Source organism: Motacilla alba, chromosome 13 (genome assembly GCF_015832195.1).
Source record: "Motacilla alba alba isolate MOTALB_02 chromosome 13, Motacilla_alba_V1.0_pri, whole genome shotgun sequence".
In the NCBI taxonomy this organism is placed as follows: Eukaryota; Metazoa; Chordata; class Aves; order Passeriformes; family Motacillidae; genus Motacilla; species Motacilla alba.
In genome coordinates this window covers 16,797,218-17,063,705 of record NC_052028.1, presented here as the reverse complement: position 1 = coordinate 17,063,705, position 266,488 = coordinate 16,797,218, and the positions used below count along the sequence as shown (strand labels likewise).

The 266,488-nt window shown below is 53.4% G+C and overlaps 11 protein-coding genes and 1 long non-coding RNA gene across 25 annotated transcripts in view; 4 read left to right on the top strand and 8 right to left on the bottom strand.

The window, feature by feature from the left end:
* The first annotated feature begins 19,748 nt into the window (after positions 1-19,748).
* IL12B (interleukin 12B) lies at positions 19,749-25,998 on the top strand. Its single transcript, XM_038150310.1, has 7 exons — positions 19,749-19,833; positions 20,632-20,919; positions 21,662-21,773; positions 22,680-22,873; positions 23,580-23,725; positions 25,465-25,583; positions 25,675-25,998. The coding sequence occupies exons 1-7, from the start codon at positions 19,749-19,751 to the stop codon at positions 25,676-25,678; spliced, it is 948 nt and encodes a 315-aa protein (XP_038006238.1). The 3' UTR covers positions 25,679-25,998.
* Positions 25,999-33,964: 7,966 nt separating this feature from the next.
* Positions 33,965-38,917, top strand: LOC119706537 (ovomucoid-like). Its single transcript, XM_038150350.1, has 4 exons — positions 33,965-34,085; positions 36,133-36,164; positions 37,414-37,541; positions 38,443-38,917. Exons 1-4 carry the CDS (start codon positions 34,037-34,039, stop codon positions 38,486-38,488), a joined length of 255 nt encoding a protein of 84 aa, XP_038006278.1. The 5' UTR covers positions 33,965-34,036; the 3' UTR covers positions 38,489-38,917.
* Positions 38,918-42,606: 3,689 nt separating this feature from the next.
* On the top strand, positions 42,607-61,870 carry FBXO38 (F-box protein 38). Of its 2 annotated transcripts, none has more exons than XM_038150184.1 (22): positions 42,607-42,728; positions 44,818-44,953; positions 45,874-46,007; positions 47,059-47,222; positions 47,562-47,727; positions 48,060-48,197; positions 48,473-48,610; positions 48,959-49,052; positions 49,314-49,444; positions 49,705-49,875; positions 50,120-50,262; positions 51,046-51,271; positions 51,666-51,785; positions 52,486-52,665; positions 53,897-54,583; positions 56,212-56,312; positions 56,474-56,576; positions 57,511-57,677; positions 58,776-58,921; positions 59,852-59,955; positions 60,169-60,282; positions 61,233-61,870. In XM_038150184.1, the coding sequence occupies exons 2-22, from the start codon at positions 44,832-44,834 to the stop codon at positions 61,409-61,411; spliced, it is 3,528 nt and encodes a 1,175-aa protein (XP_038006112.1). In that variant the 5' UTR covers positions 42,607-42,728; positions 44,818-44,831; the 3' UTR covers positions 61,412-61,870. The 2 variants fall into 2 exon arrangements, with proteins under 2 accessions (XP_038006112.1, XP_038006114.1); XM_038150186.1 differs by lacking the exon at positions 42,607-42,728 and adding an exon at positions 42,782-43,167.
* Positions 61,871-65,997: 4,127 nt separating this feature from the next.
* On the bottom strand, positions 65,998-134,851 carry HTR4 (5-hydroxytryptamine receptor 4). Of its 6 annotated transcripts, none has more exons than XM_038150190.1 (8): positions 134,493-134,851; positions 113,504-113,585; positions 101,196-101,321; positions 99,652-99,852; positions 91,059-91,212; positions 89,487-90,244; positions 81,427-81,502; positions 65,998-68,564 (listed from the first exon to the last, which is right to left on the bottom strand). In XM_038150190.1, the coding sequence occupies exons 2-7, from the start codon at positions 113,527-113,529 to the stop codon at positions 81,442-81,444; spliced, it is 1,326 nt and encodes a 441-aa protein (XP_038006118.1). In that variant the 5' UTR covers positions 113,530-113,585; positions 134,493-134,851; the 3' UTR covers positions 65,998-68,564; positions 81,427-81,441. The 6 variants fall into 6 exon arrangements, with proteins under 6 accessions (XP_038006118.1, XP_038006117.1, XP_038006120.1 ...); XM_038150191.1 differs by lacking the exon at positions 65,998-68,564 and adding an exon at positions 69,834-69,938; XM_038150189.1 differs by lacking the exon at positions 81,427-81,502.
* LOC119706453 lies at positions 71,952-76,950 on the top strand. Its single transcript, XR_005258542.1, has 3 exons — positions 71,952-74,855; positions 75,160-75,212; positions 76,464-76,950. It is a non-coding gene; the product is annotated as an uncharacterized LOC119706453 (long non-coding RNA).
* Positions 134,852-144,516: 9,665 nt separating the features above from the next.
* On the bottom strand, positions 144,517-147,430 carry LOC119706684 (sulfate transporter-like). The gene is made up of 2 exons (XM_038150609.1): positions 146,822-147,430; positions 144,517-146,103 (listed from the first exon to the last, which is right to left on the bottom strand). The coding sequence occupies exons 1-2, from the start codon at positions 147,428-147,430 to the stop codon at positions 144,517-144,519; spliced, it is 2,196 nt and encodes a 731-aa protein (XP_038006537.1).
* Positions 147,431-158,660: 11,230 nt separating this feature from the next.
* Positions 158,661-169,354, bottom strand: LOC119706634 (sulfate transporter-like). The gene is made up of 3 exons (XM_038150540.1): positions 169,090-169,354; positions 163,534-164,172; positions 158,661-161,236 (listed from the first exon to the last, which is right to left on the bottom strand). Exons 2-3 carry the CDS (start codon positions 164,158-164,160, stop codon positions 159,740-159,742), a joined length of 2,124 nt encoding a protein of 707 aa, XP_038006468.1. The 5' UTR covers positions 164,161-164,172; positions 169,090-169,354; the 3' UTR covers positions 158,661-159,739.
* A 3,489-nt stretch (positions 169,355-172,843) lies between these two features.
* On the bottom strand, positions 172,844-179,284 carry LOC119706419 (E3 ubiquitin/ISG15 ligase TRIM25-like). 4 transcript variants are annotated; one of them, XM_038150106.1, is made up of 8 exons: positions 178,606-179,284; positions 177,242-177,337; positions 176,434-176,667; positions 176,262-176,284; positions 174,645-174,781; positions 174,238-174,263; positions 173,966-174,001; positions 172,844-173,124 (listed from the first exon to the last, which is right to left on the bottom strand). In XM_038150106.1, the coding sequence occupies exons 1-7, from the start codon at positions 179,215-179,217 to the stop codon at positions 173,999-174,001; spliced, it is 1,131 nt and encodes a 376-aa protein (XP_038006034.1). In that variant the 5' UTR covers positions 179,218-179,284; the 3' UTR covers positions 172,844-173,124; positions 173,966-173,998. The 4 variants fall into 4 exon arrangements, with proteins under 4 accessions (XP_038006034.1, XP_038006033.1, XP_038006036.1 ...); XM_038150105.1 differs by having other exon boundaries at positions 173,970-174,001; XM_038150108.1 differs by lacking the exon at positions 174,645-174,781.
* A 321-nt stretch (positions 179,285-179,605) lies between these two features.
* On the bottom strand, positions 179,606-184,948 carry LOC119706364 (E3 ubiquitin/ISG15 ligase TRIM25-like). Of its 2 annotated transcripts, none has more exons than XM_038149949.1 (6): positions 183,824-184,948; positions 183,104-183,211; positions 182,503-182,736; positions 182,386-182,408; positions 181,292-181,500; positions 179,606-180,692 (listed from the first exon to the last, which is right to left on the bottom strand). In XM_038149949.1, exons 1-6 carry the CDS (start codon positions 184,424-184,426, stop codon positions 180,619-180,621), a joined length of 1,251 nt encoding a protein of 416 aa, XP_038005877.1. In that variant the 5' UTR covers positions 184,427-184,948; the 3' UTR covers positions 179,606-180,618. The 2 variants fall into 2 exon arrangements, with proteins under 2 accessions (XP_038005877.1, XP_038005878.1); XM_038149950.1 differs by having other exon boundaries at positions 183,116-183,211; positions 183,824-184,936.
* A 2,221-nt stretch (positions 184,949-187,169) lies between these two features.
* LOC119706363 (E3 ubiquitin/ISG15 ligase TRIM25-like) lies at positions 187,170-193,988 on the bottom strand. 3 transcript variants are annotated; one of them, XM_038149945.1, is made up of 6 exons: positions 191,680-193,988; positions 190,960-191,067; positions 190,365-190,598; positions 190,248-190,270; positions 189,142-189,362; positions 187,170-188,508 (listed from the first exon to the last, which is right to left on the bottom strand). In XM_038149945.1, exons 1-6 carry the CDS (start codon positions 192,280-192,282, stop codon positions 188,171-188,173), a joined length of 1,527 nt encoding a protein of 508 aa, XP_038005873.1. In that variant the 5' UTR covers positions 192,283-193,988; the 3' UTR covers positions 187,170-188,170. The 3 variants fall into 3 exon arrangements, with proteins under 3 accessions (XP_038005873.1, XP_038005876.1, XP_038005875.1); XM_038149948.1 differs by having other exon boundaries at positions 187,170-188,406; positions 191,680-193,986; XM_038149947.1 differs by having other exon boundaries at positions 190,972-191,067; positions 191,680-193,981.
* Positions 193,989-196,569: 2,581 nt separating this feature from the next.
* Positions 196,570-243,172, bottom strand: PPARGC1B (PPARG coactivator 1 beta). The gene is made up of 12 exons (XM_038149944.1): positions 242,785-243,172; positions 210,823-210,996; positions 207,922-208,134; positions 206,041-206,151; positions 204,317-205,391; positions 203,798-203,834; positions 203,372-203,436; positions 202,223-202,970; positions 201,635-201,710; positions 200,770-200,891; positions 200,342-200,496; positions 196,570-198,796 (listed from the first exon to the last, which is right to left on the bottom strand). The coding sequence occupies exons 1-12, from the start codon at positions 243,028-243,030 to the stop codon at positions 198,693-198,695; spliced, it is 3,126 nt and encodes a 1,041-aa protein (XP_038005872.1). The 5' UTR covers positions 243,031-243,172; the 3' UTR covers positions 196,570-198,692.
* A 13,891-nt stretch (positions 243,173-257,063) lies between these two features.
* The window catches only part of ARHGEF37 (Rho guanine nucleotide exchange factor 37), a 15,849-nt gene continuing 6,424 nt past the window's right edge, over positions 257,064-266,488 (bottom strand). For both annotated transcript variants that reach the window (XM_038150403.1, XM_038150402.1), the window contains exons 6-13: positions 266,033-266,163; positions 265,428-265,532; positions 264,687-264,797; positions 263,245-263,574; positions 262,441-262,569; positions 261,904-262,099; positions 261,325-261,497; positions 257,064-261,029 (exon numbers count right to left, since the gene is read on the bottom strand). In XM_038150403.1, the coding sequence (XP_038006331.1) occupies positions 260,820-261,029; positions 261,325-261,497; positions 261,904-262,099; positions 262,441-262,569; positions 263,245-263,574; positions 264,687-264,797; positions 265,428-265,532; positions 266,033-266,163 (1,385 nt within the window). In that variant the 3' untranslated portion in view covers positions 257,064-260,819. The remainder of the gene's footprint in view (positions 261,030-261,324; positions 261,498-261,903; positions 262,100-262,440; positions 262,570-263,244; positions 263,575-264,686; positions 264,798-265,427; positions 265,533-266,032; positions 266,164-266,488) is intronic.

Genomic DNA, 266,488 nt, shown 5'->3' with positions numbered 1-266,488 from the left:
AAAAAATACCCTGTTAAGTAAGCTATTTTGGTATTTTAAACCCATTTTGGTTATTATACCTTCTAATCAAAGGTGGTTGGGGCAGAGGGGATGTAAAGTGTCAGTGTCTGAAGCCTGTGGGATGCACCAAAAAAGCTCCAGAGAGGCTGCAGGCTGTGGTTCAGGACATGCTGGGCCTGGGAGAGCCACCTCCACACTGGAACATTCTATGGCACAAAATCTGAGCTCTGAGGGTTCAGAAGCTGCGAGTTCATTTCACTCTCTATTTGAAATGAGTCTCCACAAGAAGCTTTTTCAATGAAAAGGGTTTCTTTCTCATAAATACGTGAGAGCAGACATGGAATTTCTGTTCACCTCAGGAAGATGATGCCATGCCTATGGCTTTGTGCTTGTCTGTGTGGGTTTTTTTCCTCCTCAAACCACGCTGACTTTGTCAAAACTGTCTGAGTCTGAAAGAACTGCCTCAGCAAACATTGCAGAACTGAGACTGTGCCTTGGGAATGCTGGGGGAGAGGAGCTGGGCAGGGGGATGCACAAAGCAGCAGGGAAACCTCCAGGGAAGAGAGGGGAGGGCACCTGGGGATGTGTGTGTGTGTGTTTGGGGTCTGTTGAAGGCAGCTGGGGATGTGTGTGTGGATTTGGGATCTGCTCAAGGCAGCTGGGGATGTGTGTGTGTGTTTGGGGTCTGTTGAAGGCAGCTGGGGATGTGTGTGTGTGTGTTTGGGATGTGCCAAGGGCAGCTGGGGATGTGTGTGTGTGTGTTTGGGATGTGTTGAAGGCAGCTGGGGATGTGTGTGTGTGTGTTTGGGATGTGTTGAAGGCAGCTGGGGATGTGTGTGTGTGTGTTTGGGATGTGTTGAAGGCAGCTGGGGATGTGTGTGTGTGTGTGTTTGGGATGTGTTGAAGGCAGCTGGGGATGTGTGTGTGTGTGTGTTTGGGGTCTGCTGAGGGCAGCTGGGGATGTGTGTGTGTGTGTTTGGGATGTGTTGAAGGCAGCTGGGGATGTGTGTGTGTGTGTTTGGGGTCTGTTGAAGGCACCTGGGGATGTGTGTGTGTGTGTTTGGGATCTGCTGGGGATGAGAAAATCACCCAACAACTGGCACAGGGATTGGCAAACAGGGCCAGCTTTAACTGGGGGTGTTTTTTCAGGCAAGGTGATAAAGGAGCTGTGAACAGGAGGCAGAGGGGAAGGGAGAAGCCTCTCCCATGCAGCATTTTCAGAGCAGGCCCCTGTAGATGAGGACTTTGTGTGCCTGGACATGGTTTGGGGTCAGGAGCAGCACGGGGAGGGAACTCAGAGGCTGAGCCTGCAGGGTTTATCTGCACCTGCCTGGGCTGAGCTGAGCTGCTGCAGGAGGAGCCCTCAGCACCCCCAGAAGCAGGGAACCCCAACCTCACAGTGCTTGCTCTGCTTCCAGCACCCCCAGGGCCCCAGATCTGAGGGGGTTACAGGGCTGGTTCTGCCCTTGTGCCACCCCAGTTAATGGGGGAAACCTCTGGGAAAAGGAGGAGCTGCTGGTTTTGCTCGCCCTGTTGCTTTGTGCCCTCGGTTTCTCTCAGAGAAACGGAGTTGAGGCCCTATTGTGCTCACATGTTTGCTGTTAAACCAACCCACAGAATCCCTGAGGTGGGAAAAGCCCTCCCAGCCCGTGGAATCCCAGCTGTGCCCCTTGTCCCCAGCCCAGAGCCCCGAGTGCCACTCCAGGAATTCCTTGGGCACTCCAGGGATGGGCACTCCAAACCTCCCTGGGCAGTTCCAGTGCCTGAGCCCCCTTGCCATGGGGAAATTCCTGCTGATCCATCCTGGGCCTGCCCTAAGAAGGAGCAAAGCCAGTCTCTGTGTAGGCTCTGGCTCCTGGAAGCCCTTTGGGCACGGAGGAGCTGCAGGGTGGATGCCCAGCAGAGCCTTGGGAAGGGGCACAACTGCCCAGAGGCTTCTGATTCAGCCAAAAACCTGAACTGAATACAGGGAAAATAACAAAAAGGGGAAGTGGAGTGAAGAAAATGACTGATTGTACATTTTTTTAAGGAATTGCTCTGGAGCTTGTTCATTCTGAGATGAATTGGGAGCTTTAGCCTTGCCAGTGAGCTCACCCTTGGTCTGAGTCCCTAATGGGGATTTATCCATCAGAGAGTGCCCTGAAGCTGCTCCACTCTCTGTGAAGCTCCCCCTGGCAGATCAGCCCCTGCAGAATAAAGCTGGGAGCGAATTTCTGACTCAGAGGTAGCAGACACAATGTCATCCTCGATGACAGAAACTCTTTGCAGGATTTCTTTCCCCTTTTGAGTGTTATTTGCCTAAAAGGAGAGGACTGAGGTTGTAACTGGAGCACATGACAGAAACAAATGGTGTGTTTGTGTTCCTTTAGTCAGGTATCTTCATCTTTCAGTATTTTTATTGTGCAATATCAAATGCCCTGGTAAATCCCCCCTGAGACTGCCAGAGAGCCGAGACTGTCAATGTGAAATTCTTGGAGGGAAGGTGAAAATGATTGAATGAGGTTATTAAACCAATGAGGGCAGCTGCAGAAGTGGAAAAGGGAAGTGGTGCCATTTTCTGCTGTAAATGAGTTCTTGGTGCACCAAGCTTGGGCAGCACTGATGTTCTGGGTGTCTCTGAATGTCAGAGCCCATCAAAGGAGCCTGGAGTGCCAGGAGGAGGGGGAACGGCTGAAAACTGCCAGGGATGCCAGATGGGATATTGGGAATTAGGAATTGTTCCCTGAAGGCCCTGGCACAGGTGCCCAGAGCAGCTGTGGCTGCCCCTGGATCCCTGGCAGTGCCCAAGGCCAGGCTGGACAGGGTTTGGAACAGCCTGGGACACTGGAAGGTGTCCTTTCCCTTCTCCTTTGCTCCCAATTCCTCTCTCCATTTCTGCCCTTTCCTCTAAAACAACACATCCACCACAGTGAGAGAAAATCTCATTCCATTTCTACCATGAGTGCAGGCTTTTCCCTCTTCCCAAATCTCTTATCCCAGAGGTCCCTCCACCATGGCTGAGCTGTCTCAGAGCAGCAGGACAAAGACCAGAGGGATAAAAACTCCAGTTTAATAACCTGACGTGGACTGTGTGCCCTTTGCAGGGCTGTCCAAAGCCAATCCCCTTGTCCAGAGCAGGTTCCTGGGGTTTATTCTCCCAGTTCAGTTCTTTTGGTCTGAAGTTGGCCATGCTTTGGGCTTGAGCAGTTTTCCATTTCCTAAAAAAAGCCTTGGCAGGACTTTGTTTTGATGTCATCTCAAGGCCTTGCAGACTTGCAGCGGGTCATGTGAGTTTTGTTGGCACCAGAAGCGAGAATTGCAGTCATGGTGGGAAATGCATTCATTGCCCAATTTGAATGTCAGCAGCACAGCTGAAGTTTCTGATGGCAGCAGTGACCTCAGCAATGTTAAAAAGGCCAGAGTTTGGAGAAAATGTTCACAAAGTTTGGGTAAACTGCAGCTTCTCTTGGGCTTTTTTTGGAAATCACTGAGTTTGGGAGGACCTGGCTGAACACTGCAGATAAAACACGGGGTAAACCAAGGCTGGCAGTAAATACAAGGAGAAGTTAAAAATGGGTGTAAACTGTCTGAATTTCAGGCAGAGTACAGGATTCAAGTCAAGTGTTTCGTGCAACTTTATTTTTATTTCCCTCAAAGCAGAGGAGGTTCTGCTGAATGCCCTTGAGGGAAGGGAATGAAAAGGAGTAAGAGACTCGGTGTGCTTGGGAATTTCAGACATTCCACACGGGAATGGAAGCCAGGCTGTGATCCGAGGGATGAGGAGGGAGGGAGGCAGGGGCTGGCAGGCTCGGGGGCAGCAGGGGATGGGGACAGGGTGGGCACAGGGAGCGAGGCCAGCCCTGGCCACCAGAGCAGGTTCTTGTCAGGGTGAGCACTCGGGAACAAAACCTCTCGTTCCAGTGGTGGCCATGACTCCTCCTGCCCTCTCTGCTGTCCCTGTGTGTGGCTCTGCCTGCTCTGGGGGTGCCCAGAGGCTCCTGGTGACACAGTGACAATGTGACACGCTGGGACTTCCGTGCTTTCAGTTTGGGTTTGCTTTTTGAAAGTGCTGCAAGCTCCTGACAGAGCAGCCACCAAAACTGACTGAAACCACAAGCCCGTTACTAACTATGGGTAAAAGCCCAAAGGAATGACTTCCTTTGGAAGGAGCTGCTGTGGATATGGGGGATGAAGGTCACACAGCTGCAGTTGGTAGCAGAGAACTGGGGCCTTTCTGTCTAATTACAAATTCTGTTGAAAAAAATCATCTTCAGACGTTATTCTGATGTTTTACTTTGCCACCAGCTAAGCACTGATGAGAATTTTGAGTTGTGTACATTTAGCTTTGCTTCTTATGAGATGAAATCCTCCTTGTTTGCATTTAATCTCCACTTTAACTCCTACTGCCATTCCCCAAGTCTCAGGTATAAATAACAGGAGGGAAATCCTGACCTGGGGAGTTAAACACAAAGGTTTTGTTTACTCTGAGTTAAATATTCTGTTATTTAAATGAGCAGGAAGATAACTGCAGTTCTTCAGCACCTTGAAACCAAAACAGCCAAATCCAGAATTGCTGCCAGTCACCATCCACAGGTACAGGACTGTGTTGACACGGAAAATATGTGACAAGAATGGATTGATCAATGTCCAGTGGAACGTGGTGGGGTTTTGTGTCAAAGGGAAGCATTGGGAATTCATACTTGAAAAGGTTTCCTTAGCAAATGAAGAAAATCAGTTTTTTATCATGGTGTGTAAGGGGACAACCAGTGCAGACTGTGCAGAATGGGGCTCAGGGTGGACATCAGCAGGAATTCCTGCATGGAAAGGGTGCTCAGGCCTTGGCAGGGGCTGCCCAGGGCGGTTTGGATCCCCATCCCTGGAGGTGTCACCTGGAGGTGGCACTCGGAGCTCTGGGCTGGGGACAGGGTGGGGATGGGCACGGCTGGGACTGGGTGGGCTGGGGGGGCTTTCCCAGCTCAGGGGTCCTGGGGCAGCAGAGGTGCCCATCCTTGGGCACACCCAGCACGGTGACAATGACAAGGGCTGGCTCTGCTGGGACAGCAGCCAGTTTCAGGCTTGTGGCTTCTGAGGTCAGGCCAGGTCTCGCAGCCCTTCTGGGGGAAGTTCTGCAGCCAGCCCGGCTCATTACATAACAGAGCTGCCCCGTGAGCCCTGCCCAGCCTGCTGCCACCCCAGCAGGGCACGGGAACCACAGAGCTGCCCCGTGAGCCCTGCCCAGCCTGCTGCCACCCCAGCAGGGCACGGGACCCACAGAGCTGCCCTGGCTGGAGCTGCTCTGCCAGCCCTGGAGAGCCTCGGGAGCTCTGCGAGGAGGGGCAGCCAGGGAGCTCAGCAGGAGCCAGCAGAGCAAGGACAGACCCAACCTGTGCCAGGATTCCCAAACAAAGCCTGGGAATGGGGGACTGGGTCCTGGGGGGCAGTGCCAGGCTGGGGGGGGATCCCACACACAAATCCAGCCTGGGGCTGCAGCATCACCTCCCTCCAGGCAGCCACACACAGATCGTCCAGGCAGGAATTGCAGCATGGTCCAGGCAGGAATTGCAGCATCGTCCAGGAGCAATTCCAGCATTATCCAGGAGCAATTCCTTCCAGAAAGGGTGCCCAGGCACTGCCCAGGGGGGTCTGCAGCCCCCATCCCTGGAGGTGGCACTCAGAGCTCTGGGCTGGGGACAGGGGTGGACTCCAGGCTCTGGGAGGGCTTTTCCAGCCCCCAGGAATTGCTGGGGTCTCCGGCTCCTCCATCACAGCCCCGGGCTGTTCCTGGCTGAGGACATGCTGGGCTTACCTGGGAAATGCTGCTGTGCTTCCTCTTTCCCTCTGTGGTTTCAGCACAGCCTGACATCTCCAGCAGGTTTGTAACACAACCAGAAACGCTGCCGAAACTCGGAGCCAGGGAGTTTCTTTTCAGTGAAATTGTGAGTGAAGGTGGAATTTTCTATTTTTTACCAAAAGCTTCATTACCCCAGAAAGTCCTCAGTGAGGGGGAAGGAGATCCAAACTCTTGGGAAGAATTTTCAGTCAAAACTGATCAAGGCTGGAACCACAGGCAAAATGGATTGGAATGGGTTGTGTTAGCAGTTCTAAGTCCTTAAAAATAAGGTTCCTCAAAAGCAGATTTTGAAATTTTATGTAAAATGTTTCTACTTTTCTTCCCTTCTGTTTCTTTCTTTCTTTTTCTGATTTTCTGTATTCCTTCTCTCTGCCTCCCTCCCCAAATCTGTCAGGACAACTTTGAGTGCCTCATGTTCTCCTAATAATTATGGAGAGACTTGAAACTGTTCCCAAGGAAATCTACAATCCTTCCTATCTCTGCATGGCCATTTCAGCTGCCCAAACCTGAACTGGTTTGAACAAATTTCAGCACTTTTCCCTTTCAGCCCAGCCCAACCCTTTCCGAAGGGCAGAGTTCTCCTCTTTGTGCATCCACACTGCTGGGATTTATTGATAATTATTGGAAACTTGCAAACAGCCTGAGCATCACCTGGAATTTAAAATTAATTTTAAAATTAATTTAATTTAAAATTAATTTAATTTTAGATTGATTTAAATGATTTAATTTGAAATTAATTAATGGGATAGTGCCTCTTTCATTCCCCATGTGCTCCAGTGGGATCCTGAGGGATCCCAGCTCAGCCTCCCAGCCTCCTCCAAGGGCAGCAGTGGCACCACCTGGGATGTTTTCCTTGGGGCTGGGATCAGGATCAAGAGCTCTCAGAGCCACCTCAGCTGTTTCTTGAGCACTTCAGGGATGGGGACTCCACCCTCTCCCCAGGCTTCGACAAAGGGGATTTTCAATTTTCTTTTTTCTTTAGTTTTGACCAGGATTCCCCTTCCAACTGAAAATCTCAGTTCTTTTCAGAGAAGTGGCTCGAAATGCTCCTCCCCGCCGCTGCAGTGGGTGGTGAGGAAGGTTCATTCAGCTGCCTTGCACTCTGCTGCGTTTCAACACCAGCCTGCTGGGGCTTTCATGTAAAATGAGAAGTGGAGGTGAGGAGTCTCATGGTTTGTGTTTGCAGTGACGACAGAGGCTGCAGAGAAGTCCCACGGAGCTCTCTGCACTCTCTCACACGTGGTTTTACACCAGGGAGTCGGAGCTTTGTTCTTCCAACCACATTTCTGCCTTGCCAGGCTCTGATTTCCCAGCCCAGGTGCCTCTGGCTCAGCTCCGAGCTGAGCAGCAGTGCAGCGTGAGGTAATGGCACCTTCAGTCCCTTCACAAAAATCAAGGTTATTTAGCAGAGTTTGTGGGTCTCTTCATCCCCATCTTTCCTTTTCTTTGGTTTATTAAATAGAAATAAATCTGCAGTGCACGTGGGTGAAGTTCTCTCTCCCCTGCTCAGCCACAGGTGCTCTCAAGAGACGTTTGTGCATCAGATAGAACAATATTTGTGGGGTTCCTTTCTCCCCATTTCTCTCCATGAACAATTAACTGTCAGGAAAGGGCAGTGCAGGTGCAGCCCCTGTAATTAAATGGTAATCACAGAATTGTGCCAGTGGGAGCCCAGGGCTGTTCCCAAATCCTGGCTGTTCCCAAATCCTGGCTGTTCCCAAATCCTGGCTGTTCCCAAATCCTGGCTGTTCCCAAATCCTGGCTGTGCCTTTGTGAACAAAGGTGTGGAGCCACCTCCCAGCCTGGAATAAACTTTGCCCTGGGTTATTCCCAGCCCTGCAGCAGGTCAGAGGTTTGGGTTTCCTTGGAATGCCACCCCGGAATTGCAGAATTCCCTGCAGAGCTGGGTGGGGACTCCAGGGATGGGGCTGGCTTGGGTCACATCCCACATCCTGGGGCTGTGGTGGTTCCAGCTGGATCCCTGGGGCAGTCAGTGCAGGATCCCTGGAGCAGTTTGAGATCCCTGGGGCAGTCAGTGCAGGATCCCTGGAGCAGTTTGAGATCCCTGGAGCAGTCAGTGCAGGATCCCTGGAGCAGTTTGAGATCCCTGGGGCAGTCAGTGCAGGATCCCTGGAGCAGTTTGAGATCCCTGGGACAGTCAGTGCAGGATCCCTGGAGCAGTTTGAGATCCCTGGGACAGTCAGTGCAGGATCCCTGGAGCAGTTTGAGATCCCTGGGGCAGTCAGTGCAGGATCCCTGGAGCAGTTTGAGATCCCTGGAGCAGTCAGTGCAGGATCCCTGGAGCAGTTTGAGATCCCTGGAGCAGTCAGTGCAGGATCCCTGGAGCAGTTTGAGATCCCTGGGGCAGTCAGTGCAGGATCCCTGGAGCAGTCAGTGCAGGATCCCTGGAGCAGTCAGTGCAGGATCCCTGGAGCAGTTTGAGATCCCTGGAGCAGTCAGTGCAGGATCCCTGGAGCAGTTTGAGATCCCTGGGGCAGTCAGTGCAGGATCCCTGGAGCAGTGCCAGGCTGACCACAGGCTGCCCTTGCAGGCAGCAGGGGATTCCCTGCAGCTCCAGGAGGAAGTGCCCTCACATGAGGATGCTCGGAACACTTGAGCTGAGTGTTTGTTAAATTCAGCTGCTCGAGGAAAAATTCTCCTGCCCATGTGCTCCATCCCCTCTGCACGCCAGTGCCTGGTTTGTACCGGGCTGGGTAATCCTTCACTCTCTGGTGAGAGTGGTTTTCTGCGGAGCCCTCCAGACATGATCCCAGGGCTGATGTCAATCAGGATCGAAGCTGATTTGCTCGAGGCAAACAATAACTCCTTTGACAAAGGTGTTCATGGTTACTACGGCCAGACTAGAGCTCTCTCAAGTGGTTCTTAACCTCAGGCTTGAATGAGAGGTGGAGGAAATCCACACAGGATGTTTGAAGTTGATATTATTTTTATTACAGGTGCGAGCAAGCGTTGCATAAGAATGTCAATGTTTAACTGCTGAGCTCGTCCCGGGTGTGTTCCTGGAGGGATTCTGCAATGCAGGGCTTTTCCCTTGCCTCAGAAATTCCAGAGCTGGTGGGGAGCCAGCCCAGCTCTCCTCAGCTGTCAGAGTGCTGCAATAGAAACAGAAGGGACTCTTGATTCTTTAGGAAAGCTGAATGTTTATTGCATAGCTCATGCTTTTACAGGAATATCAGAAGGAACAGTGTCAATCTAAGTGGTTAACAATGCACTGACAGTTTATTGCTCACTAAATGGCCAGGATGCATGTTCCTTAAGCCCCTCTATTCTTATTTATATTTTCTTCATGATTCTTATGGGGTTTTTTACAGGTGCAGACCATTTTTCTTACTAGAATAGGTTATTTAAACTGATTCTCATTCTCCCAGTCCCTTCTCACGGGAACTTCAGCTGGTTACTAGCTGTGCCTAGCTGAAGTAAGGCTTAAGCTTGGGTTTTACAAAGCTCTTCTTTCATGAGGTTTGTAGCACCAGAGGCATTTGGAGTGTGGCAGGTGAAGCACAGGCTCAGTCAGGAGCCCAGGGGAGGCAGAGGCAGGTGCTGGGTTTGCAGCTGAGCCCAGCAGTGGCTGTCACCACGGAAGGAAGTCCTGTCCCTTGCGGTGGCAGCCACTCTTGATTGACTCCCTGCTGCTGGGGGAAGCTCTGGTGGAGATCAAAGGAAGTCCCCAGCTCCTGGGTCACTCCCTGAGCCCTGCACACAGGGACTGGGCTTGCTTGCAGCACTGCCAGGAGTGTCCTGGCCATTTCACCTGTAGGAATCAGCAGGAAAAAGCCAGCAATATAGGGGAAAGCGGAGTGATGAGTTTGTGGCTAAAATAGCTTATAATCAGATGGATTTGGGGTCAGTGAATGTTTGTGCTCTGCAGCTCTGCCCTGTGGAGTTGGGAAGAGAGTTTCATTCATTTTCCAGCTAGGAACTGTGAGGATTGTCTCCCCAAATCCTTCAGGGCAGTTAGGGAGTGACAGAGGAGAGCCCACACTTGCTGTGTGAGAGCTGCAGGGCTCATTTATTCACCAGCCAGGAAAACATCCTCTTCTCCCTGAAATCTGCAAGTTCTACTTTCACCCCTTCATATCCTGCCCACAGTGAGAGCAGAACCCAGCAGAGATCTCCTCTCTGGCTCAGGATCAAATGAGCTCCCAGATGTGCAAAAAGCAGTGAGTTTTTACTTGAATTGTGTTTCCATAGCCCTGTGTACAGGATCATCCCAAAAAAGGCATCATATTCCATTTTTTTTTGGCAAAAAACAACCCAAAGTACAAATCCATGAGCATTTTAAATGTGAAACACATCCTTTACTTGTTTGGATTTTTTTTTCCCTATCTCCTCAGGCAAATCACAGAATTCCAGCTCAGCTCCAGCTTCACTGGCATGAGTCAATTATTCCACCTGGGTGAAGGACACTTTTTCTGTGGGGCTGTTGAGGTGTTTAATCAGGGTGATGTCAGAGCACAGGGAGGAGCAAGGGAGCACAGTTCCCAAAATGAGCAACTCCAGGCACATCCTCATCCTCGCTGGCCCCAGCAGGAACAGATGTGCTCACTCCAGGCAGGAGGTTTCATCATTCTCCTGGGAAAGTCCTTGCTGGAAGTTCCCTCATGCAAAGCCTTCTCCTCACTCTGAATTATTCACAGCTCTTCAGCCTGGTGCCCCTGAGCTGCAGGAACAGGGATGTGCTGCTGCAGCAGCCCTGGGACAGCCCAGGACAGGGAAATGGGAGAAATGGATTTGGAAGGAATTTTCAAAAGCCAGCTGAAAGCTCCCACAGCTTTGTACATCTGCGTGCAAGCTCTGAGATGAGCTGTGCTGCTTAGGGAGGCTGTGGAACAGAGATGGCGTTGTTGAGAGAGAGGCTGAACTGGAAACAAGAGTCAAAAGATGGCCTTCAAAAGGATCAGATATTTCAGAGAATTAGAACTGTGAGACATGCATTGTAGCAGGACCACGTGGGGCAAAAATTTAGGTGATTGGTGTTAAATATAGGTTAAAATATAGGTAAAAATACAGGTGATGAGTGTTAAATATTGGTTAAAATATAGGTAAAAGTATAGGTGATCGGTGTGAAATGTAGGTTAAAATATAGATAGGTGATTTGTGTTAAATATAGATTAAAATATAGATAAAAATATAGGTGATTCATGTTAAATATAGGTAAAAATATAGGTGATTTGTGTTAAATATAGGTAAAAATATAGGCAATTGGTGTTGGATGTAATAGCAGCATTGTGTGGCAAAAGCTAATAGGCTGGAAAACATTTTTAAAGTTTTATTACCAGGATAGAATAGATAGAATGGTGTTAAGTTTTACATCTCCTATGTCTCACCCTTCATCAAGGCCAAAAATGGTATTAAACCTTGTAAAATGCCTCTCAGTTACCCTGTCTCTGTAAAAGCTGGGAAAACCAAGAAGGGACCACGGAGATTGTCCCAGTTCCTGAGGTACTGGCACCAAAATCTGCCCTGTCCCAGTCAGAAATGTGTGGTAGCACATGAGCTGGAGGAGGATTTGCCATTCCACAATGCCCCTCTTCTGCTGTGGGTGCTGGAAACCCTCCCTGTCTGAGCTCCTGAGTTTTAATCTTAAAGGTTGGTAACAGCAACAGTGAATGTGATGTCACAGAGCAGCCCTGGAGTAATGCCAAAATTTTCTTTGGCTTTCAGAAGTTCAGGGATGCTTCAGTGGTTCGCTGGTGAAAAGTTTTTGCTTTCCAAATAGGTCTTGAATGACCTCATTCCCTCACAGTCATGGGAGGTGTCAGAGCTCTTATTACATAATTTAAAGTTTCTTTTCCCCACCTTGAGGAACTTGGAATTTTCTGACAGATAAAAAATGATGTAACAAGATGCCGGGATCCTGCCTGGGCATTGAGTGTTCCTGTGAACTCCTGAATCCCTTCTCCTGGTGTCCTGTTCTCAGCTTGGGGCCCCAGGCTTTAGCATGAAATAAATATTTATACATTAATAATTAATAGCAAAATAGGAAGTTCTCACAACTTCCTTTTTCTTCCAGGTATGTCCCTGAGAGCTTTAATTACAGAATGATGGCATATCCTGGGCTGGAAGGGACCCTCAAGCATCATCAGTCCAGCTCCTGGACACCCCAACAGCCCCACCCTGCCCCTGAGAGCGTTGTCCAAACTCCCCTTGGACTCAGAATGGCCTGGCTGGGCTTTGTCTGAAAACTCCTTTTCTAGGAGCTGTCGGACAAAGAAACTGCTGCTCGAATCCCAGTCAATGAAATGAATTTACTGGGCTTTTCCCTTGGCTTTCAGTTTGCAGTGTTATTTCCCCACCCTCAGCACTGTAACCCGGCCCAAGCAGCGCTGCTGGTGGAGTTCAGAGTTACAACATCCCCAAGAGAAGAGAGCAGCTCAGAGGAGAGCCCAGCCTGCAGCTGGCTCCTCCAGCTGGGCACTGGCACGCTGAGCTCAGCGTTGGGTTTATTTCAGTGTCGGGTTTATCTCAATGCCAGATTTATTTCAATGTCAGATTGAGCTTAGTGTGACGTTGATCTCAATGTCAGGTTTATTTCAATGTCAGGTTTATTTCAATGTCAGATTGATCTTAGTGTGAGGTTGATCTCAGTGTCAGGCTTATTTCAATGTCAGGCTTATTTCAATGTCAGGCTTATTTCAATGTCATATTGAGCTCAGTGTGATGTTGATCTTAGTGTGAGGTTGATCTCAGTGTCAGGTTTATATCAATGTCAAATCTCATTGTCAGGTTTATCTCAATATCAGGTTTATCTCAATGTCAGGTTTATCCCAATGTCAGATCTCAGTGTCAGGTTTGTATCAATGTCAGATTGATCTCAGTGTGAGATTGATCTCAGTGTCAGGTTTATATCAATGTCAGATTGATCTCACTCTCAGGTTAATCCCAGTGTGGGTTTTACATCCATGTGGGGTTAATCCCAGTGTGGGGTTAGTCCCAGTGCCAGGTTTGGGATGGCAGCAGTGGGCTGGTACCAGAGGAGCAGGGATCTGCCCTTTGGAGCAGCACTGAACCATCTCCCTGTGCATGCCCTGGGAGGAGCCTCCTCAGTTCCTGAGCCAGAGAGGATTGATAGCTCTAATTCTGCAATAAATCTGTCAGAAATACCAATTCCTCTTGGATCCCTGCCCCACATTCCCTGAGCACCTGTAAAGATTGGCAAAAGCATCCCATGGAGTTAAGCACCCAAATCCCATTGGCTCTGCAGAGTCATTTACTGTAAAAAATGAGATTTGGCTCTTAAACCCCTTTGGAAATGCCACACCTCACTGTTCCTCTCTTTAAAAATCCTTGTGCAAGGCACTTCTGGCTCTTCCTGTTCCTTTTATCCCTCTGGAGCTGTCTCCAAGCCCAGGAGTTTGTGCAGACACCCGAAGCTCTGGGGGCTAGATGCTGTGAGCTCCTGGGGCAGCACCAAGAGGTGAAATTCCCTTTTCCCTTCTCTCAGGGGGCAGCAGCTCCTGCTCCATGGACCCCAGCTGCCATCCTGCACTGGGCACAGCTCCCTCCTGGAATTTGGGAACTCTTCTGGAGTAGGGCAGAGCTCAGTGGTGCTCCTGCCCATCTTCCTGTCCCCTCCACCCAAGGAGGGGGAGATTCCCAACATTCCCACCCTGGCCAGCTGCTCCAGTGGTACCAAAACCAAATTCATCTCTGGCCTATAAAGCTTTTTGGTAGGAGTTGGTTAGATTTTTCCCCTGTGTTTTGTACTTTTCTCAAGGCTTGGTTCAGTGATTCCGTGGAGTGGCTTAATGGGAATTTTTTAGGAAAATTCATTGGTACACTAATATTACACAGTATTTCCTGATGAATTCACACAAATGGCTGCATTATAGATTAAGAATTATAGAACAATATATAGAATTACAGATAAAGAACAGTGTTCCCTTCTTAGTGCTACTGCATTAAAGATCCTGGGAATAAAAGGATTTTTAGAATAAAATTAATTTTTTTAGATTTTGATCTTTGGCATTAATCTGCCAATGGACATCCATGGAAAATGGATTCCATGTAGAGGAATCATTCAGATTATACACTTTTTATAATGATTCCTTTTCCCTAATTACACAGGGCTTTTTCCTGGATTGGGATGATTTCTTTGTCATTCCACAAAGCAAAAATGCTAAGAAAGGAAACCTGTTTTCAAATGGGCCTTTTCTGCCAGAAAGGAGTTTTTCCTGGCATTAACTACAGCAAGGCCAGGGTTTGCACATTCTCTGTCAGTGTCAGAGGGGAAGCAGAGTAAGAAGATGGGGAGAAGCTGCTCCCCTCCAAATTTCCCCTTCAGAATCAATGAGCTCATAGTGGAAACCCAGGCTGTCATCGAAAGAGCTTTTCACAATCTCTGTGTTTTAATATTGAAAAATTCCTCTGGTGGATCACAGGAAACCATCCCGTCATGGAAGTTCCACCCAGAGGTGTCTGTGCTCCAGGACTGGGTTTTGGGATTCTTGGCATAAAGTTTGGGCACCGGGTCACCCCGTGTGTCCTGGGACCAGAGCTGAGCCAAGGGAACTCAGAGGGCTTGATGCAGGCACACGCTGAAAATGTGCATTTGTTTGCAAGAGTTGTGAGATGTTGATTGGTATTAATGAGTGACTGTCCGTGTCGGCAGTGAGCAGGCTCCTGGAGAGCTTTGTGGAGCTCTGCATTAGTCACTGCGACTACAGAGACGTGCAGCCCTGGAGGCAGAAAAGGGATGGTGAGCTGAGCAGGAAATGTGCACACAAATTCACTGCTGCCCTTATTTGTATCTGTGACTGACAGCCCAGACTGCCTGGCACTGCTGGCTTCTTGGAATCCCAAAAGGGATTTTGGATGCTGCAAATTGTCTTAAATGGGAACAAATCTGTGCCCAGCCTGTGCCCAGCCTGGGCTCTGTCTCCCTTGTGCCCAGGGCTGCATTTCCAGCAGGAGGGGAGGGGTCCCTGTCCCCTGAGCTGCTCCTGCTCCTCGCTCCACAATGGGCTCTTGGGATGAGGACAAGCAGGTGAGCTGGAAAATGGTGCCCAGGATGAGGAGGGGACACCTTTGTCAGCTGGGATGCTTTGGGTCCCTTTGGGAGCCCAGAGCTCCATCCTGTCCATTCTGGCACTGACACAGAGCTCAGGTGAGCACTCAGGGGCTGCTGCTCAGCTCTGTGCCAGGAGTGGCCCCATGGCCCCCTCTGAGCCACACGGAGCATTTGGGGTGGGAAGAGAGCAGCTTTTGGGTTATTGAGCATTTGGGGTGGGAAGGGAGCAGCTTTTGGGTTGTTCATCTTTTGGGATGCAGGGATCAGCTTTTGGGTTGTTCAGCTTTTGGGTTGTTCAGCATTTGGGATGCAGGGAGCAGCTTTTGGCCTGTTCAGCTTTTGGGCTGTTCAGCTTTTGGGATGCAGGGAGCAGCTTTTGGCCTGTTCAGCTTTTGGGCTGTTCAGCTTTTGGGATGCAGGGAGCAGCTTTTGGGCTGTTCAGCTTTTGGGATGCAGGGAGCAGCTTTTGGGTTGTTCAGCTTTTGGGTTGTTCATCTTTTGGGATGCAGGGAGCAGCTTTTGGGTTGTTCAGCTTTTGGGCTGTTCAGCTTTTGGGATGCAGGGAGCAGCTTTTGGGTTGTTCATCTTTTGGGATGCAGGGAGCACACCTCTCCTGCTCAGAGCTGCCCTCCCCGCAGCCCCGGTGCTCCGCCCGTGCCCAGCTCTGCCAGCAGCTCTGGCACAGGGAATTCCCGTGTTTGAGGAGCAGGCTGGGCACTCTGGGATGGGCAGGGAGTCATCAGGGCCAGCTGGGAATGCAGGGCCTGGGGTTGTGTCCCGGGGCATGGGAAGGGTCACAGCTCAGCCACCAAAGGTGAGGGTGACCCCACTCAAGCCACGTTTCCCTCCTGGCCCCGCCTGGAGGGACAGGACAGGGAACGGCTCCCAGTGCCCGAGGACAGGGCTGGATGGCATGCTGGGAATTGGAATTGTCCCCTGGGAGACCCTGGCACACATTTCCCAGAGCAGCGGGGGCTGCCCCTGCATCCCGAGGCCAGGCTGGACACTGGGGCTGGGAGCACCTGGGACAGTGGGAGGTGTCCCTGCCATGGCAGGGGTGGCACGGATGATTTTTAAAGTCCCTTCCAACCCAAACCATCCTGGGATTCTATAGCAGAGGAGCAGGACTCTGGCACTACAATCCCTGCACTGTTGGGACCCTGCCCCGGGAAGGCACCAGGAATTGAGCTGTGTCTCCATTAATTCCTAAAGTGAGTGTGTCAGGTTGAGTTTCAAACCTTTTTGTTTTCTTTGCTTTTATAAGCAGTGTTTGCCTGGCAAATAAAAGAATTGTGTTCACTTACTTCACAAACAATAAAAGAAAAACCCACACAGCCTTTCCTCATTCTCAAAGGTCGTGTGGGGCTCTTCTTATGCCTGAGGTCTAAAAGGAACACCAGGTTCAGATTATATTTAAAAACTGCAGCATAATAATGTGCAAATATCAGGTATCTCTAAGATAGAACTAATTGTTTATTTTTTTGGTTGAATTAAGTCTCAGTTCATAGAACAAACACAACTCGAAACCAGCAATTAAAAATTCATATTCCCTTTCCTGCTGATTGATGTGGGAGCTGGGATTAGAGGTCATGTAATTATCTCTCTCACGCTTATCAGGTAGAAAGAGTTTTAGTTTATTGAACTTTCTCTTTCTGTCTTCATTCTGTGCTTCCCATCAGACACTTTGGGAGTTTATTATCTCCTCACTCTTCCTCTGCGATGAAGAGACAGTGAGAAAACCAGCGGGGGAAGGAAATGACTCTGGCAAACCCTAAAGGTCGCTTTACAATCTCATAATTTCATTTCCTCCTCGAAGTTTACCTGGGAGTCCCAAATATTTTTTTTTTTTTTGCTGTAGCTGTGGCCCAATGTAAAGTAGGAGCTGCAGCCACGTGTTGCAATCCCGCGGTGTTGCGGTGGCGGGAGTGTTTATAAGGAACCCCTTTGCTCTGCAGACTTTGGGACCAGAACTTGCTTTCCTCCACACCACAGAGCCCAGCTCCAGCTGCAGCTCCAGCCAGAGGCTCCCCAGGCAACGGTGAGAACTCATTTCTTCTTTGCTCTAACGCAGATTTAGCATCGTTTATTTGAGAGTGGAGTGGAATAGTCTTGGGGACGTTTTCCTCGGGCAGTGTTTATGTCCTGATAAAGTTCAGCACATGATGTTCACATGGAAATACGGCTGCAGTTGTACCCTGTGTCACCAGGCAGTAATAATCCTTTTATTGGACCGGGGTTGGTGTTTCTGGGCTGGGAGTGCTGCCAAACTCCTTTATGTGGCTGTTCTGCTCCATTGGCTCCTGCCTGAGCTGGGGCTGGCCCAGGTGAGGTCCAGAGGTTCCTTCCTGACAGGAATCCTTTGGAGATCCTCAGGGAAGGAACCTGGGCTCAGTCCCAGCCCTCGAGCTCCAGAGGGGACGCCAAGGACGCCGTGCCCCCGTGCTCAGGTGAGACCCCACCTGCAGAGCCTCCTGCCCCGGGGTCTCCGACACCAGCAGGACCTGGAGCTGCTGCAGAGAGTCCAGAGGAGCCCCGGGGCTGCTGCAGGGCTGGAGCCAGGCTGGGAGAGCTGGGGGTGCTCACCAGGAGGGGAGAAGCTCCAGGGAGAGCTCAGAGCCCCTGGCAGGGCCTGAAGGGGCTCCAGGAGAGCTGCAGAGGGACTGGGGACAAGGGATGGAGGGACAGGACACAGGGAATGGCTCCCACTGCCAGAGGGCAGGGCTGGATGGGATCTTGGGAATCAGGAATTCCTGGCTGGGCTGGAATTCCCAGAGCAGCTGGGGCTGCCCCTGCATCCCTGGCAGTGCCCAAGGCCAGGCTGGATGGGGCTGGGAGCACCTGGGACAGTGGGAGGTGTCCCTGCCATGGCAGGGGTGGCACTGGTGGGATCTGGGCTCCTTCCAACCCAAACTGTTCCTTGATTCTGTGATTCCCTGATTCCCTGAACATTTGGAGCTGGAATATTCTCATTTCTGAAGTGCTCAGGCACTCACTGGTGTTGTTCAGAATCTGAATTTATTTCTGATTAGGTTTTAAATAAAATTTTGAGATGGGGGAGGGGTGCTCTCCCACATCTACCGTGTGAATTATTTCCATGCAAATTGTTGACTGTTGTCATCAAAAACCTGAATCATGCAGCTTCTCCCTCAAAGCAGGAGAAACTTTTCAGAAACTTTTCTGTTTTGGAGGTTTTAGTTGTGATGAATGGAAGAGAAGGCACAAATCCCACTGCTCCCCCCAGTCTGAGCTGCTGTTTTGGTGTTCAGTTTCAGGTTTATGAAGTGTGGTGATGAATTTCATGTTTCTGTGACAGAAACCAGCAATTTTCAGAAAGTTGCCAAATGAATCTTTCTGTTGGAAATTCCAGCGAATCCTGCCTGAAATCTCAGAGTGTAATGAAGCAGTTATTAGCACTGCTAATAGGATATGATATATTTTAGAGCTCTTTTCCAAACACAAATTATTCTGTCATTTCTGTCCAATAATAACTGGCTTTTCCCTGAGCCTTGTGCCCTTCTCTGAGCACAGCAGGAGCTGCTGCCTCTCCTGGACACTCTCCAGACACTTTATTGTAGCTCCTGATCCCGTTAGGAGCTGGGTGCAAATCCAAAGGACGATTTGTGACCAGGATTTGGGATGCTCAGAGCAGCAGGAGCTGCACTAGGAACTGATCTGCTCAGGAACACACTCTGCTCTCAAGGAATCAGGAGGGCTACTCCTCTTTCATTACAAAAAGAGTGGTTTGGGAGGAAAAAAAACCAACTCAAACCACTTAATTTTGTGTTTTTCACCTGCATTCATCCTCCCACTGTAGTTAGAATAGGCTTTGAAAATGATATTCGCCATCTCTTTCTTGAAGAGATTTTATTTCTGTTAATTTGGTTTACTCTCCAGTTTGGAAAGGTCTGGAAGTGCACCTAAACAACTGTTACTGAAGTTCTTATGCACCCAGTAGCTATGCCAATATTTGGCAAAGGTGTTTGGTGTTTCATGGAGAGCTCTGGGGGTATTTGGAACAAATTCAGGAGAAATATCCTTTTATATATAAAAGGGACATAGAGCAGCAGTGATCTCCACTCCCAGCCCCTCCTGCAGACAGAGTGGGGCACTGAACCCAGGAGGAATTCTGCCTGAAATTGTTCACAAGCTCAGACTGGGAGCTCAGGTGGATTCCAGAACTAGGAGCAGAACTGGAGCTGGCACCAGCTCCGGGCACTGGCCCTGCTGCCACTTGCTCAGAGATGGAGACAGAGCCCAGCAGAACCCTACAGCAGCTCCCTGGGCTTCTCCTCAACCCTTTGCTTTCCTGGAACTGCTGATGAGCTGAGGCAAACTCGGCTGTGGGTGGATGGAAGGTGATGCCATGGATCCTCCAGGGCAGTGCCCCGGCCATGGGCAATCATGGAATCACTGAGGCTGGGAAAGAGCTTTGGGATCACCCAGACCCAGCTGTGCCCATCCCCAGCCTGCCCAGAGCACTGAGTGCCACCTCCAGGTGACACCTCCAGGGATGGGGACCCAGACCTGCCCTGATCCTTCCATCCAGTGCCTTTTCCATGGGATTGGCCTCCCTGGACCAAGCAGGGCTTTCCCTGCAGGAGGAACACTTTCTGAGGGACCAGCCCAGAGCCACTCACACAATTCCCTCAGCGCGGTTCCTTCTCTAAACTGCCTTGGGATGAGAATCCCAAGTGGATCAAAATCATGGCTCCAGCACAATGCTGAGATTCCATTTTCATGGAATCCCATGTTCTCAGAGTGGGAAGATGTTCCTCAGCTCACTGGGACTCATTCTGTGTCCTTGTCACCCTGCCCAGCCCCAGCCTGACTTTGGAGCACACTCAGCCAGCCTCAGTGACGTTTAATAATGTTTTTTTTCCTCTACAGATGTCTCACCTCCTCTGTGCCTTACTGTCCCTGTTTTCCTTTGCTGCCCTACTGGAAAGTGCCCAGTGGAAGCTGCAGGAAAATGGTAAGGGAATCTCTCCTTGGTCAGACCTAAAACTTTGGAATTATAATTGTGGCCACTAGCACAGGATTTGTTAACTCCAGTATCTTAGGCCAAGGCCATATATTTATTTGTTTGATAATAATTAATTGGAGTTCATGGAAAAATATTTTAAAGTCCTAAAATGTCTTCTAGCAGCATATTTGCAATATTTGCATTAACAACTGTTTTATTTCCTATTCCTTCTGCTCATGTTCAAAGTCTCAGTCACACAGCCCAGATGCAAAAACCTGTGACTAAGGGAACAGCCCTAAAAAAACCAAGGGAAGAATTAGTTATGAAAAAGAAAATATATTTCTGAGTAAAACCTAAAACCTAGAAACAGTTTATCAGCTTCTCTGGTAAAGAACTTAAATGTAAATCCATTTGTAAAAATACAGGGTAGGTAATAAACAATTATTTTGAATAATTTATCAGAGAATTGGGCTAAATTCAGATTGTCCTCTCTTTCAATGACTTATCTTTACAATAAAAAGAATATTTATCCTGGGGGTTCCCTGGGAGGGATTTGATGCTGAAAGCAGCAAACCTGTTTGTCAACATTGAGAGTAAAGTTTGAGTTTGAAGATTGGCTCTGCGTGTCCACAGGGAGTTTGGGAGACTCCCAGCCTTCCCGGAGCTGGGTGTTTCCTGCCAGCTGAGACGCCACATTTGACAGGTTTCTCAGTGTTTCTCCTTTGTGGAAAAGCCTCCCTCAGAGCTGCAGGAAGGGCTCAGCCTGGTCTGTGGGAGCAGCTCCTGACATGTCCTTGCCGTTCCCAGTGTTCGTCGTCGACTCCCGCTGGGACGCCGAGGCCCCGGCCACCACGGTGGAGCTGAGCTGTGCCAGCCCTGAGGAGGCCGTGTACTGGAGACAGGACTCCAGCCCTTTCCAGGAGGGGAAGCACAGAGGGAAGACTCTGAGAGTGGCAGTGAAGGAGCTCCCTGACGCCGGCAGCTACAGCTGCGTGAGCGAGGAGAGCCACAGGGTGCTGAGCTCCAGCCTCCTGCTCATCGCCAGGATCGGCCCCGACGGCCACATCCTCAGGGACATCCTCAAAGCCTTCACGGGTACGGCCCCCAAATGCTGCCGTTGCGCTGCTCAGCTCGGTGCAGGCTCTGGAACACCTGGGAATGTCCTTGCCAAGGTGCTCACTTCGCTGGCAGTGGCAGGAAAATCGTCCCTCCTGTGGCTCTGGGCAGTGCAGCTGATGAGCAGCACAGGAACTGGGGCCATGGGATTTATTTGGGATTCTCCGGGCTGATAGGGTGGAGGGATGGGAGGAATTCCTGGTTTGGAAAACCAGGGCTATGTGACAGGACCCAGAGAAGGGCTGGGGCTGGGCCAGGGCAGGGTCAGGCTGGATTTGGGGAAAGGTTCTTCCCCAGAGGGTGCTGGCACTGCCCAGGCTCCCCAGGGATGGGCACAGCCCGAGGCTGCCAGAACTCCAGGAGGGCTTGGACACCACTCCAGGGGTGCCCAGGGTGGGATTTTGGGGCTGGGCAGTTGGACTCCATGATCCCTGTGGGTCTCTTCCAGCTCAGGAGTTTGGGGTTTCCAGCCAGGACTCTGGGGTTTGGCAGAACCAGGGCCTGGCCAGGTTTGAGGTGCTGCCATTTGGGCCTCTCCGTTCAGGAGACAAGCCTGGGATGTTTTGCATTTTCTGCATGAGCCTCACTCATCTGAGTCTTGTATTTGAGTCCCTCATGGTGCTGCCAGGGGATCTGTGAATTCAGGAATTGTTTCTCTCTGCCTTGGCCATTTTGGCAAACAAGAGTAAATCACTCCTGGTTTCTGTCTTTCTCTGTCTAGAGCCCAGGACATTTTTGAAGTGTGAGGCAAAGAACTACTCTGGAATTTTCACGTGTTCCTGGATGACAGAAAACAATCCAAATGTGAAGTTCACCATCAGAAGCCTGGAAGGGTAAGAGTTTGTACTTCCCTTCCCAGCCCCTCAGAGCAGCCCTTGGTGTGACCGTGGAGGATTTTAGGCTGTTAGGGGCATGCAGATGGGGACAGAGCTCTTCTCCAAGCGTGAACATCCTCAAAATATTTTGAGTCATCCGTGGGACAAAGTTAACTTAAAAAGGGCATGGAAGTCACTCAGAAATTAATGAAGCCTTGAAAAAGGAATGAGTCCAAGTGGGCTGGAGTAGCCATTGGGTGACTTAAGCAATAGCAAAACAGTCAGTGGAGGGCAGAGAGGAAGTGGAGCCAAGGCAGAAAGAACCACAGCTCCCAGTGCAGGCTGGAGTGGGAGGCTGCCCCCACTGCAGAGCACATGGCCCCTGACAAGGCTGGGCTGAGGAACCCTGCAGAAACCTGTGCTGGGAACCCTGGGGGGATTTCCTGCCTCCCACTGCCCCGGGGGGTTCTCCAAAACATGGAGTGCTCCAGCAAAGGTCACCCCAGGCTGCCAGAGGAGAAACAGCTGCCAAGGGGTGCAGCTGGCTGAGAGCAAAACCAGAGGCAGCCTCGGGTGGTGCTTTGGCAGCTTTTGGTGTTTGGTTCCCAGTGGAGACTCCTCAGCCCTCGTTCCTTCAGCAGGGTTTGGGAGAGGGCAAAGGGACAAAGGAGGAAACTGAGCTTGCCGTGGGATTGAGAGATCCTGGTTTAGGTTTAAATGTTGACTCCTCCTGCTGAGGCTGAGAATTGGCATTAATCCACCCCACAGCACTGGGAGTGTGGCAGCTCCCACTGACCCTTTTCTGCAGCAGACAAACTTCAGGCAAACCAAACCATTTCCTCAGCAAAGCCACGGTGCTTTGTTGTGGCAGCCCGTTCCCAGGACAAAGCAGCATTCCCAGGGCCTGTCCCTGCTCTGTTCCAGCCCCCAGGGGAACGTGTCCTGCAGCAGCCCCGTGGCTGTCACCAAGGGGGACCTGACCACCTACACAGCCCAGTGCCACAAGGAGAACTTCTGTCCCTTTGCTGAGGAGCACCAGCCCATCGACATCATCCTGGAGGTCATTGATGAGGTGTTATACGAGAACTACACCGCCAGCTTCTTCATCAGGGACATCGGTGAGGAGCCCAGCAGTGGGGGCTGCTTTTGGGCTTTATTTTGCTGCTGCCAGTGGGAGTCAGGGCTCAGCCCAGCCCTGGGAATCCCTGCCCCGTGCTCTGTAAATGTCCACCAGGCCCCAGTTACAGGAACAGGGGATGCCAGGACAGAAAAGGATGAGGAAGTGAAGCAGCAGCATCTTCCTGGCGTGTGACCTCCAACACCCACAGTGTCCCCAAAGGATGGATGTGGTTGGGAAGGGACGAAGCAGAGAATAATCCAGCAGGCTCCTCTCTGAGAGCTGTTCAGGCTGTGGGTGCTTCCCTCCTCAGCCATTCCCAGATGGGCAGGTTCACAGGAAGGGACAGGAATGAGAGGGCTCTGAGTTGTGGCCACAGGGCACAGGAAAATGAGGCAGCACCCCACAGAAACAGAGGTTTTCCTGAATGCATTAATGGTCAGCAGGTGCTGAAGATATTCCTGTGTGTCCAGCAGAGCCCTCTGCAATCCTCCAGGCCACAAAAAGAAGGATCTTGTCCAGATTGAGCCAGGGAATGTGCTTAATTTTCCATAAAAAGCACCCAAGGCAGTTATCACACCTCAAGGTTGCTCCTCTCTTAAGCTGGAGGCTCCCAAAGCTCATTCCCATGAAACTGTCACCACTAACACACCAGCTGCCATGCAGCTGCCAACATGAATGAATTCCCTCTGTGTTTTCTCTTGCAGTAAAGCCTGACCCCCCCCAGTGCCAGTACGTGGCCACCAATGGAACAGTGACCTGGACATACCCCAGGACCTGGAGCACCCCAAACTCCTACTTCCCTTTGACTTTCAAGGTCAAAGTTAAAAGCACAAAGAGACGCAGATACCAGGTAGAAACACAACATTTGAGACACAATTTTCTTGCCTGAACAGTAGAAATAATTTTAGTCTGCAAGAGTAATGAACTAAAATTAAAAATTAAAAAAAAAAAATGGTGCTGGGCCCCAAAAGTGGCAAATTCTATCCTGGCAGAAAAAGCCTTTCCCAGGTCCAGGAGCAGGAAGATCCCTGAGGCAGCTGAGGACAGAAAATCCTGTCCAGCATTGTGTGGTTGTGTTTACTAATTCATTAGGAGGCTGTTCAGGGCCTCACGTGGGAAAATCCCAGTTTCCAAACCCAGAATCCCAGGATCTGTGACACGAATTTCCTCCTGTGTTGTTCATCCCTGGGCAGCTCAGACTTTAGGGGTGAATTGGAAATCAGAGATCAGTGACTCATCTGGAAGCATTTCCATGGAGAGTCTGCTCTGTGCCCCCCATTCCCAGCTAATTAATGGGATTAATTAACTGTGTCAGCATTAAATCTCCAGTGTGTGCCCAAATTGCCTCAGACACACAATGGCCTGCCTTGGAGGCAGCGCCCTACAGAAACAGAGGTTTTCCTGAAGGCATTAATGGTCAGCAGGTGCTGAAGATATTCCTGTGTGTCCAGCAGAGCCCCCTGCAACCCTCCGGGCCAAAAAAAAAAAGAAGGATCTTGTCCAGATTGAGCCCAGGAGCGTGATTAATTGTCCATAAAAAAGGGAAAGCCTCTTGGCCGCAGGGCAGCTGGCACTGCCCCGCCGCTGCCCGTCCTGAGCAGGGCAGGCAGCAGGGATGGGCGTCCCGGGTTATCCCGGTTTTCCGGGGGAATCCAAAGGCACCAGGGGATGTTTCCCGCTGCGGAAGGGATCCGGCCCGTCCAGCAGATGGGGCCGCTCCCCCGGGCTCGGTCCCTGCTCCACCCCTCCGGGAGCGGCTGGGGATGCTCCGGAGCCGCCCCAGCCCAGCCGGGATCGCAGCGCTGCCGAGCAGGAGCAGCTCCTGGAGCTTAGCGTTCCTGCTCTGGGAGAAGGAGGAAAAGGAGAAGAACCCAGATTAACAAACGAGCCCTTTGTTTCATGAGTGTTGAGGTCTGGGGTTTGGGCCATTTAGAACACCAAGGGCTGTGGGCTTGGGTCATTCAGAACATCCAGCTCAGGGGCTTGGGTCATTCAGGACATCCAGCTCAGGGGGTCTGGGTCATTCAGGACATCCAGCTCGGGGGTTTGGGTCATTCAGAACATCGAGCTCAGGGGTTTGGGTCATTCAGGACATCCAGCTCAGGGGCTTGGGTCATTCAGAACATCCAGCTCAGGGGCTTGGGTCATTCAGAACATCCAGCTCAGGGGGTTTGGGTCATTCAGAACATCCAGCTCAGGGGTTTGGGTCATTCAGAACATCCAGCTCAGTGCGTCTGGATCTCTTTGGGACAACCCTCTCAATGAGTTTGGGTCATTTAGAGCATCCCTTTCAGTGGGTTTGGGGCACTTTGGGACACCCCCCTCAGTGGGTCTGGGTCATTTACACCCTCAGTGGGTCTGGGTCTCTTTGGGACACCCTCCTCAGTGGGTTTGGGTCACTTTAGGACACCCCCCTCAGTGGTACCTGAGCTTTCCAGCTCTTTCTGCTGAGCTCAGGTTCTCCCGAGCCCCAGGACTTTGGGACCTGTTGGAGCCTTTGGCACACCAGGCTCTGGCAGGGGCTCAGTGACCCTTCCTGGGGACTCGTGGTGGGTCCTGCCCCCCTGAAGGAGCTGTCCCTGTCCCCAGGTGTACGACACCGAGGAGCAGTGGCTGCAGCTGCCAGCCCCGGGGCCAGCAGAGGTGTGGGTGCAGGCCAGGGACCGCTGCTACCTCGGCTCCTGGAGCCCGTGGTCCTCGCTGTGCAGGTAAGGATCCAGCCAGGTCCTGCCCTGAGCAGAACCCAGGGAATTCCCTGTCAGTTCTCATGGAAATTAAATTTCTGATGTCATTTCACAGATAACCAGCAAGGAGGGTGGCACAGTGCTCCCAGAGAAAGCAAAGAACGAATTAGCACAAGAACAGAAGCACAATTAGAAGAGAAGTTTCCATTTGAGGTTCTTAAGAAGCCATGACTTATTTTTTTAACAGCTGAATGTGGTCCTGATTTTTGGCAGCTCTTAAATCCCCCAGATTCAAGTCACACTTTTAGCAACCATCATGTTACACGAACATGATTTTGACAGGTTGCTGGCAGCTATTATTGTATGTCCTTATATTATTATTGTGCCTTTATTTATTGAATATTTATTTATTTATTTGATATTTATTTATTTAGTATTTATTTCATATTTACTTTAATGGTATTTATTTAGTATGTTTATTTATTTATTTTATTTATTATTTTATTTATTTATTTATTTATTTATTCGTTGGCTTTGCAAGGCCAGTGGATGGCAGTTGCTGTTCAAACCACTGCATGTGTTAACTTGTTTGAAACGTCACTTCCTGAAAGAACTGTTTGGATCTTCCATTATTTAATTGTTCAATTATTTGCTTATTTAATATTTATTTGTGTTTATTTCTGTGGGAATGTGCAAGCACAGGAAGCCTTGGCTGCCTGAGCAGCTGGGTGTGGGGTACCCAGCCACCCTCACCCTCCAGGACACTGGGGTAGAGAAGGAATTGCAGGTGCAGAGCCCTGGGGCTGTTTCCTGCTGCCCTGTGCCAGCTCTGTGCCCCCAGCTGGAGAGCACTCCATGAGGGACCCGTGGAGCTGCAGCCTCAGGGACCCATGGATCCATCCCTCACTCCATGAGGGATTCATGGATCCATCCCTCACTCCATGAGGGACCCGTGGAGCTGCAGCCTCATGGATCCATGGACCCATCCCTCTCTCCATGAGGGACCCATGGATCCATCCCTCTCTCCATGAGGGATTCATGGATCCATCCCTCACTCCATGAGGGACCCGTGGAGCTGCAGCCTCATGGATCCATGGATCCATCCCTCACTCCATGAGGGACCCGTGGAGCTGCAGCCTCATGGATCCATGGATCCATCCCTCACTCCATGAGGGACCCATGGACCCATCCCTCTCTCCATGAGGGACCCATGGATCCATCCCTCACTCCATGAGGGACCCGTGGAGCTGCAGCCTCATGGAGCCATGGATCCATCCCTCACTCCATGAGGAACCCATGGAGCTGCAGCCTCATGGATCCATGGATCCATCCCTCACTCCATGAGGGACCCGTGGAGCTGCAGCCTCATGGATCCATCCCTCACCCCATGGAGCTGCAGCCCACTGGAGCCCTGGTGTGAAGGCAGCTCGGAGCCTCCTCCCACCCTCAGGCACACTGGAGCCAGGAGCTGCATTTCTCACCTCCCAAAGAGCCTGCCCTCCTGCCTCTGCTGGGGCGTCTCCCAGCTGTGATCCAGCTGTGCCCAGGGCATCTCCTGCTGTGGAACCCCACCGGAGCAGCACAGGGCACAGAGCTGGAGCTGCACCCGGGGTCTGCAATCCCCCGAGCCCAGCTGGGAGCTGGCTGTGTGGGACTGTTAATGACCCCCTGAAATCACACTTTTAAGCAGAGGTTTTTGCAGCCCACGCTGCCAGCGTGCCCCACCAGGTGTGGGGTGTTCACAGACCTCAGGGAAAGCTCCTCCTGGCCCAGCCAGGGCCCAGCTCTGGGAGGAAGCAGCAGCATGAGCTGAAACCTTTGTCTTTTTCATGGAATCCTGGAATTGTTTGGGTTGGGAGGACCTCGAAGCTCATCTGTTCCAGCCCTGCATGGGCAGGGACATCTCCCACTGTCCCAGGGAGCTCAGAGTTCCATCCAGCCTGGCCCTGGGCACTGCCAGGGGTGGATCCTTTGGCGAGACAGAGCCCTGACTTCCAGGAGGACAAAATACTCTGAAATATCTTTGAGGATTCAGGCCTTAACCTCTGATACAGAATCACTGACATTAAAGTCTTTCACTGCAGCCATGCTTCCTTTTAAGGTGGTGATTTAAGATATTTAAACATTGAAATGTGTGAAGTGTCTGATATTTCAGAACACTGCTGATAGTTTATTTACAAGTCCTGTTGGTATTTATTAATATTAAGTTTACATGTCTTATTTTGGCTATAAAGGCAACTTATGTGCTTGTTTACAATCTAATAAATACACCTGAAAAAAAGAAAATTTGGTTTATTTGTGGACTTTTAAGAATGGTTTGTGTCACTGCTCACTTTTGTACCAGAGGATCAGGCACTATTTCTGTCTCAGTGTCTGCAGGGCAAATGAATTATTACTAATTAATAATACAAATTTCCCAGTCTGTAAAAGTGCAGAGGATGGCCCAGCCAGGGAGCAGGGTGTGCCAGCAGGATCTGCTGAGCCCTGCCTGCAGGAGGGGAGAGCTCTGGGCTTCTTTGTGATCTCCAGCTCTGAACTGAACCCACCTGCCCCAGACTTGAGGGCTCTGAGGTTCCTCCCTGGTTTCAGAGGTCACAGAACCTTCCTGACCCTCGGGGTTTAAACCTTGGCACCCCGGGAACCTCTCCTGAGCTTGGGCCCAGCCCGGTCTCCATTCTTGGAATATTCAGCTAAATGTTTGTCCTGACAAAGCCTGAATTAATCCTTGCCTTCAGAATGTGCCTTTCTGTGCCACGAGGCCAGAACATGAGAGAGGCTTCAGGGGGAAGCCCCTGGCTGGGTTTATTCAGGAAAATAACAAAGCTCAGCCTGGAGCTGCCCCTTTCCCTGCAGGAGTCAGCTCACTGGCAGGTGGCTGCTCCCTAAGGCATAAAGATCCCCAGTTATCCATTCCCGGGGCCTTCCATGGATCCAGGTGCCTGTGAATGTCTCCTCTGGAGTTGTCAGGCTCCCATCTCAGCCTAGATTGGGTAAAAAGCAGAAAATATTCACTGTGGTGGCTCCACACACAGGAGATCACATTCTAACACGCTCCATCCCTGCAAGAACACAACAATTGATGTGTCAGTCAGCCCCTGGGCTTCTCTTCCTTCCTTCCTCTCCTTTTGCACTGTAAATAATCTGGAAACCTCTGGAAGTGTCAAGTGCACAGACTCAGGCTGCACAGTGTAGAAAATTCCCCCCTGCCCAAAAAAAAACCCTTTAGAGTGCAAAATTCGAGCTTCTGACATAAAACTTTAGATCTAATTTATTCCTGAGAGAGAGGAGGCATTGGCTGTATAAAAACCAGATTTTTCTGCTGCCCTGCTCCTTTTCCCAGGCCCCACCGTGCCCTGGGAAGGGGCAGCTCCTCCAGCTTTCCACTCATCCCCATCACTCAACCCCTGGCTTTGGGTTCTGCTACCACACCTCCCGAAATCTGCTCTGAGCAGGGCCTGACTAATTCCCCCCAGGCCTTTCTGTGGGTGCTGCTGGCTCGAGGAATGCTGGCAGATAAAGACGCCGTGTCCTTAATGAGGCACTAATTGGTCGCTGTAGGAATTTGCTGTTCTCCAAGAGCTTCAGCCCCTGAGCTGGGCAAGCAGGCACTTGCTGGGAGCAAAAGGGGGACAAAGCTGATGTTTAATTAGGGGTTCTGGGGGAGAACGCAGATTTCAGCTCCAAATGCCTCATATCCACCCCTCCTCCATGCTGCTCTTCCTCCCACCCCTCTTCTTCGTAAGCTGTAGCTTCTCTTTTAGAAACGCTTTATTTTTAATAAAGGAAAAGCCAATTCATGTCTTCCAACCCTGTTGTGAGCCATGGAAACACCTTGAGACCTGTTTTGAAATGTCACTTTGATTGACTTTGGTGTGACAGAAGGGCAAAGTCCAAACACCTGGAAATTGCATCTCAAGGCGATTTCAGATCAGTCCTTTCCAAAGCCCATTCAGTGGAAGTGTTAAGCCGTGAACGCTTTGTTTTTGTGAAGAATCAACTCAGAACCATCAATGGGCTTGATGCCCTGTGAGGCTGAGCTAGAGCAGAGGCCAGGCAGAGCTAAAGAATAAAGCAGGGATTTATTGAAAGCATCTCCTCCATGGATCCACCCTGAGCAGCACAAGAGCCCAGCCAGGGCTGCCCCAAGATGAACCCAAATGGTCCCAAAATGCACGAGCGCTCCCGGGGTCTCTGCCTTGGCTCAGCTCTGCTCCATTTGCACCTTGCAGTTCATTGTCCCGTTCCAGCTTTAGCCCAGGCACTCCCACCCTGCTTGTTTTTCTCTCTGCAGCCCACGCTGTTTGTGCTCCTGGGCTGAGCTTTGGATCATTTGTCCTTGGTGCCCAGCTGGAGCAGGAATTGTTTTGTGTCCCTGCTCTGTGCAGAGAGCTCAGCATCCCCTGATGTGAAGCCAGCCCCACACACTGAAGCTGCACAGAGTCTGAAAATAGAAAAGCCAAACCTGAGGCATCAGTCTGACACAGGAATCAAAGGATCCCCGAGCTGCCCGCAGGACACCGGAACCACTCCTGGCACTGTGTCCCAAAGAGATCAGGAGGGACAAAGGAAAACAAAGATCAGCCTTTGCACAGCCTGTTGGGTTTATTTTTAGTTTCTGAGACAACACACGAGACCTTCAGCAGGGCTCTGGCCTGGCCTGACACCCACCGTGCTGAAGGAAGGCTCTGATCTCCCACAGGGGTGGAAAACAGGGAACTCATTGATGCCCAAGAGGCTGCCTGGGACAGAGGCTGGGCAGAGTTCCAGAAATAAAGCAGGGATTTAATAAAAACCCTTCACAGGACACACCTTGGGCAGTGCCAGAGCCCGGCCGTGGCTCCACCCCAGATGGACTCCTGGCCACGAGTTCTCCCACTTTGATCAGTTTTGGTCCATTTCCACCCTGGGCTTCAGTGTCCAATTCCAGCTCCAGGGGATGCAGTCCCACCCTCCCAGGCCACTCCCCTCAGTTCCCTGTTGTTGGCACTTTTTGGGCTGGAAAAGGATTGTTCTGTGGGACTGAGCTGTGAGGAGAACTTGCCCACACTTGATCTGGAGTTCAGAGTTCTGTACCAGTGCAGTGCAGAGTCTGGAAAACATGAAAGCTCAGACTGAAGGCATCCTCTCCTTTCCCAGGCAAACACCCAAAGGCTGTGGCACAGCCTGAACAAAGGCAGCCCTCGGTTCTCAAACCCCGCATTGAGCAAGACTTCAAAATCTGACGCTTTAATTGCACCTGGGCGGACAACCCTGAGCCACCCACCCTGAGCCACCCACCCTGAGCCACCCACCCTCGCCGGGCCTGGGGATGAAAACACCCCGGGATACCAGGGAGGGGAGGGGAGGGTCCCCCGTGACCACAGCAGCCTGGCTGGACCCTGCCTCGCAGTGACAAAGTGCTTTTTTCACCTTTTCCACGTGCTGTTTGTCATCTCTGCGGATGCCCCGCATGGGAGGCTCTCCACGGATGGGTGGGAGCAGGTTCCTCCTCTGGAATGCAGCCAGGGAACATCCTGCCATGCACTTAACTAATGACCTGCTGCTGCAGCATTTTTGGCATCCCAGTGATGCTCCAACCAGGGCTCCAAAGCTAAAATCAATCTCAGATTTGGAATAAATAATGAGTGGGAAAATTTTCTTGCCCTCAGAAAAATGCACACTAATATTTTACCACATGTAACACCACGGAATTGCTTTTTCTTCCTCAAAAAATCAACTTGGAATAAGAATTTGGGAAAAAAAACAAGATATGATGGCAAAGGTAGAAAATTACAGGAGTTCCACAATTAACTTAGAGGTATTCACGGGTTTGCTAATGAGGGCAAAATTGCACTCACAATTCTTCAACAGAAATGATTTATTTACCATATTACCCTAAATTTCAGAAGGAGTTCAGCAATTAGTCCTTACTCACCCAGCTTTGGGAAGCAGCTGCTCCTACACACATCCCAACATTTGTTTTCCAGTGAACTTCTTTTCCATTGTGGTGCCTCACTGCCCACGTTTGCTTTGCCAAACGTTAATTTATGAGGACAAAGGCACCGCAAGGTCCCTGAAAATGCCAGCAACACTTGACATTCTCCAGTGGGAATGCCAGACCCAGTTCCCTTGGGGAGGCCCACGGAGGTCACCGGGCTGCCCACGCCCTGCGTGGCCCCTTTAGGACAGAGCCATTGTCCCTATCTGCAGGGATCTCTGTGGGTAACCTGTCTCCATGGCTCACTCCTCCCCTTGTGAAATCTGTTTTGCTCCCATCTAATTGGAATTTCTCTCCCTGCAATTTGCTCTGCTCCCTCTTCCTTTCACTCCGCAGCTCCAGGAGGGCTCTGGCTCCTGTTTCCTCTGCTTCCTCCCTGCTCCAAAGGGAGCCAACCCCTTCTCCCAAATTTTCCTCTGTGTTTCACCCCATCAGCACTTGGTGCTCCCTCACGGGTTCTGCTCCAGCATTTCAGTGCCTTTCCCTGCCAGGGAGCCCAGAAGTGTCCCAGAGCAGCAGCTCCAGCCTCGCCAGGGACACTCTGGGAATTATGGACTGAAATTCAAGCGCAGAGCTGGAAAATCTCCCTACATGAACTGGGCAGGATTTGTGTTCCCTGAGAGGGATGGGATGGGATGGGATGGGATGGGATGGGATGGGATGGGATGGGATGGGATGGGATGGGATGGGATGGGATGGGATGGATGGGATGGGATGGGATGGGATGGCATGGCATGGATGGCATGGATGGTATGGCATGGATGGTATGGCATGGCACGGCATGGATGCTGGGGCTGCATCCCAGGGGACACTGGGAGCACTGGGCTGGGCCCTTTCCTCATTCCTGGGTCAGGAACTGCCAGGCTGCAGTTTTAGGGTCAGGACAGCCCCGGGGCTCTGTGTGCTCCAAACCCTCCAGATCAGGAGGAGCTTCCGGCACAGTTTGGGTTTTGCTCCTGTTGCCTAATTGCTCATAATTGTCCCTCAACCACCGACGTGTCCTGAATACTCCCCACGGGTTCCTGCATGCTCCTTGCCAGGATTTTCTCCAGAAAAGCTCCCCAGAACACGAAGTCACCGACAGCCCCAAGCAGGGGGATCCAGACCAAGCCCAACACAAACCCCACCCTGCCTTTTGTTCTCTCAGCCTCGCAGGAACAAATGTCCAAATTTAGGAAAAAGGAAAAAATTAGAACAAAATCAATGAAGGGCATTCAAAAAATAAAATTCCAGGCCTCCAGCTCCACCTGGATCTTTGCCCATCCTGGAATTCAGATTTGAAGGCATTTATGTTTTTTGTCCTGTTAAGTGATGAGAAATTAAACATTTATTGATTACCTATATTCTTTAAAGACAAAATTATTCCTATCCCTCTTGGGATGAGTTAGAGGGGCCCAAGGCTCACCTGACCTATTGAAATCCCTTCTGCAGGAGCTCTCAGGCCCTTTTTTACTGGAATGAGCACCTCTGGCCCCAGTCCTGCATGAGGAGAAAGCTCTGGGCTACCCTGCAGTGAGGGAAGGTGATCACTGGGAATTGGGGAAACACTGGGAATTGTGCTGGCGTGCAGGGATTTTTCCTGCTGAGATTTTTGCACATTTAGGTGGTAAATCACTAAGAGAAGGCAACTCTGGAAGGAGGGGTTGAAACCAAACCGAGCTCCAAACTCCCCATCACGTTGGATTTATGAAAATGAAGCCTCAGGTCTGAGGGTCCCACGGGGGGACTCTGTCATAAAAGGCAGAAATTGCTGCCTTTTGGTTAAGCCACCAACAAATGCAGGGTTTTTAAGGAATCCCTCCTGTAGTGCTGGAAACAGGGAAATGGGAGCAGAGAATCTCCCCTGTGCCCGAGGCTGGGCAGGAGCTCAGGGGATGCTCAGGGGCTGGGAGCTCCTCTCCTGTCCTGGCCAGGCAGTGCCCTGGGCTGTCTCTGCTGCTCCTCTCCCAGAACATCAGTTCTGACCCCAAACTGGGCACATTTGAAAGGAAAAGGAGCCCTGGGGGTGCTCTGGGCTGGGTGTGAAGGGTTTCCAGCAGAACTCAGATTTCCCAGAGCAGCTGAAGGGCTCAGTGCATGGCCACAAGCAGCTCAGCTCAAACCACAGCTCAGAAACAGCTCCAAAACACCTCAAAAACAAGAATCAAACCCTTCTGGGATGGATATTTTGGCAAACACCCAGCCAGGAGTATTTTTGCCTGGGAACCGCGTTGAGCTCCGAGTCCCCACGGCCATAGCAGAGCAGCCCTGAGTCAGAGCCTGGCTGCTGGGGCTGGAACAGTTAATTAGGCTGGGCTCGGGCAGGACAATCCCTGCTCCATCAGCACCGGGACACGCAGCCCTGCCCGTGCCAGGACACATCCTCCTGACCCTGCCCTGGGCACCACCTGCCCTGAGCACCTGCAGGGCATTTCATCACCAGCTCCTGCCTATAAATGGTCCCGCACGGCCATGGCCACGCTGGGGCCACCGCAGGAGCGGAGCTGGCTCGGGGACAGCCATGAAGGTCACCCTGGTGCTCCTGGCGCTGGCAGCTCTGTGCCTGGCATGTGAGTAACGCCCTGGGCTCCTCGGGGACTCTCCTTCTGGAAGGTTCTCAGGCGGCTCCTGCACTGGGTGGGTGGGAGAAAATGGGATTTTCTAGTTAAAACCCTTTTATTTAGCACCATAATAGTTTATTACCCAGCTGGGGCTGGGGTGGGTGGGAGCTGCTCCTTGCTGGGTGTAGCTCAGAGCTCTGCTCTGTGGCTCAAAGGAGCCTCAGAACCACCTGGTTTTATCTGTTTATTTTTAATTTCAATCTGAGAAGGGAGCTGGGAGCTGGGGGGGTCCTGCCCTGCCGAACTGACCGAGCAGGGGACAGCTGATGATGCTCAGGCCACAGAAAACAGCTGGGAATCACATTTTTCAAATCTTATTTTTCCAGGCTGCAGAGAGATTTGAGGGAGAGGTTGCTCTAAAAAAGAGGGATCTGGGAGGAATTTCTTCAGCCTTTACTTGGCAATTTTATTTTTACTAATAACTTGCAGTAAAAATGCATTTTTAGAGAAAGAGAAGTGCATTTAAAAAAACTGAAATACTCCACACCTCTGCAGGTAGTATAGAAGTTCAAAAGCATTATGCACATTAAAGATGCAAAATAATGAAGATATTAAATGCAAAATTATGAAATAAAAGAATCTTTTCGGTGGCTCTGAAGAGGTTGCTTTGAAATTTGTCTCAACCCCAAAGTTCTTACGAAAAACAGCAGTTTAAATGAAATGTGATGGAAATAATTCCTTCAGTGTTTCATTAACTGCGGGGAAATAAATAAATAAATATTCCTTCCATTAGAATTCCAGGAAATCTCTTCCTTGAACTTTCTGGTTTATCTTGTCTGCTTGAAAACTTCATGAATCAGCACTTTCTGAGCCACACCTTTATTGCATTGAGTCCTCTGCAGAGTGGCTCCTAAAAGGTTACCAGAGGAAAAAATCAGTTGGGAATGCTTGGGGGGAATAAATCGAATCCAATTCCAGAATAATGAAACCTCAGTCAGCCTCTGGTGACAGAGATGGAAACCTGACCTGGAGCTTTATTTCTGCTCATTTTCTTTGTACTGAACAACTGTATTTGGTGTGAGGGTGTAAACAGGTTTATGAAAGGAAGTTTTTGTGGGAAGTTTAACCTTTGAAGATCAAAAAAGCCAAATTTAATCTAAAAGACAATTGCTAGAGCTCTGCTCCAGAACACATTTGGAAAGTTTAACCTTTAAAGATCAAAAAAATCCAGATTTAATCCAAAAAAACAAGTGCTAGAGCTCGGCTCCAGAGCACATTCCTGCTCCTTCTGCACAGAAATCTCTCCCTGGTACTGTTACCCCTGGAAGCCCAGGATGATGATTGTGGGACAGCAGAGGGCAAATACATTCCTAAGGAAAGTAAGAAATGTGTCAGCAGCGTGGAGCCACGCCAAGGAGCTGATTACTTTGTGGGAGGTGTAATTAGCATTGTTTGGAAGGAGCTCCTTGAAGCCCCACCTGAGGACAGGGCTCTGCTCCAGAGGAATGAGGTAAAAATAGGAGCCAGCCACCTTAAAATCCATACTGAAACAAGGGAAACACTTCCTAACGTGGGATTACGAGCCAAATTGTATTATCATTGCTATTTACAGTCAATATTGTATTTAATTCTCATTATTGATAGGAAACACAGATATAGAAGGGACATGTGGTTTGCTCACAGCCACATGCAGCTCTTGGTAAACTCAGGAATTAAACCCAGTCATGCTCAACCACCAGTGAATCCTGGACATTGAATATAAAACAACACGATGAACAGTAAATATAATATTGACTGCTGGGCTGTCAGTGAACAATGGCTCCATTCCCTCCTCCAGCAAAGGCTGTTCCAACAGGTGACAGAAGTCTCTGAGGTAAACAATGCACCAAACCCCACTTGTCAATAGCCTCTGACACCTGGGCCTCACTAAACACTGCACAGCTCTCAGTATTGACATTTAAGGAGGTAAAGATTCAGTGCTGCTGAGTGAAATCGTCCTGGTTTGCACCTGAGTGCTCATTAACCGTGCGTTTCCATTTTCTCTTTTGTGGTTCAGTTTCCACTGCAGATGCTGCCACACAGAATGAGGTGAGTGATTTCCTTTGTCCTGGGTAAAAATACAGAATGAGAGGTACAAAATGATATTATAATAACACGAAGTCAGAAAATAAGCACGTTAAACTTTAATTAAATGCTGCCAATTTATTGAGGTTTCAGTGAAAGTTCCTGAGTTTGGGATATGGGGTTTCCATAGAGTTGTCCTGACAACTTCCAGATGTTTTTACCTGTTTGGCATGCTGGGCAAGAGATTGGGCAAGGAGAAATTTTAACCCAAAGAAATATAGATTATTTTTCTTTAATTATTTCATGATGACCCTATAAGGCTTTTTGGATGACTTTTAGCTCCTAAATCAGGTACCGAGAGATTTTAATTCTGAGTACTCTGAGGTCAATGTCTGGAAGAAATGAGGCACCAAGGAATAAAAATCCTTCCTGGGGTGAGCAGGAAGGTCCTGGCAGAGTGGATCGTGGTGGGCAGAGAAAATTCACCCACACGCAGAGCTGGACCCGTATTTGCACAAATCAGCAGGAATTTCTCCATGGAAAGGGTGGTCAGGCATGGAGGGGCTGGAGTCCATCCCTGAAGGGTCTCCAAGGAAGGGCTGGATGTGAATTGATCCCACCTGGATTTACTGATTGTTGGGATCAGATAATAAAACCCCACACTCTGCTCCTCTGGGGCTGTGTTGCTCCTGCCCATCCCTGGCACAGGCAGCCCCATTCTCACCTCTGAGCAGAAATGTTTCTTTTTTGGGGCTTACCCTCTGCCCATAGAGGTGGTGCCACCTCCCTGGCTGTGCTGCCCCAAAATTGGATATATTCATGATTTCTGTGCCAACCATGGAGGTTGTGTCACAGTAAAGCAGACAGGGCTCAGTTTCTTCACGCAGGAAATGCCAATTTTTATTCAGTTATCTCATATTTATAGGAATTCTAAAGGCCCTGTGTTAAACCCAATTGGATAAGAATACACTGTCAGTTCACTGGTCAGTAAATTGAATTTTGTGCCTCCACCAAACCTCTTTATTCTTGGATTGTTTACACATCTTCACTGATTCTCATTGCACCAATTTCTTGGTTTTGCAGGTATACAAACTTATTTTTCTCACAAGAATAAATTGTTGTGCTGACTTTTCATTCTTGTGATTTTTCTCACGGGAACGAGCAGAAGAGCTGCACTCAGATGAGCTGCAGGCCTGAGCCCTGATATTATAAACCCTTTATTTTGTGAGGTTTTTCCTGTCTGGTGTGGGACTCAGGGCTGCCCTCGTTGCAGGTGGACTGCAGTGAGTACAGGAGGATGGAGAGGGGGAGGCCCATTTACTGCGAGAGGCTCTACCAACCCTTCTGCGGCTCCGATGGCAAAACCTACAACAACAAATGCTCCTTCTGCAAGGCTGTGCTGTGAGTACTGAGCTGCCACGGGCTGAGCAGCTGGGGTTTGCACCCCACAAAGTGCTGGGTTTCTTTAGGGTTGGTACTCCTCTGCTCCTGTGCTTTACCTTTACGCCATAATTGTTCCTCCCACTGAGAATGTCCAGCTGATCTGAAAAACAAATGGTGATGTTTGGGTGAGAACTTCCTGTTCTGGTAGGAAGCATAAAATAGGCAACTAAAAAATTATATTCAGGTCTGAACTTCCGATTCCAGCAGGAATTGTGGAGTTGGACACTAAAAAACTACTTGGATATTTGTGTGAGCAATGTCCAATTCTGGCAGGAATTGCAAAATTGGACAGTAAAAAACTACCTGGATATTTGTGTGTACAACTTCCTATTCCAGCAGGAATGGTGAAGCTGGACACTGAAAAATTACTTGGATATTTGTGTGAACAATGTCCTGTTCTGGCAGGAAACATAAAATAGAGAACCAAAAAATGACCCAAACACTTGTGTGAGCAACTTGCAGCAGGCACGGTAAAGCTGAACACTAAAAAATGATTCCTATTTGTGTGATGAACTCGCTGCAGGTGCTGTAAGGTTCAGTCACTAAAAAATGCCCTGATATTTGTGTGAGCAGCTTCCTATTCCAGCAGAAATTGTCAAGTTGGACAGGAAAGAGTCCAACGAGCAACAGAGACCTGACAAAGCACCGGCACCCATTGCAGGTCACACAAAAATTCAGAAGTGGTGCTGGCAGTGTCTTGGGTTTATGGATAAAATGTGTAATTTTGCAAGGAAAGCTGTTCACAGATGAGTGCCCTGATGTCTGCAGTGGATGTTTACGGTGTCTCCCCGGTCAGCAAAGGGTTCCAGAGGCTTTTGGTGCAGCCTCCTGAGTGCAATGCCCGCGTTTCTCCTTGCAGGAGGAGCAGAGGGGCCCTGCACATGAAGCAGGCAGGAGCGTGCTGAGGGAGCTGTGCTGGGGGCAGCTCCACTCTGCCCGTGCCTGCCTTCCCTCCAGCCTGCCCCGCCAAGCCCAGCCCGAGAGAAGTGCCAGCTCTGCTCTGCTCCTGCTCCTGGGACTGAGCCTCCTGTCCTCGCAGCAGAACTGCTCCTGAGGCTTTACACCAGCCCTTCCTTGATGGGCTTTGTCTCCATGGCTGAAGTTCGAATCCTCTGACAATGCCCCAAGTCTCTCCCCCTTGTTGATCTAATGTTTTCTTTCCTTTACCCAGAAACTTCAGCAGGTATTTTTTCCCAAAGGTTTTCAGCTTTCCCAGGCACTGCTCTGACTCTCCCAGTTTTGTAGCTGAATTTTAAGTGCTTATTTTTCACCCCTCTCTGTACAATTCTGGTTCCTGTATGTTGTTCAGCTACTCGGTGTACTTGTTTATTAAAATAAACCTTCACTCTTTTTTTTTGTCCATGGTGAATTTTCTAGAGAATTTATTGCATCCATGACTAACAAGTATTTCCCAAATTACAGAAAACTGCAGTGGAGCAGGGGCTGAGTCCAGAGGTAAAAATCTGAAGCTGGGTTACAAAAGTTGTATATACTGGAATTTACCCCCCAATCTGGCTCTTTTTTTTTTTTTTCTTCAAATGAGACAAATCTGGTAAAACGTAAGACTGCAGAAGTCTGTTAATCCCTGCCATTTAAATGTGAACATTCATTAATCTTTTCACTTGACAATTTTCAGAACCTAAAGAAATTTATGTCCTGCTCTTACATCCTGGTTATCTTCACTGTTAAACTAATTTATGTCTTTTACTCAATACTTGGTCATGGGAATGTATTTTCCCAGAATTAAGATTTTTAATGACTGAGCTTATTGGAGGAAAATTTTGGAGCAGCTGGACACAACAAATCCAGCCCTATCCTGAATTCCATTATCTGGAAACCAGGTCCCAGCAATTAGGCAGCAGGAATGAAAATGAGGAAGGTAACAGAAAAGTTCCTCATAGTTCAGAGGCTCCAATAAAGAAGCTCCTAGAACAGATCACCTTGACTGAAAAAGATAAAAATGAGAAAACAAAGATCAGATTGAGAAAACAAAAGGAATCTCTGAGGTTCCCTCATGATGTGAGAAAAACCTGATTTGTGGATATTTGCTGCCTTCCAGCCTCATGGATATTCCCACCCTCTGCTTTGGGCTGTTGGGATATTTAATGGGCTGTGCTTGTGCACCAAACCTAGGACACCAGAATTCTCATGCAGCCCCAGGAATGATGCAAGAAGCTGCAAGTCAGAGGTGTAAACCACCCCGGCACTTCCCTGGCACTCCAGTCTGCCCCTGATCATTCCTGACACGGAGTCCCTGGGCCAGGGGCAGCAGGAGAGCAGGACTTGCCCACCTGGGTGCTTTCCCTCAGCCCAAAGCTGGCAGAGAGGCACAGCAGCTCCTGGGTGCTTTCCCTCAGCCCAAAGCTGGCAGAGAGGCACAGCAGCTCCTGGGTGATTTCTGTCAGCCCAAAGCTGGCAGAGAGGCACAGCAGCTCCTGGGTGATTTCTGTCAGCCCAAAGCTGGCAGAGAGGCACAGCAGCTCCTGGGTGATTTCTGTCAGCCCAAAGCTGGCAGAGAGGCACAGCAGCTCCTGGGTGATTTCTGTCAGCCCAAAGCTGGCAGAGAGGCACAGCAGCTCCTGGGTGATTTCTGTCAGCCCAAAGCTGGCAGAGAGGCACAGCAGCTCCTGGGTCATTTCTGTCAGCCCAAAGCTGGCAGAGAGGCACAGCAGCTTTCCCTCAGCCCAAAGCTGGCAGAGGGGCACAGCAGCTCCTGGGTGATTTCTGTCAGCCCAAAGCTGGCAGAGAGGCACAGCAGCTCCTGGGTGATTTCTGTCAGCCCAAAGCTGGCAGAGAGGCACAGCAGCTCCTGGGTGATTTCTGTCAGCCCAAAGCTGGCAGAGAGGCACAGCAGCTCCTGCCACATACCAGAGCACAGAACATCATCTGCAAATTGCTGCAAGTGACACCTGGAGGAAATGCTGGAGTGGCTGGCCAGGCTGGACAGTCGGGTCTGTGGGATGGAGCAGTGCCATGGAAATGTGGGGAAGGGAAAATGAGCAGAGCCTGAGCAAGCAGAGCTCGGATTCTGTGAGACAGAAAATGAAATACTGGTGTGGAATAGGAAACAGAACAGGGAGAAAGAAATGGGGCAAACCAAAACCCTTCAAAGATGCACAAACCACTGACCTGTGGGATAAATCACAGGCTTTCTGCTAGGAAAAAATGGGGTGGCTTTGGTTTCTGCTGTCTGTCTTGTAACCACTTCACCATTCACATTCTGTGACTGTTTCACTGACAGCTCAACCCAGGGCCCTGCCCAAATTCCTTAGTTCCATTTAGTGTCTCCTGTGTCCTTCAGGCAACCTTCCCTTGCTGCCACCCCTGTGTCCCCTGCCTTGGGCTGAGGGAGGGCAAGACAAGCTCTGCTGGACCTGGCTCTGCTCTTCCCACAAGAACTTGTCCCATTTTTGGGGCCGATTTTTGGATGTTCTGCTGGTTTTGATGCTGTATTGCTGTCACAGGTTGGACTCAGTGACCTCTGAGTCCTTTTCCAACCTCAGTGATGCTGTTGACACATCCAAAATCCACAGGGATTGCTGAGAATTAATTTTGTTATTCGTACTCTGCCACAGAGCGTTGTGGATTCCTCGGGGATTGTCCCTGAACCAGCAGCTGAGTCTTTGCACGCTGTCATTCACAGAAAATAACTCACCAGCACTCTGCTGGCTGATGAACCAGCCTCGTCACCCAATCCCTTGGGGCCTGCATGGAACACAACTTTAAAACGTTGAGGGAATTGTGATTTCTGCTGGGATCCACCCAAACACAGCCATTAAAACAAGGCTGAAGTGCAGACCTGCACAATGCTGCAAATACACCTGTGGGGCCAGGGTGAAGACTCCAGGGAAAATGACTTCTAAAGCTTGTAGAGAGCCTCCAAAGGAGGGGCACGAGGATGGGGAAGGGTCTGGAGGGGCCATGGAGCAGCAGCTGAGGGCACTGGGATTGTGCAGCTGGAGAGGCTGAGGGGAGACTCCTTGGGGTCTGCAGCTCCTCCCGAGGGGCAGCTCCGATCTCTGGGGCAGGGAAGGGCTGGGGCTGGGCCAGGGGAGGTCAGGCTGGATTTTGGGAAAGGTTCTTCCCCCGAGGGTGCTGGCACTGCCCAGGCTCCCCAGGGATGGGCACAGCCCGAGTCTGCCAGAGCTCCAGGAGGGCTTGGACAGCGCTCCAGGGATCCCAGGCTGGGATCTGGGGGGTCTGTGCAGGGCCAGGAGCTGGGCTGGCTGCTCAGGGAACCCTGCAGTGCTTTGGGCTGGAAGGACCTTCACGCCCAACTCATCCCGCCCTGCCAGGGGCACCTCCCGGAGCTCGCGTGCCCTCAGCTCGGCACAGCTGGGACTGCAACTCTGCGAGCGCTCCCACTGCCGCCCGTGCCCGTCGCCCTGGGCTGAGCGAGCGGAGCCCCCAGCGCCCTCAGCGCGGCCCGGGCGGCATCACCCCGCTGCCGGCGGCGGGACGGGCCCGCAGCGCTGAGCGAGCAGCACTCTCAGTGCCCTCAGCCCGGCCCGGGCGGCGTCACCCCGCTGCCGGCAGCGGGACAGGCCCGAATCGTTGAGCGAGCAGAGCCCTCAGCGCCCTCAGCCCGGCCCGCATCGTTGAGCGAGCAGAGCCCTCAGCGCCCTCAGCCCGGCCCGCATCGTTGAGCGAGCAGAGCCCTCAGCGCCCTCAGCCCGGCCCGCATCGTTGAGCGAGCAGTGCCCTCAGCGCGGCCCGGGCGGTGCGGCACCGCTGCCGGTGGCGGGACGGGCCCGCATCGTTGAGCGAGCAGCGCTCTCAGTGCCCTCAGCCGTGCCCGGGCGGTGCCGCCCCGCTGCTGGCGGCGGGGCGGGCCCGCATCGTTGAGCGAGCAGCGCTCTCAGTGCCCTCAGCCCTGCCCGGGCGGTGCCGCCCCGCTGCTGGCGGCGGGACGGGCCCGCATCGTTGAGCGAGCAGCGCTCTCAGTGCCCTCAGCCCTGCCCGGGCGGTGCCGCCCCGCTGCTGGCGGCGGCTGGCGGGGCTGGCGGCGGGGCGGGCCCGCAGCGCGGCTGGCGGAAGCGGCGCGCAGGAAGCGGCGGCGCTGGCGGAAGGGGCCGCGCAGGAAGCGGGGCCGGGGCTGCCCCGCGGCCACAACCGGGGCGAGGGCGGCGCGGGGAGCCAGGGCAGGTGAGGGCGGCGAGCGCCAGGGGAGCGCAGCGAGCGCCAGGGGACGGGGACGCGGCCGGCGGGGCGGCGGGGCGGGGAGCCGGAGGCTGCCGCCGCCTCCCGGCCCCGCGGCTCGGGCCGGCCCCCGCTGTCACAGGCCCCGAGGGCCCCCCCGGGAGTGAACGGCGGTGACGGGGCTGCGGGGAAACCTGTTTTTCCTTGGCTTATCTCTTAAATCGCCGCGTCCTGGCGTTTCCCCCGCTCCCGGAGCGCCTCTCCGTAGCGGCGCTTGCCAGGCCGGCCCTGGCTGCTGTCGCCGCGGTTTTCCTCGTCTTTCGCTGCTGCGGAGTCTCCCCGTGGTTCTTTAGGCTTTCTAAGGTCCGTGGTGTGGTTACTCATCGGGAACAGAGCACGTCGAGCTGTTGTTTCGTGCGACGTTCATTGTTGGGAATAAATGGAGGTGGGGGCCGCAGAATCCCGTTTGCTTCGTGGCATATAGAAAGCTCTTCCTGCAGAGGAGATTTGTCTTTTATTTTTAAACGGGGTCAGCTCGCTGATGTAGAATGGGCTGTTAAAGCTGTGCTCATTAGCTCAGAATAACCCCAGGAGGAGCTTTTATTGTGCAGAAACTGCAGACTCATGGAGACAAATCCTTCTTTCCCCCCTTCATGGCAGGGGCGGGTTGTGCTGCTGTCATTTGTGTCTTACAGGATTTTTCCTGCTTTGGTTGTTAATATTTTCATTTCTCTTGCCTTTTGCCCCAGTGCTTTTGCTGTTCTCTTTCCTGCTGGATTGTTCCCAGCACATGGCTGTGCCAGCCTGGAAGGTTTTAGGTCGTGTTGCAATCCTCTGTTCAAATTGAGTTATCCCAGGTGACTGGGGATTGATGTTTTCCTCGGGATTCAGTCTATAAATAGTTAATTTTGGGCTTTGGGAGGTTGGTCACCCCAAACTGAGCCCTTCCAGCCTGCCCCGAAAAGAACAAACACAGGGCCTTCACTCCTGGCTGGAGAATTCCCCCAATCCAGAGGAGCAGAGATCCATTCAAACAACAAATCCAAGTGGGATTTATAGTTTGAATATCCCCCTTTAAAATAAAGTAATAGCAACATGCAGTTAGTAACTTAAAATGCACCCAAAATGTGTGGCACCACGTGTTTTGCAGTAATTAGATCACAGCAAAACTGTCAGTATTTCAATTTCGGCATCACAGGGAGGCTGCAACGAGGCCTTGCTGAAAGCTTGTCCAAAATCTGCCTTTTTTACCAGTTTTTTATCCTCAATCCCACTGAGTTTTGGCATCCAACCTGTTAAACTCAGGTTCAGTGATGCTTTGCCCTCCTCATTCTTGCTCTTGTGTTAGAATAAAATAAATCTTCGCCAGACACAGTCGTGAAAGGCTCTCTCAGCATCTGCAGAAGGTGATTTTCTGCTTGCAGTGAGCTCATCTTTGCTTTAGTTGCTGATTTGTTGCTTCCGTGGTAATTGGGGGTGTTTTTCCGTGAGGCATTGGGGTCCCAGAGCCTGTGAGTGCTGCAGAGGGGAGGCCAGAGCTCAGGAAGGAGCAGAGGATCCTGCGCGCTGCTTCCAGTGACCCCCAGTTTTTCTGTGCCTTTCGTCTGTAACTCAGTCTGTAACTGAATATTTTTCTTGCTGTTCTCGCCTCCAAGAGGAGCTGCTTTGAGGGCTTTTAATGGGGCATTTTTTTGGGAGGATGATCAGCAAGGAGCCCATTTTTTCCAAAAAGAAGAATAAATCATTTTTTCTGCTGGACAGACTTTGGACTTTTATTTTGCACTGGCACGTTGGTGCTGAGCTGGTGATCCCTGCACAGCTTCCCTGTGACTGCCTTGATCTCAGGGTGGGCACTCTGAAGGTTTTTTATTCATAAAAAGAGCTGATCCCTGGTTAAAGCTGTGGTGACATTTCTTCATCACTCCCTCAGCTGGGAGGCTTTGTCCGAGAATCCTCAGGTTTTGTCTGAGCCCTTACGGTGTCTAATCAAACCTCAGCTTGCTTTTTGCATCTTCAGTGCTGTTCCCTCTCTGCTGTGTCCCTCTGTGTCCCAGGTGCCTGCATTTCATGACTCTGTGCCCGTTTCCTCCCGCAGAGCTCGCAGCAGAGATGGGGCCCCGGCGGAAAACCGTGAAAGCAGCGAGCAGGGAAGGGGCAGAGTCTACCAAAGCTGAGGAGCCAAAAGATTACATGAACCAACTCTCTCATGAAGTGCTTTGCCACATCTTTAGGTGAGCAGCCCGGCAGAAATCAGTTCAGTGCTTCTTATTTTAGAGATCTTTATTTTTTCTCCGACTTCACCTGTTTGTGACACAGTGAACAGTGGATGTACCACGGGTGGAGTGGCGGATAAAAGGGGATGACAAATGTTTGTTTCAGTCTCCAAAAGTCATTTGGTTACTGAAAATGAATTTATGTGAGTGTCATGAATGTTAGAATGAAGAGGAGATAAATAAGTGATTTAATTCTGTTATAAATACTGATTTTAGAGCAGAAATACACTTTGGGTAGGGCACAGTTGAGGTAATTGTTTGGGAATTGAAGGGATCAGGGATGAGGATGTGACCTCCCCTGAAACACAAAGTCCTTCTATTGGATGTTCACTCAGACCTGTTATCCAAAACATAATGCCTCACCCATAAGTTCTTGGAAAACAGCGGCTCTCCAAAATACTTGGAAATTGAGCTTGCAGTACGTGCTAGAAGAAGAAAGTAACTTAATCAAACCTGTTGAGGGAAATGGCTTGGTCAGCAGGGTTTGGGTTGGTTTGCATTAACTTTAAGGAAGAAATTCCTCCCTGTGAGGGTGGGCAGCTCTGGCACAGGGTGCCCAGAGCAGCTGTGGCTGCCCTGGATCCCTGGCAGTGCCCAAGGCCAGGCTGGATGGGCTTTAAGGTCCCTTCCAGCCCAAACATTCTGTGATTCTGTGAACCAGAGAACCAAATTACCTGTGCATGGAGTACTCCGTTGGTGTGAGTGTTCCACACTCAGTGTCAGGAGCTGCTGAGTCACTGCTGAGCAGAACTCCGACTGACCTGCGGGCAGTCCCGTGTGAGCAGCCCCGCTGCCCTGTGAGAGTGCCCCTGTGCTGCAGCCGGGCTGAGCCTGGGGCCAGCTGGAGGCTGCAGCAGGGGCTGTTGTGCTGTCCCCAGGTACCTGCCCTTGCAGGACATCATGTGCATGGAGTGCCTGTCCCGGAAGCTGAAGGAGGCGGTGACGCTGTACCTGCGCGTGGTCAAGGTGGTGGATCTGTGTGCGGGGCGTTGGTGGGAGTACATGCCCACAGGTGAGCTGCTCCCTGCCCTCTCCTCTGCTCAATAAACCTGGCCTTGCCGGATCTTCCCTTCCTGTGCCTGCCTGCCTTGGGGGATGGCTTGCCAAGTCTGTCTGCACACAAATACAAATTTGGCGTGTTGCTGTATTAGGTCATAGGTTGGACTTGATGATCTCAAAGGTCTTTTCCGAGCCAGTTCGTTCTGTGACTGGGAGTGCTCTGTAGGCACCTGTCAATACAATCTGTGTTTGTCTGACTGTTGGAAGGGAGTTTATCCAGGGGTTATTGCCATGAAGAGGCTGTTTGCATGCAGACAGCAAAAAATAGAGTGGAGTGAGAGAGCAACTCATCTGCCAGCACTTAGCAATGTAAGGATGAGTTTTGATGTCACACCTCGAGTCACCTGCAGATCAATAGATAAATTTGTCAGTCTGGGTGAACCCTGTGAGTACCAGGATTTCTGTTGGGTTTAAATTGCACTGCTGAGATTTGGTGGGGGACACAGCTAAAATGAGGGAATTCTGAAAGTGAAAGGATTTAGAAATTGACTGTGGCTGGTATTAAGCAGGTGTTTAGACCTAACCTAAAATTGGTGTAAATACAAATAACTTAGCCAGTTAAAATCCTTTTTATATGCTGTCTTTCACTAGAGTAAAATAAACCTTTGCTTTAAGAAACCATCCAGTTTCTGTGAGAAGTGTGAGTTGTGGTGAATAGTGAACTGAAATAAGGGATCCAGGTGGGATTTTTTTGACCCATGGAGTTGACAAATGGAATTCCAGGAAAAATAGACCCACAAAGCTTCATGTGAGGAGGGAGAGAGCACAGTGAACCCTCCTCTGAAGGAAACCTGTAGCAAACCTGCAAAATTCAAGGCAGGGGAGTATTTAGGTCATGGTTTCTAAAATGTGGAAGTAAAAGCAAAGCTATTGCTTCACCAAGTGCATCTTTTCAACATCGCAGAACTTGTACTGCCACATAAAGAGAGAAGTGTGTTTGGCTTTCCCTTCAGAGCCGAGTGTCTGCTGCCACACCAATACCAAATGTGTTGTTGTTGTCTTAGGTTTCACTGATTCCAGCTTCCTAACGCTGCTGAGGAAGATGCCAGACATTGAACAACTTTATGGTCTTCATCCCAGGTATCTGGAAAGGCGCCGAGTCCGTGGCCACGAAGCTTTCAGCATTCCTGGAGTTTTAGAGGCTTTGCAGGCCTGTCCAAATTTGCTGGTGAGTGGCTGGACTTGGGAGAGAACCTCCTTCAGCACTGTTAAAAATTGTGACAGGGACTTGGTGCTTCCAGGGCTTTGGTTTTTAGGCCTGGCTGCACAGGGAGGAGTTAATTGTGACCCTGTTTGCTGATGACAGCTATTTTTAGTTGCACCGCTGGGAATCCCAGGTGCTCTTAAGCCCAGCAAGGAATTAAAGCTCTGATCCCTCTGCTTTTAAACAGACAAGTCTTGCTAGAAATGAAAAGTGAAATAACGTTGCATTCTGTAGTTTACATGGTTAAGAGGATGTTGTTGTTGAACTGGTGTTAGAGCATTTGCTTTGCTTCCTTTTATCCAGGGTGTTGAGACCTCTCATTTAGAGCTGGTGGAAGCTATTTGGACATACATGCCCCAAGTCCACATTTTAGGGAAGTTTCGTAATCGTAATGGTGCTTTTCCAATTCCTCCTGAGAACAAGCTGAAAATTCCTATAGGAGCTAAAATTCAGACTTTGCACTTAGTAGGTGAGTGTGGTCGTGGTGAAATAGTTGGCTTCAACACAGGTGGATTTAAAGGCTTTGAAACTCTGCAGATTTGTAATTCTTTGGAGGAGAGGGAGTTTGGGCTGTGGCATCTTGGAGATCTTAGTTGGATATTTGATAGCAGGTGCAGAGGGCAAGTTCTAAAGAATTATTGACGAACCAAGGTGAAGAACTTGTGTTTCAAGTGTTCACAGCTTTTCTCACTTGCCACAAAGCACAGAAAAGCTTCCTTTTGAAAGCCAGGAATTTGTCATGCAGAGGATTAGTTTAAAGCTTGTTTAAAATGTTTGTTTGTTTTGTTTATGTATTATTAGGGGTGAATGTCCCTGAGATTCCTTGTATCCCAATGCTGAGGCACCTTTATTTGAAGTGGGTGAGACTCACCAAACCACAGCCTTTTAAAGATTTCCTTTGTATCAGCTTGCGTGCTTTTGTCATGAGGAACTGTGCTGGTAAGAGGGATTCTTCCTGTCTGAAGGGGATGGTAGAGCATGGAGGAAATCTGGTTCTGTTAAAGTCTTGGAATTCCGCATTCTGAGAGCAGCCCTTGTTTGATTTGTGGTGTTGGACAGAAATCTCTCCCTGTCCTGTCCCTTACTTGCTGCTGTGTGGTTCTGTTGACTTCCTGCTCTAGAGGGATTTGTGTGGATGTGTTTTAGTTCTTCCGTGGGATAATTCAGGGAGAAGTGAACAATCTGCTCTGTTTTTCTGGCCTTGTTGTGTGCAGGACCCACAAACTCTCTGAAGTATGTTCCCCTGGTGACAGGCCTGGCTTCTGCCAGGAATCTGGAGCACTTGGAGCTGGTCCGTGTTCCGTTTCTTGGAGGACTTATCCAGCACGTGGTAGAAGACAGCTGGAGATCCGGTGGGAAACTCCTACTCCCTCATACCTAAATGAAAATAAATTAATTAATTAAAGCTTCAGCAAATTCTGGGGGCTTTTTGTCTGTAGCATATTCTTTTTTGAGTGTTTGGAGCTATGGCCACAGTGCTAAACAAGCTCTGTGTTGAGTGTAATTTTGATATTCTAATTGCAGTTAACTCTTAACGAGCTACTTTTGTTGATGAGCATAACCAGAATTGGAGGAGCTGGGTGCAAATATTTGTTTTCTTGATTTGCTGAAAAAGATTAAGACAACATTGGTGAAAATGTGTAGGGCTGAGGGCTGTGACGTGAGGCTGAAGAGTAAGAAGGCTGTTCTTTATTTGCCAGGTGGTTTTAGGAATTTGCACACTATAGTTCTGGGAGCTTGCAAGAATGCACTTGAAGTGGATCTTGGCTACCTCATCATAACTGCTGCACGAAGGTACCTCCCTTCAGATCTCTCTTGGCTTCCCCTTTTTCAAAACAAATGTCTTAGAGATGACATCCAAGAGCCAGAACAGCCATCAGAGTTTCAGGAATACACATACAAACTTAGCATAACGAGAGCGTTCTGTGATTAAAATAACTGCAAATACCCTCTGAGTCCTGCCAGATTCTCTGTGTTATTAGATCAGGCACCTTCTGGAGTGTTTTCTGTGTTGCGGCCTGAATTTTGATAGGAGCAATTCTGAATTCCCTGCAGGTTGCACGAAGTGCGGATCCAGCCTTCCTTGACCAAAGATGGTGTTTTTTCTGCTTTGAAGATGGCTGAACTGGAATTCCCACAGTTTGAAACTCTTCACCTAGGCTACGTTGATGAGTTTTTACTACAGTGTATGACACTTTTTATATCCATAAAACCCACAAGGATTACAGAAATTGCTGTGTTTTCCATCACGTTCTCAGTGATTAATAAGAATATTAATGTTGCATGTATTGAGGCTGTTGATCTCCTACAGCCAGATCTGGTTTTCCTCACTCCCTGAGACTGGGAAAGCTGAGCTTTGTTAAAGGAATGATCTGATCAGTAAGGAGTTAGAAAGTGCTGCTAGAAAAGGCAGATTTACTGCTGTGTCTGCTCCTCTCTTTTATAGGTAAAATGACGAGTACGGACTTGGTGAGGTACGGCTTGGCTGATGTGGTTGAAAACCCAGGAATTATTACAGATATTGGTATGAAAGCTGTAAATGAAGTTTTTTCTTTCATCAAGTATCTGGTCATTTACAACTGCCCACATCTACATAACCCAAATAATTGGATCACAGGTATTGCACACCTTTGAAATTTCAGAGCTATTCTATGAATTTCTGTGCTAAACCAGAATTTCTCTGCTCTAGTACTGCTTGTTCTGTTGTTAGTAAGTACAGTAGATGATGCTTGCTTTGGGGCCATGGTGGTGCTGGGAACAGGATGGAGATCCAGAGGCTGCTGCTGTCAGCTCTGAAAAGGGGGGGATGAACAAGCAGTGAAGTGGGAATCCCTCAGGAAAGGCCTCTCTTGTGTTCCCAGACCACTCGAGGTGGACGCGCCTGGTTGACCTGACCCTGGTGAGGTGCCATGCCATCAAGCTGGACTCTTTCAGTCAGTTCATCGAGTTACTGCCAAGCTTGGAGTTCATTTCTCTGGACCAGATGTTCAGAGAGCCTCCAAAGGTAAATTCCAGAGAATGCTTTGGCTTTTTCTCCTTGCCAGAGTTTTCACTTGTTTCCATTTCATTGGCACACCAGTGTGCTCCAGCTGCTGTGCATTCCTCTCAAAGCTGTCATTAATTGGAGGGATTGGTGAAAAATGACTTTGGTTTGCAGTTGCTTTTAGCTTGATATGCTGGGGAGAGTGGAGCTGCTTCTGCAAATGGGAGCAGTGGCAGGGAATGAACGTGTGACCAGAAAATAAAACTCATTGATTCTATGGAAAGTAAAACTCACTGATTCTCTCAAGGTCCCTGCTGATATTTCACTGTGCTGCTGCTTTTTGTATTGTTTTTTGCCTCTTAGACCTCTTTACAACAGCAAGAGGTTTTTATGATTTTTTGCTGGGTGAAATGGGGATAGTGTTTCCCTTTTGAAGTGCTTTCAGAGCTCAGGAATTTTATTTCTTCATGTTGTCCCTTCCCACACTGTAACACAAATCCTTGGTAAGCTGCTGGCAGGCAATGGGAAGTGTAAAACTGCTTCCTTTGGCCACTGATGGTGCCTCGTGTGCTGGGAAGGCTCTGGTCTGCTGTTTGTATTCATGTCACCATCCCACAGCCAATTAATAGATGAACACAATTAATAGATTCAAATGAAGTGCTTTGAGACTTTCCCTTTCATTAGGAGTTGAACAGTGACAAATTCCTAGACAGTTGCAGCAGAGTGGTTTTCCTGTTGCCTTTAGGGGATGTTGAGCTAACAGCTCTGCGTTTTCAAATCTGAATTTCTGCTCTTTGTTTCCAGGGCTGTGCTCGTGTGGGCCTAAGTGCAGGCACAGGAATTGGGGTCTCCTCTGCCCTGGTGAGCAATCAGAACTCCAACAATGACAATGACAACAACAACAACCACCAGAACAACAACAACAACAACCCCAACATGCACCACAACAACCACCAGCACCCCAACGAGCAGAACGAGAACGAGCTGCGCCAGGAGGGCCCCGCTGAGGAGCAGCAGATTGGGGCTGAGGGTAACCCTGGGGGAGGTTCTGGGGGGATTTGCGGCTGAGGGGAATCCTGGGGGAGCTTCTGGGGGGATTTGCAGCTGAGAGGAATCCTGGGGGAGCTTCTGGGGGGGGATTTTATCTGCATTCCCACTCACATAGGCTCCTGGTGAAGATGGGAGTCTGCACTGAAAGCTTGTTGCTCTTTCAGCTCCTGGTGTGGAGCTTTAATCCGAGTGAACTGAGCCCCAAAAGTTAGGCTGGGCTTTGGCTACAGAGATGTAGAACAAATCTGTGAGGTACTTTTTGAAACCCAGAGGCTCACCAAAAGAATCAAGGCAGATTTTATTTATTTCCTGTGGGTGTTGGAGGGCTCAGTTTGTTCCATTTCCTGTTCCTGACCTCCTGTTGCCCTTTGCAGCCCTGAATGAGATGGAGGAGGTGGCACAGGAGGAAGGGGAGGCTGCTGGGCAGGGCCAGGACGAGCTGCCAGCTCCCAGCCAGGCTGTTGTTCCCATGGAGGTGGATGAGGAGCAAGCAGGTAACTGGGTTTGGGAAGAAATCACCTCTTGGTATCTCCCTGAGGGATTCATTTTCCACTGTCAGTCTGGTTTTGGATGTTTTGCTTCAGCAGGGAATTCTGATCTTGAATAATCATGTTAGCACAGCTTAGTTCTGTGAAGGAATTTATCCTCTGTTACAGCCCAGAGCTTTCTTTGCATGTGCAGGGAAATACCTTGACCTTAAAGCCTGATTTTTGTGCTCAGTATAATAAAAGTCAGAAGGCCTGAATGAACCTGTCCTGTTGCTCTGTTGGTGTTCATGGGCTTAGTTCTTTCACTGCAGCACTTGGGTTGTTTTTGCCTTTTCTTAAGCCACACAACTTGTTCTAGTGTTAATTTAATTTAATTTAATTTAATTTGATTAGTGACACAAGGCAGTCTTGATTTTTTTATTGCCACTTTCTGCTGGACAATATAATTTTCTACTGAATATCCCAACAACATGAAGTAACACTCCATTGTGACACTCCTCCCCTTCCAAACCAGAATGCTTTAATGCTGAAATGCAGTCTTTTGCTCTTCTCCCATTTAGATTTTAGTGAGGGACCCACAGAATGGGTGGCTAAATTGACTCCAGTTAATTCCTTACCAGTTTTTCAAGCAGTGCTAAAAGATTTTCAGTGCTTTAATCCATTCTTGGTTATTTTTTACATGAAATGCTGATATTCTCCTTCTCAGGACCGAGTGGCATTCAACCTGCTGTAAAAGCAGCTCCTATTACCATCCATGATTCAGACAGTGAGGATGAGGAGGAAAACATGGGCACTTCCAGAGCCTGCGCCTCCAACAGCATTGCACAGAGTTACTCAGATGGGGAAGAGAAGAGCAGGGATCCAGTGGAAACCAGAGAGCCTTCAGGTGTGCAACGCTCCTTCTTGAGCTCCAGTGTTTGCATGGGGTCAGGTTCACGTCCAGCTTGGTTTGGAACATAGAGTGAAGGTGGAAGGACATGTCTGAGCTCCAGTCACGGGTTGTACAGAAGCACAGACAGTGCTGCTGCACTGATCAGAGACCTGCAGCTCCTCTTTGGGATTCCCAAGGGGACAGAATTTATCAAAAGCCTGTGAGCCCACAGTGGGGATGTCAGTTCTGGTTTCAGGGGGGAAAGAATCTGTTTGGAGAGAGTTTGCATCAGCTTTTGTATTGCCAGTGTTAGGGATCTGGGGCTTGGGTAGTGTAAGGAGCTGAGAGGATTCATACAGACGTTCAGGAGGAATTCCTGCATGGAGAGGGTGCTCCGGCCTTGGCAGGAGCTGCCCAGGAAGGTTTGGATCCCCATCCCTGGAGGTGTCCAGGGAAGGACTGGAGGTGGCACTCAGTGCTCTGGGTTGGGGACAGGGTGGGGATGGAGCACAGCTTGGACTGGATGGGCTGGGAGGGCTTTTCCAGCCTCAGTGATCCTGGGATGAAGTTCTGTTTTGGTTTGTGTGGGTTTTCATTCACCTGTGAGCTGAGCCTGCTGTTGCTGCTGGCAGCACTGCCCAGACCCAGGAGGGGGAGCTGAGCTGCTGAAACGTGAACTTCAGTCCTGTCTGTTCCTGTTTGATTCCTCAGATGTATTCCTCATATTTAAGAAAACAGAAGCCTCTCTAGATTAGATAATAGAAAAAAATCCCTCCCTGTGAGGGTGGGCAGCCCTGGCACAGGGTGCCCAGAGCAGCTGTGGCTGCCCCTGGATCCCTGGCAGTGCCCAGGCCAGGCTGGATGGGGCTGGAGCACCTGGGACAGTGGGAGGTGTCCCTGCCATGGCACGGGTGGCACTGAATGGGATTTAGGTCCTTCCAATCCAAACTATTCATGTTCTTTGATTCTGTTATCAGTGTGAGTTTCACATTGCTGTGCCCGTGTGAGCAGTGAGCTGCTCTGGACAGTCTGGTAGATTTGTGTGGCAAACCCTCCAGCACCCCTCTCCAAAAATACCTGCAGGATGTTACAGAGGTGCAGCTACAGCTACAAATACTAACAATTCCCATTCCTGGGGAGATTGTCATTGGCCTCTGGGCTGCCCTGTGTTTTCAGTAGCCTTCCCAGAGGAGCACTGAGGTTTAGGGGAGGTTTCTCACTGCTCTCCCTCCCTTCACTCCCGCAGTGAGCGGCAAAGGCAAGACCCCCCTGCGGAAGAGATGCAGCACCAGCCACGGGGGCCAGGCCAAGCAGTTCCCCGTGGAGGAGAGCAGCTGTGAGAAGGGCTGCCAGGTGACCAGCGAGCAGATCAAAGCCGACATGAAAGCAGCCAGTGACATGCCCGACAGGAGCAAGAGCAAGGATTCCTACGGCGGCTGCGGCAACGCGCCGGGATCCACGGCAGCGTCCGGCTCCTGCAGCTCGGCTTCCCCCAGCCCTGACTGTGCCCAGGCAGCCCAGAGCCACTCTGCTGGCACCAGCCCAGCGGCTGGAGAGGAGTGCAGGCAGTGTGGCTGCTCTCCCTGCAGGAGGGATGGCTGCAGCGAGAGGGAGCCCGAGGAGAGCTCCGTTTGCTCCCGCTGCTGCTCCCGGGCACGGCACAGGACCGGCGGGGGGTGGGATGGGGAGAGCCCCTCCACCAGTGGGGCCTGCAGGGACGGGCCAGACTTTGCACTTAGGACGCTGCCAGACTGTGGGGCTGCGGGAGAGCCTGGCCATGACAGGACTAGTGGGAGTGCCTGTGGGGCTGGCAGCCAGGAGCAGAGCACGCAGCCCCCGGGCTGGCAGCTGGACTGCAAGGAGGAGTACCCACGGAGACCCCTGACCAGGGCCAGGAGCAGGCTGTCCCACGTGCCTCTGGTGTCAGAGCCAGGTAGGACTCGCACGCAGAGGAAGGGCTGAGTACATGCAGTGCTGCCACGAGACAGCTCTGAGCAGCTGCAGCTCCCCAGGAGCTCTGATGTGCAGCTTGTTAGTCAGGGGTTTAAACTCGAGTGGTTTGAAAGGGTCAGAGCTTGCTGGAACAGTGGTGCCATCACCAGGTTTCTCTGAAAGTGTCACTGACTTCTTCCTCTATGCAGCTCTTTCTGTGTTCTTCACAATTCTAACCAGTGTTTGCTTTACTCCATTGAAAGCAAATGCAATTTTTTGGTGCTCTGCCTGCCTGTGGAGGCTGTGATTCATTGAAACAGAAGCTGTCTCTCCATTAAAACACTCCCTGCAAAGGCAGCAGCTACACTTAGATCTGAACAAGAAGGCAAAGGTTATAACTGGTGCTTTATCAGCTAATGAAGTCATAATTACAATTGAGCCAGGCTTGTGGACCTGCATTGGGTTCTGCTTCCAAGGGTTTAAGGCAGGGTGATCAAACTTACTGAAAATTGTCCTTTTGTTAAACACCTTCGTGCTTCACGTTATTGTTTTGTTCACCTGACATAAAATAAAACCCCTGAAGGGCTGGAATGAAGGGAGAGAACAACAGATGTGAGAGGGGAACTTGCTGTTTCTTTCAAACATCCTTGGTTTCCAAAATAATCATCTTAGTGTGGCACAAGCTCATATATCCAGGATTCTTTGCTGGGAATATCTGGCAGGTAAAATGAAACTGAAAGATGAAACGTGCTGCTTACACAGCTGTGAGTGTTGGAGGTAGGGATGATTGAGGGCAAGTACCTGCCTCTGTTAACATGGAATGCTTCAAACACTTCATGTCCTGGTGTTTTTCCAGTTTATTTAATGCTCCCACGTGTTAACAAAAGCTAAATCCCCTCAGATGTTCTGCAGGTAGATGCAGCTCAGGTTTCAAGAAGAGATCTTGCTAATAAATTTAAATGTCTGGTTTCTACCTTAGGACCAGGAATTAATTGGGGATCTTTGTGCACGTATGTTTTAATAAAGAAAGCTTAGTTTTAGTAAAATAATTTCTCATTTTGCTCTGTTAGTGACAGAAAATTAATTCTAGGGCATTTTTTTCCTCTTTCTGTTGGAAGTAATGCTTGTGATTTCTTTTCAAAGAGTCATCTGTTAAATCAAGCAGGAATTTGAGTTCCCTGGTGGAGCTTGGGAGCATTGAAGGATTTTATACCTGGGCATCCTTTGCAATATTAGGAAGAACTTAGTGACAGTTACAAAGAACAGATTTTCCAGAAGTTTGAGATAATTTCTACTATTTAAACATTAAGGCTATTTTGGGTGTTGTATTTGTCAAGGACGTTCTGTTTCCTGCAGAGATTCAAGTGTAACCTAACCATGAATCTTTTCTTTTCCTGGCTCCGCATCTTTCTGTGGTGTAGGTTCAGCATTCCTGGGTTTTCACCTGTAAAGTTATTTATTGGGAATAATTCTGAGCACCAAGCTGACAGTGGGGTTTGAGCAAGCAGAGATTTGTTCTGAAGCCAGGCAGGTGTTTGGATTTACCTGTGTGGGAGGATTGTCATGGGCTGTTCTCAGCTGTCCTGGCGTGGAGCAGAGCAAAGATTTTTGCCATGTTTTTGTTTCCAGAAGTAGCAAAGCCAAAGCCACGGCAAACCACCAAGAGGAAAAGGACAGCTGACAAATCCACCAGCACCAGTGACCCTGTGATTGAGGATGATCATGTTCAGGTCAGGGCTTTTCCTTCACCCCTGCAGCTTGATCACCGTAAACCCCTGTTGGGAGCTGAAGCTGTGTTATATTAATTCATACCCTCCTGTATCTCATAAAATTCAGTTTATTTTTCTTTCATTTTTACCCTTTCATACTTTTTTTTTTTCTTTTTCCCCAGGTACTGACTTTGAAATCCAAAAACCTTGTAGGAATCACATTGACCAACTGTGGAATAACAGATTTGGTGCTGAAAGACTGCCCCAAAATGATGTTCATCCATGGTATGTGGTTCATGTCAGGGCTGCCTCCTCCCCCTGGCATTACTGGAAATTCCAGAAAGAATTCAAGTCAGGCCACTGCTCATTTTGTATTCATCAGCTGCATTTGCTGATGAATTAGAACTCCAAATATTGCTGCTTCCCACTCTGAATGGCTCTTATAACAGCTTTAATAAAGATTAATATCTGAAAATCAACAGCTGAAATGATCTGACAATTAGGGAGATGAGATGTTTATTGAAGAATGGTAATACAGTAATTAGAAGTTGATGAAATGAGTTTGAGTACCTTGTTTTTCTCTCATTTCTTCATTCTCCCGTAGGTTCTTCAGCTGACAGGATGATACTTTTGCTCCTTGACATGATAAAAATCTGTTTTCAGTGCTGGCACTTAGGTTGCATTAGTTTCACGTGCCAGGGTGTGACTGCTCCTGGATTGGGTCATTTATTGTTTTCTGCAGCATCCAAATGAAGACTTTTTCTTCTGACAACAGATCTGTCTGCTTAGCAGAAATAAAGGAATTATTTCTTTATTGCAGGATACTTAGAACGCACATTTATTTTGAAGGAAATTTGGATTACATGAGCAGTGTTGCTAGGAAGGAAACAATTTTATTTTCCATTTTGCGGCTTCCCAATCCTCCGTGTTTGAGCTGATTTTGGAAGTTGTGGCAGTCCTCAGACCATTTCAGTGAAAGGAAACAGAGGGAGGAAAAGGTTATTAGAGGAAATTTGACATGTCCTTTTAAAAGGCCACTTCTGGCAGGGTCACAGCAGAAAAGTTTGATGATAATATGGAGAGAATGAAGAGCTGGGCTATATCTGATATACTTATGTCATCTTTTGGAACTTACATTGCTTGTTTGCCTTCTTTTGAGCCTGCCAGCCTGGGGAGTCTCTGCCAGGAGGCTCCTGAGGTGTTCTATTTCCTTTTCCAGCTACCAGGTGCCGTGTGCTGAAGCACCTGAAGGTGGAAAATGCCCCCGTAGTGAATCGCTTTGACTACGCCCAGTGCAAGAAGCTGAACATGGATCAGGTGCTGGATCAGATCCTCAGGATGCCCCCGGAGAGGAACAGGATCATCTACCTTCGTCCCATGCAGCAGGTACAGAGGCAGCCTGGCCTCCCCTCAGCTCTGCCTGGGCTGTGCAGCTGGGGCAGGGAATGCTGCAGCACAACTCAGGTTTGGTTGTTCACACCCAGCAGGGCTCCTATTGCAGAACCTGCTGCTTGGAGTTTAAGATGCTCTGCCAGATTAAATATTGAAATTCACTATCTCCAGTGTTCATTGCATTAGGGGATATTGGAAACTGCACTCTTAAAGGTGCAGAGCTTCATGTCCAGCATAAACAGAGCAGGTGACTGGGGATGCCAGCATCACAAAGTCACCCTAGACACATGCACTGGCTTCATTTCAAACTGAGTAACTCAGACTGTGAGAGCCTGGGTGCTCCTTGTAGCTGTGTGTGAGCAGAGCATGGCACAGGGATCTGAAATCCTTGACCCATGGCCTGTTAGACTGAGGAACAGCAGAGTTTGGGATTCTGAAAGTTCCATCCCCTCCTGATGCTGGAGTGCTGCAGGACACTGGTGGGACTGGGAGCCACCCTCTCCTTCCTTGGGCTATAGGAGCTGGAAACAGGGACATTTAGGGAGTTGTTTAAATCGTCTGATGAGGATTTATGAGGGCTTCATTTAAGATCTGGAAGGTTGGGAATGTTTGATTTTATTCCTCTGTGGTGCTGCTCCTCTCCTGCTTTCCTGTCTTGGTTTGCCAGCGGGGGAAGGTTGATTGTACATGAAATCCATAACATCAGCTTTGCTTTGAAACCACATCTCTTAAAGGACAGTGGTAAAATATTAGATGGTAATAAAACCCCAAATCACTGATCCCCTCCTTGTAACGAAAATTCTGAGGGAAAAAATGGTTTTAGACCATTCTGTAATTTTATGGAGTTTATTTCCACATTGGAGTTGGGAAAGACCTCAGAAATTAGACATTTCCCATCCAATTCCAGTATTCAAGAGGATAAACTGTCAGAGCTGCCCTGGGAGGCTTCACTCTCCTCAGTCCTGTATTTATTTGTGCTGTTAAAATTCTCTCTCATCACTGCGTTTCCTGGGGATTTGGTCAATATCTGTTTGCTGTTGACTCTGCAGCTCCATGGCAGTGTTTGTGGTGCTCACAAGTCTTTGTCCCCAGGTGGACACGCTGACTCTGGAGCAGAAGATCTTCAGTGGCCCCTACCCCTACCACATCTGCATCATCCACGAGTTCAGCAACCCGCCCAACGTCCGCAACAAGGTGCGGGTGAGGAGCTGGATGGACACCATAGCCAACATCAACCAGTGAGTACTGCCAGGGAGCCCTGACCTTCCCCAGGGAGCCCTGACCTTCCCCAGGGAGCCCTGGGACACCATGGCCAACATCCACCAGTGAGTACTGCCCTCAGCCAGGGAGCCCTGACCTTCCCCAGGGAGCCCTGACCTTCCCCAGGGAGCCCTGGGACACCATATCCAACATCCACCAGTGAGTACTGCCCTCAGCCAGGGAGCCCTGACCTTCCCCAGGGAGCCCTGGGACACCATATCCAACATCCACCAGTGAGTACTGTCCTCCCCCAGGCAGCCCTGGCCCTCCCCAGGCAGCCCTGGCCCTCCCCAGGGAGCATTTTCCCTCCAGGGGCTCTGCCAAGGTATCCTGTAGCCGCTGCAGCTCCAGACTTGCTCTCTTCTGTCACCCAAATTAAAAAATAACCCTTTGGTTACTACTGGAGGTTGGATTCTGGGTGGTGCAGTGTAAATCCAGTGTCAAGATGCATTTAATATAAAGCAGACTGTAAACCCATGTGGAAAATCCTATAAATTCCCCAATAACCTCACATTCATCCAGCAATAATGCAGTTGTACATTGAAGTTGTTGGAATAGTTGGGAAATGTCTTCAAAGCAGAAAACAAATCATTTTTAAAAGAGTGATTTGCTTTAAGAAACAGTGTTGGTTCTGTGGAAGGTGATGTTCAGTCAGTATCAGCTCCTGAGAATTCCCAGCAGCAGGAATTGAGCCAGTGGATCCCATCCAGCAGTTGTGAGCTGTCCCTGTTGGCTGTGCTTGCTCTCCAGAGTGAAGGGATGGAGGCTGGCTTGGTGTGAGGGTCTTGGGGCAGTTTTTCCATGGGTTCAGGCTCGTTGGAGGGAAGGTTGTGTATTACTGTTTCTCCTTTGCTTTTTGTCCCTCCCACCTCCCCTTTCCTGGCTGACCTCTCCCTCCTTCTCCCCAGAGAGCTGATTAAATACGAGTTCTTCCCTGAGGCCACCAGGACTGAGGAGGACCTGAAGAAATACCCCAAGTACCCCTGGGGCAGAGACATCTACACCCTGGAAGGTGAGAGCTGTGGGGAGCTCAGGGCTCCTGCTCAGCCCCTTCTGAGCTTTGCACCATCCCCAGGGACGTGGAGAGTATTCCTTGTGAGGGAAGTGGGGGTGCAGCTCAGGGGGGAGTAAAGTGAGGAGCTGCTTTGTGCTGATCAGGATTTGGGGGCTGCTGGTGCTGCAGGGGTGGTGTTTTCCTCTTGGCTCCTCTGCTGTCCCTCTCCAGGCATTGTGGATGGTGCTCCTTACTCCATGATCACTGACTTCCCCTGGCTGAGGTCCCTGAGGACAGCAGAGCCCAACAGCTACGCCAGATACGACTTTGAGGACGATGAGAGGAGTGAGTAACCTGCTCGGGTTCTTCACAGAACTGCTTCTTTGGCAGTGCCTCCCTTTCCTGCTCAGTTTCCTGCTCCTTCGGCTGGTGTTGGTAGATCTGTTGTTAAGGTGGGCTGGAGAGAAGTGAGAAAACTCAAAGAAATTTGATGTAAAAGTTAAAAACTGGACTTGGAAACCCTGGCACGGCGAGGGTGTGGGTTAGAATTTATTGAAGATGTGGCTCTTTCTGTTGAGGAGCTTGTTTAAGATATGATGGTAGGCAGGGCTGCGGCTCAGTTAAAAACCTTGCTTGCTAGCAGAGCAAAATAATGTTCTTCCATGACTTAATTAGGAGAGTCCTGGTTAAAAATACCTGTACCTTCATTAGAGGTATTTTTAATTGATCCTAGTTTGGCTATTCTTACCCAGCTCCACTTTAGGAATCTCAAGAGGATGAGGAAGAGATTTTTTTTTCCTATACCTTTCTCTGGTTTTATTTTTTAATTTCTTTTTAAAATTGTATTTTGGACTGATGTAATTTAATTTTATTTTAGCTTGGCCTGATGCCTGTAGTTCAGTATGAGGTCTGAATTACCAAAGAACTGATTAGTATTTAAGAGTCAGGATGTTGAAAGAGTCATGGTGTTAAAGCCATGAAAACTCAGGAGCGGGCTGCTGCTTTATTTGCAATTTCTAACAGTTGCTGTTGTTTATAAAACATTTAAGTAATGGATAACCTGGAATTGTGTCAGAGAAGCCCCAGGGAGAGGCTTTCTGATGCTCTGGGGTTCGCTGCACTCCCAGACACGTGGACACGGGGACTGGAGCTGTGGAAAGCTCTGAGGAAGGCAGGAGAGAAAAGCTGGGGGAGGCTTTTCCTCTTCCTCTCGTACCGAGTGTGAACGCACCACCAGCCCGGCTGGGGAATACTTTTGGGAGAAACATCTCCTTTTCCTTGCTGTCTCTGCCCAGCCACCATCTACGCCCCGAGGAGGAAGGGGCAGCTCTCAGCTGACATCTGCATGGAGACCATCGGCGAGGAGATCTCGGAGCTGCGCCAGGTCAGGAAGGGCGTGTTCCAGAGGGTCGTGGCCATCTTCATCCACTACTGCGACGTCAACGGGGAGCCCGTGGAGGATGACTACATCTGAGGGGTGTCCCCAGCCTGCCCTCCCTCCCCCTGGCACTGCTGGCCAAGAAAAAGCAGGATTTTTTTTTTCCCAAATGCAAAGCATTTCCCCACCGAGGCGCCCTCGGCTCTCCCCGTGGCCAGGAGGATGTAGTTAAATGTAAAATGGAAAGTACAAATTGTATACTAAGAGTTGTACATAGAGGAAACAAACAAAAAAAACCCCGACCTTCCTAATACTGAGACTTTATTTCATATGTTTATACAATTTAATTTAAGTTCCATTTTAATGAAGGCCAATAATTAGGAAAGGGGAAGAAGATTTGAACTTTTCAACCCATACAATTCATAGCAGTATTTTTTTTCCTTGTAAACAACAATTCCATTTGCTGTGTTCAAAAGAGTCATCAGAGTCTCTTTTAATCTGTGCCTTTTTCTTGAGCATTTAAGAGTCCAGTCTGAGTAAACCTGTTGAGCACAATCTCGGTGTCTTGTGTGCATTTTTGGAAGGGTCAGAATATTCTCCAGCTGTTGCAAAAAAAGGCCAGAAGCAGGAAAAAAAGAAAAGTAGAGAATTTGGTGATCTGTGCTAGTTTCTAGAAATATTCAACCCGTTTTGGGGGGGGAAAGGAAGCCCCCATGTTTAGCACCTTGGAAACAGAATGTTCTCAAGCTTTTGTACTGTTAGATTTCATTTTCATGGCGTGTTTGACTCTGTACTATGGAAATCAGGTTGCTGATTGTTGGTTCCACCCTCCTGAACACAGCTCTGCCCGTTCTGGCTGGCTGGGAGCTGAGCCCTCCCTTCAGGCAGGCAGAGAAGGGGATGTGGAGCTGCCTGTGGCTGTGGCAGCACAGGCTCTGTGTGACACAGCCAGGGAGCTCTGGGGCTGGGCTGTGCTCCCTCCTGAATGCACATTTTCCAGCTGGTCAGTAAAAACTGCTGCTATTTGCCCCGAAATGTGTGTGTGTTGTGTATTGAAAGGTGCTCCCAGTGCCCAGAGGTGTTTGTGGGCGTTTGCTGCCAGTGCAGGAGTGAAATGCACATTTTGGTGTTGCACTCCCAGGGTGCCAGGCCTGGCACACCCTGCCGAGGCCAATGCCCTGCTCTGGCCTGGTCTCTGTTCCATGCTTGTTTAAAACTGGTGTTACCAGCCTAGAAAATGACACTTCCTGAGGTTAAAGCTGTACAGTTTAGACCATTTCATCCGATTTTGCTCGTCATCCTGATGGTGATTTTCTGAATCTGGGGTAAACGTGGCTAATGGGGATTTCTGTGCTGTTTAGCTCTGTAAAACTGAGGTGAAGCTGCTCCACACAGCCAAGGCAGTGTTGGTTTTCTCAGGCTCTCTGTGGAATTCTTGGGATTATGTGGAGCTGGAAATCATGGGATAAGAGGGAGAGAATGGTGCCTAATGGGAGCATTTCCTCAGCCGTGCTCTGTGCTGACTGGAGGTGGAGCACTAAACACCAGAGAATGTGAATGTTACTAAATTTGCTTTAATGCAGGATCACAGTCAATGGTTTATTATAACTCTTATATTTAATTAGCCATAGATGATGTATTCAATGATATTCAGCCAAAACAATTGTGACCCTTTCTAGAAGTGTTTCAAGTCCTCTGAGTCATTGATTCTGTCAGATTTACCATTTTAGTCCAGAAAATGTTACTGAGTTTCTGGAGTACTGTGCCACGTCTCCAGCTGGTATCTCCTCACTGCAGCCTTTTGCAGAAGTATTTACACAAATAAAGTGTTTGTTTATATTCAGTATCTCTGGAAGCAGTTGAACCTTGCAGTGATTTTGCCCTCTGAAATGTGACACCCATTTTACACCAGGGCCTGCATCCCCTGTGTCCATCTGCTGAGGGCTGGGGGGAGGGAGGAGCTGGGATCTTCTGGGGATTTGATCTTTTGGCTCTGAGCTTCCTCCTCTCTCCATTTCATGGCTGTTTTGGGCACTTTTATTTATACTCCCTGGCTCTGCCCAGCTCAGCTCTCCTTGGAGCATCCCAGATGTTTCTGTGCCAGGCTTCTCCTCCCTCCTGTGCCTGGTGTGGGGCAGGAGGAGCAGCTGCTGTCCCCGCAGGTGAGGGGACAGTGATCCTGCTCCTCCTGCAGCACAGGGGCTCCAGCTGGGCCTCTCAGCTCTGCTCTGCCCCTGTGGGGACAGGCTGGGGTCCATGACAGCCCCTGAAGCCAGGGATGTTTGCACCTGGCTACCAGGGGAGCTCCAAAGGCAGCCTGGCCAGCCCTGAACCTGCAAGGTAAGGAAATGGTGGAGGGGATGTGACTGCTCCACCTCTGTGCCCTGCTTCCCCCCTGGATGTGGCTCTGGGGAAAACATGGAGCAGGAATTTCTTCCCTGGCTCAGCTCTGACTCAGCCACGCTGGAGAGGTGAAATCTCGGAGGGGTTTCTGTCCCTCTGTGCAGGTGCACAGTCAGGGGGCTCCTCTGACAGTCCCTGAGGGGAAAGGGGCACCTCAGGGCAGTTCAGCTGCAAAAGGAGGGGTGGTGCTGGTTCCACTGGCTGGGGAGTGAGCCTGAGCTGACTTGGGCACTGCTTTTCCCACAGCTCCTCCTGGAAGAGGATGCAGAGATCCCAGCTGGGAGAGGCTCAGGTGCCTGGAAAGGTCATGAAATAGCACAGAAGGTAAACAGGGAAAGGCCAGGGTGTGTTTGGGCACAGCACAGGGGGCACAGCCTCCTGCTCGCTGGGCTGGGGCTGCTTTTCCTTCTCCTCCAGGAGGAGGGCAAAACCAGTGCTTGGGTTTCAAAAAGGGAAGGATTTTGGAAGTGTTTTTGTTTGAGAGGCTGTAAGGGGTTGATGGAGATAGGAATGTTGCCCCTGCTCTCTCTCCAGGCTGTTCAGGGTGTGAGGATCCCCTTGCCCAGGATTTCCACTTCTAGTTGCCAGATAAGCAATTCCAATATCACCTCTAGTGACAGGGACACCTTGGCCCTGTGTGCACTGCCTGTGACAGCAGGGCAGCCAAAGCCAGGCCCCATCCCCTGGAGAGCTCCCTTCAGCTCCTCAGCACTCCCTGGGTGTTGGCAGGAGATAAACTGGGGATTTATTCACAAAGAGTTATACAAAAACTGGAAGAACTAAAAGCTTTGATACATTTTTATTGAGTCTGTTTTATTAATCCCCTACAGATTTCTTGCCTTTTGGCCTGGGAGTGCTCAGAGGTGGCTCAGGAACTCAAATGTGGAGAAAAAGGGGATCCTACACTGGGGAAGGGTTCCCAGCTGCCAGGTACAGAATGGAAATGCTCTCCTTGGCTTCAGCACTGTGAGTTGGGTGGGAATGACTCAGTGCCTGTGTGGGCTGCCTGCTCCCAAAGCAGCTCTTGGCTGGAGCTGCTCCCTGCTTCTCATCTGTGCTGGGAACGAGCTGGACACGATCTGGGCCCCATTGGTGGCTTCTGGGCACGTTACTAAGTCAGGCTGACACAAAGAAGTGCCTTAAATACCTTCAGATTCTCCCTCCTCTTGCTGAGCAGGGCCAGCTGGGAGTGAGCTCCATCCTAAAGCCACGGTCTTGGGTGAGAGGAGCTTTAGGCTGAAGATATCTGTCAATAATCCCTGTACTGAGAGTACTTGGAAATGCAAAAGCAGCATTTATGTAGCTAACACATTCAGCATTGCTGGTTGTTCACAGAGCTCTGGAGCCCAGCAGGGACAGCAGGAGCAGATCAGGTACAACCAAAGCCATTTTGAGTCAGAGGCAAGGTGAGCATCGTTTACCTGTCAGCTCTGCAGGTTTCCAGTGCCACATTCCCAGTGTCCATCCTCCCTGAAGTGTCCTTTGGTGGAACAGCCACCCCTGGAGGAGCAGAGTTTGCCAAAGAAGTGTCTCTGGGGCAGGGGATCCACACTGCCCCACATCCAGGGAACCCTTGGCTTGCATTTCTCCCATGAATCCCTCTGGATGGCTCTGATCCCACCAGCAGCTCCACAGGGAGCTGGGAATCCTCCAGCTGAGGGCTGGGACAAGGTGGGGGCTCCTGGCCAATAAATCATAACTGGGAATGAACAGATTCCTGTGGGCAGGGGGACAGTCAGGCCCAGGGCAGGGACTGTCCCCTGTGCTGGCACTGCTGAGGGACCTCCAGGGGGGTTCAGTTCTGGGTCCAGTTCTGGGCCCTCAGTGCAGGAGGGACCTGCAGGGGCTGGAGCGTGGCCAGGGAAGGGAACGGAGCTGAGGAAGGGGCTGGAGCCCCAGGAGAGGCTGAGGGAGCTGGGAAGGGGCTCAGCCTGGAGAGAAGGAGGCTCAGGTGGGAGGTTCTGGCTCTTCAAACCTCCCGGGGCAGTTCCAGTGCCTGAGCCCCCTTTCCATGGGGAAATTCCTGCTGTGCCCACCCTGAGCCTGCCCTGGCCCAGCCTGAGGCCGCTCCCTCTCCTCCTGTCCCTGTTCCTGGGAGCAGAGCCCGAGCCCCCGGCTGTCCCCTCCTGGCAGGAGCTGTAGGAAAAGCAAAGAGGGGCAGACTCCCCTCCCTGTTCCAGCCCCTGGAGCCTCCTGTGGGGCAGCTGGGAGGTGCCACCTGCTCCCAGCCTGGGGCTGGATGCCAGCAGCACCAGAAATGAGCCCAAGCTGGAGATCACTGCCATGTCCAGAGTTTTTATTTTCAGGAACAGCCACTGCAGCACACGTCACTGAGCACGGGCAAGGACTGGCACCACCAGCCAAGATGGGCAGAGCTGAGCTGGGAGGCCACAGGAGCAGCCAGGGGAATCCAGAGAGGGGCTTTCTGTGAGACCCCCTCTTTTCCAGGGGAGTTCTCCACTGCTGATGGCACAGGGCGCTGCCGGGTCACGGAAGCTGTGCTGGGATTATTGGCTGAGCGAGCAGGAGCTGCCAGGTGGGTCCTGGCAGGTTTGCTGAGCCCAGGGAGGGATTAGAGGTGTCCTGGTGTCCATCCAGGACATGGGCATTTGGTGTTTGGAATTTCATCCAGCTGGAAGGGGGGAGCCTTTTCCCAGGGAGAGCCTTTGGCCATTTTGGCTGGTGAGCCACTGCTCCCATTGACAGAGCCTTGGGGATGTTGTCCCTGGGGAAACTGGGAGTTTGTTTTAAATTAAAAAGAGATCTTTTCCTAATGCACATAAAAATAAAGGAGAAAACAATGCCTGAAGGACAAAGCAGAACCAAAGAACCCCTCCCTGTGCTGCTGGTTCCATCTCACTCCAGGAAATTTCACACCAAGATTTGATGCCCTTCAATGGGGACAGAGAAAAGCTTTTTTTGAGGATTTCTTCAAGAAATTTGACACTTGAGGTGAAACCAAGCCAAGCTTTTCTGCAGCTTCGTGTGCCCAAAGCCCAACAAACCCCTGTGGGCACTTCCACAGAGGGGAGGATCACAGCACTGAAGCAGCCCTGGGTGGTTTTTTTTTCCCAAATTTTCAATAATGGCTTTTTTTCACTCCACTGTTCTATGTCAAGAGTAAAGTTACATGATTTTTTTTGGAAATACAACCCTGTAAAAACAGGTCATTGCCAACCAGGTCCCAGAGATGAACCAGGAGCACCTTCCACCACAAACACCAATAATTTGTGTCTTTCCAGCAGCCAGCAGTTTTCTACCTCAGCATTCCAGCTGGGGCTGTTTCTGTGTCCTGAATCCTACAGGAAAAGGGTGTGAAGCTTTACCAGTGACTTTGCTGTGGAAGAAATATTTAAAGAAGTCAGACACCATGGCCAGGAAGCCACTTGTTCTTCTCATGCACAATATTTCTCCTACTGAGCAACGTTTTTGTTTGTTCTGAGCAGGATTTGTCTGTTTACAGTAAATACCTGTCACATAGCAACAGAAATATTACTAAATAATAATACATAGAATGTTAAGCTCCTTGGTCGAGAAGCTTTTAATGAAAAAACCACATGTTCCTGATAAAAAATAATAAATAATGTCAGCTTTTCTTTGTACATTAAAAATATCTGTACATGGTTCCACGATATGACAAAGTACAATTGCATTTTCTAGGCTCAGGGTGGCATCTTGGGGTTGATCTTCACCTAAAAAGGGTCGAGGCTCGCGGTCTTGATCCCACATGAAAATCCTTCTCCCAAATGTGTGGAGTTTAGAGCCTTGCCCACCCTTCCCATGCAAAGGGGGAAGCAGCCCACGAGGAGCGTGGCAACACCGACATGCAGGAAGCAGCTGAGGACTGAGATCTTTGCAAAGGTGAGACTGGAAAGTCTGGAAAACTTCTTGCCTCGACTGGGAGAGACCAGCAACAAATAGAAAAATAAAGGTGGCAAAGGTAAGTAGAAGTCTCTCTTCCAAGTGTAGCTAGAAAAGGGTTTAAGTGGTTTGTTTTCCAAGATGGCACTTAGTGATCCATTGGCTCTGGCTCCTGGCCAAGCTTCTGCTGCCTCAGAATGCCCAAAGTTTGCTCAGGGGAGGGCTGGGGACAGCTCCGGGCTCCAGGGCACGTCCCATCCCCTGGGAATGGCAGAGCAGGGCCATGGCTCTGAGCTGGGCTGGCCCTGCTGGTCCCACTCAGCTCCTGCTCACGCTGGGATCCTCCCTGGCCAGGAAACAGCACCAGGGCATTGCAGAGCTCTGCAGCGTGGGGCAAGCAGCAGCTGGGGCTGGAACCAAAGGGCAGCAGACATCTCCTCTTGTTCTCCTGGAGAAATCGTGGGGCTGCTCCTCCCTGGCAGTGCCCAGGCTCCAGGCAGAGCCGGCAGGGATGGAGCAGCTCGGTGCCACCCCACAGCTGTGACCTCCAGGGTGGGCTGAGCTGAGCAGGGGCAGCTGGAAAGGAAAGGAGCAGCTGGAAAGGAGCAGCAGGAGTCCCTGCACGGGCTGGTTTGGAGCTGTTTTGGTCCTGGCTTTGCTGGGAATGCTTCACTCCTGGAGCAGGGCTCTGGCACAGCTGTGCTCCAGCCGCTCCTGCAGGGACAGGGACAGGGACAGCAGTCCTGACCCTCCCCGTGCTCCCACCCGGCTCCCACAGCTGCACATTCCTGGGAATTCACGGCAGGACAATGCAGATGGGTGGATTTTCAAGTCCTGCTGTCTGTGAATCCTTGGGATAGCCTAAAAGGCCTCTGTTCCTCCTCTTCTGGGCCAGGACTAGAAACAGGACTCCTGGGATTCAGGGTCGGTGTGGATGGGAAGCTTCTCTTGTTCCTGGTGGTGCCCGTTGTGTAAAACCGTGTACCTGGCAGGGGAACACAAAGCTCTGTCAGTGCCAGCTCAAGGGCCAGACTGATGGAAAATGAGACCAAGCAAACCCCAAAGTCTAGTTAAGAGAGTGATTCTTCCAGATATCCAGATCCCACATTAAAAAGTGTGAATCCCTCCTTTGGGAATGAAATCTTCAGTGTGGAGCAGTCAAAGCAATCCCTGAAAACCAAGAAGCTGCTGGGTTTCAGGTGTGTGAGGTGAGCTGCAGTGCCTGAGTGTGGGCTGGAGATGCTCCTGCAGGAATTCCCAGCTGGATGCTGGCTCCCAGCATGGCCAGGGCACTGAATGTGCAGGTGTTTCCCTCCAACACCCCTTGGAACTCCAGCACTTCAAACAAGGACCGGGAATTTTAAAAATGCGTTCCCAACGAGTCACAGACTGGATGTCAGAGACAAGCAGAGACGTTTTGCACCTGACACTGAACAGACTCCAACGAGACGGCCACGAGGAGAGGACAGAGCTGGAACTGATGGACCAGGTCAGACAGGGACACTGTGGGACACAATCCACCCGGGAGACCTCGGGAATGCCAAAGGCTCTGCCACAGACCGGACACAGGGAGAGCCCTGACACCTGGGGCAGCTCAGGACCATGGACAGGGACTGGGATATCCAAAAATCCAGCTGGACAGGGACTGGGGTATCCAAAGATCCTGATGGACAGGGACTGGGATATCCAAAGATCCTGATGGACAGGGACTGGGATATCCAAAAATCCAGCTGGACAGGGACTGGGGTATCCAAAGATCCTGATGGACAGGGACTGGGATATCCAAAGATCCAGCTGGACAGGGACTGGGATATCCAAAGATCCTGATGGACAGGGACTGGGATATCCAAAGATCCTGATGGACAGGGACTGGGGTATCCACGGTTCCAGACAGACAGGGACTGGGGTATCCAAAGATCCAGCTGGACAGGGACTGGGGTATCCAAAGATCCAGCTGGACAGGGACTGGGATATCCAAGGACCCAGACAGACAGGGAATAGGATATCCAAAAATCCAGATGGACAGGGACTGGGATATCCAAGGATCCAGACAGACAGGGAATGGGATATCCAAAAATCCAGATGGACAAGGACTGGGACACCCAAGGATCCAGACAGACAGGGACTGGGACACCCAAGGATCCAGCTGGACAGGGACTGGGACACCCAAGGATCCAAACCTTCCTCCGTGTTCTGCGGCCGTCCCAGAGTGGAGCAAGAGCAGCAAGAGCAGGTGGCGCTGATTGTTAGAGGTTCATTAAGCTAAAGAGGAGTCATTAAGGTGTCCCAGGATGTCGTGTGGCACAAAGTGTCTGTCTGAAGCCTCTGGCAGTGAGTTCAACACTTCCAGCTGTTTACCCTGTGGGGAAAGAGGACTGCTAGGACAGGAGGAAAGAGCATCCCTGGCACAGGGAGTGCCAGCCCGTGGCTTGCTCAGGTACCAGCACATCATTCCTAAAATATTCCAAACATCTCCAGGAGTCTGTTGAGGGTGTCCTCTGCTGCCAGGCCTTTGTGTTCCATGGGGTTTTCCATACCCTGCAGCCTTTCCCTTCAAATGTAAGTTCAGAGCCCCCTGCCAGTTGTAGGGCACGGATTTAGCGTTGGATAAAAGCTGGGATTTTACAGCCCTGCTTTTGTTCTCACTCAAAGTTTTTGTTCTCTCTCTTTCCCTGTGCCTTCACTGATCCCTCCCTGAAAATACACCTCATTTCTCAGCTCTTGGTACCTGTGGGCAGCAAGTTCCAGAGAAATTCTCATCTGCACCTGAAATTGAGCTCTTCCCCTGCAGGAACACACCTGGTGTGCCTCAGCTCCCGCCCCATGGATTTGCCAGGGATTTATCCTACAATGCAAGGAGGAAGCAGCACTGGAGCCCTCCCTGCCAGCTCTGGGCTTTTGCCACTAAATCCATTCCCCCTCTGCTCAAAAAAGGAAGGACAATAGGCAGAGATGAGATTTGGCTGCAGAAATGGGGATGGTGGGGGGATTTTTGGTGTGGGGTACCTCAGGTCTCACTGGGTGCACAAATGGCTCAGGAAGTTTAGACATGAGCTGCACAAAAAGGTGCTAAAGCCCGACTTTGGCTCTATTCACAAGTCCCTTTGTAATTTTTGTATGATAAATGCAAAATAGTTACTGAGAGACCCCCAGAGAATGCAAGAACAGAAGAGAAAATCCAGGTATCAAATTCACTGAGTTCTGAGCTGTTCCCTTTGCTTTTCTCATTCTCTGAACTTTTCCACTTTCAGGTATTTTCCCCTTTTCTGATCTGGAGCAAGTCCTCAACTCCTCGTGAGATGAAGCAAAGAAGAAAAAAGCAGAAAGGAGCAGATTGCAATTGATGTTCAATGCCCTTTGCTGCTTTTATCAGGGGCTGATCTCCCCACTGTGATATTGACCATTTTGGGAGTGAACATTCACTGCCTGTGTTTCCATTTCCTCCTTTTCCAGTTGCTGAAGCCCAGCTCCAAGTGAAACGCTTCCAAACACTTTTCTTCCTTCATCTACAACCAGAAATTCCCCCAGGAGCAGCCACCATCCCACCTGGAACAGATCTCCAAGGAAAAAGCAAGCAGGTGATGATGGCTCCCACTGCATCACAAACCTTTTGTTATTTGCAGCAGCACCCAGGAAAGATTTGCTGGCACCAGAGGAAAATAAGATGAAATAAGATGGAAATGGGATAAACTGGGAAGAATTGCATTTGGCTTGAGCAGAATCCTGTTCTCAAGAATGTATTTTTATGCAGTTTTTCTCCTCAACCATCTAAAACAGTGGAAGGTAGAAGAGGTTTTGAGGTAAAAGTTGGCTGGAGCCACATTTCAAATGGAACTGAGCTTCCAAACTGAATGAAGGGTTGAAACTCTTCCAAGATTTGACAATTGTGTTGCTCCACAATTTATCTTTCCCTGCATTTTCCTTTCTCTCCCAAAGTGATTTTCCTCTGGAATATTTGCAGCTGGATCTTCACCCTCCAGATCATGCCCATTCCTCAAAGCTCTGCTGCTTCCAGAGGGACTTCCAAGGGCAGAACAAATAATGGATCTGCAATGGGGATCGTGGTGAACAATCACTTGGCAAGGTTCTTTTAATGAACACATCCCTGAAATCAGCCTTGCACCATCTGCTCAGTTCCAGAATTATAAATTCTGAATTAGAAAACAACAGAATTCATAAACCACTCTAGAAGTGAGGGAAGAGAGCAGCTTCAGATGATTTTTGTGCTTTTTCCCAGCCCGTGCTGGCTCTGCTCTGCTCCATTCCTGTCTCAGGAATGGGTGGAAAAGAAGGTTTGTTTTTTTAATTTCTGTGTTTTATGGCAGCCACAAAGCCCCAGGAACCAGCCCCGGGAAGTGCAGGATGGGTCTGGGTGGCACCAGGAATTTTCCAGGCTGGAAGCACCAGGAAAGATCCCACAGGTGGAGCTGCAGTGGGCCAGGAACAAAATCTGAGCGTGCTCTCCAGGACATCAGCAAGGTCCCCTCTTGTCTGCCTGGAAAGGGACTTCTGGTATTTTTGGGAAATTGGGAGATGCTGGGAAACAGAGAACTGAGGAAAGTGTGATACAAAATCCAAGAATCTCTGGAATTCCCTATTTTAATATCTGTGATATTTTTCCACTTTGAAAGAGCAAAACCCTCAAATCTGAACTCCACCAAATGTCAGAATGAACTGGGAACAAAATGCATTGCTCCATTTCCATCTTCTGCTTAAAAAACGAATCCACAGAGGCCAAATTCAATGGAATTTCACAAAACATTTGCTTTTAATGCAGCTGCATATGAAACTTCCACAAATGAGAGCAGAATTATCCCTCTCTCAGCATTCCCAGGTTCACAGACTCCAGAAAATTAAAAGCTTCCCAGTAACTCTGTAACCTCTGGGCTGAATTTGTCCTGCTCCCATCCCTGCAGTGAAGTTCTGCACTTGGCCATCAGCATAAAATCATTAGAGCAGGGTAGGAATAAATTGAACTATCCCATTTCAGCCCAATGTGAAAACCCAGGTCTTGGGAAAACGTTGGGATTGCTGAATTATTTACATGGCTCTGACAGCAATGTTGATTTTAGAGTCCTTTGTAGTCAAATCTAAACACAAATCTCTCTCTGTCTCATGACAAGTGTTTATTTTCCCACTCCTGAGCAGTTAAGCTGAATCTCTTAATTATCTTTAAATCAAATAATGCTGTTCCGACCTCGGGAGCTGAACTCAGCCCTCGTCACTCTTTGCTAAATATCAGGCAGAGGTTTTATAAAACATCTGTCTCCAGCCCACATCACCCAGCTTTCAGTGCACTTTGTAGGATTTCTGCAGAAATCCAGATTTAAAATTAGCAGTTCTCAAGTAAATACTTATTTCTCTTGAATAAGAGGAACATAAAAAAAAAAGATAAAGAGGTTTTTGGGGTTTTTTTTTTGTCTCTGACAAGTCTCAGGAGACAGAGAGCATCTCCCAATATGTTTGTGTCTCTCTTTTTTTCCCCATTGTTCCATCAGCTCTCTTTTTTTCTGGAAAACCAAGACTAGACCCCCTCCCAGTCCCGTTATTTTTGTGTTTGCAGGAGCTGTGGATCCTTTTCAAGGAGGATGTTTAGAAGTGCAGGCAAATAATAACCCGAAATAGGATCTTGAAATGTCCAAACCCTTCAGCATCTGGTTTCCTTTTGGTTTTCTCCTGCTGAATTTCACCCAAATTTTGTTTCCCTGGGACTGCAGGTGCTCATTTCCATCTTCCTTTTTTATCCTCTGTCTTGCCAGGCTCTATTAATGAATTTCTCCGTGGTCCTTTCCAATCCCCCTCCCACAGCTGCTGAATTTGATCATTTTTCCCTTTTCCCACTCTCCTCCTGCTTTCAGCTGCTCCACCTGGATAACGTTTATAATTTTCCCTATTTTCCACTGCAGGATGCTTTGCTCAACTTCAGCTGAAAACCCTGGAATTTGGGTTTTCTGAAGAGGAGTTGGTGATGGAAACCAAGGGATCCACACAGCAGCCACCAGGTGGGGATCCCCCAGAGCTGCTGGGCTGCCCTGCTTTGGATTTGTGCCATTTGAATGATGCAGGAGCTGATGTTTCCACAACAGAAGCAGCAGTTTGGGCACCGAAGGACAGGAATGAAGCAAATTTCAGAATCAACGAGGAGCTCCTCGTTTGCAGTGAGTGAAATGCATCTCAATTATAAACCAGGGTAAACAAGTAAACAAACGAGAGAGGCCACGCAGGGGACGTGGGGGAGAGGAGCCCTTTCCCCTTTTCTCCCATTAACTCCCCATTTCCATTTCTCTCTCGTTAATGCTGAGCTTGGCACTCCATTATGGGCACTAATTAGCTCCAGATTTTGGCCTCCAGTTCGTTTTTGCACCGTAATTAATGCAGCAGCCATGAGAGCCCCCAGGCTGATGATGAGGAGAGCTCCTGGAAGTGCTCAGAGCCAGCAGAAGCACAGAGCAGCCCATCAGGAGCAGCTCCCACATGGGAGGGCTCACAGGGGGCTGCTGGGTTTAAGTGTTTCAATTAATGAAACACAAGCAGGATCAATTAATAATATTCAAATGGAAGATAGCAATTATTTTTTTTTTAAAGGAGGTTTTACCACTGGCATAATTAAATCTTTTATCTGCTGGGTAGAAAACCTACATTTGTTAAAGCTGTGGAGTGAAACAGTGGCAAAACTTGGAGCTGCTCAGTGGAGTTTGTCAGGTTTCAAATGTGCCACGGCGGGAAAATCCCAGAATCCCAGGCTGGAAGAGCCCTCCCAGCCCATCCAGTCCCGCCTTGTCCCCAGCCCAGAGCTCTGAGTGCCACCTCCAGGGATGGGGATCCAAACCTCCCTTTCAGTATTTACCAGCCCTCTCCCTCTGGGAGTGGGTGACTTTTCCCCACTGGAATACCCATTGGAAAATGGAATTACAGCTCATTGAAATCGGGCAAACAATTCCCCCCCCTTCCCTGCTTTGTGTGTGAACAGCAGAGCTTTTTTTTTAGGTGTCAAAAGCAGATTTGCTGCCCGGCATCACGCGTTTGATAACAAAGGGCTGGCATGTGCACACTGTTCCTGTCACTCCTTCGGGTTCCTCTCCCAGGAGCAAATGCCACCAACTCCCTCAGAGCAGCTGGGTCTGCCTCCCACCCTCCAGGCTGAGGGGAGAGTTCTGCTCCCCAGGAATGGCTCACCCAGCCCTCCCTGCCTTTTGTCCTCCAAATCCACAGTTTTGTGCCCTGGGAACTTCTGTACAGCCCCAAGGTGGTGCTGGGAAGCTGTGCTTACCTTAAGGTATTTAATTTAAGGGCTGAAAATTGTATTTTCTTGTAATGGAGTAACGACATAAAAATTAAATAACAAAATACCAGTTAAATAATAGTCAATTAAAACCTAAATTAAAATTAAATTTTAAAAATTAAAGTTAAATTAAAAAAAATAAATTTAATGAGAAAAAAACAACTTAAAATTAATAATAAATAACCTTGTGATGCCTTTAACATCTCAGCTAGGACCTGTTGTAGGTTAATCTCAGTAAATCTTATTTATCAATCTTATCATAAATTTAATTTAGGTTTATTTGGCTGCCTTTCCTCAGGTCTCCATCCTGCTGAGAGAGCAAGCACCAGGTTCCACCGTGTTGTGTTCAGGGTGAGTTTCTTCTTTCCTTCTGTATCCAGATTTTCCAATTAATAATTCTATGATGTGATTAAAGTAGCACATTCCTGGCTTTGGACTTTCTCCCTTACAACCCACGGGGTGTGAATTTGTGCAGCTTCATCCCCGAGACTGTGAACAATATTAATTAATTGTGAGCTGTGCTCCCCGCTCCTCATCCTTTGTGAGCCTTTTAACAGGATTAAATGTCACACCACAGATGGGGGCATTGGCAGTGGGTGCTGAATCTCAATAAAATCCCCAGATTCTCCCTCCACAGCCTTGCTTTTGAGTGCAGGCTGGGATCTCAGGCTGCCTGTGCTCACAGTTAATTCCCTGCCTCTTGCCTGGGCAGTTGCAGCCTGTGCAGGTTCCCAGCCAAGGAGCACAGCTTGCCTGGGGCTGTGTTCCTTCCCCTGTTCCTCAGGAAGGATGATGCTCCCCTGGCTCATCCCTTTCCCTGCCAAGAGCTGTCTCCCAGCAGGTCAGATCCTCTGCAGGAGGGGGACAGGAGCTGCTGCTTCATCTTGCTGTGATTCAGAGGCTGCTGAGCCCCCAGTTTCTGTCACCCTGTCCCCAGGGGCTGCTGCTGTTATCCCACCTCAGCCTCTCCAGGAGTTCTTAGTTCTCAAAATTTATTTAAAGTTTGAATAAATTTGATTTTATTCAAATTAATCCTGTGAGGATCTGTTTGGTGATGCCAGGCCCTGCTCCCTCTGGGATTTCTGGGACCCTCTGAACCTCTCTGCAACAAAGACCTGAGCAAAACCTTTTTATTTTTCCTCTGAGCATCCTAACGAGCCTCAAATCCTCAAATCTCCTGAAGGTGCCCGAAAGAAAAATGTCAAGCTCAACATTTGAATGTGCCCTGTCCAGGGCAAGGAGGGGCAGAAATCTGAATAGAAGGCACAGTTATTTTGTGGGGAGGATGAGGGGAACCCAAAAAACAAGGGGCCATAAAAAGCCAGATATTTATTTATTCTCTGAAGGGTTTGGGGTTTTCTTTTACTCAGAGTAAAACCAGCTCTCAGCAGCTCCTCTGGAGATCATTCTTTAGAGAAATTCCCTGCAGACTGGGACGTGACAGGAAGAGTTCCACTGATCAATGAATTGATTTTGAGCACAGGAGGAGGGAACCAAGGCCATCCAAACACCTGTGTGTGTGCAAACCCTTGATTTCCATACCCCTGCTGTTTACACGAGGTTATTTCTGATATTTTGTGCTTTCTTCTGGTCCTCCTGCAGATCTGAGTGTCTTTCAGAGGCACCTGTGAGACCCCACCTGTCCATTTCTTTACACATCGCCATCAAATTTGCTGTGCAGAGCAAACAAATAAGTTCAAACTTCTGAAGGTTGTGCCATCTCTTGGTTGCCCCTGGGCCTGTCTATTTTCTGCTCCAGAGGAGATGACACAGTCCATAAATCTCTGCCCTCGTCCCTGCTTTGGTAAATAAAATCTGCTCAGATTTATGTCTGCTCCTTCCTGAGGAAAAGCAAAGCCGTGATACATGTGGCAAATGGAACAGAAAATTGCTTTTCACCCATCAAGTTTCCAGTGTAACTGACTAAAGTTTGGGCTCTCCTACAGCAATAACTGCTCTCACAAAATAAACCCAATTTTGTAGCACAATTCTTCGTGCTATGTTGAGGAAACCAAAAATGTGCTTTGCCCAATAATTTAGCAAATGGCTTCAAACTGAGAGAAGGTTTGGGTTGGATATTGGGGGGGAATTCCTGGTTGTGAGGGTGGGCAGCCCTGGCACAGGGTCCCAGAGCAGCTGGGGCTGCCCCTGCATCCCTGGCAGTGCCCAAGGCCAGGCTGGATGGGGCTGGGAGCACCTGGGACAGTGGAAGGTGTTTTGGGGTTGGAACTGGATGAGGTTTAAGGTCCCTTTCAACCCAAACCATTCTGGGATTCTGTGATTCTGAGGAATGAAGATCACTCTGCTGCCTCAGAGAGGAAGTGAAGGAAACTTGTGTTTATTTTGGCAGAGCTTTATCTGTGCCAAGGAGCCTCCAGAAGTCCAGACTTTCACTGCTCCAGCTGCACAGGGATCCCTGTGCTTGGCCAGGAGAATGGGGCTGCTCCAGGGCTAAACCCAACCCCTTGGAATCAACTTGGCTTCTGAAAAACAATTTATGAACCCAGCATCCCACCCCTTTGCTGAGCCAGTTCTGAATTGCTCCCTTACATCCTCTTCAGCTGTAATTCATGTTGCTTAATTAATCTTAATTAAGTGTTGTGGGCATCTCTGGAGCTCAGTTCTCGCTCTATTTAATTACACTAACACACCATATAATGGTCTCTGTTTGATGGGATGTTTTGCACAAGAGTTTAATCCAGAAGCTGAAAGAATTAATTAGTTCTTAGAATGTCTCCAGAGGGTTGGCCAAGTAAACTGTGGGTTGGTCACAAATGCCTGGACTCTTCAGTGACCAGAATCCATCCCTGGTACTGCACACCTCGGGCCAGAGACACATTTCCCCTTGCTGGGGCTCTCAGATCCCTGTGGGATCTTCTGGAGCAGGAATCACTCATGGGAGATGGGGAGGTCTGGGATTGATCAAGAGTTTACAGCTGGTTCTTGTTCCAAAAGCTTTACCCCTGTGCCCTGGCTGCTCTCTGCACACCCACAGCCTGAGCCAGCCCCCAGAAGGGATCAGCTGCCCATGGAATGGGAACTGCAGCAGGGAATGATCCCCTGTTTGCCAGGGCTTGGTGGGAATTCCCTTCCCCGACACCTCCTGGGACCTTGGCACATCCCCGCTGATTTCTTTGCCCAGCAAGGCCTGGAGCTGCTGGGCCTCCTCCTCTTCTCTGCCAAAAAGAACCTGGGATGGTAGAACACAGAACACGGCAGGGAAACTCTTGGAGCAAGGACAAAGGGCAGCAAAGGCAGGGACTGTCCTGTGGCCCCGGAGCTCCTGGTGCTCCTGTTCTGCTTCACAGCTCCGCTTGTGAGGATTTTGTCACAGGATCTTCTCTTCAGCTGTGATTCCTTCAGGAACACAAGTGCAGGGCAGCACGGCAGTTCCACAGGAGTTCCACAGCCACCATCCAAGGGTGGGCTGCTCGGGATGAGCACCTTGTCCCCACTCACCCAAACTCACTGTAGAAGTACAATTCTTCCCAAAGACAGACAAGCAGAGCCTGACTGGTTTGCTCCCAACATTTCCATGGACTTTCTGCTTCTTCTTGGCCCGAGCAGGGAGGTGTGGGTGCATCAGCCATCTCTGCGGGGAGCTGTGGGTCAGGAGATCATGGAGATTACTGAAGACTTGAGTTCTGAGGGCCAACTTCCATCCATCCTTCAGGAACCGGCTCCATCCCAACAGAGGGAGATTCCAGGCGGACCAGGCCCTCCTGACACGGCAGCTGGCAGTCCAGTGCTTATGGCAGAACCATTCCAAGAGCTATGACAATGACACTGTTGATAGCTCTGGAAATGGCGCTGCCATCGGCACCACGGTGGCTCCGTCCCCCCCCGCTCCTCCTCGTGCTCCTGTGGCCTGGGGGGGAAGGAACGAGGATGGAGGAGCAGCTTCAGCCCAGAAATCCCTGAAATCTTTAGGAAAAGGTCCCAGTGAGGGTGTCTGGAGAAGCCTTCAGAGGTGCTGGCTGCAGTCCGCTGCTGGAACGTGCCCTTGGGACACAGAGCACACACACCCACACTTGTGCCTGTTTCCCCTTTTACCCTGGGTTTAACTGGAAAAAAGGGAAAGCCTCCCTCTTTCCTCATTTCTCCCATGGCAGTTTTCTGTCCTTCCCTTTGGATCCGAGCCAGAAGTGCTGCCCAGCCCTGGAGTTCATTCTGCTGACAAAAGCACATGGAACTGGCACCTGCTGCCCCTGCCCAGCAAACTGCCACAAATGCAGCTCAGTTCATCCTGGAGATGCTGCTAGCCAAGCCCTGATCACGCTCACTGCCCTTCCAGCTGCAAGCCTGCTCCAGGCTGAGTATGGCCATCGGTTCTGTTCCTCAGAACTGAAGGATTTATGCTTTGGAAAGTTGGGCAGCCCCTGGTTTCTGCTGCTGAAACCTCTTTCCAAGACATCTCTTGTACCACTACAGCCAGAACTCCCAGCAGGGATCATCCTTACCCCACCAAGGGGTTGCTGTTGTAGGAAAAAAGACAAAAAGGAGATTTTCCTTCCCTTCCAGGCACATCCTGCAGCCTCCAAGGACGACTGTGGGGAAAGGTTTGAGTTACAAGTTGAAAGCACTTTTTCTGATGCCTGAGGTGTTTCAATCACTGTGCTCCTACAACAGGCACTGACAGCTCCTCTCTCAGTGCTGCTAAGCCTCAGAAAAACCCCAGCATGATCTCCAATAACTTTTGTGCAGCCTCACCGAGGATCTCATCAATAACAGCTGTGACAAAATCAACTAGGGGACATAAAGAGAGGAGCAGAAGAAGAAGAAACAGTTTTCTCATCCCAGTTCTATCTCTAGACCAGGGAAAATTGGCCCAGGGCACCTTTTTCCAGTGCATTTTGATTTTTTTTGTCCTTGCTCCTTATTGCTTCCTGAATCTGAATACTTTTGCTGCTGTCCTGACCTTGAGGGAGGTATTTGTCACTTTGACCAGGGAAGTGTAAAATCCTACCAGACCAGACGGGTAAGGTTTTGTAACTACTTTGCATAGATATGAGGGAAAAATCAAGATTTTCCTCTCTGTGCCCAGCAGAACCAGGGGAGAGGTGTTATGTCCAAGGGTCACAGGGTTTGGCAGCAGCTCAGCTTGGATTGTTCCAGGCAGAGGCAGCAACTCCCCTGGAGGGCAGAGAGAGCAGCACACCCAGCAGACCACACCTGCAGCCTCTCTCCAGCACAGCTTTTTTGGGAAAATTGCAGCCAAGATGGATCACAACAAAGGGATGGACACAAGGATGCTTCCAGAGGGTGAGAGCAGACAGAAACACTCACAGAAGACAACTCACAGACAGCTGACACAGAGGACTGAGGGAATAACAGCTGGGTACAGCTGCAATGGAGACCTCTGAGTGCTCAGTGGAGCTTAGATCCCAAAATGTGAGGAATCCTGAAGGGTCCCAGGCCAGGCTGGACAGGGCTTGGAATAAGCTGGGAGGGTGGGAGGTGCCCATGGCAGGGGGTGGAAGAGGTGAGCTCTAAGGTCCCTTGAACCCAAACCATTCCATGATTCTCTGTTCCCTGCAGGCCTGGGAGGGATGGTGGCAGCTCTCCCTCGGTGCTGGGTGTTCTGCAGAGCAGCTCCAGGGAGCAGATTGCAGCCTGAGCACAGCTCTGCCTCCCTGCGTGCCCAGCCCTCCCAGGGAACCTCCCTGGGGAAACTTCCAGATGGAGGGAACAGAAACTGCCCTGAACTCTGCTGGTGCAAAGGAACTGCTGAAATCTGCTGCCTCGCTGCAATCTGTGTGCCTAATGAGGAATAAACAAAAGCACTGAAGGGAGAAAGGAGAGGGAAGCCCCCGCCTGCCCCAGGTCTGTGGGATAATTGCAGGTTCAGTGTGCCAGGATTTGGGGCTGCAGGTGAAGGGATGGGTGCCTGGGGATGCTGTGGGGTGTGGCACTGAAGGGAGAGGGGCATTCCCTGTGTCCTGTCAGTCCCTGTGACTTGCCAGCCCAGGTCCCAGACAGGGAGGCTGTCACTGTGACCACCAGGACATTCTCAGTCCTGGGGTGAGCCCTGCTCCTTTCTCCTGCCCTCGTTCCAAAGCCATTTTGAGGAGGAAGCCAATTCCACACCTATTCCACCCTTCTGGAGCCGCATGTGTGGAAGTGCCTGGCCCTGGAGCATTCCCATGGTGGCAGGAACCCAGCTGGAACCTCTGAGCTGTCAGGTTTAACCAATTTTAAACAGGTCCAACCTGGCCTTGGACACTGCCAGGGCTCCAGGGCTCCCCAGCCTCCCAGGGAAGAATTTTTCCTAATATCCAAACCCACTCTCTGTATCCTGCTTTTCTCTGTGTGCTGCCCACTGAGGAGAGCCTGCAGTGCTGTACCTGGTCCTTGGAGTGAGAAGAACCATCCCAAAGGGAAAATCCCTGTTATCCACATTAACCTGCAGCAGGAGCCCACTCCCAATGCCCTGCCAGACATCCCCAGTCCCCTGGGGCTGCTGCCTCCACCCCACAAGTGTTAAGCCATAAATAAAGGAGGGTTTCCAGCGGGTTGCAATAAAGAGCGAACAGACAGAGCTGCAGTAATAAAAGAAGGGACTTACAGAGCATGGTCATGGCTAGACAGGAGCTGGTCTGCTGCAGAAGAGCAGGAGGAGCTTGGAGACAGAGGAACAGCCACTTTTAGTGCAGGAAGGAGCAAAGACAGACACAGTGAGGGAGTTAAAGGGGAAAAAGGAAAAAACACAGCACTGGTTAATTGGGAAACAGCCCCACATCAAACACTGAGCAGTCAATGGCATCAGCCAGAGCTACATCCCCAAACCTCCCACTGAAAGGAGCCTGACTTTCACTTAGAACCATCTGAGCCATCAGCTGGAGTCCTTTTCTCCATAAACCATTCTGGGAATCATTCTGCTTTTCAAGAAAATCTCCCCATAGAGTTTTAGGCAGGAATTCTCTGCTGAGCCTGTTTTCCAAAACCTCTTCAGCATTGCTCTGGAAGGGATTTGGGAGCTGGGTCCTGCCTTCCTCCTGACCATTCCATGAGTACCAACCACCCCTCTGCTCTGAGGATCCTCTCTGGAGGAAGCCACATCTGGCTTTAAACCAAAGTCCAGGGAGTTGTAACTTGTCCACCAAATTTGTCCTCATGATTTTAGCAGCCATGCTCACTGCTAAAAAATCTGATCTGTGGCAGTGCAGAGCTGCTGGAGATCCCTGCCTGGTGGTCCTGGAGTCTTTTGACAGCTCCAATGTGCTGGAAGTGCTGGGCTGGGTTTTTAGGTACAGACAGGAGAGCAAGAGCTGAGCTCCCTGGCTCAGTCTGCAGTGCAGGAGGACAGCAGTCACCACTTCATCCAAAGCTGGATCCATGCCTGCCCGCAGGGATGAGCTGCAAATCCCCCTCTGTGGGCTGCTGGTCTCTCACCAATCCCCTGGAGAGGAACAGGGAATTCCAGGGGTTCCTAAAACGGGTATAACCCCTCCCTCATCCTGCACTTTTCTCCTGAGCCAACAGGAGCCTGAAACAGTGCACATGGAAAAGAAAATTCCCCTGTAAAACATGGAAGAAATCAAATTTCAGGCATCTACAATTCCTCAGAGGTAAACAGCTTTCCTTAGGCCATGAGAGGATAACGTAGAACTGTCCCCTAGTGTAGCTGAGTGTGAAACAGGAGCTGGAAGCTCTGTGTGTGCTGTGCCTGCAAACAGGAGAGCCCAGGAGGCAGGAGAGGAGGGCAGGAGCTCCCGGAGAGCCCAGCAGCCTGCGTGCCCAACTGTGAATTATGGGACAAGAAGAGCTCCAAGGTGAGCAGACACAGTTTTACAGCCAAATCTTCCCAGGCAAACACGTGTGAAGCCAAGCATAGGGGAAAAGAAGGTTTTAAGGAAATTAATTTAGCTTGCAGCTTATTTTAAAGGATTTTATGAGCTTGTTTTAAAATTTATCAAGGACAAAGATCCTTTCAAAAACAGAGGAATTGGTTTGTCACTGAAGTGCATCATTCATTTCCCTGAGTTCTGTGAGCTGCTGTTTTATGGGGTTCTCTCACAGAAGAGAATCATGGAATATCCTGAGTTCCCACAGGACCATCCAGCCCAGCCCCAAAATCCCACCCTGGGATCCCTGGAGCGCTGCCCAAACCCTCCTGGAGCTCTGGCAGCCTCGGGCTGTGCCCATCCCTGGGGAGCCTGGGCAGTGCCAGCACCCTCTGGGGTAAGAACCTTTCCCAAAATCCCCCCTGACCCTGCCCTGGCCCTTCCCTGGCTGCTGTCCCTGTCCCAGAGCAGAGATCAGAGCCTGGTTCTCCTCACTCCAGGCTGAACAGGGCTGTGCCCAAGGAAGGACGTCCAGGGATGCCCAGGAGCTGCATCCCTGCCTGGGGAGGAGGGTGGGACACTCCTGCAGGATAAAACATCCCCCTCCAGCTCTCTGAAGCTCTCCTGGCAGCCCTTGTGGCAGTGTCACTCCTAATTGCCTCCCTGCTGCCTGTGGAGCAGTTGCTTTGTGCAGTTCTTGTCTCAAAAGCTGGATCCAAGTGTTATGAAGTGCCTTCAGTGCTAATAAACTCCAGCTCTGGTGCTGTAAAAGCCTGTCACAAAAGCAGCACAGGGCATGAATCTCTCTGAATGCATTAATGTGCCTTTAATATATCAGTGGAAACTGGGACTGCTCCTGTGCACTGACAGATCAATCTGGGATAAAGTTACTCATAGATAACATTAATGTGAGACATGACCAGTTTCTTGATTTTTTTTTCTTGAGTTTGCCCGTTTGGCTCTGCTCTGTTTCATGCAGCTTTGCAAAGGGGTAAATCCATAATTTTTTCCTTCAATTCTTAAATAAATCTCCACAGTGTATTGCTGTGCATTGCACTTAAACTGTTGTTTATGTGCTTTTCCAGAAGTGGCTTCACTTCAGTGGAGGAAAAAGCACTGCCAGCACTCAGAGCTTGGAAAAGATGGAGATGAAAGGAATTGTTAGACTTCATTTTGAGAGAGAGAAGGATTTCAAAGGCTCCTGTGTGGATGTCCCATCGTTTGGGCTGTGACACCATATCAGAGCAAAGTATAAAAAAATGGAAGGGGGTGCCCGGGGAGGTTTGGAGACCCCATCCCTGGAGGTGCCCAAGGAATTCCTGGAGGTGGCACTCGGTGCTCTGGGCTGGGGACAGGGTGGGGATGGGGCACAGCTTGGACTCGATCCTGGAGGGCTTTTCCAGCCTCAGGGATTCCACTATAACACAGACTCTTCAGGGATAAAGCAAAAAGCTCTTTGGTGCCGCGTGCTCTGCCGCTCCTGAAGCGCTCTGATGGCTCAGTGGAATGACACTAATTAACAGCCTCATTAGCAACCCTGCTGCCACATCTTCAGGAAGATCTCTGAAGGGCTGTCAGTGACAGTGGCAGACACAATCCACACTCAGGGAGTGATTGACTTTGAAACCACTGCCGGGGAAGGCTGAATGAAGCGAGATGGGAATTCTGGCTGCTCTGAGGGAAACAGCAGCAGAGGGAGGGAGGAATTCCAGCTGAACCACGCAATGCTCCCATTCCCAGCCCAGGACTGCCAGAGCAAGGAAAAGTCACACAGCCAAGCCTATCCCAAAGATTGCTGTGCAAAACTCATTTCAGACTGGCCTGGAATGTGGCTGTGCCTTCCAACCCAATTCCAGGGCAGCCCAGCAGAAGGCCTGGCTGGGAGTCCCTGGGGAGTTCCCAAAGTGCCTCCTAAATCTGGTTACCTGCACTTCAAAATGCTCTTTTCTGGGTGCCTGGGATGGTCTGTCACAGCCCCAGAACAGATTAATGCAGAAGTGAGGACTGGAAATCATGATGAGGACCAGCCTCATCAGCTGGATTTAACAGGGATGGAATATTTGCAGGGCAGGATGTCATTCCCACATTGCCATAACAAAAGTGCAGCTTCACTGGTGGCAAACCCAAAGCAAGGCTGGCTCTGGATCAATTCCCAGGCCAGGTCACCCATCCAAGACGCACTGAGCAGCAGATGGAGGCAAGGATCACCTCTGCTATGCCAAACAAACCAAACCAACCCCTCAAATGCCAATTTCCTGGCTTGAAATGGAAAGCTGAAGGTGGGAAGGTGCTCAGAGCTGCCCAAGGGCTGGGCTCACAGGTGGTGAGCACCACAGGCAATGGGAGGGATCCCTAAAATGGCAAATTGTTAAAAACATCACAACAGATGTGCTGAAAGTCCTCGACACCTTCCTGGAAATACCAAATTTCTGGCCAAAATATCTTGGGAATAACAAGGTTTTCTCTCCCACAGACATTCCAAAAGCCTCAAAAGCAATTTCAACACAGCAACAGGGAGCTTTTCCACACTGTGACTTTACAATGGGGTGGTGCATACAATGCTTAAATAAATTCTCCTCTAGCAATCAGAAAGGAAGAGAACTATTGAAAAGAAGAAAGAAGTCAACCTAAAATTAAAATGCACTTACACAATTAGCTCTGAGTTGTAGATACTGCTGCCCCGAGGAAGAACAGAACTTGACAATAATTGCTGAGGTTTCCATAGAATTTCTAACCCTAAGGCATGTGGAGCTCTTTGCACATGCTGATTTGCATTGTCTGGCAACACTTTGCTGATAAACCAAATTAATCTCTGGAGAGGAGAGAACCAGCCCAACACATTCAAAGGTCAGTTGAAACAGAAGGAGAGTGGGTGGAGAGCAAAGTTCTATCCATAACAGAGTTTATTCAGGCACCAAAATTAGTTTTCAATCCTGTTTTGGACCTCTGGAATGAGTGGAGAGACTGGCAAAGGACTGGGAGCTGGACTCAATATGTGCTGAATTATGAGGGATGGCTGCGTTTTATCCAAATGCAGTTTTTGAAGTTGCACTCCATTGTTTAAGTGGGAAGCTTCCACCAGGTCTGGGCTGTGCCAGGAGGAGCTGTCAGGCACTCCAGCTGCAGGAATGGGGCTGTGGGCTCTGCTCTGTGCCAGGAGGAGCTGCAGGAATGGGGCTGTGGGCTCTGCTCTGTGCCAGGAGGAGCTGCAGGAATGGGGCTGTGGGCTCTGTTTTGTGCCAGGAGGAGCTGCAGGAATGGGGCTGTGGGCTCTGCTCTGTGCCAGGAGGAGCTGTCAGGCACTCCAGCTGCAGGAATGGGGCTGTGGGCTCTGCTCAGGCCATGGATCCCAAATTCCAGCTGCAAGGCAGACCCTGCCCCACCACAACGCCTTCACTGCCCCAAGCACAAACCATGCAATTAAAGCAGACAAAGATGAGTTACATCTCAGTCCTTTCAGAGCTCCAGGTGCCCTGCAGAGCCTCCCTTCCTCACCAGACACAAACTGATGCAGAACTGCTGATCCCAAATCTTGTATTGGGCCAAATAACAAAAAGGGGTTTAGCTGCACTGCAGTCTCTTTTTCCAACATCCAGGCATATTGAAAGAGATTATCTTCTGAAAATTGAAGGAAGCTGTGCTATTGTAAAACTCTAATCCCCTCTCTCCTTTGGAGGAAATAAGATAAATATCTTGATTTCACTCAGCACAATTACAAGAAGCTTTTCTCTTACCAGAAGCTCTCTGTTCCCTCTGGTGAGGTATTTTTGGAGCTGGGACAAGGCTTTAGCAGTTCCTGCTCTTTGGGGAGCAGGGCTTGGGGAAAGGAGGCTCCTCTGACACAGGGTGGTAACTTGGGCTTTGTGGAGCACCCTCATCCCTGCACCCGTGGGTTCCTCTGCTCCTCTCTCCTGTGGCAGATCCCAAATCTCCCCTGACTCAGCCCAAATCTGTCTGAGGAACCTCTGATGGTCACAGCTCCCTGAGAGCCCCAGTCACAGGGAATGGCACTGTGCAGGCTGGCACTGATGCCAAGCTGGAAAACCACGCCAGGGAAGTTGGAACATAAGTTTGGTTGTAAATATTGGCAAAGCTTCATTAAAAAATTAAGAAAGCTCCTTCAAGAAATGACAAAACTCTTTTTTTAGTTGTTACTGAGTCTAATCATCCCCCATATTTTTAGAGAATTCCTTTCCAGGTTGGCAGCTAATGAAATTAGGTGAAAATCAAATTACCTCCTGACTATTTAACAACATTAGCATTTCCAGGCAGCAATCAGATCCCCTCAGCTTGGGCTTGGTCTGGAGCCACTTCTGCTGGCACAGGGAGCTGATCCCTGAACTGAAACCTCTGGAGTGGAAAACACATCTTGAGCAACCCCTGGCTGCCCTGCCCTGGGCAAATTCAATGAAATATCACTGAAATCACCATTTTTCAATGCTCATCATTTGCCGTGCCTCTCAAGCTTTCGCTCAGGAATTTCCAAAAAAAGAATTTAGTGGGAATGTGCTTTGTCAGCACCTTGGCAAGGGGGGAAGCTCTCCCCTGATGGTGCCATGAATAAAGGAACTGCTGGAGAAGGGGCAACACAGACCCCAAAGCTCTGCAGGTGCCACCAGCACAAAAACCTCCACATTTACCTCCAAAATACCTCCAAAAATGCCCAGTGCAAATCCAGTGTGAAACAGGGAGTCTGGGGGACGTGGGGAGGGCAGAGCCAGCCCAAAACATCCACCTGGGGTCCTTGAACTTGTCCTGAAGGAGACAGAACCTGTCAGAGCTCTGACTCCTCTTGCAGGATCATTAAAATTCCCTGAAATTTTAACCCTTTCAAACCCCCAGCACTGAGTGTGTTGCTCTGCCTTGGGAAGATTCATGGCCTGAGAGCCCAGGGAAGGATAAAAAACAGGAGGAGGAAGAACAAGAGGAGATATTTTACCTGTCAGCCCAGATCCTGAGAGACCTGCTGGGTGCACCAGGAACAACTCTGGGAGACAACCTCTGCGTTTCCTGAGCTGAGCCACAGCTGCAGCCCATGAAATTACACCCTCACAGGTGGGGTGGGATCACTGCTCCACCCCCAGCACCCCCTGTGCTGTGGGGGAACCCTGGCTGAGAGCCACACGTCACAAATCATTCAAAAAACATCACAAACCATTCAAAAAACAGCACAAACCATTCAAAAACCACCAGAAACCATTCAAAAAACCACCACAAACCATTCAAACACCCACACAAACCATTCTATGGTTCCAGGATTCTGTGATCACTCATCCTTTTGCTCCACAGCAGCTCTGACCACTTTCCAACCACCAGGGATTTATTTTTATTCCACTGGATCCACGGAGCTGTTAAACCTCTAAAAACTGGAGCCTGAGCTGCTGCACTCCTGCTCCAGTGGCAGCAGGGAGCCCTGGGGCTCACTGCAGTTCCAACCTCCCCAGGTGCTTGTTTCTGCTTTTCCCCACTTTGTTTCTCTTGGCTCATTCAAAACAAAAATCAGGAAGTGTTTTCCTTTGAGAGAAATCCAATTGACATTTGGAGAAGACCTCTCAGTGGTGGAAAAGGAGAGGTAAATAAACTTCTCACCAGAGCTTTCCCTGAGGAGAGCAATGCAGTGCTCCGAGCACTTCTGAGAGGAAATGGGAACACAGCAGAGTGACCTCCCTGACCCAGATGTTCAGAGTTTGTCTGCTCTGATCATTGCTCAAATACATTTCACCCAAAGCCATCTCCTTTGCTGTGGCAAAATTTCATGACTTGTTTTATCCAGGAATTCCAGCAATGCTGACCTGGCTCCCCATCCACTTGTGCTGTACAAGAGTTCAATGATTCACGGAGGCAGGAGTTTGTTGGTTTGTGTTGAATAAATATCTACTCGAGACGGAAGAAATGCAAACAATCTGTTTCAAGGGGAGCACAGCATTTTTCAGATGATTTGGGCTTTTTTCAGTCTGGTGCTGCACAGAGCCCTGAACACCCAGAAATCCCCATCTATTTACAGTTCATTATTGTGCTGGCTTTTGTCATAGCTGAGTTCAGCACAAGGTCTGTCCCTTTGCCACTGCTCTCCCTGCCAGGGGACAAAATCCAGCTGTAGAATCCCACTGGCACAACCTCCCCATCTGCAGGAACTTTTGGTCCCAGCCCTAAAGAAGATGCAGCAGGCAGCATGCACAGGGTCAGGTTGTTCCCTTCAGCCCAAACGATGCCAAAATTCACACACAGCTTCTGCATTCTCCCAGCTCTTTCCTGGGCACGCCTCTGGAGGAGCTGCCCACACCTGCTCCCCACAAACCCAGGCTGTCTGAGCACCTCAGGATTGCTTTGCCCCATCCCTTTCTAAGCCCTGATACCTCCAAGATACTGCAAAATGAAAGCAAATCTGTACAAACTCCTCTTGCTGGTGGCTGCAGGCTCTGGGCAGCCCTGGGCTGATGCCTTCAGTCTGAGCTTTCCTGTTTTCCAGACTCTGCACTGCACTGGTACAGAACTCTGAACTCCAGATCAAGTGTGGGCAAGCTCTCCTCACAGCTCAGTCCCACAGAACAATCCTTTTCCAGCCCAAAAAGTGCAAACAACAGGGAACTGAGGGGAGCAGCCTGGGAGGGTGGGACTGCATCCCCTGGAGCTGGAATTGGACACTGAAGCCCAGGGTGGAAATGGACCAAAACTGATCAAAGTGGGAGAACTCGTGGCCAGGAGTCCATCTGGGGTGGAGCCACGGCCGGGCTCTGGCACTGCCCGAGGTGTGTCCTGTGAAGGGTTTTTATTAAATCCCTGCTTTATTCCTTTAACACTGTAGCCCGGGCAGCCTCTGGAGGCCCCAGGGCAGACTCACCTCAGCACGTGCGTGGAGCCGTTGATGGTGGTGGTGGAGCAGGGCACGGTCTGGCCCAGGATGGAAGGCCTTCGGTAGCGCTCGTCGCCGCAGCAGAGGATGATGAGGAAGGCACGTCTGAAAGCCTTGTTGAGGAAGGCGTAGAGGAAAGGGTTCAAGCCCGAGTTGATGTAGCCCAGCCACAGGAAGGCCGTCCACAGCTTGCCGGGCACCGTGTAGTTAATGAAGGGATCCACGATGTTGGTGACAAAGAAGGGGGCCCAGCAGAGGCAGAAGCAGCCCATGATGATGCACAGGGTCTTGGCAGCTTTGGTCTCGGTTTTCATGCGGTGGCTGCTGTGCTGGTCAGGGGGGTGCTGCCGTGGCTCCTGAGGGCCCTGCCGTGGCTCCTGAGGGCCCTGATGGGGCTCCTGAAGGCCCTGCCGTGGCTCCTGAAGGCCCTGCCGTGGCTCCTGGGGGCCCTGCCGTGGCTCCTGAGGGCCCTGCCGTGGTTCCTGAAGGCCCTGCCGTGGCTCCTGGGGGCCCTGCCGTGGCTCCTGGGGGCCCTGGCGGGGCTCGGCCGGGTTCCCCGCGCGCTGCAGCAGGCGGATCTGCCGCGCGTGCGCCCGCGCCGTCACGTAGATGCGGTGGTAGGCCAGCACCATCAGCAGGAAGGGGATGTAGAAGGCCACCACGGAGCAGGTGATGGCGTAGGGCTTGTTCACCATGAAGATGCAGTAGGTGGAGTTGGAGGCCTTGTTGAACTGCCTTTGCTGGATCTGGGGTGCGGAGGGGAGGGTGAGGCAAGGAAGGAGGGAAGAAGCGGGAATCAGAGAACGGCTTGGGTTGGGAGGTGTCCAGTTGACACAATCTATGACCTGCTCATAATCTCAGTGCTGTCAATCAATTCAGGAGGCTTTCTCTACAGCCTCAGGTCAAACGTAGTGCTCTCTTGGGAGGCAGAGCCTGTCAGCACAGAAAGTCTAAAATTCTCAGCATTCACAACTCCAACAGGGAGGGACCTTAAAAATCCTCTTGTGTTACTCCCTGTCATGGGCAGGGACACCTTCCACTAGACCAGCTTGCTCCAAGCCCCATCCAGCCATCCTTGGACACATCCACAACCTCCCTGAGCAACCTGTGGCAGGCCTCACCACCTCGCAGGGAAGGAGTTTTCCCTAATATCCCATCTCACCCTGCCCTCTGCAGTGTGCAGCCTCTCCCCTGTCCTGGCACTACAAGCTCTTGCTTATTCTACCAAGAGAATAATCCTGCCTCTTATTTAAGTGACAGCTGCAAAGGCTGAGGGGACCAAGGACTCCTGAGGTGTTGTCAGGGGCCGGGCCTCTTTTCCAAGGACTCCTCACTGAACTGAGAGTGAATGTGGCTAAAATCCTCTCCCAGGCCACCCCTGTCCCTGTGTCAGTCCCTCCAGGACACAGCCACCTCAACGCCCCTAAAGACCCCTCCAGAAATTCAGCCGCCCCTCTGCACTCGCAGCAAGAAGTTCCTCCTTCCTTTCCCCTTTCCCTGAAAATTGCTTTTTAGAGGACACCCAGCACACTGGATCAGCGTCCCTGCTTGGCTACTCACCAGGTCAATGATGCCAATGCTGTTCCAGCCCTGCATGATGGGGAGGAAGGAGATGAAGGTTGGGATCACCCAGCAGCCCCCCAGCATCAGCGCGATGCGCAGCGGGGTCATCTTGTTCCTGTACACCAGGGGCTGGCAGCAGATGGCATAGTACCTGCAGGGCAAAAATGTGTCAAAAAGCAGGTTCTTCATGCAGAAAAGCCAATTCTTTATTCCCATAACTCATTTTTCTGTAGTTTTCACAGACTTTGTGCTCAACCTCAGCTGGCTGGGGTTTTCCTGCCACTCAGTTCATTGGTTAGAAAGTGTTTGTGTGTGTACATGATAAGACTTTTTCTGTTCACAGGTGTTCATGTATTTTCTTTGTGGATTCTCATAGGACAGACCTTTTGTTATTTAAGTTGCAAAGTTGTTTTCTTCAAATGATGAACTTGTTGTGTTAACTGACTTTCATTTTCAGGATTCTTTCACATGGGACCTTAGCTAGCTGCTTAGCTGGACTTAGAAAAGTAACAGGCCTAAGCCCTGATTCTGTAAAACTTTTATAAGGTTCTACCTGTATGCAACACAAAAATGGGACAGCAACAGTCTGAGGAGACTTCCAAGCCCTCTAAAAATTAGATTGTGAAGCCCTTTCTGCTGCTGCCTTTCAAACCAGAGGGAAAGCAGGGCTCTGTATCCTGCTTCCATGGGGCCTCTCTCACAGGAATTTGGGATAGTTCCCCAGGTTTCACAGCGGCTGGCAAGGAAAAGCCAGAGTTTTCTGCTTTCCAGCCAGGGAGAATGAGGCAGAGGTAAATGCTCTGGGTTGTCTGAGGTGGCAGGGCGAGGGAGAAATCCCATATTCAGCCTGCTCTCCCTCTGCACCGAGGATGTCCCCCCCTCCAAGGAACATCCCTCCCTTCCAGGCAGCCTTGGCTGAATTTCCTGCACTGGACATTTATTTTGACAAGGCTGCAAAAGCTGTTCCCAGGAATTAACAAAGTCTCCCCAAGCTGTGAAACTGGCAGTAAAATGAGGTGTGTTCTGCCATTTCCCAGGAACTCACCTCTTTTCCAGCTGGGCTTTAACCTTCCCAAGGGCAGGGCAAAGGTGTCTTTGCACCATCAAGGGGATGTGCCCTGACCTCTCCCCACTCCTCCTCATCCATTCCAAATATCCCAAGTGCAACAGGTCCCTGCCCCTAAAACAGTCATGACCTAAAAATGTCTTCTCAAAGTGAAAAGAAACCAAATTTTCTGTTTGTTTGACCCCTGTGCCACTCCCTGCAGGTGGATCTCTCCATCAGGAAGGAGCAGCAAACCTAAAACTGGAAATCTCTGGCTCTGAAATTATTATTTATTCCTCAGAAGAGCAGATCAGCAAAATTCCAATTGCAGACTTTCACTGGTCTTGACCTGACAATCAGTCTCAGGTTCCCAATAAAATATTTTTTGCTCTTTGGATTTTTGGATTTCAGCACAGTCTGTAAAAAAATTTATGAGGGCAGCAGAACCATGATTTAGAGGGATTAAATTAGCAAGCACACATGTGTGTATTAAAGAGCTGCTCTTTGAGATCTGCACTTATTTCATCAAGATTTGAGTGGGAACCAAGAGCTTTGTCCTAAACGGGCACAAAAATATAAGAATTTCCATTTTTACTAAGGCTTTTTTTTTTTTTAAAGTCATGTGGAGTCAACCGAATTGCTTTATTTTGATAAAATCAGATGATATATTCCACACAGAGGCTTGAAATAATATCAAAGTGTCAAAAGAAAACATTTCTTAAAAGTCTCTTTGAAACAAGATTCAAAATGTCACAGGGGAAAAACGCTGAAACAGGCATTCAACTCCTGCAATTTGATAATTCCTCTGTTCTCCTCTGGTTTCCTGTGTGCATGAAAAATCAGCCTGTTCCTCTGGAAAGCTGCACTTCCAAAAAATTGGATTTGCCAGGAGCTGCTCTTTTAGAGCTGCGGGTGAAATGTTCCTCTGGTGGAGCTCCAGCTCCCCTGGGGCTGATCCCTGTCCAGGAAATGACCTTGGAATTCCAACAGGGATTTTGGGGAGGTTTATTGGGGCAGAGGGAGCTTCCCTTGGCATCAGGGCTGCTCCTCTGACTCTCAACACAAAGGATCTGTATTAAAAATGAATACTAAAATAAATCATAAAATAATAAAATAATAAATAAAAACGATTTCATTGTTTCTTATCTCTAAGTCGCCCACTGGAAGTGCTGGGCATCAAAAGCATCAAAGTCAAGGCACGAGAGACTCCATTTCTTTGCAGAAAGGGCAGAAGAAGAAATCCAATAAATGAAAGGATAAAACCAGCCAAGACAGCAGGCAGCCTCTGACAAGTTGGATGAGCAAACAGGAAGAGAAAACCACTGTACACTGATAATTAACTGCAGCAGGAAAACAATTCTTGCCAGCAGTTTGAGTGATCACATTTCTCTGCTCCTCTCTCTGCTGCAGCTGAAAGAATTGCACTGAATTGTTCCTGCTATTAAAGGCCATTAGAGTAAAAATTATGCCTGTAAAAATGACACCTTAAGCTCTCATATTTCTGCCCTCCCAGTGATTCAGCAGCAATTTTCCTCCACTTTCACGTCAGAAGATTTTATTTTATTTCACTTTGGCTGCTACCAGAACTTCCCCCGTGCTCAGCCAGCCCAGCTGGGCTCCTCCTGTCACTGCTTTGGGTGACAAAGTGCCCTGAGCAGGGTGTGGGTGACAATTGTGTGATGGGGAGGGAGGCAGAGGAGCACAGCACCCACTCCTCAGAGCCCAGCAGGGTTTCCATCCAGGGAATCAGGTATCAGACAGCTGTGGGTGCCACCAGAAGGCCGGGAAGTCACAGCTGCTGCAGGAGCTGGTGGTTTGATGTATGTGGTGGCCTGAGCATTTTAGCAGCTATTCATTCACCAGGAGAAAAGGAATTATATCAGTGAGACTGTCAATGGTGTCAGTCAGAGGCTGGAATGAAGACACGCTCTGTGCTTCTGCTCCGTTCCAAGGCAGAGCTGCTTGCCTGGGCTCCAAGGAATGTCTGCCACGTGCTGCTGTGGCAGTGTGATGGATGAACATGAAATGCAATGCATACACATGATTAATACCACGTCCAGGCCCAATTAAATATTAATTCTCTCTATTATCAGTCAAGTTCCTTGCAAATGTTCCCTTCCCTGTTCCCTGGGGCGGAGCAGCTGGTGTGAAACCTCCTCTCCTCTGCAATGGCATTCTGCTCTGAAGGGGAAACCCAGGAATCCCTTCCCGGAGCTGCAGCTCTTCCAATGAAGCAAAGGTTGTTATAATACTTCTCCTTTTCCTCATCAGCCATTCGCCACAGGAATGAATCAAGTGCTAACATTTCACAGGTGGCTGAAAAGAAGAAATCCATCCTTTCTCTGGCCTTAGGGCTCTTTGGCCACTGCTGAAATCCCAGAATCCCAGGGAAGGTGAGGAATCCTTTGAACTACAGCAGGGAACTTCGGAAAGGACCTTAAAGATCATTTAATTCCACCCCAGCCGTGGCAGGGACACCTTCCACTATCCCAGGAGATCCAAGGCCATCCAGCCTGGCCTTGGGCACTGCCAGGGATCCAGGGGCACCTTCCACTATCCCAGGAGATCCAAGGCCATCCAGCCTGGCCTTGGGCACTGCCAGGGATGCAGGGGCAGCCCCAGCTGCTCTGGGCACACTGTGCCAGGGCCTGCCCACCCTCCCAGCCAGGAATTCCTTCCCAAATCCCTTCTATCCCTGCCCTCTGTCAATGGGAAGCCATTCCCTTGTGCTGGCACTCTTTTTCCATCTTCCCCCAGGCACTGGAAGGTCCCAGCTGGGAACATTTCCACAGTTCCTGCAGCTCCTGGATCTGCCTGCCAGCAGCACGATGGGCTGTGGGCCATGGCAGGGAATTATTGATTTATCCAAACACCTCCTCAGCCCCCTGGCTGTGCAAAAGCTGCCCTGGGGTGCTCAGCTCCTGCCTCAGCCCCACTGAGGCTCTGACCACAGCACTGCTGCTTCTGCCTCCTGGGCACGGCAGAAATGGAATTACTGAGCTGCAGGAGATCGGTCCCTGCCCCTGGAGAGAAACTGAAGCATCTCCTGGTCTGCAGAGCAGTTTGGAGCTGGGAGCCTGCAGGCGCTACCCTGCAAGGAGCTCTTCAGCTATCACAGACAGACAAATCCACCCCCAGCCTTATTAACAGCCTGCCTCTGGGGGTGGCCCACGCTTCAAAGCATTTGGTGTCATGTGCATATGGAAAATGATGTACAGAGCATATGTTGGATCATCCTGGGGCCAGGATGAGCCACAGAACACTCACTGAGCACTCACACTGAGTAATATTTCACCCCCCTTAAATCATCTAGGAAAAAAAGAAGCCAAAAGATAGGAAAACTGGGGGAAAAGGAAGCCAAAAGATAGGAAAACTGGGGAAAAAAAGAAGCCAAAAGATAGGAAAACTGGGGGAAAAAGAAGACAAAAGGATGGGAAAACTGGAAAAAAAAAGGCAAAAGGATGGGAAAACTGTGGGTGCTACTGGCTCTCTCCCAAAGTTCAGGTGCAAGTCTCAGTGGGAAGTCACTGCCCTCGTCCTTGTCCCTCAGGGACTCCAGACTGGGACAGAGTCTCCAGCTGAGCCCTGACCAAGTGATGAACCTAAGGAGCCACAATTTCAATTTATTTGCGCCTTTGGGAAATTAATCCAACGCTGCTGTTGCTGATATTTCAGTGAAAACAGGTTCTGGCCTCTGTATCACCAGATTTTAACATTTTTTGGAAAGAACAGCTCTTTCTATTTTCCTTTTTCCCACTGAGCAAATAAGCTTTGGGCTCTCATTGTGCCAAAGAAAACAAAGTTCTGCATCGTTGGTCCAGAAAAAGAAAATGTCCTAAAATGATTATATCTAACAAAATTAAATTCTTATTAGAAAAACAACGGCCTGCTGGTGTTGAGATAATTACACTGAGAAAAATGCTAAAGAGAACAGTTAATTGGAGCTGGATAAATTTAGCAGGGAACACAAACAAATGTATGTTGCCAAATGGAGTGAGAGGGGGATCCTGATGGTGCCCGCGAGGCTGAGGTGTGTGAGGGTTATTGGCAGCAAGGGTGGTGAAATAAATGAAATATTTCTGGAGGGTTTGCAAAGATGAATAAAGGGCGGAGTGTCCCTCAGCCCGTGCTGTGGCCATCTGCTCTGGGATTTTCCTCAGTGCTCTCAGAGCTGCCTTCTGCAGTCCCTGGGCTGGTGTCCTGCCTGGCAGGGACAGCTCCACAGCTGTGCCACCTCTGGGAGCCCTGGGGACAGGCCCAGCTGTCCCTGCCAGCGCTGCCTCTGTGCTCCCACCTGAGATCCAGGTGAGACAGGCACAGGAATTTATAGCCTGGGCAGAATTTGGGGCATTTAATCAGACTGTAGCCATTAATCACTGCCAGCTAGCCAAAGTTTGATCACCCTCCTCACTAACAACCTCCCCGTGGCCCTGGGCAGCCGGGGATGCTCCACAGGGCGCTGCAGCTTCCTCCCAGCCTGGGAAGAGACCCTGTGCTCCCAACCACAGCCTGGGCATCCTTTGGGCACCAGCCAGTCCCTCGTGCCCGTCTGTGGCCCGTGGGAAGGGAACGGGCAGGGAATGCTGGGCTGGAGCACCGGGAGCAGGGCAGTGCCCAGCCGGGTCCCCCAGGGCCACGCTCCGTGCCCTGGCACAGGGACAGGGCTGCTGTCACAGGATGTCACCACAGGGCTCGGGAGGCTTTACAGCATCACCTCTCCCGCGGGGCTGAGCTAATTTGCTGCCCATTAATGGTAATTAATGTTTGCAAACAGCACAAGGAGCAGCTGTCACTCTCCGGCTGCATCTGCCGTGCTTTAGCCCTGGCTCAGCAGGGATCTTGGGCTGCGCCTGAGTGTGGGATCAGTTTGGGATCAAAGGACACACTCGGGGCTGGTTTGGGGAGTGCAGGGTCTGAAACAATTCAGCAAACAGAGCAGCCACAGGGACACAGCCCTGGGGGGACCCTCCCGGGCTGGGACAGGGGCAGCAGGCAGGAGAGGATGCTCCAGCTGCACCAAGAGGAGCCAGATGTGCATCCAAACCCCAACCCACGGACATTTGGGACCTGTTTGTTTCTCTGTTGTTTCCTCCACCCCCCAAAGACTTGGAGAAGTAATTGCATTGCAAATTGGACTGCAAATATTGGAGGAGAAAATTGCCTCTCCTGACAGGTTCGCTGTATTTGGAGACTCCATCAGAGCTTCTGGGTCTGTTTATCTGCAGTGCAATTATTTTTTATTGCACTGGCACAAAGAATGGACATGTATGCATAAAACATGCAATAAATAAATATTTCGAGGGTAAATCTCTCTAATATATTAGAATATCAAAGAGATGATGAAAAAGCTTAAGGCAGTGGCAGCAAACTTTGGATTCAGTGAGCCCTGAGATACCTTTGCTACCTTGGAAAATCCCTTTTCCAACTGAGGCTGGCAGAGGCTGGCTGCAGTGCTTCTCTCCCAGTGTCTGAGCAGTAAAATCAGTTTACTACCTGGTGATTTCTCCAGATTTTCTCCAATGCCTTTGAGAATTCAAGCCTCAGTGCTTGTTTCCTTCTTTTCCAGAGGCAGCAGTGGAAATAGATACAAGACTTTATCAGATAAAAGTCCTCTCAAGCAACACTTTGTGAATATGCTGAAGGGAATGACTTTCAAACTGAGTCTTTAGGATCAGATTAACCACTCAGTTTTCCTGAAAATCCCCTTGAAACTCACACCTGCATGCCCTGAAATAAAACAGAAGGCAGGAAATAGATCACAGAAAAACTACCAACTGGAAGCAGCACGCTGCCATAAATTCTGAATGAACACAAGAGCAAACAGCTGAAAAAATTGAATTAAGCCCTGGGAAGGAAGCAGTGCTGCCCCTGCAGCCCAGGGAGGATCGATGCTGGGCTGAGTCATCCTTCCCTCCACAAAAACCTCTCATTCATCCACCTGCTCTGCCCTTTTGGGGTCATCCACCACCTTCTCCTCATCTGTTCTGGCCCCTTCACACCGTCCTCACTCAGTCCTCGCTGTGGAAAAAACCAACCCCAAACCAACTGAAAAATGTCAGAGAAATTCGGGTTAATGCCAAGGGCTAGGGTGGAGGGGTGTCCCTAAAGCATCAACTCCAAGCCCAGGCTGTCCCAGGATCCTGGGGACGGATGGGGACAGGCAGCAGGAGCAGGAGCTCTGGACATGGGGTGCAGGAGAAAGGGGGAACCTCCTTTCTGTGCCCTCACTCAGGGGGTTCCTCATCCATCCCCTGCTGCGGATCCGGGGCTGAAATCCCGTTTTCCCTTCTCTCCACAACCCTCTGTATTTAATTAAGAGCCTGGAGAATCCAACTCCAACATTTCAGAGAGCAAGGTCGTGCCCAGAGCACGGTGCCCAACATCTGCTTTCCTGGTAATTGGCCCAGAGTGGCAATTTGTCAATGGTTTGAAGATAACGAGCTGCCCATTTGTGTTCCAGCCATCTCAGCTTGCAGATAAGGACAGGAGCCGAGGCTGTTGGACGTCAGCTTCTCTCTGGATACAAAACTGCCTGTGCTGCTGCCCTGCCTCCCGCCCCACAGCACTGCTGCCCATCAATACAGAGGTTAAGCAACTTTTTTTTTTGAAGCCTGGCTGCACTCAGATTCTCAAGGTACTGAAATGCCAGATATTTAAATATCAGCTGTCACAATAACAAGAATAATTATGGTTATTTTGGCCCTGTGAGCAATACTAAGTAACAGGGCTTTTAAAGGTATTGAAATCTCCACACAGAACTCAAAAACAAAACCAAAAACAAAAACCACCAACCTCTAAAAACATTATCAGAATAGCCAAAATGTTTTCTACTGAGTGTTTATCTTGCGAAAAACTCTTATGGAAGTTCTGCCATTTACCCAAAAATCTGCAGACAGCAAACAGAATTGCTCACCATCAATTATTGAGGCTTTGGGTTTTATTTTCTGGTGGCAAGAAAAGTTTGAAAGAAAGGAAAGTTTTTAGGATCTCCCAGGAGATTTAGGCTGGAGAAGACCTGTGCCAAATCCCCACCTTGTCACCAAGAGTGCTGAGAGGCACATCCAGGTGACACCTCCAGGGATGGGCACTCCAAACCTCCCTGGGCAGCTCCAGTGCCCGAGCACCCTTTCCATGGAGAAATTCCTGCTGCTGTCCACCCTGAGCCTGCCCTGGTGCAGTTTGAGGCTGTTTCTCCTCATCCCAGGAGCAGAGGAGCCTCTCTGCTGGAACAGCCCCTGTGCACGATGTCCCTCCCTCTGCCCCAGCTCAGCTCCTGCCTCTGGGCACATTCGAGGAGTCTTTACTCCAAAGGAGGAACAGAATCAGTGCTGCCAACAGAGCTGTGCACACAACAACCCAGGTCTTCCCCATAAATCTCATCCCATTCCAGATTTCTCTGCCCTCAGCAGGATTCTCTCTGAAATCAGCCCCTGGGAGGGATTGATTGCCCTGCCATTCCCAGCTGGTCCATCTTGGCCCTCTGGCAGCTCAGGATAGCCCAGAACTCAGCAGAGCCTTCCAGCAGTGCCCCTCTGCAGCCCGTACCTGTCCAGGGAGATGCAGCAGAGGTGCAGGATGGAGGCTGTGGTCAGCAGCACGTCCAGGGAGGTCCTCACCAGGCAGAACATCTCTCCGTAGATCCAGTTGTCCTGGACCAGCTCCATGGCTCCAAAGGGCATCACCAGCACCGACACCAGCAGGTCAGCAAAGGCCAGGGAAACGATGAAATAGTTGGTCTTGATTTTCCTACAAGGCAGATCACAAAATTAGGGTGGGTTCAGTGCAGCAGCCTCTGCACATGGACAGAGACTCCAGCTTGAATTTGGGTTTAATCTGCTCTATTGCACTAAAAGCTCCTCCCTGATACACTCCTCACTTTATATGGTCACCCCTGGCTTGCTCCTGGTTTTTAAAGTTAAATATCCACCATTTTCCTGGCAGAAATCTTTCTGCTCACCCAGAGGAGGCAAATGGATGCTCACAGGCCTGTGCATGTGGCTCAGCCTCACAGCTTGCACTGGAGACTCTGGGGTGGAGGAAGGGAATTTTATTTTAACTTGTAAATGGAGAAAATCCTTCCAGAAAGCACAGAGAATAATCTAGACTGAAGCTGTAATTTTAACTTGAAGAGTACTTTTTAAATCACAACAATAAAATAGAATTAAATCCATTAAAAATCCCACGCAGCACATGAATAGAGGCTGTTAAATCCCTCTCTCTGCTCCTAAGGCTGGGCTGACAGTTCCCAGGGTTAGCAGCAGCCTTGAGACAGGAATTGTGCCTGTGACCCCCTCAAATCATGGGCAACATTTGCTAAGTTGTGCTGGTGCTGCACAACCACAACCAGGCCTTGGTCCGTGCGCTGCTGCTGAGCTCGTTGGGAAATCTGAGATGGAAAAGGGCCAGAGGCCAGCCTGCTCCTCCAGGGAACTGCTGCTTAGCCGTGCTTTTCCCTGGTCTGTCTGGTTTTCTACACTGAGAATGGTGAAAAGCCGTGCTTTTCCCTGGTCTGTCTGGTTTTCTACACTGAGAATGGTGAAAAGATGAGGATGGGAATTGGAACGGTGCCAGTGCTGCGGGAGGAGCCGAGGGCAGGGTGGGTCTGCAGGGCAGGGGCACTCCCTGGGGGCAGCTCCTGCCCTCAGCTCCTCAGGAGTCCCTGGGTGGGCTCAGCTGAGCTGCCTGTCTGGGCACAGGGCCACCATGAGCACCAGGCTGCCCAGTGTGGTTGGCCACCATGAGCAGCAGGCTGCCACCTCGATACCACAATGTTGGTGCATCCGGGACTTGACCCAGGACAGATCCTCATCGTTTCATCAGCCAAACAACCTGCTCGATTGCTCCAGAGCAGCTTTTACAGGCAATTCAGAAACTCCCAGTGCTACACAGTCATTGGTCTGGTCCCTGCACCCCCCAGCCTCTGAACCAGCCACATGCTTGCATTTCAGGAGAGTTGTTGGACGCTCTGTCCGTCAGCCCAGACCGGTTTATGGAGCCGGGCTGGATTTCTTATTCATCCCTGGATTAGTGCTGAGCACAGATCAGCTGGTGCCGCAGCAGTCAGGAGGGGCTGCGTGCCAGGGGCTCACCTGAGCTGCCTGTCCCGGCACACGGCCACCATGACCAGCAGGTTGCCCAGGATGGCCATCAGGATGACGGCGGAGATGAAGGAGAGCAGCACGATCTTCTCCGCGATGCCGAAGCCCTCACTCGAACTGGGGGAAACCAGAGACAAAAGTGTGAGGAGCAAGGCTCACTCCTTAAAATATTTTAATGAGGGATAAAAGGGACAGGAGGCAGCTTGGCAAACTGCCAAGAGCACACTTGTCACCATGATATTTTATGAAAATCCCTTTGCCAGGATTTTTTTCTCCTGGGAAGCTGAGGAGCCTCAGAAGAAAAGAAAAACAAAGATTATCTGCTGCTGTGGAATGCAACAGGTGCATCTTTGCTTGGTCCACGTGAATTGTTTCTGCTTGATGTCCAGTCACTGGTCCAGCTGTGTCGAGGCTCTGAGCAGTCAGGAGCTTTTGTTATTCATTCCTTTCTACTCCTTTCCAGCCTTCTGATGAATCCTTTCTCTCTGTTCTTTAGTACAGTTTTAGTCTAGCATGTTTAATATAACACATATCATAAAATAATAAATCAGCCTTCTGAAACATGGAGTCAAGATTCCCATCTCTTCCCTCGAACACAACCACACACACTAGTTAGTTAAAACAACTATTCTTATGCACTGCTCCGCTGCACTGATCAGATGCATATTCATGAGGGTTATACATATTCAAATAGTCCTTTGAGCTCTTTTACCTGTTCAGGGAAGTCTTTAGTTTTGTTTGACTCCTGACCCACTGTGCAATAGTGCAGATTTGAGTTTTGGGAGTCATATATGTCATTTCCTCACAATTTATGTGTCATTTCCTCACAATGTCTCTGCCATTTCTTCCCAACAACAAATGGGGAATTATTGATAGTGGCAAAGTCAGTAGTAGAAGTCTTTTTCACATCCTTTTAATGTTATCTGTGTGGTTCCTTCAGTGTTGTCTAATCCTACAGACAGTTTTAGCTATTTCTACAAACTTATTTAAGTTATTCTCACTAGTGTCAGTTAGTTACAAAAATAAAAGTATCCTGCAAAAGCTAACGTTACACAGTCTCTATTTTAATATTTTGTGAAAGCCAAAACTACAATATATATTTGTCATACTAATACGTATATATATATAAATATGTATATATATATATATATATATATATAATACATATATAAGCTACACATGGCCAGGGCATTGGCCACAAAAGTTGATAAATGACACTGTATCAAAATCAGTCAAATAGTGATTACAACCTGTGCTACATCAAAATCACTGTGATCAGTAATAGTTTGCAGGAGTTAATCCATCACAGCAAAAGCCAACAACTCCACAGCTATTTGTAACCAAAGGGAAGGAGCTGCAGTGGCACCGGGAGGGGTGGCCCAGCACTGGTGACAGTGACAGCAGCCACCCCCTGCCTGTCACTCTGGGCCACTCAATGACTTTTCCATCCATGGCCATTCCCAGCCATCCCAGCCACGGCTGCCCAGGGCAGGATGAGCCCCACACACCCTGCAGGAGCCACTCAGCGCAGCTGGGCTGGGTAACCCCTGACAGTCTGCACAAAAACCTCTCCGTTCTCTTTACGCGCAAAAACCCATGTTATTTTCCATGCAGAAGCATTTTGGTTTGGATTTTTGGTTTTGGTGTTTTTTTCCATTTTTTTTCACAAGGTTTTAGTATCGTGAAATCACAGAATGGTTTGGGTTGGGAGGGACCTTAAAGCTCATCTCATTCCACACCTTCTGCTATCCCAGGTGGCTCCAAGCCCTGTCCAACCTGGCCTGGGACACGCCAGGGATGGGGCAGCCACAGCTGCTCTGGGAATTCCATCCCAGCCCCTCCCCACCCTCCCAGGGAAGGATTTTTTCTTACCTGTAACCTCAATTTCCCCCTTTCCATTCTGAACCCATCACTCTTTGTCGCTGCAGTTCCTGACGTGATGTGACAAGGACTAATGGGTTCAAACTTTCCTCAAGACAAGCATTTTACATCTTCAGTTCTGAAATCTACATAATGTTTTGCCTTTTTCTCTCTTCACCCTGCACTACAAAACACAAAACAGTCTGGCTTGTTCTCTTTTTTTTTTTTTTTCTTTTTTCACTGAGTAATTTTTCCAGAGTTAGGGAAAGGAAATAATTTTTTTTTTCCAAGTGCCTAATTTTCCCCTACTCTAAGATCAATAATTTCTCTCAGTTAACAAAGAGGAAGAAAATAAAAGGGAAGATAACACAAAGGAAGATAATAACACAAACTCCCCCCCTCCAATGTCAGCCATACTTTAAATCTGCATTTCTACAAATAATTTGCTGTATCAAAGAAAGTTTTTGGGTTTTCTTTTTTTTTTTTTTCCCCAGAGCTTGCAAAGCTGAAGGTAACACCCAGCATGCAACAAATTCCTCATAAACCTGATTTTATTACAAAATTTTGAGTTCTTTTTCTCCTAAAGCTCTTTCTAACGATATATCCTGAATAAACTGCACCCTAAACCTTCACCTGCTTGTGTGACTTCCCATTACGCAGGTGAGAGCGGGGCTTTTTCCTGTTATCAGGTGTGGCTGGAGATAAAGTGGCATTAAAAGCAACTCTTGACACTAATTCAGCAGGGATGTTTCTTCTCGGCCTACAGAGCTGGTGTTGGACACCCGGGATTAATGCTGTGAGATTGCTCAGGTAATTGAAAAATGGAACCGTTATTCTGTTTTACCTTGACTGACCCTGGGGTCACTTTTCATGTACTAAGCAACATCCCAGGCTTTTTACACCTTATCTCACTGAGCTCTCCTGGCTTGGAGAAAAGCTAACAGAGATTAGAAACTTCTGGCACACAGAAATGTTGAGTTTTACTCACCCAAACAAGCCCTGGAAACCAGCCCTGAGCCACATCTCTCCAGACATTGCCTGGGAGGTTTTTCACCTTTGAGAGTTTTAAATCCACATTTCCCAGCCTGTCCTGAGGGTGGTGGCATCCTGGTGGCATCCCTGGGCAGAAGTGGTCACCACCAGGATCTGAGCAGAGCCCAGCAGGGCAGGAACTCCCCCTGGCACATTTGGGAGAGAAACTTTTGCTCTGAAATCAGTTTTGGGAGTGCTTCCCTCGTGCCCTTTCCCACTGCTCCCCCGGGGAACATGGACAGGCAGATGCCTCACAGGAGGGATTTCATCTGGGCTCTTTCTGCCTTTGGAATAATCCATCATCGGGAATACATGTTAATTATTCAGTCCTAGTAATTCCAAGTTGTTAATAATGGAAGAAGTGGATATTGCTGTAAATTGAAATCAATGGTTTGCATAACATCTTTTATCAAATCGGAGCGCTCTGGCTCCCGAGCTTGCTTCCCTCTTTAATGAAGCAGAGATTGATGGGTTTGCTGTTATGAGGAAATGAGACTCGGGCAAAATGATTGCTGGTTAGCAGGAATATAGAAATCACTTAAGGGAAAAGGTGAAATGCTGATGGGGAATGAATGCTTAAAACCCACATATGGACGTATTTAAAAAGCTCTTCTGCATAGTCATTAATGTGAAAGTAAAAAGAAGGGTAATTACTCTTTCAAGCTCAATTTTCACTTTCCTGTAAACACCCCAACTTTTCTAAATGAGCTCAAGTGCTTTTGCATATTTGCCGTGGCAGTTGGAGAGCACAGATCAGTCATGGGGGCAGAGCAGGCACCTTCCCTGGATCCCACTGCACACGGAGGGGAAACCCCTGAGGTTAAAAACCCTCAGCAGTGGGAGGCTCGGGAAGAGTTCTCTTGATTTAACATTCCCTGGGGTGTGGGGAATAAAGGGCTGGGTTGATCGTTTGCAGCCAGGGCTTTTCCCTCTGTAATATTTCATAACCACAAATAAGCTGTCATTGGCCTCTCCTCTTTCCTGCTTCCCTGATTATTCCTGGGCATAAAAAAATCATTAGGTCTTAAGCACCTAAAAGTCAAGATAAGCTGTTTATGAGTAAACCTGATAACGTGGCTCAGTACGGAAACGTGACAACAGGGAAGTGGTGATTTGATCCCTGCCTTCCCAGCTGTTACCACATCCTTTTCTAAAATATTAATCAGAACTCAGCATTAATCCAGAGGCATTTAATTTCATTTAATGCCTTTAAATGCTGCGCTGCTTCACTTCAGCCCGTGCAGATGGCAGGACAGCTCTTAACAGATCCCAGTCAATTATGGCCTTCACTTCTGTTTTAGAAACAGACTGAAATTAATTAAAGTATTGACAAGCCAGGAATAAACAGCACTCCACGTATCAAAATAACTCGGTCATATGATTCGCTTATTTGAGTGTTTTTTTGAAAAAAAAATCAAATAAATTGTGGCAGTGGGGTGGGAGGGAAGGGATGAGGTTTTCTCCTTTTGTGCTGGTTTGAAACAAAACTCCTGATGCCATCACCACCCTGCACCATGAATCTCCCGGAGGCTGAGAGCTGCAGTGCTCCAGAGAATGAAGTGTTTTAAGCAGCTGATAACACTGATTAAAACCAATTGTCAAGATGAAGCAAAGAAGACAGGCTGTTTGAATGGTTCAGAAATTGCTGTGTGTGGGCTGGCACAGTCAATCCTGCTGGGAGTGCTCCCCGGTTTGGGGACAGGGACCTGCTGGGGCTGCCACACACGGGGAGACCTGGGGAGACACCAGGACCTCCAGCCCTGCTCCCACCTCCAGATTCAGCCTCCGGGACTGAATCTGGAATATCCTGAGCTGGAAGGAGCACACAGGATCACCCAGCCCAGCCCCTGGCCCTGCCCAGCCCCAAAATCCCACCCTGGGATCCCTGGAGCAGTGTCCCATCCCTGGGGAGCCCGGGCAGTGCCAGCACCCTCTGGGGAAGAACCTTTCCCAAAATCCAGCCTGACCCTGCCCCGGCTGCTGTCCCTGTCCCAGAGCAGAGACTGGAGCTGCAGCCCCCGACAGACATTTCAGACCCTGACCTGGATCTGGCTGTACATCTCCTTTCAGTGCTTGTGGGTTTGATATCAGCTGCTCTGCCTGGAGGAGGGTTCAGGGATCCTGCTGCTGTATTTTCAGAGAATCACAGAACCACAGAAAGGTTTGGCTTGGAAGGGATCTTAAGGAGCATCCAGCTTCACTCCCCCAGCCACGGCAGGGCCACCTTTCCCGAGAACTGAGTAAAGAACTTCTTCCTAACACCTCATCTAAATCCTGCTTTACTTTTAGTTTAAAACAGTGCCCCCTTTTCCCATCTCTATCTCTCTCTCCCATCCCCTCAGCCTCCTCCAGGTGCACAATCCCAGTGCCCTCAGCTGCTCCAGACCCTTCCCCATCCCTGTGTCCCTCTTGGAAGGCTCTCCCAAGTTTTGGAGGTATTTTTCCCACTCTGGTGCCCAGCCTGCCCCCAGGACTGGAGGCGAGGCTCTCGCACAGGGCACAGGAGGCTCCCAGTGCCCAGCCCAGCCAGCCCTGAGCTCTGCTCCCTGCACTCTCCCCAGCTGGCAGCAGCAGACCTGCTGCCTTTGCCCCGTGGAAATGGGATCTGGGGCTGAGCGCTCATCCAGGCCAGCGAGCTGCTTTATCATGGACTGAGCCAACAGGCAGCAGTTTGCACTTGGGGAACGAGGGGGGAAATAAAGCCAGGCCTGGGGAGCTCTGGGCTCTGCCTGAGCCCTGCCTCTGCTCCTTGCCAGGCAGCACATCCCCAGTTACATAAGTGACACCCACATGTGAGCAGACGCTGCTGCAGGGCTGATGCATGTGAGTACAGCCCTCAAAACCCATTAGACTGTCACCTAGAACACAAACTAAAATTAACTTATGAAATCAGCCTGAGATTAGGAACAGAGTATTTACATGGAGCAAAGGCAGCTGCTGGAAATACTTTGTTTGGCATCCTCTGACAGCTCCCACAGGAGAGCCCTTGTGCCACCCAAACCCCACCTGGGCTCTGCAGCACCCTGGATTGATCTTTTTTCCTTAGAATAAATTTGCAAGTCTGCAGACTTTAATCCAGCTGTCCCCTTCAGGTGCTGAACATTCCCCTTGTGTTCTCACACCAACACAACACTTGGGGATGTGCAGCACGGGGAGGACCTGGAGCTGCCCTGAGAGCCCAGAGGAGGCACCAGGGGGATGGAGCAGCTCTGCTGGGAGAGCTGGGATTCTGTGCACAGCCAGGGTGTTTTAATGGAGCTGCCAAACACTCCACAACAATGAAAAAACCCCAATCTCTGACTTAGGCGGGATTTAGACACACTGCACAGCACAGCAGAGATGTTGTAACAATCATCTCTGTTTGTAAATGCTGAATAAAACCAAAGATCAAACACAAGTTTAATCAGAAATGCCCTGATCAGTTCCTGATTAGAATTGCTCCTCCAAAGCCAGCCCACAGCCTCTGCCAAGCCAACAACAGCTTCGTGAGGAGCAGAGGGTGATGAAAGAAGCAGAATAGCCATCCTGATTTTTGGTGCATACTCCATAATCACAGTGTGATGATCCCCTCTTTTCGAGGTGGTTTTGCCTCTCCCCTGTCACCCACAAGGCCGAATGCTGCCCAACAAACAGCACAGAGCAGTGCTCAGGGAGCTGATGGAGTGAGGCACCTCATGTCCAATATTCTCAAATTTGTCATTCATTTCCCTTCCATACTGTCCAAGCGCTGAAGGCAGAGCCCAGGGTGCATTTCTGCACAGGAACCTTTGTAATTTGGCTACTGTACAGAATAATTTCACCTCACAGAGACATCCCCAGTACACACATGCACCACTCAAGCTTTACCTCAGGAGTTTGGGAACAGGGAGGGACTGGGCGCAGATCCATGGCACAGAGTGGGAAAATAAAGGTTTAGGCTCACACCAAACATACTCTGAGCGCCCAGATTTCTCACAGAATTGAGAAATTGAGAGGTATTGCCTCCTGCAATGCCCAGGTGCAGAACTGGGTGCACAGAGCCCACAGATCTTCAGGAGTTGTGCTGCTGCTCCTGGGCTCAAAGCATTCAATGCCCTGTCTTATTGCACCTTTTCCTGTAAAAATTCCCCCAAAATAAGCCCTGTCCTGTGCCCAGAGATTTGTTACCACATGCTCAAAACCCCCTCTGGCAGTTCTCAGTCATTCTCAATCTGACTTCTCTTTCTCAAACCTTTGCTCCCATCTTTGCCCAAAGCCCAGGACTTGCAAGATTCAAATCAGAAACCATGAAGGCCCCGCTCTGCTTTTTCAAACAATATCTGCAGTCAGGAACATATTGTGAGATGAGAGGCATCTAGTCAAGACCCTTGGAAGGGTCCTGGCACGAGGCTGGGTATTAAAATATCCAGGCTGTGCCCTTTTCCCACTGCCTGTTTACACCTTGGACAGCAAAAGACAAATACAGCTATTGGCTGTCTAACTTCTGATATTTCCTGGAGAGTTTCCCAGTTGCAAACCTCCAGAGGAACAAAAAAGTTCCTTGCAGTTACCTCTGCTAATGGAAGACTTGGCACAGCCAGGATAAAACATTGATTTCTAAAATACATTTTATTTGAGACCCCCTCCGAGCCCTCGTGTGACTCCAAGCCACACAAAAACAGTTCCCAGCTGATTTTGAGCTTTACTATAAAAAAACAAAGTTTGTTAAAGATAACTCCAGTGCTGGCAGCCAGAAACCTTGCAGCCCCTGATGCTCACCAGCTCATTTTTATGGCCTCATTGGTGTGGAGGCTCCAGACAGGTGCCCTCTGCAAGCAAGGACATGGAATGCCCTTGACTCAAGAGCAGAACACTCAAATTCCTCGGTTTTGTTTTAGTTAAACCTCCTCCTGCATGCCCAGCTAAGTGCATGCTCTGAATGCTCTCCACAAAGCCCTCCCCACACTTCTCACTCCAAATAAACAGGAGAGGAGGTCCAGGTGCTTTGAGGATGGGGAATGCAGGCTCTCAGCTCAGATGGAGCCCAGATGCCACCCAGGAGGCAGGACCAGCTCCTTTCTCCAGCCTGGGAAGCTCTGGGGGCGTTTGTTAATTGTGTTTAACTGGGGCTAAGCAGGGCAGCAGCTGCCAGCAGGAAGGTGCTCCTCTGCAGGGCTCCCTGATTGCTGGAAACAGCCACTCCTGGCAAAGAGGGCACTGCAAACATGGGCACAAGGGGGATTTTGCCAGCCTAGTGCTGAGGCTCAGCCCTGGAACTCAAGGGAGGTGCTGTGGAAAGCCCCTGGCACTGCAGCTGCAAAAGCTGGCAATAAGGTCCAATCTCAAGCCCAGGAGCCCAGCCTGCCCCAGGATATCCCAGTTTTTAGGATGGTTTTCACATCCTTCCACAGCCTTTTCCAGATCTCCACTCGCTGCCCCTCTGGGCACAGACGCTGGTGCTAACAGTGCGATGCAAGACATCCAAAAGTTCATTTTTGTGGCACAGAAAATTTCCCCGTGCACAGACTGCTCCACTAAAAGCAGATGAAGCCTCACAGAGGCATGTGGTGGCCTGACCCCCCCGTGGGGCTGAGCACAAACACAAACAGGAGCTGCCCCCGTGCCCTCCCCAGCTCTGTTTCCAGAGCCCGTGTGTCTCCCTGGCACAGCTGCCATCAGAGCACACTATTCATTTGCAGAAGCTGGAGCCAGCCTTAAAAACTCCATTAATTAAGTGTTGGCGGAGGTGTTTGGAAAGATGTTCCCATAAATATAGTGCTTTAAAGTGTTTCCCTAGAAACTGAGAAAAGAGTTGAACAATATGAAAAATACCCAGGCTGTGACTCCCCCGAGGAGCAGTGCCTGGGCTGGAGGGAGCATTCAGGAAAGAGAACTTTCTCCCCCAAGGCTTTTTTGGCTACTGGAAATTTTTGGCTGGTAGCACAAAATGTGAAATGAGCCTGTATCACTCCTTGCTCCCTGTGCCCTCCTGCTCTGCCCTGGGGCTGTTGGCAGGTGGGGGATGCTCTGTGGCTGCAGGATCGGGAATGCCTCAGGTGTTTGAGGGCTCCCAGTGTGTGCATTCCCTGCTGTGCCCAACCACCTCAGCACCTCCAGGCACACCGAGGATAAACCTGGCCAACCCCACAGCCTCTTCCAGCTGGCTGCTTTTGGGTTTCATGGGATCACTGAGGTTGGAAAAGCCCTCCCAGAGCACTGAGTCCCAGCTGTGCCCATCCCCACCCTGTCCCCAGCCCAGAGCCCCGAGTGCCACCTCCAGCCCTTCCTTGGACCCTCCAGGGATGGGGATCCAAACCTCCCTGGGCCATTCCAGGGCCTGAGCCCCCTTTCCATGGGGAAATTCCTGCTGTGCCCACCCTGAGCCTGCCCTGGCCCAGCCTGAGGCCGTTCCCTCTCATCCTGGATGCCCACCTGGCTGTCCCCTCCTGGCAGGAGCTGTGCAGAGCCACAAGGGCCCCCTGAGCCTCCTTTTCTCCAGGCTGAGCCCCTTCCCATCTCCCTCAGGGATTCTCCAGCCCCCTCCCAGCTCCCTCAGCCTCTCCTGGGGCTCCAGCCCTTTCCCCATCCTGGGGGACCAGGTGGAGCAGACAGGGTTTGGCAGAAAATCTTCCCAATCAGTTCATTCACCTCTGCAGAAATGCAAGAGCAAATCCCTCTCTGGCTGGATGCTGCTGATAGCACGGAAGGATTAGAGCTGATCTTCCCTTGGAAAGGGAAGGAGGAAGAGAGCTCCAGGCTGATTGTGGCCTGGTAAATGACATTTTATAGCCTGCTATTTCTCACCTGAACACAAGTGTGATCAAAGGACTTGAGATAAACAATGATTTAATGACTCCAAGTGTAGGAGCTGGAGAGGTTTTGAAAAGAGCTTGTGTACACAAGAATAAACACTTTATTGCAACCTCAGCTGATGGCTTTCCATGAATCCCCACTGCCAGGGCACTCAGAGCACTCAAACACTTCCCTCAGCTCCTTCCATTTCCTACACTCGGGGTCATTTTGGTGCCTGTTTGGTTGCAACCCCTCAGCCCAGCTCTTGTCCCCCCCCAGGAGTGGCTGGCAGTGTGCTGAGCAGGGGGTGAGGGCATGGTCCAGCTCCTCCAGGACACCCTGGAGCTCCAGGGATGGGTCTTTGTGTCCCTGTCTCTCCCTCCATGACTCTTGCTCCTGTTTCTGCCAGGTTTGGATGGGGAGAGCAGACTGAGGACCCTCCCTGCCTCCTCCTGCCCGTGCTCAGCACCAGGAGCCAAACCCTCCCCAGCAAAGGCTCCTCAGGGAGAAGGAGCCAGCACAGCAAACCCCAGGATTCGGGGCTCCCCAAACACACAATTCCCTCCCAGGGGACAGATGGAGGTCAGCTGTCAGCACCAGTGCCCCCCCTGCCTCTGCACCAGGGCTTTGGGTCAAAAAATGGGATTTTGCCTTTGCTTCAAAGCAAACACGAGCAATCCAAGCGATGTGATTCCCTGTTCCCTCACCTTGCTGCTCATTCCTCAAAGTCGAGGTAAGATTAATGAGCTGCACGCAGAACTGCTGGAGGGCTCTGCACTTTTCAAGCCACAAAAACACCTTCAGCAGCAAAGTGAGGAGACTGAAGCTGATAAAGCCAAGTTTGGAAGCAATTAACATCAATCTAAAATTCAGCGGGTTTGGGGGCTCAGCTTAAAAATAAAAAGCAATTACAGCTGTGGCAAACTGAAAGAATACCTTGTTTTTGCAAAGTTGACTTAGCAAAGGGAGTCTGCCTTCCCCAGCAGCTAGAATTAAAGGGGTTTTGTTAAAGTTGTTTACCTGCATTAAAGGTGTTGGTGATTTTTTTTTCAGCTGCTTATCCAGACTGTAACAACCCGAGGAAGCAAGAACCCTTTGTGGAGTGTGAAGCACTCAGGACAATATCCCAAAATCTGCCTGGAACACAACTGTGGGATCAATATTTCCCACGTGTGGGAAAAGCCAGCGTCCGTAGAGGAGACAGAGGAGTCCTGCAACTTGATTAGAATAAAAGGAAAGATTCCACTGGGGAATCTCAAAATTCCTTTCATCCCAAACTCCTGGCTGCCTGTAGCCCTCTTCCTTTCCCCGCTGGTTCTGCACTGGGCTCTGTGCTGAGCCTTCATCTGTGACCCCGAAGTTCGGGAGTCAAACTCGGCTGGGGTCTGTAACAGCCTTGCCCTTGAGGCTGCTGGAGACGTCAAGAGCCTTTTCAAATTCATTAACACCCCTGGAATTGTTTGTAAAGGCATTAGCAGACATCTTCCCCTATCAGCACTGAGGAGATTTTCCAAGGGAAAACCAGGTGCCAGCTTTGAGCAAAGCTCAGAGCCTCAGGGAAATGCCATTTCCCAAAGGGTTGCAGTGGGTAAAGAGGAAAGAAATGGAAGAAAGGTGAGGGGGGAAAAAGGCGGGGAAAAGGATGGGAAAAAAGGATGGGAAAAAAGGATGGGAAAAAAGGATGGGAAAAAAGCAGGCTAAAGAAAAAAAAGGTGGGGAAAAAGGCAGGAAAAATCAGGCAGGAAAAACCAGATGGGGGAAAAAAGGCACAAAAATGTTGGGAAAAAGGGGGTGGAAGAAAAAATGTGGGTGGGGTTGAAGGGAGGAGAAGGAGCAGAGGGAAAAGGGCAGGAAAGAAAGGCAGAAAAATGCAGGGCAAAAATGCTGTGCAGAACTGGTGTAGATAAGAGTCACCTGTGCTCCAAAAATACAAGAGAATGAGATTTAGCTGCCATGACATAAGAGGGGCTGTCAGACCATCGTTCCTGGCAGCTGGGAATGCTCTGCAGGGAGGTGATGGAGTCTTACCCAAAGCCTGGGGAGGTTTTCATGGTCCCAAACATGGCACTATTGTCACTTACACTGGTAAGAGCCCAGGCCAGGCAGAGTTTGGCCTCTCTGGATCGCTGTAACCAAATTGAGGTTTTCATTTCAAACCACTTGACAGGATCTCATTAACCTACTGCCTGTAATAAATGTACCCGATAAGAATCACCGAGTCGCATGAAATTAAAAAATCCAGTAAAATAGAAATAGGAAATACTCGTGGGTCATTTATTTTTCTACTCTGGAATTAGAGAAAATGAGGTCTGCCACCTCCCTCGAGCTGTGAGGAGTGCAAGTTCCAAACTGAACTGTCAAAATTTTTCCAGGAATGTCTTTCCAACATCACATTGCAACCTTTTCAAAATTCACAACCTTTTCGACTGAAAAGAAACCCTTGACTAGTCTGGGCCACGTTTGACACCTCTCCAAATACCAGGGTGATGTCACCTCCTCAGAGAAGCTCCAGGAAAGCCCAAGCAGGCTCTGCTGCGTGAGCAGAGAGTTTGATCTGCAGGCAGAGAGGAGATGCTCCCCTGCAGCCCTGCAGGTGCATTTTAGGGTCGCTGCCCATTCCAGCTCAGGGGCTGCAGCAGCTGAGTCCTTCCTCCTACCTCACATTCACATCAAGCTCTTCCATCACAGGCAGCAGGCACAGGCAGATGGGAGTCCAATGTCCATAGGAGAGACCTCATCCTGCAGGGGAGAGACAAACACAGGGATTAGTTCCAGGATCTCCCAGAGATGCAGATTTCCTCCACTGGAGGATCCAGGCCAGGTGCCCGTGGTGTTTTGGCCCCCTGGGCACCCACCAGCTCCTGTTCAGCTGCTTTAGACCAGCACTTCCAGCTCTTTTCCCACCAGGCAGATTTTCCAGCTCTCCCCCCAGCCTGCCTGGGCCCATTCCAAATTACCTGCGCACCTGCAAGACCCCCCCAACTCCAAAGGTACAAAAAGTAGTTTGAATGGAGCCAAGCTGAAGAAAGTTTGCCAAGCCCAGGTGGGAAAACACAAGCAAGAAGGCTTGGTAAATTAGTTTCTGTTTTTACACAAACCTAAAACATTGACTAACCACTAAATTAAACCAGGTTTTCTGTGACACTCTATTGTGCAGCCTTATGAATACTTAATAGCAGTGCTGTAATTACAAAGAACTAAATGCTTTGCAGCTTGAGTTAAAATAAATGTACTTACTTCCAGCACCACTAAGTGATGTAAATATTAATGGGGTTTTTAACTCTATCAAAATTCCATCCTGACTCCAAAGAAATGAATGCACCATCTTAATAATGTGCTTGTGCATTTGCTGCTGCTAATCCAGTGGAAAAAACAGGCTCAGTTTCGGAGCACTTGAGGCTGTTGATTACCCCTTGTGCTGTCTCTAGGGAGCCAGGGATAAAGGCACCACCACAGCCTGTTAATGCCAGCCCAGATGCAAATAATGCCACCGTGGTTACTTGGCTTCAAAGGAAAATCAGAATAAAAGTGCCTCAGCCTTCCCAGACACCGATGGCAGCCTTGCAATGCAAATGAGCCCCCACCCTGCAGACCTGCTCAGTAACTCAGGGTGGATGTATCAGACAGCGTTTTGCAAGGGAAATTTGCTGGAGTCAAAAGGATATTTCTGTCAAAAAGGCAGAGTTTGGCTGGCCCCTGTTTGCAGCTTGGAGCTTCAGCTGGTGATTCTTTGGGCACTCTGCAAAAACTGCTGCTGTGTTGGGCAAAGAAAAGGGGGAGAGGTCTAGAGATTCACCTCTGTGTCCCTAAGACCTGATCTCCAACCTGAATTTGGAGGAAAAAGCCAAAAATGCTGCTCTCCTGTGCTGCTGCTCTGGGGTTCTTCCACGGGACAAAATACCTGGTATGGTTTCACCCTGTGAGCTAGCAGCATAAAATTAATTGTGATTTCTCCTGCAAAACGGGTGAAAAACTTTTCAGTGATTCTGTCTGTCAGAATTCCAGTTAAGGGGGCATCTTCTTCCTTTGTTCTTCTGGGAAAAATTGTGATTTTAGCGTGCACTGATGTTACACAATATCTGTATCACCTTGTTATCATGGGGACTTCTACAATAACTGAAACTTTTTATATAAGAGTGAAACAAAAACCCCAAACCAACCCCAAAAAACAATTTCTAAAATGGTGGGGGAAAAAAAATGTTCACAAACCGACAAAACCCCCTGAAAACAAAGGGTGATCCAGGAGCAGCTTGGAAAGGCTGCACTGGTGGCACCGGGGAATGCAGGGGTGCTCCAGCTGCCAGGCTGAGCTCAGCTCACCTGGCACACCACTGTCCCCTTGGCCTGCCTCTGTGTGCAGGGTTGATGGCTGATTTCAGTGCAGTTTTCTGGCAGACACAAATTTTTTTTATGGGTCAACTCAGAGCAGAAGATGTTTAGGAACCCTGGAAATTGCTGCCCTCCACACCTCATGCAGGGGTTCTTGGAAGTGCAGGGAGTCATCGAGGTCCCATCCAGTGTGGGATTCCTGACTGAGGCCAGCAGAACCACTCTGACATAAATAAAGCCTGCATTTGCCATTAAACCCATGATTTCAAGAGGCTCCTCACTTTCTGTGGTGAGCAGCTGCTAAATTGAAGCTGGGATTGAATAAAAAAAGAGCTGTGGCTCGCTTCCATACACATCTCACTTTTGGGGTGGTGGTTTTCCTCACAGCTCCATCATTACCAGGGAAAAAGAAGCTGTTAGCAGAGGTTAACTGGACCAGCTCTCCCCAGCCCACACTGAACTGCTGGTTTTGAAGAGTCACCTCAATCCAGACAATTCCTTGCTCATCACTGCAGAGAAGCCCAAAACCCTCCAAGTGCTGTAAGAGAACATCCTGCCCATGGCAACACTTGAGGAACGGGAAATCTCAAAGTGATTCACCTTGCTCACTCCCAGATAAAATGGCTTTTGTCCCCCATTTCTGCCAAAGGGGGGGACACTGCCCCCTCCCACAGCACCTCTTGCCTTCCCCGTCCCTGCTGTCCCTTCTCTCCCCAGGAAGGACAGAGCTGATAAGAAGTCCCTCAGCTGTCAGCAGAGACAGATTGCTGGGCTGATTGAATCCAGCCTCACCCCAGCAGGGGAAAATGGAGCACTTTGCTTAAACACAGAAATTAAAACAGACGTGACACATCCCGAACGACGAAATGGACTCCAGCTTGAAACACAGAGCACAGAAGAAATGACTTTGTATTCCAAAAGCTCTTTAAAAAGGAAAGTCTCTGGCTTGCCTACCCAAACCACAGGTTTAGGGGCTCGTGTTCCCCAGGGATGCCAGTCACAGGTGGCACTGGGGTGACAGTGGCAGCCACACCTCGTGGGCAAACAGCCTTTTCTGGGTGCCAGCCTGGCCTTCACAGCCCTCACCCGTGCCCTCTGAGCCTCCTCAGCCTCACACCAGATTTCTCTGTCAATGGTGAAGTTTAAATTTCATCCTTGAGTACCAAAATAGCCCCAGCAGGCAGCAGAGTCCAAGGGCTGCTCCCCAGGAAAGGGCACGGCCGGGCAGTTGTGTCCTCCTGGATCAAATATTTACAGCAGTAAACTTCTCAAGGGTGACTTTGTTCCACGGCACAGACATCTGCAGCAGCTCCCTGCCTCTGCCAGGCTGTGTTTGTGTGAGGGGAGAGGGAGCAGCTGTAAAACCTGTGGGTTATTGCCTGTGACAGGGCCATGATGAGCTCTCCCAGCTCGCCGCTCTCACCTTCAGCAATTACTGTCAGCTTTGCTCTCCAAACCAAGCCTTCAGCTGCACTCCAACCTCAGCCCAGGGAAACATCCCACGGGAGAGCCTGGCTCTCAACAGACCAAAAACACAGCAAGAGATGTCAATTAACAGCTGAGGGCAAGAGGGGGGCTGAGTCTTTTCTCACCACCCGACTCTGATCCGTGCAGGGCTGCCACGCTCCCTCCTCGCTCACAAGTCATCAAACTGCCCCAGAACCTGCATTTTCTTCCCTAAAATCTCTTTCCAGCTTTTCTCCTCCTCACACCAGCACCGGGGTGTGGAGAATGCTGCCCCAGAAAGGCACTAGCTGTGATTTCTGTGCCAAATGAATGGTTTGTTTCCTGCCCACGCAGACCAGGAGTGCAGGTAAATGTGGGAATCCCTCAGCTTTGCCATGGAAGTGCTGCTGCTGGTCACTGCCAGCCTGCTGCAGGTGATGATGCCTTCAGTCTGAGCTTTCCTGTTTTCCAGACTCTGCACTGCACTGGTACAGAACTCTGAACTCCAGATCAAGTGTGGGCAAGCTCTCCTCACAGCTCAGTCCCACAGAACAATCCTTTTCCAGCCCAAAAAGTGCCAACAACAGGGAACTGAGGGGAGCAGCCTGGGAGGGTGGGACTGCATCCCCTGGAGCTGGAATTGGACACTGAAGCCCAGGGTGGAAATGGACCAAAACTGATCAAAGTGTGAGAACTCGTGGCCAGGAGTCCATCTGGGGTGGAGCCACGGCCGGGCTCTGGCACTGCCCAAGGTGTGTCCTGTGAAGGGTTTTTATTAAATCCCTGCTTTATTCCTGGAACCCTGCCCAGCCTCTGGAGGCACCAGCAGAGCACAGCCTGTCCTTCCCAGTGCCCCAGCTCCTGCTGCTGCCCCTCTCCTGCCCGGGTGGACTCGTGCCGCTCCCCATCTGGGGCTCGGGGACAAGCACAGCTTTATGGTGTCAGAATTTAAAGCCTCTGGTTTGTTTTTATTGCTGCCATAAGCTGGGTTTGCAGGCTGTGAAACACAAGCAGGAAATCAGCCCCTGCTTTGAAGCTCGGTGCCAAGAGCCAGTTTGTGGATCTGCAGCTGGAGAGGGGCAGGAACAGGAGGATCTCCTGGCCTGGGGGTCCTTCTCTGCCCCAATGGCTCCTGTGTAACTCCAAACAATCTCCTGGGCTGGGCTGAATCACAGCGCCTGTGATTTCAGCTCCACACGGGGTTTGGTGGACAAAATCCCCTGGTTGTAACAGAGCTGAAAACAGGAGTTAGAGAGGGATGGAAATGGAAGAGGGTCACAAACCTGCAGCACCTCAAACCCCGTGGGCAGGCTCGGGGCAGAGGTCACAGCTGAGCAGAAATAGAGGATAAAAATGCATCCAGAAATACAGGAAAAGGGGAAGCTGGGAGCTGTGGATTTGTGGTTAAAAATTTAGGAATTGTCAGAAAGCAGTAAGAGCTGCAGACAAACCTGCAGGCTGCAGAAGAGCTTGGTTTTGAGCATATTGGTAAAAAGATAATAAAATGAGGCTGATCAGGTGGAAAATATTTGAGTTGATGATTAAGTTGATTTAAGAAAAGGCACACAGTCAATAAATGCTTCAAATTTGGGCTCAGTGACCTTGAAGGTTATTTTCCAGCCTGAAGGATTCTGTGATTTTGTTTTGGGGACCCTGTTAAGTGGTGATGTTTTCCATCCCCACAGACTAAACAGCAGTTACTAATGCTGGTCCCTTCAAGATCAGCAAGTCCAGGCAAGGGCATCTTTGTCTTTAGAAGGAGTTTTCAAGAGCTGGGTAAGGAAATGCACACAGGGCTGGTCTTGATTTCCAGAAAGCTTGGACAATCAGAGTTACCAAAACAGAGTATCAACATTTGGAAAGCATAAAGGGAATAATCCAGGTAATTGTAAACCTATCAGTCCAAGACTGCTCTCCAGCACAATAATAAACTGTCTCCTAAATAAGAAAATGAAAATTCATCGGGAATTAAAGGTGGGGAATAGAGTTTGACAAATCAGTCAGAATTAGAGGAGAATAAATTTGCCTTCTTGATATTTTCAGTGCTAATCAACCACAACACTGATCAAATAAATTGTGACTGAAGAGATGAACTGGCACGTGAGGGCACTGCCGGGGCAGCCAGGGGGTGAGGATGGAGTGCTGCATCCAGAGGGATGAGCATTTATCCAGCATTTTCCTGCCCCTCCAGTCACTGCCTCCAGCCCTTCATTCCCCAAACACAGCAAATCCCTCCCTGGAGGATTCAGCACATCCTGGCCCAGGCGTTGGCTTTCCTTTCACACCTCAGCTGCCAGGATCTCACTGCCTCTCCAGGGAGGAGAAACTTCTGATAGATGATGGAATTGTGGAGATTTGGTTCTTAAAACAGCACAAAGAAGGGGAAAAAAACACCCGTGCAAAAGACAAACCTGTGCTTGAGCAGCAGAACTTTGCTTTCCCCCTCCTGTAACAGGAGAGAAAAGATCTCCTTTGCACCCCCTGGGATTTCGAGCTCTTTCTGATGAGGTTTAATTGCTCAGGAGAGCTCTCTGGAGCTTTTCTTCAAGGTTTGAGTAACTCAGAGAGCAGCAGTGCCACTTGAGAGCCCCGTGCTCCCTGAACTGCTGGGCTAAAGGAGGCACAGGGATCCCCGTGGTGCCTCTGCTCCAGCTCAGCCTCTTCAGGCATCACCCAGCAGCTCCAGCTGCTCCTGGAGGAGCTGTGCTTCCCAAACGTCCCCAACTTACCCCAGACACTCAGTGCCTGACTGCTGCACTCAGGGAGAAGTGACCAACTGCACCAGGCTCTGTAATTACAGCCTGACCTGCTGCTGATGAGCGCTTGATTAGCCCACTGCTGCTGCTTCATCACAAATAAACAATAGCCACCCTGCTCTGGAGCTGCTTGTGGGGCTCATTTCCCATTCAGAGCTCAGAGCACCTCACCCAGGTGTAAAAATCACCTTACCCAGGTGTAAAATCCCCATACCCAGGTGTAAAATCCCCTCACCCAGGTGTAAAATCACCTTACCCAGGTGTAAAAATCACCTTACCCAGGTGTAAAATCCCCTCACCCAGGTGTAAAATCCCCTCACCCAGGTGTAAAAATCACCTTACCCAGGTGTAAAATCCCCTTACCCAGGTGTAAAAATCACCTTATCCAGGTGTAAAATCACCTCACCCAGATGTAAAATCACCTTACCCAGGTGTAAAAATCACCTTACCCAGGTGTAAAAATCACCTTACCCAGGTGTAAAAATCACCTTATCCAGGTGTAAAATCACCTCACCCAGGTGTAAAAATCACCTTACCCAGGTGTAAAATCCCCATACCCAGGTGTAAAATCCCCTCACCCAGGTGTAAAATCACCTTACCCAGGTGTAAAAATCACCTCACCCAGGTGTAAAATCACCTCACCCAGGTGTAAAATCCCCTTACCCAGGTGTAAAATCCCCTTACCCAGGTGTAAAATCACCTTACCCAGGTGTAAAACCAGGTGTAAGAGCATCACAGCTGGGCATGGGGAGGGATTTCTGCATGGAAAAGGAGGTTGAACGCTGGCAGGGGCTGCCCAGGCAGGTTTGGAGGTGGCACTCAGGGCTGGGGACAAGGTGGGGATGGGGCGCAGCTGGGATTTTCCAGCCTCAGGGATTTGGGATTCTCCAGCAATGAGGGATGGACAGTGCCGAGCTAACAACAGCCACGGCCTTCATCAACACCCTCCTGCTCAGCTGGGTCCTGGAAGATGGAAACAGGGGCTGAGGTGGGACAGGGAAGAGCTGAGGATCCCCCATGCCTGGAGCTCTGAGCCCCTGCTTGGGGCAGCGAGGCCATGCCAGCAAGCACCAGATGCTTCCTCCCACATCTGCCTTGGAAAAAAAAGTGTCTCTGGCAGGTCCCTGCCTGCCACTTCCCAGCCTCTTTTTGCCTGCTCAGCCTGGAGGATCCCAGCCTCCCCAGGCTCTGCTCCAGCTCCTCCTCAGCCCCTCCTGAGAGGAGCCTCACTCAGCCAGACCCTCCCACCCCAGCAGGACTGACTGCCCCACTCCACTTCCTTCTGAAATGATCAGAAAGAAACTTCTAAAAATCCTCCTGGAAGCATTCTGCAGTTCCCACATTGCTCGTGAGGAGAATTTCCTACTTTTTATTCCCATAAAGAGTCTCTGACTTTCTGCCACTTGCAGCCACCACGAATACTCCAGGGAACAAACTGATCAGAAATCCCACGGGAACAGCAGATTTTAGCTGAATACTGGGCATTAGTGGTTAGTGAGTTCTGAATTTACAGTGGCAAGGATTAGCAATGGGAACCTCATTTAGCCCCTAAGATAATTCAACAGGACAAAGGAATTTTGGACTTTTTTGTCCTTTGGAACTGAACAAAACCAGCTGCAGCATCGGCCACCAAAAAATCGCAATGAATGGCCCAAAAATTAGCCCAGAAAAGAACCTGAATGTTGTCAGAGTTTGTGATTCGTAGCTCCTGATCTAAAATTCACCTACATCTGAAAATCTCTGTATAAAGGGCAGTATTGAGGCAGCTCCCCTGTTCTCAGGAGTGAGAAATTCCTTTTTCTTGAGCTCACCTGGACTCGGGGTGGGTTCCTCCTGTGCTAAATTACTGTGGAGGCTGCAGCATGCAGGGGTTTATGGATGGGATGGTCTGTGAGGCTGGAAAGGGCACAAGCAGCATCCGTGAAGGTCTTTATTTGGAAATTCTGTGGTTTTAAACGAGAAAAAGGTTTGGTCACAACCAGGTAAAGCAGCTTAAGAAAGACCTGAAATTTCTGGGAAAAATATGTGATATAAAAGGCTGTGCTTTGTGGATTTATTTGGGGCAGGGGTCTGAGGCAGGGCAAGAGCTTCTGCTGGCCGGGAAGGTTGGAAATCCTCTTAATTCAAGGTGCTTTGGGGCATTTTTCAGCAAAATTCCTTTACTTTCACCTGCTGAAGCTCCTTTCTGACCTGGTCTCAGTACTTGTGCCAAACCCTGAGTATAAATCAGCTGGGCCTGAGCCCCAAACAACTGCAGAGACCCCAAACTGTGCCACAGAAAATCCAAACTGTGCCACAGAAAATCCAAACTGTGCCACAGAAAATCCAAACTTGGCCAGATTTCCACAAAAGAGCTGCAGAAGGGAGTTGCCACCTTCCCTCTGGGATTCCCCCCTTGTTTCCAGGCTCACGCCCGGCAGCACAGGGATGCCTGGGGACAGCACAGCACCGCTGCAAATTGTGGAGCTGTTCACAAAAACCCCAAAAAGTGCCTTTAAAATGGTGAATTGCTGCTCGCACTCCCTCTCTGGGGTACAGGGACACGCAGGGCTGGAGGAGTAGCTGCAGCCTACAGATGCAGTTTGAGGCTGCTTTTAAAAACTTCCATGTGGGTGTTTGCCAAAGGAGCTTTTTTTTTTTTTTCCCTCTATTTTATTTTCTTCCCTGCTCGTGAAACAGCTGACTTTTATTCATATTTGCACAGTCCCTCAGAAAGCAAATGAAAAACTCCTCCTGAGAAGTTGCAAAGTATTAAATTAGCCAAAAGTAAATGTTATTTTTGGAAAACAAGTTCCAGGTGTGGCTGCCAGACTCCTTCCACCCAAAGCTGCAGCCTTGAAGGGAACTAAAGAGCCTGGATGTGACAAAAGGAATGTCACTGCTATTGAAATGAAAACAGATTCTGCTCTCAAGCAAAAGCCATTTGAGAGCCATTTCTTGTACCTGGATGCTTTTCCCAGGGCTGGCAAGGAAATCAGGGGGGCTCTCAGTCCCCAGAATGATCTGGCAGCCTCCCAAGCCACTTCACAGTCACTCACAATGAATAATTTATAATTTTGGGATATTTTTTTTATTTCTCTTTTTCATTCTTGCTCTCCTTGATCCTTTAAGATCCCTCCATACCCTTTAATCATCACACACCTTTCTGCTTTGAGTTTGTTTTACCCTGAAATCCCCTGACTCCAGCAGTGCTGCACTTGTTAGTGGGTCCTACCTTGACCTTTAAAGAAATTATTCCTTTGAGGAATAAAACACCCACCTTAACTAGAGAGCTGATTCTCCCACTGCATTAATTCTATTAATTAATTCTATTTCCTTCAATTAAATATAATTTCTACCAGCACAAGAGACCCAGCTCAGCGTGGCCAGACCCTCTCTGTAAATCCCTTAGGAATCAATGAAATTAATTATGATAATTATTAATAATAATTATTGAGCTGGGATTTTGGAGTGCTGGTGCCAATTTATTGATTTCTATCCCAAGAGGAGCAGCTGCCTGCCTTGAAAGAACGCCACCATCCCCAGCTGCCTCTGGAAGCTCCTCCAGACCCAGTACAATCTAAAATAACAGTGCTGAAGGACAAATCACCATGAAAAAAGGCTGCAGAGCACAAGGTTTACAGCAGAGGCTGGCAAGGGCCAGGCAAGGCTGGCTGCAGCTGGCTGTGAAAGTTAAATGTGGATTTATCAGGGTTCCTCTGTAACAAACCTGCCTGCACCCCTGAGACCTTCCCTGACATCCCAGGGGATGCACAAAAGCGTTTTTGTGGGATTTGGCACAGCCTGGCGCTCCTCAAGGTCACTGCAGGGGGCAGAGCAGCCTCTTGTGGGTGACACCTCCCTGGGATGGAGAATCCATGAGTTTCTTGATCTGTGCACGTGTCCCACTGGGGCTGTGGACCCTGCCCTGCCTCCATCCCACCTTGAAAATCTTGGAAATCCCGGATGTGATGGCATCATTTCAACTGACCTCCCCAAACCTGTCTCATCTCTGCACTATCTGGTGCAGCCCTTCTGCTCCTGCTCCTCTTCTTCCTCCTTCTCCTTTTCCTCCTCCCTCTTCTCCCTCTTCCTTCTTTTCCTTTTCCTCCTCTTCTTCCTTCTCCTTTTCCTTCTCCTCCTTCTTTTCTTCCTCCTGCCCATCTTCTTCCTCTTACTTCTCCTTTTCCTTCTTCTTCTTTTCTTCTTCCTCCTCCTTCTCCTCTTCCTCCTGCCCATCTTCTTCTTCCTCCTTCTCTTTTTTCTTCTTCTTCTTTTCTTCCTCCTGCCCATCTTCTTCCTCTTACTTCTCCTTTTCCTTCTTCTTCTTTTCTTCTTCCTCCTCCTCCTCCTCTTCCTCCTGCCCATCTTCTTCTTCCTCCTTCTCTTTTTCCTTCTTCTTCTTTTCTTCTTCCTCCTCCTCCTCCTCCTCCTCCTCTTCCTTCTTCTTTTCCTTCTCCTTCTTCTCCTCCTCCTCCTCCTCTTCCTCCTCCTGCTGCTCCTGAGGGGAACGAGGGCAGGCTGAAGTCCTGGGAGAACCCCTGAGCCCTTCATTAGTCCAGAGGCGCCTTGAAGCTTTTCAGCAGCTCTGAGACCTCCCTTAGTGAGCCCAGACCGGGGCAAGGTGCCCCCCAGGTGCCCCCCAGGTGTTCTGAGACCTGTGAAGGCTTCGTTGGACCGTGCAGAGAGAGATGTCAGAGGCATCTCAGAGACCCCCTCTCTGCAAGGCAGGGTCTGGGGTGTGCCCACGGCAGAGTTTGATCCCTGGAGAGCTGATGTGTGCCCACAGCAGAGTTTGATCCCTGGAGGTCTGGTGTGTCTGGTGTGTGCCCACAGCAGTGTCTGATCCCTGGGGGTCTGGTGTGTCTGGTGTGTGCCCACAGCAGTGTCTGATCCCTGGGGGTCTGGTGTGTCTGGTGTGTGCCCACAGCACAGTTTGATCCCTGCAGCTCTGCTCAGGGCTCTGCTTGCAGAGGAAGGCCCAGGTGGGACAGGGTTCCCTTCATGTCCTCCATCAATCCCTGCTCCCCTGGCTCAGGCAGGCCCTTGGCTGCCTCACCACGGCTACAAACCTTCCTCGTTCCCAGCAGCAGACTCGGAATTCTCCCTCTGCCTGGCAGGAAATGCCATCAGGCCCTGCTCTGGGAGGTGCAGAAGTGAAGTTTGAGCTCTCAGCACAAATCAGGGCAGGGCAGGGAGGGACACCCAGCTCCAAGCGCTGCTGAGCAGCTCAGCTCTGGTCACACCAATTCCCTGGAAGCTGTTCCCTCCAGGAATCCACGGGCAGCAGTCAGATGCTGCTTTTCATCAGAGATTGGGATGGGGAGAGGGCAGGGCAGGGAGAGGCAGGGATGGGAGGAGGAGCAGATCCAGCCTCAGAAGAGGAACTGATGCTGCAGTTTTTGCCCTGCTCATTTTGCAGTAAATAAAGAATTAAGGCAGATTGCTGGAAATGTGTCCATTCAGGCAGCAGCTGAATTTCCTGTTCATTGCTTTGGGAGTGAGGGAGGAGGGAGAAGCGTGGAGACATCACAATGAGCAGCGGGTGCCTGGTGAGTACCCAAACCCTGACTCTGCACTTGTGCTGTAGTGACAGAAATAGAGATGTGCTCTCACAAACCCTGCTCAGTGACATAAAAAACACACCCATCTCTCGGGGGACAGAGTGCAAAGGGATTTATCGTGGCATTTGTTTTGGAGGAAGGAGAGGCACCAGTGCCACGAACCCCAGTTCTCCCAGTGGCTGCCACTGCCCTGGGGCTGGAGCCAGCTGAGCACAGGGTGAGGAGGGGCCTGGCGTGAAAAGGACCAGCCCAAATCACAGAAACATGGGATGGTTTGGGCTGCAAGGACCTCAAAACTCATCTGTTCCACCCCTGCCATGCCAGGGACACCTTCCACTGTCCCAGACTGCTCCAAACCCATCCAGCCTGGCCTTGGGCACTGCCAGGGATCCAGGGGCAGCCACAGCTGCTCTGGGCACCCTGTGCCAGCCCTGCCCACCCTGCCAGGGAGGAATTTCCTCCCTGCATCCCATCTAAAGCCACTCTCTGCCAGCTGAAGCCATTCCCTGTGTCCTGGCACTCCTGGCTCCTGTAGAAGTCCCTCCCCACCATTCCTGGCTCCCTCCAGATCAACCCTGTCACGTGCCAAGCCTGGCCTTGTCCCTGCACCCCAGGGTGGGGGAAGCTGCTGGGAAACCTGGAAACCCTTGGATATTCATCCTGGTGCACTCAGGAAGGGGGAAGGAGAGCCTCTGCTAACGTCACACCTTTCAAAGCAGCCAGGGCAGCCAGCAAGAAGGGCTCAGAACAGGGAAGCAGGAAACCCTGGGCTGACACAATCTCCTGCCCTGTTATCTGCACCTTTGGTTTATTATGTTTAATCAGGCTTTTGATCTGGAGGAAGAACATCCGAAGAGAAAACGGCACCAAAATCTTTTGTCAGCACCAACTTTGCAGATGCAATAAAAGCTCAGGGCAGCATCAAGTCAGCAGATCCAGCAAACAGCTTGTCTTTGTGATCTTGGCTTCTTCACAGAAAATCACATTCCTCTGCAATCAGACTTTTCCAACAGGAAGTTCCCATTTGTCACCTAAAAAACCAACTCACTCCCAAGAAAATCTGTCATGCAGTTGTTTCAGCTGTGTGGTTTTTTCTTCCCCAGGCTGTAAAGCAGATTCTGAGGCCGTGGAGACAGGAATCAGATGGAGGAAAAGGCCTGGAAGAGACCCTGAGGAGCAGTTCCAGCAGACCCAGCAATACTTTACCCTGACATTTGGAGATGGAGGTTCCACATTCTCGTTGTGCAGGCTCCCAGGGGAAGCACATGCAGGGATTTTTCCGGGCTATCTCCTAAATCTTCCTTGCTGCGTTTTATTGCTGTGGCTTCTTTTCCTGCCCTCCACAGACTGTGTTTGTTCCTCTTGCTGCAGACACTGCCCAGCAGCCCCACGGACAGCCCTGCCTGTGCTGGCACTGCCCCAGAGCCCCCTGCCCCAGCTCTGCTCATTCCTGAGGGCTCCCGGATCCCTCCTGTGCCTTTCCCAAAGCCCTGGGGGGAAGGATTCCCTCCCTGCTTTCCACATCCCACCCTCTGGATGAGCACTGCTGCGGGGTTTGCCCTTTCCAGCATTAGCTGAGGGCTTTGTGATTCCCTGTGTGTACTTCCAGGTCCTTTTCCATGCAGCAGCTTCCTAACTGATCATGGAATCACAGCATGGTTTGGGTCGGGAGGGACCTGAATCCCATCCAGTGCCACCCCTGCCATGGCAGGGACACCTCCACTGCCCCAGGCTGCTCCCAGCCCTGTCCAGCCTGGCCTTGGGGCAGCCCCAGCTGCTCTGGGCACCCCGTTCCAGGGAACAGCTTCTTCTCCAGGCTGAACAATCCCAATTCTCTCCGCTTTTCCCAGTCCTCTTGGCCTTTTCCATCCTCTCCTGGTGCACTCGGCGGCTCCTGCCTTGGCACAGCTCATCCTCAGCAGCTCCATGGATTTCCTTGGGAAGATCCTTCCACCAGACCCCCAGAGAAAGCCTCAGGAGGGAGATGGGGTTCTGCTCTGACCCACCTTCCTGCTTTCTCTGCAGCCGTGGGATCAGGCTGGCCCCAGCCAAGGCTGAGAGGAAGCAAATTCCAGCTCCTGACGTGGCACACCTGCACCTGGGGGAGGCAAACTTGTCCCCAAATCTCAGCAGCTCCATGCCACAGCGACCTCCTGCAGGTTTGCAGGGCAGTGGGTGCTGCTGCAGGGGCCACCCCGCAGCCACCTGCCTCCAGGGTGCTCCTTTTAGCTGGGTTTTGTCGAGTGCTCATCACCTAAAAATGTTTCCATGAGCCAGGATTGCAGCTTCCAGTCTCCCCTGGGTTGCCTATTTTTGGATCCTTGGTCTGGGCTCTCGCTGCTGATTCTTTTTTTTGTTTGTGTTTGTTTGTAAATAAACAAACAGAAGCTGGAACAATAAATGTCTGGGCACCCAGAGAGCAGTGAGGGATGCTTGCTAAAAGGAGGGAGGTGGAAAAGAAAGGGATTGCCTGGGAAGCCCTGCAGAGCCAGAAGAGCCCTCAGCTCCTCTGTCAGGGAGGGTGCCAGGAGGGGAGGGCAGGGAGCCCTTGGGATGCAAACAAACAGGGATGAGCCAGAGGGAAACGTTAATCCAGAATTCATCTGCTGCCACCACCGGCATTATTGCTAATAACAAACAGGGGCTGTGCTCACAGCCCTTCCTCACTGCCAGAATTCCATGCAGCAGGAACTCCTGGCTGCTGGAAACCCTTCCCCTGCTCCAAGCTCGTCTTCTCTGAGCTCACCATTTCCCATCTTGCAGATATTTGTGCTCACATTGCCCTGTGGGCACAAATTTCACCCCAGACTGTCCCCCACAGGTGAACAACCCAGATTTCCCCTCCCTTTTAGCATTTACAGGGTAAATGGCTCTTCCGTGGAGCAGGGAAGTCCTGAGCTGAACGGAAGGAAATCCCTCCTTCCTCCAGCTCCCAATTCCCTGCTTGCGTTTTAATCATCCCTCGGCAAGTTCTGCTTGCTGTATTTTATTAAAAGCAAACACAAGTGCAGAAGGGCTGCTTGTTTTCCTCCCTGAGCTGCAATAGAAGGGCTCTGATCAATAAAACAGCTCAGCCAAGCAGAGCCCGCGGAAAACGAGGCACTCATAAAAGGCATCTTTGCAATTAGTTTTTATCAGCTCCGTGATTTTCTGCTGACCAGGGAGGCTCCTAAACTCAGGCCAGCAAGGAGCTGCTTGCTCTGCACTTCCCTGCTGCCCCTGGCTTTCGGAGCAGGCTGGGTTACTCAGGCTGGCTCCCTCTGGGAGATCCTGCAAGCTGCAGAGCTCAGTGTCCTGTGCTGTGACAGGGGCTCTGTGTGCAGCACAGCCTGGAAGCCAAGGACAGCGAGGGGATGAAGGCAAGGAGGAGGAGGAGGGAAAGGGAACTTCATTTTCCACAGCAGGAGGGAAAGGGAACTTCATTCCCTTCATTTTGCACAGCAGGAGGGAAAGGGAACTTCATTCCCTTCATTTTGCACAGCAGCCCAGGCTCTTGAGTGCTGCTTGCCTCTGCCACAGGGCCTGTTCCACTGTCACATTCCCATTTCTGCCCCCTGACTGCCTGGCCAGCGCTGTCTCTCACCTGGAGTTCGGTGATAGCTCAGCAGAGTGTGTTTATTGCAGGGTTCAGTGTAACTCTGCCTTCCCCGTTCTGACTGTACCATTTGAACCCAGCAGTTCCTGAACACAACATTCCGGTGCTTCTTACTGCTCTGGGAAGATGCTTTCCCTTCATCCTTGACCCCCCTGCTCATTACTATTTCACAGATTCCTTCAGCCTCCCTTATCAGACACCTACATGTTCTAATTCCTAATTTATATTCATTGCTGCAACTTTCCCTTATTTTTCTGGGGACAGTGTTGACTGGCTTCGGGTTTCTGTTTTATTTCCCTTTTCCCTTCTCTGCTGAATGATAAAAATTCTGCTTGGCAGTTTTTCCTGTCAGGGAAAACATGTTTTTGTAACAATCCCATGGAGGGCCCATGAAGAAAAAACACATTCCACTGCCTTGGCTCATCTAAAATCAGCTGCAGCCTTGAGTTCTGTCAGACAGAGCTCTGAGAGGGGCTTTAATGGGGGCAACCTTGGCTTCAGGGATGTCAAAGCAGCCATAAAGAGCCAGAGCACCCCAAACATCCTCCTCAAGCTTTTCTGGTCCGTGTGGAACCAGCCTGGCTCTCGCCTCAGCAATCATTTCACCACCAGGGCCCAGCCCAGCGCCCTCTGGTTGAGCTGAGGAGCCCCAGGAGAGCCAGGACACCTCAGAACAACTTCTGGGGTGATGAGCAGGGAACAGCTCCTCTGCTGGATCCTGAGCTTCAGCTGCTTCCTTCGAGTCCTCTCGGGGAGACCTCTGGGAAAGGTTTGGTTGTGACCTTCCTGATGGCACAGCAGCCCTGGTACACCACAAAACAGGGGATTCGTGAGGCCACATTAACCCTCCTGCACCCGGGGAAGGGGCTGTGAGCTTCCCACGGGTGCTCTGAGAGCACCTCAGCTGCTGGCAGGGATAATGTGGAATCCGAGGGCTTTTGGGGACTCCCAAGCACAAAGGTGGGAGCCTCAGGCAGGTGTGGGCACAGCCAGACACCGCAGGCACAGAGAAGAGAGGAGGTCGTGGTTTGGGGGATCCTTGGGAGGACAAAGGGCCTGGGAGGGAGCAGTGCCTGGGCTCCTGCTGGGGGGATGAACAGGGCAGCTGCTGGGCTGGGCAGAGCTGCCTGGGACTGCCCGGCATCCCCTGTCCCTTGGGACCTGTCCTGTGCCTCACCTGGGACTGCCTGGCATCCCCTGTCCCCATGGGACCTGTCCTGTGCCTCACCTGGGACTGCCTGGCATTCCCTGTCCCCATGGGACCTGTCCTGTGCCTCACCTGGGACTGCTGGCATTCCCTGTCCTGTGCCTCACCTGTCACTGCTGGCATTCTCTGTCCCCATGGGACCTGTCCTGTGCCTCACCTGTCACTGCCTGGCATTCCCTGTCCTGTGCCTCACCTGTCACTGCTGGCATTCCCTGTCCCACAGGGCCTGGGGACAGGGCTGTCTGTGCCACCTCGCCCATCAGGGGACAGCCCAAGCCAACAGAGAGCCCTGCAGATGGCTCAGGGGGTGCTGCTGGGCTGGGACACAGCCCTGGCCCTGCTGCCCCGTGTCACCAGCCTGCGCCGGGGCTGTGTCCCCAGCCTGGGGTGGCATCTCACAGCTCATTTCCAGAGGTGCTGGCTCCGGGCAGAGCTCCCTGATTCCAGACAAAGCTGTGGAGGTGAGAACCTTTGGAGAAGTTGGGGAAGGGTCTCCACAAGGAACTCCGTGGAGCTGCTGAGGGCGAGCTGTGCCAAGGCAGGAGCCACCGAGTGCACCAGGGGAGGGCAGGGGGGGAGGTGGGGATGAGATCCACTGAAGGCAGGGCTCTGAACTGCTGCCTGAGCTCGGGGACACGCACACCCAGGGCGGGAGAATGATCTCCCTGCTCAGCTTGGTGCAGGAACAGCTCCAGCCCCTGCTGCATCCGCCAAACCCAGACACTGCTCTGCAAAACCATCTGGGAATAACCAAACCCTCCTGGCTGCACCAGGGCAGGGCAGAAGCACCAACATCACCCGCAGAGAGGGGCTGAGAGCGGCTTTTCACCCTCATCTCCCCGTGCCAGGCTGGGGACAGGACGCTGTGCCCAGGGGTGACTCTCCAGAGCAGCTGCCTCCCCAGCAGCATCTCCTCGGGGCCCTGCACCTCCAGCGATTTTCTCTAATTGTTTCCCTAATCACATCAAATTGCCCAAGCTCCAGTTGTGTTCCTGCAGAGTAATTTGCTTTTCCCCAGGCCCCGCTGGCTCTCCCTGCAGCCCCGGCTCTGCAGACACTCCTCGGGGCTGAGGGGGGCCTGGATCACATTATGGGCTCTAATAAAAATAATTCTAATGGAATTACACCACAAGGCCAGATTAAAGTCAGCTGCTTTGCAAATCCTGGGGTTGGATTGGTGTTAGCCGAGGGAACAAGGGCTCATCCCTCTCCCACCCTCTGCCCCAGCCGAGGCAGAGGTAACATCTCCCTAATAACAAATAATAATATAATAAAGGCAGTCCCACAAAAAGTGCACCAGGGAACAGAATGCAAGGAGTTGAATGCAAAAGCCATGAAACACTTTCCCCCTTCTCCCATAAACTGCACCACAATGGGGTTCTTCACACTCTGCTTCCTCAGGGATCCCCCGGGTTTGAGAAACATTGGCACCATTTAATTGGTGCATTGGTCTTTTTAGAAAGAGGGTTTTTTTTTGAGAAACTCCCTAAGGAATGAGGGACAGGAATGACAAGGTCAGAGCAGGGGACAGTCTCTACCCTGACACTCATCAGTGTCTTGCTCTGCAAATGGGCAGGGAAGCCCAGAGTGGATATAAATTAGAGAGATTTCCTTCAACCATCAGAGATTTCCTTCAACCCCCAGAACCTGGCACTGTCACCCCAGATTTTAGCCACGGGGTTCTCAGGATTTACACCAACATTCACTGCAGTCACAGAATCCCAGAATCATTTGGAAAAGCCCTCCCAGAGCACCGAGTCCAGCCTGTGCCCCAGCCCCACCCTGTCCCCAGCCCAGAGCCCCGAGTGCCACCTCCAGCCCTTCCTGGGACACTCCAGGGATGGGGATCCAAACCTCCCTGGGCAGTTCCAGGGCCTGAGCCCCCTTTCCATGGGGAAATTCCTGCTGTTCCAGCCTGAGTCCTGGTGGATCCCCGGGCAGCTGAAGGCAGAGGGGCTCCCCAGTGGAGTGGCTCAGATTATTTCCCTTTTGCCTCTGAACAAACCCACCCAGGGGCACTCCTGGGCAGGCGTTGGAGTGCCACTGTCCTGCTTTGCCCTCCAGCAGCAGCTGTGCTGTCAAACACACACACACCCACCCGGGGAGCATCCCACGGTGTGCAGCGTGACAGCGCCGTGTGCGGGGCACGCTGCTGCCCCCTCACACCCTCCTTCCACCCCGTCCCACTGCTCCTGCAGCCAGCACAGCCAGTCCCCACAGAGGACACTGGGGTCCCCACCTTGTCCCCCGCCCCCCCGCTGCTGTCTGCAGGAGCAGAGGAGGGTGGAAAGCAGGACAGAGCTCCTCAAAGGAGAGCTGGGCAATTCCCAGCTCCTCTCCAGCCCCACTCCCGGCACAGGCTCCTGCATCCTCCATCCCACATCCAGCTGCATCTCCCCTGAGTTCACCGGGGAGCTCCTTCCACAGGTTCCAGGTATTTCCAGCCCCAAGGGCTCAGCCTGCTCTGGCTGGCACCCGTCCCTTGCTCTTTGTCCTGCCTCGGACTTCCTGGATTACCTGGAAAAGGTGGAAAACTCGAGGCGTGCCAGCTGGCTGCAGAGGATGGAGATGAGGAGGAGGGGGAGAAGCAGAAGCACTGCTGGCACTTGCAGGAGCACAGTTGGCACAGAGGAGCTGAATGTAGGATTTGCAGACTTCCTAGAAGGAGCCAACAGCCTCAGCCAGAGCACTCTTACTTTTAAATCAGTGTTTACAAAGTCCTGGGCAAACTCAGCTATTTCTGTCTGTGCCCAGTCAGAGCCTGCTTGAGGAAACGAGACAAACACACCTTGGTGAAGAAGGAGTCATTATTTAAGCAAACTCGGCCTGACTCATGTTTGTTTTTTAACGGCGTTATTGGACGGCACTGACAGAGCCAAGGTCAGGCTGCGAGGGAAGATCTCAGAGGAGAGGAGGTGCTGCTGCTCCCTGCCCATCACAGCAGTCCCCATTCCTGGTGGGAATGCTCCCATCCCTGGCTCCCCGTTTCCTGGCACACCTGTGGCTCTTCCCCCAAGGAATAGCACACCTGCTGCACATCCCTGGATGCCTTCCCTGTTGAATGACCTCAGCCCGGCCATCCACCAGCCTCTGCTACACTGACAAAACCCAAATCATCTCCTGAAAAGCTCCACCCTGCCTTTGCCAAGCAAAACCAGCCAACTGCAGCAACAGGGGACAGAGAAAAGTCATCCTCCTTCAAGAAACATTCCCACTGAAAGGGATGTTTTTTGGGTTTAAGAAGAAATGAAGTCATAATGACATCACACATCTCAAAGCACACTCCAGGCTCTGAAAGTGGCAAACCAGGACTTGGCTCCTTCCTCACTGCCCTCAAGCAGCACAAACTTGCAGCTGGGTAATGTTTTAATTACTCACCCTTCTATCAAGTTTCCGAGGGTGAAGTTTGTTTTGGAGCAAGGGGAGATGCCCCAGGGCTTGAGGGAGTGGCAGTGCTCTGTCACTCGCAGGCACAGCTCTGTCTGTCCCCGGGTGGGAGCCACAAACTGGCTGCACTCCCAGCACCCAAATCAAAGCACCAGAGCTTGGGCAGGACTCCTGCGAGCTTCCCTCACCCTGGAGTAATTCTGAGCAAGCTTCAGCAGCAATGAAAAGCTTTAACCTCAGTGACACGAGCTTGGAACGGATGCAGAGCTTGGGGAGCCCCAGTGAGAGCGGAGCCTTTGCACTCTGGACCCTGGGACACAACTGGCACATCCCAGAGCTGCCCAGTCCTGGAAAACACCTTCTTCACCGCAGAACCACACAATTGTTAAGGCTGGAAAACCCCTCCGAGATCCTCGAGTCCAGCGTTCCTGCAGCACTGCCAAGGCCACACTGACCCGTGTCCCCAAGCGCCACAACCTGCCCGTGCTCTGAACTCCTCAGGGACAGCCATTCATCCTCGCTAAAGCGAAGTTTCCCACTCGTGCGGAGCCCTCCGAGCCTCCCCTCCCGGTGACATCCCCTGTGCCAGGGGCTCCTGCTCTCTGCCCGCCTCAGTCCCGGTCCTCCAGCTCAGTGCTGCCCATTCCAGCACTCTGCTGGGCACGGGAGCCGCTCATCCCAGCGGAGCCGGCGGCTGCTGCTCGCTGCCACCTTCACCTGTGTGAGAGCACACCGGGCAGCCTTCCCTCCTTCACCTGTGTGAGAGCACACCGGGCAGCTTTCCCTCCTTCACCTGTGTGAGAGCACACCGGGCAGCCTTCCCCCCTTCACCTGTGTGAGAGCACACCGGGCAGCCTTCCCTCCTTCACCTGGCACCGGCCAGCCTTCCCTCCTTCACCTGACACCGGGCAGCCTTCCCTCCTTCACCTGACACCGGGCAGCCTTCCCTCCTTCACCTGGCACCGGCCAGCCTTCCCTCCTTCACCTGACACCGGGCAGCCTTCCCCCCTTCACCTGACCCCGACCAGCCTTCCCTCCTTCACCTGTGCGACCCCGCACCGACCAGCCTTCCCTCCGCTCCCTCCGAGCGCCCCGGGGATCTGCCGCGCACCTGCGGGACACCGGGCACCGCACCTGAGGGACACCGGGCACCGCACCGGTGGCAGTGCTCTGTCACTCCGGGCACCGCGCCCCGGGGAATAGCCGGGCACCGCGCCCCGGGGATGCCCGGCACCGCACCCGCATCCCCACCCGCATCACCCCCGCCGCTGCCGAGGGGCGCTCCCCGGGCGATGCCGGCGAGCAGCCGCCCCCGGAGCGGGTTTGCCCCCATCGCCAGCGGGTTTGCCCCGTCCTGCCGCTCCCTCCGCCGCCCCTGCTCACCATGGCCGGGGCAGAGCCCCGCGGCGCCCGGCGCGGCTCCCCCGCCGCGGCCGCTCATGCTGGCGGGATGGGGCCGGGCGGCTGCCGGCGCTGCCCGGCTGCGGATGCGGTCTCTCCTGGCCGCCCAGGTGCGGATGCGGTCTCTCCTGGCCGCCCAGGTGCGGATGCGGGGCTGCGCTCCCGCCCGAGGCTCCGCGGGCAGCGCCCGCCCCCGGCCCGCCCCGCACGGAGAGCGGCGGTGCCCGGCCCTGTCCCCGCCCCGCCCGGGGAAAGCCGGGGCCGTTCCCCCCGAGAGACCGGCCCCGAGCTCGCCCCGTGTGCCCCGGGAGCCGTGCGAGCGCTGTGGGCAGGGCGGCTCTCCCCTGATGCAGTGAATTGCGGCCGATGCTTCTCCCTCGCTTTCGGAGCGACTCCAGGGATCGGTGGTTCAATTCGGTCGCTTGTGTGCAGAAGGGAAGTGGAGCGAGCCCGTCTTACTATAACTTGCTCGATTGGAACCGCTTTTTAAAAGATCTGAGGGGTTTTGGCAAAGATCTTTCAATGGATTTCTCAAAACAAACAAAAAGTTTGCATTGCCAAGCACGCTGCCAAGGCTTTTTCAGCTGCAGCATCAGTCCAGCTCCTGTGACATTACTGGAGCTTTGGCAGCTGAAATCTGGCCCTGACACCCTTAACAAAGCTCAGTCTTGGCAGAGCAGGACACCACAACCAGCTCATCAGCTGAGCTTTTAAAATACCCATTGAAATCAACCCAGCAGAAACCCAGACCCGAGCAGCTCCTTCTCCTTCAGCTCTCACTTCTGGAGCTGCAGTTTGGGGTTTGGAGCTTTCAAGCTGCAGGGCTGGGATTTCTCAGAGATCACTGCATGCACAGGGAGATCCAGAGCACACTCGGGGTCAGAGATGTAATTTGGTTTGGAGCATTTCCATGCCCTTTAACCACAGCTGAGGTCCTTGCCCCTGGAAAAGGGACATCTCCAGCTGAGTGTGGGTGCAGGAGAAACCAGAGCACCCACAGAGGTGCAACACCTGCTGCTTGCTGACAAAATACATCCAAAAACTAAATGTATAGTAAACACCTTATCAATTTGTTTGATAGGACTCGTGTTTTTAAGATCTGGGAAGTTTTGGCAAAGATTTTTCGAGGGATTTCTCCAAAATTTGGTGGTGTTTTCAGGCAGTGCAGGCAAACAGCGCCCAGGCGGGTGTGCTGCATGTGTTTGTCCATCACTATAGAAACTGAAAGACAGAGAAAGAATAACATTAACAAAAGTAAACCACATCCAACCCATGAAGAAACACTTTGTCAACGAGTGGATTTTCTCAGACTCAAAGGACCAAAACCAAAGTGAATGAAGCTGGTCTGGGTGGAGCTGTTAAAGAGTTCCTGAAACAATTTTGGTTTGCCTGCATTTTCCTCTCCATGGTACTGATGTGAGTTTTCTGGTCATTATTAGCATTTACTAATAGTACACACTAGTGGCAGCTACTCACTAGTGTAGCCTCCAGCTTTAAAGCTGAATTTATATATAAATTCTTCGTGGAGCAAACAATTGTAGCCCTTCCTGGCAAGATCTGAGTGCTCAGAGCAGCTCCTCACCTGCCTTCCAAGGTGTACCCAGCCAGGCTCTCCATCAGCTCCTCCTAAAGGGAAAAAATGGCACAAAAGGGAAGAATCAGAGCGTGGAGCCCTGAGCCAAGCCCACCCCGGGTTTGCAGGAGGGGGAGAGCTGGGTTTCTGTGCTCTCCTTTGATGCTTGGGTGGGCTGAGGGCCAGCAGTGCTCTGGGCAGGGTTAAAGCTGCTCAGGGGGAGGGATTTGGTGCCTGGAGAAGGCAGAGCCCAAGCCCCTTCCAGGCCTGGCTGCTCTGAACCCGGGCCGTGCTGACCCCAGTGCTGTCCCCAGCTGTGCCCGTGGTCCATCCCACCTCCTCCCAACGCAGCTTCCTCTCCAGGACTGGCAGAAGTTTATTCCACCTGAATGGGATGCCTAAAAAAAATGGAATTAAATTTTTAAACAGGAAAATTGGAAAGCATTAGAGAGGGAGATGAAGCACTGGAGTTGGTTGGTTTTGGTTTGTTGTTTTTTTTTCCTGTTTTTCCTCCCCTCCTCCTTTTCCTCCTGCTCTAACAATGATGAATCCCAAGCTCTGGTTGAGAAGGAGAGCGGCTGAGTGATTCATCGGGACTGAATCACAGCCACTCCGCAGAGGAATCCGCTGCTGCTGCTGCAGGTGCAGCTCCATCCCTGCCCCGGACCCTCCCCTGCTGCCCCTCCAGGAGCAGAGAGGGACAGGAGCCCAGCAAAACGGAGAGAGCAGCTCTGGGCGAGCTCCCCCTGCACAGCCGCGCTCTCCTTTGCCCACGTGGGAGGGATTTGATCCAAAAGGGAGCTGGAATACATCGATTTTCTGAGGGTTTTACCCGCTGCTGGATCACGCAGCCTCCCACTCCCCCGGGGAGGAACTTTCCTTCTGTTCCTTTTGAAATGCAAGCTTTCCCCCTCCCTCTCAGAGAATCCCCCACTGATCCTGGGATGCAGCAGCAATTGGTACCCAGAGCTAGGCTGGAAAGTCGGGATGCAGCAGCTGAATTCCTGGGATTTCCCAGGGCTGGATTTTCTGAGGGACATCAGAGGGAAGGCAGGAGAAGAATTCTGCTCTGCAGCTGATTTACAGCATCGGCTGGGTTGATGCTTGTCCTTACACGGGATTTTGTCTCTCTGTTGTCACCACCTCCTCTCCTCACATCGTTCACACCCAGAACTCTGGGGATTGCCAGGAATCCTCTCTCCCGACTCCTGCTGCAAGTGCTCAGCCAAGCCGAGGTGGGGACCAGCTCAAAACTGAAATGCTCAGGAAGGAGAAGGTCAGCCTGGTGATCCCCAAACGGGCAGGTTTTTAAACAATCCAACTCTGCCACCTGTGGCAGGAGCTCTCCCTGCCCGCGGAGCGCTCTGGCCGCTCCCCGCAGGGCATTTCCAGCTCCACCAGCAGACACAAACCTGAATCCCACTTTAAGGCAGGGCTGACTTTTAGCTTTAAAGCAGAACCTTTGGGTCATGTTTACCAGTGTAACTATCACTGTTCATCGCACATCGTTGAATTTTCAATGCCTACAGAATTCTGCAGGCATTGAAAAACCCTCTCAGAGCGACCCTTGGGGAAATTTGTTACCTCAGGACCAAAGGTGGAGCCAAAGCAAGGGGCAACCGTGTCAGCACCATCTGGAGAGTCAGGGCTGGAGGCAAACTCCACATTCACAATCTGTGGGCTGGAAACTGCTGAACAATGCCTCAGAAATGTGAGGATGAGACTCCTGGGAGAGCCCTCTGAGTCCTGGGCCTCTCGCTCTCTCTCTGTAGGCCACACAAGTGTGACAGAACTTTCCATGGTTTTAACTGGGTTTTTTTTTTCCTACAATCCTGTTTCTCATGAACAATTTGCACTGCTCCAGCAAGGAAGTTTTGGAAGAAAAAGAAAAGGGAAGCAGAAATCCATCTCCTGCCATCCCCCCCTGGCTGAGGGCTGGTTGGGTGTTTGTCCTTCTGCCCTGCAGGGCTCCTTCCCTTCCCTGCCAAGCACAGGGATGGATTCTGGGATGTGGAGCCCTCCTGGGCTGCCTCATTTCCATGCAGATGAGGCTGTGTGTAATTCCATGTGAGAGTAATTCCCTGTGAAGCAGATAACTGATGGGGCTGTGAATAAGGGAGCCGAGTGAATCATTCATCATGGATTATTGATAGGATTCATTTTACCTCTTTTTCTGCTCTCAGGATGCCCACGAGTCCCCCCCCCCCAATTTATTTTCCCCCCTTTTAATGGAATATTTCTGGACACAAAGTAGATTAAATCCAAGTAATTTTTCTGCTCTTTGCTGGGCCAGACAGGACCTCCCCAGTTCTGTGGGGGGTGGTTGTGGGGTGTTTCTGTGTGGGGGGTGTTTCTGTGTGTGGGGTGTTCCTGTGTGGGGTGTTTTTCTGCATGTGGGGTGTTTGTTTCTGTGTGTGGGGTGTTCCTGTGTGGGGTGTTTTTCTGCATGTGGGGTGTTTGTTTCTGTGTGGGGTGTTTGTTTCTGTGTGTGGGGTGTTTGTTTCTGTGTGTGGGGTGTTCCTGTGTGTGGGGTGTTTCTGCATGTGCGGTGTTCCTGTATAGGGTGTTTCTGTGTGTGTGTGGAGTTTTCCTGTGTGGGGTTTTCCTGTGTGGGGTGTTCCTGTGTGGGGCGTTTCTGTTTGTGGGGGGTGTGTTTCTCTGTGTGGGGTGTTTCTGTGTAGGGTGCTCCTGTGTGTAGGGTGCTCCTGTGTGGGGTGTTTCTGTGTGCGTGGGGTGTTTGTGTGGTGTTTCTGTGTGGGGTGTTCCTGTGTGGGGCGTTTCTGTGTGTGGGGTGTTCCTGTGTGTGGGGTGTTCCTGTGTGTGTGGTGTTTCTGTGTGGGGTGTTCCTGTGTGTGTGGTGTTCCTGTGTGTGGGGTGTTTCTGTGTGGGGTGTTTCTGTGTGTGTGTGGGGTGTTCCTGTGTGTGTGGTGTTTCTGTGTGGGGTGTTCCTGTGTGTGGGGTGTTTCTGTGTGGGGTGTTTCTGTGTGTGTGTGGGGTGTTCCTGTGTGTGGGGTGTTTGTGTGGTGTTCCTATGTGTGTGGTGTTTCTGTGTGGGGCGTTTCTGTGTGTGGGGCGTTTCTGTGTGTGGGGTGTTTCTGTGTGGGGTGTTTCTGTTTGTGGGGTGTTTCTGTGTGGGGTGTTTCTGTTTGTGGGGTGTTTCTGTTTGTGGGGGGTGTGTTTCTCTGTGTGGGGTGTTCCTGTGTGGGGTGCTCCTGTGTGTAGGGTGCTCCTGTGTATGTGTGGTGTTTGTGGGGTGTTCCTGTGTCCCCTCACTGCGTGTGACAAGTTCCTGCCCTGTCCGAGCGTGGCTCCCTGGCCCCCCAGCACCACGGGGACAGTTTGGGGTGATTTTCCCCAGGGATTGCTCCCTGGAGATGGCTGCAAACCCTGCTGCTGTTTCCATGGCAGCACGTAGCCGATTCCACTCGGATTGAGCACCAACCAAAGCAAACCTGCAGAGAGATTTCCCCCTGCCCACCCCTGGCCTTTGGGACCCTTTGGTCCCCCTGGAAGGCTCAGGCTGCTGCTGTGCCTTTGTGCTCCGAGCTCCCTGGGCTGCTGCAGCTCTGCGAGCAGTGGCTGTGCTCTTTGGGGCTGCCATGAGATGCAAAAAACCCCATTTCCCAAATCCTCTACCTGCTGGGTGAGGCAACATCATTTCTGATTATTAATTGCCTATCGAAAAGAAAAGGAAAAAGAAGGAGAATTCTTTATTCAGAGCTGTTCAAAGAGATGAGAAGAGTGGTTTGTAAACCCTTCCTGCCAACCCCCAGAGGTAAAACCAACCTGTGCCCAGGGCAGTGAGTCCTGAGCTCAGCTCCTGCCAGGGCTCCCCTCCCCAGGATGGGTTTTCCTCACGTTCCTCTCGTGTTTCCAGGCTGGCATCCAGGGATCTGCAGCCCAGGAGCTAAGCCAGAGCTGCCCAGCCCTGAGCTGTGCTACCCACGGGTTTAGGCCAGGCTTTGGTAAGACAGACACAGGGCTTTTCCCCTCTCTGGCTGGGGCTCAAAGGCACAGCTGGGATTTACCCAACCAGGCCTGGCTCCAATAAATGCGGAAGACAATTCAGAATTTGCCCTTCCAGGAAACAAACACCAGGAGTTCCCCACCCGAATTTAACTCACCTCTTGTGCCACCTTTAACCTTCAGCCATTTTCACATCTCCTTTCTGCACTTTCCACCCTGGTTTGGGCAAAATTCATGGCAACATGCACAAAGCCTTGAAGGGAACCAACAGGTGCTTGGTTCATTGGTTTCATGGGAATTGTTTTGACTTATTTGCCAATCAAGGTCAAGCTGTGTCAGGGCTCTGGAAAGAGTCAGGAGTTTCATTATTATCTTTTAGCCTTCTGTGAGTATCCTTTCTGTATTCTTTAGTATAGTTTATACAGTATTCTTTAATATAATATAGATCATAAAATAATAAATCAGCCTTTTGGGAACACGGAGTCAGATTCTTCATTCCTCCCTGCCATGGGGGTCCCAGAAAATACAACAGGCCACCGCCCCTACTTGGTGGTGGCCTGTTGTATTTTCTGGGACTGCCTTTGCCCAGGATTTTTCTCCTAAGAAACTGAGAAGCCTCAGTGAAAAAGGAAAACAACAATTGTCTCATTTGCTTCTCCTGTGTTTTGCTGCTGTGGAATGTGTTTGGAGATTGTTTACCCACAGCTGCTTGGTTCATTGGTTTCATGGGAATTGTTTTCACTCTTTGGCCAATCAAGGTCAAGCTGTGTCAGGGCTCTGGAAAGAGTCGGGAGTTTCATTATTATCTTTTAGCCTTCTGTGAGTATCCTTTCTGTATTCTTTAGTATAGTTTATACAGTATTCTTTAATATAACATAGATCATAAAATAATAAATCAGCCTTCTAAGTACATGGAGTCAGATTCTTCATTCCTCCCTGCCACGGGGCACCCCACAAGTACAATAGTCCTGCTCCCCTTTTCCTCAGGCAGCAGGAATTCCCCCATGGAAAGGGGGCTCAGGCCCTGGAACTGCCCAGGGGGGTTTGGATGCCCATCCCTGGAGTGCCCAGGGAAGGGCTGGAGGTGGCACTCGGGGCTCTGGGCACAGTCCTGGAGGGTTTCTCCAGCCTCAGGGATGAGTCTGGCAGTGGCCACAGGCACAGAGCTCAGCCTTGGAACAGGGAGCATTAGCAGGCAGGAGGGGCTCTCAGGTACTGGCAGTGACAGGGGACAGCAGGATTTGTCACTAAAGGGAACAGGGGGGCTTGATCTGCCTCCTCTCCCTGACTGAAGGGCAGAAAAGTGACACAAAGTGGGACAAACAGGCTCCATGCAGCTCCTCTGCAGCCAGGATGGAAAAGGGGCGAAGGGCAGAGCCAGCTCAGGGGCACAGCAGCAGTTACGGGAGATTTCCCAGCCCTGGGCAGCCTCCTGTTCCGTGGGAGATCCCAGGGACCTCAGCCCCTGCTGCCTGCAGGATCCTGGGCACTGCAAGAATTCTACCCAGAGTCATTTTCCTCCTCAGATCATCTCATCCTGTCCTTCCTCTCTTCTGTCCCTCTCCCCGGCCACTCTCGGCTGGCTCCTCTGTCCCCGGGCACCTCCAGGTGTGCACTGACTGTCCCCAGGCTTGGCTCTGATCCCAGGAGAGCCAGTGCCATCACCTGCAGCCCCCTGCTCGCTCTCTCCAGCTCGGTTTTTCTGCTGCACATGGGTAGATAAGCACGTGCTGGCAGCACATTAATTGCTTCGGAGCAGTTAGAGAGCTGCAGAAGCACCTTCTTGCCATTCCAGGGGCTGTTTTTCCAGGAACAGGCACGGGAGAGAGGAGAGCAGCCCTTGGTGCAGCAATCAGCGTCTCCAACACTCTCCAGAGGGGAAGCAATCAGCACCAGCCGCAACCTTTACTCCTCAAAGTTCCCCAGAGGGAACATTTCAAAGCATCAAAGGGATTTAAACCTGTCCAGCTGCTGCTGAGCCATAATTACCAGTTGCACAGTCAGCTCCCACTGTGGCTGACAAAGCCTCAGCAGCAAATCCTCTCTTCATGCCGCTGCTGGAGTATTTATAGAGCCCGGGCAGGCAGGGGGCAGAGGCAGCAGCAGCAGGAGAAGGGAGCTGCCTGCCAGGGGGGATAACATTTGCTTTCAGGTGCCTGGCCTTTCCTCAGCCCCTGGGGAAGCTCCTGGAGGGACCCTGGGCTGCAGCCTTTGGCTCTGGGACAGTGGCAGGTCCTGGGGCCAGTCCCCAGTTGGAACATTGGGATTTGGGGTGCTGTCCTCAGCAGGAGCCCCTCCACCAGCAGGAGCTGCCCCTTGCTGCCCTCCCGTGCCTCCTGCAGGACCCCAAGGGATGGAAACCACCCCAACTGACCTTCCAGAGCTCAGTTACAAACTCCCCTGGGGCTGTCACACTGCCAGCCCTGGGCCTCTCGCAGAAAGTGATAAAACCCAGCAATTCTGAGTGCCCGGGCGGGGTGGGGACACGAGGGCTGGCTCCCGGGGCTGCGAGGGGGTGCTGCAGCTGGCGGGGTGGCTCAGCTGGGCGAGCAGGCAGGGCAAGGGCTGCCAGCAAGGTGCCAGGGCTGGAGAGGGCAGGGGAGGAGGTCACCACCCCTGAGCAGTGCTGGGGTCGCTGTGGCACGGTCCCAGTGAAGATCTGTGTCCCAGGGCAGGAGCTCTGCTCCGGATTGCACCAGGCTGTGCCAAGGCATTGCCAGCACTGCCTTTATTTCCTGCCGGGCCTTTATGACCCCACTGAGACCATAAATACCTCTGAAGCCTAACTAAAACCGTTTAATTTTCTCCATAAACAGTCTTGTAAAGGAGATGACGGCAATGCTGTTCAAAAGGGGAAGGGGGGTCAGGTAACAGGAGGTTTTTACAGCCTTGCTTTACTCCCCCACCCCGAAGTGCCCCTTTCCTCTTTGTTCTGGGGCTGAGGTGACTCCCTGGGGAGTTTCCTCACTCTGGGATGGCCTGGGAGGATCCTTGGAAAGAGCTCCTGGGAGCTGCATCCCACCCACACCTGGAGCACAAACATCCATCCCTCCCTGCAAGGAGATCCTTGGTCACTTCAGCCCCCCTGGCACAGCCTTGCCCCAAGGACTGCAAGCAGCCAGGCACACCATTTCAAATAATTTTAAAATCCATTTAAAATCAATTTTTAAGCACAAAAAGGCATTTTCCTGAGCACAGCCACAGGATTCCTTTCCCACACACTTTATTTACAGCAGTCTCCCATCCCTGAGCTTCCAAGGCACAGCTCCCCCAGCAGGATTTCTTTTAGGGGTGGGAATGGGATGATGCTCACAGTCCCTGCCCTGGCAGGGGATGGGTTGGGATGAGTTTTGGGGTCCCTGTCACAGCAGGGATGTGTCGGGATGAGTGGATGGGTCAGGATGAGCTTTTGGGGTCCCTGTCACAGCAGGGGTGAGTCGGGATGAGCGGATGGGTCTGGATGAGTCTTTGGGGTTGGGATGAGCTCTTGGGGTCCCTGTCACAGCAGAGGTGGGTCGGGATGAGCGGATGGGTCGGGATGAGCCTTTGGGGTCGGGATGAGTCTTTGGGGTGCCTGTCACAGCAGGGGTGGGTCGGGATGAGTCTTTGGGGTGCCTGTCACAGCAGGGGTGGGTCGGGATGAGTTTTTGGGGTCGGGATGAGTTTTTGGGGTCCCTTCCCCAATTCCCGGCAGGTCCCGGCCCCGCTCGCGGCTCACCCGCGCCCTCCAGCGGCCACGCGGGGCAGGCGCAGCTCCGGCCCCCCCACCCCACCTCGGGGCGCGTCCCGAGCCCGGCCCGCCCCAAACCCTTCCCTCCTCTGCCCCATCCCCAGCCCAGCCCTCCCCAAACCCTTCCCTCCTCTGCCCCATCCCGAGCTCACCCTCCCCAAACCTTTCCCTCCTCTGCCCCATCCCCAGCTCACCTTCCCCAAACCCTTCCCTCCTCTGCCCCATCCCGAGCTCACCCTCCCCAAACCCTTCCCTCCTCTGCCCCATCCCGAGCCCAGCCCGCCCCAAACCCTTCCCTCCTCTGCCCCATCCCGAGCCCGGCCCTCCCCAAACCCTTCCCTCCTCTGCCCCATCCCCAGCTCACCCTCCCCAAACCCTTCCCTCCTCTGCCCCATCCCGAGCTCACCCTCCCCAAACCTTTCCCTCCTCTGCCCCATCCCCAGCTCACCTTCCCCAAACCTTTCCCTCCTCTGCCCCATCCCGAGCCCAGCCCGCCCCAAACCCTTCCCTCCTCTGCCCCATCCCGAGCCCGGCCCTCCCCAAACCTTTCCCTCCTCTGCCCCATCCCGAGCTCACCCTCCCCAAACCCTTCCCTCCTCTGCCCCATCCCGAGCTCACCCTCCCCAACCCTTTCCCACCTCTGCCCCTCTGGCAGAGCATCCCAGCCCCTCCTGCTCGCTCTGACGGCACAAACACCGAAGCTGCTCCCCGTTAGAAACCTCTCCCGGCACCCAGGGCTACAGCGGCTCCTGGAAGTGCTGTTCTTCGGGGTCCGGGAGCGCAGCCTGTTTGTCCTTGCTCTGCCCCCGGTGCCGGCGCTCAGCAAACTGCACGGCATCGTGGATGCTGTGGAAGGCCAGCTGGCCCCCTCCTGCCTGGCCAGCCCAGCCTCCCTCCCGCAGCCGCTGGCGGACGGAGGGGTTGCAGTTGGCCAGGAGCACCTGGACACCGACCTCCTTGTAGTCGCGGTGCGTCTCCTTGAGCACGGAGAGACCCACGGTGTCGATGAACTGCATGGCCCCGCAGTCCAGGATCAGGGTGTGCGTGTCCGTGCAGGGGGGACAGGCATCTCCCGGAGCCCTCTCAGCCCTGCTCCTGCCCTGTTTCAGGCAGCCACAGCCGGTGCCCCAACAGCCCCTGCTGCTGCCCGGCTCTGGGGGTGCCCGGGCCCCCGGGTGGGGGTGGCTGGCAGCCAGCAGGACGGGGTTGACCCCGGTTTTCTGGTAGAGCACGGCCTTGAAGTAATCCTTGTTGGCGTAGTAGAGGGAGCCCTCGAAGCGGAAGATTTTGACGTTGGCGATGCTGCTGAGCTGTTTGTAGGCGGCCTGGTCCTCGTAGACCTCCCTGCCACTGACCTTGCCCAGGAGCGTGGCGCGGGGCCGCTGCGTGCGGAAGACGACGCAGAGCAGGGCGAAGCAAACGCCCACCAGGAGCCCGATCTCCGTGGTGACCAGCGTGGAACTCAGCATGGTGGTCCACCACACCGCCGTGTCCAGCTTGCTGAGCTGCCACATCCTGGGGGTGTCACGGAGCTTCCTGAGGCCGCCCCGCAGGTTGACGATGGTGACCACGCCGAGGATGGAGGTCTGCAGCGAGTAGAAGAGCGGGGAGATCCACAGCAGCACCAGCAGCAGCACCAGGGAGGTGACCAGCCCGGACACCTGCGTCTGGCTCCCCGTGGACTCCTTCAGCAGAGTCTTGGTCAGGGCGGCAGAGCTGGCAAAGCAGTAGAAGAAGGAGGGGATGAGGTTGCACATGCCGATGGCGATCATCTCCTGGTTGGCGCTGACGGCGTAGCCGTGCTTTTTGCCAAAGATTTCTGCCAGGGACACGGTCATGGCAAAGCCAATGACGGCGATGGGCAGAGCATCCAGCGCCAGGCTGGGAAACAGGCTGAAGTCCGGGACGGTGGGCTTCCTGAAGCCCGTGGGGATGTCCCCGCACACAGCGGCCTTGTAGCGCCGCTCGAAGTCAAAGTAGTGGGAGATGAGGGTGGCCACGATGACCACCAGCAGCTCGATGGGGAACGGGGCCTTCAGCCTCTCCTTGTAGCGCTCGTTGAGCTCCTTGACGGGCACGATGATGGCCAAAGCCACCAGGCTGGTGAGCAGGTCGCAGATGTTGGTGCTGCGGATGTGCCTGAAAAGGTCCACCCAGGTGAGGAGGAAGGAGCCCACCCCCTCGTGCCGGGGGATTTTCAGGCCCAGCAGATATTTCATCTGGGAGGTGATGATGGTGAGGCTGGAGCCTGTCACAAAGCCACCCAGCAGAGGCTCTGACAGGTAGACAGCCACGAAGCCCATCTGTAAAACCCCCAGCAGGATCTGAAAAGCAAAGCGGCCACAGCTTTAGCTTGGGTGAGAAGGGCTGGGAGGGGTGGCTGGCAATTTATGTCACTTTGCTGCCACTTCAGCAGCTCTGGCGACTCTGTCTGGGGACGTGCTGAGCATTCCATGGGAAGAATTTGTCTTCAGGAGTTAATCTGGGGTATGGAAAACTAGAGAGACCTACCTTTAACACTTCTCTGTGGCTGGGGATGCCACACGAAAATCCTACAAGGTCCCTGCTGCTGCCTCCTCACGAGCAGCCCCAGCAGAGCAGCTCTGGGTAGCACTCACTTGGGGTGCCCTGAATTTTAGCTGTCCCAGTGGAAAAGCCTGGAATTGCTGTGACAGCTCAGCCTGGGCAGTGGGGACACTGCCAGGGAGCACGGCAGGGTCCTTGAAGGTGGTCCTTGCCAGCCCCAAACCTGCTCTGAGCTGCCCAGCTGCAGCACTGAGGTGGTGGGAAGGAGGTTCACAGATCCTTCTCTTCTCTTGCTGAGGATGTTCCAGGCACATCCAAGGACCTGGTTGTCCCATGGAGGAGAACAGCCCCCATTCAGGTGTGTTTGCACTTTCAAAATCACTGCATTCACAAATATTCACGCGTGTCAGGGTCTAGAAACGTTTCTCAGGACTCCTAAGTCCGACCCAACACTTAAGAGATCTCAAACTCAGAGACATTCCTAGGAGGAAACATCCCCAGAGTGAACGTTTGTACCTGGTAAAGGCCCACCAGAAAGCTCAAGGAAAGGGCCACGGTGATGGCGTAGCAGCTCCGGTCACAGGGCTCCGTCCCGTTCCTGGGGGAGCTGGAGTTGTCCCCGAGGGCAGCACTGCTGTCCCCGTAGCCTGCCAGCTGCAGGTGGCGCGTCACCGACTGGCCCACCATGAGGCACAGCACCCCGAAGGAGCCCACGCTGGCGTGGCGCGACGTGGCCGCGGCCGCGTAGACGATGTTGCAGAAGAAGTTGGTGTAGATGCCGTAGATGGGGTCCTGGTTGGCCAGCAGGGAGTAGGAGATGGACTGGGGGATGGCCACCACGCCCACCAGGAGCCCCGAGACCACGTCCCCCAGCAGCTGGGTGCGGGGGCTGTACCGGGGCAGCCACACCAGCACCGGGAGCAGCCGGCGCAGGGACCTGCCCAGGCTGCTGGGGCTGCACCTGCAGGCAGCCCTGGCCTTCTCCAGGATCAGCTCCCAGCTGCTGGAGGCCGTGGGCTCCTGTTCCTCCAGGCTGATGAAGGTGGCGGGAGCCTCGTGTGGCCGGAGGGACGAGCCCAGGGTGGCTTTGCTGGGCGCTGGCTCCTGGCTGGACGTGTCCTCCATGGGGAGCTAAGGCAGGAGAGCAGGCAGGCATGAGGGGCTGCAGGCACGAGCACAGGGGGCTTTGCTGAGCTCCAGGGCTCGTGGCATGGGCGGATAAACAAATAAATAAACAAATAAATAAAGGGAAATTAACTCAGACAAATCCAACGGAAGCGTTTTCCCAAGGTTGTTTTGTTTGTTGTCACTTCTGGAGCTGATTAACCACAACCCCCAAATCAGAGCTACAGAGCCCCCTGTGCTCCTTCCCCGTCCCCCTTGTTTTGAAACAGGAACTTCACTCAATTTCAGTGAAATTTCACTGAATTTCACTCAAAGTAAAACTCCTTCTGCCATCAAGACATTGCTACTTAGGCAAAACCTTCTTTTGGAAATGTTAAGATATTCCAAGGGATACTTTAAGAGTCAAGATGTGGGTAAGGGAGATAATTTGCAAATTAATGTTTCCTTCAACGTGACATAATTTTAAATTGCATTAGTGGCTGGCATCAAACAGGGGCTCCCATCTGCAGAATGAAGCCACCCTGCTTTTTCAGGCTGGCTGAGTAACAGAGGCACCTTCCAGAGCTACTGCAAGTTTTTTCCAGTCAAAATGCAGCTGCACCAAAACAGCTTTTTGTGACAACTGAACACCAGACAGAGAGAAAAACACTCCTGAGGGGAGACCCGGAGTGGCTGCGGTTTGGAGCTGAACTGGGATTTGGAGAAATCCCATTCCCCTGCCCTGCACACATCACCAAGTCTTACCTCTGGCTGCAAACTGGGTGTTTCCTCAGCACCTGGAGCTTCTCCCCTGGGGACAGAGCTGTCTCCAGCTGGCAGCAGCCCTGGGCAGAGGAAAACCTGGCCCAGGTGCCACCTCCCTTGGGATCTGAGCTCCTGAGCCAAGCCATGTCTCTTTTATCTCGGGGCAGCCGCCCAGCAGAGCTGTGTTTGGAAAACAAACACCATTCTCAGAGAGTATTTTGGCTGACAACTTGTTCTGGACACCAAGAATGATTGAGGGGGCTTAGAGAAGTGCTCCTGCCAGATAAGAGGATTGCTTGGATCTGGAGAAGTGTTGGCTAAACAAGGGCAATGATGGAAAGAAACCTCCCTGCTCTGCCCCTCTCTGAACTCAGCGAGCTCAGGTCCCGCTGGGCTCCTCTGCTCAGGTTTCCAGCTATTCTGGACAAGCTTTTGTGCCAAAAAACAAGAAGCAAAGCTTGCTCCAGAATGACTTTCCTTTCCTGGTAGTTTTTCCTCCACAGAGGCTCTGTAAAGCAGAGAGCAAAGCTGTGGTGACACTGGTTATTTAAGGGAGACAGCAGAACTTTGGATGTGTCCAAGCTGCACAGTTCACGTTTTGCAGAGCCTTTTGGCACACATAACAAGGGGCTTTGCTGTGCAGAATCACAATTGGGAAGAGAGCAGGGTTGTATTATTTGGTAGGTAAAGGTGAGCAATTGCAGCAGCAGCCAGGAAAAAAAAGGATTGTTCATCACCCTGAATGGAGAGAGCAGCCTCAGAAATACCAGCTGGAACTGCTCTGCCCTTGTCAGCTGTGCCAACAACCTCCACCAGCCCTCTGAGCACACGCTCCCCCTGTGCTGCCCCCTTCTTTTCCATCTCTTTCCCACTGACCCAGTCCAGATTTTGCTGGATGTGCCATGCCCTGTGCAGCTGGATAAACTCCTGCCCGACAGGCACCTTGCAGAGGGGGCTGGGAGCTGGGCAGGGGATGGAGAGGTGGAATCCCACAGGGTTGGGATGCAGATGCTGGGGAGACACCCTGAGGGAAGAGAAGGGGAAAACAGCATCCTGAGCTACATTTATCTCATCAGGGGAAGTCTGGATCTCAGTAATTAGGAGTAAATAAATAAGGAACATCCGTGTTCTCTGGCAGCAGGAGAAAATGAGAGCACATGGTAGGGAGGCAGCTGCTCAATCTTTTTATCTATTTATATAAATTCATTTTTTTTCTCTGCCATTCCTCCACAGCTCATGTATTTTCAGGTGCAGCATTGAGAGCTCCCCTTTCCCTTCCCCTGCCCTCAGTAACAAACTCTATCTTTCCTCTCAGGCACTTTGTAATTGTTCCTACTTACAGCTCATTTTGTGCCTTGGCCTGGATGATGTGGTCTCTGCTCACTCATTTTCCTTTTCCATCTTCTTCCCCAGAAAATGACCCAAATTTCTATTTTCTCCATGAATCCTTCATCTCGAAATTCACTGAAGAACTGATGAGTCAGCCATTGAAGAGTTGGCCAGGCTGGACTTTTAAGTCTGATTGTTCCCTGGGATGACACACAGCTGAGCACAATCCATCTTTGGGTTTGATGTTATTTAGGAAGATCCAGCTCTGGATCTCTGCCCTGAGCACCACAAAAATGGGGTGGAGCACTTTTTCCACCTGTGGCAGGATTTAGGTTACCTTCAGCCTCCAGCCTGCTGCTGCGGCTGCTTTTCCTTCCCAATTCCATCTTCATTTCTATATTCTGGAGCTCTTTTATTTGCTGAGATTTCCTTTCTGCCCTGACAGAGCCCTGCTCTTCCCCCTCCCCAAGATTTCTGCCTCCAAGCCTTCCCTGCCATCCTCCCCTAGGACTTTTTTCTCCCCTTTCTTGTGCTCAAATTCCCAGTTGCTTTTGTACACTCCAGTAATAAATATCTATTTCAGTATATTCCACACTTTAAGGTATTCCATACTTTTTGCAGTTCTCAGGCTCCTTGTCCCTGCTGGTTCTCCGTGCTGGAAATTCCAGCTGCGGGCACTGAGGAGAGCCCATTCCATGTCCTCCAGCCCAGCAGAGGGGCTGTGAGAGCACCCTTGGTGACACTGTGGACATTTCTGAAAGTCCTTTTTCTGCATGAGGTGAGGCAAGGGCAGAAAACACAAAAGTTTCACGTTTGCTGTGGGAAAAGCATCACCAAAAAAAAAAGAAACACACCAGAGATCTTCAGGTGACCTTGAGGCACCCAAGGCCGTGCTGCCCTCCCCGTGCAAGGTCAGCCCAGCTGAAACAGTTTGTTTCCAAAAGCATCTTCAGGGCTTGTTCTTTATTGCCACTATAAACTCACTCCATCCTGGCCAAGGCTGGGCTGCACAGATGCTTTTGGACACTGCAGGTGGGGACAGGACCCTGCCTGCACTGACACAGCCCCCTGGGCTTCCCAGAGCATGAAACCCAAAGTTTTTATTCCTGGCGTGGTGTGGGAGCAATTTAACATCTATCTATGCCACTCTGCAGCCAGGTGAGGAACACAGCAGAGCCAGCAAGCTCCAGGCACAAGGAATTGCAGGAGTGGCGTTTGCTGTTTTCCAGCCTAAAGTGAGAAAACCATGGGATTTCCTGTGCCTGGGGTTGCTCTCCAGGCATTCTGCAACAGGCAGATGCAGCAAATTGAAGTTGGTGCTGCTGTGTCGCTGCATCCCTTCTGGTTCACAGGACAAGCTGGCACCTCCAGTTTTCCTGGGAACAGACTGAACTGCACTGCACAAAGGGGCTTGGTTTGCTTTAAGGTTTGTAAATATATTTGTGATTATTTGGCTTCTGGAAGCCTCTCGGGTCATGGGCCAGCCTGGCTTAGGACACGGCTGCACCCACTGCTCCCCATGACTTAGATCACAATTTTTATTTAAAAAAAAAAAAGGAAGTGAGCCAGGTAAAGGTGCCGGGTTAAGAGAGATGCTTTTCCTTACCTTCAGATGGGGGATCTGACAGGATTTTTGGATGGCTGCTGGTTCAGCTTCACTTGAAATGTATTTACTGCAAAACATCTTTTTTAAGGGGAAAACAAGGAAAAAGAGACAAGCCCAGAAGCGGTGCCACTGCTGAGATGGCAAAATGCAACAGAAGCACCCAAGGACACAAAAGCTGAACAGAACCTCTGCAGTTGTTTCTTGGAGAGGGATCATTTACATTTCTGCAGGAGATAACACATCCCAGGAACCATCCCCTGTTCCCTGGCAGGGCAGTTGAACGTTCAGGGGCCCCAGCAGGGCAAAGATAACACAAATACTGAGAGGCCAGAAGTGTCCCTGCCCCTGGGACTGCACCTGGGGGCTGAGGGACCAGGAGAACTACAAATAAACAACATTAAAGAGCATTTTCACTCCTGGAAGATGGAAAAAAGAGCCAAGCACATCAGCTGTAGAGGTTCTGGGGAGCACTCTATACAACAAGGAGGAAAAAAATTCCTTTTGCTGCCCCTTGTTGCTGTCCCTGTTTTTCCCTGCGTGACACGCTCCCAGGGCTCGTGGCCCTTTTCCAGATTATCCAGATGATCACTGCAAAGGCTCTGCAAACAGATCCAACTGATTCCAGATGAATACAGCGGAGCAAAAACGTGGAGACACATTTCTGCTTCCTCCTGAACTGGCACCCAGCCCAGGCTGTTGGCATCCTTAGGGGTCGAGGGCCTGGCACAGGGTGCCCAGAGGAGCTGCCCCATCCCTGGAAGCCCAAGGCCAGGTTGGACAGGGCTTGGAGCACCTGGGGAGGTGTTTGGAATGAGATGATCTTCCAACCCACTGAAGAGTTTTCTCCAAATACTGTCACCCTGTTCTCCCAAGTTCTTCCAAGCCTTCTGATGTTTACATTTTTAATGGAGTTTCTCACGCACTTTGATGTAAATAATGATTGGTTTTGCATTCCTTTCTGGAGGAGGAGAAATCTGACAGACTGTTGGTTTGACCAGTGTCATTGGAGAGGTGGCAACTTCATCCTCCAATCCAGGGTGACTTTTAGAATTAAATATATATATCAAGAAAGAAACTTGCTTCTTTTTACCTTGGAAGTTTCAGCGTGCGTGGCGTTCATTCCGTGTCCTATTGCAACACAACACCTGATCTAATCTCCTGCCATGTGGCCAGATTGGCTCTTCCATCAGATTCCAAGCAGGAGAAGGTTTTCCCCACCACTCAAACACTGGGATGCTGTCACAGGGCGCGGTGGCAGCTTCGGGCCAAGGGTGATGAAGCTGCTTCACGAGGAGGGGCTGCAGAAGCTGCAGCAAAGGTCTCAGGGGTTTGTGTGGAAAGGCTCTCAAGGGGCTGGAGCCCTGGGACACCTTCCCAAGCAGCCCCCCGAGGCAGGGGATGGGGCTGGGGGGGTCCCACAGGAGCGTGGATGGCCAGGATGAGTTAATCCCAGGTAAGGCAAGGCCTAAAGCAGCCCAGGTAAAGCAATGAGCTGCTGGCTGAGCCTGGCTGCCTCAGCTGGGAACCAGACTGGTTTGGCTGGAGGCAAGGGTTGTTCTCTGCTTTCCAGGAGGAAGCTCCTGCAGGCATTTCCATAACCCAGCGCTCCTCCTCCTCTGCTGGCAGCAGCACAGGAGCTGCAGCCTGTGCACAGAGGTCCCCTGAGGTAAAAGGCATCCTCAGGTAAAAGCCGAGCCCTGCTGGGCCAGGAAAGGCTTTTCCATAACTCAAGGACACCTCTGCAGACACAATGTCACAGGAACTGCCCCGAACTGCCCTCACAGCTGCTCACAGGCTTTTCTGGCTCCTCCTGGCCATGACCTGAGCAAGCCACAGAGCCTGGGACACACAGAATCACAGAATCAAAGGCAAGGGACCCACAAGGACCATCAAATCCAGCCCCTGGCCCTGCACAGCCCCTAAATCCCACCCTGGGATCCCTGGGAGGGTTTTCCAAGCCCTCCTGGAGCTCTGGCAGCCTCGGGCTGTGCCCATCCCTGGGGAGCCTGGGCAGTGCCAGCACCCTCGGGGGAAGAACCTTTCCCAAAATCCAGCCTGACCCTGCCCTGGCCCAGCTTGATTTATTCAAGGAACACTGAAATACACAGCAGCAATTCTGCAAGGCTGAGTGTGTAATACCAGGTGCTGCGACCACACCTGTAGCAGAGTACAAGCAGCACCAAAGGTGGCCACTTCCACACCTCAGGAATTCAGCCCTGGCCCGCAGGAGGGTGCTGCTCCCTGGCACAGGGCACACCATTGTCCCCACATGCTGATCTTGGTCATTAATGCCACCACAAACCCCATCCTGGCTGCACAGAGCAAGGACAGAAGTGCCATCAGTCAGTGACAACAAAAAAAAAAGCCCATAAATGTCATCTTTTAATTGTGCTGAAGAAATCCCAGTGATTTCACCAGATTTGACAGAAAATTCTCATGCTAACAAAATAACAATTGAAAAGAACAATGGGTACAGCTCGGGCAGGACAGGGCAAGGAGAGAGAGCCACCAGCAGGCAGGGGACGGGCACAGAACTGATGGCAGGACATGGGACAAAATCAAATTTTCCCCACAAACCTGTGGTTGGTGAGCCCAGCACTGAGGCAGGGGCTGGTGGCAGCGGCTCTGTCCCCACCCTGGGCACAGGGTGACACAGCTGCCCCAGCACCCTGTGCTCCACCACCCTCCTGGGGGCTTTTACACCTTCTTTTTACTGCACAGACAAATCACAGCAAGAACTGAACTGATCTTTTCCACACACACCACAATTTCCCCACATTTTACTCCAGTGACACACAAATGATTTTGTAAACAGGTCAGAGCTGCTGACCAGTGGGATCTAGTCCAGGCCTGAGGTCCTGTTTGGTTAAACTGGGTCTCCAACCAGCTCCAGGCACAGTTTGCCTTTTTGTGTGTTCTGCAGAAGAGTATTTACAACTATCTAAAACTATTCTGAATTTTCAATTCTTTAAAAATCATACTCCAGAACATACCAGAGATATTCAGGAACACAAAGACTCAAAGAATCATGTGCTTGTCATAAAAAATGAGATTTACCTCTCCTTAACCATCTTTCAACTGCATTTCAAATATACATAAAATTTACTTCTTTAAGTCAAAAAAAAATCAAATATAAAAAATTAGAGCCAAGTTCAACAAAATGTTTCCTACCTACACGTGGAATCTTTAGATCATTTGGGAGCTGGACTAAGTGCTGTCAGAGCTGGGACTCAAATATTGAAGCAGTAATTTTACCCCAATGGAAATTTGCTTCTCCATCCAATGCTGAAATATTTGGTGAATTTGCACATCAAAGAATACCATTATGCCTTAGCCTATAGAATCTCTAGAAAATAAAACAGACAGGTACTAATTATGCTATGAACTAAATCTAAATATTAAATAGTTGCCGTTTTACCTCACCAGAGGCCTTGCTTTTAGCACTGCAATGATCTCCAAGGAAAAAGCAAGGCTCAGAATGATTTCCACTTCAGAGAGAATCTGACTGAAATTATAAAAATCAGTTTATTTTCACACGAGCAGCTGATCCTCCAAAGGCTCGTTAAGATGACGACCCAGCGTAATTAATTCTCGGGATTTAACGAGGTCATTCCCAGTGCACTAAAGGCAGGATTGCTCTTGTCTGTGCCAGCAGGGAAGGGCAAACCCTTTGGTGTGGGAAATACACCGAGCTGGAGTGCCACGGCATCATCCTGCACCCAGCAGAACAAACCCAGGGGCACAAACACAGAGCCCAGCGTGGCAGGAGCAGCACAGGAATATTTGCATCTCAGCTTCGCCAGCTCAGCCGTGTCCATTAAAAAAAAAAAAACCAAAAAGGTCAATTAACTGAAGTGTTTAATCACTCTTCCAAAGCAGGGGGAAGACACCCGAGCCACAAGAGAAGATAATGCCCTGAAGCAGGTTTTTGCCTGAAGGTTTCCACCCTCAGCTGGACCTAGGACAGAGCTCAGCCCGAGGCTCTGGGCATGGCTCAAGGGCAGGATTTAGCTGGTTTTCCTGCAGTTCTCACCCCTGCTCCTCAGCCCCAGCAGCAGCGGATTGAACCCCTTGGCAAAAGGCAGCAGAGACAGAAGGGTGGCTGAGATTCCTCCCAGGAGGGAGCACCTCCCATGGCTGCAGCTCTGCTGGCCTGAGCTCACAATGAGACAAAAACAACCACAAAGCCAGAAATCCCCGTTCTACTGGTGCCACACTCACCGTGGACAAAGGCACGACACCAAATCACAGCAACCCAAAGTAAAGACACCTCCAGGTTCAGCTGGGCAGCACAAACAGCCCCAAAACCCCTCTGCCAGCCCCAAAACCCCCTGCCAGCCCCAAAAACCCCCTGCCAGCCCCACAGAGACCCCTGCCAGCCCCACAGAGACCCCTGCCAGCCCCAAACCAGGCTGAGGTTTCAGGCTGGGACCCCTCAGGCAGCAGAGCCCCAGCCCTGGCTCTCCCAGAGGTCTGGGGGGGTTTGGGGCAGTTTCACACTCACTTTACTGCTCAGGAGCTTTGACTTTATCAAAAGATGATGCAAAGGGGGCAGCAGGTCACAAGGGACACATCACACACAGCTTCTCGTGTTTACAGTCAATATTGAGGGGCTGGCAGCTCAAGCCAGGGGGAGGCAGCAGGAGCTGGGAGCAGCTGGAGCTGCAGAGCCCTGCAGGGATCAGCATCACTCAATCCCAGCTTGGCACCGGCAGCCTGAAAGCCAAAACGAGCTGCCCGTGCCCACTGCAGCGCCTGAAGCTGGTGAGGTGGACTGGAAGTGGTTTTTGTGTCAGAACACTCAGACAAGAGGAAGATGTGGAGGAAGAAACAGAGCCTGGCATTCAGCAGGAGAGCGCTACAGAGATTCCCAGTGCAGCTGAGACTGAGAGTTCATTTCCATAACGCTCTGTTGTTGTCATTAATGAACGTGCTAATGATCTCTTAATTCTTCATTTAGACTGGTAATTGCTGACTGGGACGTTTGGGAATAGAGCTGAGCTGATTTACACCAGCTTCCAGTCTGGCCTGGGACTCTGGGGGCTGCACCTGGGAGGAAGATCCCTGCTCCAGACTGATGGATAACCCAAACCCACTGGCTCTGAGGGACCCTCTTCCCAAATTCACAAATTCAGGGGACAGGGAAGGCACAGGAAGGAGTGAGTAAGGCAGATTTCCCCTTAAAACACCTGGCACATGCCCACCACTGTTAATTTAAAAGAGCAGAAGGCAGGAGAGCCCTTTCCAGAACAGGACAGGAATATCCCAACAGCAGAAATGGAGACATCCAGCTGCTGCACCCATCACACAGCAGCAAAATACAGATATAAATATATGGATTCCTTTAGAAAACAAATGCTTTAGAGGAAAAGTTTCCATCAGTGATCCCCAATTCCTAAAGATAAACTGGATTGCTTAAAAGGTCCATAAAAAAAAAATGTGCTGCTTGCCAGTAGGCTCAAGTCAGATCCATGTCACTGCTAAAAAACAATTCCAGGCCTAAGAGGAACGGGGCTGAAACCCACTGCTCCTGAAACCCACTGTAAGAAATTCCAGCCATAACAAGCTTTAATCTCCAGTTAATTCCCAAGAACTTCCAATTGCACTGCACTCTGGTAAACGGCATTTATTTCAGTTCCCATTTAGCCATGGCAGCGTGCATTAATAGATACTTATTAATTTTAAATAAGAACATTAAAAGTATTTCTTTTGGTTGCCTGGCTGCTTTTGCTGTTGCATTTTAATAGTTTCTTGTGTTTTGCTGGAAGTGAAATTTGGAGGCTGCACAAACAGCACTGAGGCCAAATGCAACGTGCTCCGGGTAATGTTCAGCACATCTCTTAGATATAATCTAACTTAATTACCTGAAAAATCATTTAATGGCTGGTTTATTGTGCTTTTATGTAAATAAATACCCAGGAGCCACAAATACACATCCCACCAGTTGCAGGAGGTGGGTCCTTTTTGGAGTTAACACTGCTACTCCTCCCTTCCCGGCACAGGTAGGAATGGATTTATAAAACCCTCTTTTAATAAATAAAGGTTTGGAATTTGGTTACACAAACCTGTGCATGGTTACAGGTGAAAAAAATCTCCACCTGGGCAGCATGGAAAGAACGTGGGAGAGAGGGGAAGAGGAAAGAATCACCCAGAGCAGTTTTTATTTGACTTTTGCCCCACTGCCCTGAAGTGTCCTGGGCAGCAGCTCCTTCCTCCCCTCCCTGTGTCCTGCCCGTGCCCCAGGGCAGAGGGGTGAGGACAAGCAGCTGCTGGAAGGCAGGAATATTTGCCAATAAATAACAAATAAAACACCTGCAACCACCAGGTGCTGTCCTTTATCATCAGCACTTTCAGTGCTCCTCTGGCAAGGCAGGAGTTAAAAATCAGCATTTCAAAGCTGCATCGAGGCTTTCGTTCAAAGTTCCAGAGATTCCTTCTGATCAGGTGAACAAACTGTGCTGCAAAGGGGACTCCTCCAGGCCATGGCACTGCCACCCCTGTGGGGACAAACCAACCTGCCCTCCCAGGGGCTCTGCACACAAACCAGGTTTGGTTGAAAACTGAAATACAGCCTAAAAATGTAACCCTGCCTTCTACAGCTCAGCCCGATCCTCCCTGGCAGTGCCAATTCAGCGATCACAGCTCCCCAAACTCCTCAGCCCAGAACAAGAACGTTCCTGCCGGAGGTTACAGCAGCAATGGCAAAATTCTGCAGGATTTGGGATTCACCTCCTTCACAGGGAAGCCTCAGGGCTGAGGCAGGACATTTGTGGGGTTTGAACACTGCAGACTTTTCCCAGGGACACTCAGAGGCTTTTTCCTCACCAGTGCCAGTTCTAGGACGTGCAAGGGGTGGGCACCAGTGAGGTTCTCCTTTTCCAAGCTGTGCTGCAGCCACCCCTCACCTCCCCCAGCACTTCTGTGCTGCTCTGCGTCCTCAAAAATGCAGTAAGTCCAGTTAACAGAAAAAGGATTCATCTTCCTGCTGCCTCATCCTTCTCTGAGGCTCCCAGAGGGAAGTGATCCCCGACATTCAGCTTCCACAGAAAGAAGAGAATAGTTACTGGTCCTTGCTCAGAAAAAAAACCAAAAAAACAAACCAAACCAAACAAACAACAGAACCGTTCAAACTCAAAATCTCTTCCTACTGAGTAAACATTTCACAATTCATATTGGATTTTACACCTTTTTTGATTTCTGACTCATTATTTTTGAATTATTAAAGATGAGACTATTGTCTATTCACAGCACCTTTCCCTTTTAAAAGCTGTGAAGCACCTGAAATTCAGACTGTAAACTCCTCTGGGAGGAAAGCACCCTCTGCCAGGGATGCGTGCTGTGTATAGCTGCTATTCAGGAGAAACTGTTCACCTCTCAATTCTGCCTTCACAATTGTATTCTACTGCTGAGAGGAAAGCAGTAAAAAATCCTATCCTCCTATTTTAGCATGAAGAACAGGCACTCTTCACTTCCACAGAATTTAAAATCAAAGTAAAAAGCTCTATTTATACTGACCTGGTAAAAAAAAAAGGAAAAAGAAAAAAAAAAAAAAAAAAAAAAGGAAAAAGTCCAGGAAAGAATTTTCCTGGCTCCTTTTCCAATGGTCTGTGCACTCCCATTGCATAAAGTCCAGGACAGAGCAAAGGGTTTATAGCCAATAAATCCTGCACTCATGCACAAAGTCTGTGTGACATGGACACATTTGGGCACATGCTGGATAATTTATTTGTCCCTGTTCACTTTGGTACCTGTGATTCTCTCTACTCGGCATAAAAAACTGCCTAGAAGGGACTTCTTTTGGTTAAAATTAAAGAGCTAGATATTTCCATATCTAATGTTCACAATTCTAAAGAGCTCCTAAATATTAGGAAAACAATTGACTGACCAGAAGAATGAATCAGACTTCTAAAGAGTCACCTGTGAAAAAATAAAAATCATTAAAATCAAGCTGGAGAGGCAGCATTTCCATGGGCACAGGCAGGCAAAGGCCTGTGGAGAAATGAGATAACCACATCCTTGTGGCCTGGCTGAATCAGGAGGCAGTGCCAAAACCTCTGGAGGTGAGAGGTGCTTGCTTAGAAGATAATCATTAAGATATTTTCCTGCATGTTTAGATTTGATTTCTCTATCTGAAATTCAGGGAGGTTGCAAATTCAAGCACTGCCCAGTAAAGACCAGAGCAAACAGTCCCTGGCAGCCCTTCCTTGGCAAACACAAGGGCGTGGTGATGGAAAGCAATGCCAGAATGAGGGATGAGGAATGAGTCGTCTCATTCTTCAGCTGCACAGGATGTCCAGACTACTCCAAAATCCCACCCCATCCACAAGGACAGGGCGGCGAAAAAGACTTGATCACAACTTCAGAGTGGAACTGAGACACAGAAAGCTCCAGAGAGGAGACATGAGATGAAGAACCCCATGGAAATTTAAGACCTGCAGACTGAACACAATCAAGTTAAGAACTGCCTTCATTCAGCACCTCCCACGGAATCACTACCCCAGGCAGGTAAATCCAGAGAGACTGCAGGGTACCACTGTGCTGGCACCACCCTGCCCTGCCACCTGAGCACACACACATTGATTCCACAGACACATTTGCCCAGCCTTGGTTCCGATCTCTCCCTTTCCAATCTAGCTCTTGGGAGCGCCGTGCCCCTGCGTGCCCAGGGCAAAGTCCACGGCCTGGTGCACGCTGTGGAAGAGCAGGTGGTCCTCCCCCTCCTTGAAGAACTCCCCCCGGAGCAGGGAGCTCCTGACAGAAGGGTTGCACTGGGCCAGCAGCACGTGCACGTCGATGTCCCCGTAGTCCCTGCAGACCTCCTTGAGCGCGCGGATGCCGGCCGTGTCCAGGAACTGCACCGCGCAGCAGTCGATCACGATGGTGTGAAACCCCACGGGTTCCGACCCAAAATCCACGGGGGCGCTGCTCTGCTTGTCCCCAGACCCCGCCTCCTTCTCCTTGAGCCTTTTCTTCTCTGCTTTCTTCTTGGCTGCCTTCACCCACACGGGGTTGACCCCGGTTTGCTTGTAGAGGGTGGATTTGAAGCACTCCTTGTTGATGTAGTAGATGGGGGCCTCAAAGCGGAACACCACGACGCCAGGCTTGGTTTGCAGGTTCTTGTAGGCAGAGAGGGACTCGTAGGTCTCCGACTCGGCCACCCAGCCCAGCAGCGGCGCCTCCGGCCGCTGGGTGCGGAAGATGACGCAGAGCATGGAGAAGCAAACCCCCACCAGCAGCCCGATCTCGGTGCTGATGAGCGCCGTGGCCGCCATGGTGACCCCCCAGATCACCGTGTCCACCCTGCTCAGGTGCCACATCTTGGGCAGGTCCCTGAACTTGCGCAGGGCTCCGCGGAGGTTGACGATGGTTATGACGGCAAGGACGCATTTCTGCAGGGAGTAGAACAAAGGGGCGATCACAAGGAGGACCAGGAGGATCACCAGACTGGTCACCATGCCGGACACTTGGGTCCTGCAGCCCGTGGACTCCTTGACCAGGGTCTTGGCGAGAGCCGCGCTGGTCGTGAAGCAGTGGAAGAAGGAGGGAATGATGTTGCAGAAGCCGATGGCGTACATCTCCTGGTTGGCCCTCACGGAGTAGCCGTGCTTCTTGGCAAACATCTCCGAGAGGGACACGGTGATGGCAAAGCCGATGATGGCAATGGGGATGGCATCCAATGCCACGCTGGGAATCAGGGTCCAGACTGGAGGGCGCGGCGGCAGAAACCCCGTGGGGATGTGCCCAGAAATGCTGGAGCCGTAAGTCTCTCTCAGCTTCCCAAAGTGAGATGCCAGAGTGGCTGCCACCACCACAAAGAGCTCCACGGGAACTGGAGCCTTGAGCTTGGATTTGAAGCGCTCGTTAAGCTCTTTGGCTGGGACGAGCACCAGGAAGCACAAGAAGCTGGTGATGAGGTCGCAGATGTTGGTGGTGTGGATGTTCCTGAAGATGTTTATCCAGGTGGTGATGAGGGAGCCGACGCCCCCGCTGCGGGGAATGTCCAGGCCCAGCAGGTACTTGACTTGTGAGGTCAGCACGGTGATGGAGGCCCCTGTGACAAACCCACTCAGCAGCGAATCCGAGAGGTACACGGAGACAAAGCCCACTTGGAAGAAACCCATGGCCACCTGGAAGGAACCAACCACACGCAACATGTCAGGACACAAATCCCACAGATTCTGTCAGCTGGATAAAAAAACCCAACATCGTGCATGGCCCTGGAGGATGAGGCATGGTCTGAGCAGGGAGGAAAGTCTCAGTATTCAAACCACGCTTTTTGGGGGTCTTCATCCCCTGAACAAATGTTTGTTGTTTGCTCTGCTAATTACCCTGGTGGGGAAAAAAGAAAAGAAGAAAACCTAGGGGAAAAAACCAAACCCCACATTTGAAATATTGCCTGCTCTTGCCATTTCTCTTCCAGTTCTTCTAAACTCTGAACTTTGCAAGGATCTAAAACTTTCCTGGTGGCCTTTGTCTGCCTTGCACTGGAGTTCAGAGCCTGCAATAAAACTACAGCCTGAGGGGTGACAACTGTCCTTTGCACGGCAGAAAGTTTGGTGCCTCTGACTCAGAAAGTCTATGAGCTGCAAACTCCTCTGCTGCAGATCATAAAAACAGAGATAACTGGGAACTCCCCGAGAATCTCAAGGAATTACTGAAGATAAGGCAGGTTTGGAACCTGGACTGGCTGAAATCAGCTCACAGCTCTCACAGGCTCCCTTATAGCCTTGATAATTAATTCAAGGTTGTTCTAAGTGTAAAACATCAATAATAATTAGCTTACCTAGTTAGTATTAACTGGCGTGAGAAGATTTGCTTTTTTTTTTGATTTGATTGTAAAGTTTCTGATACAAAGAATATGAGATTTTGGTTGAAAAAAAAAATTGAGGGTGTTGGCCTATAGAGAATATGGCTAATATGCAGAGGAACTGAAGATAAACTGATCTGATTTCTTCAGACAAAGAAATTAATTGTATTTGTACTTGCAAAGATAAATTGCAATTCACAAACTGCACCCATCCCACAGGGATGAAAGATGAAACCCAAAACCCAGTGTAGCCTGGGAGGCCCAGAATATTTCTGAAATAACTCAACATGAACTTGCAGTACAAAAAGTTCCAGGTTGTGTCCAAAACCTGTGTTTTAAAGTGCCACAAACGTGTTTTGTTCCCCTCCTATATACTTTGATTGGCTGTCACCCTGGACAGATGAGAACAAATGAATGTGAACTCACAGACTCAAATACCACAGCTCTGCAGTACTGCTAAAAATAATCCCACTCTGGTTAATGTATAAGACTCTAAAAACAAAGATACCTGCTTTAATTTAGACAAGCAGTGAAATTCTAGAAAATTCTAGAAAATAGACAGAGATATGTAAATATAAAACATATTGTATCCTCCCAGTAGAGCCCTTTCCATGCAATAGCATTGTTTGGGCTCCGAATGGGCAAACAGCAAATTTTAAAAAGCACATTTACAAATAAAAGGAAACTGGAGATACTTTTACTGTCCAAATTTTTCTTCGTTGAAGGCAAATGATTAGAGACTGGAATTAGGAACTGATGCACCACATTTTGGCCCAATGAAATGGAGTCTAATGCCAAAAAAACTAACAGAGCTTCAGGCCACAGCGAGGAAGGTGCTGAGCAGAGGTGGGATTGAGGGCCAGAGGCGCAGGTAAAACTTTACAAAAGAAAGGCCCTGTAAAATCAGGCCTTTTTACTATTTTAACTGAATTAACAGCTAGTCTGTTGAGTTTCTATGAGAAACACATCCTAAGAATGACAATCAATTTGCATAACAATCTATTACTGTGAAAAAACGAGATGCACTTCCAAAAGCAACGATTCTATCTCATTAGAATATTAATCTAGAAGAATATTGGAAGAAAATTAGAAGAATATTAGTATACTGTAAGAAAATATGTAAACTACCTAAAAGTAGAAGTTTGACAGACATGTACAATAACTCTTACCAGCTAATGAACTGAGTTTCACTAGATTACTTACCAATTACATTCAAACACAGTACTGTCTAATACCATATAAAAATGAACTTTTCACTATAAAAAATTAACTATTCTGCACAAAAAAACCCAGATGTCTAGTCTCGTTTCTATCTCGAACACAAGGCCAACAACAGCTCAGCAGAAGTGTCCCACCTCCCCATCACTGTGCCCATTAATATGATTTCCCCTTCTGTCCATTATTTTGATCAGGTGCAATTTCCCTGTAAAACCAGTTTGGCAAAAGTGTGAAGTGCTTTTTTTTTTTTTTTTGGCTGTAAAAAAAACCCCACTTCTTAGCTAACAAAGCTTTGCAGGATTTGGCAGGTGAAATCAATGCATCAAAAAAAAAAAACAATAAAAAACCACCCAAAAAAAGAGCCCACAAGAGGTGTGGACCAGCTCCAGCTGCCCTTACCTGGTACACCCCCGAGATGAAGGTGAGGGTGGCAGCCACGGCCATGGCGTAGCAGCCGCTGTCACAGAGCGGCTCCGTCCCGTTCCCGGTGCCATTCCCGAGCCCCCCCGGGCCTGGCAGGGCGCTGGGCACGGCTGGCTCCAGCTGGTAGCCAGCCCTCTCCACCTCCCGGTCCACCACCTGGCCCAGCATCAGGCAGACCACGCCGAAGATGCTGACGGAGATGTGGCGGGAGGTGCCGAAGATGCAGTAAATGATGCAGGAGAAGAAGGAGGTGTAAAGGCCGTAAATGGGCTCCAGCCCTGCCAAGAGGGAGTAGGCAATGGACTGCGGGACCAGCAGGACCCCCACGATCACCCCGGACATTACATCCCCCAGGAGGTACTCCCTGAGTTTGTATTTAGGAAGCCACTGTAAGATGGGGAAAAAGCCCAAAACACAATCTTTAATTTTGGCTGGGGTGCAGCTGCAAGTTTCCTTTGCTCGCTTAACCAGCAGGGCCTTCATGTTCCCCTTCTTCTCTTGGGGTTCCAGGAACATCGTGTGATGGAAACTGCACTTGGCATCATCTCCTTCTGGCCCTTCCATCACTTCATGGATGTGGTTGGTCTCTGTCATCGCTGCCATCACCAGGACTCACTGAAAACACAAAGAAAGACCATTAAACCAAAAATAAATGTACAACGTGAGACCTGAACGCAGCATTTATCAAAAGCAAGGGCTGAAACTCTCTGTTCAGCAGAGAGAAAGCAATTTCCAAGCAAACTGGGAACCCCTCAGCTTGCTTGGGAATTAAGAAAACGACATTTTCTCAAGGGAGCCTCCCCACTGCATCCCTGTGAAACAAGGAATGACCTTTCCCAGGAGGGAAGCTGACATCCTGTGGAATACACCTGCTGCTGGCAGGGTTGGGAAATGGACAGGAATGCAGCAGCACTGCCTTTCTGGCAGGCTTCCTGGAGAAAATCTCTGCCTGCAGCCTGTTCCACCTTGCAAAGCCAGACAGAGGGTTTATTGTAGTGCCACAGCCACTCCAGCTCAGCAGCTAAAAATTAACTGCAAGCGGGACATTTCCAGCAAAGCACAGCTCAGGCTACATCTCTTGGGGGTTGTTTTTTGTTTTTCTTTTTTTTGATGCAGTGTTTTCGCCTGCCAAATACTGTAAAGGTTTGTTAGCTAAGAAGTGGCTTTTTTACAGCCAATGACACGCTGCAAAAAAAGCAAAAAAGCACTTCACACTTATGCAAAACTGGTTTTACAAGGAAATTGCACCTGACCAAAATAATGCACAGAAGTGGAAAACATTATTGCGTACAGTGATAGGTAGTAGGTGGGACACTTCTGCTGGAGCTGGTGCTCTAGAGCAAGCTGCCCACAGACAGCAAAATAGGATAACTATACCAATAATTTCACCCTGGGAACATATTCTGACTGGGAAAGAGCAAGGTCTTGACGAGACAAACCCTAATGCATACCAAGTGACTGCCAGCCCTCCCACCTGCAGAAAGCATCCAGAATTCTCCAGGAAACTCCTTAAGCTCCAACACCTGGAACCACCAGCCAGAAACTCACTGGTCTGGGGTGAGACCCAGCAAGAGAACCCTGAGAAGTGTCACTGCCAGGCTTCCCTTTCTGGCACTGCAGTCCCAGAGTGCCAATGGCAGCACGGATTTGATGTGCTGCTCACGTCCTCTCCATGCAGTGCAAACATCAGCCAGACTCCTGTCCGTGGAAGTTTCACTGCTGAATTAATTGCCCAATTAATTGTCCAATTGTCCTGAATTAATTGTACCAATTAATGAATTGCTACAGGAACTGGCAGTGCTAAGGATGCCCCTTGAGCCTGCCACAGAAGGTGTTCAGTTAATCACCATTCCCCAAGAGCAACAGCACCACAGAACTGTGGAGTCATCCAGGCTGGAAAACCCCTCTGAGGTCACCCAGTCCAACCACTCCCAGCAGGGCCAAGGCCTCCCCTAACCCATGTCCCCAAGTGCCACATCCACAAGTCTTAAATCCCTGCAGGGATGGGGACTCCAGCACTTCCCTGGGCAGCTGTGCCAGGGCCGGACGGCCCCATCGGTACAGAAATATTTCCTAATTAACACACTCCCTGCCACCATCCCTGCAGTGTGAGCTCCCAAAGGGATGGGAGGCAGAGGTGAGAGGAGGGACTTTGTGCGGTGCCCACTGCCTTAGGACAGCCTGAGCAGAAGGAACCCACATGAGCAGAACCAACTACAGAGCTTAATGCTTACAATGGCTTCTTCAGAGACTTCTAGAACCAATTAGGAAGCAATTCCACCCAACTAATCCAACCGTGGTGTCCCTGGAGCTGCAGACATTGAAGCCAATGCACAGAAAATACCAGGGAGAAGTTTGTTTCATCTCCTGCTCCATGCTGGGACTCCCAAAGGAGTTTCCACTCAGCACAGACCCAGACAGGGAGCGTCTCTTTGGTGGGTGAGCTCCTGCACCCTCCCAAATAACCAAACCCTGCCACTCTTTGCCGGGTGTCCCTGAACTGGTACTGAAAGGAGGGTTCCAAACACAGACCCCAAACCAGCAGGGATGGATTTTCTGTGTGGCAGAGGCTGTATCCCTCCCTGCTGTAACATCCCAGGATCACCGAGGTTGGAAAAGCCCTCCCAGCCCAAGCTGTGCTCAATGCCCACCTTGTCCCCAGCCCAGAGCACTGAGTGCCACATGAAGAGTCAGGACCTTCAGGTGAAGAACCTGCACTGCTCAAGATGGTAGAGTGATCACACCTGGAGGAGACCCCCACCCCTACCTTGCAGGTTTCCAAGCTCACCCACCTGTACAGGACTGCAGATGGTGCTCAGGGATGATTTACAGCCCTCGCAATCCCCCTGAATACACAGTGAGAATCAAGGGAGTATTACAAAAGCCTGGCTCAGCTCTACCTTGCAAAAGCACGTTCTGGAGCCGTATTTGCTCAAGAAGTTTTGTTTGTTTTACCAGCACAGAGTTACAAATCAAAAGGCTTCTCACCCACCCAAAGCTCAGCAAATCAACACTGCAAAAGCTGAGGGGGGGAAAAAAAAAAATCAAGCCAGACTACTTTTTATGTGTAGCAATGAGTTTGTTTTCTGAGATTTTAGTGAAGATTTCAATAGTGAAAATTCTTTTGGTTCCTTCTGTCCCTCCTCCAGGACCTGCAGGCAGCACACTCAGACCTGGGAATTTTCTGAGATGTGCCAAGACAAACCCCAGACAGCTCAGATTGGTGCTGCTGTAAAGCATCTGCATGGGAGGGGGTGCCTGGGTTTCAGTCGTGTCCAGACAGTAGGGAAATGTTCTAAGTAAAAACCTCTCTGGCTCCAGAGCTCTGAGCACATACTGGCTCTTTGTGCTGACTTGCATGACAGCTTTCTCTCCGTGGCATGAAAAGGACCTTTCAGCACACAGTCCCTGCCCCTTGCCGTGTCAGGACAGTAGGAAATGACACCATTTCCAACACTCATTTCACCCTTTTCTGCCTCAAAGTGCTGCCCTGTATCAATTTTGTAACCGTTAGCCCTGGCTTGTCTAATAAAACGGGATTTTATTCTTACACATTAAAAAAAACCTAACCCTGAGAAAACACCTTTGGCTCATGGTTTGGACACTGAAGGATGTTCTGTACATATACCTTGAAAGAGGAGCTGCTGTGGTTTTTATTCTGAAAGCTGCTATTTCCCCACAACCCAGAATTCACTTTTATCACTCCTTTTGGCCTTCCAGGGAGTGTCTCGTTGTGACAAACTTCGCTTAAGATAAAAAAACTACAAGACAGAACTGAGGAAATTTCCAGTTATCTCTTATCAACCGACTGCCATAAAATGAAGATACGGGGAGGTCCTGCAGTCTCTAAAAGTCACCAGACTATTTCTGGAGCCCATCTGGGCCCTTCTTTCTGATCCCATGATGTGGCAGCATCTGCCTGGCTTCTGTTTTTGGGGGAGCACTACCTGCAGCCAGGGCTGGCTTGGACTTCATTCCTCTGTGGCACATCAGAGTCACCTTGAGAGTAAGAGAAAACTGGATTGTGAAGATCACTCACCTGCTGAAATAACTACTACGAGGTGAAACTTCACACGTGAGCATTTCAGAGTAGAAACTGAATCACAAGTATTCTTTCTACAACACCCATCTCAGTTTTCCTTATTTTTCTACATTTAAATTCTCACTATGTGATCACCCTCCACCCTCATGTACCCCTTGCTAGACAGGAGAATTTACGTGCACTAAAAACTAATGTTTAAATCCATTGTCTAAAAAGACATGAACAATTTCTGGAGAATTGTAAAGGTGAATCAGAAATCCAAATTCCACACAAACTGAACCAGAGCTGGGCCCTTAGAAAATGCATCCCCTAAGAATACAACAGGAAAGTTTATCACATCCTTTTGACAACTAAATCTTTGACCTTTCTCTTGTTGGACAACAACCTGTTTCAAATAATGTCTTTACAGTTGTGGAGCAACAAGGAAATTCAATATTACCATGATAACACCCAGATAAGCACTGGAACAACACTGCCTGCACCTTGGAATTTGACAGAATCCTTCATATCCTCCAGCAAAACATTCAAGCCACAAACATTTACTTCCACAAAGGGCTGAAAATGAAATGAATAATAAAAACCACGTTTAAGGAACACATGTGGAACAGAGCTGCCTCACTTTTGGCTCAGTAACCAGCAGCCATTCACTCATGTAGGAAAACCTGCAAAGCCAGACAATAAAACCTCACTTCTGCTCCTGCTCCAAACAGGGATCTCCTCACTTTCCCCGAGCAGCAGCAGCCTCCTGCACTTTTGGGGAAGATCCCATGGAATCCCTGCTGGCAGCCAGCTATTCCAGGGAAGTTGTGTCACCTCCCAAGGGCAGCTGAGCCTGCTGGCTGCCCTGCCCTGGCTGAAGCAGATCCCTGCAGCAGCTTCCATCCCACCCGGATTTCTCAGGGAGAGTTTGCAAAGCTTTCAGCAAGTTATTCCTGTGTTAAGGCCCTTCTCCCAGCCTTTCTGCTAGCAGGGGAAGGTGGAACACTGATGATGGGCTGAGGAAGAGCTGCCCAAAGGGATTTCCTCAGGCAGCAGCTGCCAGCTCAGCACAGGGCATCCCACACTGCCCATCACAGCCCGGGCTGCATCCACGGGGCTGGGACCGTCCGACCCCAATGGAAACACACCGGGACCGCGCTGGATAACGCAACTGTTGTTGTGTTTTAATTAGTAAGCGTTAATAACATTAATAAAAACCTGCAAGAAGGAGCCCGCACGCTGTGTGCCCCCTGGAAGTGCGGGTTTTGCTGAGCGCTTTGGAAGCCAGCACTGCGGGTCCTGGCGGAGCGGAAGGGAAGTGAGAGCAGCAGCTCAGCTCTTAACGCCACCTTCACTTTCAGCCTCGGGGTCCCGCTGCCTTGCTACCCGGCTTCCTCATGGCTCCCATGGGCATTTTCCTCTCCTCCTGCTCGCTCCGCGGCTGCGAGCAGCAGCCCAGGAGGCTCCGAGCCGGACCCCGCTGTGCCCCGGCCCCTTCCCTCGGTACTCACCGCCCGCGGCTCCCCGGGGACCTGCGGCGCCTGGGACGGACGGACAGAGTTACGGACAGGCGGCCGGCCGGACAAACAGAGTTACAGACGGACAGACAGACGGAGGGACTGCCCGGCCGCGGCGGGTCCCGGCAGCACCGCCCCGCTCGGGGCAGGGAGGGCCGGGCAGAGCCGCGCCCCTTCCAGCCCGGCCCGGGGCACTTCCGAGGGGATGCCGCGTGTGTGGGGACACGGGAAAGGCTGCTCCCGGGGCTCTGCTCTGCACTCAGCCTTTTAAACTGAAAGTATAGGGCTGATAATGAGGCGATAATGTGAGGGGAAGTGAGATTAAACTTTGTGCAGGTGGGGAAATGTGGCACTCTCTGGCCACGTTTTGCTCTGGGGTGCCACTGGGATCCAATGAAACTTGGATTCATTGCAATGAATGGGATTCATTGAATCCTGGATTCATTGCAAGGAAAGGGATTCACTGAAGCCTGGATTCATTGCAATGAATGTGATCCATTGAAACCTGGGGAGGATGAAGGATCCTTGGCAATGTGGGTATTTAAAATCCCAGGTTTCTGCCAAGTGCTCTGCTCTTGTCTCTGGGCTGGAGGTTCAAGGTCGGAGGGGCCATGCCCAGTCCTGTCTGCCTTCCCTTCCCTTCACCCAGAACAGCAGACGTTTCATCTGAAGTCAAACATTGCCCAATATTTGCATTCCAGGTGGAACCTTGAATGCGAACTGTCAGAAAACCCCATCAATACACAGCTGGAGCAAATGAAATCAACTTCAAGCCTGCAGAATTCATGCTCTTGTCTTTCAGCGTTAAGCAAATGCTGTAAATCTTCCTGTAGAAATACAGAATATTTCCATAGAAAACATTTCCTTTCTCCATGAGGGTCTATTAGATGTCATGGTAACCAGAACAGGCAGTTGCAATGGAAATGGAAGAGCTCCCTCCCTCTCCCCTGACTGTCCATTGTCAAAAACATCAGTGACTGCCTCCCCAATCCCTTTAGGGACTTCCACAGGAGTTTTAATTGAGTTTCAAGTAGATGGTGACTTCAAGACAACCAGAGCAAATCCTTGGCAGGAGTGACATCTGTGACAAAAGCATTCAAAGCCTATTGTGCAGGGACTCTGCAGAATCCTAATAAGAAATCACAAACCCAAGCTACGGGTGTTCCAGCATTTTCATTCTTGTTCTAGAGACACAGGCTGTGGAAAACTTGGATCATCCAATACATCATGTCTCCATGGAACAAACAGGGAAATTATATCTTCTTGGAACATGACAGTAAAAGAAAAAAAATCCCAAGCATTAGTATTTTTCTGGACCTAAAAAAAATAATTAGGCTTTTTTTTTCTTCTTACTTTTAGACTGATTTTCTTAAAAATGGGTGGAAAAAATCCAAGCAATTATTTAAGATAATTAAATAATTTCACTTCCAACTGCTTTCCTCTTCTCGAGGTATATTATGCTTTATGGTTTATATATTTCTGTGCTGAGGGAACCTTTGGTCTTGGAGAAATGTGCCTCTGGGCTCCTCACGCTCCAGAATCTCCTGCCAAGGAGCTGAGGTTTGCTGACACACAAATGCCAGCGTGTGCCACCTGCCCATCCCACTCAGCCTGCCAGGCAAACCCGCTGCTTCTCCAGATCGCCACATCATCTTTGGAATATCCAATCTCCACAGACCAGTTGGTCAGACTGCAAAATAACCCTGGGAATGGCTTTGTTCCACAGAGCAGGTACTCCTGGGCAGCCCTGGGAGCCCTCCCTGCCTTTTGCCCAGCAGCTCCTGGGCAGCCCTGCCGTGCCCTGGTGCCACCTGGCACACTGCTCTGCCTGTGATGGTGTTATCAGCCCTCTGTCCATAAATCCCACAGGAAGTGGCTCTCCCTGGCTCTTCCCAGCTTTTCCCAGGCTCCCAGCTCAGCGTTATCACCCACAGATAAAGGCAGCCTGTGATTTCCCCTGGCTCTCAGCTTTGTGTCACCTGGCTCCCAGCCTCCTGCCTTCAGTCCTGTCCTCCTGGCACCTCCCTGCCCAGTGCCCTGATCCTGCTGGTACAGCTCCCTGGGAGGATGGCTGGGTTATGCTCAGAGTGGTTAAAAATGAGTTATTTACTCTCCTTGCCCTTCCCTCCCTCTACAGCTCGCAGTGCACTGAGATTCAGGCCTGAATTTGCACATTCTTGCATTAAGTTTGGAGATGGAGATGGAACTGCCTGGTTCCCATCTGTGAGTTCTGTCAGAGCTGGGACAAACCTTCCTCCCCACCCTGACCTGCTGGGCTTGGAAGGCCCTCATTAATGTCACACACACGTCTATGTGTGGCAGGTCTGAGTTACTTAGAAAACCCATCAGACTAAGTAACAGGAAGAGGCCCATCCTAATGCTTGACATGCATTTAATTTAATTCAGTCACATCATTCAGTGCTTGGCAAAACCAAAAAAGGAGAGCTAAAATGAGCTGCTTTTAAAGGCTTCCATCAAGGATGAGACAAATGCCAAGTAAAAATTGAGTGGTTGGAGGTGAGAGGGTGTAATACAAAAGGAAAGATGCAATGAATCAGAGTCCTTAGGTAATCAAAATACTTAAACCATAAAGATATCAAAAAGAATTAAGTTCTGTCCTTATCTCAGGACTATGCATGTCACAATTATACTGCAATCAAGAAAAAGTCTTCTGCACAAACACCTGTGCAGAACTGCTGCACTTGCAGTGTGTGTCACGGCCCAATGTTGTCACCTAGAGTCAAGAAGTAATCAGGTGATAAAATTTTCAGAGTGTTGATGTGTGTTAGAAGGCTTAGTCAAATAATTGCTGGATTCTGCGTGTTTTCTTACCCTGCTTTCATCCAGTCTTTCAGCTCTCTGCTTCCTCAAGGCTAAAGCATGGAGCATTAAAATAAGTCACAAATTCCAGTGAGTCTCTTTGCAAACAAGCAAATGTATGGGGGAATTAAACTGCGCCATCAACTTAGCATCTAACTCAGAAATTCCACCTTCCTAGAGTCTCATTTTCATCCAAAAGCTTTGTGAGCCTGCAGCAGGATTACAAATGCCAGGTTTGAGGGAGGGTTGGTGTCTGCAGGGGTTTGCAGCACTGCAGGAACTCCGTCTGCAGCAGCAGCTCTGGCCTGCACTGGCTGCTCCCAGCTCCTTCAGCTGGCAGCCAGAGAGAAGGCCAGCTCAGGAACGTGCTGAAGGACAGACTTCATTCTTTTCCCTCGTCTGAGTGGCTGAGGGCAGCTGCCCTTTGTGCCTTGCTGCCTTCGAGCAGGAAGGAATATTTGCAAAGTCACCTTGAGCAACCGCTGAGCTCCCAAAATTTGGCCACACACTTTCTGTTATGCCAATGATTGATGTGTGCAGCAGAGCCAGGGCTGAGACAGCACAGCCTGGAGAGTCCATTCAAAGCAGAAGAGAGATGTTACCCTAAATCTGAGATGGACTGCTGTGTTTATTTTTAATCCCTGAAATCAGGTATGTGTTGATCATCACAAGTGACAGAACAGAGGTGTAGCCACAAGTCCTCTAAAAGCACAGAGAAATTCGGCCTTGATTTCTTGGGAGTCTACCCACAAAAAATGCTCTCAACAGCTGATTCCTGGTGATGGTGGAGATGGTATGAAACCCTCCAGCCTTGCTTACTGTGTCGAGAGCTATTTATTTGGTTATTCAGCCACATAGTGACAACAGAGTCACCACAAATCATTGTACAAAAGTATAATTAGATCTGTGAGATAATACAGTCCACAGTTCGCAATGCAGCAGCAGTTGGAGATTTTATTAGTTTCATATTAATTCTTAGTGCTTACAAAAAAATTTCATGTGTTACAGAATTTATTTGAATTCAAGGTAGGAGGGGAGATCAAAACATGTGGCAGGTTCTCATTACTAGAGGTAATTTTGGATAATATTCAAGTTTTTCTTTCCATCTCAGTTCTGGCATCTGTTTTTCACATCTCCCTTACATCTGGAGCTAAGAGAATCGAAATTCTCAAACAAGTATGTATGTTGTTCCTTCTCAACAATGCTCTCCTGCAGTAGGAATAAACAAGATGAAAAAGTTTCACTTACTGTAAAATAAAGTAATATTTTATAACATATTTGACAAGTCGCTTCCAAGTAGAGCATTGCCTTGTCTCAGAAAAAAACTTTTCCCCTGACCTGTTTTGAGTGATTGTCTGGTTCTGTGTAGAGCACAGCCACTGACTGAGCTCACAAGAGAAATACATGGGCATACACACTGATTAAAAAATACACCTCTAGATTTGCTCCTAAAGTTAAAAAGTGGCAGAGAAAGTAAGATTTCTTTAGAATTTATGAATTAAGAAGATAATAATTTGCAAACTGAACTTCAGTTGCAGCAATTAAAAGAATAATTTTTAAAAAATTGTTAACATCTAAATAACATTTATTTTAAAAAGCTTGGAGAAAAGATGCCCTGCTGTGCCCATGAGATTTGAGCACTGGACTGGTGCTATGTGCAGAGAAATACCGTTCACACATTTCCTATCTCCTGCAGCATTTGCATTTATTTAGGGAACTTTTTCAGGTTCTGGGTTTGCTCCAGCTCCTGCCCAGCTGGTGGGAACCCCTCCGTGGTCTTTCCTTGGAACAGGCTCAGAGTTCTCCTGAGTGCTGAAGCAAACCCAGCGTGTCCCTCAGGCTGAGGATAAATGATTTCCCTGCTGAGTTCCCAGAGATTTCTGCCCAGTGCAGATTTCGAGAGCTGTGCCCTGAGGCTACACGCTCTGGCAAGGACAGGAGACACATGCAGCAAAATGCTGATCCCATTGTTAGCTGGGAGATTTTCCCTGCGAGACTCAGAGCCCCAAGCCAGAGTCCTGAGGAAGAAATGGGATTTTTGAACACTTACTTACATTCTGGAGAGGTATCAGTAGGTGAAGCCTCACTGTAAAGAAATGGTGTTGAATGTTAGAGCCTTGTAAAACACAAATCACGTCTTGTTAACAGCAGAACAAGAGATGTGAATAGATCTGAGCCCCTTCTTCAAGGTGAAGGACAGCCTTCGAGACTCTGCTTAGGTCTCCTTAAAACTGAAGCAGGAAAGTGCAGGACAGACAGTCCTTAAATGAACAACTGGAGAAATTTGCAGGGAACATTTTGTAAGTAAAGAAAAGGATTTACCTCTTCATCTTCTGGGCGTTCTTGATCTAGAAAAAAAAAACAAAACAGAGAAGAATGGTTAACAAAGCTGGCAATGAACTCAAGTGTAGGGCTGGGTACTGTTCAGAGATAAACCAGGAGGGGATGGGGCTGGGCAAACACACAGGATGTTTCCTGACAGTGGGACTGAGCACCCAGAACCTGGGAAGTTGACGGGAGCAGGAAACCACACCAGAGAGAGGAGAAATTAGCCTTGCACTGCTTAGGAGCAGACCTCCTCCTTGTTATCCACAGAAACCTGCCCCCTGCCCGCTCCCCACAGCTCTCAGCACCCCACACCAGCCCCTCACACCCTGGCGGGAGGAGCTGCCAAGGACTGGGGTCCCTGTTTCTCACAATGTCAGTGAGGATGGGTCAGGGCCGCTCACCGCGCACATCGTTCAGCAGAGAGTCCAGCTGCAACAAAAACCTCTTTTTCTGGGTTTCATACTGGGTCATCAGTCTGCCATTGAGCTGCACTGCCTCCACCTTGACATCCACAGTGAGCAGATCCAGACTGTCAACCCTAGGGCACAGAGAGTCACTGCACCAAGGAAAACCAGCCAGCTCCAAAGGTGACAGAATTCTTCACTAGGACAGAGTCTGCAAAGAGGAGAGGGCTTTGGCCACGTGAATTATTGGTTTAACAGCCCTCTGGGAAGGTTGGATTCCAACTGTTACATACTGTTATTTGTTTGGCAGTGCCTCGTGCTGACCGACCTGATGCGGTGGTTTTCAGGGCAGTCTGGACTTGGTGAAGGGAAGGAGAGATTTTTGACTCCATTTCAGAAGGCTGGTTTATTATATTATGATATATATTATATTAAAAAAAACCACACTATAACTAGACTACTAAGAACAGAGAGAAAAAATCATCAGAAGGCGAGACAGGAATAGAAAGGAATGAATAACAAAGTTCTGTGACTCCCAGAGAGTCCGAGAGCTGCTGCCCCCTGGATTGGCCACCAAGCAGAAACATCCCACACTGAGCAATGGAGGAAGCACCTGCTGCATCCCACAGCAGCAGATAACAAACTGTTTACACTTGAAGCTGAGGCCCTTCAGCTTCTCAGGAGAAGAAAATCCTAGCAAAGGGATTTTCACAAAATATCACCACTACGCCGACCTGCACTGGAACTTTCAAATGCAGATAATGAGAGAGGAGGAGGTGTTTTGATAATCCCCATGTGTGTGAACAGAGCCTTGACTTGCTGCAGGCAGGCTCTTACTGTTGTAGCAGTGCCAGAACAAGAACGCCAAAGGCACTAAATGGTGTCCAGGTTTCTGGAAAATTACCTTGATCCCAGGGGCTAGGATGTGACTTGCAGCACAGCCGTAACAGACCAAGCTGCAGCCCTGAGGTACAGGGTGATTGCAAGCTCTCCTTACAACCCAAGTTTGAACTCAGCTTTTACCAGTGCAAGTTACTGAGGTGACATCTCAAATTCCAGACAGATGTTTGAGCCAGCCCTTCGTGCAGCTGGGGCCTGCAGTGCTGCTGCAAAGCCTCTCTGGATCTGCAACTGTTGCCGCTGCACCACTGAATTACAGTTATCACACTGGAAGTAGTAAGTTATAAATTAAAGATAATAATAAATCTTTCAAGGTACTAAGCTTGTCCACAACTCAAAAACTTGCTGGGAAATGAGCTGGTTATCTCTGCTGCCAAAGGCCGCTCCCTGGGAACTCAGCTGAGGGAGTCACCAGTGTGCATCCAGGACAGTGTTACTGTAAACTGAACCCTAGGGCTTCATCCCTGATAAAAAGTTTGCTGGTAATAAAAGCCAGTGGTTTCTATGAGAATCCAGCCAGGAAGCCAAAATTTAAAGGGACAAGTGTAACAGCAGGCAGGGATCTCTCCGTCCCTGTTACTTGTGTGGATGTGGTTCTTCTGGCTCAGCTGGAATATGGAGCAGCTTTGCAGCACAGGGTGGTGGGGTTTGATCCCAGTTATCAACACCGTATTTTTTCAAGGAAGAAAACAAATGTTATGAAGTGGAACATACCTGGCTGTGACTACTTTCAGATCCTACCAAGAGAATTGTTAAAAAAAAAAAAAAGAAAAAAAAAGAAAAAAAAAGAGAAAGAAAGAGAGATATCATTAGTGTGATTTTCAGAAAGGTCACCTGGCTGAGAAATAGGCAGATCCATGAAGAAAAGCAGAATACCACTGCTTACTCTGAAGAAGTGGAAAATATCTGTCTGCTCTTTTATCATCTGCAAAGCCTGAAGATTCTGCTCAGCCTGGTCTCTCTTCTGTTCCATTTCCTTCCTTGCGTTGGCAATGACTGCCAGGTCTTCGTCCTCATAAGACTGAATGTCACTCAGGATCATACTCTGTTTCTTATCAAGCTCTGCCTTTATACTTTTAAACAGCTCTTTCAGGTCAGAAGTCAGTGTTACGGTATTGTTCTAAATGAAGAGATAAGAAAAAGGGGCACTGGCTCAGAAACTCCACCCTTCAGTTATAAGCCTCTGCTTATCAATTAGGATTCTATCTGTCTTTTGTGCTGGCTTTAGCAGGAATTAGACAATAAACATTTGCTAGGAATATCTGATTCAACAGAGGCTTTTCAAAATTAATCCTGATATAGTAAGTCAGATATATAAAGTCAGATAAATTTCTTGAATTGAATACCAATGTGAGAGCTTACTGGTACACACTGAAAATCCCACTTGTAGATATAAATTGCTTTTCTTTTATTAAACACGTAGAAAACTTTAAGAATGCATAATCTTATGTACAGTCTGTGGGCTGCCAGTCCTGCAACCTGGTCTGTGCAACCACAATACAGGGTGGAATCCCCCAGCTGGCTCCTCCTGAGGAGGAGCTGGAAGGCTGCAATGAAGCTTGGCTTCTGGCAGTTTCTCAAACCACTCTTTTCCCTGTCCATTCATCTGCTTCTAACAGTACAGTTTCCATCACTTATTGCTGGGAAACTGTGAAGGAAAGATGCTATGAATTAACAATAATCTGAATACCAACCTTGATCTGATTCTCGCTTTCCTGAAGCTCTTCTAGGGCAATAATTAAATCACTTTTGGATTCCTGCAGGTCTGCCATGGTGTTGAAGAGTTCAATCTGGCAGAAGGAAAGACAGCACTGAACTTCCCAGCAGGAACAGCTTCAAACCAGACGGACAGTTTGTGGAGCTGGTGAAATGACCATTGTCTCACACATCCCACTTCTGCTAGGCAGCCCTGAAATTTTGATATGCAGCTTGGGGGAGGAAGTTAGTTTGCAATCCATATAGCTGCAAAGGATGCTTCTGCTAATTCCTGAGGAGGCTGTGATCTGTCCTGAGGTCCAGAGGGATCCATTTCCTGCCCATGCACTGGGTTCCTGCAGGGCTTTTGCTTGGGCTCCAAACTGAGCCCAGATATTTCAAACTCAAGGCAGTGAGTGAGCACAGGGAATATATTCACTCCCCTCAGTCTCAGCTGATTCTGGAGCATTTCAAGGACAGCAGCTCGACTCAGAGGCAGGAATATGGAGACCCCACGTCTCTTGTATCTACTGGGACACTAGCTCCACAAAATTTGTGGCAGAGGGAGGAATCCCAGAATCACTGAAATTGCAAAAGACCTCCAAGGTCATCGAGTTCAACCTGTGACCAATCGCCACCTTGTCACGCAGCCCAGAGCACTGAGTGCCACGTCCAGTGGTTCCCTGGACATCGCCAGGAATGGGACTCCACCACCTCCCTGGGCAGCCCCTTCCAATGTCTAATAACTCTCTCAGTGAAGAAATTCCTCCTGATGTCCAACCCGAAACTCCCCGGCACAACCTGAGACTGCCTCCCCTCATCCTGTCACAGGTTACTGGGGAGCAGAGCCTGATCCCCACCGTGCTACAGCACGGACAGAGCCCAAGGGAAGGACCTCGAGAGGGAAAACTCCCTTCCTCACCCAAAATTCAACAGCATGGCATTGCCGGGGCTCTGTGGAGGAAGGGATTTTCTAATCCCTGCAGGAATACTTCTCAATCCCAGCCAGGAACAGCGCAGCGAGGGCGGCTGGCAGTGCCGGGGCAGCGGAGCCTGTCGCTGAGGGGAGCGGAGCCTGAGGGACCCCCGCGCCCTGAGGGACCGAGCCAGCCTGTCCCGGCCAGCCCCGAACACCCTTCCCCGCTCCTCTCTTGGCTGTTCACACTGCTCTGGCAACACACAGGAGGGAATGAGAAGCAATTTCCAGCACAATGCACCAGTCCCTTGCTGGGGAGGAGAGGAATTTCCCGGGGCTGCCCTCACACCCATCCCCACTCCCTGTGGAAGCCCTACCGCCCTTCCAGAGGCTCTTCCCCGTTATCGCGGCCAGGGCAGGGGCCATGGGCAGGGAAGAGCTCCCTACCAGCTCTTTGTCGTGTCCCTCCTTCATGGTGATGATCTCGTGGCCCTTGTGGGCCCCGGCCGTGGAGCAGAGCACGCAGATGCACTCCTCCTCCCTCAGGCAGTAGCATTCCAGCAGCTTGCCGTGAACCCGGCACCTCCTCTCCTCCGCCTTGCCCTCTCCCACCTCCACCAGCATGTGTTCCTGGTGGAAATCCCTGGCGTTGTGTTTGCTCAGGTGGGCCTGGCACAGGGACGCCTCGCAAATCAGGCAGATTTTCACAGCTGGCTGGGGCTCATCCAGGCACTGCTCACAGGGAACCACCGTCTTCCCCTTCTCGGCGCCTTCGTCCTGCTGGAGGCTTTCTCTTCCAGCCTGTTGCGCTTCGGAAGCGGTGGCCTTAAATACCTCCACGATGTTGCGCAGACAGAAGTTGTTGTATACCTCCAAGGAGACACCCAGGTCGGCCATGCAGGTGGGGCAGGTCCCGAGGCACTGCGAACGCAGCGCCCCCTCAATGCACAGCCGGCAGAAGCTGTGGCCGCAGCTCAGCGACACCGGCTCCTGGTACAGCTCCAGGCAGATGGGGCAGGTGAGCTCGGCCTTCAGGACGCTAGCCCCTCCACACGCCATGCCTGCGGCAAGAGCACAGAACCGAAACTAACACCTGAAGCAGGCTCCCTGCCCAGGGTCTGGCCGGCCCTCCTCTCCAAGCCCTCCCCTTCCAGCCCCTTCCTCCGCCCCTGGCCGGGCAGAGGAATGTTCCCTCTGCCGGCTCCGCGCTTCCCTGCGCTGCGGCAGCCGCTTCGGGAAGTTTCCCCTCAATCTCCAGCAGGGAATGCTGCCCAGTCTCTCCTCACCTCCCAGGGCAGCTTTGCGTCCGCACTGGATGTGCAGGATGGAAAGAGACATCCGAGATCAAAGATCACGGCTTAGATCAAAGATCAGCATCGCTGCTGCCTCGTTCTGTAGCGGTTGATGTTGAACTGTCAACTTTTAGATAAAATAAATTGCCATTGTGTTTAACAAGCTAATAACACGACTTTATTAACATGAACTCAACACAGTATTGAAAACATCTGAACAAAATGAGCAACTTAATGGTATTTCCATTATGATTAACAGAACAAATAAGACAGGAGCTCTTGCAGGAAGAGGCGGGGAGCTGTGACATACCCCCTCACAGCAGCCCACAATCCAATTTCTGATGTGCCAGCTTAGCACAGCCTCCGTGCAAGGCTCACAATTTCTAGGCCTGGAAATGCAAAACAACACCTTGTTCCCACATTACTACAGGAGCTTCAACACACTGATGGCAGCATGGATGGGACACTTGAAAGGGATGGTTCCAGTCTCTATAAGCCTGAAGTTCTGAACAGGATGTCCAGCCTTGTCAGACACATCATGAAAAGACAGTGTTTCTTCTACCATGGATTTCTTTGACTTAAGGAACACACAGAGGCAGCATTCAAACCAGGCACAAACAATTCCAAGCTTCCAGCAGCTCTCTCATTGCTGGTATCCTCCTTCCAGCAGCTCTGGGATGGCACTGTGTGTACTGGAGTCCTGTCCTGGTTTGGGCTGGGATTCAGTCTAATCATGAGAACTCCATTCTTGAGAATTCATTCTCTTCTCAGCAGCTGGTACAGTTTTGGGTTCAGTAGGGAATAATGTTGGTAACACAACGATGGTTTGGCTGTGGCTGAGCAGTGCTAGACCTGAGCCAAGGAGCTTTCTGTGCCTCACGCTCTGCCAGCGAGGAAGTGCACAAAAAGCTGGGAAGGAGCGTAGCTGGGGCTGGTGACCCAAAGGGATATTCCACTCACCAGAACACCACGGCCAGTGTATGAACTGGGGGGAGATGGCCACAAGGAGCCAAGTGCTGCTCAGGAACAGTGGCTGGACATCAGAGAGCGGGTGATGGGGGAGCAACTGTGCTGTGCGTTGATAGTTTTGGTTGGGTTTTCTCTCTCTCTTCCCTGCTTTCTATGATTGTTATCATTATGATTGCCACTGAATTTGTATTTCATTAGGCTAGTTGAAAGAAAAATGAGGGGCAGATCCAAACGTGAATCCATGGTATGGTGTAGAACCAAATGAGAAGGGGCCTAAAGAGAAAAAACACATAATGATTACCAGATCATTGTGGACATTTGGAGCCTGCCTCTGTCCTGACCCGAGGCCCGCTGCCAGCAAGGGCTGAAGCAACACCCAGACAGCAGTACCCAGGGAACCCTAATTTCAAGAATTCAGTCAGACAAGTGTCCACTGTGCACAGCTCTGGGACTGTAGGCAAAGCCTACAAAACACTGCAAAGGAATAGAAGTACTTATTTACACAGGAAGAGTAGGATACTTATGTCTGACCCTGCTGCTGCTGGGATGAGTTCTCAACATCCCCCTGAATCAAAGAGATGCCACAGAGGAATTGCTATCACCTTCTCTTAATCCTCCCAGAAAACTCCTGGGACTTCCCAACCTCTTCATCCATAGCCTGGTTTAGCAAGATGTATTCAAGGCATGCCCCAAAGCCCTGAATGGCAGGACCAGCTCCCTTTGCTGCACACACATGTGCAAGCAGGCATACAGTGTAAGGAATTAGCACTTCTAGAGGTACTCGGTGTACTTGGTGCCTCATTACAGTCCTTTCCTACACAGGTTTTATTGACTTCCCCATTTGCTTTTGACATGGTGAAATGAGCACTTACCACTACGTCCCTGTCCCTGTCCCCATCCCGGTGCTGGTCCTCGTCCCTGCTGCTGGTATCCCGAAGGTGATGGCTGCTTAAAGGAGACCTCCATGTTTGAGACAAATTGCTGGAAAAGTCTCAGAATATTATCTCTTGTTGATTTCTCCAAAGTAATGGGTGGCTTTGGCAGCATCACACCATCCCTGTTAGGAAGTGACTGGCATTTCCTAAAACGTGCAGAAGGAATCACAGAACCAGAGGTGGGAAAAGAACGCCAAGGCCAGCGAGTCCCAGCTGTGCCCAACACCCACCCTGTCCCCAGCCCAGAGCCCCAAGTGCCACCTCCAGCCCTTCCTGGGACACTCCAGGGATGGGGATCCAAACCTCCCCGGGCAGCTCCAGGGCCTGAGCCCCCTTTCCATGGGGAAATTCCTGCTGTGCCCACCCTGAGCCTGCCCTGGCCCAGCCTGAGGCCGCTCCCTCTCCTCCTGTCCCTGTTCCTGGGAGCAGAGCCCGACCCCCCGGCTGTCCCCTCCTGCCAGGAGCTGTGCAGAGCCAGAAGGGCCCCCCTGAGCCTCCTTTTCTCCAGGCTGAGCCCCTTCCCAGCTCCCTCAGGGATTCTCCAGACCCTTCCCAGCTCCGTTCCCTTCCCTGGGCACGCTCCAGCCCCTCCAGGGCGCTCTTGCCCTGAGGGCCCAGAACTGGACACAGCACTCACGCTGTCACCTCAGCAGTGCCAGCACAGGGGACAGTCCCTGCCCTGCTCCTGCTGCCACACCATTGCTGAGACAGCCCAGGTGCCATTGCCTCTTGCCCACCTGGGCACACTTGGGCTCATGTTCAGCCAACACTGAACAGCATTCCCAGCGTCTTTCCTGCCAGGCAGCTTTGCTGTCACTGTCCCCCAGGCCGGAACAGCATGACATTGTTGTGACCACAGTGCAGGACCTGCCCTTTGCCTCACGGGCCTCCCACTGCTGCCCTTGGCCCGTGCATCCAGCCTGTCCTGATCCCACTCCTGCCCGCCTTGGGCCGGCTGGAACTCACTGAGAGCGCGCTCCGTCCCTCGTCCGCATCATCAATAAAGATATTAAACCTCAGCAGCAGCTTACCTGCCTTTGATCACTGAAAAAGCCTGGAAAGACATTTGGAAAGCAGGATCAGCCCAGGGCAGGCACAGGCCAGCTCTGGAGCTGGGTGTCTCTGGGGATGGGGATGCTGATAGGTACCTTGGTGAAAAGAAGCGTGTCCTTCTGATGCCTCAGAGCCTCCAGCTCCCGGATATCCTGGCTGGCTGAATCCTTCATCCTCTTGTGATTATTCACCTCTGTCTGAATCTTAGAAAGTTGTTCCTCCTCATAGTCACTGAGAACTTTCAGGACCTCCCCTTTTTTCTTCTCTAGCTCCTTCTGCATCTCCTTGAACAGGCTCTCCAGCCGTTCCCTCCGCTGGCTCTCATCAGTCTATTAAGAAAACAATTTCAAATTTGTAAGGGACATTTTCCACATAAGCTCATACTCAGAAAAAAAATCTGTCTTTGTTCTGGGATTAAAAAAGTCACTAAACGTTGGAGGTTGGAAAAAAACAAAAGCAACACCCCAGCCACTCATCAAGGGGCACAGACTTTCAAGCTTAACTAAGAATGGACCTCCCAGTCTGATAAGAAAGTTCTGCATCATCCTTCTTCAAAGAAGAAATCTCAAAAGTACATGAGAAACCACCCAGGAACTAAGAAAGCTTCAGAATCCATAATCTCCTTCTGGAGAAGGGCAAAAGAAACCTTTATCTCCTTATTTAGCAGCAAGCAAACACCCCAAGGTGATACTGGACCTTGAAACAAACCTTGAGTTCCTCTTTTTGTTTCAGCAGGTTTGCTATGGCTTTATCCACGGCAGCTTCATGGTTTTTCAGTGATTCCAGAATGCCAGGAAAAGATTCCTACAAATATCACAGGAAGGAGATATCAGGAGAGGAATGCCATAATGCACGAGATCAGCAGTTTTATCACAGGGGTTAAGCGAGACTTGCAAAGGTCTGCTCACTGCCTGCTCTCAGGACAAATCAGCAGATAAACGTTCACTGGAAGGTTTTATCCCTGAACAAATGCCACAATTACAAGCACAAAAAGGACAATTTGAGGCTGAAAACTGTTCACCTGCACTAGCCACACATAAAGCTATTTCCCCTGCTGGCACCTTTCCTTCTGTTACTCTGCCATTAATTATCTTTGCATAAGTGCAGCTCAGGCTCATCTTTGCCTTGGAGGCGCACCAAGGACTAAAACCTTGCAGGAGCGCTCAGTCCCACCAGTTTGGCCAAACTCTTCCCTGAGGAGGGGAAAAAAGCCTTGATAACATCTTGTTTTATACCTCAAGGGCCAAAGCCGGGGAGACTCTGGGACAAAACTAAGGATAAAAGCCCAGGATTGCAATTCAGCCCCATGCTGGCTCTGCAGTTCTCAAACTGCGGAGCTGCCCCTGTGCCGTGGCAGCTCTCTGGGGTTTTCCTGGCGCAATCCAGGCCGGTGCCACCGCGCCAGCAGCCTCTCACCTGGGCTTCGCCGAAAGCCTCCTCCAAGCTGATGATCTTGTGGCTCTTGTGGGAGATGACGGAGCACAGGACGCAGATGCACTCCGAGTCGGTCTCACAGAAGCACTCCAGCACTTTGCCGTGCTGGGGGCATCTCCTCTCAGCCAGAAGCCGGCCGTCGCAGGGCTCCACCAGCACGTGGCTCCTCTGGTCGTTCTTAAGGTTGTGCCTGCTCAGGTGCGCTTGGCACAGCGAGGCTTCGCAGCTCAGGCACGTCTTCACTGCGGGCTGCGGCTCCTGGAGGCAGAAATCACACCGGAGCACCTCCTCGGCCTGCGCCGAGCTTTCCGCCTTCTCCTTGCCTTGTTCCTCCTCCTGGAGCGCGGGAGCATCCACGAACTTCTGCACGATGTTGCGGAGGTGGAAGTTGGCCCGCAGCTCCCCGACGGGCGAGTGGCACAGCGGGCAGCGGGCAGGGCTCTGCTGGCCCCGCAGCGCCTGCTTGATGCACTCCTTGCAGAAGCTGTGGCTGCAGTCCACGCTCGTGGGGTCCCTGTAGATGTCCAGGCAGATGGGACAGGTCAGCTCTTCCTTCAGCCCGGCCATGGCCTTTGCCTGGGCCATGGCTGCAGCTCCGGGCACGGCTGACGGGGAGGGCTCTGCTGGGAAACGAAACTGAACGCGGGAAGTGACGAGGAATGAACTTTATTCACCCCGTGGGCTAAAGCTGCTGCCTCCGCCCCTTGCGACGGAGGGGCTTCCCTCTCTGCAGCTTCCCGCCTCTCGGGTCGCGTGGGCAGGGCCTGTGGCTCTCCCGGATAAGTACCAAAAAGTTGTAACAAGTCGTTAATAAACTCTTGGAAATTCCTTTCGGTTTAGCGGCCAGGGCTTTGTCCCGTGTGCAAGCGGTTATCTCAGCCCTGAAGTCTCTGAGCCTGAACAATGTGGGTAAGAACTAATAACCTGGTCTGACCACAGCAATGGGATGCATTCAAAGAGAGGAAACATTTTTGGAGGTCTGTGGCCAAAAAATAATAGTTGGTGAAATTGGATGTTCCCCTAACGACTAGCCAAGACCCTGAAAAGAACTCTACTCCCATGAAAATAAACTCTGAGAAGTGATTTAAACATGCAGAAAATTCAGGGAGTGTTTAGCAAATAGGTATGAGTTTGGGGAAATGTACTGGATATGTAAAAGTTACATAGATTACAGCTGGTCTGTCAGCAAGGTCTCCCCCTCTGCAAAGCCTCCTGGATGGAGCTGGACAGCAGGCTGGCAGTGATGAATGCTGAGCGGGCACTTGTGTGGGTGACCTGAAGCGCAGCCTCCAGAGCCCCTGGGCAGAGCCTGTGTGGCACAGAGCTGAGCTCCCTGCCAGGCAGCTCCTGTGCCAGCAGAGGCCAGGGCAGGATTTGGTGTCAGGTGCCGCTGCTCAGGGCACAGGTGGGAGCTGAGACTCCAGAAAGCAGCCCAGGACAGCTCAGCAGGCAGTGAAATGAAGACCACACAGTGGGCATTGCACGCTGGTCAGGAACAGCAGCCTGGGGTGGGCTGCCCCCACTGCCAGGTGCCAGCCAGCCCAGGGCACGATCAAAGCTGTCCCTGTTCACAAAAGCTCCTGAGTGACTGATTTTCCCCTCCCAAGAGGCACACTGTGCAGGGAGATAAATAACAGTGCCCCCCTCCCCTCCAGCAGCCACAGGAGCTACTCCAAACCAGCGCCTGTCTGTGTGAAAAGGAGTTGTTTTATCACAAAGTTCTGCCAAAATAAAAACAGGTTGGAAGTAATTGCTGGGACCAAGGGAACTGATGAACTGATGTCAACATTCACCACCCCTTCAGACAGACTCTAGGTCTGCTTGCAGGAATTATCCTCAAGAAACTATTGTATTCAATAAACAGGATCAGTGCTTTATTTTCAGGAGGCTGCCTGGGAATGCAGTGTTGGAGGCACAAGTCAGGCTGGGAGGACAAATGTCAGCTCTGGGTCTGTCCCTCCCTGCAGGCCCTTCCCTTGTGTGCCCCTCTCCCTCCTGGGAACCCACTCCTGTGTCTCTGCTCCACATGTGCCCACCCTGGGCACCCCATCGCTGGCTGTCCCTGCTGCATGCCCACATTTCCCCACTCCAAATTCATGTTTTCATCTGTCTGGGCCCTATTGGCATCACAGTGCCTGATGTAGCTCAGAAAAAACATTCCTCTTTGGTGGCCTTGAAGCCTGCTGGTTGTGCGAAGCAGCAGGGAAAGGGCTTCCCATCAGCTCTGCACGCTGGCTGCAGCAGTGGCAGGGATGAGGGGCTGCCTTTGGGCTGGGAGGCAGGTTCCAGCTCCGTGCCCAGGCTGGGGGACCCACACTGGGCTCCCAGAGATGCGCTGGAGACAGGCAGGTGTTGAGCTGCTGCCTGAATCGGTGCCAATCAGCAAAAACCAGCAGCTGGCACAGCTCAGCTCCTCGCAGAGCTGCTCCTTTCGGGCTGCTGGGATCCCCCTGCCTGGCAGCTTCACTGGTCCATGGTCTGGGTAAAACCAGAGCCACCTCTGCAGCCTGGGGAGCCCTCACAGGGCATGGCTGGCACGGGGCTCCCGTGTGCCCGGGGCAGCTGTGCCCGTGCTGGGCCTGCCCCGGCCTTCCAAACATCCCTTCCACAGCCTGGAATGCCACAAGGACCAGGACACCAGGACGCCAGGGCACGGCCGTGCCCCTGGGAGAGCACTTGGGCTCCCAGGGCCTGCTCTCCTGGCTCCAGGGGCTCTCCAGCTGCCATCCTGTGCTGCACGGCTGCCGCATCACCACCTGCAGTCTTTTCCACATTTTTTCCTGCTCTCTTACACCACTCCAGAAATTTTGAGGAGCAGGCCTAGCTGCATTTTTCATCCACTCCATCTGAGGAGTTTCTTCAGGAGGGGTCCTGTGGCAGTGGCACCACTCGAAGTGCAGAGTGCAGAGCCCAGGTTTTTCCTGCATGACTTAAGCTGGGAGAAGGCACACGTAAAATGGCATCAGACAGCGATATTCCCAGGCAGGAGCTGCATCCCTGGCAGCTGGCAGGCTCTACCACCCCCTTGGCCCTGGCACAGCCCCACTGTCAGGCAGGCAGAGCAAAACCTAAAGAGAAAAATGCATTATGATTAATGGGGGCTAAAGAGCCATCCAGAGAGCAGTACCCAGGGAACCCTAATTTCACCATTTTAGTCAGCCAAATGTCCACTGTGCACAGCTCTGGGACTTTAGCCTGAGCTTACAAAGCATTGCAAAGGCGTTGCAGTGGCTTTAACCCTGGCCAAATGCCAGTACACACACTAGAATTATTCACTCATTTTCTGCTGCGAGGTATCAATTAGGAGGAGAGAAAGCAGCCTCAAAACTTTAAAGAGTAGAAAGAAAACTTTATTAACAGAACTAAAAGAAAAAGAAAGATTCAGGATAAACCTTCAGAACCCTCCTCCAATTCTTCTTTCCTTTCCCATTGACAATGTAAAGAGACACAACCTGGAACTTTCAGTCAATTTACCACCTCTAGAATAGTATTTTTCAGTTCACTTGGGTACAGTTTCTCTTGCCATGCCATGGAGACTTTTCCACACGAAACATTTCTCTCATGGTTTAATTTTCATGAGTAGCGGCTGCCTGGAAACCTGCAACGTTGAAGTCCCTCCCATTGGTGATATAGTCTTTCCACAACCACCAACATGGGCCATTTCAGCTTATTGGGGTGAAATTTTAAGGATGAGCTGTTCTAGTATAGAAACAAAAGTTCTCTTCTTTTATCTCTGGAAACAGAGGTTTTCTTCTCCTATCCTTGGGGCAAGTTTTCTCATCTCTCTTTGTTCAAGCGTCTCATTGGATCACAGCTATTTCAACATCTGCTTGCTTCAACACGGGTGCCCCTGCTCACGGCTGTGGTTAGAATGCTACATCCCCCCAGTGCATTTCATGAGTTACAGGGAAAAAAATCTGATGTATCAATTATACCTTCACCGTAGCCTTACAAGAGAATTTGAGCCCAAGACTAAGGCATCTCCTCAGTCTGCTCCCATCTGGGATTTGACTCCTTCACTGACCTTGGTGTCTCTATGTTTTTGTCTCTACGTGTCTCCACCCTTTCCTTTTTCTGGTTTGGGAGAGAATTGGTGTTCGTAGGTTCGTTTATTCTCAAGCTTTATCAATTGAAACAGGTTTTATAGAATTCTGCAGTGCTGAAAGGTTGATCTTGTCTGGCGGAACTGTTGTGTCTCTTGCTGCTGGTCCCGTGGTCCCTGCCGGCACCACGCGAGCCATGCTGGTCTGTGCATTTTCTTCATGAGGGGTGCCGAAAAAAGAAAAGCTGCGCCTGCCCCTTTTGTCCTTCTGCCGGCAGAATGGCCGGCTAAAAGCGCCTAAAGGAACGTCCTTGGTGATCCACGTTGAGAGAGCCACGCGGCACTGACCAGGCATCCTGAACTGGGCTGCGCCGTGCTGTCGTGAACTCTACGATCTCGGGTGACTCTCGGCCACCTGACTGCTCCTGCATCAGGATGTCTGAGGTCCTAAGGCCGCTCATGGCCATGACCGCTTCTGACACCTCCTCCTCGGGGAAGATCCCGGTGTCAGGGTCCCACAGCCCTGGTTGGGACACAGTGGAGGGAAAATCGTCAACCACGATGTGCCGCGGGCCGAACAGCTCACATGGCACAGCAGGGCCTGGCCCGGCCTCTGACCAGTTCCCTGTTGAAAGGCCAGAAGCAAGAGAGTTTTTCCAGGGCTGGTAAGTCTTTAAATGTGATTTCACAGAGGCGTATTCAGCTCTCTTAAGTGGTTTTACAGGGTGTCAATATTCAAAATTAGCCAGCCGATTGGTTTTGTTAGGCCCAAAGGAAGCTGCCAAGGTCTCCACAGGGAATCACATCCACAGCTCCTGCACTCCCTCCCCAACTAAAAGCCAAACTTCTTTAAACCACAACATGACTACAAGTACACAGAAACAGCAGATTATTTATGTCCTAAGCAAACTCCACCTGGCTGCTGCTGGGATGAGTTCTCAATTTTCCACTTGAATCAAATGGAGGCCACAGAGGTATTGCTATGATCTTCTCTTAATCCTCCCAGAAAACTCCTGGGATTTCCCAACCTCTTCATCCATAGCCTGGTTTAGCAAGATGTATTCAAGGCATGCCCCAAAGCCCTGAACGCCAGGACCAGCTCCCTTTGCTGCACACACATGTGCAAACAGGCATACAGTGTAAGGAAGTAAGCATTTCTAGGGCTATTCAGTGTATTTGGTGCCTCATTACAGTCCTTTCTTACACAGGTTTTATTGACTTCCCCATTTGCTTTTGACATGGTGAAATGAGCACTTACCAGTACGTCCCTGTCTCCGTCCCCGTCCCTGTCTCTGTCCCCGTCCAGGTCCTCGTCCCTGTTGCTGGTATCCCGAAGGTGATGGCTGCTTAAAGGAGACCTCCATGTTTGAGACAAATTGCTGGAAAAGTCTCAGAATATTATCTCTTGTTGATTTCTCCAAAATAATGGGTGGCTTTGGCACCATCACACCATCCATGTTAGGAAGTGACTGGCATTTCCTAAAACGTGCAGAAGGAATCACAGAAACAGAGGTGGGAAAAGAACGCCAAGGCCAGCGAGTCCCAGCTGTGCCCATCCCCACCCTGTCCCCAGCCCAGAGCCCCGAGTGCCACCTCCAGCCCTTCCTGGGACACTCCAGGGATGGGCACTCCAAACCTCCCTGGGCAGTTCCAGGGCCTGAGCCCCCTTTCCATGGGGAAATTCCTGCTGTGCCCACCCTGAGCCTGCCCTGGCCCAGCCTGAGGCTGCTCCCTCTCCTCCTGTCCCTGTTCCTGGGAGCAGAGCCCGAGCCCCCGGCTGTCCCCTCCTGCCAGGAGCTGTGCAGAGCCAGAAGGGCCCCCCTGAGCCTCCTTTTCTCCAGGCTGAGCCCCTTCCCAGCTCCCTCAGGGATTCTCCAGACCCTTCCCAGCTCCGTTCCCTTCCCTGGGCACGCTCCAGCCCCTCCAGGGCGCTCTTGCCCTGAGGGCCCAGAACTGGACACAGCACTCACGCTGTCACCTCAGCAGTGCCAGCACAGGGGACAGTCCCTGCCCTGCTCCTGCTGCCACACCATTGCTGAGACAGCCCAGGTGCCATTGCCTCTTGCCCACCTGGGCACACCTGGGCTCACGTTCAGCCAACACTGAACAGCATTCCCAGCGTCTTTCCTGCCAGGCAGCTTTGCTGTCACTGTCCCCCAGCCCGGAACAGCATGACATTGTTGTAACCACAGTGCAGGACCTGCCCTTTGCCTCACGGGCCTCCCACTGCTGCCCTTGGCCCGTGCATCCAGCCTGTCCTGATCCCACTCCTGCCCGCCTTGGGCCGGCTGGAACTCACTGAGAGCGCGCTCCGTCCCTCGTCCGCATCATCAATAAAGATATTAAACCTCAGCAGCAGCTTACCTGCCTTTGATCGCTGAAAAAGCCTGGAAAGACATTTGGAAAGCAGGATCAGCCCAGCGCAGGCACAGGCCGGCTCTGGAGCTGGGTGTCTCTGGGGATGGGGATGCTGATAGGTACCTTGGTGAAAAGAAGCGTGTCCTTCTGATTCCTCAGAGCCTCCAGCTCCCGGACATCCTGGCTGGCTGAATCCTTCATCCTCTTGTGATTATTCACCTCTGTCTGAATCTTAGAAAGTTGTTCCTCCTCATAGTCACTGAGAACTTTCAGGACCTCCCCTTTTTTCTTCTCTAGCTCCTTCTGCATCTCCTTGAACAGGCTCTCCAGCCGTTCCCTCCGCTGGCTCTCATCAGTCTATTAAGAAAACAATTTCAAATTTGTAAGGGACATTTTCCACATAAGCTCATACCCAGAAAAAAAATCTGTCTTTGTTCTGGGATTAAAAAAGTCACTAAACGTTGGAGGTTGGAAAAAAACAAAAGCAACACCCCAGCCACTCATCAAGGGGCAAAGACTTTCAAGATTAACTAAGAATGGACCTCCCAGTCTGATAAGAAAGTTCTGCATCATCCTTCTTCAAAGAAGAAATCTCAAAAGTACATGAGAAACCACGCAGGAACTAAGAAAGCTTCAGAATCCATAATCTGGAGAAGGGCAAAAGAAACCTTTATCTCCTTATTTAGCAGCAAGCAAACACCCCAAGGTGATATTGGACCTTGAAACAAACCTTGAGTCCCTCTTTTTGTTTCAGCAGGTTTGCTATGGCTTTATCCACGGCAGCTTCATGGTTGTTCAGTGATTCCAGAATGCCAGGATAAGATTCCTACAAATATCACGGGAAGGAGATATCAGGACAGGAATACCATAATGCACGAGATCAGCAGTTTTATCACAGGGGTTAAGCGAGACTTGCAAAGGTCTGCTCACTGCCTGCTCTCAGGACAAATCAGCAGATAAACGTTCACTGGAAGGTTTTATCCCTGAAGAAATGCCACAATTACAAGCACAAAAAGGACAATTTGAGGCTGAAAACTGTTCACCTGCACTAGCCACACATAAAGCTATTTCCCCTGCTGGCACCTTTCCTTCTGTTACTCTGCCATTAATTATCTTTGCATAAGTGCAGCTCAGGCTCATCTTTGCCTTGGAGGCGCACCAAGGACTAAAACCTTGCAGGAGCGCTCAGTCCCACCAGTTTGGCCAAACTCTTCCCTGAGGAGGGGAAAAAAGCCTTGATAACATCTTGTTTTATACCTCAAGGGCCAAAGCCGGGGAGACTCTGGGACAAAACTAAGGATAAAAGCCCAGGATTGCAATTCAGCCCCATGCTGGCTCTGCAGTTCTCAAACTGCGGAGCTGCCCCTGTGCCGTGGCAGCTCTCTGGGGTTTTCCTGGCGCAATCCAGGCCGGTGCCACCGCGCCAGCAGCCTCTCACCTGGGCTTCGCCGAAAGCCTCCTCCAAGCTGATGATCCTGTGGCTCTTGTGGGAGATGACGGAGCACAGGACGCAGATGCACTCCGAGTCGGTCTCACAGAAGCACTCCAGCACTTTGCCGTGCTGGGGGCATCTCCTCTCAGCCAGAAGCCGGCCGTCGCAGGGCTCCACCAGCACGTGGCTCCTCTGGTCGTTCTTAAGGTTGTGCCTGCTCAGGTGCGCTTGGCACAGCGAGGCTTCGCAGCTCAGGCACGTCTTCACGGCGGGCTGCGGCTCCTGGAGGCAGAAATCACACCGGAGCACCTCCTCGGCCTGCCCCGAGCTTTCCGCCTTCTCCTTGCCTTGTTCCTCCTCCTGGAGCGCGGGAGCATCCACGAACTTCTGCACGATGTTGCGGAGGTGGAAGTTGGCCCGCAGCTCCCCGACGGGCGAGTGGCACAGCGGGCAGCGGGCAGGGCTCTGCTGGCCCCGCAGCGCCTGCTTGATGCACTCCTTGCAGAAGCTGTGGCTGCAGTCCACGCTCGTGGGGTCCCTGTAGATGTCCAGGCAGATGGGACAGGTCAGCTCTTCCTTCAGCCCGGCCATGGCCTTTGCCTGGGCCATGGCTGCAGCTCCGGGCACGGCTGACGAGGAGGGCTCTGCTGGGAAACGAAACTGAACGCGAGCAGTGACGAGGAATGAACTTTATTTATCCCGTGGGCAAACCTGCTATCTCCTCCTCCTTGCAAGGGAGTGTCCTCCCTCTCCTCTCTCCAGCTTCCTGCCTCTTGGGGCCACGTAGGCAGGGGCTGTGGCTCTCCTGGTTTCGAGAAAAAAGTTGTAAGAAGTCGCGTTTAATGAAATATTGGGAATTCCTTAGGGCTTTGTCCCGTGTGCAAGCGGTTATCTCAGCCGTGAAGACTGTGAGCCTGAGCAGTGCTGGTTAAGTACCAGCTTAATATCTTGGTCAGACCAATATCTTGGTGAGACCACGTTCACTCTCCTTTGAAAATTTAGGATGTTTAATGAAGGACAGTAGGAGGCTGAGACAGTAAAGCAAAGGTTACGGCCGGGTGCGCCTTGGCACTCAGCGAAGGGCACACCTTTACCTTCGGGGAAACCCCTAAATACCTTTTCCATTACTGCTTGGTGCACACTCACACACCCTTATGCATATCCATATTTTCCCATAAACTAGTTTATATACCCCAGGAACTATATTGCATGGCCCCTCCTTGGGTTTCCCCTTTTAGAGCATGAGTGGTTCTTGGCTGTGGTTTTGGCTCCTTCTCCTTATCACTTCCAGTCTGAGCCTTGCTCCATTCTTCCTTCAGAAGGCAGATGCTGATAGCTGGCATATCAACAGCAGTGTCCTCCTTACATGTTCACTGGATGTTATCCCAACCAAACAGACAGTTCACTCATAATTATATCAGCTACCACTGCTGTTATGTCTAAGTTTTTGTTAATAGCAGGAATAAAAGCAAAGTTATTTTAACATTATACATATAGCATTCATCTTAGTATTTGTGAAAAACCAACAATATATTATGTATTTATAAGAACAACAATGGGATGCATTCAAAGAGAAGAAATGTTTTTGGAGGTCTGTGACCAAAAAAGAATAATTGCAGGAATGGGATGTTCCCCGAACGACCAACCGGGACCCTGAAAAGAACCCTTCACCAATGAAAATAAACTCTGAGAAGTGAATTACACATGCAGAAAATTTAGCATATAGGTATGAGTTTGGGGAAATGTATTGGATGTGTAAAAGTTACATAGATTTCAGCTGGTTGGTCAGCAAGGTGTGGTGTGTGTAATTGGGAGTTACGCCCCTCATGCCTGGGGCTGAAATAAAGAAATGCCAATTCTAATATTGAAATTAAAATGCTTAGAGTTTAATTCCTCATTTTCAGGGACAACAGGACAAACTCCTCGCAGTGTTAGAGAGTTTAATTCCTCATTTTCAGTGACAACAGGACAAACTCCTCGCAGCAGCTCGAGGCTGAGAGCTTGGACACTTCAAGGGCAGCACGGCAGAAGGTCCACCCTGCTGTGATGGGTCAGGAGATGAGGCAGGAAGGAAAGCTGGGAAAATCCTTGTGGGAAGAGGGGCTGGGACAGCTGGACCAGCAGCCAGAGGCCAAAGGAACCAAAGCTGTTCCCCTCTGCAAAGCCCCCTGGATGGAGCTGGACAGCAGGCTGGCAGTGATGAATGCTGAGCGGGCACTTGTGTGGGTGACCTGAAGCACAGCCTCCAGAGCCCCTGGGCAGAGCCTGTGTGGCACAGAGCTGAGCTCCCTGCCAGGCAGCTCCTGTGCCAGCAGAGGCCCGGGCAGGATTTGGTCAGGTGCCACTGCTCAGGGCACAGGTGGGAGCTGAGACTCCAGAAAGCAGCCCAGGACAGCTCAGCAGGCAGTGAAATGAAGCCCACACAGTTCCTTTTTTTTTGTTCTTTCCACTTTATAGTATATATGTTATCGTTTATTTATAGGCAGATCACTTCACTATTTACAGTACATGAGCGTAGAGATTCTACAGTCTTTTTGATGTAAACAAGAAACTCCACGGCAGGGGAGTCTGGAAAAAGAAGCCAGTTCTGAAGTATTTACACAATTTAAAATAGAACTTTTATACCCACTGGATAGATATAGAGAATACATTGAGCGATTTGGTTAAATTATCTATGAAACTATAGAATCTGACAATGTAAAAATACAAGAAAACGTTCTCTCATTTTAGAAGGTAGACAGTTAAATCACACTAGAAATAAATCTCTTTTCTTTTTTAAAAATAATAACAATAATAATAAGGGAAAGGCATCAGAATCCATGCCATCTCTTAAGGTTAAAGTATATTACATAAATAAGGACACAACAGAACGGAACGGGGGGAAAAATTAAGTGAAATATAAAAAAACCACTACCAATTAAAAAAAATACTAAAAACTCGATTCTTAATCATAAAGGGATCAATTCTGCTGCTTTTACTCACTCTGCAAGTAGAAAATTGCAGAGTAAAGTAGTGCTTACTCAGCATGAGCAACAGAGGCAGAATTGGCCCCTAATAATTATGAGCAGTGTCCTTTTACATTAAAAAAAAAAGAAGAAAAACACAGAATTTAGCTTTTTTATATAAATAACAAAGCAGATGTGCCCCTTTTTAGGTGAAATTCTTACACCTTTCTGAAGAAATGCATCAGTTGAACTGTTCTCTCTCTTTCTCACATGCACTCACACACTCCCTCCCCAGCTCCTGCTGCTGCCCCTGGCCCTGGGGAGGGCGAGGGAAGAGGAATGAAACCCTAAAATGAAAGCCCAAAATGAAAGCCCAAGGCTGCATTTGGCTCTGTATTGCTTGAGATTGTCAGGGATGGATTTAGAACAGAACGGGTGTCGGGTTCAGCTCCAACACCAGTACCTCAGGACTCAGCAGACCTCCAGAAAGAAAAAAAAATCCCAAAAAAAGGAGAAAACAGTGTAGATCAGCAACTGCAAAACTCATTTGCACGGCGCAGGGCTGAGATCAGACCCAGGACTGCAACAAGGTGGCTGAGCTGCTGCCTCCTGAAAGGTGCGCAGCCCTCAGCTGTGCTGAGGAAATGAGAGAAACCTCTGCTTTGGGGCAGCATCCAACCTAAAACCCGCGATTGTCCTCTGCATTCAGCCCACACACTCAGAAACGTTTGCTCCTCCCTGCGGAGCCTCGGGGGCGCGCTGGATTCCAGCCAGAAACCCGCTGCCCCCCCCGAACAACGAGTTTTTCTGGGGCAAACCTGTGCAAAACAAGCAAAGGGGCATTTCATCAGGAACTCTCCACACATTCAGCATTTGCCCACAGCACCTGCAGGAAGCGGCTGGGGGACGTTCTACACTTACACAGTTTAAAAAAATAAAGCTCCTCCTGACTTATTGCCTACCAGAACAAACCCTTTTGCTCCCGGTTTCTCCTGGCCATCCCACAGCCCCAGCCCTTGCAGGGGGCTGGGGTGTGAGGGGTCCCACAGGCTGGGTGGGATGGGAAGGCAATCCTTGGGAAAGGGGGGGATCCCCAGTCCCTGGCAGCTCCTGCAAAGCTCTGGGCACCTCTGGCTTCCCTGGCAGCAGTGCCTGGGCATTGCTTTGCTCCTGCCCCATTTCCCTGTCAGCATCCAAACCTTTGGCAGCTCAGCAGGGAGCTCTCACCTGCCCCTGTGCCCGACCCACCTTCCTGCAGACTCGAGCACTGTGAGCTAAAGACACCTTTAGAGTAAAAAGAAAAATCCCACAAAATTAAAAAGGAGAAAAAAAAAAATCAAGTGGAAATTTATTTTTCACCCAGTCCTAAAAGGTGGGGGAAGCCCCAGGGCAGGCAGCACACAGCCCAAGGGGCTCTAAGCATAGTGCATAAGTCTGGAAAAGAAAAATTTTTTTTGGGGAGGAGGGAAAACAAACCATCCCAAGTGAACAGAAAAAAATTTAAAAATTAAAAAAAAAAAGAGAAAAAAAAAAAAAAAAGAAAACCCAACCCCACTTATAGGCTTCAGGCACCACAAAGACCACTTATTGCATCTCCTCCTACCCTAGGGCTGCAGTACTGATGAGCTCTGTGCAGGACCAGCCTCCCCTTCCCCAGCACCGGCCTCGGGACCTGGCAGCTGGGCTGGGGCCGACCAGGGCACCCAGGCACAGGAAAGCACTGGGGAATTCTGGGGCTGGGTCCACCAAAACCAGTGCTTGGGAAGTGACTGAGTGATCCCCTGGCGTGGGCTGGAGCCCCCCCAACTCTGCACTAACCCCCTCCACCACCCTTGATGCATCCCCAGCGGGGCCCAGCCATGGGTGCCCCCAGCTGAGTGGGAGATGGAAGAATTCCACTTATTTGCTTTTCTTTTTTTTTTTTTTTCCTTTCTTTTTTTTTTCTTTTTTTTTTTTTTTTGTTGGTTTTTTTCTTTTGGGTTGATCATTTTCTGAAAAACATCAGCACAGCACAGGACAGTACTACCCACCCTAAATGTGTCGCTATATACATTCTACATAAGCTCTATAGCAATCACATGTAAACATCATCATCGTGAGGAAATACTAGGACAGAAAAAGGCAAAGCTACAATGAGGCAATTGCCAATAGCAGATGCTCAGTCTCGGCCAGAGCCGCTCGCGGTCGCTAAGGTGGGATGAGAACCGGGGGATTTTGGAGCGGGAGAGGCTCCAGATTTCACTGCTGGAATGGCACGAGGACTGTTCCCTGGCAGCGATCGTCACCGCGGTGGCCTCCGGGCCCTGGCGCTGCCGGGCTGGCTGTTGTCAGAACCACGGCTCTCCCGAGGGAACGGCCAGGGAACTGTGCTGGTGTCGGCGCTGCCGGCGTTCCTGCTCCTGCCAGAGCCCGGCTGCGCTCCGGGGGCCGCCCCGGCAGGGCTCCGGCTCCCGGCGTCACATCGTGTGCCGCTTCCCAGGCTTCGGTCACTCTCCCTGCAGGACGGAACGCACCCAGGGAACCGGGGATAAAACCCCCGGGTCGTGGGGAGGGGAGACCCCAGGAGACTCTAATCTATCTATTGGCAGAGTTAAGGCTATAATATTCTATCTACAGAGGATGGCTGGATCCCTAGTGGTCTCTGGGGCTTGAAAAAGAAAAGGAGAAGGTGGCAATGGCTTGAGGAGCGGCGAGGTTCCCGCTCCCTTGGGAACACAGTGCCTCTGGCCGGCTGGTGGTGGGCTCTGCTGCGGCTGGTGGGGGCCGTGTCCCCTTCCCACCACACCCACGCATGGAGGGCAAGTCCACAAGTGCATTTTACGCTTAGATCCAGCGCCGAGGGCCCTTGGCCAGAGGCGGAGCTGTGCCCCGGGGTGCTGCACGGATCCGGGGTGCAGGTGGGTGCTGGGACGTGTATGGCTTATCAGCTATGGGGCAGGGGGCTGGCTGGGTGCTCAGGGTGGGTGCTGTGCCCGCCCTGCCTCTCTGCACTTGGGGCTGGGCTTGGGGCTGGGCTTCGGGCTGGATTTGGGGCTGGCTGCCCAGTGGGAAGCACAGACAGGTCTTCTCGCCCCGCTTGCTTTGCGGGGTGTGAAAGCGAGTGTGGATCAAGCCACAGGGCCCGGCCAGTCTCCCGGCCATCCAAGGAGCTGGAGAGGAGCCAGCTCCTCCACACAGACCAGACACATCCATCCCCCAGGCTGTGCCAGCAGGACCCGTGTGCCCGGCTGGCTGCAGCCCCCCAGCCCCTCTCTCCTGGCTCCAAAGGCAGCAGAGGCTGGAGCGGCGCCGGCTGCCGGCAGCGCATCCCTCTCCCACCCTCTGCAGCCGGCAAAGCTGCATCCATCACCCTGCAGGAGCCAGCTCAGCACGGGGGTGATGCCGGGGGCTCGGGCCACGCCAGCACGAAGAATGGCTTTGACAGCAAAGTGGGTGACCCCGGGGCAAGCACCGAGCACCCCGGTTTGCCAGCAGGGGAGGCAGGGGAATGGCAGCTCTGTGACTGCTCTGACCCCCCATTTGCTGAGTGGCAAGTGCCTCATTACAGTGCATAGTTAAAAATCAAGGAAGCGGTACAATAAATCTGAATTACAGTACATCTGAGCCATAAATACATTTTTTTTAAGTATATACTTTTTTTTTTCTTCTCTTCTTCTATTAAAAATTAGTTTATAATCCTGATTCTATTCACAATGAACAATTTCATCATCACACACTACGGACAAAAAAATGTTATGGTGAACACAGCTGCAACTCCACGGCGGGAGCATGGGGAGGGCTGGGAGGGGGAAGAGGGGCCGGGGGGCTCCTAGGCTCACCCTAAAACAACCAGTCAGAAGCAGAGGGGGGACTAACGTGTGGCAGTGAGACATCAACACCATGGGGACTCACAGACAGAAGCAGCTTTGTTCAATGTAAACATCGATCAGGGGACAGCAGTCTCTCTCTCGCGGGCGTGCTCTCGCTCTCTCTCGCTCTCTCGCTTGCCATAGACTGAATAATTTCTTTGAAAACGTAAACATATTGGAAGTGCCTTGACTGAGGTATTGAGGTATTCCTCCAAGGTTAAGGCTGTTACCGATGCAGGCTGAGCTGGGCCTCCTGCAGCAAGCTGTCGAAATCCATGGTCTCGTACTTGCTTTTCACCGCAGCTGGGGAGGACTCGTCCGTGCTGCAATCTGGGGATGGCAGGGACAGAAGGGTCAGGGAGGGGGATCAGCGTCCTCTCTGCCTCATGGGGAGGGAAACTGAGGCACAGCAGGGCACTGCTCACTGCCCTGCTACCGCACCGCCAGTGATGGTGACACTGAAAAGAGCTGGGGCAGAGGGGCTGCAGCCAGGCCCAGCTGGGCAGGGCACACACCACTGGCATTCACTGCCAGGGGTGAAAAAATCTGCTGGGTGCAGCTGAATTTGGAGGGGCTGACACAGGGCCATCCCACGGGAGCTGTGCTGGTGGCAGAGCCAGCCTGCTCCACTGCCAGCCCTGTGCCAGGAGCTGAACCCTGAGCGTCCCTGGAAAGCCCAGGGAGTTCAGCACGTAGCAGAACTAAGGCTGCCTAATTTCACAGCAGCTTAACGTTTTGGGTGTGTATTTTTGAATGGGGTGGTTGCATTTCCCCTCTGCCTGGGGGCTTCCCTTCTCTTCCTGTACCAGGATGAGCAGGATTTTAGGAATGAGCTGGGCTGTGCAGGAAGGGGGTGACTGGTGGCTCTGCAGAAATCAGGTGAGGAGCACTCAGGGGGTTTCTCTTAGGCAGGGGGGCAGCTCTGGCCCCCCTCCCCACAGCACTGCACAGTCACCATCTTCCTCATGGGGTGCTATCTGGCTCCTAATTTCTCTGTGCCCAGAATGGGAGGCTCTGGGATTTATTTAGATGACCAATGGACATTTGTGCCCGCAATCAAAGTCAAGGGATGGCTGCTCTAAGCAGAGCAGATACTGCAAGGTGATAAAAAAATCAGGGAGTACTTGAATCAGATGGGGCATCTGGAGGTAAGTCAAGACTTGGGGCTTTATTTTCTGGACCTCAGTCTTTCACTCATCGAGTAATATCCAGAACCTGCAGCCTCTGCAGAGGGTACAGAAATAAACATGCAGCGTTGGTGAAACACCTGAAGCAAGGAGGGCTGGGCAAAGCCTGGGACACATTTCTCTTGCAGGACTAGCACAGGGTTTGGCTCCTGGCCCTCAGCTCAGGCTGCAGCCCTGGTGACACAGTCACTGAGACCTTGCTGAAGCACTGAAAGGATTAATGCGACCACAGCACATTTCAGTGCTGTCACTTTGGCTCCAGAGTGCATGTGCAGCCTGGTGAATCTGTCCTGCAGAGCAGCAAACCACCCACATCACCTCTTGGGCTAATGAAATGTTGCTGACTGCCTTCTCTAATGCCTGGGGAGGGAGTTTTCTGCTGGAAGGTCTCCAGCACTGTGCAGAAACTCAGCAGACACGGGATGGGCTCAGCTGAGACCCAGCACCCCAGGCTGTGATGCTACATTTTGCGGCCAGCACACCCTGAGGCCTCACACCAGCTTCTTTCCTTCTCCCCAGTTCCCCAATCCACCTGTGTGAGCCATGAGCAGTCCCGTGAGCCACAGGAAAGGCTTTTCCTGCAGGCTCTGAAGGTGTTTGGGATCCCTGCGTGACCGGGCTCAGCGGTGCAGTGTGCTGTAACAGCCCTGTGCTGATAAAAGAGACAAAGCAGCGGCTGCTTCCTCACCCAGGTCAGCGTATCTGGTCCAGAAGAAGCGCCCCAGGCCACCAGAGCTGAGCTGGAAGGAGGGCTCGTTCCTCTTCCTTAGCGAGGGGCCGTTCTTCAGCGATAAGGCGGCGTGCTCGGAGTAGCGGTACGTGATGAAGCCGTACTTCTCCCCCCTGAGCAACCAGAGAGAGAATTCAAGATGTGATGAGCCCCACAGCCCTTGTGATGCAGCACTACACCCCTGACCCATCATTCCTCCACTCCTCCGTCCCACAGATGCCCTCGGAGCTCTGGACACGCTGAATCTCCTTGACAAAAGCACCAAGAGCGAGGGCTCGGCTGAGCCAGGGGATTGCTGTGGCACCGCCTGGCAGTGCCGAGGGGTTTGAGGAGAGGAGCTGCCTGTAGCTGCTGGAGCCCTGGGCCACAGCTCACTGCCCACCCACCTGTTAGTCCTGGTCAGGACCTGACACTCCACGATTTCACCAAACACCTCGAAGCGTTTCTTCAGCTCGCTGGAGCTCATGCTGCTGGAGAGGTTTCTGATGTACACCACCCGGCCTTCCCCCTGCCAAAGCAACCAAGAGCTTTCAGGCCTGGACCCTGCACCTCTGTGCTGCTGCTGGGCTGTGGAGGAGCCCCTGCAGCCAGCACTGGGAAGCACTGCCATGGACACAGCCTGACATCTCCAGGATCTGGAGCCAGGTCACAGTGTCACCCCCAGGACAGCCATAACCAGGCTGGAGCAGCCACTGCCCCCTTTCCTCCTTTAAAATTCTCCTGCATTCTTGCAGCTTCTCCTGGCAAATGTGGGATATATTCCTGAGAATTGCCAGGGGCAAAATCCAATTGCATTGCAGGAGAAAGTGCCAAAGCAGCATGTGTGAGTGCGAGAGTGCGTGTGCACAGCAGCAGGGAGCCCCAATTTACTCTCCCCCGTGCCCACTCCTCTCCCAGCTCCCACCACGTGCCCACAGGCTCCTGGTGCACCAGGATGCAGCAGGGCCGTACCTGTGACATCAGGGATTCCCCAGTTCACCCCACAAACTGCCAGTGCCAAGTGCACTGAGGCACCAGCGTGGGAGGCTCTGGGCATCCCTGTGCCAAGGACTCCGTGTGTTGCCAATCGCTGGCGGCGCCTGCTGCACGTTGGGTTCTCCTCCCCCCACCACCCCCTGTCCTTGTTTAACACTGGCCTCGCACCAAGGGATGCTGAAGCCAGGGCTAATGGGCTCCACTGCTGCTTTTTGGAGCAGGAGATGTGCCGAGGGCTGCGCCTGCTGTGTCCCCGTGGGGTGCCCCCTCACTTACGATGGCCTTTTCCCGTCTCTTCTTCAGCTGGCCCCGCTGCCCGCTGCCACCCTGACACTGCTCGCCGTTCTCACACCTGCAAGGAGGGACAGGAGGTGAGCCCGGGGCTGGGGGAGCTGCTGGGAAAGCTTCAAACATCAGGGAGAAGCTGAGACACCCACAGGAGTGGGTGGGCACTCAGAGCCCCAAGGAGAGACTGGGGTCTGGACTCACTGGAAAGGACACCTCAAAGTTTTCTCTCGTAGATGCCAGGGTGTCCCCAGCCAGCACCTGCCCCTTCCCAGGCCTGGGTCCTGCTCATGCCCTGCCACCCATGGAACCCCCTGGCTGCTTCACTCTGCCACTGCTTCCTCAGGCCATGGCTGACACTCGCAGCAGTGGCTGATGCAGCACCAGTTATTTTCTTGGTTTTTCTTTCATTAATTAGCATCTTTACTACTTGCAGCACCAATTATTTTCACAGTTTTTCTTTCACTAATTAGCATCTTCACTACTTGGCCCAGCGGAGCAGAGAGCACTGGGGGTGCCCCACACCATGCTGAAAATTCAGAGGACAAAACCAGCACCAACGTCCCCGTGTCCCCGTACCTGAAGGCGCGTCTGCTGGCAGGTGACCGCGACCGGCAGCACGAGGAGCCCGAGCTGGACCTGCTCCGGGAGCAGTAATGCAAACTGCTCCTGGAAAGGGCGCTTCTCCTCAGGCACAGCTCGGTGTCGCCGTGCTCCTCCTCTTCCTCCTCCTCTTCCTCCTCATCCTCCTCCACGGGGGAGCCGCTCTCACTGCAGCTGTCCTCAAAGACGGTGTCGTACTCGGGGGTCTTGCAGAAGACCATGTCCTCGTCGTCCAGGGCACTGTCCAGAAAGCCAAAGTGCTTTGTTAAGCTGGCTCTGATCTCCTGGTCTCTCAGCTGCTTGACGCCGTCCTTCCAGAGCATCTCAGTGCCCGTGTCCTTGCCGAGCTCCAGCCCCTGGTAGTGGGCGGCCGGGACCCTCCTCTTGTGCTCCGTCTCCACCTGGCTCGGGGGCTCCCACGACTTGAGCACCTTCCTCTGCAGGGCAGGCTCGGGTTTCAGCACCTGGCAGTAGTCGTGGTCCCCGAAGGAGCGGGAGAAGGGCCGCTTGAGCAAGCCCTGCTGCTCGGGGAGCGGGCGCGCCCGGCTCAGGTGGGCGAACAGCTCCGTCCTCTCCGGGTGCTTCCTGGGGGCCTTCCTCGAGGCTGCCACGTCCCCGGGGCTGGGGGCCATCCCCTCCTCCTTCCCTGCCTCCTGGGGGATGTCTGGCTTGTACAGGTCCTCCTCGGCGGGTTTATATGGCGGAGTGGTGGGCGGCGTGAGACCTGGACCCCCCAAACAAAGGGCAGGAGTCAGCTCTGCCCCCTCCGGCCTGCCCTGCCCCACCCCAGTCCTGGGCTGCCCCCACAGCCTCATCCAGCGGCACCTGGGGGAACAAGAAGGATGCCTTGATCCCAGTAGGGACCAGAGGACTCTCCCTTCCCTCCTGGCTCATGCAGGGCCCCCCTGAACATCTCCTCCCACCCCGAACGCATTCCCCTGAGCTGCTCCTGGTGCTCGGGTGTGGCAGGGCACAGCAGTCTCCTGTGTCTGCGGTGTGAAGGGGATGAAGGTGTCCCCTTGGCTGGGTGGGCTGGAACTGATGCCTCCAGGCAGAATGGAGGGTAAATGAGCTCCCTCCTAGAGTACGTTTCTACCAAACTCGTGAATTCAAAGCATGTCCTACCTGCTGTCCCACACAGCTCCACGGTCAGCATTGGCTCAAAGTTTCTCTTCCCAAAGGATGGGTCACTGGAGAAGAGCAGAAAACCAGGAAAGTGTTTAGGTGAACCACAGCCCCAAAACCCAAAAGCAAGCTGAGAAAATATTTCCCACAAGTGAACCCTCCCACTGTGGCTGGTGCCTGACAGAGTAACCCCACAAGGGCAGTGGGGTGAGCAGCCCCAGGACACACAGAAAATGCCCTGCCCTGGGCACGGGACTCTCCCAGCTCCTTGCACCCTGTGGCTCCCCACAGAGCCGGGCCAGTAGTGCAGCTCCCTGTGCTCTGCAAACACAGCTCCCTGTGCTGGCTGCAGAGGCCCTGCCCAGCCACACAACCCCAGGCAGTTTCCAGCCCCAGACTGGTTCATTCAGCCCCACCTGCACTTACGTTTGTGCCAAGGACAGCGTGAGACACCTGGGTGTTTCTGAAAGGCAGGAGAGAAGCAGGTTACCAGTGGAGCTGTTCCCCTGCAGTGCCCACCTGAGAGGGACGGTTCACGCTGCCAGGGCTGAGCCATTCCTGCACTTGCAACTTGCTGGGGTTTTGGGGCACCGCTGCAGCTGAACCCCAGAACCCAAACCCAGGGAGAACCCACAGGGAAAAACCTGGAGGGATGGGGCAACCTGGTCCTCGCTGGGTTATGGCCACACCAACTCCTCCACCTCATTACAGCCGTGGGGAAACTGAGGCAGAAGATGCCCATGGATTGAAAAAGCGCGCCAAAAGAGAAGAGACCTCCAGCTGCCCGTGCACGGGACCCCGCAGCCAGGCAGCACGGGGGGCTGCTCACAGCTCTGCTGCCAGCTGAGTGCCCAGCACCCGGCCAGCATCACTCGCCCCCGGCAGGGATGGCACGGGCAGCACGGGCACAGTGAGCAGAGCAACAAGAGTCCCCAAGGCCCTCACCTGTCTGCTCCAGGAGGGCACAGCGCCGGCTCTCAGTGGCCACCTCTCCATCCCCTAGGGAGCCCAGGCAGAGGGGCTGGGGCTCCGCCGATGGGGCCGTGCCCCCCACCTCCACTTCGGCCGCCGGCTCCTCGGCAGAGAAGCCCTCCAGCACCGGGCACGGCGCGGCCTCCCTGCAGCCCATGGGCACGGAGGGCTCGGCGTGGGGCTCCTCGAGGAAGGAGAGCCAGTGCCCGAGCTCGGGGTTGAGTCTCTTGGAGCGGCGCACGGCGTACACGGCGCTGTCCTGCCTGCGGGCCGCCTTCCCCGCGCCCGCGGTGCCCTCCTGCCTCCCGCCATCGTCCTCCAGGGCCCCCAGCTCCCGCGGCGCCTCCACCTCGGGGCTCTGCTGGGGCTCGGCCCTCTCTGCCGCCGCTGCTCTCGCTCTGGACGGGCAGGTCCCGCTGGCATCCTCCCCGTCGGGCGGCACGGGGGAGCAGGAGCCGGGCGGCCGCGCCAGGGCGGCGTACACGGGCTTTCCCAGGCGGTACGGCTTGCTGACATCGCACAGCAGGTCCCGCGCCAGCAGCTCCTTCAGGATGGAGAAGGACGCTCCGGGCTTCTTGCAGCTGCCGGCCGCCTGCCAGGCGCAGCCCGGCCGGCTCTGTCCGGGGGCACAGTCCGGTCTGGCTCTCTTGAAGGGGCTGCCGCAGGGCTGGGGCCTGCTGTCGGCGGGGTCGCGGGCGGGCAGCTTGCGAGGGGGCAGGCAGTAGGTGTGCATGTAGCGGATCAGCTCCACCACCGAGTGCAGCTCCCCCTCGCAGGAGAATTGGCTGCCCGGGCCATCCTCCGCCGAGGACAGGGCGGCCGCCGAGTCGCCGGAGCTCAGCGAGTCCTCGCTGGAGTCGCTGTCGTCCTCGTGGTGGGCGCAGCCGCCCGGGGACGGGTGGTGGCCGCTGCCGGGGCACTCCTCGGGTGCCTGGGGGGCTTTGGTCTGGGAGCAGGAGGTGCTGGAGGTGAGGTGCCGGTGCAGCTCCGTGCAGCTGCGGCTCTGTGCCTGCGGGGCGCTCGCCCTCCTGTCCCGGGGACCCTCCACCTTCCGAGAGGAGAGAGGAGAAAGTCAGCCCTGAGCCTGGGGGGAGGCTGGCAGAGCCACCCCACACCCTCACACCCCCGGTTCTGGGTCACCAGCACCCCGACCTCCCTGGGTCAGCCCCGAGGGCTGCCCCTCCTGCAGGCAGGGACGCTCCTTGTGCCCAGCAGGGATCTGCTGCTCTTCCCACACAGCCTAATTGGCCAGGCCTAATGCACCGCACAACTGCCATTAGCAGAGCAGGAGGATCTCTGGTGGCACCTTCTGCCGGCTTTCACATCAGCTCAAGTGCTGGGGAGGGCTCTGCAGTACCACAGGCAGCGACTCCTGGCCAAGGCCTTGGCTTGGGCTGAGAGTCAGGGAGGGGGGCAAGGGGGTGACCAGGGATGGAGCACATGGGGCTTTCACAAACTGCTCAGGGAAGCTGGGAGAGGCCAAACCCCCTCGGGTTCAAGTGAGATCAAGGTGCTTCTCAGCACAGCACAAAGGCTAAAGTTTTGCAGAGCCCAGACTGCATCAGACAGGGATGGGAGCACTGCGGGTGACAGTCCCTGCCTGTTCCCAACGCCTCGCCCGGCCCAGAGGCTGCTCACACTCCCCAACACCATCCTTTGGGCCAGGAGGTGGGTGCTGCAGGGGCTCGAGGAAGTACCTTAGTGCAGGGCCGTGGGGGCCGGGACTTTGGGGTCCCCGGGCGCCGGGCGCTCCCGTCCCGCTGGGCCTCGCAGCTCGGAGGCGACGGAGACAGGAGCAGCTTCTTCAGCTGCAAAGAGAAGGGGCAAGAGAAGGAGTCGGCATCGCAGCGAGGACAGGAGAAAACGCCCCTTGGCTCACGTGTGAGCACGCCCATCCCCGAGCATCCGACCCAAAAACGGGGCAAAAAAAATATCAGGCAGGGAGGGTTAGGGTTAGCAGTTCCCACCCCACGGGGCTGTGGGGCAGGTGCCTGGCTGTGTGCAGCCCTGTGGGGGTCAGGGCTGTCCCCACAGACCCCCAGGCAGGTTGGGGCAGTGTGCAGGAGGGAATTTACTTCCCAGGGACAACCCCACTCGGGTCAGACACACAGGAGCTGCCGTGGCATCCCAACTCCATCTTTCTCACTCCATCTTCTGCCCTGAGGTGACAGAGGCTTTATGCTGGTGTGAGCGATGGGTTGGGACAGCTCGCTGAGTCCCCGTGTGGGGCTCATTTAGCCAAAACATCCAGAGAGGGTCTGGACTCATTGACGAGCTTCCAAGGCTCTTTGGAGATGCACGTCCCTGTGGGATCTGTCAGGATCTGCCCCAGCACCGCGTCACAGCCACGGGCGCTGGGAGCGGGGCTCTCCCCAGCTCACCCGCAGTGCCACCCCTTCTGATGGCAGGGTCAGCACGTTCTCCTTCTACTCAACGCCAATTTGGCCAGGGGGAGGGAAAAAAAAACCCCAGACCCCACACCCAGCAGCAACGTTTGAGATTGTGCCCATGTGGCGCTAACAACCGGAGGCGACAACAGCTCAACAGCAAGACGACTGCGTAGGCACCGGGGACTGCAGGAGACAGATCTGGGGGCTCAGGGACTGATAGAAAAGGGGTGCCCGGGTCAGGGTCTGCCAGGAAATGCCAGCCGGGGCACCCGCAGCTTTAGGAGAGAGGCTCCTGTGGGTGGAAGCGCCCAGCTCCCGTTCCCCCCCCGCCCCTGCAACGTATACATCCTATATATACACATACAGGTCATGTGTGATATATACCCCTGCGCGGGGCGTGGGCGGTGGAAATGCACGCTGTCACCACTGGATGTCACTCCTCCCCTTCGCTGGGCTTTTGGGGACACCCCGGGACCGGGCTGGGGGCTCTGGGGGACACTGGGAGCGGCAGGAGGGAGCAGGCCGGGTGTCCTGTCCCAGGGAACCTCCCAGGCATGGCAGGAAACGCTCCCGGTCCATCCTGGCCAGGAAGGGGAGCGGGGCTGGAGCCCCAGTACTGCAGGGAACCAAGAGGAATGCTCCAGCCACCCAATCTGGAGGGACTGGAGGCCACACAGCCCCTGAGGGGCTTTGGTGGAAGGCACAGGGAGGGTCAAACCCTCCCAGGAAAGCCGAGGGCAGGGGCTGACACTCAGGCAAGCCCCTCTTGTGACAGCAGGGAGCTCAGCCCAGGGCAGAGCCAGGGGGAAAAGCCACCACTGCCCGTGGGGCACGGGGCTGGGACGAGCCAGGGAGAGCCCCGGGCAGCCCCACACCTGCACGTGGGGTTAAAAGCAGGTGTGGGTGTGCCAAAGCAGCCCCCAGCCCTCTGCCACCCGCCCCCACCCCGTCCAGAGATAATTTGTATACACACAGCTGGTTCCCGTGAGGATGGTGATGGAGGTGACAGCAATGATGCAGAACATGTATACGTATACAATACAAGTATATGCTTTGGTATTGACGGTTAAAGAGAGTTTTAAGCCTAGAATGAAAAAATTCAGACCTTGGCTTCCTATCATACCCATGCAGCCGGCTTATCTGGGGCTCATCCAAATCCACCTTAAACAGTAGGAAGTGGGTTCTTACTAGAGACAGCTCATCACCCTCGGGGGCCGGGGGCGGCCCCCCCGTGACCGGGGCGGTGGGTTTGGGGGAGGGGGCAGGTGAGGTGGTGGCAGGGTTGAGCGTGTCCCCCTCTTCCATAGTTCGGAAGGCAGCCAGGCCCATGTCATCTCCCTGTATATCATCCAAAGTCTCGGTGAGGGCTGCCAGCAGCGCTTCGTTCTCGCTGTCTATTATCTGAAAGGAGCAGGCAGAGAAAAAAAGGGGGGGTTAGGCTGGGCAGAGGGTCCCCGGGATGCTGGAGAGGGGACAGGGACCAGCAGAGCCACACCAGCTCCCACACTTCCCAGTGGCCCCACTGTGAGACCTGTGAGAGGAGCGTCTGTCTGTCCAGCTGCACCCCAGCAGGACGAGAATGAATCAGAGCATCTTCCCTCCCCACAGCCCCTCCACCCCACCGTGAGGCAAACAGCAGCAGATAAAGGATCCGTCAGGAGAAAGCTCCTGGCCCACATCCTCCTGACTCTGCAAGTGCGAGGGCTGCGAGCTCAGCCAGGGCTGCCCAGTGGACAAGAGGGCACAGCCTCCCAGGAGGGCACAGGGGAGGCTCTGCCCGGGCTGCACCACTGGCCCGATGCCACAGCTTGTGACAACAACCACCCTGAGTTCTGTGTTCACTGAGAGCCCCCAAACACAGGCACCCCCAGCTGCTCAGGGGCTCTCAGCCCTCACACTTAAAGCTGGTGCACCCAGTGCTCTGTGAGAGATCCTGCACAGCCCCAGTCACTCCCAAATCTCCCATCAGCACCCCCAGGTCATGCTGCTCACCCGAACGCTGGGTCAGGGGAGCTGTAGTGCAAAGCCCATCTCACCCCGGGCCAGGCAGGGCCAGGAGCTGCTCCTGCCTCCTCCCTGCCCTCTGCTCCAGCTTGGCTCAGGTCCCTCCAAAGCCTGGGCTTTGGCTTTGCTGGTGCACCCCCAGCTTCCCCAGTGCCCACCCAGCCCCACGAGTTCCTCCCAGTCTGACAATACAGCGCTGAAGCCCAGAAGAGGATGCAGAAGCTGAGGAATGGCTGGAGTGAGCCAGCAGCTCTTTCTTTTTGGTCCTCCTCCATCACAATCTGAATGTAAACCATGTCCAAGGAGAGGCAGGCTACCATCAGTGATAAAATTAGCACGGGGGTAAAGTCAGGCTCGCAGGCAGGACTGCTCCCTGCACACAGCCTCCTGTGTTTCTCTCCTCTTGTTTGAAAATTAAACATCTTTTGTTCCATGCCCTAACCTTGCTCGCAGTTACTAGAGCAGGCTCCAGGGAAAGGCAGCAGGATGCTCCATTTTTGGCTGAGATTCTTTTCCTCCTGTTATTGGCACGAGATTGCCGTGCATACAAGTTCAGTGGGATACATTTCATCATACTCCACTGCTCCTCATCGGCCTGGCTTTTGCATTTCTTTTCTGTTTATCTTTTCCCCAGGAAGTTCACGGAAAATATGCATCTCGTGATGAAGGTCCCTCAGCTGGACTGGACCATTTTCAAGCACAGCATCAGCCCAGCAGAAAAGCCAGAGGGCTGTTGTTATTATGGGCAGGTTAGAAAATATTGAGGCTTTTTTTTTTCATCTCCTTGTTTAAACAGAAATCCTCCTCCTCCCAAAATGTAACCCAGGGTTGGTGATTAGCTGGCACCAGTGGGTCACAGCCTCCTTGTGCAAGGGAGGAAAGGCCTGGGTGCTGCTCAGGAGGGCACAGAGACCCCAGCCCCGAGGACAGGCACATCCAGGGCACGGCACGAGCTTTGGGCAGGGCCAGGGGGCTGCCCAGCCTGCTCTGTGCCCGTCCCCTCTGCATCTCCCTGCTCTGTGCTGTGCCCACAGCCCTGCCCTGTCCTCACAGCTCCGGGAGGTGAGACAGGAGCAGAGGGACATGGAGCAGTCCTGCCTGTGCCCAGGAGCATCCCCTGCCCCAGCTCTGCGCCAGCCCAGGGCTGAGGAGAGGAACACAGGGACCCCAGGGACAGAGGGGCTGCCAAAACAGAGGAAGGGGCTGCTCCTGAGAAGGAACAGGGTGAAGGGGCTGCTCCTGAGAAGGACCAGGGGAAGGGGCTGCTCCTGAGAAGGAACAGGGGAAGGGGCTGCTCCTGAGAAGGAACAGGGGAAGGGGCTGCCTCCTGAGAAGGAACAGGGTGAAGGGGCTGCCTCCAGCTCCTGGGAAGGGAATTTTTCCAGTGCTGAGACCCCCGCACTGCCGCCCTGGCATTCCAGGAATGGAACAGGACACGCTGCACCCCGGCTGCAATTCCAGTGAATAATCCAGCACAGGAGGGCTGCCTCAGCAGCAGCAGCCTCCTCCTCCTCATTAGCCCTACTCCGCTTGCCCCATTTAGAGCCGGTGCACAAATTAATGGAGCACTAATCAGCTGGGGAGGAGATATTAATAGTCGTGTGTGTTCCCTCCTGCCAGCCTCCCTGTCCCCCTGCCTCCATCCCGGGGGGATGGGGGCACCTGGCTTCCATCCTGGGGGGATGGGGGTACCTGGCCTCCATCCTGGGGGGGGATGGGGGCACCTGGCCTTCATCCTGGGGGGGTGGGGGTACCTGGCTTCCATCCTGGGGGGATGGGGGCACCTGGCCTTCATCCTGGGGGGGTGGGGGTACCTGGCCTTCATCCTGGGGGGATGGGGGCACCTGGCCTTTATCCTGGGGGGATGGGGGCACCTGGCTTCCATCTTGGGGGGGATGGGGGCACCTGGCCTCCATCTGGGGGGATGGGGGCACCTGGCTTCCATCCTGGGGGGATGGGGGCACCTGGCCTCCATCCTGGGGGGATGGGGGCACCTGGCCTTCATCCTGGGGGGGATGGGGGCACCTGGCTTCCATCCTGGGGGGATGGGGGTACCTGGCCTCCATCCTGGGGGGGTGGGGGTACCTGGAAGAGCTCGGAGTCGTCGGTGCTGTACTGGCTGGAGTCGGTCTCCGAGTGCTCCCCGCCCCACTGCAGCTCGCTGAAGCAGCCGGCTGAGTCCAGGTCTCCGGCGTCCAGCTGGGACAGATCGATCTCGGGGAAGTCGGAGTAGAGGTGCTCCTCTCCAGACACCTCATACTGCGCACAGGAGAGGAGAGAAACGGCTGAGCCCAGGGGAGCAGGCAGTGAGCACAGCTGCATCCCCCCCCGGCACCCCGTGATCCACCCCCCGTGCTCCCAGCCCCGCTCCAGCCCCTCTTCCCACATGGCTCCAGGCACTGGCAGGCCGTGGTGGGCACCTTTCCACCCACTCAGCCTGGCACTGGTCACTGCAGCAGCCCCACAGCTGTGTCCCAGCTGGGAACAGCAGGAGCTGCATGGGAAGAGCCTCATCCCCCCCAGTGACCAGATGGTCAGGGCACAGCACAGCCATGGCTGGGGCAATTCCTGCCCTTGGTGCCCTAAAAGGGACATCCAGTGGTGGCCTGGGGATCAGCACAGGAGACCTGGGACAGCCAGCCTCACAGCTGGTGCTCCCCCTGTCCCCCCACACGGCCCTGGAGCACTCAGGACACCCCTGGGGAAGCTGCAGATCCCAAAGCGCCACCGAGGCCACCCAGAGCCTGCTCCCTGCAGGGTGAGGGGACAGCGTGGAGATGAATGGATGTCTGAGAGCACTCGGGGTGATGTGAGCTAAAAAAATCTCCATTGAAGCACAGCAAGGAGCTGGCACCTGCCCCACTGGGGCCTGAAACCCCAGAGCTGCACCCAGTGCCCGAGGGAGCCGGGGCTGGCACAGCACCTGCCCTGGCATTTGGACCGTGCCGGGCTCTGCCTCGGTGGCCAGGCTAAAACACAGGGAAAAGGTCTGGTGAGACTCCTCGCAGCACTGCCTGCCCAAGGGGAGGCTTCTGGCAGCGAGGGAAGCAAGTTTATTTACAGAGCAAATGGATTTTGGAGCAGGCAAACATCTGAGCACGTGAGAGAGGCTGCAGGGGAGCGTGGGGGCCCCTCCTCCTGAAGCACCCTGGAAGGGTCTCCTCCATCACTCAGTGGGAAGGAAAAGGGATTTCAAACCCAGCTGCAGGAATGGAAAAGACAGCTTTTCTCTCTTTCTCTTCTCTTTTTTTTTTTTTTGTTTTTCAAATTGGGATAATCTGGGATTACTGGCTGTGTTCCCCCAGGCTGAGGAGCCTGTCTGCCACGCTCCCCACCACATTCAGGACACTCCAAAGGACACTCCCGTGCACACACTCACTCCCTTTCTGCAGTTCTCACCTGCCTCCCCATCCCAGGGGAGCTGGAAAACAGGGAGAGCACCTCGGAGGGCACAGCAAGGGCAGGGAGAGTGGATTTATGGCCTGATGGTGAGGCAGTGCCGTGGCCCAGCCATGCCCAGGGGCTGCAGTGGGGCTGGGGGATGCAGGGGGCTGCTGCTGCTGCCCCACACGAAGCTCTGGGGGTGCTCTCCCAGCAGCCTCCCTTCACCTCTGTGCTGGAGGGACGTGTATCAGGTAGATACCACAGGTGTGGTGCCACAAAGAGTATCGGGCACCCCTGAGGGCTCTGGGAGCTGGGCCTCCTCACTGGGGCCCCAGGGATGGGGATTTTCTAACCTGCCCTGCAGAAACCTTTGTTCCCAGGTGTCAGAGCACATGCAGCAGGTCAGCAGTCCCCACTGCCAGCTCCGGGGGACACAGATGCTGCCTTTCCCCTTGTTCTGTCCCTCTGCTCAGGGCCTGCTCTGGGATCAGGTGTCCTTTGGCCTTTCAGATGTGTCCCTTACCTGCTGTGGCTCGTCCCTGCCTTCCTGTCCCTGCTCTAGTGCCTGCTCCAGAAAAAGTCTTGTGACAACTTTGTCTCCCCCTTCTCCCCAGATCTTCCCATGGGAACACAGGCAAAGGCTGTTATTTTTAGCCGAGCCATACATACACAGATATACGTGTGTCTGTGTGCGCGTGTGTGCGTGCAATTAAAAATAGCAGAGCAGCCAAATTCTCCTGCTCCTTTTGATATGCCACCAGGGAAAAGATCCTGGTGCTGAGATCACAAGGAGCAGCTGACACCAGTGCTCGGGATGTCTTTTGATCAACTCCACAGATGTGACATGTCCCCGTTGGCAACGGGGCTGGGTAAAAATAAACTCCTGCAATCCAACGCTGCTGAGCTGCCTTCTCTGGGCACCGCAGGGCAGGACTGCCCTGCCACTGCCACTGCTGCCACTGCCACTGCCACTGCCACTGCCACGCTGGGGACGCTCCCAGCTTCCCGCCCCCCACGGCTCAGGGATGCCCAACACTCAGCTCTGTCTGCGTGGAGCCTCCTCCTCTCCTCCTTGAAAAACACGGGGACAGGATTTTCTTGGTGGGGTCACCCACAGTGCCACCTGGATGGGCACCCCAGCCCCAGCCAGTCCCCTCTGCTGGGCAGCGTCACTTACCCAGCCCAGCCACCAAGGACCCGGGGCTCCAGAGGGAACCCCCCGCTGCCAGCTCAGAACCACGGCCCTGAGCCCCTGCGGGCTGGCCACAGGGCTGGGGAAGGGGCCAGGGGCCAGCCCCCTGCCCGGCTCGGGGGTGGCAGCAGCGACGGGGACACTGCCTGTGGGCACGGGACCTCATCTGCTCCGACTCTCCCTTTTCCCACCCTCTGCACTTCCTGCTGCCTTGGGAGAGGAGTGAACTTTTGTTCTAATTTTACTCGGGACTTTGTAGGAAGATCAGCCATGGGTTCTTGGTGTGCAGCCAGCAAACACCCATGGAGACACGCTCAGAGGCTGGGAGGCATCCTCCAGCCCAGACACCTGGGCCGGGTGTGCTGCAGCAAGGCTGCCACCAGAGAGCTGCTGCCAGCGCCTGATCAGTCCCTGCTCCAGGCAGAGAGCTCCTGCTGTCCCCTCGCTCAGCATCCCTCTGTCCCCTGGGTGCTCTGGGGCTGCAATCGCCGCTCCCACTGCCCGTCCCCTTGCAATGTCCCCAGCCTGTCCTCCCAGGGCAGCGGCAGCACGAGGAGCTGGCACAGGGCTGGATCCATCTCCCTGCCCGACTGGGAGGGTGTTCGATGCAGGCCACTGTCTCTGGTGGCCCCAGAAGCTCTGGGGACATGTCCTGGGCTGGACCTGCAGCCACTGGCTGGAGCCACATGCAATGATGTCCCAGCTGAGTGCTGGCTCTGGCAGCCTGGGGACAGCAGGTGGGACATGTCCCTTTCAGTGCTCCTGCTTTGGGGCAGTGTGAACTCTGGCACGGGAGGCCTTATCTCTGAAGAGACACAGGCTCCTCCCCAAGCCCAGCTCGAATTCAAACACTGGATTAACGGGACAGGAAATGTTTTCCTCTTTTCCAGTGTCAACCTGGGCTCCCCAGACGAAACCCCAGCAGGCAGCAGGACTGGAGAGGCTGGCTGGGGCCACTGATCCACGAGCCCAGGGAGAGCAGGAGCAGCCCCGCCGGCAGGGAACGGCGACCTGAACCAGGGCAAGCAAGGGCTCAGCTCATTGTCTGCTCTGCCTCAGGAGCTGGGGACGGCGCAGTGACCGTGACACGGAGACCTGCAGGTGCTCTCCTCTGTCTCACTCCAGCACTGCCAGCAGCCACCCTTATCTGCAGAACCCCTGGCTCCAACCCCTTGAAGTCACGGCCAAGAATTCTGCCGTGGGCTGCGGGCACAGGAGGGATGGCACACAGGGGCTGCTGCTCAGCCAGCCTGCACGGGTGCCACTTTGATTTTGTAAGATCTTACTAAACTTTTTGATGTTTGCATTTCTGTAACGATTTTTTTTTTAACGCACAATTTTGTAAATAACTTATTGTTTCACATTTTTTTATGGAGGAGGAGAGATTTGATGGACTGTTAATTCGCCCAGTGTCATTGGAGAGGTAACTCTGTCACCCTCCAATCCACTGTCACTGTAACTATAAATGTTAGGGTGAAAAAATAAAAACTTCCTTCTTTTTATTCACCTTGAGAATAACAGTATAGGTGTCATCATTTCGTGTCCTATAGAAACACACAGGGGCAGCACCCTGCAGCAGCCTCATCCTGCCCTGCCTGCACGGCCCCAGGGTGCCCTGCAGTGGCCCTGTCACTCCCGTGCCATGGAAAGAAGGAAGGAAAGAGGCAGCACCTCGGAGGGGCCAAGGGGAGCAGCCAGGGACAGCAGCCCACTCCTCACTGGGGAGCAAACGGTGACTCAGCTCGTCCCTGCACAGCCACCAGCCTGCCCAGGGCATGAAGGGATAAATCCACATCCAACTGCAGTGCCCCAGGCCAGGCAGCAGCGCTCAGGCTGGCACCACAGCGGCAGCAGGGGAGGAACGCTGAGAGCCCCAAGGGCTGCTCCCACCAGCCCTGCTCGGCTGCCTCTCCCTCCTCACCCTCAGCAGAACTCGAAAAAGGAAAGAAAATCCTCGGGCAGGGGTTTGGCAGAGTCGTCTGGGCTTATCAGGGAAATCCGTGATCACAGACTGCCTCAAACGGGGATTACAGCCCTGCAGGGAGACTGCGGGGTGCTCCTGGACGGGCTCCCACGGGCTGCTGCCGCGGGGCTGGCTGCTGTGGCACTGGCTGCTGTGGCACCGGCTGACTCATGTGACACTGGCTGCTGTGGCACTGAGCTGGTGTGACACTGGGCTGGCTGCTGTGACACTGGCTGCTGTGGCACTGAGCTGGTGTGACACTGGGCTGGTGTGACACTGGCTGCTGTGGCACTGAGCTGGTGTGACACTGGCTGCTGTGGCACTGGCTGGTGTGACACTGGCTGATGTGGCACTGAGCTGACTGATGTGACACTGGCTGCTGTGACACTGGCTATTGTGGCACTGGGCTGCTGTGGCACTGGCTGCTGTAGCACTGGCTGCTGTGGCACTGGCTGACTGATGTGACACTGGCTGCTGTGGCACCGGCTGCGGTGGCACTGGGCTGGTGTGACACTGGCTGGTGTGACACTGGCTATTGTGGCACTGGGCTGCTGTGGCACTGGCTGCTGTGACACTGGGCTGGTGTGACACTGGCTGGTGTGGCACTGGCTGGTGTGGCACTGAGCTGACTGATGTGACACTGGCTGCTGTGACACTGGGCTGCTGTGACACTGGCTGCTGTGGCACTGGGCTGCTGTGACACTGGGCTGGTGTGGCACTGGGCTGGCTGCTGTGGCACTGGCTGCTGTGGCACTGAGCTGGTGTAGCACTGGGCTGGCTGCTGTGGCACTGGCTGCTGTGGCACTGAGCTGGTGTGGCACTGGGCTGGCTAGTGTGACACTGGGCTGCTGTGACACTGAGCTAACTGATGTGCCACTGGCTGGTGTGACACTGAGCTGACTGATGTGGCACTGGCTGCTGTGACACTGAGCTGACTGATGTGACACTGGCTGGTGTGACACTGGGCTGGCTGGTGTGACACTGGCTGCTGTGGCACTGGCTGGTGTGATACTGGGCTGCTGTGACACTGGGCTGGCTGATGTGGCACTGGCTGCTGTGGCACTGGGCTGGCTGCTGTGACACTGGCTGGTGTGACACTGGGCTGGCTGCTGTGACACTGGCTGGCTGCTGTGACACTGGGCTGGCTGGTGTGACACTGGGCTGGCTGCTGTGACACTGGCTGGCTGCTGTGACACTGGGCTGGCTGGTGCAGCCCTGGGCACAGCCACCCCCCTTTCAGGCAGGGCCGGGTGCCTGCAGACCCCCAGCACCTCCTGAGCTGCCCCAGGAGCAGAGTGAGGAGGCTTTGGGGGCATCACCCACCCCGGGAGCAAGCCCAGGGGTGCACCCTGCAGTCCCCACAGCTCCAGCCAGGGGACACAGTCCCCATGGGGTCACCCATCAGCACCTGGGCAGGTGCTGCCAGCCCCCCACCATCCCCAAGGACGTGCCAGCTCCATGCCAGCCCAGAGGGATGGGGGATGTGTGGGGTGGGCAGCCTGGCTGCAGCACCAAGGAGGAGGGCAGAGGTGGGAATGGAGGAGACAGCTATAAATAAGTGTAAATACAGCAAGGAGGCACCTGGCCAGGGCCGTGAAGGTCACCAGAGTGTGTGCCAGCAGATAAGCAACCCCCCTCCCCAGTGGCATTTGACAAAATGTCACCGTGAATGAGGGAGAGGTGGTGTCGGGTTGTGCCTTGGCCCTGTCACCCCTCGACACCCCAATATTTATAGCCTGAGAGCCCCACAGTGAAGGGCGAGGGGTCCGTGGAGGTGAGGGGACCCTGCCTGCACCCGCAGTGAGCAGGTCCCTCATCCCTGCCCAGGTCTGGGGGGAAGGCACACAGGAACCTCCCAGGCTGCACCGAGCAGGAGACACCTCTCTGTCCTGCCAGGCATTTTGCCCTCTGCCCCCTGTTAATTTTTAATTACTTTTTTTTTTTTTTAACTTTCTACCAATCCGTTTTAACGATTCGGCCCAGCCGGCGAGAGGCAAAACCTCATTTAAAACCTGGACTGAGCAAGCAGCAGCTCCTTCTGCCCCCCGAGCCACCCCAAACCAACTCCTGCTGGTCCCTCTGGGCGCAGCACGTGGGAGCTGCCGGGCCCCAGGCTGGGCACGCTGTGCCAACACAGCCTGGACTCAGAGCCTGGACTCAAAGGTTGCCCCTGATGACCTCAGGAGGCTTTTCCAACCGAAATAATTCTGGGATTCAGTGGCACACGCAGAGCAGCCGCCCTCCCAACACAGCCTGAGATGTGCTGGGTGGGGAAAAGGGGGTGCTGGGTGGGGAAAAAAGGGGTGCTGGGTGGGAAAAAGGGGTGCTAAGTGGGAAAAAAGGGGTGCTGGGTGGGAAAAAAGGGGGTGCTGAGTGGGAAAAAGGGGTGCTGAGTGGGAAAAAAGGGGTGCTGAGTAGGGAAAGGAGGTGCTGGGTGGGAAAAGGGGGTGCTGGGTGGGAAAAAGGGGGTGATGGGTGGGAAAAGGGGGTGCTGGGTGGGAAAAAAGGGGTGCTGAGTGGGAAAAAGGGGGTGCTGGGTGGGAAAAAGGGGGTGCTGGGTGGAAAAAGGAGGTGCTGGGTGGGAAAAAGGGGTGCCCAGTGCCAGGCTCTGAGCCCCAGCCCCAGGCTGAGCACAGTCTCACCCCCTGACTTTTGTCTTACATTAGGAGGTGTAATTAAGATCAAGCAGGAGATGCCAGTAATGGGAAATATTAAACATTAACCACAAACAATAAACATGAACTTGCCAGGATAACTTTGATATGCAGGAAAGATGGAAGAAATTGCACTGAACTGTCCTTGAGTCACAGGACAGAAAAAAGGAGCCTGAGATACTGGTAATAATGCCCTGGATAAACAGCATTCTGCTGGAACACTTCAAACAAAGGTGTGTCAGCTTTAGGAAGAAGGGCACAGCAAAGTCTATCACGGGTCACAGAGCTGCGTGCTCACACCACACTCAGCTCATTTCTGCAGGCTCCAGATGACAGAGTCCACTTTGGGTCTGCCTGAGCTCCAGGACCAGCCCAGGGCTGCAGCACCACCAGGGAGCCCCTGCAGCACCCACAGACCCTAAAGCAGCCCCCACAGACCCTAAAGCAGCCCCCACAGACCCTAAAGCAGCACCCACAGTCCTAAAGCACCCCTCACAGACCCTAAAGCAGCACCCACAGACCCTAAAGCAGCCTCCACAGACCCTAAAGCAGCCCTCACAGACCCTAAAGCAGCACCCACAGACCCTAAAGCAGTCCCTGCAGACCCTAAAGCAGCACCCACAGACCCTAAAGCAGCCCTCACAGACCCTAAAGCAGCCCCTGGAGACCCTAAAGAACCCCTACAGGCCTGAAAGCAGCCCCTACAGACCCTAAAGCAGCACCCACAGACCCTAAAGCAGCCCCTACAGACCCTAAAGCAGCACCCACAGGCCCTAAAGCAGCCCCTACAGACCCTAAAGCAGCACCCACAGGCCCTAAAAAACCCCTACAGGCCTGAAAGCAGCCCCTACAGACCCTAAGGCACCCCTACAGACCCTAAAGCAGCCCTCACAGACCCAAGAGCAGCCCCCAGTGCTGCCAGGCACAAGGCAAGGGCAGGTGGTGCCCCGTGCACGGAGCAGCCACAGCAGGAACGGGCTGTTCCCAAGGAACACCTCCTCTCTCAACACCACCTCAGGGAACAGCCCTGTCTGTGTCCCTGCAGCCTGCCAGCCCCGTCCCTGTCACCGCCCGATGGCATCGGCCAGGCAGGGCACAGACCCCGTGAACACTGCTGGGCTTTTCTAGGAAATTCCTTTTTATCTCCCCAAAGCAAAGGCAGGACCAACGGACAGCAGCTGGCACGAGCTGAGCCGGGCACAGAGCACAGCGGGGACTGAAACGTGCCACCAGCTGCCAGCTCTCCAGCCTGCCATGCCACCCCCTGGCCGTGGGGACAGGCAGGGCAGGAGCAGGGGCAGCAGCAGCAGCAGGGAAGGAGAAGGAGAAGGAGAAGGAGAAGGAGAAGGAGAAGGAGAAGGAGAAGGAGGAGGAGAAGGAGAAGGAGAAGGAGAAGGAGAAGGAGAAGGAGAAGGAGAAGGAGAAGGAGAAGGAGAAGAGAAGGAGAAAGAGAAGGAGAAGGAGAAAGAGAAGGAGAAGAGAGGGAGAAGAAAAAGGAGAAGAGAAGGAGAAAGAGAAGGAGAAAGAGAAGGAGAAGAGAAGGAGAAGGAGAAGGAGAAGAGAAGGAGAAAGAGAAGAAGAGAAGGAGAAGGAGAAGGAGAAGGAGAAGGAGAAGGAGAAGGAGAAGGAGAAGGGGCAGGCAGGGCTCCCCCAGCACCCCTCACCTCCTTCTGTGAGGTCTCATCCAGCCTGTGTGGGACAAGGACAGGGTGAGAGGTGGCACAAGCCCTGCAGCCCTGAGAGGATGCCCCGTGGGACTGGGAGCAGTGGGGACTGTGGCTGAGGCCAGCAGAGCACTGAGACAGTGACATCCTTGGGATGGCTTCCACTGACACACCAGGGCAGGGCTGTAGAGCCCTGGGAGCCAGGCTGCCAGGACAGGGGACAAGTCCTGACTCACTGAGGGGCTGACTGTTAGCCAGCTCTGCTGGTCACAAGAATTCCCCACGGTGGCAACTCCCTCCTTTTGCAAGGAAAACATGAGGGGGTGATTATTTCCAGAGCTTCCTCTTGTGATGTCCCCGCAGCCAGCAGCCACATGACTGACGTGGGCACAGGGACCCCAGTGAGGAGGAGCAGGCCTGTCCCTGCCCCGGGGAGCTCTGGTGCCCGGCTCAGAGGCTGACAGGGCTCCACGAGGCCCTTTCTGCCCAGAGCACATCGCAAACATCCTCCCGTGGCACGGCTCATCTCCACGGGCACTGCTCGCCCTGGCACCGGCAGCTCTTCACCCCTCCCGGCCAGCTCCAAGAGCAAACCCCAGCTGGAAGCACCAGCTGTCCCTCCACTGCCACACCGCCAAGTCAGAGCTGCGGTGGCACTCGGGGCAGGCAGAGCCACTGCCCACGGGGACATCACTGCCTCGTGCCACCGTGGCCAGCCACGGCCCCGCTCCCTACCCACAGCCTCAGTGTCCCCCACGCTGCCACAGCTGCCACAGCTGCCCTCGGCTTTCCAGGAGCCACGGGCACAGCCCGGCAATCCCTGCACTGCCTCAGCCTGGCCCTGCCCCGCTGGGCAAGGGCTGCCATCCCCAGCACATCCCGCTGTCACCCCGTGTGACACAGAGCTGAGCTCACATCCTGCCCCTTTCACACCTGACAAGCACCTGCTGCCTGCCAGCCACCCCAGCCCGCTGTCACCCCCTGCCAGCCCTGTCCCCGTCACCTGCAGGACATCCTTCACCTCCCCAAGCCACAGGAGCCTTTTCACAGCTCGCTGAAGCTCCGCTGAGGAGCTGGGACTGCCTGGACAAGGTGTCCCCTGCTGGGAGCCCTCCTGGCACGGAGGTGGCAGCAGGGCAGGGGGAGAGCCCAGCTGCTGCCCACCCTGCTGCAGCAGCCCTGCTTCTGAGGGGCTCCAGGTGCCCCCTGGCACGGCAGGCACCGTGGGCTGGCACTGCCCGAGCTGCTGGTGCCACCAGCGGCCTCTTAGAGCTAATCAGGCCGAGGCAGGAGACGGGGAAGGTTCAAGCTGGGGTTAAGAAGGCACAAGGAGGATCTTCCTGCATTAGCCTGACCTCACAGCCGGCCCAGCCCCAGCGACAGCCCTGCCCTGCTGGGGATCAGGCCGCCAGCACCAGCCCTCAGTGGGACCCTCCAGGAGCCCTTCTCCTGCTGGACACGGGCTGAGCTGGCCCTCCTGCCAGGGGGGGCTGTGGGAGCCCCCCCAGTGCCCGGCTCCCACGTGAAAGTGAAGTTTTCAGCTGGATGAATGAGGTCTCTGAGGATGCAGACCCCTGTGCAAGGGGGAAAACCACTCAGATGTGTCCTTACCCTCCAAACCACCCAGATGTGTCCTTACTCTCAACCACCCAGATGTGTCCTTACTCTCAACCACCCAGATGTGTCCTTACCCTCAAAATCTCTCCAATCTGTCCTTACACTCCAAACCACTCACATCTGTCCTTACCTTCCAGATGTGTCCTTACCCTCCAAGCCACCCAGATGTGTCCTTACCCTCCAAGCCACTCACATCTGTCCTTACCTTCCAGACCTGTCCTTACCCTCCAAACCACCCAGATGTGTCCCTACCCTCCAAACCACTCACATCTGTCCTTTCCCCCCTGCCCAGCCTGCCCAGGTGTGCCCAGTGCAGGTGGAAGCCCCAGCCGTGCCAGGTGGGTGGCACTGCAGGTCACCCCTCACTGCTGGCCACCCCTCTCTGCTGCTCTGCCCGTGCCAGCTCCTGCTTCTGCCCGGCACAAAACTGGCACCCTGCACCTCCCTGTCCCCATCACCTGGGGACAGCAAGAGGCGAGCCCCTCCTCTTCTCCTCCTGAATCAGGGGCTCCCTCTGCTCCCCCTAAATAATTTACTGCCCGTTTTCTGGGGGTGTTCTGGCCAGAGGGGACTGTCACCACGCAGTGTGGTCACCTGGTGCCTCTGCTCTGTCACCTCTGTGCCCAGAAGGCTGCTGGGGAGGGGGTGAGCTGCCAGCTGGGTATTTTCCAGGTGGGCACCAGGAGTCCCTGGCGTGGTTATCAGTACTGACAGCACCGCGGTTCTGTGGGAAAGGCGGGAGGAGAGCAGGTCTCAGCAGGGCTGGGGACGCAGGGACAGGCTCCCAGGTGGATGCTCAGGTGAGAACCCCGAGCAGCACCTGTGGGCAGGCTGGGCACACAGCAGCACAGCCTGTTTGCTCTGGGGATTTCCTGGGGCTGCACAAGGCTTTGCTGTGTCCGGGTCTGCACCCGGGCACTGTCAGCTGTCCCAGCCAGGCCACCTGCCCCGGGGCTGGGCTCTGCCCCTGCTTTTTGGCTCTGCAGGAAGCATTTCTGGGAGCCACGGCCTGGAGCTGGCGCTGCCAACCTGCTTTCCTCGGGCTTCCTACTCTGCAAACAACTGACTCACCCTGGAAAGAAACGGCTCCAAGATCTCCAGATAGAAAAACCCTATGAGGGCAAGAAGCTCCTTCAGGAGCACATGCAAACCCACATCCACAGAGCTTTGTTCTAGTCCAAATTCTCCCCTGGGAGGGACCACACCTTTCCCCTCCCCAAAACCCCAGGCAGGCTCCAACAGGGCATGAGAGGAGGGGTCTGGCCACTCCCTGCAGCAGCAGCTGGGGCCCCTCTCCACCTCCCAAACCAGTTGGGGGCTCCTCTCCTCCTCCCAAACCACTTAGGGGCTCCTCTCCTCCTCCCAAACCAGTTGGGGGCCCTTCTGCTCCTCCCAAAGCAGTTGGGGGCTCCTCTCCTCCTCCCAAAGCAGTTGGGGGCCCTTCTGCTCCTCCCAAAGCAGTCAGGGTGAAGCCCACAAGCACGAGTTCTTACAAGGAATCAGATCCTTTAACTGCTCCACGTGCTGTGCCACCCTGCCCTGAGCTTGCCTGCCCCCAAGCCTTGTCCCCCCCTGTTTCTGACCCCAGCTAATCCAGGGATCAACAGAAAGCCAGAGACCCCAGGGCAGGCTGGCCCGAAATCCAGCCCTGAGCTCTGGGTCTGACAGGAACTGGCCTGACCCAGCAGCCACCCCTGGGCTGGGACCATCAGAGCCAGGGGTCCCCTCTGGGGTGGGGGAAGCCACCTCCAGCCTGGCAGTGCCCCGTCCCAGGTGGTCTGAAACCCCGTGCAGGCTGGCAGGGGTTAAGGCTCCCCAGGCCTGGCTTGGTGTGCCACCTTCGTGCACTCTGCATGGCCCCAGAGCCTGGCAGCAGCTCCCCAGTCATGTGAGAGCTCCAGCTCCCAGCCCTGCCTCGCTCTTATCCATCCCTCTCCCTCTGCTGCCTTCCTGGCAGGGGCTGCCATGTGGGAACGTGGCCAGGAGCCCTTGTCACAGCCTGCAGTGTCACCTTGGAGGGTCCTGCAGGGAGGCAGCACCGGGGCTGTGCTCGGTGTGGCACCACAGGGGACACGGCTGGGGCTGCAGCTGGGGGAGAACAGCCAGCCCTGGCCCTCCCAGCCTCACAGCAGGGCACGGTGGGCACGGTGGGCATGGCACCAGACATGGCACCAGACAGGCAGCCCCCCAGCCTGCCCACCCAGCCCCTCAGCCTCCCAGCCCTGTGACCAGGTGACACCGTGTGTACCCAGAGCTGGCCGAGCCAGGCTGGGTTATGCAAACCACAATGGGAGCTGTTTCAACTAGTTGGACTCCTGCCTGGCAGTCAGGTGCCTTCCTCCTCCTCCTCCTCCTCCTCCCAAACGGCTGCCAGTGCCCTGGGCAGCTGCCCAAGCTCTGCGGGTGCCTCTGTCCCCACGCTGAACACGCCACGCCTGCTCTGGGCGAGGGGCTGGCCCTCCCTGGGGTGCCCCGGGATGTGGGGGGCAGGCAGGGGGGCTCACTGACCCCCAGCACCGTGTGCTGCTCTCCCCCAGCCCAGCTGTGTGCCAGCTCTGCCAGTGGGGTGTCCTTGGGGTGTCCCCAAGTGTCCCTGTACTGCCGAGGCACAGCTGGCACCACGGGCGGGCACGGGGAAGGTCGGGAACCTTTCAGAGAATCCTGGAATGGTTTGCATTGGGAGGGAACCTTAAAGATCTTGTTCCACCCCTGCCCTGGGCAGGGACACCTTCCCTATGCCAGGCTGCTCCCAGCCCCATCCAGCCTGGCCTTGGGCACTGCCAGGGATGCAGGGGCAGCCCCAGCTTCCGTGGTGCCCAGCTGGGAGCAGGGATGTGGGGCTGTGCAGGCAGTGGAAGGGGCTGCTTGCCCCATTGCTGGTGAGTTTTACCCAGCACTGTGCTCATGTTGGCATTTCCCATCCCTGGGAGGTGCAGGAACCCTGCGGAAGGAAAGGTGCAGGAAAAAACCCTGGTGCTGTGAGCCACAAAGGAAGTCTTGGGCAGAGCTGGTCACATTCCTGTCACCAGCTGTCTCTGCCACACTCACACCTCATGGCAAGGGCTCAGTGTTTGGCTTTGCCTGGAGAAACCCTGCCCAGGCCAGGAGGAGCCAGCAGTGGCCAGCATCTCTTCCCAACACCCTCTGAGATTGCAACACACGGGGGAAATCCCAGATGTGAGCACCAGGAATCTTCATGCAAATCCCCTCGCTCCCGAGCCAGTAGCAGCCTGGCACTCTGGGATGCCAGGAAAGCGCAGCCTGGCTCTGCACAGGGCTCTGTGCACAACACTCCAGCCTCTCCTGGAATTCCCACACGGATTCCCAGGCACTGCCGGCAGGGCCCAGCAGCCCCAGCTCCATCAGGAACCGTCCCCTCCCCAGCCCAGCTGCTCCTGGCAGCTGCAGTGGCACAGCCAGGCTGCTGGGGGGGGTCAGGGACCCCAGGGATCAGCAGCTCCATGGGGCGAGAGCTGTCCTGGCTGCCCCAGCAGCAGGGCTGGGACAGGAGCTGACACTGGGCTGGGGTGGCACAAGGGATGGCTCCATCCCTGTTTTCTTTACTACAAAATTCTGTGCAACAAAATAAAGCCTTTGCCAAAGGAAACGGGCCCCAGGCCAGCTCCTTCCAAGGCTCCCTGGAACGCTCTGCTCTGTCATCCCTCGGTGGGCACTGAGACTTTGTGCAGGTATCAGTTTTTCTGTTCAGGATGCTTTTCCAGCTGGATGTCTCGGATGAGCTTTCCTGCAGAGGTGGCACGGAGCTGGAGGAGCAGGGAAACCTGCCTGTGGTGAAGGGTAAAACCCGCTGGCAACGCCGTGACGCTGCTCCAGACACGGGCTCTAAATATAGACTGCTCATTTATTATCCTGCAGCTGCTGGCTGTGGTGTGAGAGCAGCCAGGGGCTGCACTGATGCTCCCCTCACCCATGGCTGAGCTGCCCGCACACATCCACAGGCTCACGCTGGCCCAAACTGGGTGCAAAGCATAAAATAATCCACGAACCTTTCCCCTGGGTGTGTCCTGAGAGATGAGACCGAGTCTAAATCCCCCACCCTGCATCCCACAAGGGTTTACTTGTGCTGGCATCAGCAGGTCCTGCCTGGCTGGGAAGGGGATCCCCCTGCCCCTGGTGGGTGGTACCCAGGTTTCTAGCAGAGGATTGGTGGCTTTCCTGTGGCTTCCCCATTGCCAAAATCAGGGATCTTCCTCAACCAAACCGGCCACAGCTGGAGCAGAGAGGCAGGAGGGGCAGGGAGCCATGGGTGCCTCCATCTCCTCTCCTCTGGGATGTGCAGCAGAGAGATAAATCCTGGTGTGACCCCAGTGCTTGGCAGACGATCCCCTGCCTGCAGTGCCAGGGAGACAGCAAGTGCAGCCAGGCTGAGCACTGGCACCGTGGCTGCCTTGGGTGAGGAGCCATCCCCGTGCTCGGGTGGCAGGGAAGCCACAGGAAAGCCACCCATCCTCTGGCAGCAGGCCTGCGTGCCCCCATCAGCACATCTGGGGAAAAGGGGTGAAAGGGAGAGAGGGCCAGGCAGCCAGGCTGGGCTGTGGCCCTGCTGGGACTCACAGCAGCCATCCCCTCACTGCTGGCACCGAGTGCCATTGAGATGGGGCCAAGTGGGACAGAACTCCAGAAATCCCATCCTGCTGCATCCCTACAGCTGCCATCCCATCCTGCTGCATCCCTCCCATCCTGCTGCATCCCTCCCATCCTGCTGCATCCCTACAGCTGCCATCCCATCCTGCTGCATCCCATCCTTCTGCCATCCCATCCTGCTCCATCCCTACAGCTGCCATCCCATCCTGCTGCATCCCTACAGCTGCCATCCCATCCTGCTGCATCCCATCCTTCTGCCATCCCATCCTGCTCCATCCCTACAGCTGCCATCCCATCCTGCTTCATCCCATCCTGCTGCCATCCCATCCTGCATCCATCCCATCCTTCTGCATCCCTACAGCTGCCATCCCATCCTGCTGCCATCCCATCCTGCTGCATCCCATCCTGCTGCATCTATCCCATCCTGCATCCATCCCATCCTGCATCCATCCCATCCTGCTGCATCCCATCCTGCTGCCATCCCTCCTGCTGCCATCCCTCCTGCCTCCCAGCCTCTTGGCCAGGTCACCTGGGGACACTGGGCTCCCTGGGTGGCCGGCACTGCCAGCCCCCTCTCCCACCAGCACAGCCTGGCCAAAGGAACCACGCCCAGCTCCCAGCCTTCCCCCCACTGCCACCCCGGTGGCCAAGCAGCAGGCTGGCAGTGCCACGAGAGGGTTAAGCCATTCACCATCCCTGCTGGAGAGCAGCTGGACCCACAGCAGCACCAGTCCCGCCCCACACACTGCTACTGGGACCTCTGAAGGGTCTCCCAAGCTGTGGGGTCTGCTGGGGCTGCCTCATCCTCCTTGGGGACAATGGGGACAATGGGGTGGAGTGGTGGCAGCAGCAGGGGCAGCTGCTCGGGAGGGGCCTGGCACTCCTGCTGCACACCCACCCTCTCACACCTGGGCACTGGCAGGGGGGACACAGCCCCCCGGAGCCTTCCCCAGCAGGGACAGAGGTGACAGTCCCTGCTCTGAGCCCGGTGGCTGCAGGGACACCAGGGACACGAGGGATCTCACAGCCCAGGCTGCTGTCCCCATAGAGGGACAGGCAGGACCAGGCACGGGGCTCATAAAAAAGCCACTTGGAATGACAGGTCCTTGGCCCCCCCAGAGTGTCCCCACCGTTCCTGCCACTGATCCACAGGGCCCTGCAGCACCAAAGACCTCCCTGTTCCTTTTGGGGCTGTTCCCCCTTCTCCCCTCATTCCCTTTTCAGGCACCATCCTATGCACGGACTTTCAGCAACCCAAAAAAATCCCCAGATGCGATCCCCGGGTGACCTCCTCCTGCTCCCTGTGCTGACATCTGCTGAAGCAGCACAGAGGGGACACAGGGACGCCCTGTTTCTGCCTCCCCCCTCAGCCCCAGAGGCCTTTCCCCTGCTTTCCCCCGGGTCAGGAGGGGCACAAACCCTCGGGCAGTGGCTGGTATTTGGGTAAGAGGCCACACCGGGGTGCAGAGGCAGGAGCACGTGCTGCTGCTGTCCTGACACACAGAGGGCCAGGGCTGTGCCTGGCCACCAGCACAGGCTCAGCAACTCTCCCACGGCCGCCAGCAACACCCCCGGGAGCCCCGAGGCAGCTGTGAGGGGTGACACAGGGCAAGAGCTCAGTGGGGAGCACAGCCTGCCTGCCTGGGGCTCTGCCCTCTCTGCTCCCTGCACTGGAGGGCTCCCACTGCTTTTCCCCGCTGCAGGACCGCTGCTGCCCTGCTGGGAGCAGGCTGTGCCCGTCTTGGGTGGGACACTCTGCCACAAAGCTCCTTCCTCCCTCTGCCACGCTCCTCACCCTCCTCTGGCTGCCAGCTGTGACCCTCTCCCACCTTTCCTGCGGGAGGATTTTCCCAGTGCCCGCCAAGGGATTTGCAGGTCTAAAGCGCTCGCTCAGTGCCATCGGTGCCCGGGAGCCGCTGGCATCCCCCTTGGCAGACGCCCAGGCTGTCCGGGAGAAACGTGGGCAGAAATCTCAGCCTGGCACTGCCGAGCCCAGCCACGGCAGCCCCTGGCCCTGGCCATCGCCCCTCGCCAGGGGCACGGGTCCCGTGGGGGAGGCAGTGCCCGGGCAGCCGGAGCGGGGCACATCCAAAGAAGGAAAAGAGTTGGATGGATGGAGGAGCAGGCCGGGCTCCCTGGCCAGCCAGCCCATACTGTAAAAGGAGTGGGAGCAGGGAGTGCACAGCCCTGGCTCCAGCAGTTTTAAGATGGCTGTGAAGCTGAGAGAAGGAGGAGGAGGAGGAGAAGAAGGAGGAGGAGGACATTAACCCTCCCAGCACTGCGCTGCAGCCACCAGCACTGCAGGGAGACGAATGGCAGCTTTCCAGAGGCTCCACTTGACAGTAGATGGATTGGGGACCACTCAACTCCCACCCAGTAAAACCCAGCTGGTGATGCTTCCAGGCCTGGCAGGGCCGAGCTGGGAGATGCTGACCTCAGACAGGCTGTGGGAAGGAGGAGGAGAAAGAGAAGGAGGAGGAGGAGGCACATGACAGATCAAGGACCCACCATGGGACAGGACATCCAGCAGGACCTTAAAGACCCCTGGAATATGGACTCCCTGAAAAGATGCCCTTCCACTCCTGCTGCCCCTGGGGGCTCAGCACACCCGAGGGGCAGGAAAGGGGCACTCCTGGTGCCACCCTCTGGGTGCCTGCATTGCCATCCCTTGCTGGCCGCTCAGCGGGGAGCAGCAGAGCCAAGTGACTGCTCAGCTTCCCTCCTCTTGTCCCTGTGGACACTCACGTGAATATTCACGTTTTTCCTGCTTAATGTTTTCCTTTAAAAACATCGGGCTTGGCCTTCCCGGTGCTTTTCTGCAGGATTCATCAGAGCTGCAGCGACTGCAGGAGCAAAGGTACCGGGCACTCAACAACAACTTCCCTTCTCCAAAGTTTTAATTGGTCATTGACGTCAAGTGACTATTGAGAATTATTAATTAAGAAAGCATTTAAGAGCCTGGCTTTTGTTGAGGTTTTGCCGTTACAATTAGTTTATGGGCCAACGGGAGAAACATCAGCCTTCGCAGTCACTTGGAGTGCAGCAAAGTGCCCATAATTAATTTCCCTTTCCGCAGCAAGTGCTTTGCTCTGACCTGCCTCGGGGACTCGCCTTTCTCCAGGTGTGCCAACCACAACAGCCCTGGAAACACGCAGCCACAGGGACATCAGGATGGGAACACCATGTCCCCTCCAGCCCCTCGCTACGCAGGGATTGCGGCTCTTTTCGGGAAAGCATCCTGGCCACACGCCCTGCTCCTGGGGAGGAGGCCACCCTGCCTTTGAAAGAGATTTTCTTTTTATCTCCTTCCTGCCCTGGGGAAGCAGCTGCCTCGCAGGTGCTTGGCACTGAGAGGATGTGTTTTGGCAGCCCAGCGCTTTCCAGGAGTTCCCTGAAGCCCCTCACACGCCGGCAGCACCCACCGCAGACAGCAGCAGGATGCTGGCGGGGTGAGCTGAGGCTGGAGAGGCAGGAGAACCCCATGGGATGGCTCCAGGAACGGGGCTGGAGCAGTGCCTGCTCCTGCCTCAGTCTGTGCACAACCTCAGGCTGCTCCCTGCAGCAGCAACTGCTGCCTCTCCACCTCTGCTGGGGCAGCACAGCTCCTCCTTCCCTGGGGAATCCGGGGTGCTGCTGGCTGGGGAGGCTGGGAGGGGGGCTGAGGAGCTGGGAGGCTGCAGGGTGGGTGCCAGCACAGTCCAGCCCTTCCAGAGCAGGCTGCAGGCTGCAGCGATGCAGGAATGCAGGGATGCAGGATGCATCCCAGCCCTGCGCTCCCAGCCGGATGCTGCTGCTGCATTCCCTCACAGCACCCCAAGTGCAGCAGCAGGAGGGACCAGCAGCCCCTGCTCAGCAACTGGGTCAGCTAAATATAAAGAGAGCAGCCCCAGAACCAGGCACCTTCCTGCCTTGCATCATTGACACCCTAAAAACCACGGCCCGGGCACAGGGGCTGTGGCAGCTGCTGCCTCACCAGAGGCTCTGCTGAAGCTGCTCCTGTGGAGCCACTGCTCCAAGGGCTCCCTCCCTTCCTCCTGCTCGCCCAGGGCAGCCGTCACAGAGCTGGGGGACAGGTGGGACAGATGCCTGCAGGACAAGGGGGCCAGGTGGGACAGATGCCTGCAGGATGGATGTTCCTGGGAGGCCACGGCTGCAAGCTGTGTGTGCACTCCTCCACACAGAGCGGGTCCTCGGGAGGGAGATTTCCACTTCCATTTATCCAAACCAGCCAGATCAGCTCCCGGGCACCAAGGCAAGCAGCTCAAACCCCTCATTAGGGCTGGGCAGATGCCTCCTAGCCCAAGGCATGCACCCACAGGTTCAGCTCCTCGGGTGATGTCCAACCCCCATGCTGCACACCCCTGGGTAAGAACATTTTGTAGGAAGACTCTGCAGCAGAATGGGTTAGTCCCAGTATGCCCAGTTTGCTGCACCCCAAGGGCAGATGCCACCCTGAGTACAGCCTGCCCTGTAGTTTGTGGGTGCTGGAGCCCAGGAGAGGCAGATTTGGGGTGCTTTGAGCTGCTCCCTTCACAGCCTTTTCGGCACCGTGTGGGAGAAGAGGGATGGTGCTCATCCTGCACCCCACACACAGCCTGAACAGCCCTTTGCAGCCTGCAGGTCTCCAGTTGTCTGCAGCTGAACATCACCCAGCCCGGAGGGTTGGTTATTAGGGAAAAACACTTTAATGAGGCAGCTCATTAAAGGCAGGAACAGATTAACCCAGGAACCTGAGGAACTCGGTGACTGCCGAGTTCAAGAATAGGAGAAGCAGGCCTTTCCCTGGCAACGGTGGGAGATGCTGCCTCAAAGCAGTGGGATGAGCCCTTGAATCCTCAAAGCCCTTTCAAAGCCCTGCACCCCCCCCAGAAGCTGTGTGAGCTCTGGAGATGAAAGATGCTGGGAAGGGTGGACCACAGCTTGAAACCCATAAAAACACCCACTGAAATACAAGTGGAAAATACTCCATCCCCAACAGTCGACTTCACGCACTGCCTCCTCCACTGATCAAGCACAATCCCAGCACCAGCGTGGACTTCCAGCAGGGATGCTCCAGGGAGAAAGCCTTTGGCAAGACACAACCCTGCTGCACAGGAGCGACGTGGGAGGAGAGGCAAAGCCAAGCAGAGTTCAGAGTTACGGTCACCACAGAAAAATGAACCCTGGAAAAGAAATCCAGCTCCGTTTCCCACTGCGGGGAAAGGTTTGCAGCACATCCCTCTCCACAGGCAGAGGAAAGGCTGCTGAGTGGTGGAAGCCCAGGCGAGTGGGGCAGCTGGGGATGCCAGGGTTACCTCAAAGCCACTCCAGCAGCAGGGCGAAGAGTCAGGCCCATGCCATGGCTGTTATGAATGAAGGTGGGAGCAGTGCAGCTAAAGATAACTTTGTGAGCAGGTACTATTAATAGCAATATTCTCGTTCTTTTGCTTCGTGCTTTCTGCGAGGCTCTGCGGGACGGAGGAGCTCTAATGGATCGGGCCCTGCCATGGCTCCGGGGAAGGGCCCCGTGTGCATCCCCGAGCCCAGCAGCGGGACAGACGCCCTCGAGGAACGGGGACGAGCAGCGGTGGCCGAGGCTGCCACCGGTCAGCCGCCACCGGCGCGGCACCGGCCGGGCGCCGGGAGTGAGGATGCTGGTGAGGCTGCTGCCATGCCGGTTTCCATGGCGACTTCAGCACTTGGCGCGAGATGGAGATGACGGGATCAGCCAGCGAAGTCACTGAGCGGAGCTGGCGTCCTCCGTCTGCCGTGGCCAGCGGCACAGCCCCGCAAGAGCGAGCGGCTGGCACAGGGCGCACGCCCGGCAGCCTCGGGGCATCTGGGTCCCCCTCCTTGCAGAGTGTGCGTGGCTGCCGGTTGTCCCGGCGATGCAGAGCCTGCACATCCCATCGGCCCCTCCCTGGCACCTCCGGGAAAGCTCTGCCCAGGTCCTGACCCCAGCCCTGTGCTGCCCACCCAGCACACCTGGCACTGGAGCACCCCCGTTCAGGTCTGTGCCCCAGCAGCGCATTTCCATTCCCAGTGGGGCCAGGACACACATCCCTTCGCGTCCCAGTTTGTGGCATCAGGGCCCGCTGGCACAGCCTGGCAGGGTGGTACCCAGCTCCTCTCTGCAGCTGAAGGAGATGCTGCAGGCTGGGGCTGAGCTGGCACCGGGACAGCCCTAATCCTCACTGGCCCTTGGCCCCGCAGAGGCTTTCCCTGGCTTACAGGTAATCTAAGATCAAGCGCTCCAGCCAGCCGTGCCTGGGCAGACACACGGACACCACGGAGCAGCGGGGAACCGAACACCTGCAGCATGTGACTCCCCAGCTGGCTCGGCCTCCCGGGCCCCAAAAGAGACCTCCCTGGGGACCCCGGCCTCGCCAAGCTGCCACACCTGGCCGTGGCATTCCCAGACTGCTGGCAGGGAGCACACAGGGCTGGGGCAGCAGGCGGGGGGCTGGGACCCCCGGCAGCCGCTCCCACCCGCGGGCAGGATCCTCACCACGCACCCTTTTATTCCAGCAGTGCAATTAGCCTTGCTGACCCCTGAAATCCTCAGCCTCTCTAAGCAGCCATGCATTAAATCCCGGATCCAAGAGTGGAAATAGACTTTGTAAAAGGCTTATGGCCCTATTTATTACATTTTACGCATGACGGAGCCGGACGACGCGGCAGCGGCGCTGCGGCCGCACCGGCGCTGCCTCCACGCCGAGGCAGCCGGACACACGGACGGGCAGGGGCTGCAGCAGAGCCTCGGCGGGTGGCTGCTCCCGGGCAGGCTGGTGCTGCCAGCTGAGCGCTCCCGCAGACGCAGGCCGGCAGGGATATCGATCTAGATGAAAGCCAACACCGCTGCCGGGCCGGGTAACCGTATCTGCCGCACATTTGTATTCCTCGGAGCAGGGCGGGAGGGCTGCAGCCATCTGCCAGGAGCTCGGGGATCCTGGGGACACGGCGAGCCCTCCTCACGGAGCCCACCATGCCACCTCCTCCCCTTCTGCTCCCTCTGCCTTCTCCATTCCACCTGCACCCTGCTAGGGCCGAACAACTCTGACCTGCGCAGGGCAGCGCCCGAACAGGACCTGCCTGGTGCGCTGGGGGCTGAGGGGACACGGCGCCGGGGCTCGCAAGGTTGTCCAAGGACACTGTGTGCAGCCAGCGTGCAGGTGTTCACTGGCACATCCCCGGGGTGTCAGGGTTTAGCCAGGTGGCTCCTGCCCCAGGGGGACGGCAGAGGAGCCTGCACACCACAGGCTGCACAGCTCCGAGCTGGGCACAGGGAGGGGCAGGGATGGGCAGCAGGCAGGACAAGGTGCGCAGGGAGACAAAGCCAAAAGCACACCAAAAGCGCAGAGGCAGCGCTCAAAGAGCTGAGGGACCTCTGCTTCCCTGCAGAAAACACAAGGCAGTTCCTGGGTGTCTCCCAGTCCCAAGGAGCCCCTGCAGCAGCACCAGGCCAGGGAGCTGCTCTTGTGTCAGCGCTGCAAAGCAGGCGGGAGCAGAGGGAAACACAAGGGTGTCCTCTCCACACTCTTAAAACTAGCCAGCTGCAGAGACCCCTGCAGCATGTGTCACCAAGTCCCTGGAACACCAGCACACACACACATAAACAGCCACTCCCCACTTCCTTGGAAGTGACACAGGGCACCCTCACTTGCAGGGCAGTTGGAAATGTTACAAGGCAAAAGCAAAGGTCACCCTGCGCACCTCTGAGAAACTCAGCTCCCATCAGTGCTTGGTGCAAGGTGCAAGCCTGGCTGATGCCAGGGGGTGCACGAGAGCCCCCCCACCCCACACGGTCAGACCCATCTCTTGTGCTCGTCCAAAGGCAAAGAGCTCTGGTGTGTGAGAAGGAGCAGAAGTGGGTCCACGGGATGTGCACAGTGCCCGGATTCTGCCAACACCTGAGTCGCAGAGAAGCGTGCAGGCCCTGGTGCCCGGGAGGGTGGGTGTCCCTGAATGGCCATGAGCATTCCTGGGGCACTTGGGGGGTGTCCCTCAGCTCGGCATTCCAAAGGCTTGGTCCCACACCTTTCCCTAAAGGTGCACCTTACCTGAGGTGCACCTACGGGCACAAGGACCCTCGAGCTTCCCTGCCTTTCCACCCACCCACGTTGTGGGGGTGATTCATCTCCAGCAGCCCTCACTGATCACCCCGGGGTGCTGCAGCCCCACGGGGCCCTTTGGCAGGGCTGGATGTGGAGGTTTCACCCCGTAGCTCAGCTCTGCTTCAGTGCTTTGGAGCACAGATCCTCCCTCCACGGGGAGGTGGTGGCACAATAACAAACAGCATGTTTGGGCATAGAAGGGCCCTGGCCTCAAAAGGCATCGAGACATTTAGGAAAAACCCTGCAGTCCACATCTCCACAGGTTTGTGCTTCCCAACCCGGTCACTGCCGTGAGCTCCCCGCTGACCCTGAGCACTGCAAGCCCACCCTGATAATGGCAAGGGGAATAATCTCCCCAGGCCCCACTGGATGAGGGTCAAACTCCCCATAACACCCGTGCACAAAGGTCCCATACCCGCCAGGGCACTCGCAGGCTAATCCTCCCTCCGGAGAGGCTGCTGCTATATTTAGGTATCTAAATGAGACAGAGTGGCTCTGTCCAAAAAAGAGTTCGTTTGGGTTACATAAATACAGAGAGAAACTTGAAAGCTGTATTTCCAGGTCCTTGCACTGCCCTGAGTGAGCGGCAGAGATGAGGACAGTCACCCCCTGATAATCTGCCTTTCATGTATTTTTGACTCAGCTGGATGTGCAGACGGGTTTGCAGCTCCTCTGGGCAGATGGGCAGCGGGCACTGGTGGACACTGGGGTGGACACTGAGAGGAGGCAGCCAGGACAAGCAGACCCTCAGTTCTCCCCAGGGAAATCACCCTGAATCCCAGATGCCCTGGCAGAGGAATGGAGAAGCCAGCACTGCAGGGAGGACAGGCAGCACCACTCAAAGCATGGCCAGGAGGAGTCCACAGGAGTGAAGGAAGTGAGCAGCTCCAGCCCTTCCCATCCATGCTGTCCCAACATTCCCTCCACGACATCGCTCTCCTCTCAGCCACCAACTTCCTTCCTGCTGCATCCACTTCCACATCCCAAAGCCTCTGGTCCTATGGAGAATTCCCAGGAGAATGTCCTGCACCGACCACAGCTCGTCCCCAGCTCCAGGGGCTGCTCCCCAGTTCTGCTGCTGGGGTGGGCTGGGGGTGGTCACCAGCAAAGCAGTGTCCCCCCCAGAGCAGGGTGGCAACATGTACCGTGAGGGCTTCTGGGGACACTGGCCACGTGCTTTCATTTTCAAAATACATATAAATAGACATACTTATTCCTTCTTAAAAGGACACGGCAACAAGGGAAAAAAAAAAAGCAGCTCAAATACCGTCCAACCTTTCAGCCTGAGAAAACCACACAGTTCTCACAGGCTGGAGTTCTGTTACCTGGGAAATGGGTTCTAGCACTGGAAACCCGCATGCGCCAGCCTCCCTGTGGGGCCCACACAGAAACAGAAACTTCCTTTTTAAGAAAAAAAATTGCGTGTTTTTTTTTTCTTTTCATTATCAGCACGGTTTGGTCGTGACTGTGTGCAAGCCTGCTCGAAAGGAGAAACGATGCTGGTGGTTTAAATCTCCAGCTGTGCAGAGCTCTGGGGCTGATGCTGTTGCAGGGGAGGTTTGAAAATCCTCCTGCCATGAAGGAGCAGGAAGGTGGCCCTGAGCCACACACACCTGGCACAGGCAGAGCCACAGGTCCCCCAGCCCGGGGCAAAGGGAAGCAGCCTGCGTTTGCAGGGAGCCAACAGGAATGCAAAGTTTAATTAGTGGAAGTTGCAAACATTTGCACCGAGGCAGGGAAGGTGCCAAGAAATCAGGACTGAAGCTGGGCAAAGTTCAGCCCCGCCGTGCCGGTGCCCGGTGAGCAGCCTGTGCGTGGCAGGAGCGGGTGCTGGCAGCTGGCACCAACCAAGGTGAGCCCCTGGCCAGCTCTGCCACGCACGGGCACTGGGATCTGGCCCTGCTCCCAGCCCAGGAGTGCGGGTTCTGCCTGGGCAGCACGCGTGGAGCCAAGTGTTGTATTGCACTAAAGGACCACGGCCACCAGCTCTGTGCCCACCGGTGTCACCACACCGTGCTGGCAGAGGGACTGGCCTCTGCAGGGGAAAGAGAGCCAGAGCCCGGCCCTGCTTCATCCTTCCAGGAGAGCTGTGAGTGCCACGTTTGTCACCTCCAGCTCCTCGCTGCCACCCTGGCACGTGCACAGCCGTGGCCTCGGGGTGACCAGTGCTGGCCTCAGCTCCAAGCCAGCCTGGCTGCAGCCCAGTGTGCCAGTCCTGCGTGCATGCAAGGGGTCGTGGCAGTCTCCCGAACACCCTGCAGCTCCAGATGCACTTTCTTCATGAAAAAATAATAATATGACTCCCTCCTGCCTAGGAACTTGGCTAAAAAACGCAACAAAAATGCTCGGCAAAAATGCTGCACCCCCCAGGGACAGCTGGGGCTGCTCCAGCCGTGGGTCACCTCGTGGCAGGACAGCCAGGTCCCCAGCTGTCACTTGTGAAAGCCACATCCCCCCTTGCAGGGCGCAGGAGGGAGGAGAACAAACACGAAGAGAGGCAGCTGGGCTTCCTTCCATCCCAGGCTGCCCCAGCCCCGGCCAGGACGCTCGGCCCTCGCCACAGGATTTCCTTGCTCTTGACGTCCATGAAAATTAGGAAATGAGGGTTCCTCGGGGAATAGGTGGGGAAGGCAGCTTTTGGCAGCAGGGGTGAAGGATGACACTTCCCACACGCTCCCCCCATATGCCAGGGACACAGCGTGTCCTGCAGCCTCCCCAGACAAAGCAGGGAGCAGAAGTGACAGCAGGGCTGAGCCGCTGCTCTCTGAGCCCAACTGGCAGCAAAATGAAACAGGAACCGAGGGGCCTGGCCGTGGCTGGCTCAGCAGAGGGGCTGCGGTGCTGCCCCGGCCGCAGGGCGCACAGGAAGAATTCAGAAAATGCATCTCAGTAAAGATATGCTGCTGCCCTGCAACTGGAGTCCCTGCAAGAGCTGGAGGCGCCACCTCAGCACAAAAACATCCATATAAAGCATGTACTGCTCATCCCAGGGGAGGGGAGAAGTGTCACATCAGCCCTCCACGGGCTCTCCAGCCTTTGTCCCCATCTCGGTGGGCAGGGGGCCATGGGGACAGAGGGGACACAGATGGAAAAAGCTCCTGGCACAGGAGACAGAAATGCAAAAAGCTCCTAGCACCCTTCAGCATCATCATGCTCCCTGCAGGGAAGCTCCTGGTGTGCCCACCCGGCTCCCAGTGCCTGCCGGCTTTGCCTCGGGACACTGGGATGTGAGATAAGGGAAGTATTTTCCCTAAGCCCCACATTGCTGCTGGAGCCGACAGAGATCAAAGGTTACTGTGGCTACTGCATGGGGCCGTGTCCCCAGGGCTGCCACAGCCCCTCCACGTCCCCCACCAGCAGGCACCAGCTTGCCGCATGAAGAACCCCTCCCCCGGTGGATTTCCAGGGTCAAAGGAGATTTCCAGCTTTTACTTTCCCCCCGTGTTAATTCAGAAGTGAACTGGTTTGATGCAGCAGCTCGGCCTTGGCCGTTGCCTGCACGTGGGGAAGCGCGGTGAGACGGGGCTGGATGAGGACAGGGCTGGCAAGGCCCTGAGCGCGGCCACATCTGCGCAAAGTCCTCCGGCGCTTCTTGGAAGCTCCAGTTGTTGAAAGAAAAAGAAAAAAAAAAAAACCAAAAAACAACCCCAACCGCCATAAATAAATAAATAATAATTTGTAAGCCAGAGTTCAGGAAAAGTGCTGAAAAGCAGATTGGCCGAGCGATAAGGCAAGGGAACCACATTGGCTGGACCATCACCCAGTGCCTGCGGTGCCCGTGCCCCTGGAAGTAGGTCACTACCTCACCTGACCACCCGCCCCATTAACTCCAACCTTTAGTCCCTGGCTCCTTACTACGAGCACAGGCATCTTTAAACACCCTTGTCCAGGGGAGCAGCGGCTCTGCGGGCGGCAGGAGGGGGGATCCTGCCGGCCCCGGGCTGTGGGCAGGCCGCCGCGGCCCCACACGGCCGGGAGCGTGGCGCTCACCGCGGCAGGGCCGCGCTGGCGGCGGCTCCGGCGCGGACAGAGTTCCCCCTGCTAAATCACTCCAGGCTGCCAAGCAGTCACGAGAAATATAAGCCCGCGCCGGGTTGCCATGGAGCAGGGCTCAGCTGCGGGAGCCTGAAGCCGATTCCTCCGGCAAACGTGTCTGCAGCCCAGGCCCTGCCAGCACCTCGCGTCCCCGGCTCCGCGGCGGCGGCCAAGCGGTGCCACACGCCTGGTCCCCGTGGAGCCAGGGACAGAGCCCCACAGGGACGGTGCCCCTCGCCCCGGTGACAGCATCTCCCCAGGGCCACGGGCATGCAGAAGCGGTGGCTTCGGTGGTGGCATGTGGCAGCAGCAGCACAGACTGGCCCTGCACAATGTCTCTGCCCCAGCCCGGGGATGTCCCCAAGCCTCCGTGGTGCTGGCACATGCTGGCCGGGGGAATCGTGTCCTTCATGGGATCATAGAATTGTTTGGGTTGGAAGAGACTTTAAAGCTCATCTATTCCACCCCCTGCCATGGGCAGGGACGCCTTCCAGCCTGGCCTTGGGCACTGCCAGGGATCCAGGGGCAGCCACAGCTTCTCTGGGCACCCTGTGCCAGGGCCTTCCCGCCTTCACAGGGAAGAATTTTTTCCTAGTATCTCCTGTAACCCTGCTCCGTCAGTTTGGATCCATTCTCCCTGTCCCATCACTACAGCACTGCAGCTCCCACATCCTGCCACAGCCCCCAGCCCCACCAAAGGGGATCCCAGAGCCTGGTGGGCTCCTGCCCTTGGCACCACAACAAACCATCTGCCAGGAGCCAGCCTGCGGCATCCCAGTCCCCAGCCCCGCACCAGAAACATGGGACCCATTCCCCTAAAACAGGAGTTTGGGGTTGGAAGGGGCATTCCCAGAGCATTTTTAATTAGACAACCAACCATGCCAAAGAGCTCGCGTAAGTGGAGTTCCTCCCTACAAAAAGGCTTTTGACATTGGAAAGGTTAATGTGAGAGAGATCCCTCTCCCTCACAAAGCTCCCTTTGCTGGAGGCCCTCGTTGAGCCCTTAATTATTCACCTGTTGGAGAGGTGCCTTTCCATTACAGCATGAGACAGGGCAGGGATGTGCAGGCAGGCAGGTGGGGGGAAACCCCCGGCGTGGGGCACCCCTGGGGTGGGAACAAGGTCAGAATCCCGGGGGGAAGGCAGGCAGGTGTGGGGGGAGGCTCTGAGGAGCAGGTTCCAGCCCAGCCCTCCTCTCCCTCTGGCTGCTCTCTCTCTCCTGGCTCAGCTCAGACTCTGCTGTGCTCGCCAGCCTCCGCAGCCTCTGCTGTGGTGGGGACAGCCACCAGCACCCCCAGCTCCAGCACGGTGACAGCTACCAGGACACAGCCACCCTGCTTCCCAGAAAACTTCAGCCTCCTCCAGCCCTGCCACTGCAGCAGCCAGCCCTTCGACCCACGCTGCAGCAATGCAGCTGAGGAGGCATTTTGCACAGGCCCTCTGGCTGTCCATTGTCCAAACCCACCCCAAATCTTCACCAGAAAAGCCACAGAAAAAGCAGGATATCGGTCAGCTCAGTGAGGACTATCAGAAATTAGAGATGCATCCCCACTTCAGCACCAGAAATGCCAACCCAGCGCGGGCTCGCTGTGCCTCCTGCACTCATCGATGGATTAAGCTGTTAGCAGGAGGCTGGGAAGTTAAAGAGGGAATATTGTATTTCAGTTCATGTGATCTTTAAACATCCCACTGAAAAGCAGCCTGGGTTTTTTTTGTTATTATTATTTTTTCCCCCTCCTGCTGCACTTTGTTTGGGGTTTTTAAACAAATTGAAGCCGTTAGAGCCACAGTGCTCCAGCCTCTCACAGGGATGCTGAGAGCTGCTCCGTGGTGCTCTCAGCAGAGCTGCCTGGCTGGCAATTCCCAGCGCCTGGTGCCAGCAGATGAACCAGCTACAACCAGCTTCATACCTCTGAGCAGCAGAGTTGCACAAAATGGATTAAGCAGGCCCAGAAATGACACATTTTGAGGCGCAGCAGAACAAAATCACTTTTTTTTTTTTGTTGGAAAAAAAAAAGAAAAAAAAGGAAAAAAAAAAAAAAGGAAAAAGGAGTAGGCAGGAGAAAGGCAGATATCAAGTGAAAAACCCTGATTTTCTTTCTGTAGCAATGCAGGTACCACGTGAATCATCGCTGTCCTCGATATGTAAATAGAGGTTAGCTGGCACCCTCAGCACAAACCCTTATGAATAAGGGACTGATGCAGATACCCCTGTCAAACCTTCCCCGTGCACCTCCCCAAGAGCCTTGCTGAGGATTCCTCCCCTGGAGGGGAAGGGATCACCTGGCACCTGCACCAACTGCGCCTTTCTCACAAGCCACTGCAAAAGCAGCACGGGGAGAAGCGCGGGCGAGAGAGCAGGAGAGTCCCAGTTCCTCAAAATTTCCACGAAGGAAACGGCCGCTATTCATCATCCCGTGGCCTCCTGACAGCGCAGCCTCTCAGGATACCCTGCTCCGTGCTGGGGCACCGGGGTGCTCGGGGCAGCAGCTTTGGGGCTCCACGGAGGAGTCAGTAACCCAGTTGTAAGCAGAGTACAGTACAGTAGTAATGGGGAGAGACGTCAGCGCCAGCCCGGCCCGCCTCCCGCTCCCAGTTAGAAGGCAGCATGTGACAGAGCCAGGGCTGGAGCCTTCCCCCAGTTTCATCAGAGGTTAAGGTACAAGCACAACACATGCTTACAACTTCAGGCGGTTCTTAAGCAAACGCATGCAAATCGTAGCTGGGGGGGGGGCTGTTTTTTCTTCCTTTTTCCCCCGTCTTCTCTTTTCTTCCCATCGCAGCCCTGAGCCCCTCAGCGCACGAGGGGACAGAAGAGGAAATGGAATTATCGAAAGCAGGCGCCGGACGGGAGAGCACAGAGGGGCTGCACGGGAGCTGCAGCGAGCTGCAACGCTGCCCTCGCTGCTCCTCTCCTCCCACACCTGCAGATTTCAGAGCAGCGCTACCTGTGCTGCTCCCTCCAGCAGAGAGCACGCCGGGGACAGGGAGAGAAAACAGGGGACACAGCCAACTACGTTTCATCAACATTGTCTCATTTCAGCACAGGCCATTTCACAGTTCCAAATTTTCCAGGGAAATGTTCACAACATGGTGGGCTTGCACCAGAGAAGGATGGTAATTCGCAGGATTTTTTTTCCCCCTCTCTCTTAGCAGTCACTTTTTGGAATAAGATTCTTAAATTGGCACATCAAATGCTGACCAAAAAGCAAAGAAAAAGAGAAACAAGGCTCCAGGCGCGTGCTGCAACCGTGAGGGCTTTTCATGTCATGGTTAACACACTGAGAACAGGAGGGTTGTTATAGGGAACTGGAGCCAGGAACTTTCACCTGCTCAGGGAGCAGTGGGGCTGGTGGGAGCTGCAGCCTCTGTGCCATACTTCCAGGGGATGGCATCCCACACACGCAGCCCGCTCGGGGGGACAGTGTCCCACACAGCCAGCCTCCTCTCCTCCCAGCCGATGGCTCCCTCGGCAATAACAAAATGGAAAAAACCCACAAAGTGCTTACAAAATCTCGGCCCACCTCTCACCTTCCCTGACCCTTCTGCTGTAATCAACCTGTCAGCAGCTCCTGGTTAAGAAGCCAGGCTGCCTCCCCCCGCTCTGCCCCCAGAAGCCGCCCGGTCCCGTGCCAAGCCGGAGCGCTCTGGCACTGGTGCAGAAGAGCAGAGGTGCCGGGGCTCCATCAATCTGGCCGGTGGCAAGCCCTGCCTGGTTCTGTCTGGCACAACGCACCGCGGGCAAATCTGATTTACCAGGTCTCGAGCCCGTGTTTGTTTTGAACCCAAACGGCGGCAGGATTAGCCCTGGTCCTGTTCCCCACAAACACACACGCTGCTGGCTGGCTGCAATCGCGGGGCAGAACTGGTGAGAGAGCAAGGGTTGGGATGAATGCGCTCGCTTCACAATCAGAGCTATTTTGTAATCCGTGGTTATGAAAGTGAAGGGTCGGGGGGGATGATAAATAACTACGGAAAACTCTTCCCACTTGCAGCAGCCTCATCGAGCCCACTGCGAAATGCGCGGCCGTGCTCGGGCTCAGCCCCGGCTTCGGCTCCTGCCCGGTTTATTGTATAGCGCCTCTCTTGCAGCCCCCAAAATGGAAAAGCATGCGAGCCCTATAGCCAGCACGGCTCGCTCTCGTGATCCCGCCGGAGCTGCCAAGGAGCCTTAATCTGATTTTAATACCCAGCTCCGTCCAAGACACAGCCCATCCACATTTTGGAGCCGGCGACTCGCAGCACCGAGACCCCTGTCGCTGTCGCACCCCCCCTCCCCAAACCTCCATCCCCCAAGATCCCAGCCCGTATGCGTGGAACTGACGCTCGGCATGACTCATCCCAGAGCCCGGCTCCGGCAGCCCCCACCGCGCAGCCCCCTGCGGAGCCCCCCCGCCGCCCGCACCGCGCCGCCCCCTCCTCACCTCCGGGGCAGCCCTGGGAGCCGGGGGGGCGGCTCTGCACCGAAACCCGTCGACCCACCAACTTGTCCCCCGTGCCCCCCCAAACTGCCGGCCGATGGGGGAACGGGGGGGAGGGCTCGGGAGTCCACGTGCGAGTGGTGCTGAAAGCGCCGGCGGGGCTGCGGGGCTGCGGCCGCCCGGGAGCCCCGGGAGGGGCGCGCACAGCCCCGCGGGCGGCCGGCTCCGCAGCCGCGGAGCGAACGGCACCGCCGCACACCCCCGGGGCAGCCGGCGGACGAGCCGGGCCCCGCAGCCCCAGCTCCGACAGCTCTTCCCCGGGGTGCCCCGGCGAGCAGCGGGGGGGGTCCGTCCGCTCCCCCCCTCCGGCTGCGGCGCGCCGGGGAGCCGCGCAGCAGAGCCCCCCCCGCGCTGCCTACCTGGCTGTCAGCTAGGTAACTGAAGACGAAGGAGGAGAGATCCTCGTCGAGCAGAGAGCTGCAATCCGGCCCCGGCTCCGCCATCTTCCACCTCCGGCTGGGGCTGAGCACCGAGCATGCAGCAGGCGCGGCGGCGGGAGCCGGGCGGCCGGCGGGGCGGGGAGCGCGGAGCGCCGGGGCGGAGCCGCCCGCAGCCCCCGCCCGCACCCCCGCCCGCAGCGGCTGCGGAGCCGGGCACCGGGGCATCGCTGCGAGGGAGCGCCCCGGGGGGCTTTGCAGGCACGCGTGGGACGCCACTTTTTTGTGTGTCCCTTGGAAGCGGCACCCCGTCAAACGCGGGGTGCCAGCGGCCCCTGGGTCGCTCCGAGTTTGGGTGTGTAAGAGGTGGGTGCTGCGGGTCAGAGCAGGGGCGCATCCAGGCTCTCTCTGGGGCTTTTAAAGTAGTTCCTGCAGGAGCGCCTTCCCCAGGGACGCGCACACGCAGAGGGAACCCGCTTTGAGCAATGCCACTGTGCACACCTTAAAATTGGCGGCGTTTAAAAGTGGGAGCACCCAGCAGCGCCGGGCGCCTCTCAACAGTCCCCAGATCACCCCATTTGGAGTGATATTTGGAGATACAGGAACCCTGAGAGCCGCGGTTGGGCCAGGGGTCGCTTCAGGCTCGGTGGGTCTGCACGAAGTGGGACCAGGGGACTGCAGTAAAGAGTAGAAAGGAGCAAAAGATCTTCTGATTTTCCTTGTTTTCATTTCAGCTGCGGCTGTGAGCATCTTGATGTCACGCACGTCATCTTTCTGTCTGGGGTTTTGAGGCGTATCCTAAAAGCCCTTTCAGAAATAATTAATGATGGGACCAAAAATCTCATGAATGTTCTATTTACTTACCCGTAGCAATTACATGGGAAAGAGCAGGGCTTGGCACTGCAGCCTGAATTAGCTGATACACAACCAACCCAGTGGCAACACCTGCAGCCTAATGGCTCCAAATCCTTGATTCCCCTCAGACTGCCTAGACAGGCCTGCAGGTCACTGTAAAGAGCTGATGGAGCAAAGTGATGTGGAGCTATCGGGGTGGGGAGCTCTGCGCCAGGCTCTGAGGGGTGAACAGAAAGTGCTTCTTCCTCTGGCAGGAAAGGCCAACTGCCTGCCCGTGTTCTCTTTGCTGTTGTTTCAAAGGCAGAGCTGTTTCCAGCCACTCTTTTAATTCCCTCTGGCCTCCCTTTGGCTCAGGACGTGCTGTGAACACCACGCAATGGAGCAACACTGGGTTTTCCCTGATGATCCCGAGCCTTGCACCAAAGGGAGATGTCAGGGACAGCGTCTGTTGTGTCACACTGATGAGAGCTGCAGGCTGCTGGGATGGGACAAAGCAACTCTTCCTCGTTGCTGTGCACTCTAGTACTAATTACTGAGTGCCAGAACTCTTACCCAAGGTGCTTTTCCAGCCACCCTGCCAGCAGTGGAACTTCTCTTCCCATGGGTGGGAGGCCTGGGCCCCGGAATGCCGTGCCAGGATTCCCAGCTGTAGTCCCAGCGGGCACAGCACAGGCAGCAGGGCCAAGGAAGGAAATTGCCTTGCTCTGGGGCATGTGCAATTCCTTGAAGACTGAGACTCAGATTCCCAGCTGACCCCGCTGAGCAGTGATAGGACATGCATTCCTTTCCTTGCAGAAAATACAAGTGATGAAGGCTACCGTGTGATGATGATGAGCTGAGAACAGAAGGCAGCTTTGCCCCATGAGGGTTGGAGGGCCTCACCACACCAGTCCTTTGGGAGGAATTTGTTGCACAAAAGGCGAGGTTTGCACTTGATATCTCGTGATTTCCTTTGCACCGTCTGCACTCAAGTAGGAAGTAACATTGGTGGGAATTACTCGTCAATTGTCATTCAAAAATCAAGTTGTGCATAGCTGGGTTTTTGGGAAATACCTTTTCCCTTCTGGTCCTCGTGCAAGCACATTTCCTCCTCCCTTTCTTTCTAACCGAGGAGATGAGCCCTTCCCAGCCTCCAGCCTGCAGGACACCCGCCCTGGCAGCAGCCACCTCCAGGCGTGGAGGAGCATGAGGAAAGCAAAGCCCAGCCTGCACTGCCCCATTTCTCCTCTGAACAGACAGGCGAGGGCTTCTTCCAGCCCTGCAGCAGAACTGGATGTGGCCCTGGGGTCAGACCCCCTTGTGCTGGGAGGGGGACAGAGGACAGCAGAGCACAATGGGGGCATCTTGGCCAAGCGGACTTTCTGCTGCTTCTGGGATTCTGTGGGATCCTGCGGGATGAAGTGCAGTTGCTCACATGGCTGCAAGTTGTTGTCAACCTGCCCAGCTTCAGCTCCTGACTGCTCTGGACTTTTGCACAGTCCAAGCATTTTTCTGTGCCTTTTGGTTCTTTTCACCTATGAAATGGAGATCACAGCACTTCCCCGTGCCCTGCAGTTTCTGGAGGAATTGGTTGAATAACACTCGTAAAAAGGGCCTCGGAAGCACCAGGAGAGAGGAGAAGGAGGACAAGATGTTTTAAGTGGTGCTGTCTCCACCTTCTTAGAAGTCAGTCATGTGGCAGCCTCAGAAACACCTGCGGTGGGTAGGGATGGTGTCTGGGATGCCGTGCTGTGAATGGGACATCACACTGCCGTGTCACACACCCTGCCCTGTGCACAGGAGCCGGCCAGCTCTGCCGTGTGCTCACCGCTTTCCTCCTCAGCCAGACCCTGAGCTTCCAGAGCAGGGCAGCTGCCAGGGCTCCAGCTCCTGCTGCTCCCGGAATCTATGGAGTCCAGGAGGTGCCAGCTGCTCTCCAGCAGAGTTAAGCCCCCTGTGCCCACCCTGGCCTGGCAGCGCTGGCTGTGCTGGAGCGCCCGTGGCACCGCGCCGCCGCTGCGGCAGCAACTCGACGCTCAGCCCGGAGGGGCTGGGGATAGCATTACCGAGGTAAAATATAACAGGAAATCTTGCAAATGCCCTTTCAAAACAACAGCCAGCGAGTAATGTCATTGGGCCAGCGGTCAGGAGGGGACAGGGTTTGAAGGTACCCTGAGCCTGCCAAAGGCCAGGCGTGGGACAGGGGCAGGAGCCAATGAGCACCGGCTGGGCAGGAGCCACCCCGGCCCGGCGACCGCCCGCCCTCGCTCTCACGTTGCAGCTGCCTCTGTTTGTGGATGGCAAAATGTTGTAAGGAGCGAGCAGTGAGAGGCAGCGGCAAATGGGGCTCCTCCGAGGAGTTACAACATCCGCAGTGCCGGCGGGTCCCCGCCAGCCCCCGCTGGTGACGCTCTCTGCTTGGCACTCGCGTGGCATGGGGACTGGCGTGGTGGCCGCTCTTGCTGGGGACAGGGAAAGGCTTTGTGGCTGGCAGGAGCTCTGCGAGCCGGTGCTGGGTGAGCTGGGGGCAGCTGAAGGGGAAGGTGTCCCCGGGCTGCTCGCTCCCCGCGGGGCGCAGCGCTTGGCGGTGCCAGGGGTTTCACTGAGTTTCTCTGCCTGGCTCCTTTCCACGAGCTCTGCTTTCCCTTCCCCGCAGCCCTGCTCGGCCTTATCCTTCACCTGAGATCACGAGCACAGGGACAGAGTGCTGCTTTCCCTCCACGCTCTCCGTGCCTCATTAGCTGCGTGCACCTGGGAGCTCCTGTCTCCTCCTCCTCCTCAGTTGGTAACAGGAGGGCTCTGTTATGCTTCGTGGCCAGCAAGGAGTGAAAGTCTGATGTCCTCTACCACGGGGCTGAGGACAGGCCCCCGGGGCTGGAGGGGACAAAAGGAACCTAGGAAACAAAAGTGGATTTTTGAGGGCAAGATGGGCTTCTGGCTCTGAGATCCAGCTTGTCCAGGGGCAGGGCTGAGCCTCTGCTAGTTCAGAGGTTGCCATTCCTGCTCCAGACTCCCTCAGCATCCTTGCAGAGTGATGTCCCACTGTGCCACAAAGCCCTCAGGCAGGCACAGCAGGACACCAGAACACTCTGCCTGTGCCGTGGCACAGCCCCCAGGCCCCTCTCTGCGCACCCGGCAGAGGGTCCCTCCCCTCTGTGCCACCTGCCAGGCTCTCTGCAGCCCTTTCCCTGGAGCAGGGGCTGCTGCAGCTCGGTCAGAGCAGCCTGTGGCCAGCCCTGGGGGCTGAGGGGTGCACCCCTGCAGGGGGATGCTGTGCGGGCTGCAGCCTGCCCCACCCTGCAGCCTGCTGCTCTCCCAAACTGCAGCCTGCAGCGTGCTGGGGAGGCAAATCCACACGGTTATTGCAGGGAAAACCTGGGAGGAGACAAATGGGATGGCAAAGGAGCGAGAAGGGGGTTTTGTGGATGCATTGTCGAAACAGATGGGAATTTCCTGGAGCAAGAGGCAGCGGAGGGAAGGGACGGCTCCTGCACGATGGCTCACGCTGCCCACCAGCTGTGTGGGCCGAGCAGGGGGCCAGGATGCCCATTGACTCCTTATGGCACTTTCAGTGACTCATTTGTCCGCGGAAGCAGCACACCCACAGCAGCTGAAGCAGCCTGTCCTCCTCCCCAGGCTGCTCTGGCACAGCAGGGCCAGCCGGCCCCTCCTGCCTGGGGATGAGAGGCTGGCGGCAGCCCAGGACACTCGGCTCATGCTGTACCTCGCTTCATCTGGGGGGAGGAACACGCTGTCAGAGGCCTTGCACTGCTCTTTCTGCCCTGCCTGACGTCCCAGCCTCCAGCCCGAGCCTGTCCTTGCCCTTCCAGGGCTGGTGCCCCCCGTGCTGCCCAGAGCAGCCTGGCACAGGGCACCAGCCAGCTGTGGGACTGGCAGGGTGGCACCATCCGCTTCGTGTCCCTCGTGTTCCTTTCACTCCGGCTGAGCTGGGCTCTCCCACAGCCCTGGCAGCTCTCGCACTGTGCTGCCAGTGTCTGTCACAGCCCATCCATGTCACCCCACTGGCCTCTCGCTGCCCCCCCGCCTCGTCCCTGCCTGCCGAGCTGCCTCCGCTCCTGGCGCTGCTGCCTGGGCTCCCTTCACTGCCCGTGCCTGCCTGGCAGGACAGCACCAGGAGCTGAGCTATCTCCTGGATCCCCACCATCCTGCTGCCAGCTGCTCCCAGGAGGAGTGAGGGCAGTGGGGTGGCTGGCTGAGACCCAGGCTGGCCCCATCCTCCTCTGCTGATGGCTCCGAGCAGGGCAGCTCCTCCTGCCTCTCCCTGGAGGCTGCTCAGAGTCTGGGTGCCTCTCTCCCTCTCTCAGTTTTGACTGCCTCATCCCAGAGACGTGCCGTGATCCCCGGAGCAGGTCCTGATCCTCCTGCACCAGCAGAGCTGGCCAAGGCAGTGAGCGGTGGAGGGAGACGCTTTGGATCTGCAGCGCTGCTGAGCAAGGACTTGCTGTTCCCCAAGCAGCTGTTGCTGGCAGGGATGTCCATGGGCATCTCCTGGCTCGTGACTGCCAGCCTGCCAGGCTGGGTCTGTCTGTCCCCGGGCCTCCATCTTGCAGCACCCCCTCCTCCTCTCAGCATCCCCCACAGTGACTGGCCACCGCTGTCCCCAGCTCCTGCAGCCGTGCCTGGGCACGGGTGGTGGGAAGGGGCTGGTGCTCAGCTCCTGGCACCCCCGGAGCACAGACGCTGCTGTCAGAGCAGAAACCCCTCTGCAGGTGCTCCCCCCTTGCCAGGCTGGCTCACTCAGCACTTTGGGGAGTTGGGGGCTCAGTGGGGCTGGCTGCTGGGGGGTGGGCAGCAGGCACTGGTGCACCTCCCAGCCCTGTGCAGACGCTGCTGTGCTGCTCCTCAGCACCATCATCCTGAGCAGGAGACGCTTCAGCTCCAGCCAGTGCTATAAATAAAACCAGGTTCTTTTATCCCGCCAAATAGGTTCTCATTGATTTTACCTCTTCCTCCTCCCCCCTCCAATCCCTTTGGAATGTGAAGCCAGCTGTGGAGGAGCTTGGGGAGCCGCCAGCCCGGCTGGGGAAATGCCACCCCCTCCAGCCCCTCTTCCTGGGAATAGCTGCTCTCTCTCCGGGCAGGCGGCACCACGGCAGGAGAGCAAACGAAGCTCCCTGGTGGAAGTTTGCCGGCTAATTATTTATTAATGTCCTGGCAGCGCAACCGCCGGCAGCAGGCAGCCCCTGAGCCCCAGGAGAAGGAGGAGGAGGAGGATGGAGAGCTCTGCTGGAGGGGCTTTCTTGCTGGGTCTCGGGGTGAGCTGACACCGCTTCAGTGCCCGACTGCTTTGGTTCCCCATGAAGTAAAGGGGGCCCAGCCCAGAGAGCCTGGGAAGTGCTGAGGGCCGGTCCCAGGGTGGCCCCGGTCCCTTGTGGGTGATGGCAGCTGTGGGGCTCAGCCCCCCCTAGAACAGGCAGCGTTTGGATGCTGCCTTGCTGCAAGCAGCTCTTCTGCACACAGGAGCTCCCCGCGCGGGGATAGCAACAGAAATAATGCAGCAAATCACGGCTCGCACAGCCTCCCTGGCACTTGAAAGCATCTCGAGAGCTTAAAAAGCTGCAAGATGCTCTCATTCCCGTCCTCTCCCTGCTCCTGCGCTTAGAGGACGGGGGGAGCATCAATTTCCCCGGCAACCGGGCCGCGCTCGGGCTCGGCGGGCGCTGCCCGCACGGCGCGGGAGGCAGGGCAGCCTCGTGCGGGGCTCCGGCTGACTCATCGCCTTGCAGTGTGCAATCGGCACGGCGAGTGCGGGCCCCTGCTGTTCCGCACAGGTATCTGTGTCAGCCGGGGCTATTTCCAGCTCTCCCCGCGCTGCCGGCTCCGGCGAGAGGTAAGAGCGGAGCCGCCTCGCTCCCCCGCCCGCCGCAGCCACGGGCACGACTCCGCCGGGAGCGGCGAGCCGGGGGGGCTGGGATGGCGTCCCAGGAGCCCGAACTGCACAGCCGGGGGAGGAGAGATGCCGTGCCGCTCGCTGCCCACGCGTTCCGCGCTGCCGAGGCCGCAGGCTGCGGCTGGCAGCGCCCGGGGGCCGGCAGCGCTGGCACCGGGCAGGCGGCGCTCGGGGGCTCGGGGACGTCGTTACCAGCGCTGGAAAAGGAGCAGCAGGGATGGGATAAAGCACAGTTTGGGAAATGCTCCGGCCTGGGAAGGCAGGGCGGGGGAGGGACCGGGATAACGGGAGCGCAGCAGTGAGAGGCAGCGCCTTTCCCCGACGGAGCGGATAGCGGGAGGTCGGTGGCTCTGCCTCCCCATCTGACATCCAGTGCCTGCCGCTCCCCAGCAAGCTGTCGAGCCAAACTGCACTCGGAGAGGGAGATTTTTGGATTCCCAAAACGTTTACCAAAGATTTTTCTCGCCGCTTTTCCCGCTGGTTGCCGAGAGCTGGAATCGGGGAAAGCCTCAGGTGCTGGGCACGTCTTGGACAAGGATGGAGCCCTCCAGCCCCAAGCCTCGGTCGTGGCAGGGCTTTTACAGCCGGGGCTGTCCCAGCAGGGCAGCAGCTGCAGCCCTGTCCCCGCGGCCATGAGCAGAGGCAGCTGTGCCATCGCTCCAGTGCTCAGACTGGGAAGGACTGGTGTCCCTTCCTGGGAAGGGATGAGTCTGCCCTGGGGGAGCAAGCCCGGCCTTGCACAGCCTTTGGGGGCTTTCCCGAGGTGCTGGAGGTTTGCACAGCCTTTGGGGCTTTTCCCGAGGGGCTGGAGGTTTGCACAGCCTTTGGGGCTTTTCCAGAGATGCTGGAGGTTTGCTCACCTTCCCCTGGAGGGTGTGATAAGAGAGGAGCCTGCACACGTGATGGAGATGTGCCTGGCACGGGTCTGCCCAGGGTGGTGACACGATGGATGTGTGACACCCCCGAGCCCCAGGGTGCAGGCTGTGTGGCAGGGAACATTCTAAATCCATTTTCCCTGCCCTGACCGTGAGCCGTGGTCACCCCCCAGCTGGGCTCGGATGGCTGGGCCTGCTGGGGGCGGGTGTGGGGGATAACGGGAGAAGAAGGGATGCAAACATCTGAGGAGCTGGCAGGGCTCTGTGCCTCACATCCCTTCGGCCTTTGCCTGACCTGTGCCCACCAAAGCCAGGCCTGGGAGGGGGTGAGGCCACAGCCAGACCTGTGCCCTGCTCCAGGTGCCAGGCTGGGAACAGCACCCAGCGCCTTTGTCCTTGCCACAGCCCTCAGCACGGCAGAGCTGCTACAGTATTTCACTGGAAAAACCACATTAATCATCCTCAGCACCGCCTCCCTGGCCTTTGTCACACTTTGGTGCCCCAGCAGCGCCTTTAAAAGCATTATTTATTTTTAATAAAAGCTGATCTAAAGAGCGGCGCTGGCTGGATGATAAAAATAAAAATGCAGTGGTTGTCACAGCTGTCAGCATCCCTGGGAATGGGGTCTGGCAGTGCCCAGCTGCCTTCCCCCCCAGCCTGGGTGGCTGCACAGGAAGGGAGCAAGGGCCAGCAGCGCGTGCCTTGGGCAGCCTCTGTGCCAGGAAAGCAGCTCCTGCTCCTTGTTGTAATACTCAGGTGCACTTCTCCAGTGTATTTGTGATTTTCTAAATGTTTAGCAACTTTAATTTCATTTGCTGCATGAATAAATGAGCAAATAGGACATATACAAATGTTGGGAAGTAAATTAGCTTAAGTCTCTTCATTAAAAGAACTATGTGTTATTGAAACATCTGTGTTGCAATGTGCTGATATCACATTAGCAACAGGAATAAGAAATCCTGTTTATCCCTAGGAAACTAGATTTTCAGGGCATGCATCTGGCAGCGTGCACCGGAGCTGAGGCTGTAAGCACAGTGCCTGGCAGCATCTCCATTTCCCCAGGGAGCCCTGGAGAGTCACGGGGCAGCATTCCATGTCCCAGGCTCCAGCCGAGAGCTGCATCCCGAGGCTGTCCCTGGAAAACTCTGCCTGCACTGCCCAGCCCCGCGGCAGTGTGCATCAGGCAGGGGGAGAGGGAAGCGTGCAGGAATTGAGCAGGAATTGAGCAGAATTGTGCAGGAACTGAGCAAGAATTGGGCAGGAATTGTGCAGGAATTGAGGAGGAATTGGGCAGGAATTGTGCAGGAACTGAGCAGGAATTGAGGAGGAATTGAGCAGGAATTGTGCAGAATTGAGCAGGAACTGAGCAGGAATTGAGGAGGAATTGTGCAGGAATTGTGCAGAATTGAACAGGAACTGAGCAGGAATTGAGCAGGAACTGAGCAGGAAGGATGCAGGAATTGAGCAGGAATCATGCAGAAATTGAGCAGGAATTGAGCAGGAACTGAGCAGGAATTGGGCAGGAACTGAGCAGGAAGGATGCAGGAAGCACACCTCACTCCCTTCCTGACCATCTCTTCTCTTTCCATCCCTTTTCCTTCTGGCAGACGGGAGCAGAGCCGGACGGGAGGCCCGGGCAGAGCCCGCCCCAGCTCCTGCGCATCCCCGCGGCTGAGGCTCTGCCCGCTCTGGCCAGCCTGGCAGGTTTCTGTGCAGAGCAGGGTCAGGGAGCTGCACCAGGGCTCCTCTCAAGCTCGGGTTTGGCCCTGGCTCTCCCCGAGGCGCTCCATGCGCCGAGCCCCGTGAGCAGCAGCGTTTCCATGCTGCCTGGCCCAGGCGGAGCACAGCCGCGGCTGGGACGGAACAAAACCAGCATTCACGGGCGGTCATTGAAATTCCCAGCGGCTGTTCCCTCCCAGCTCACTCAGGTCTGCCCTCCTTTGCTGTCCTCAGGCACTTCCAGGGACATTCTCCTGGGTGGCAGGGGAACAACTTCACCCACGACCAGCATCCCTCCTCCTCATGATGAAAACCATCCTCCTGCTCCTCATGATGGAAACCAGCCCCGCTGGGGTGGCACCGCCTGCTCAGGGGGTCATTCAGTGCCGGCTGGGCGCTGCTCCCTGGCAGACACCCCCCGGTCACCGGCACCCCCAGCCCTGTCCCGCAGCCGCCTCCCGGCTCCAGCTCATCCCCAGCTCCTCGGGATGCTGCCTGAGCCCCTGAGGCCGAGCCTGGCCGTGGGAGCGGCTGCCCAGGCTGTCTCCATCCCCTCCCCACAGCGGGAGCCCCCCCGGGCCAGCGGGGAGCCCTCGGGGATGGAGCTGCGGGCAGGCGCGGCCGCAGCAGCCCGAGCCGGAGCCGCTCACATGAGCGAGAAATCGCTCGGGCACGTGTTTGGGGCAGGCTGGGCTTAACCCCAGCCCCGGCTGGCCCTGGGGCAGGCAGGGGCACGCCGGGCACGGCAGCAGGAGCCGGCACACCGCGGTGCCCTGGCGGAGCAGGGAGCCGGGGCTGAGACGCTGCCTGCAGCCCCGGGGCGGCTGGAGCACAGAGGGGTTTGGTGGCCGCGGTTTAATTCCCGTTTGGACACGGTGGGAAAAAGATATAAAAGGAGGGAGGAGCAGAGCAGAACCCTGGATTGATCGGCGCTGGGATGCGAGGGTGAGCTGCAGACAGTGAGGTGCCAGGGGTGAGCCCTACGGCAAAGGGGGCTGTGCTGGCAGCAGGGGTGGGTGACACAGGGAGTGTCACAGCACAGGGGGTGTCGCCCCCACTGGATGTGCCCAGTTCGTGTAGCTGGAGCCGCCAGAGTGAGGGTGCACCAAGCACAGAGCTCCCCCATCCCAGGAGATCCCTGGGCTGCCGGGAGAGTGCCCCTCTCCCCCTCCTCTCCTCGCCCGGGCTGTCCCCGGGGCTGGGGCACGCCTAGCCAAGGGAAGGCTGGCACAGGGAGGGTGCCACTTCAAGCCCTCAGCAGCCAGGGCTCCGATTTCAAAAAATAAAGTGAGGTTTTCATCTGAATTTGCTTAGCGAGGTAATGACTTTATTTCTGATTCGATGCTCTTGTCCCCGATGACTCAGGCACGAAAAGGAGAGCTGATAAGAGGGAAGAGGCCCGGCCAGAGGGACGCTGCTGGCTGCTCTGTGCCTGGCATTCCCCACCTGGATCCCCTCCAGGGGATTCCAGAAATGCTGTCAGCGCTGGGAGCCGGGCTGTGGGCATGGGGAGGGCAGCAGCTCCAGGAGGTGAAAGCCAGCCCTGATAAGAGCCGGGCTCTGCCCCGTTATGGCTGCGGGGAAGGCACCGAGAGGAGCACAAGGTATTCCATACTTGGTGTGACCTGCCTGGATCACGCTGTGCCTCTGGCCTCATCCTCTTTGGGAGGAACAGACCTCTCTGGTGGGAGGGAGAGGAGATATCCCCCTCCCTGACATCCCTCTGTGCCCACCCCATGACCCTGGGTGGTGGCTGAGGCCTGGCAGGCAGCAGGAATGCCCCTCCTTGGATGCTTTAATCTCTCCCAGAGCAGCCCACTCCATTTCTCCATCACAAGAAACAAACGGATGTGTTTTGCCTGACTGCTTTAGACTGGGAGGGCAATCCCGACCCCACTGCACCCAGTTCCCCCCAGCCTGGACAAGAAGCTGGGCAAAAGACACATTTTCTTTGCTGAGGAGGAAGGAGGTTTCTCCTCTCCCCCATCACTTGTTCCAAGTTTGCCAGTTCCACCGAGACACGAGCAGAGCTCTGTGCAGCTGCAGGGTTAACATCTCAGCTCTTCCAAATAAATAGAAAACGACCCAGTTTCTTTATTTTCCTCTTTTCCCAAAGTCCAAACACCCAAAAAATGAGATGGTAAGTGGAAGCCACAAATAGATTTCATGTATCCTGGCAGAGCTGGGAGATGAAAGCAGGGAAATCAGCTCCTGCCTCCCCTGCTCAGACCTGGGAATGGCGCAGCACATCTTCTCAGGGGTTCCTTTCCCTGGATCAACCAAGCAGGGGAGGTTTTGGGTGTGATCCCAGCTCAAATCCTCATCCCTGGGGGCTCCTCCCAAGCTCTCCCCAGTGCTGCTCCCGTCTGCCTCGTTCCAAGCACTAAGGTGAGTGGCAGAACGTGCCCAGCCTTCCACTATTCCTATCACGTCCCATCTGGAGACAGAAATCTGCCTGCTGGCTTCACAATTAAAATTGAAATGATTTGATTATGGGGCTTCATTAGTAAAAACAAACACCAGGCAGCCTCCCTCCCTCCCTCTCCCCCACATCCCCGCCCAGCCGTTCCTCCCTGGGGCTGTTTTAGGTAAATCCCAGCCGGGATGCGGTCGGGCTCACAAAAGGCTCCGTGTCTGCAGCTTGTGGCTCCTGTCGGGAGCAGCCTGAAAGAGGCAGGTTTTAGACCCACACATCTCCTTTGGGCAGAGATGAAGGAGCAGCCCCGATGGCTCGGTGGGCTGCACGGAGTGCCCGGCGCAGCGGGGAGGGGAGCAGGAGGCTTCCCAGCCCCTCTGGGTGTTCTCCAGCCCCTCTGGGTCCTTCCCAGCCCCCCTGGGTGTTCTCCAGCCCCTCTGGGTGTTCTCCAGCCCCTCTGGGTGTTCTCCAACCCCTCTGGATGCTTCCCAGCCCCTCTGGGTGTTCTCCAGCCCCTCTGGGTCCTTCCCAGCCCCTCTGGGTCCTTCCCAGCCCCTCTGGGTCCTTCCCAGCCCCTCTGGGTGTTCTCCAGTCCCTCTGGGTGTTCTCCAGCCCCTCTGGGTGTTCTCCAACCCCTCTGGATGCTTCCCAGCCCCTCTGGGTGTTCTCCAGCCCCTCTGGATGCTTCCCAGCCCCTCTGGATGTAGGCTTAGAGTAGGCTTGGAGCAGGCACAGGGCAGGCATGGAGCAGGCTCAGAGCAGGCATGGAGAGGCTCGGAGCAGGCTGCCCGTGGTGTGTGCAGACACTGCAGTCCCTAAAGCATCGGCAGTTCTGGGGGAAGAATTCCATGAACCCTTGGGGCCTTGGGAACAGGCTGTGCAGGCTGGGAGAGGAGCAATGCCCATGGAGGAGGGCTGGGAATGCTGCTGGGTTAGGGTGCACTCCCTGCGACTGGTTTTCTCCAGTAGTGGCAGGCCAAGGGGAATGGTTCCCAACGCACAGAGAGCAGGGCTGGGTCAGATATTAGGAAAAAACTGAAGTGTCACCAAGCCGGTGGCACTAGCAGCATTGCTGTCCTACCCTGGCTTGCCTTGTGGGCTAAATCTTTAACCAGATCAAGGGTTTAACTTTATCAGTAGCTGGAAAAACGTGGCACCACTTCCCCGGGGCAAAGTATCTTGATCCCTGCAGAAATCCCTTTTCCTGGGCCTCGCTCAGCAGCTCCTTTGGCATGAGGACCCGTGGGACCCTCTGGAGCAGGGAGCACCCAGTGTCCTGTGCCAGACCCGGGCTCCCGGCTGCTTTTTCCTCCAAAATCACAATTTTCACAGCCCCGAGGAGCTGGCACTTCCCCTGGCAGGCTGTGTCCCTGCTCATGGATTGCCCTCCTGGGGGGCAGAGCAGGAGGGAAGCCACCACCTCTCAGGGGAGCCCCCCAAAATCCCCCTGCCAGCCCCACCAGCTCCCCAGCCCTGGAAAACCTCACACATCCCCTGGCCAGAGCAGGATGATTGATTGCTGTTAATAGAGGTGGAGAACAGTTTCTGTGCACAGCCAGGTGGCTCAGGAGCAATCCGTCACCCACCGGCGAGGGGGGCCGAGCTGTCCCTCTGTCCCTGGAGGACGGGCTGTCCCTCTGTCCCTGCCGAGGTGGGAGCTCTCGGCAGCCTCGGGGCGGCTCCGGGCACGGCCGGATGGACCCAATCTGATGGGCACGGGCAGGGCTCTGGCAGCGGCACAGCCGCAGGGCAGGGCCCCGACCTGAGCTGATCCCGGCGCCCCGGGGCATCCTGTGCCACAAGGGGGCGGGACGGCAGCCCCCAGACCCACGGCAGCCCCCAGCCCCACAGCAGCCCCCAGCCCCACGGCAGGGATCCAGCCCCATGGCAGGGATCCATCCCCATGGCAGAGATCCATCCCAGCCCCATAGCAGGGATCCATCCCCATGGCAGGGATCCATCCCAGCCCCATAGCACGGATCCATCCCCATGGCAGGGATCCACCCCAGCCCCACAGCAGGGATCCATCCCCATGGCAGGGATCCATCCCAGCTTCACGGCAGGGATCCATCCCCACGGCAGGGATCCATCCCCATAGCAGGGATCCAGCCCCACGGCAGAGATCCAGCCCCATGGCAGGGATCCACCCCAGCCCCACAGCACGGATCCAGCCCCATAGCAGGGATCCAACCCCACAGCAGGGATCCATCCCCATAGCAGGGATCCAGCCCCACAGCACGGATCCACCCCAGCCCCATAGCAGGGATCCACCCCAGCCCCACGGCAGGGTGATCTCCATCCCCTGCCCCCATCCCGGTGATGCCCCCGCCCAGCAGAGGGGCTGCGGGGCAGGGAGGGGACGCTGGCAGCACTGGCAGCCCCCGGCAGAGGGGCGCTGGGGGCAGTGCCAGGCAGGGGCTCAGCTGGCAGTGCCACCACCGCCACAGCGGGACACGGCGCAGCCGGCGCGGGGGGGCTGTAATGACGGTCCAGCTCAGCAAAGGTAGCAGAGCATGAAAGCAATTTCACACTTTATTAGACAATTCAGGTGCCAGCTGCACCAGCCTGGAGCGAGCGCTGCTGTTCGCAGCTCCTCTCCTGCTCCGCAGCCCCGGGCTCGCTCTCCGTGGGGCTCAGCCCCTCCTCGGGCCACGCTGGTCCCAGCAGGCACAGGAGGGGCCAGCGAGGGTGGCCCGGGGCTCAAGCTGCTCCTCGTGGGCCACCACGGGGTGGGCAGGTGGCAGGGAACATCGCAGCACAGGCTGGCTCTGCTGGGAGCCAGCTCAGCCTGGCAGCGTGGGCAACTCGAACTCTGCGCCTAAAGCCACTCGGGCTGGCTGTGCCCTTCCGGCCGCCCTGCTCCTCCTGGCTCTCCCCTCCGAGCCTTTTTGCCCTCTCCTTTCTGCACCTCGTGCTGAGGGGATGGCTCTGGGATTGGGAGCCTGGGCTTGTGGCAGCCGCTTTTTCTCACTCCTCCCTGCCCCCGGGGTGCCCCAGCAGAGCCGATGGGCACAAGGACACCTGGGCACTCAGCCTTCCTCCTGGCATCCCGGCATCTCACCTGGGATGTGTTTCGTGGCCCCGCCGCGTCCCCGGGGAGCAGAGCCGGAGCTGCTCCGGGCACGTGGCCGGGCTGGCACCCGCGCCCTGGGGACACAGCCGCGCTGTCACACCCGCGGGTGGACAATATCCAAACGCCTGCACGTCCAGGATATGAATCAGCCGGACAGGAGCGCAGCAGCCGCTCCGGGACAAACGGAGCTGCCCCGGAGGCTGCCCCGGCAGCGCCGCTGCCAAATCCCGGGCGGGCTGGAGGGCAGGTCCGCTGCCACCTCCGGATCAGCCCCGGGCACGGCAAAGCCTGGCCTGGCACGCATTTCCCTGTTTGCACGGCTCTGCTTCCCCGCTGCCAGGCCATGGCACGGTGGCACCGGGCCAGGGCCGTGCCTAACCTTGACCTGGCGTCCCGGCGAGCAGCCAGCCCTGCCCGGCTGTCCCCCCGTGCCCCCGGGCACAGGCATGTTCCACCGGGCCAGCCAGAGCATTCCTCCCGGGAGAGCCTGTCCTTGAGAGGCTATTTAAAGGCACGCTTGTGCCCTTTATCCCCCTCATGTTTGGGCTGGAAGAGCCCCGTGCCCTCCCGTGACGCCAAGAGGGCACTTCCAGGCTCAGGGCAGCAGCAGAGCCGTGACTTGGGGTGAATTCACGGGAGAAGGGAGGGATGCAGGCACCCAATCCTGCAGCCAAGTGCCTGTGCTGGGGACAGACCCCTGGGGAAGGTGCCCTGGCCATCGAGGCTGGCAGCAGGGCTGGGGGAACTGCAGAGCCCAGCTCAGCCCTCGGCACCCACAGCTGGAGGAGCCACCTGAACTCATTGCCCTCGTCCTGCTGGATGTCCCTGACCGCCCCAGATCTCCTTCCCGTGGGAAGATCAGGGCCCAGGCAGCAGCAGGCTCAGCATTCCGTGTGCCACCGTCACCTTTCAGCCCCCAGAGGGTCCCAGGCCCCCGAGGGCTGTGGAGCAGGACCTGCCCGACTGCTGCCATGGCTGGCACGGGGCCGGCTGCTTGTGCACCCCAGCGAGCTGGCAGCAAGGTGACTCGGGAGGGAAACCCGACCTGGTGGGATTTGATTAGGGATGGAAAAATCCAGAGGAGCCACCTGCAGGGAGCTGGAGGGGTGAGCCCTGTGGCTGCGGGGCCTGGGCTGGGTGGGCAAGCGCAGACACACAGCCCCTGCTCAGTGACCCTTGTCCCCAGCCTACTCATTCTCCCTTGCTGAGGAGCCCAGCAGCCTTTTCCCAGGCTGGGAGCATCCCCAGGACATGTCCCCAGCTCTGGCACTGCTGTCCCCTGCCAGGTTTGGTGTAGGTGAGCATTTCCTCGGGCCTTTCAATGGCACCTGGGCAGAGGTGGCTGCCCCCCAGCCACCCCACAGGTCCAGGTGAAAGGAGGGTGAGCCCCACTCTGCTTCACACCAGACCCCAGCCCCAGCCAGGGGACGCACAGGGCAGCGCTGGGGCTGTCCCCACCCGCCTGGCACCTGCTCAGGGTTGGGACAGGACGTGCCAGCCCTGCCCCGCTGCCCAGCCCGCAGCCCCGGCCGCACTGCGGGGCCCGCGGGGAGCCCGTGGGTGGCCGGGCGTGCTGCTGCCCCCGGGCAGGGCAGGGCAGGGCAGGGCAGGGCAGGGCAGGGCAGGGTGCAGGGCACGGCGTGCCAGCGCTCGCCAGCCGGCGCGGGCACCTTTGATGCGGGCAGCGCCAGAGCCCAGGGCAGCCGGGGCGACGCCAGCCGGGCGCTCCACTGGCCTCGGTCAGGGATGGGCAGCGTGCCGTGCCAGTCCCGCGGCGCCCCTCAAGATCCCTCTGGCATCACGGCAGGGCTGCCCACCTCAGCCCCGTCAGCATCCCCTAACGGTGCAGCCACGGGGAAACTGAGGCACGGATACCTCGGGAATGGCGGGAGGGGGCTCTCTCCGTTCTCAAACCGAGCCTTGGGTGAGGACCGACACGGACTGATTCTCCCGAAAACCTCTTCCATGGGAGCTGTGTCAGCCTGCCGGGGATGTGTGCGGGTCGCAAGGCCGGGAGTCCCGGGAGTGGCGATCTCGGTGCCCCGGGCGGTGCCCGCGCACTCCCGCACCAGCGCTCCCGGTACGAGCCGGGCTGTCCCGCAGCAGCGCTCCCGGTACGAGCCGGGCAGTGCCGCACCAGCGCTCCCGGTACGAGCCGGGCTGTGCCGCAGCAGCGCTCCCGGTACGAGCCGGGCAGTGCCGCACCAGCGCTCCCGGGACGAGCCGGGCTGTGCCGCACCAGCGCTCCCGGGACGAGCCGGGCTGTGCCGCACCAGCGCTCCCGGGACGAGCCGGGCAGTGCCGCACCAGCGCTCCCGGTACGAGCCGGGCTCTGCCGCACCAGCGCTCCCGGTACGAGCCGGGCTGTGCCGCAGCGGCGCTCCCGGGACGAGCCCGGCGGGCACTGGGAGCTGGTGCGGGGCTCCCTCTGGCGGCCGCGGCCCAGCGCTGCCACGGGGCTCAGGTGCCCAGGGAGCCAAATTCTCAGGTACTCATGTGCCCAGTGCCCAAGTGTCAGATGCCCAGTTTCTCAGGCACTCAGGTGACCAAGTAGCCAAATTCTCGGGTGCCCAGTTGCCCGGTGGCCAAATTCTTAGGTGCCCAAGTGCCCAGTTTCTCAGGTACTGAGGTGCCCAGGAAGCCAAATTATCAAGTACTCAGGTGCCCAGTTTCTCAGGCCCTCAGGTGCCCAAGTAGCCAAATTATCAGATGCTCAGGTAGACAAATTCTCGGGTACTCAGGTGCCCAGTGCCCAGTGCCCAAGTGCTCAGGTGCCCAGTGCCCCAGTGCTCAGTGCCCAGGTGTCCGAGTGCCCCCTGCCTGGCTGAGGACCCCTCTGCAGTGCTGCTCCTCTGCTGCTCGATCCTGCTCTAACCAGGGACGGCGCTGCCTCATCTCCCCGGGACGCGTTTGTCACCTGCAGGGATTGCAGCAAATCCCTGGCTATCTGCAGCCACCCGCCCTCACCCCCTGCTGCTGCTGTGCTCTGTGCCAACACACACGCGGGACCTGCACCCTCACACCTCCCGCCGAAAGGTGCCTCCCGAGTGCCATCCTCGTGCCCGTGTCCCCCGGGTGCCTCCCACCACCTTCCCAGCCGGGGGCTGCCTCCCTCCGGCATCTCCTGTGAGGTGTCCTCGGGTGCCAAGCTGGCCGCTCCCATCCTTGCCCTTGCCGGGGCTGGCACGCTCACACGGGCAGGCTCCAGCCCGCCGGGTCCTGCACGGGGACCGTCACCAGGTAGCTGGAGGGCACGTAGCCCCTCTGGCCGTTCACCTCCACCAGGCTCCACTCCGTGCTGCCCTTCTTGTCGTGGGGCTCCAGCAGCAGCACGGGCTGCCCCGCCTGCAGGCTCAGCTCCTGCGGGCTCCGGGCGGTGAAGGAGAAGCCGGCCACCACCTGCGGGAGGCAGGCAAGGAGGGAGGGAGGAAGAGAGGGAGGAAGCCCTGGCTGGAGCTGGGAGTTAAGGGGAAAAGGATGTGGCAGCTCCCAGAGGGCAGCACAGCAGTGCCGTGGATGGAGGGACTGGGGACCCACCAAGGACAGTTCTCTCGCCCTGTCCACCCTGGTGCCAGCAAGAAGGACACCTGGAAAAGCACAGGTGGACACAGGTCCACCTTCCCACCCACGCCAGGACGAGCAGGGAGCTGGTGGGGTTGCTAGAAATGGCCTCAGGGATGTCCCCCACTCTCACCTGGAATGTTGGGGTGAAGGTGGCCACCTGTGGCCTGGGAGCTTCAGGGGATGCATAGGAATGTCTCCTCTTCTCTGTGCCACCGTCCAGGCCCAGCAGCTGCATCACAGGCTGCTGCACTTGTCCTGGGCTGTAGGGCCGGAGCTTCGCAGCAGGAACGAACCCTCGGGGCCCTGCAGGACACAGACACACACAGGTCATGGGGCCCTGCTGCCTGGCACTCCCAGCACCGGCTGGAGGGGACGGGAATGACAATTTGGCTGTGGCCTGGCATGGCATGGCAGCCCTGTCCATCACTAGGGGATATCCAGGAGAGATCCCCACCAAAAAGGGAATTCGGTGTGTTTGTGAGTGTGTGGATTCTCCTTCCCCACCCACGACGCTTCCCCTGGGGCATCAGTCAGGGCACCTGAACCCTACAGCTGGTGGCAAAGCTCAGGTGGCCTTGGGCTGAGCACAGCCTGGAAGGGAGCACCAGGAGACCACGGCCTGCTGCTTCATCCAGGATAAGGAAATGACCCAGGTGGGTCTGGCCCCGGCGCCAGGGTGAGGAGAGGCTGCCCACGGTGCCCACAGTACCTCCAGCATCCACCAGCCACCTGCTGGTGTTGCCCTTGGTGTCGGCGCTCTGCAGCAGAGCCACGATCTGTCCCCTCAGCAAGGTCAGGTCCAAGTCTCTGCTGCCACTGATGTTGCTGGTCACTTGGTAGAGCTTGTCTGGGCCGTGCTTGCTCACGAGGGAAAGGACCTTCCTCTCCTCAGCAGGGGTCAGAGGCTGGAGGGGGGCACGAGACACAGGAGCATTCCATGAGACCCTCAGGGTACACCTGCTCTCCTTTCTGCAGGATCACGTCCCGGGGACAGGTGAAGAGCAGAAACTCCTTCACGCTCCCTGCTCCACCCCAGGTTTGGAGATGAGAGCCCAGAACCAGCAGAGCTGAGCTCTTTCTCCCCTGGTTATCCCCAGCTCTCAGGGGCTTGGGGGAAATACTGTGGCACCCCCTGGGCCCCGTCCTGAGCCAGCCTCCCCACCAAGGGCATTTCTGCACTGGGAAGCCACAGTCCACCCTCTCTCTCTATCCAGCTGGCCTGAGCCGTGCCCTGCCCAGCCCCTACCTGTGTGCCAGGGCTGGGTGTGACAGTCTCAAAGGCCTGGCAGAAGGCACGGAGCTGAGCCCCCGACTGCTGCAGGCTGTCTTCCACCACCTTCCAGAAGCTGGGCAGGGGCATGTGCCCATGGGGCAGCTGTGGAGACAGACTGGGATCAGGGAGAGGATCCTCCCTGAGAGAGGAAGAGCTCTGGGTAGAGGCAGAAGGGAACCAGGAGGAAGAAAAGGGGTGAGAAAGCAAGAGAGCAGGCCTGACCACTAAATTCACCTTGCACAGGGGATCAAAGGTGCTCCTCTCTGGCTTTGAGCAGCACCTCGTTCTCCTCCTGGTCCTGGCTCAGGCCAGGGCTATGCTTCACTCCAGGGCTTCTGACAGCCCTCCCTCCCCGTGTTTACAAACATCAGCGAGGAGTTCTGAGCAGTGAGGAGCGCTGGGAGACATCTCCCAGGGGATGGGGCTGGGGAAGGCTTTCCTTGGACCAGGAGCTGCCTTTCTCCTCCCTGCCTTCCTGGCACAGGGCTCTCAGGAGCTCTGAGCTCACACTGATCTCTCAGACAGCAGCACATCAATAAATCACCAGAAGTGTCCACAAACAGAAAGCAGGACAGTTTCTGACAGTGCAGAAGAGAAAGCCTGGCTTTTTCCAGGCAGGAAGGACGGGAGATCCTGACAAATGCTCCACAGGGAGCTGTGTGCCTGCAAGGGCAGGTGGGCCACAGCAAACCTTCAGTGCCCTGATGTCTGAGAGATCTCCTAAACCTGGAGAAGGCAGTTCTAGCTCAGCTCCTGTGCCTGAAGGGTCCCACTCACCTGCTCCAGCTCCTTTTCTGCGTGGTGCAGGACCTGGGCAGCCAAGTCCAGCTGCAGGGCGCTGAAGGAGCGCAGGATCTGCCCCAGGAGCTGCAGGGCCACCTGGTTGAACTGGGGGAGCTCGGCCACCAGCAGGTCATTGATGGCCAGGTAGGTGTTCATGGCAGCCTCCTCATCGTAGCTCACGCTGCCCGTCTCGCTCTTCCTCTCCTGGATCTCCTCGTAGTCCAGCAGCTTGTCCAGGCGCTTCTTGACCAGCTGCTGGGGCCCCTCCAGCATGTCTGAGAGGCTGCACAGGGGCTGCCACACCAGCCTGTCCACACGCCGCTTCTGCCAGGTGAGAACCCCGATTTCCACGTGAGCCCCCCCAGAAGGAGCAGCGGCCAGCCCAGGGGCAGGGGGGCAGGGGGCTGGGAGGGGCTTGTGTGGAGTGGGGAGCACCGGGGACATCTTTCCCTGAGGGCACGCAGGATGCCAGCCGACACCTGCCACAATCCCAGCCTTGTGCTCCATGGAAACAGCTGGAGGGATAAAAATCCCTCAAAAATGCTCGTAGTGGGAGCACTTCCCAAAAAAAATCCTTCCGGGATCCAGGGAGAAAATCTGGAGAAGCTCATCCTTGGAGACTCCAAGGATTCCCATCCGGGTGGAGCTTTTCCCATGGGAATTCCATGGAAGACAATGGAAAGATGGGAATGATTCTATTCCCATTCCCTGATTTCCCTCTCTCACCCTCCCACCTTGATTTTTATTTGAATTCCTAGGAATTTTCCAAAGAAAAACTGGAAATTTTATCCCCAGAACAAATTCCCATGGGGAATTTTTCCCCGCATTTTTCCAGGCTCATCCAGGATTTACTGGGATCCCCCCCCAGCTCTAATTCCCAAACCAATCCTGATTTTTTTCCATTTTTCCCTCTTCCCTTCGCTCTTTTGATGGGAACGCCAGCTCAGTTCCCCACCTTTTTCCAATCCCTGCTTTTCCTGGGATTTAAAATCTGGAATAGCCTGGATCCAGCTCTGCAGCTTCAGAAAATCCGGAGCTGCTCCAGATTTCCTCCAGCTGGGCAGGACCCTGGAATGGCTCAGGGCAGCCTCGGCTGAGTCTGCCCCCACACCCCTGCCCAGAGCCCATTCGAGGGCCCTCTGCCCCTGCCTTGGGGTGTTCTGGTCCCTCCCCATCTCCCTGGAGGCACATCAGGCACACCCTGCACTCATCCAGCCCTGGGTGGGCTCAGGAGCGGCGCTCCTGCTGTGCCTCTGTCCCTGCCCTCCCTTCTGCCCTGGAGCTGCTCCCTCCCTCCATGTGCCAGGGACTGCAGACGGATCCCGTTCCTCGCTCCCGGCTCTGCCTGCTAAGCGGGGCTCTGGGGAGCTCTGAGGACACCCTCGGCTCCTGGCTGCCAGCCCCAGTGTGCCCTGGCAGAAGGCGGGAGCACTCACGAACTCGGGGAGCACGGTGCTGTGCAGGAGCTGGGCGAGGCGGCGCTGCTGCTGGGCTGGCCCCTGCTCCATCTGCAGGTCACGCTGGTGCGGGGTGGGCAGCAGGAACGCCTGCAAGGGAGGCAGCACGGCGCTCCTTTAGCTCCTTCTCGATAATCCTGTGTGGGCAGCCCTCGTCAATCTTTTCTGCAAGGTCTTTCCAGCCCAGGAACTGCTGCTGAACCCGCGGCCGCTTCCCGAGGCTTTCCTGATAATGCCGTGTCTGGGGATTGCATGGTTTGCCAGCACTCGGACTTTCATTTTCCTCAGATGCCCCAAGGGATTTCCATGAGAAAATCGTAGCAGCTGCTGACCCAGGTGATTTCAGAAGGGCGATTTGTTGTCAGGACTGATCTGGGGACATTTCTGCCTTATACACATTATTAAAGCGAGAATTCCCAGGCTGAACAACACCCGGCCTTTTCAATCATTTAAGACCTTGAAATAACGATAAGTTTAAGGACGGATTATTCTCAAATGACACCAGCTCAGACAGTGCTGTCAAAGCCTCAGCTTTGGTTTAAACTCCCCTGGACCTGAGCAATCCTTGGGGGTGTTGTGCAAACTCCCTGACACAACAGCTCAGCTGCAAATCCCTGAACATCCCCAATAGCCCCTGCTTTCCACAGGGCTTGAAAGAGTTCCACAAGCCCAAGGAACAGCTCCTGAGGGGATGGGGCCAACCCCTGGTCAAGGTGTTACCTCTAAGTGGCCCAGGTAGGATGCCATGTTCTCCTTCAGCGTGGCCACACTGGATGCCACACACTGGAACTTCTCTTCCAGGTCATCGTATTCCTTGTCCTCAGTCTGTAAGGAGAGAGGCAGCTTGTCACCAGCACGGGCAGGGCTGATAGCCATCGCTGGGGGCTGGAACAGCAGCCAGGCACCTGCCTGGAGCTCACAGGGCTGGGACAGGCAGAGCAGACCCTGGGGAGCTCCATGAATCTGGGAAGGGGTCAAAATATTGGTGCAGGCAGCAACAGAGCTCTTGGTGTGGTCGTGGTGCTGGGGAGCACTGGGGCGTCTTTCCTTTTCTGGGGGGCCCAAGGGTCCTGCAGGTCCTTTGGGGACCAAAGTGCTGCCCTGCAATGCTCTGGGGTGGGGAGTGAGGTGTGTCCCTGCATCCCTGCATCCCTGCTCCCTGCTATCCCACTGCTCATTGGGACGATGGAGGAGCAGGAAACCCACCCCGTACTGGCCCTGTGCTCCCCATTCTGCCACTGAGGCACTTCAGGAGCAGCAAAATGCCCCAGAAACGACCCGGGGAGGGGCAGCAGGTGCCCGGGGCGCAGGTGAGGGCTGCCCACCTTGGCCACGATGCCAGCCTCGTGCATGAGGAGCCGGCTGAGGCGCGTGGTTTTCTTGGCGATGGAGTGGGTGTTGAGGCGCGCCAGGCGGTCCCGCAGCGTCAGGTGCTCGGCCTTGTTGTATTTGGTCGCTGCCTCGGGTGGGAGGACACAAAATGAGGGGAGAAAAAAAAAGATCAGAAGAGGAGACTTCATGGCTGAGCAGGCAAGGAAGGTGAGCAGCACGGGGGCAGATGGGCAGGATAAGCACAAGCCACATCAAAGAATGAAAGGACTCGGAAAACCAGGAAGAAAGGTGAGCTCGCATCTCTGGGGAGCCTGATTTCTCCTATCCCAAGGGCAGAACTGTTATTCTCCGTTCCCCAGCCCCAGGAATGTGGACAGACTGGTTTTGTCAGCAGCCCCTCCATGCCACCCTGCTCCTGCAGCCTTCGGGTCCTGCCCAGAGTGGCACTG

Coding starts and splice junctions, on each gene's coding strand:
- IL12B (XM_038150310.1), top strand. CDS start 19,749: ATGTCTCACCTCCTCTGTGCCTTACTGTCCCTGTTTTCCTTTGCTGCC. Junction 22,874..23,579: donor CTTCTTCATCAGGGACATCG/GTGAGGAGCCCA, acceptor TTTCTCTTGCAG/TAAAGCCTGACCCCCCCCAG. Junction 23,726..25,464: donor CAAAGAGACGCAGATACCAG/GTAGAAACACAA, acceptor CCCTGTCCCCAG/GTGTACGACACCGAGGAGCA.
- LOC119706537 (XM_038150350.1), top strand. CDS start 34,037: ATGAAGGTCACCCTGGTGCTCCTGGCGCTGGCAGCTCTGTGCCTGGCA. Junction 36,165..37,413: donor ATGCTGCCACACAGAATGAG/GTGAGTGATTTC, acceptor CCCTCGTTGCAG/GTGGACTGCAGTGAGTACAG. Junction 37,542..38,442: donor TCCTTCTGCAAGGCTGTGCT/GTGAGTACTGAG, acceptor TTCTCCTTGCAG/GAGGAGCAGAGGGGCCCTGC.
- FBXO38 (XM_038150184.1), top strand. CDS start 44,832: ATGGGGCCCCGGCGGAAAACCGTGAAAGCAGCGAGCAGGGAAGGGGCA. Junction 47,223..47,561: donor AGGCCTGTCCAAATTTGCTG/GTGAGTGGCTGG, acceptor CCTTTTATCCAG/GGTGTTGAGACCTCTCATTT. Junction 47,728..48,059: donor TCAGACTTTGCACTTAGTAG/GTGAGTGTGGTC, acceptor ATGTATTATTAG/GGGTGAATGTCCCTGAGATT.
- HTR4 (XM_038150187.1), bottom strand. CDS start 113,529: ATGGAAGAGCTTGATGTGAATGTGAG. Junction 91,213..99,651: donor TGCTGCATCTCCCTGGACAG/GTACGGGCTGCA, acceptor TTTGCCCTGCAG/GTACTATGCCATCTGCTGCC. Junction 78,464..89,486: donor GGCTCCACGCACGTGCTGAG/GTGAGTCTGCCC, acceptor CCTGACCCACAG/CTCCCCGCAGAGATGGCTGA.
- LOC119706684 (XM_038150609.1), bottom strand. CDS start 147,430: ATGGAGGACACGTCCAGCCAGGAGCCAGCGCCCAGCAAAGCCACCCTG. Junction 146,104..146,821: donor TTCTGGTGGGCCTTTACCAG/GTACAAACGTTC, acceptor TTTGCTTTTCAG/ATCCTGCTGGGGGTTTTACA.
- LOC119706634 (XM_038150540.1), bottom strand. CDS start 164,160: ATGGCAGCGATGACAGAGACCAACCACATCCATGAAGTGATGGAAGGG. Junction 161,237..163,533: donor TCATCTCGGGGGTGTACCAG/GTAAGGGCAGCT, acceptor GGTTCCTTCCAG/GTGGCCATGGGTTTCTTCCA.
- LOC119706419 (XM_038150106.1), bottom strand. CDS start 179,217: ATGGCGTGTGGAGGGGCTAGCGTCCTGAAGGCCGAGCTCACCTGCCCC. Junction 177,338..178,605: donor AGGGACACGACAAAGAGCTG/GTAGGGAGCTCT, acceptor TCCTTCTGCCAG/ATTGAACTCTTCAACACCAT. Junction 176,285..176,433: donor ATATTTTCCACTTCTTCAGA/GTAAGCAGTGGT, acceptor TTCTCTTGGTAG/GATCTGAAAGTAGTCACAGC.
- LOC119706364 (XM_038149949.1), bottom strand. CDS start 184,426: ATGGCCCAGGCAAAGGCCATGGCCGGGCTGAAGGAAGAGCTGACCTGT. Junction 182,737..183,103: donor AACTCAAGGTTTGTTTCAAG/GTCCAGTATCAC, acceptor TTTTCTTAATAG/ACTGATGAGAGCCAGCGGAG. Junction 182,409..182,502: donor ACACGCTTCTTTTCACCAAG/GTACCTATCAGC, acceptor ATGTCTTTCCAG/GCTTTTTCAGTGATCAAAGG.
- LOC119706363 (XM_038149945.1), bottom strand. CDS start 192,282: ATGGCCCAGGCAAAGGCCATGGCCGGGCTGAAGGAAGAGCTGACCTGT. Junction 190,599..190,959: donor GACTCAAGGTTTGTTTCAAG/GTCCAATATCAC, acceptor TTTTCTTAATAG/ACTGATGAGAGCCAGCGGAG. Junction 189,363..190,247: donor TTTTCAGCGATCAAAGGCAG/GTAAGCTGCTGC, acceptor TGCACGTTTTAG/GAAATGCCAGTCACTTCCTA.
- PPARGC1B (XM_038149944.1), bottom strand. CDS start 243,030: ATGCCCCGGTGCCCGGCTCCGCAGCCGCTGCGGGCGGGGGTGCGGGCG. Junction 208,135..210,822: donor ACGACTCCGAGCTCTTCCAG/GTACCCCCACCC, acceptor TGCTCCTTTCAG/ATAATAGACAGCGAGAACGA. Junction 201,711..202,222: donor GCCAGCAGACGCGCCTTCAG/GTACGGGGACAC, acceptor CCCTCCTTGCAG/GTGTGAGAACGGCGAGCAGT.